The sequence below is a fragment of the Macaca mulatta genome, chromosome 13 (assembly GCF_049350105.2).
Source record: "Macaca mulatta isolate MMU2019108-1 chromosome 13, T2T-MMU8v2.0, whole genome shotgun sequence".
In the NCBI taxonomy this organism is placed as follows: domain Eukaryota; kingdom Metazoa; phylum Chordata; class Mammalia; order Primates; family Cercopithecidae; genus Macaca; species Macaca mulatta.
The window spans coordinates 53854447-54142804 of NC_133418.1; the positions used below are offsets into that span (position 1 = coordinate 53854447).

At 44.0% G+C, this 288358-nt stretch overlaps 4 protein-coding genes and 2 pseudogenes across 4 annotated transcripts; 5 read left to right on the forward strand and 1 right to left on the reverse strand.

Annotated features, from left to right (window-relative positions):
- Nucleotides 1-20554: 20554 nt before the first annotated feature.
- CD207 (CD207 molecule) lies at nt 20555-27009 on the forward strand. The gene is made up of 6 exons (XM_001100466.5): nt 20555-20680; nt 20778-20894; nt 22372-22746; nt 23340-23491; nt 24551-24669; nt 25177-27009. The coding sequence occupies exons 1-6, from the start codon at nt 20608-20610 to the stop codon at nt 25325-25327; spliced, it is 987 nt and encodes a 328-aa protein (XP_001100466.4). The 5' UTR covers nt 20555-20607; the 3' UTR covers nt 25328-27009.
- A 9445-nt stretch (nt 27010-36454) lies between these two features.
- CLEC4F (C-type lectin domain family 4 member F) lies at nt 36455-47120 on the forward strand. Its single transcript, XM_015112720.3, has 7 exons — nt 36455-36515; nt 37056-37172; nt 37491-37580; nt 39500-40618; nt 43808-43965; nt 46534-46652; nt 47009-47120. The coding sequence occupies exons 1-7, from the start codon at nt 36455-36457 to the stop codon at nt 47118-47120; spliced, it is 1776 nt and encodes a 591-aa protein (XP_014968206.3).
- Nucleotides 44899-45503, forward strand: LOC114671856 (MOB-like protein phocein pseudogene; annotated as a pseudogene).
- A 6008-nt stretch (nt 47121-53128) lies between the features above and the next one.
- LOC703181 (non-histone chromosomal protein HMG-17) lies at nt 53129-53518 on the reverse strand (annotated as a pseudogene).
- A 12518-nt stretch (nt 53519-66036) lies between these two features.
- On the forward strand, nt 66037-80179 carry FIGLA (folliculogenesis specific bHLH transcription factor). The gene is made up of 4 exons (XM_077958766.1): nt 66037-66267; nt 68908-69060; nt 70765-70989; nt 80129-80179. Exons 1-4 carry the CDS (start codon nt 66037-66039, stop codon nt 80177-80179), a joined length of 660 nt encoding a protein of 219 aa, XP_077814892.1.
- A 7460-nt stretch (nt 80180-87639) lies between these two features.
- Nucleotides 87640-194594, forward strand: ADD2 (adducin 2). The gene is given in 16 exon segments (NM_001266617.1): nt 87640-87977; nt 143201-143319; nt 149914-150130; nt 151915-152053; nt 159925-160076; nt 160520-160600; nt 163768-163917; nt 165389-165532; nt 168214-168312; nt 172886-173062; nt 177413-177670; nt 178804-178923; nt 179803-179892; nt 181863-182010; nt 183681-183809; nt 192934-194594. Coding segments are annotated over 14 exon segments (2181 nt in total). The 5' UTR covers nt 87640-87977; nt 143201-143319; nt 149914-149947; the 3' UTR covers nt 193245-194594.
- The last annotated feature ends 93764 nt before the right edge of the window (nt 194595-288358 follow it).

Here is a 288358-nt window from a genome sequence, read left to right on the forward strand (position 1 = left end):
ACTCTCAGGACTGAACCTGTCAGGGCTTGGCATATTTAATAGTCACCAGCTGGTGGGATGGAAGCCATGGCTACCCTGGCTACATCCGGAAGGCCAAGACTGATTACTCATGTGTGGTCACTGGGGACAGGGTAAGCAATGTTCTGCCTTCCATGAAGCCAGCACCTGGAGCTTGGTTCAAAGAATTCAGCAAATTTATACCTTTACTGAAATTTCAGGGGTCCTGGCCTAGGGAGTGAAACGTAGGAATGAGATGACTAACGTTACTACTACATTCATTGAGGGGGTCGGGGATTCCTGGAAGGCCAGGATTCCATTATAACTATCATTCAGTCCGACAAATAACTAAGGAGGACCAGATTCACACGCATAGTGAAAACAGAACTTCAAGCGGCAGGCGTCCTTCTGTGCCCAGGCGGAGGTAGTGGCGCCATCTACAGGTCACTGAGGGAGAGAGCGCCGGCGGAATCATTTATGTCAGGGAGCAGCTTTGGTAGGGATCTCAGGAATCCCGCACTCTTGTGGACTCTGGTGTTCTCGACATGAACTTTGCTTAATGATCGATGTTTAAAAGCAACATGAGGGAAGGACAGACCCACATCTGAGCCTGCGTGTGAATTAGTCAGGAAGAAAGATCAAGCTTGTGGTGTCCGTGTCCTATAAAAGCCGTGCTAAAGGGAACTTAATTTAAGGATTCTTTCCCAAAATATGACCAAAGGAGTGGTGGGGGAGGGGTGTATGCTCGTGAGGGAAGAGGCAGTGGATTGCAGCTTGCGGGTATGTTTAGGGCCGGAGGCAATCAAAATGCAGTGTGGGAAGTCAAGTCTGTGTGCCTCCGTTGTTTGAAACATTTTTTTATTTATTAAAAAAATATTTTTGAAGTAGGGTCTCACTGTGTTGCCCAGACTGGACTCGAACTCCTGGGTTCAAGTGATCCTCTCTCTTCAGCTTCCTGAGTAGCTGGGACTACAGGCATGCGCCACCATCCCCAGCTATGTTATTTGATAATACCCAACATTCGCTTATCCAGTGCCAGGCAGTCTCACAAGCATTCTAAAACAGGTATTAACTTGTTGACCCTCACAACAATCCCGTAAGTTAGATGATATCTCATCTCCTAGTATATATATAATGGAATGGAGGCAGAGGGTCCGGCCACTTGCCCAAGGCCATGCAGTGCTGGGAAACAAAGACTCCAACTCAGTCAGTCTGGTTTCAGAGCCCAGGTCTCCACCCTGCACTTTCCTGTTTCTCTAGCATCTGCCGTTAACATCTGCTCCACATCTTCTAAAATATATTCTATGTTATCTGCCTTTTAAAATGGAGCATGAGGAACATAAAATAAACATTTATAGGTGGGTTTGATTAACATGTTGATCACCTGTGACTGCACTAATACAGGACTGAGTTCAGGAGCCACTGAGAGGTGGCCTCAGCTACCAGGCTTTTTTGGGTTTCTTGGGTCTACTTTTCCCCATGGAGGAGGGAAAGCTATGGAAACCTCTTAAGCAGGGAAGAGATGTGGTTTGATTTCAGTCCTAGAAACTGATTCAGATTTTCTTCAAGGGTAATGGACATAAAGACCTGGCAATGACCATGAAGCCAGAACGCTTGTAAGTGTTATCTCCTGGCCTGGCCTCTGGGACTGGCTTGGGGGAGGATTTGCAAGGAAGGAGGAAAGGGGCATGGAGGATCAAGGTGAGCTGAGATCAGGTATCCTTTCTCCTGGTCTTGGTCCCAGTCTCCAGAGGTTACTGTGTCCTGCCATAGTGCTCCACAAAGCGGTGTCACCTGGACACTGAGCTTTGTCCCTGCTCCATGCTGCTCCACTGGAAGAAGCACTGGGCAAGAAGTTAGTGGGGTTGGAAGACCCCAATAACATCCCGCCCAATAGAGATGCCACATTCCCCCTGTGGCATCTGCCTGTTCTGCTCCCGGGAGGATGTGCTGTGCCTTGCTCATAGGCAGGGCTCGGCGAGATGAGCCATGAGTCCTTTCTGGAGTGGACATCTTCCTTCTTGTAGTGGTCCATTTTTCATTGCTATAAAGGAATACCTGAGCCTGGGTAATTTATAAAGAAAAGAGGTTTATTTGGCATATAGTTCTGCAGGTCATACGAGCATCTGCTCAGCTTCTGGTGAGGCCTCAGGAAGCTTTTACTCATGGCAGAAAGTGGAAGGGGAGCAGGCATGGCATGTGGCAAGAGAGGGAGCAGGAGAGATGCCAGTCTCTTTTCTTAGAAAAGTATTTTTAAATTTCAATGACTTTGGGAGTACAACTGGGTTTTGGTTACAAGGATGAATTGTATAGTAGTGAAGCCTGAGATTTTAGTGCACCCGTCACTCTTCACACTCTCTCTTTCCTGCCACCTTGTGAAGAAGGCACTTGCTTCTCCTTTGCCTTCCACCATGATTGTAAGTTTCCTGAGGCCTCCCCAGCCATGTAGAACTGTGAGTCAATTAAACTTCTTTCCTTTATAAATTACCCAGTAACCACAAAGCAAAAACCTGTAATAGATACACTAAAAATAAAAAGCAAGGAATTAAAAATTAAGAGATATCACTTAACCACAAAGGAAGAGAGTAAGAAAGGAAGAAAGGAAAAGAAGACTTACAAAACAACCAGAAAGCAAGTAACCAAAATGCCAATAGTAAGTCCTTACCTATCAAAATAACATTGAATATAAATGGACTAAATCCCCAATTAAAAGACATAAATGGCTGCATGAATTAAAAAAATAAGACCTGGCCGGGCATGATGGCTCACACCTGTAATCCCAGCACTTTGGAGGCTGACGGGGGCGGATCATGAGGTCAGGAGATCGAGACCATTCTGGCTAACATGGTGAAACCCTGTCTCTACTAAAAATACAAAAATACAAAAAATCAGCCAGGCGTGGTGGCAGGCGCCTGTAGTCCCAGCTACTCAGGAGGCTGAGGCAGGAGAATGGCGTGAACCTGGGAGGCGGAGCTTGCAGTGAGCCGAGATCGCGCCACTGTACTCCAGCCTGGGTGACAGAGCGAGACTCTGTCTCAAAAAATAAAAAAAGACTCAACTATATGTTGCCTATAAGAAACTCACTTCACCTATAAATGAATGTACAGACTGGAAATGGATAGAAAAAGATATTTCATACAAATGGAAACAAAAAAGGGGGCAAGAGTAACTATACTCGTATCAGATAAAATAGGCTTCAAGTCAAAAAGTGTAAAGAAAAACAAAGAAGGTCATTATATAATGATAAAGGAGTCAATTCAGCAAGAGGTTATAAATGAGTCAATTTAGCAAGAGGGTATAATTATAACTATTTATGCACCCAATATCAGAGCACCCAAATGTATACAGCAAATATTAATTGATTTAAAAGGAAAGATAGACTGCAATATAATATTAGGGAACTTCAACGCCCACTTTCAGTAATAGACAGATTATCCAGACAGAAAATAATAAACAAACATCAGAGTTAAACCGCACTCTATACCAAATGGACCTATCTGACTTAATCCATTTTGTGTTACTATAACAGAGTACCTGAGACTGAGTAATTTACACAGAAAAGAAGTTTAGTTAGCTCACAGTTGTGTAGGCTGGGAAGTATGAGGAGTATGGCATCAGCGTCTGCCTAGCTTCTGGTGAGGGCCACGTGCTAGGTCAAAAGATGGTGGAGAAGGTCAAAGGAGAAATGGGCATATGTGAAGAGACAAAGTCTGAGGGGCAGCCTGGTGTTATAATAGCCCACTCGCAGGGAAACTAATTCATTTCCCCAAGAACTAATCCAGTCTCACTAATCAAGACATTTATGGGAGATCCACCCCTATGACCCACTAAGCCCCACCTCCCAACATTGCCACGTTGGGGATCAAATTTCAACATGAGTTTTGGCGGTGACAAACCATATCCAAACATGGCACTGACCTTTATACAACAACCTACCTGCTGCAGAATACACATTCTTCTCCTCCGCACATGGAACATTCTTCAGGATAGGCCACATGTTATGCCACAAAATAAATCACAAGAAATTCAGAAAATTCAAAATCATATCAAATATATTTTCTGATCACAATGAATAAAACTAGAAATCAATAGCAAGAGGAATTTTGGAAACTGTGTTAATACATGGAAATTAAACAATATGCTCCCGAATGACCAGTGAGTCAATGAAGAAATCAAGAAGGAATTTTAAAAATTTCTTGAAACAGATTAAAATGGTAACACAACACACAGAAACCTATGAAATAAAAGCAGCACTAAGTGGGAAATTTATAGCAATAAATACCTACATCAAAAAAGTAGAAAGTGAGGCATCAATTGGAGCCATAAAAATAAACGTTAAAAAAGTAGAAAGACTGCAAAAAAACACCTTAACAGTGCATCTTAAAGAACTAGAAAAGCCAGAACAAACCAAACTCAAAATTCGTAGAAGAAAACAAATAATAAAGATCAGAGCAGAAATAAGTGAAATTAAGACTAAAAACACAATACCCAGTGTAATACATCAAGGAAACAATAAGTTGGTTTTTGGAAAATATGAACAAAATCAACAAAACTTTAGCTAGACTAACAAAGAGATAAACCCAAATAAATAAAATCAGAAATAAAAAAGGAGACATTACAACTAATACCTTTGATGTACAAAGGATCATTACAGGCTATTATAAATAATGATTCACCCACCAGTTGGAAAACCAAGAAGAAATGAATAAATTCCTGGACACATACAACCTACCAAAATTGAACTTGAAGAGACAGTAAATCTTAACAGACCAGTAACAAATAATGAGATCAAAGCACTAATTAAAAGTCTCCCATGAATAAAAATCCTAGGACCTGATGGCTTCATTGCTGAATTCTACCAAACATTTAAAGAAGAACCATATTAATTCTACTCAAACTATTCCAAAAGATTAAAGAGGGGAAACTTCCAAACTCATCCTGTGAGGCCAGCATTACTCAATATCAAAACCAGACACAATAAAAAAGAAAACCACCAGTCAATATCCTGATGAACATAGGATCACAAAATTCTCAACAAAATTCTAACAAACCCAACAACACATTAGAAAGCTCATCTACCATGATCAAGTGAAATTTATTTCAGGGATACAAGTCTGGTTTAACATAAGCAAATCAATAAACATGATACATCACATTAACAGAGATAAGGACAAACACCATATGATCATTTCAATGGACGCTGAATAAGCATTCTATAAAATTCCATACCCTTTCATGATTAAAAAATTCTCAACAAACTGGGTACAGAAGGAATAAACTTCAAAACAATAAAGGCCGTATATGACAAATGTACAGCTAATATCACACTGAATGGGGAAACACCGAAAGCTTTTTCTCTAACATCTGGAACAAGACGAAGATGCCCACTTTCACTACTTTTATTCAACATAGTACTGGAAGTCCTAGTCAGAGCAATTAGTCAAGAAGAAGGAATAAAGGGCATCCAAATTGGAAAGGAAAAAGTCAAATTATCCTTGTTTGTATACAACATGACCTTATATTTATTATTATTTTAAATACACAGTTTATTTATTTTATGAAGTTCCAGGATACATGTACAGGATGTGCAGGTTTGTTACATAGGTAAATTTGTGCTGTGGTGGTTTGCTGCACCCATCAATCCATCACCTATGCATTAAGCCCAGCATGCATTAGCTATTTTTCCTGATGCTCTTCCTGCCCAGAGTCCTGTGTACTCTACCCAATGCCCTGTGAATTATACATTTTCTAGGCTGGCTGATGGAAACAGGCACCATTCTAGGCTTTGCATGGGCAACAACATTTTTCCTTCTAATCCCTTTGAATGGTTCTTTCTCCAGCTTCAGGTGCTTTCCTCACACACATGTGCTGACTGTTGCTGAATGCTGCAGATCTCTGGAGTTCTGTATCTGAGCAGCTCTCTCCTGTCTGCTCAGATACAGAACTCCAGAGATCTGGACTACATGCTCTGTCCTATGTACTCTAGCTGCTGTGGTATCCCTGTACTCTCAGCTCTGCCTTCTCAACTCAGGGAGTCTGCCTGGCCCCTTCTGTTCTTCCTCTTTGTGCTGTGGCCTGGAAACTGCGGGTAGTAAGCTGGGGCAATCATAGAGCTTAGCTTGTTTGTTTCCTTTGTTTCAGGGATCACTATTTTTCATTTCCTGATGTCCAGTGTCCTAAAAACCATTGTTTTCTGTATATTGTCTGTTTTATCTTAGGTGTGAGAGTAAACATAATCTGTGTTATTCCATCTTGGCCAGAAACACAAATCTTCATTTGACCATGTTAGTTTTGAACTAGGCCAAGCCAAATTCCCAGATGATTTAGAAGATGCCACTAGAGGACTCCTAGGGCATCTCGGTAGATTTGCATCCAGCTCCTGTTTTCAGGATTCACTCAATAAATGCATTGCTCCTCTCCAGACCATCTGGGTGTGGTTGGTATTATAGATGAGGGTGACATGTCTGGTTCTGTGGTCCCACAATGGAATCTTAAAGGATATACACCCCTTGGGTGTAACACCATAAGTAGTCTCTCTGCCTAGTGGGGCATCTTCTTGGTCTTGATTAAGGTCTTTGGCGCAGAGGCTTCTGGATAGAGGTATGTCCGAGTTTCCATGTCCTTTGTCAAAACATGTTTGTTCCAGTGTTTCAGACATTGTTATCCGAAGGCAATAAACAGTTGGTCCTAGGAACTCTGGAGCACTTGCTCTGGAGCACAGAAAATTCTTCAGTATTTTTCTAGTGGGGAACGGTTCAAAACCTGAGCAGCATCAGGGCTGTGGAGCCCAGGGGACACCTGGAGGCCAGGCTGGGCAACAGTTGGAACACACTTGCTGGATTCTCAGCTAAGCCACTACTCAGCACCACCCTCACATGAGGGGTGTCAAGCTGCACTAACAGTTTATTTTAAAAGAAAACCACAACCTGAGTCTAATCATAAGGAAGCAATCAGACAAATCCAGGATCGGGCATCCTACAAGCAATGGACATGAGCTCTCTAATGTGTTAATATGACGAACGATAAAAAGAGGTGAGTGTGTGTGAGTCATGGTTGTGGTTATGGGACTGGCCTAGATTAGTGGAAACTAAAGAGCAACCAAATACCATGCGTGAACTTTAACTGGATCCTGGGATCAGGAAATAAACCTAGCTTATTTGGGGTAAATATTTTCATTTAAGGGTTTTTGTAAAAATTTTTTTTTTTTTTTTTTCTGATACAGGGCCTCTCTCTGTTGCCCAGGTTGAAGTGCAGTGGTGTGATCATGGCTCACTGCAACCCTGACCTCCTAAGCTCAAGTGATCCTCCCACCTCAGGCTCCACAGTAGCTGGGACTATAGGCATGCACCACTACATTTTTTTTTTAGTTTTTTGTAGAGTTGAGGTTGCACTGTGTTGCCCAGGCTGGTCTTAAACTCCTGGGCTCAGGTGATACTCCTGCCTTGGACTCCCAAAGTGCTGGGATTATAGGCGCGAGCCATTGTGCCTGGTCTGTAAATTTTTATAACAGCTTTGATATTTTATCCACATTAAATTCCTTGGGTGTGGTAATTATATAAGAATTATGGGGGGAGAACGTCCTTGTTTGTTTTTAGGAAATAACGGCTGAAGTACCAAATAATGCTGAAATGCTACAATTTACTTTCAAATGGTTCACCAAGAAAAGATATATGTACATGTATATAAATACATACATACCTACATATACACATTCACAAGTGCAAAGGGCCTGTGAAGAAGTGGGCTTGGCATATTTCCAAACATAAAGAAAGCCAGTGAGGAGAGTGGTGAGAGATGGAAATGTGAAGATAGGCTCCAGATCCCAAAGGGTTTTGTTAGATGATCAGGATATATTCTTTTCTTTTGAGGGTAATGAGACTCTTTTGAAGCAAGGGACTAGTGGGATCAGATTTATGTTTTACTCTCTCGTTATTCATCTCATTTCTCCCCACAAACCCAGGAAATGTCCTCGGGTCCCTGGAGTTGTTACACTCATGGAAAGGATTTTGGTTCCTTGTAGACAGGTAGCTGGTGGTCAAACACGAGGCCTTTGTGGTCCTGGTGGTTCTTGCTCCAGGGAAAGCACCAGAGCTTTCCCTATCAATCACCCACTCCTGAGACAGTGACCATAGGCCACAATCACGTAAAGGAGCCATGCCCACATCAGGGAGTTGTGGCGTGGGGGCAGCCAGGCCTCTTGTGGCCAGGGAAGAGGAACAGTTCATTTTGGAGACAGATAGACAGAACTTAAAAGCCACAGTAGGTTGTTGGCGGAAGTTGGTGGAAATCGACAGGGAAGTTCTCAGAACGGAGACTCCTCAAAGGGGCTGGGGCTCATTCCTTCCAGTTTATACTGGGGCCTTTGCATCTTTTCCCTACTCTGGGTCTCCTGGGTAGCATTTAACAGTGTCGTACTCCAAGTACCTCTGTCCTTCCATCCCAAACCTATAGGCAAACCCCTCTCTTCTCCTTTCTGGAGAGCAAGGCTGGGGAAAAACTACACAATTGGATAGATCATGGCCATGGGAGGAAAACAGTGGTACCCTGGCATTGTCCTTTACAGGCTTTCAGGAGCCTATTGTGGGCTTCTCTGCACAACCGTGTTTGGCGACATCATGTCAAGTTGAAATCAGCTATTGTGGGGATATTTACACAATGATAACTGGCAAAACTTCAAATCAGAGTTTTCTGTTTAAACCTAAGAGGCCAATTTTAAACACCGATGAACAATTGCATATTCCATTTGTTTAAAATTATCTGCTACTCTTTCACTTTTCATATTGAAGTTTCTCAGGACTTTTCTTCTGGACTAATGGTCTTAACCTTGAGAACAGGCTTAATGGTAAGAATGGTGCTCATAAAACAGATCTTAGAGACATGGGGAGAAATAGTGCCTCCCACAAAACTATAGGAAAGCAGATATACTTAAAGCTAGTTCTGATAAGGAGGTATATTGAGAATAATCACAAACAGCATCAGTTTTACTCTTTTGCCCAGTGGGGAGACTTGTTGAAAGTGTATAATCCTGTTCTGTTTTGTAACAAAGGAGTCTTCTTTTTTTTTTGAGACAGAGTCTAACTCTGTCTCCCAGGCTGGAGTACAGTGGCATGATCTCGGCTCACTGCAACCTCTGCCTCCCAGGTTCAAGTGATTCTTCCCCCTCAGCCTCCTGATTAGCTGAGATTACAGGTGCCCACCACCATGCCTGGCTAATTTTTGTATTTTTAGTAGAGATGGGGTTTCACCACGTTGGCCAGGTGGTCTTGAACTCCTGACCAGGTGATCTGCCGGCCTCGGCCTCCCAAAGGCTGGGATTATAGGTGAGAGCCACTGTACCTGGCCAGTTACAAAGGAGTCTTTTAAGATGTCTGGACTTCAGAGATTGTTTTTATGTACTGTAAAGGGTAACCTTTAATCCTAAAAGTCTATAATTCTGATTGGTATGTTTCTGAATAATTTGATTCCCTTATAGCAATATTTACATTGAATATATATATATATTCTTTTCTGAGGTTATAACTTGCAAGGTTTTAAGTGAGCCCAGAAAGGGAGCTCTGGCATTTCCCTTGCTTACCTCCATGTGTGTCTGAGAGCCTTTGACATTTACAGACCACCATGAATAAGCAGTCTCTGAGCTGCCCTTCCATTTCTTCGTCTTTGGCGAGTTTCCTCTTCTGTTATCCTTTACTATTGTTCTAAATCTTCACTCCTCTTTTCAGTTCCTCTTTGTAACTCCCACAGATGATCTTTCTTCCCACTTTATCAAAACACCAGAGAAGAGTGACTCAGAACAGCTGCAGGAAATCCTACAGGCAGATTTCTGGGAACAATGGTAGGGTAGGAGCTGACAAGCTTATCAAACCCGCTTCCATTCAACCAAAATGAAAAGAACAAAGTAGCTAAGACCATACCAGCAGTCCTGAAACCAGGAATGTCAAAAACCTTGAGAAGTGTCATCAAGAGGCAGAAATTTGGGTTTTGGAATGGAAAGGAGAATGTCTAATCCAACATAGTCTTGCCCCGCAGGGTGACGGTGGGGCAAAAGGAGGCCACACAAAATTCTGAAGCATTTCACTGACGCTTCCACCCCAACATCCTCTACACCAAGCCCATTACCAAGTCTTGTTAATTCTCTTCCTAAATATATATGAAGCCCCCCAATTGCTCTGCATATCCACTGTTTCTAATGAGCTGATTTTGGTATATAGGAAAGTTATTAATGTGGATTATTTTTGTCTATATGAAGATTAACCCTCATCAATTTAAGTAACTCTTCCAGGTGCTTCTTTTAGATTTCATAGGTAAAAAAATAATATCATCTACAAATGATAATGTTGTCTTCCTCCCTTCAAACAAAAGGTTGGTGCTCACAAGAAGAAAACCAAAACAATTTTGACTGACAGATATAAAGGAAATAGAGAAACGCCACATGCATGTGGATATAAAATCTATCCTAAAGTCATCAACTCTCCCTAAATTATTTTACAGCTTTGCCAAAATTCCACTTAAAATCTCAATAGGATTGCCAAAGGGTAATTTGAAAGAGCAAGTTAAAAATGGCAAAGAACATTTTAATTAAGAAAAGGTTAAAAAGGAGACCTGCCAGATTTTAAGATGTTTTATAAAGCAGCTATTAGTTTAGTGATATCAAGAGAATTTGAAGACCAGTGAAACAGAATAGAGAGGCCCTCAACAGACCCCAGAATAAAACACTTTATAAATGTCTGAGGAAGCATCTGAACTTAATGGGGAAGGTAGAGAGTATTCAATAGAAGGGTGATGATATTCTGTGGGGAGCATGGCTTCCTATGAAGGGGATGGTGATTCCTTGATTCATCTGGGGAAGTGGCAAGATCTCACAGAGCAAAACAACTAGAACTGGGAAATCAGAGAGAGCTTCAGTCTCCCTGAATTGTCCTTTCTTGAATTTAGGCCAGTGTTTCTCAGAGTGAGAAGTGTCATCTGTGAAGAGGGTATAAAAGCAAAATGATCCTGAAACCCCTGGTATAAAAATGTTAAACAGATTTAACACAAGACTTCCCAGGAACTTTAATATGATTCTCCAAAAAAAAAGTAGACAGCATGAAATATTTCCCCAACTTATTTAGTCTTGGACCATTTTCTGATGTTAGGTTGTCGATTTTAGATCTTTCCTGCTTTCTCTTGTGGGCATTTAGTGTTATAAATTTCCCTCTACACACTACTTTAAATGTGTCCCAGAGATTCTGGTATGTTGTGTCTTTGTTCTCATTTGTTTCAAAGAACATCTTTATTTCTGCCTTCATTTTGTTATTTATGTAGTCATTCAGGAGCAGGTTGTTCAGTTTCCATGTAGTCATGTGGTTTTGAGTGAGTTTCTGAATCCTGAATTCTAATTTGATTGCGTTGTGGTCTGAGAGACAATTTGTTGTGATTTCTGTTCTTTCACATTTGCTGAGGAGTGCTTTACTTCCAATTACGTAGTCAATTTTAGAATAAGTGTGATGTGGTGCTAAGAAGAATGTATATTCTGCTGATTTGGGGTGCAGAGTTCTGCTGATGTCTATTAGGTCTGCTTGGTGCAGAGCTGAGTTCAAATCCTGGATATCCTTATTAACGTTCTGTCTCATTCATCTGTCTAATATTGACAGTGGGGTGTTAAAATCTCCCATTATTGTTGTGTGGGAGTCTAAGTCTCTTTGTAGATCTCTAAGAACTTGCTTTATGAATCTGGGTGCTCCTGTATTGGCTGCATATATATTTAGGATAGTTAGCTCTTCTTGTTGAATTGATCCCTTTAGCATTATGTAATGGCCTTCTTTGTCTCTTTTGATCTTTGTTAGTTTAGAGTCTGTATTATCAGAGACTAGGATTGCAACCCCTGCTTTTTTTTTTTTTTTTTTTTTCATTTGCTTGGTAGATCTTCCTCCATCTCTTTACTTTGAGCCTATGTGTGTCTCTGCACATGAGGCGGGCCTCCTGAATACAGCACACTGATGGGTCTTGACTCTTTATCCAATTTGCTAGTCTGTGTCTTTTAAATGGGACATTTAGCCCGTTTACATTTAAGGTTAATAATTGTTATGTGTGAATTTGATCCTGTCATCATGATGTTAGCTGGTTATTTTGCCTGTTAATTGATGCCATTTCTTCATAGCATCGATGGTATTTACAATTTGGCATGTTTTTACAATGGCTGGTACTGGTTGTTCCTTTCCATGTTTAGTGCTTCCTTCAGGGGCTCTTGTAAGGCAGGCTTGGTGGTGACAAAATCTCTCAGCATTTGCTTGTCTGTAAATGATTTTATTTCTCCTTCACTTATAAAGCTTAGTTTGGCTGGATATGAAATTCTGGGTTAAAAATTCTTTTCTTTAAGAATGTTGAATGTTGGCCCCCACTCTCTTCTGACTTGTAGGGTTTCTGCTGAGAGATCCGCTGTTAGTCTGATGGGCTTCCCTTTGTGGGTAATCCGACCTTTCTTTCTGGCTGCGCTTAACATTTTTTCCTCATTTCAACCTTGGCAAATCTGACAATTATGTGTCTTGGGGCTGCTCTTCTCGAGGAGTATCTTTGTGGTGTTCTCTGTGTTTCCTGAGTTTGAATGTTGGCCTGCCTTTCTAGGTTGGGGAAGTTCTACTGGATAATCCCTGAAGAGTGTTTTCCAACTTGGTTCCATTCTCCCCATCACTTTCAGGTATGCCAATCAAATGTAGATTTGGTCTTTTCACATAGTCCCATATTTCTTGGAGGCTTTGTTCATTTCTTTTTACTCTTTTTTCTCTAATCTTGTCTTCTCACTTTATTTCATTAATTTGATCTTCAATCATTGATATCCTTTATTCCACTTGATCGAATCAGCTATTGAAGCTTGTGCATGCGTTATGAAGTTCTTGTGCCATGGTTTTCATCTCCATCGGGTCATTTAAGGTCTTCTATACACTGTTTATTCTAGTTAACCATTTGTCTAACCTTTTTTCAAGGGTTTTAGTTTCCTTGCAATGGGTTAGATCATGCTCCTTTAGCTTGGAGAAGTTTGTTATTACTGACCTTCTGAAGCCTACTTCTGTCAACTCATCAAAGTCATTCTCCACCCAGCTTTGTTCCATTGCTGATAAGGAGTAGCGATCCTTTGGAGGAGAAGAGGCACTCTGGTCTTTATAATTTTCAGCTTTTCTGCTCTGGTTTCTCCCCATCTTTGTGATTTTATCTACCTTTGGTCTTTGATGTTAGCGATCTATAGATAAGGTTTTGGTGTGGATGTCCTTTTTGTTGATGTTGATGCTATTCCTTTCTGTTTGTTAGTTTTCCTTCCAACAGTCAGCTGCAGGTCTGTTGGAGTTTGCTGGAGGTCCACTCCAGACCTGGTTTGTCTTGGTATCACCAGTGAGGCTGCAGAACAGCAAATATTGCAGAACAGCAAGTATTGCTGCCTGATCCTTTCTCTGGAAGCTTCATCCCAGAGGGTCACCCATCTGTATGAGGTGCCTGTCGGCCCCTACTGGGAGGTGTCTCCCAGTTAGGCTACATGGGGTCAGGGACACACTTGAGGAGGCAGTCTGTCTGCTCTCAGAGCTTAAGTGCTGTGCTGGGAGAACCACTGCTCTCTTCAGAGCTGTTAGACAGGGATGTTGAAGTCTGCAGAAGTTGTCTGCTGCCTTTTGTTTAGCTATGCCCAGCCCACAGAGGTGGAGTCTATAGAGGCAGTAGGTCTTGCTGAGCTGTGGTGGGCTCTGCCCAGTTTGAGCTTCCTGGCTGCTTTGTTTACCTACTCAAGCCTCAGCAATGGTGGATGCCCCTCCCCCAGCCAGGCTGCAGCCTTGCAGGTCAATCTCAGACTGCCGTGCTAGCAGTGAGCAAGGCTCCATGGGTGTGGGACCCACTGAGCCAGGCACAAGAGAGAATCACCTTGTCTGCTGGTTGCTAAGACCATGGGAAAAGCACAGTATTTGGGCGTGAGTGTACCAATTTTCCAGGTACAGTCTGTCACGGCTTTCCTTGGCTAGGAAAGGGAAATCCCCCGAACCCTTGCACTTCCTGGGTGAGGCGATGGCTCCGCCCTGCTTTGGCTTGCCCTTCACGGGCTGCACCCACTGTCCAATGAGTCCCAATGAGATGATCCAGGTACCTCAGCTGGAAATGCAGAAATCACCCATCTTCTGCATCAATCATGCTGGGAACTGCAGATTGGAGCTGTTCCTATTCGACCATCTTGGAGTGGACCCATCCATGTTATTAAGTAAATAAATAGCTTTTAAATTTGGAAACATTTTGACCATTATTTCTTTGAATAGATTTTCTGTCCCTCTTCACCCTCTTTGAGAACTTACAATTCCATGTATATTAATTGCATGAAGTTGTCTCAGACTTCACTGATGTTCTGCTCTTTTTTCTCTCTGTGCTTCATTTTGGATAGTTTCTATTGCTATATCTTCAAATTCATTGATCTTTTCTTCTACAATTTATAACCTGCCATTAATCCCTTTCAGTGTATTTTTCATACCAGGCATTGTAGTTTTTTTAATCATTAGAAGTTCAATTTGTATCTGTTAAATATTTCATGTCTCTATTTAACTGTTTGAACACAAGAAACACAGTTATAATGTCTATTGTAATGTCCTTGCCTAGTAATTCTAACATCTGTATCAGTTCTGGGTTAGTTTCAGTAGATTGGTTTTTATCCTTACTATGGGTTACATTTTTTTGCTAGTCTGTTCTATGAGCTGTGTTATGGATTGAACTGTGTTTTCTGTTCATTTATCAGTTGAATCCCTAATCCTCAACGTGACTGTGTCTGGAGATAGGGCCTTCATTATAAATCTATACTAATTCATACTGTAGAGTTTTGGTATATCAATAGAAAGACAAATGGAACACAATAGAAAATCCAGAAACAGACCTTTAAATATATGAAACAAACTCAAACATATTATGAAACACATGATGAAGATGGTACTTCATAGTCAGAAATAAAATTATGCATTGTTTTAAAAAATGGTATCAGCACAGCAGGCTACCCATTTAGAAATAAATAAGTTAGATTCCTTTCTAAAATCATGGAATACTCGAACAAGACAATAAGAGATAAGAAAAAAATGGGATATCATGAAATCCAAATGTATTAAATATAAAAAGTGAAAACAAAGTTACAGTAGAGCATGAACTAAAAATAAAAGTTATTATGAAGATGTAAGTTTGATTTTAAGGTTATCCATAATACATTACTAAGCAAAAAAAAAAAAAAACCCAAAAAAACAAAAACAAAACCTTACACACTATAGGGTAGAGTTCTAGTTTTGTAAAAAAAATTTATGTGCTTACCTAATGCATTGGACAGAACTCTTTGGTTGCAAGAAACAGAAACCCATCCAATTAAATTCAAATGAAAATAAGAGATTTTTGTTTTTGTTTATGTTCATATAACCAAACCAAGAAACAGAGTGTCTGTGGGGAATGGAACTCAGGTTCAACAGGATCCAGCACTCAAAAGCACCAGGACTCACTTTTTGTCTCTTCGTTTTTTTGTTACAGCTTCTGTCTCTGTGCTGGTCTTATTCTACTGAGGTCTTCCACATGACAGAGGAACTGGTTACTAGCTGCCCTATAGTCATATCTTTAGGGCCCTCAGTTTAGGGAGAGAGGAGAGCTACCTTCCTACCCAAACCTTGGGCAGCCATCATTGTGAGCTGTCACTTCTATGCCTGGAATCAGCAGCCCCATTTGAATCACAAACTGAAAAAAGTTTCCCAGTGGAGAGGGATTTTTGGTATCAGAAATTCAGGAGAGGCCAGGTGTAGTGGCTCACGCCTGTAATCCCAGCACTTTGGGAGGCCGAGGTGGGTGGATCATGAGGTCAGCAGATTGAGGCCATCCTGATTAACATGGTGAAACCCCATCTCTACTAAAAATACAAAAAATTAGCCAAATGTGGTGGCGGGCGCCTGTAGTCCCAGCTACATGGGAGGCTGAGGCAGGAGAATTGCTTGAACTCTGGAGGTGGAGGTTACAGTGAGCTGAGATCACACCACTGCACTCCAGCCTGGGCAACAGAGTGAGACTCTATCTCAAACAAAACAAAACAAAAAAGAAATGCAGGAGAGGTGGGGAAGGATGCTAGGGAAAATAAGCAGGAATTGTCTTGTTAAATATGTATATAATATATCCATAGTTACGATTAGACATAGCTATGGCTATAGATATAGATGTGTATATGTATATACATGGGTGGTAAGGAAAACTGAACTATGGGTATAACATTTGTTGTCTCTATGGTGGGTTTCTTTTTTTCTTTTCTTTCTTTTTTTCCTTTTTTGAGACAGAGTCTCACTCACCCAGGCTGGAGTTCAGTGGCATGAACTCAGCTCACTGCAATATCTGCCTTCTGGGTTCAAGTGATTCTCCTGCCTCAGCCTCCCGAGTAGCTGGGACTATAGGCACACACCACCATGCCTAGCTAATTTTTGTATTTTTAGTAGAGACGGGTTTATGTTGGCTAGGCTGGTCTCAAACTCCTGACCGCAGGTGATCTGCCCACCTTGGCCTCCCAAAGTGCTGGGATTACAGATGTGAGCCACTGCGCCCAGCCTATGGTGGGTTTTTTTTCCTACTTGGATTTTTTCTATAATTAATATCATTAGTTATATAATAAATAAAAGATTTTAAAAGAAACTGCACATTTTTTTTCCTAAAAGCCTTTCATTACTTTCCTAACATAGATTTGCCCCTCTCACTAAAGCTATAGGCATGAGTTCTTTGACCTACAATGTAATTTGGAGCAGCCTTCTCTGCCGGGTACACAGCAGCTCTTCCATGTGGCTAGGTTGCCAGCCCATTTACATATCACACTATTTATGATGGCACTGGGTGAAATACCCTGATCGGTAGGGTCTGGCTCATTGTCACTGTTCCAAAGAGACTTATCCTTATACAATGTCATAAAAAAGGAACCCATTATCAGGGTCCAGGGAGACATGGGGAGGTCCCTATAGTGTTGTCAGTCATTTTTAGTCTTGGGAGACTTCCCTTCTCCCCAGCATTAAGGATGTCATATTTTTTCAACAACAGGAAAACCATTCCTGAGGGCGGGGTCTGTAGTTGTCTTTTTCCTTGCTGTGTCTTGGTACCTAGGGCACAGCAGGACTCTAGAGGAGTAAGTGATGCCACCTATGCTCCTTGGTTTCTCTGCCCTATCCCCTGTGCCCAGGGCACATGTCCAGAGGGTGGCATGGAATCCCTTGATTTTTTGTGGGCCAAATCCCCCCATTGCATCACAGGAGTCCCTCTGAGGCCTGCAAGCCAGGTGTGACCAGCTGTAATCCCCTCTCATTTCAGAGTCATTCTCCCTCCTCCCTCGCTTCTCCTTCCCTGTCCCCACTCCGCAGTTCGGTGTTCACTCTAGTTTCCTCCATGACTTGACTGAGGGACTCGGGTGACTCCTCCCGGGAGATGACTCTCGGCACTGCTGGAGCATTTCAAACAACCCAGGTCTCTGTTCCAGTCTTGCTGATTAAGTCCATGGTCCTCCTCCAAGCATAAGGCTGGTCCCAACCATAGTCCCAACAAGAGAAAGGGAAAAAGTGGCCAAGCTGTTTTCTTCCTCTGTCCTTGTCCAGAGAAAGTATTAGAACCCCAGGAGCACAGGAAGAGGAGAAATGAAAGAAATGAGCACAGACTTCCCATTCTCACCACAGAAGTGATTTTTTTGGTCACTAGGTCTGATCAGAGCTCCTCTTCTGTTTGGAAGAGGAGGGTTCAGAAGCCTGAGTGCCCAGGAGAGCCGCCCGCCTTCCTGACTGGCAAGTGTGGCCAAGGCACCTGCCTGCTTCTCTGTCTTTTCTCCTGTCAGGCCAGGTGCCAGATAGAGCATCCAGAGATTTGCACAGGAGAGATACTCAGGAAATACCTGCAGATGAGCATGCTTATAGGAAGACGGCTCGTGACTCCCTCCCTCTCCACAAAGTGGGAAATGAAACTTCTTATGGTTTGGGACTTTTACATCCATGTCCTCTGAAACCCCAGAGGGCCCACAACCCAGGATTCCATGCCTTTGCTCAGCTTCCTCATGCTGGATCATCCTTTCGCCTCTCAGTATTCTACCTACCTGAGCCTCCATTTCCATCACTTGGACTAAATGCTCCCTGCCCCAGCCCCTTCCTATGCCATCGGCGCAGCCTCTTCCTATGCCATGGGCCCAGCCTGCTGAGGCTTCCTTATCCTTTCCTGGGACCACTGAGAGGGCGTCTGGGGGCTCTATAAAGAATAACTCATGCCACAAACCAGCAGAGAAAACCCAACTTTTTGACCTAGGGGAAAGGGACAAGACACTCCCAAGGCATGTTGTGTGGCAGCTTCTTTCCTTCAAATGCTGCAGGAGGAGACCAGGACCCCTGCAAGGCCTCTTCTACCAGGGTCTTAAGTAATTTGGATTCTTCTCTATCCCCAGGCCCAGAAATAGGACAGGCTGTGGATGAAGGGCCAGGAGTCAGGAGCAGAAGGGCAGAGATGGCTCTGGAGTTGGGCTGGGTCCTGAGCATGAGAGTCCAGAAGTGGAACATTCTAATCCTGTCTAAGCCCTGACAGAACCAACGCTCTGCAACCACACGAGCCACCTGAAGAGAGTGGGAATCTTCATGGGCGTTCAGAGGCAGGCAGTGAGGTGGAGCCAGACCCTGAGGTTTGGGACTATCGAACATCAAAATTTAGAGCAGACAGCAGGTAGGGAAGCAATGAGACAGAACAAATGAGACACCATCTTTGTTACCCGGCTTCCTTCCCAGAGCTTCCCAGTGTGGGGTCCCCTCTGGGTTCCCTCATCCAGTCTGAGAAGTGACTCCAGCCTGAGGCCTGGTTAACTGGAGAGAGAGAGCATCGAGGGCCTGTAACTACAATGAGCTGCACATGGGCACGGGCTGAGCGTGCAGCCACCATCCTCCCAAGTACCAAAGGCAGCAGGAGCCCCTGAAAGCATAGGTAGATATTTCCTTGGCCCTGCTAGCTTAACCTCTAACCCTGGTCCCTGATACAGCCTGTCATCCAGCTCTACTGGCTCAGCCTCAGCAGGCCCAGGACAGCTTTCTTGTCCTGCGGCCAGAGCTTTTGTTCATTCCTGAGTAAGGAATAAATCACACTTCCCCTTATGCTTTTGCTTTGAAGATGAATGAGAACTTCTGGAGATAGCGGAAAGAAGCAGTAGCTTCTAGAAGGCAGATCCCAGGCCACAGACTGTGTAAACATCAGAGTGGCATGATTAGCTATCAAGTCTCCCAGTCACTTACCATTCACCCATCCGTCCATGCATCCTCCATCCATTCATTCATCCATTCACCCATCCTCCAATTATCTGGACCAACCTCCTTCTTTTTTCTTTCCTTCCCTCCCTCTTTCCTCTCCTGTTTCCTACATTCCAAGAAATATTTTTATAGAGTCTGCCATGTGCCAAATTTCTCAGATTTGGCAGACTTCTTCAAAGCATGAGAAGTCACCCAGGAGAAAATGTAGTCCTTCACTGAGCTCCAAATAGGCTCCTCTGTGCCCTGAGCTTCTTGCACATATGGAACTCTCTATTCAGGGTTACAAGCAAGGAGAGAGGAAGTTGTGGACAGAGAGAGAGGAGAGAGAAACAGAAAGATTCCTAGTCTGACGTTGCTGAGCACCCCTACTTTGTTTGAAAAGCTCACATGCTACAGGAAGCAGGGAGGAGAACTCAAGTCTTAGGTTTACATTTTGAATCTCCAAGTTGCATATTATAAAGGAATATTGTATCAGCCAAGATGCGCTAATAACGGGAAGCAGAATATTCTATTGCAATGGTTGCTTCCTGGCTTCCCCCAACCAGTCTGTGCTCCTCACCACGATCAGAGTGATGTTTTTACAGTGTCCCTGTCCTTGTCTCTCTCCTGCCTGAAGTCCTTAATTGGCCTCATGTCACCCACGAGCTAGAGGTGAAGCTCCTTGACATGATCAGAAGGATCTTCATAATCAGACCCCAGGTGCCTCTTCCACCCTATGTGAGTCCCCTTCCTCACATTTTTGTGTATATTTTATGTTCCAGCAATATTGCCACTATTTTCAGTTTGCCAAGCACTCCATGCTATCTTAAGCTCCATCCTTTGGCATATGCTTATCTTTCTACTGCAGTTTTTTTCCCATTATTCCATTTCACACGCTTCTTTCAACTGGGCACATCTGTCTCTTGTGCAATTTATTTGCTCATGTCTGTCTTTCCCACCAGACTGTGAGCTGCTTGGTGCAAGGACTGTGAGTTATTCATCGCTGTGGCCCTATGCCTGGTACAGCATCAGTACCTAGAAGGCACTCAGTCCGTATTTGTGGGGTGAATGGATGGGTGGATGGGTGAAGAGAATCTTACAAGAGAAATGGGATAGCTTTGGGGCAAGATGGTTAATGTATCTATGTAACAGACTCCCAGAGAAGACAACAGATGGCCTCTTTCTGAAAGCTCAGACTTCTGAGGAGGGGAGTAAGCCAGACAAGGTATCTAGTCAGGAATAGGGAAGTTGGGATGATATGGTGACCTAGTGTGGGACTGACTTCCTGTTTCCTCTAGATAAGAGCCCTTGGAGAGACAGGCAGCCAGAAGCACTTGTGCTTCCAGGGTAAGGGTGAGCACTCAGGATGACGGCCGAGAGGGAGGTCCCTGATGCACACTTCACTGTGGACAAACAGAACATCTCCCTCTGGCCCCGAGGCAAGCCACAGTCACTGCTGAGAACCTGCTCCGTGTTCTGTGTGCAAACCTGCCCTTTGCTACTCCTTCAACACACATTTTCTTCTTTTTCCAACAGAGCCTCCTCCCAAGTCTGGTCCATCTCTGTTCCCGGGGAAAACACCCACAGTCCGTGCTGCATTAATCTGCCTGACGCTGGTCCTGGTCGCCTCCATCCTGCTGCAGGCTGTCCTTTGTAAGTCCTCATGTTTCATCGTCTGGGCTTAGCCCCTCTCTGTGGCCAGCTGGCTCCCTCCAGATCCAGACCACTTCCCTGCTCTCCAGGTTTCTCCTGCCTCTGACTTTCATTTGTCTCCTTTCTCCTCTTTCCATGTGCAGTAACAGGGTGTGCCGCCCCCAGTACGGTGAGCTGATGCTCTTTCCCTCCCAATTTCTGGGAGATTATTGGGATCAGCATTTGCACATTGGTGCTCAAGGATACATTCTTTTGTCCTCAGGAAACATTTATCTAGTTTTTCATGCTGTGCTATTTTCTCTCCCTCCATCCCCCACCAATCTGAGCTCTGCTCCTTGGATTTGGAGCCTTGTGGACAGTCCCTGACAGTGCAATGTCTCCTGACCCTGTGAAGGACTAAGCCTCATGTGTCATTGGCCCCAACTCACCAGATGGAGAGCCTGACCAACGAGCCAACAGATCTCCATGACTCAGTCCCCTCAACAGGACCCGTTCGTGCTCTCTTCATTCTCCTGTCCCTGCAAAAATCATGTCTAGGGAGCCTTCCTACTCATTTGGTGTTGCGGGGTTTATCTTTCTTCCTCTTCTGGCTCTGTCAGGCTTCATGCCCTTTGCTGCTGGCAGAGCCTTCTTCCTCCTGCCAGGGCTCCAGCAAGCGGAGCAAGGGGACCCGAGAAGCTGTTGGGTTTGGTTTTCTCCCTCTGTGGCCTCGGGACATACTTGGTCTTAGACTTGTAGGCTCTGAGCAGAGTCCCCCTTCCCCCATCCTAGACCCCTGGCCTCTAGCATGGCATTTTCCTCAGGGCTCACCTTTGAGCCTCTTGGTTTATCTTTGATCCTCTCTCTGGTACCCAGGCCTGGGACCTGAGCAGAATGTGAAAGTGGGTAGGGCAAGGGAAGGGGAGAAACAGTTTTGTAATCTCCTTTTCCATGTTCTCTGGAGAAGAAGCCACTTCCAGATTAGTGGCTGGCTCTTCCCATGGTCACAGAGGGGCCCATGGACAGATGTGAGGGAGTGGTGCTGTCCTAGCAGACAGCCACTGCAGGGGTTTCTGAAAGCAGAGGGATGGCAACCAAGGGGTGGGGTCCAGGGGGAATCAAGTTCTGGGGAGAGTGATGGGGCTCATGGAGGGCACCCCTTTATCAAATGTTCCATGAACACTCAGAGAAATTTCAGGACTGGTTTCTAACCCCTGCTTCTGCTTGCCTGTGAAATTTTCTCACAGAGAGCCTGTGTTTCATCCATCTCCCCATTGTCTGTATCCACCTGTGTTCCTAGCACATGGTAGGTGCCCATTGCACATTTGTTGTATCTTAATGAATGATTGGAGGGTTGGGGTGGCCCATTGGACTGTCCTGGTTCTTTGGGAAGCTTCAGCCTGTTCCTTCTCTTCCCTTCCTTTGATCGACCTGACAACAGCCCCACTCCTGTCCCTGGGGCTCCCCTCAGCTGACCTCCTGACTTTCTCAATCCCAGATCCCCGGTTTATGGGCAACATATCAGATGTAAAGACCAATGTCCAGTTGCTGAAAGGTCGTGTGGACAACATCAGCACCTTGGATTCTGAAATTAAAAAGAATAGCGATGGCATGGAGGCAGCTGGCGTTCAGATCCAGACGGTGAATGTGAGCCTGGGTTATGTGCGTTCTCAGTTCCTGAAGTTAAAAACCAGTGTGGAGAAGGCCAACGCACAGATCCAGATCTTAACAAGAAGTTGGGAAGAAGTCGGTACCTTAAATGCCCAAATCCCAGAGTTAAAAAGTGATTTGGAGAAAGCCAGTGCTTTGAATACAAAGATCCGGGCACTCCAGGGCAGCTTGGACAATATGAGCAAGTTGCTCAAACGACAAAGTAAGTGACTCAGAAAATTACATTGAAGCTGACCAGCGGCCCATGGGATCTTACCTGTCCCAGACCTGAGGTCACTGGGCTGGTGGGTTAGGGAGGAGGCCGGGGGGAAGAGAGGGGCAGCCATGGACTAGGAAGTTAAGGAGGGAGGGCTTGAGGTTGGGAAGGACTTAGGCGCAGTTAGGAGAAAAGAGACCACGGTCCAGCTAGAGTTCCCACACCAAAGTGCAGAATGTAAAAGCATTAGGGGCTGTCCACCCTGGCCCATACCTAGTCATTTCTCATCAAGTTCCTTTCTAGAGTCCAGGGGCTCAGCCACTTGTCATGGCCGATGGAGGGTTGCTTCCCCTCATGGGAAAGACACTCTTTGTCCATCCTCTTGCATTCTAACCTCTCCAGTCCCAGACACTCTATTAGTCTCTGTCTGACTTTCAGGATTTGAAAGAGTGTCCCAAATCCCCTACACAAGGAGCCAAGGACACCAGAGCACAGCTCCATTTGCTGCTGTCTCTGAGACCTCATTCAAGTGCCCCCACCAAGCCAGCACCCCAAGAAATCAAGAATACCAGTATTCACTTTTACCTCTTGTTCTCTAGATGACATTCTACAGGTGGTTTCTCAAGGCTGGAAGTACTTCAAGGGGAACTTCTATTACTTTTCTCTCGTCACAAAGACCTGGTATAGTGCCCAGCAGTTCTGTGTGTCCAGGAATTCACACCTGACCTCGGTGACCTCAGAGAGTGAGCAGGTGAGTGTTGTGCCTGTGGGCTCTGGGAAGGGGGCATATGAGCACTGGGCCCGGGAGGATGGGCAAGATTATACTGTGCGAACAAAAATCCCCAAATATTGATGACCTAATGAAGAAGGAGTTCTCAGTACTATGTCCAATAAGGGCCAGCAAGGGGGCTGTGCTCACTATGGCTACTCAAGGACCCAGGCCGAAGGAGTCTTTATCTGAACATGTTTCCACAATTGCTGGGGCAGGAAAAGGGAACTTGACATATTGTGCAAAGCTTCTGCCCAGATTTAACATACCTCATTTTTGCTTACATTTCACTGGCGTAAGTTACATTAAGTAAGTTAAGTAAGTGATGCAGTACTCCTGGACTGGGAGGATCCTGGATTCCAGTACTCCTGGAACAGGGCAGAGAGGAGCTACTTTCCATGTGCCCAGAAAAAAAGAAATATTTGTGAACAGCATTAATGATTCCACGTGACTCAAGAAGTCTCCTGCCTGGTGAGGCAGAAATTGGGCAGGCCCTTTTCATCTGGGCGGTGGGATAGCAGCTCAGGTCAGAGCCTGGGCTCTGGAGTAGTTCTAGAGCCCTAACCTTGCCAACTAACTAGTCCTAGCAGCTTGGGTGGAATACCCAACTTCACTGGGCAAACTTCACTGGCCCTCACGTGCTGAAACATGCATGGTGATGGCACCTGCCTCAGAGGAAAGGAGTGAATGCATATGGAGGACTCAGCACAGTGCCGCATGTGGATTCAGGTGTTGTCATATGAACCATTCTCTTGCGGTCCATGCTCTGGAGTTCAGCTGAGGCCTTCCTGTGCTTCAGCACCTGCTTCCTGAGTGGCAGAAATGCTTAAGTCCTGAGCCTGTTAGCTGCAGGGCAGGGACACATCATAATCTGGAAGATGAAATCTGGGCTCTGGGCAAGGGCAGGAAGAGGCTTGAGAGGCCAGTGTGCAGTGCATCTGTGGGTCAGGGCTGTCAGTGAGCACAGGTGAAGAACACCCAGAGACAGGTGATCAAGCTCGGAGTGTGACCGCACCTCTGCTTAACCTGTCTTTCCTATAGGAGTTTCTGTATAAAACAGCGGGGGGACTCACCTACTGGATTGGCCTGACTAAAGCAGGGATGCAAGGGGACTGGTTCTGGGTGGATGACACGCCATTCGACAAGGTCCAAAGTGCGAAGTAAGTCCCTGGAGCCCTCCCTGCCAGCCTGACTTTCCCCGGCCATGGCCAGGGCATGAAGGGAGTTGGGGCGATATTCCCCATGAGACAGGGTTTCTGATTCTTCCCTGTGCTAGGGTGACAGGAGCATTGCAACCAAGATCTAGCGCAATCCTGTCACTAACTGGCTGTGGGATCTGGGCCCTCCACGCCCTCTGGGGTGTGGCAGCAAGGCCTTCTACCTGGCCGGCTTCAGCAGGGATCCTGTCATGAGTCTAGGTCTTCACAGTGTGGGTTTGTGTAGGGACTTGAGAGTGGTGGGTTGGTTTTGCCTGGACTTGGGGCGTGAGTGAAAGCTTAGAGGTCTAAGTCCCGCTAGTCCCCTTCCTCTTAGGCTTGGGTGCAGACATTTACTATGCCATTCCCTAGGACTCAAGCTGGGGTTGAGTTAACTCATTTCTTCACTGGAAATAAGTTCTTCTTGGTTTTCCACTTTGTAAATCCATCCTTATTTCTCCCTCTTGGTAGGTTCTGGATCCCAGGTGAGCCCAACAATGCTGGGAACAATGAACACTGTGGCAATATAAGGGTTTCCTCGCTTCAGGCCTGGAATGATGCCCAATGTGACAAAACGTTTCTTTTCATCTGTAAGCGACCCTACATCCCGTCAGAACCGTGACAGAACAGGCTCCCAAGCTCACTCTTTGAACTCCAACGCTTGTCAAACATGAGGAAATGCCTCTTTCTCCCCCAGACTCCAGGAGGACTTTGCACGTTAATTTTTCTTGCTTCAAAATTGTCCCACAGTGGCATTCTGGAGTCCATCTGTCTTGGCTGGAAATTCTCTGACCCCATGGAGGCAGCTGGAATGGAAAGGAGAACTCAGGTTAAAGTGGGAGGGGTGGGTAGAGAGGATTTAGAAGTTCCAATTGCCCTGCTAAGGAGGATTAAGACCCGTAATCCGGGACAACACCTGGGGTTTTCCACTTCTTCAGAGAAGCCTCAGCTTCATCACATCAAAGTTATTTCAGAGCAACCAAGCAATTCTGCTGATATTGTCATTCAGGGCTTTTCTTGGCCAAACCCTCTAGAATTTCCACGTGTCTGCTTAGCTGTGCTGGCAGCTGGCAGCTGGCTGTGTTTGCAGTGGGAATAGCTCTGTTCTTGGAGATCCTGCTCATGGTATATCCTCAGTGGCTTCTTCATCCACATCATCTAAAGCCTGAACCTCTTCTCTGGTTCAAGTCAGCGGCTGACATGGACTTGTATCTCCTTCAGAACTCGGCCAGTACCCAGACTCCCTTCTCCTTCCACTCACTTAGTACACCCGGGTGCCCAGCCCTGCCTTCCGCCCCAGTGTCCATCCAGCCTCTGTCCTCACCTCCCCGGCACCTCCTCCTCCTTCTGCATTTCCTGTCTTCCCGTGTCTTGTGCGTGGGAAGCAGCCTTCAGTGCCTTCATGAATTCGCCTTCCAGCTTCCTCAGAATAAAATGCTGCCTGGGTCAAGGCCTCACTCCACGTGCACTTTTTCATTCCTGGTTGTCCAGGTGAATATGTGGGAAAGGCGGTCTCCTCTGCTGGACATGAAGTTCTAGAGTATCATCAGGAAACATCTGGGGAGTCAAAAATAACAAGGACTAGGGAAGTTCCAGCCCTGGAAATGCCATAAAATGTGACTAGTACTTATTTCTAGTTTTTATTAAAATAAAGTAGAGCAAGGTCTCCAAGGTCTCCAATGTCACGATCTTGGTGGTCTTTCTTCTTGGGTGTTTACTGGACAATCTTCTAGTCTCTAGCTCAATTCCCAAGAACGAGTTTCAACAGGTTTTCCGCTCTTCACAGAGACCCAGTTCCACAGGCATCAATTCCAAATCTCAAGTCCAGTGGCCAAAGCAGGAATCCAGGCAGCAGCCACCACAGAGAGGAGGGGAGAGTGGAGTGAGCACAGGTCCTCATTAGGGTCCACAGGAAAAGATGCTTCATTAAATGACTGTGACCAGCAGTGTGTTGTTCTGGGTGCAAATGGGTCAGAGCTGAGGGTACAGGCTTGTATTGTAAGACCTGAAATAGCATGTGCTGCTGTGACATTTTATGCCTCACAGGGCCCCAAAGACCTAACCCTAAGTTCCCTGCCTCTCACCAGATATGCCCTTGCCCTCGGTCCTCACCTGGCTAGTTTCCTATCGTCTGGGACCAGCTGCACTCCACCCAGCTTTCTACTTAATGGATTTCACTTATCTGCCAGCCTGATAAACTATTCAAAAAAGCCAATCACATCCTCCTAAGGAACCCAGGGCACCTCATCATTTTGTTACTACAAGGCCTGCCTCCCACAGCCCTGGCTGGTTCACTCTGCTCCTGAGGGTGACCCCGTGTGGCCCTGCATGGCTTGTGATATCTTTCCCCACTAGTAAACTGCTGTCAATCTCACCTGCCCAGTGTCAAATGTCGTGTTTTGGCCATCTTGTCGTATTTAGGGCAGGGGATCCCTCCCTCACCAATAGAGGAAATGGGAGGTGACAAAAACAAGGCCGGTTGGGGATCTCTGGTTGGTTTTGGCAAGGAGATGAGCTGGGAAAATCAGACCATTTCTCTGGGAAAGAATTTGAACCAGGAAGTAGCAAGGGGATGAGGCTGTTAACAGAAGGAAGTTGAGCTGGAAGGCCCTGAGTTAGAGAAAGACTGGAGGGGCCGTCACAGGGCACTGGAAGAAACTAGCAATGAGCAGAAGCTACAAGGCAGAGGAAAGACATGAATGCAGGCCGGGCTCGGTGGCTCACGCTTGTAATCCCAGCACTTTGGGAGGCTGAAGTGGGTGGGTCACTTGAGGTCAGGAGCTCAAGACAGCCTGGTCAACATGGTGAAACCCCATCTCTACCAAAAATACAAAAATTAGCCGGGCATGGTGGTGGGTGCCTGTAATTCCAGCTACTTGGGAGACCGAGTCAGGAGAATCACTTGAACCTGGGAGGCGGAGGTTGCAGTGAGCCGAGATCCCACCACTGCACTAGAGCCTGGGTGATAGGGCAAGACTGTTTCAAAAAAAAAAATTAGTGACTGCAGAGGATTATAGCTGTCAGAGAAAAGAGAATGGCTCGAGGAGTTGCGATGGAGGTCCTGGAGGGCAGGCTGAGGGGCTCCAGCTGCTCCTGTTCCCAGTGCTGCCTCAGATCCTCCCAGCCCTTCTGATCCTCCTGGGTTCTGTGCACGGGGACCTTACGAGGCTTGTGCTCCTGACCCTGCCAGTTGCTTTTTCTTGAAACTGAAAGAGCCTGAGTCAGTGAGGATGTGTTTTTATCTGGAGTCTGTGCCCCAGCCTGGACCCAACAAGTGCAGCATTGCCTTGGTTTCCTCCCTTGAGGAAGCTGGGACACCTGTCGCTTTGCTTTGTCATGTGATCTTGGCTGCCTCCCCCACTGTATGCACGTCTTACTTCTCCAGGGACGTCGCTACATGGGCACCTGCCCTTCTGCTGGCAGTGCGGCCTCGCCCAGGAAGTCCCACCATTGATAGTGCTGTAGTCCAGTCTCTAGTGGGTCTTGGGGCATTATCAATACCTGGGCAGCTCCTCGGGTCATGGACCCCACAGTATTTCTTGTGAAATTCTGGGGATTTTTCCATTGTCAGGTGAAAAGTTGGGAGCCAGGGACAGGTGAGAACTTTTTCTCAGTCAACTTGGGTATTTATTGTATTCCATAAGTTTTTTTTTGTTTGCTTATTTTCTTTCTTTTTTTTTTTTTCTGATTTGGCAGGTTAACAAGGCTTGACATGCCCTCTTTCAATGTTGCAATAAAATACTCTTGAAAAATTTATCCTTTTGTGCTTGAATATAAAAGAAAAAGAGAAAAAAATACTTGATTCACCCCTACTGACCAACTAGTCCTAATGCTTGTGAACGTGTACTATAATATTTTATTTTTCTGTTTTTATGCTTTATTGATCTATCTATAGTTACTTCATTTTCTCTTTCTTTGTCCTTCTCTCTCACTTTCTCTTTCTCTCTCTCCTCTTTTTCTCATATTGTATGAGCTATGCTTTCTTTGCTTTAATTTTCCTAGTGCTTTGGAAGATAAACCATTATTTAGGTGGGGCGCGTGTGTGTGTGTGCGCGTGTGTGTGTGCATGTGTGTGTGTGCACGCATATCTGTGTGTGTGCATGTGTGTAGTCTAGCACTTTCCCTTTTTCTTACAAAGCATCCTGGCTTCTGGGATTATTGGCATTATTCCTGGCATTGACACCCTGGTTGGGGCTGGGCCCTGGGCATGGGGGCTGCCATTGGCTCCCTTGGTGACCCCACCTGGCCAGGGCTCCGGGGCGCCCCCAGCAGGGGAATGCATTGCCTCCTTCAGAGATTTCAGGCCCTCCTTTCTCTCTACCTCTCTGTTCACACCCCAGACCTCCAAGAGCCTCCCCTCCTATCTGTCCCAAGGCAACTTCCTTCTTTTTTTTAGGTTTTAGAATGAATCTCTGTTTTTGGGGGAGAAAACACAGGTTACCCAATTTATGATAAACTCAGTGTGTTTTCAACAAGGAAATTTTTATTGTTCTATGGGAGCCTAAAGCGAAAGGATTTCCAAGGCTTCCTGAGGAAGAGGCACATAAGCTGGGCCTTGAGAGGTGAGCAGAATTTAGGCAGTGAGTGGGATTGGGGCACAGACGAGGAAAGAGAGAGGCAACAGAAAATGCAGAGGAGTGTGACAGGCCTGAGGCAGCAAGAGAAGTCCAGTCTAGCTGGAGTGTGGTGTGGGGTGAAGCAGGGGGCAGGCAGCTCTTCGGGGGCCTTCAAAGCCAAAGGAGGGGTTTTGGATTTTTATTTGAAGGACAACAAGGAACCACTGAAGTGTTTTAGGCAGATGAGTGACGTGATCCCAATTGTTCGGTTTTTTACTTAGTGTTGAAGAAGTGTGACAAATGATTTGTTACATTTGAAAGCTTAAATGCTTCCAGGAATAACAAGATCTACAGACATGCAATAGAACTATGTCACTGGAAAACATTTGTCACACTTTTGTGGTTCTTCTTTTATCCTGAGCAGCTTTTTGTTTTAGGTATCTTCCTGTATTTTGAATTGACCTTCTCAAGTTAGAAGCAGAACTAACACTTACAACCTTACTTGCAGATAAGTGCAGGCATGAGGTTAGATGCTTTGGGAGGCCCTTTGGGAGGCCAAGGCAGGAGGATCACTTGATGCCAGGAGTTGAAAACCAGCTTAGTCAACCCAGTGGGACCCCGTCTCCACAAAAAATACCAAAAAAATTAGCTGGGTATGGTAGCGTGGACTTGTAATCCTAGCTTTTGGGAGGCTGAGGTGGGAGAATTGCTTGGGCTCAAGAGGTTGAGGCTGCAATGAGCCATGATCACACCACTGCACTCTACCCTGGGCTACAGAGCAAGACCCTGTTTTAATTTTATTTAATATTTATTTATTTATGTATTTATTTATTTTTGAAGTGCAGTCATGTGACCCAGGGACCACCAGTCGGATTCAACCATGCGACACCTTTGATTTGTCCTGGTGGTTTTTCAGAGCTCAGACTAGATTTAGTGCTATCATTCCCAGAACCAGGTCAGTGTTCTTGGAGCATTCCTCCTGCCAGCATAGGCTCTAAAGCTTGACTCTGGTCTTCTGAGATTCCATAATTACTACCTTATGTCTCATTTTAATTTCGAATTTTTTATTTTATTTATTTATTTTTTTAAGAGGAAGTCTTGCTCTCTCTCCCAGTCTGGAGTGCAGTGGCACGATCTCGGCTCACTGCAAGTTCTGCTTCCCGGGTTCACACCGTTTTCCTACCTTGGCCTCCCAAGTAGCTGGGACTACAGGCGCCCACCACCACGCCTGGCTAATTTTTTGTATTTTTAGTAGAGACGGGGTTTCACCACGTTATCCAGGATGGTAATTTCGATTTTTTTTTGAGACAGGGCCTCCCTTTGCCACCCAGATTGGAGTACAGTGGCACCACCATAGCTCACTGCAGCCTTGAACTTCTGGGTTCAAGGGATCCTCCAGCCTCAGCTGGCTGAGTACCTGGAACCTCAGGTGAGCGCCACCATGCCCAGCTAATTTTTTTTTTTTTTTAGTAGAGATGAGGTCTTGCTATGCTGCCCAGGCTGGTTTCAAACTCCTGAGCTCAGGTGATCCTCCTGCCTCAGCTTCCCAAAGTGCTGGGATTACAGGTGTGAGTTGCCACACCCAGCCATCCCTAATATCTTTTAAAAAATACCTTTTTTAGGCTGGGCTCAGTGGCTCATGCCTGTGTTCACAGAACACAGAACTCAAGGAGAATCTCTTGATCCCAGGAGTTTGAGGTCAGCCTGGGCAACATAGGGAGACCCTGTCTCTACAAAACAAACAAACAAACAAAAACAGAAAAACAAAACAGAACTTAGCTGTGTGTGGTGGCATGTGCCTGTAGTCCTCTCAGGAACTCAAGAGGCTGAGGTGGGAGAATTTCTTGGACCTGGGAGGTCAAGGCTGCAGTGAGCTGCAATCACATCACTGTACTCCCAGCCTGGGCAGTAGAGTGAGACCCTGTCTCTAAAATTTTTTTTTAAACTTTGCATTATAGAATAGTTTTAGCTTTACAGAAAAATTGTGAAGGTAATACAGAGAGTTTCTATATACCCACCCTTTCCCATTTCCTCTATTGTTAACATCTTATATTAGTATGGTACATTTGTCACAATTAATGAACCAATGTTTAACTGAAGTCCATACTTTATTCAGATTTCCTTGCTTTTCCCCTAACAGCCTTTTTCTCTCCTAGGATCCCATCCAGAATACCACGTTATATTTAGTCATCATGTCTCCTTGAGATCCTTTTGGCTGTGACATTTTCTCAGACTTTCCTTGTTTTTGATGACCTTGAGGAGCCCACTGGTCAGGTACTTTGTAGATTGTCCCTTAAATGAAATTTGTCTGGTGTTTTTCTCATTATTAGACTGGGGTACCGAGTTTCAGGAGGAAGACCATGGAGATAAAGGGCAATTCTTATCACATCCTATCAAGGGTACATACCATCAATAGAATTCATTACTGTTGGTGTTGACCTTGATCTCCAGGCTCCGATAGTGTTTGCCAAGTTTATTGACTCCAGAGTTACTCTTTTCTCCCTTTTCCTATACTGAACTTTTTGGAAGGAAGTCACTATATGGAGCTCACATTGAAAGAGTAGGAAGTTACGCTCTACTTTTCTCAGACTAGAATATTTACATAAAACATTTGGACATTTTCTGCGCGAGATTTATCTATTTATTTACTTACTCAGACATTCATTTATGTCAGTATGGACTCACAGATATTTCTTTTACACTTTGGGTTATAATCCAGTGCTACTTTATTTGTTTTTGTTTTTGTTTTTCTCAAATTGTTCTGGCTTTGACCATTGGGAGCTCCTTCATTGGTTCCTGTGTCATTTGACATACTTCCATCACTTTTTTTTTTTTTTTTTTTTTGTAACAAAGCATCTCCTTACTTTCTGGTACTACAAGATGCTCCAGGCTTAGCTTGTGTATTTCCTGCCGCAGTTCTAGAGTCAGCCATTTCTCTAATGAGCCCTGGTTTCTTTTTTTTGGAGAATGGTGTTAGAAACCAAAACCTGGGTGCTGTGTGGCTGTTGCTATTAGAACGTCATTGCCTCTCCCAGCTGAGAGAGCTAAGTAATATTTGTGTGTACACTTAATTTTTTTTTGTAAAGATCATTATGCTTGCACCGTGGTGACAGGACTTGAGAGTGGGTAAGAGGAGAGGCAGGGACAACAGTTAGGAGATGGATGGAATAACAGCCAGGTGAGATGGTGGTTTGCATTCAGGCCTGTAAAAGTGATGAATTGTTGTTGCTATATTTTGTGGGGTGTACACTTTGTACTGATGAATACAAGTGCTCACATCATGTCAAGAAGCTGTCCCTACTATTAAATAAAATGGCCTGGATTAAAAAAAAAAAAAAAAAAAAAAAAGGAATCAGCCTCTCTCCCTCTCCTGGCTCTGGCCCTCTCTGGTTTGGCTTTAGAGCCAGGTAGACTCTTTCTCTCCCTTCCTTCCTTCCTTCCTTCCTTCCTTCCTTCCTTCCTTCCTTCCTTCCTTCCTTCCTTCCTTCCTTTCTTTCTGCCTCTTTCTTTCTCTCTCTCTCATTCTCTCTTTCCTTCCTTCCTTCCTTCCTTCCTTCCTTCCTTCCTTCCTTCCTTCCTTCCTTCCTTCTTTCTTTCTTTCTTTCTTTCTTTCTTTCTTTCTTTCTTTCTTTCTTTCTTTCTTTCTTTCTTTCTTTCTTTCTTTCTTTCTTTCTGAGACGGAGTCTTCCTCTGTCGTCCAGGCTGTAGTGCAGTGGCGTAATCTCGGCTCACTGCAACCTCCGCCTCCCGGGTTCAAACGATTCTCCTGCCTCAGCCTCCCACGTAGCTGGCATTACAGGCACCCTCCACCACGCCCTGCGAGTTTTTGTATTTTTAATAGAGACAGGGGTTTCATCATGTTGGCCAGGCTGGTCTCGAACTCCTGGCCTCAAGTGATCCACCTGCCTCGGCCTCATAAAGTGCTGGGATTACAGGCGTGAGCAACCACGCCTGGCCAGTTCTGGTATTAATGCCCATTCGTTTTTGTCTGGCCAGAGAACAGAGAGCCTCTCAGTGAAGACATAGCAACCTCCTGGTTTTTCTCACCTGCTGGTAGATGGAGTTCCTGTGGGAAATATAAGAGCTAGGGCCCAGAGGGTGGGTGGGGAGGCCAGGGAAGAACTATGCCCCTCTCCTGGCCCAGACTCTGACCTCCCAGCTGGGCAAGGGATCCGCAGAGTTCTGCCTTCGAGGTTCCCTCAGCTCTCAGGCCCCAGGAGGAAATAGGACCTGAGTAGGTCCAGCCTGGGCCTTTCCTGTGTATGGGGAAACATAAACCAAGACAAGCCATTTCTTTTCAGCCACGACCCCTGGCTGTCTGATGGGCCTCTGGGGAGGCACCTCCAGCAGCTCCCATCCCCTTTCCATGTGGTGGAGAAGGAGTTTGGCAGACACCACTGGTTTCAGGCAGAGCTGTTGATAGTCCAGAAATGGATGCCTTCACCCTTCATTCCTGCTGTGCCCTCCCCTCTAAGGTCAGTTTTCATCAAACAGGAGGTAAAAGGCAGCAGATGGTACCTCTGCACTCTACACATTGGGTCCCTATAGTGCGCAGTTCAAAATACACACACAGACACACACACACACACACACACACCCCATCATGAACTGGGTGTGGGCAACCGCTCCCTTCCTGCCTGCAGATCCCCTGCCCACGGGGCAACTTGCTTGCCGGGTTGACATCAGCCACACATGGCACAGGCTCCTCCTGGGCTGAAGCTGTTTTCCTGGCCCGGCCCCAGAGGAGGCACCTTCCATGTGGCTTCTCCGCCATTGTGGTTGGTCTGCAGTGTTGTTAGTGCAGCTGGGGACCTATGAGAGGCTGACCCCAGGATCTGTGCAGAAGACATGAGAATGGGACATGGGAACGGAGGGTGAAAGTAGCAAAGAAACAACACAACACGGATGGAACAAGTCATTTGCAAGGTTGTAAGTGAGTTTGTTTAAGAGTTGCTATAATGGTGTAATATGTAATTAGACTTCCCAAAGTGAAAGAAAATGTGATTTATTTCAAAACGATTGTGCCCGTTTGAAGTAATGGAGACAAGAGGCAACCAAAGAACAAGAATCTGCTGGTAACCCCAACACTGACTTTTAGAGGGGTTCCTTGACCAGCCATGGGAACATTGGTTCTGTTCAGCTGGTTACCCCTGTGGTGGGGACAGGGACATCAGGCTTGCACAGCTCCATGGCACTGTCCACTGGGTTGCCTCACGCCTTCTCTTCTAATGCTAGGCCCACCCGGTAGCAGGAACCCTCTGAAGCAGTATCTGTTCCTCCTGGAAGGGACAGGGCTCATTGAAAGCTGCACATTGGCCCCAGCCTGCTGCATCAGATTCTTTTCAGTTAGTCTTGAGAACCTGGTCACCTCAGGAGGCATGGATCCAATCAGCTAAAGTTGGGGCCTGCTTGGTATTTTCTGACACTACTTCTGACATGAAATGTGTGCTTTTTCCTGACACCAGCCAATTCTCTGACACCCGCTGGGCATCCAACAATTCAAACAGATTCTGCCACAAAATTCCAGAATTAGCACAGATCTCACAGGGAAAGGCCTCAGTCCCACAAGACTGCCCCCCTTCAGATGCCAGCTACAAGTGAGGTAGTGACCCCCACTTCTGCCTGGTCAACTACAAATTTGGGGGTTCTGGCTAGGCAAGGTGGCTCATGCCTGTAGTCCCAGCACTTTGGGAGGCTGAGGTGGGAGGATCACTTGAAGCCAGGAGTTCCAGACCGGCCTGGGGAATAAAGAGAGATCCCATCTCTACAAAAAAATAAAAATAAAAAAGTAGCCAGGCATGCTGGCACACACGTGTAGTCCCAGTTATGCTGGAGTTATGCTGGATGCGGCAGAGGCTGGGATGATGGGGCTGAGAACTGAGGATCACTTGTGTCCAGGAGTTCAAGGCTGCACTGACCTATGATTGCACCACTGCACTCCAGCCTGAGTGACACAGGGAGACCCTGTCTCAAACAGAAAATTGAGGAGTTTCTGCAACAACCTCTTGGTTTTCATAATTCACTAGAACAATTCACAGAACTCAGAAAAGTACTATACTTACTATTCATTTCTTGTAAAGGACAAAAACAACCTGATGAAGAGGTACACAGGGCAAGGCCCAGTGGGGTCCCAAGTGCAGGAGACTCTGTCTCTGTGGAGTCAGGGCACGACACCCTCCTGGCATGTGGACCACCAATCCCAAAGCTCCTTGAATCTCATTTTTCAAGAGTCTATATATAGCCCAGACCCCAAGCCGTCTCCTGCACCTGGAGGTCTGGGAGAGTAGAGAATGGGAGTGGGTGGCTGAAAGTCCCAGTCTTCTAAAGTCTAATCCCATGTTTGGTCTTTCTGGGACCAGCCTCCAGCCTGAAATTATCTAAGGGTCCACCCTGTGTCACCTCGTTAGCATAAATCCAAGGATAGTCCTAAGGGGCTTATTATGAATAACAAAAGACACTCCTGTCACCCAGAAAACTCTAAGGGTTTTAGGAGTTCTGTGTCAGGAACTGAGATGAAGACCAAACACATTTTTACAGAGTTGTACCTTGGTATTTGCGGGGGATTGGTTCCAGGACCCCCACGGGTACCAAAGTCCACAGATGTTCAAGTCCTTTGTACAAAATCGTGTGGTATTTTTATATAACCTCCACACATCCTCCTGTATACTATAATTCAGTTGTGAGGCCCCAAGTGGCTGGCCACCCCGCCTCCTCCTTTGACCTGCAAATATCGGCTGACCTGGCCCCTCCTTTACCTGACTCCTTTTACTTAAGAGGTTCTGGGGCTAGAATTAAAGGTCAGCCATAGTCATAAGGATGTTTTCTATGCAAAGCTGAGACCCGCTTCCTAGGTGGCCAGTCCCAGCCTCCAGAGAAGAAAAGGTGTGTTTGGGGTTATGCTGGATGCGGCAGAGGTTGGGATGATGGGGCTGAGAACTGATGGGAAAGTGCTAATGGGAAGAGGAAGAAAATAGAGCAGATGGGTGTCTGGGAGCCTCTAGGGGAGGGGCCCACTGGGGCGGGTTTCTGCAGTCAGGTGGGGAGGGAGGAAGAGCTGGGAGGGTGGTCAGGACCTCTGTCAAGAGCATAGAAGTGTGGGTGTCTTAGCTTTGCTTCCACTGCCATTGGTCTGCGGGACGGCCCTTCCAGGAGCCAGTGGCTGGGAGCAGTGCTGGAGGATCAAGGAAGCAGAGATGGATGGTGAGGCAGTCCGCTTCTGCACAGATAACCAGTGTGTCTCCTTGCACCCCCGAGGTGAGAAAACTGGGGCCCCAGCTCATGCCCAGTGAGGGATTAGCCTGCCTGTCCTTTGGCCCTCTGCCATAAGGCAGCTTATTGCTGTCTTATTGCTCTCCCCAGACCCTTGTCCTTGGGGATGCAGACCTGTCAAGAGAAAGGGGATGAACTTTGAATTCAGAATCCTGGCCCTGCACACTGAGCCGGTCCTGTGAGGCCTCCCTCCCTTCCTTTCTTGTTTCATTTAAACTACACTTTTGTTGCTCTGTGCCCTGTGCCAGGTTCTGTGCCTTGTGCACCACCAAAGCCTCCTTGAGATTTGGAGAGCAGTGGTCTCGGTCTCAGAGCCCCTTGCCTCTGTGTTGCTACCATGCCCACACCTCGTTCTGGTGAACAGTCCAGAGTGTTTCATCTTCCTTCTCCATAACCACTTGCATGATAAGCATGGCAGGGGTTCTCATCCCCATTAGACAACCCAGGAAATGGAACCAGATAGTCTGACTGTGTCTCAGCCTGCACAGCACCCTCTCACCTTGGACACTGGCTTCTCCCCTACAGGGGTGGACTCTGTGGCAACGGCTTCTGCAGCCCCCAAGATACCAAGGCTCATTCAGGCTACCCCGGCATTTATGGCTGTGACCTTAGTCTTCTCTCTTGTGACTCTCTTTGTAGTGGGTAAGCCCCCAGGTGACCCAAATCTCACTGACTCTCTCTCCTTTCAGCACAAAGTTCTAAGGGCCCCAGATGCACCTCTCTGGGCCTCTCTGCTCCCAGAAAGATCATTCTACCTCCAGCTCCAGGCCCAAGCCACAGCTTTTCTGGGACCAGATAGAGGCCACTGTCCAAGAGGGAGCATCCCAAGAACTGAGGTTCATGAGGGAGGGTCTTTGCTGCTATTTTCCCGGTTCTGGAACCCTACTTGTGTATGGGACAGTGTATCCTCCCAGTCTCAGGGCTGGGGATTTGCTGACCTGGGAAAATGGAATGTCTCAGTTCAACAGCACACAAGACCTGTGCCGAAGCCTGTGCAAGCCATGATTCTGGGAGACAACATTACTGGGCATTTACCTTTTGAACCCAACAGTGAGTAGCCACAGTGGGGGTGGGGTGCGGAGGGAGCCGGGACCTTCAGATGCTCAGACCCTAGGATGAACTTCTCCCCCAGTACCACCAGACCACTGAATGGGTTCCACCATCCTCATAGAAAGAGATAATTTTTTAAAAACACAGTTTTATTGCGGTCTAATGGTGTACATATTTAAAGCATACAATCTGATAAGTTTTGATATATGTATGTGCCCCCAAAACCATCACCACAATCATCATCACATAGTCATCCTCCTCACCCCACAGTTTCCTTGTGGCTCTCTGTAATTCCTTCCTCTCCGTTCCTCCCCTCATCCCTGGGCAGCCACAGATCTACATGCTGTAACTACAGATTAGTTTGCTTTTTCTAGTGTTTTATAGAAAAGGGATCATAGAGTATGTACTCTTTGTTCTTTACTAGTCATGTAATTTGCAAATATTTTCTCTCAGTCTGTGACTTGTCTTTTCATTCTCTTAAGATTTTAATTTTGATAAAGTCTAATTTATCATTTTATTTCTGTTATGGATTATTCTCATGGTCTCATATGTGAGAAATCTGCCTAATCCAAGGCCACAAAGATGTTCTCCTTTGTTTCTGGAAATTGTAAAGTTTTTAGTATTACATTTAGGTCTCTGCCTCATTTGAGTTAATTATTGTATAATGGTGTGAAATGGATTGTTCCAGCACCTTTTGTTGAAAAAGTTATCTTTCTCCATGAGTTGCCTTTGCACCTTGGTTGAAAATCAATTGTCCATATGTGTGGGGGTCTACTTCTGGATTCTCCATTCTGTTACATTGATTTATTTGTCTATCTTTACAAAGCAGAATCTTTGACTGAACTTCCAGTACCTTGAAAGGTCTCTTCTCTTACCTTAGCACAGTGACTGAGGTCTCACACATTTACATAGGCAGTGCATGAGAAATAGAGAATGGATGCTCCAGAAAGGGTCCCTGCCAACTTGAGTTTTTCTCCCTATTCCTGAGGGGAGATTGGAATCAGAAGGGGATCATGGATGTATGAGATTAGGTCCTAGTTCGTGAGGTCAATAAAGGATGCCAGCAGGACCAGAGGTAGATGCACATGAGGTTGGTGGGAAAGACCTTGCAGATTAAAGGAGGCTACAGAGTGTCCTTCAATGACCCCAGCACAAGGCTTTTTACTCAGGTTTCCTGTATCCTCAAACTGTTCTGTAGGGACCCTTGCCCTGTGTAACACTGGGGGTGCTGGCTCTTTAAAAGGCCATTTCAGCTGAGGTCCAGTGTTAGTTACCTGGAGGGCATGGCATGCCTCTATCATAACCCTGTGGGTTGAACAGGGTACTTCCTCCAAGTGCAACTATTTTGTTTTGTTTTTGTTTCTTTCCTTTGTGTTTTCTTCTCCATGGAATTCGCCGTCATAAAACTTATGTTTGTGGTGGTTTTTAGCATGTAACAATGGTGAATCAAGAGCCTCTATGCTTGGTGTACAAATATAATGTAGGACTAACCACAGGCTTTATTCATATCTATTTTCTTTCCCATAACAACCCATCTATGGTCAAATTTCAGTAAAATTAAACTTCAACAGCTCTAAATGATATAATCGGTTACTTTCAAGTTGAGCAATTATAATGACAAAATAATCCAAGCCTTACCAGCATGACTCCTGGTGGCAGCTGGCTTACAGCAGGCAAGCATTTCAATCCTTCTGACCCCATCATTTGTGTGTAACAGTTAATTAGATCTTTGTTTCTTGGCCCACATTCTCAGGTGGACCATCCCCAGGGTCTGGGTGGCTGTGTGACCAGCAGGGTGCTTGGCGGAGCTGTGCAGTACCCATTTCACTTGGAAATGTTAAGAACACTCTGGTTGGCCCATACAACGCTAACCTACATAATGGGCCTCTTTGGCTGCCTTCTTCACTTCCTCCCTCCAGATCATCACCACTTTGGCAGGGAGGCAGAAATGCAAGAGCTTATCCAGATATTGAAAGGCCACATGGAGAATTCCAGCGCCTGGGTAGCAGAGATCCAGATGTTGAGGTGCAGAGTGGACAATGTCAATTTGCAGCTCCAGCTGCTCGATGATCATCTGGGAAACACCAGTGCTGACATCCAGATGGTAAAAAGAGTTCTAAAGGATGCCACTACACTGAGTTTGCAGACCCAGATGTTAAGGAGTTCCTTGGAGGGAACCAATGCTGAGATCCAGAGGCTCAAGGGAGGCCTGGAAAAGGCAGATGCTTTAACTTTCCGGACCCAGAATTTCTTAAAAAGCAGTTTAGAAAACACCAGCATTGAGCTCCACATGCTAAGCAGAGGCTTAGGAAATGCAAACTCTGAAATTCAGATGTTGAATGCCAGTTTGGAAATGGCAAATGCCCAGGCTCGGTTAGCCAACAGCAGTTTAAAGAACGCTAATGCTGAGATCCATGTTTTGAGAGGCCATCTAGATAGGGTCAATGACTTGAGGACCCAGAGCCAGGTTTTAAGAAGTAGTTTGGAAGGAGCCAATGCTGAGATCCAGGGACTAAAGGAAAATCTGCAGAATACAAATGCTTTAAACTCCCAGACCCAGGCCTTTATAAAAGGCAGTTTCGACAACACCAGTGCTGAGATCCAGTTCCTAAGAGGTCATTTGGAAAGGGCTGGTGATGAAATTCACATGTTAAAAAGGGATTTGGAAACGGTCACAGCCCAGACCCAAAAAGCAAATGGCCGTCTGGACCAGACAGATGCTCAGATTCAGGTATTCAAGGCAGAGATGGAAAATGCCAATACCTTAAATGCCCAGATTAGGGTTTTAAATGGTCATAAGAAGAATGCCAGCAGAGAGATGCAGACCCTAAAACAAGAAATGAAGAATGCTTCGGCTTTAACTTCCCAGACCCAGATGTTAGACAGCAATCTGCAGAAGGCCAGTGCTGAGATCCTGAAGTTAAGAGGGGATCTAGAGAACACCAAAGCTCTAACCATTGAAATCCAGCAGGAGCAGAGTCGCCTGAAGACCCTCCACAAGGTTGTTGCTTCACTGGAACAGCTACAAAGAATCCAAAGTAAGTGGGAGTGGAGAGTCCCGCTGGGAAGGGCACAGTCTCTTGAGAGGGTAGAGTCTCCTGCCTCATCAGCCTCTTTTCTACCGCAACATGCATCTCCCGGACCAAATCCAAGGAAATGGGCCCGAAGAGCCTGGGCAGTGGTGGAGATGGTGTGCAGTGGGAAGTTCCTGCTCTCATGTTGCTTATAACCTGGTCACAGTGACCAAATGAACACGGGAAACCAACTGTAAATGGTGCACGTGTGTGATAAGGACAGCATGGGCTAGTGGGCCACGCAGCCTTATTTCCGACTTCCCGCTATCCCAAATGGTATGATCTTGAGCATGTTACTTACCTTCTCTGAGCTACACTTTTCTCATCTGCAAGGGGGAGACAATAATATTTGCATCACAGTGAGGATCCAATGAGGTCACACATGTAAGGCCTTTAACAAAGTACCCAGCATTCGTGCCCTCACCTGATTCTTTATTGAGGCCCTGTGATGTGCTGGGTAAAAAAGTGAATAAGGTGTAATAGGTACCCTTGAGAAGCTTACAGGCTAGTAGTACAGACATGCATGAAAGACACACAGACAGGTGTAAGACTGATAGGTTAAAAGCAGGTACTGAGAACTGGGGTTGGGGGCAGAACAAAAAGAAAGGAAAAGGAATCTTCTAGGGGGAGGGAAGAGATCTGTGGGGAAAGGATCAAAAGACGCTTTGTGAGAAGATGGCTCTTGAACTTCGTCCTGAAGGATGAATAGGTGTTTGCCAAGCAAATAGGGTAATAGAGCAGTAGGTTTACAGGCATGGAGACACAAAATCATGAGGTTCTGGAAACTTCAGCCAGTTCTGTTTGACTGGCCTATGGACAAGAGGGCAGCTGAGAGACAGAAGGGAGTGTTTGGGGCAGCCACTGAAGAAATGGGGGCTGACAAATGAGGGCTTGGTGGGCAGCAGTGACGTTCCACTTTCCTGCTTTGCCTGGTTCCTGGTCTGGGGTCAGAGGCCCCCTTCTTCACACCTCTGCTGGTGCCCCAATGTGCTTATTCCTCCCAGCTCTCACTGCTGCTTTAGGTGAGACCAGTGTTTCTCCAGTTTGGGGCCCCCTGGAATCGCCCAAGGAGCTTTGAAAATACTGATACCTGGGGACCCACCTCCAGAACTCTGATTTTTTTTTTGGTGAGGGTATCTGGCATCAGGATTTTTTTTTAACTCCCTAGTTCTCACATCTCGGCTGAGAACCATTAGCTTAATTTTTTTTCTTAAAGGGCAAAGAAATATATATCTTAGGCTTTGGGGCTGTACAGTCTCTGTTACAACTTTTCAACTCTGTTCAGAATTATAAAGCAAAAGAAAAAGACAGTAAACTAATGAGAATGGCTATGCTCCAATAAACTTTATTAAAAAGACACTGCTGACAGGTTGGAGTTTGCCAGTTGTTGGTTTAGACGACTAGTTCTGGGCATCAGAACCACCAGAGGGCTTGCTGAAGCAGATTATTAAAACATAATTTTGGATTCAGGAGGGCTTTGGTGGTCCTGAAAATTTGCATTTCTACCACGTTGTCAGGTGATGCTGATGGTCTGGGACCACACTTCTCCAGCCCCTGATTTACACCCATCTCTTACCGGGATTTTCGCCATTGTGTTATCATTGGTGTTTCTGGCCTGATCAAGAGTGCCTTCTTCTGGTTCAGCTTCCACCAGGTTGACATTTTTCCAGTGCAAATCTGGACGTATTACCATCCTTCTCAAAACCTTGCAGTGCTTCCCATTGCTCATAGGGGAAAAAAAATCCAAACTCTTTTACATGGGATGTACCATTTAGTGTTGGTGAACCTGTCCAAATTCATCGCTCACCCATCCTTTATGTCCCGAGAATACCAAGTAGCTTGAATAGATCAGGCCATGCCAGGCTGTTACAGACCTTTATGCCTTTGTGCTGATGCTTTTCCCAGCCTGGGGTGCTCTCCTTGACACTGAACACCTGGAAAACTCTTCCTCAGTCATTTAAGATTCAGCTCCAGGCTGGGCACAGTGGCTCACACCTGTAATCCCAGCACTTTGGGAGGCCAAGGCAGGGGGATCACCTGTGGCCAGGAGTTTGAGAGCAGCCTGGCCAACATGGCAAAATCCCATCTCTACTAAAAAACACAAACACAGAGCCAGGCACGGTGGTGGGCACCTGTAATCCCAGCCACTCAGGAGGCTGAGGCAGGAGAATCGCTTGAACCCGGGAGGCAGAAGTTGCAGTGAGCTGAGATCGTGCCATTGCACTCCAGCCGGGGCATCCATAGCAAAACTCTGTCTCAAAAAACAAAAAAATACTCAGCTCCAGTAACATCTCATCCAGGGTGTCCTTCATAAGCCCCACCTCCTGCTCAGATGAAACAGACCATACCTTCTTCCATGACTATTCTACTGTGCATGTGTTTTTTAATCAATGCATCTTCAACACCTTTTCTCCATCTGTCTCATTTACTAGACTCTAAGTTCCTTAAGGGCATCAATCATGTCTGATTGATCTTTGTACAGTGTGGCAGTGGCTAGCTCGAAGAAGTTAAGGAACGTTGCACAATGCACGTTGAACGAAAGAACAATTTGGTGATTAATTGAACTTGTGTGGTACCATTTCAAACAGCTGTGGCATAGATGATGTCAAAGAGCAGGCTGTTGTGGCAAGGAGGGATGAAAGAGCTGACAGAATCGGGGCTTGTGCTCACAGGATGAGCTGTAAGAGTTTGAAAAATGGAAGACCAGGCAGACCAGGTGATGACCAGGTCCCAGGATGGCCATGGGTGTGGCAGTGGAAGTGGATGGAGATGAAGACAAGGAAATGAGTAAGGCTATGGGATAGCTGTAAAATCCCCAGGGAATATGGCAGGAGTTGGGGTGGAGAGGACTGTCAGGTGGTAGCAATGAGTTGGGAGAGAGGGCAGTATAGCCAGGAAGTAGGTACCTGGAAAAGAGAGCTGCCTGAGCCTCCCAGGAGGGCCCAAGCCAGGTGTCTTGAGCACTGCTTCCTGGAGTGCTGGGTAGTGAGACGGCAGTGCAGCCCCCCAGGCCTTGTTCCTGGAGCACTGGGCATCAAGAATTGCATGAGCTTGTGAACCTCAGTGGGCAGGCCCCAGAGAGGTCAGAAAAGTTCCCTCTGAGACCCCCACCAGCAGCTCCTGGTTCTCTTTTCTCCCCAGTCTTTGCTCCAGGTCAACTTCTCCAGATGGTCCTGCAAGCCTGGAAGTTCAATGGTGGAAGCTTATATTATTTTTCTCATGTCAAGAAGTCTTGGCATGAGGCTGAGCAGTTCTGTGTGTCCCAGGGATCCCACCTGGCATCTGTGGCCTCCAAGGAGGAGCAGATCAGAGCTACGAGCATTATTGGTGGAATTGGTGTGGAATAAGGGACTGTGGTGTTTTGGCCTTCCTGCTCTCAGCGGGTATGACAGAGACCTCCATGTCTCCTCTGCCAGGCAGGGAGCAAATATTGATTGAGTTCTGATGAGCACATGCACTGGAGGTAGAACCACTGATGGCAAACCTCCATGTCTTCCATGCATGAGGGAGATACCAGAGGTCAAGAGACATCAGCAGGAAGGAAGGCCAAGGGCATCAGGTGATGCCCTTAAGTGCTAGGAGCACATTTCCCTTCTCATGCATTTAGTTTTCCCTCAGGCTTGCTTCCAGTCACCTTTTTTTTGGAGACAGTGTCTCTTTCTGTCATCCAGGGTGGAGTGCAGTAGCCTAATCATGGCTCACTGCAACCTTGACCTCCTTGCTCAAGCGATCCTCCCACCTCAGACCTCTGAGTAGCTCAGCTCCCCTGAGTAGCTGTGACTACAGGCGCACAACACCACATCCGGCTATTTTTTGGGAGTATTTTTTTGTAGAGATGGGGTATCGCCATGTTGCCCAGGCTGGTCTCAAACTCACGGGCTCAAGTTATTCACCCACGTGGGCCTCCCAAAGTGCTGGGAGTGAGCCACTGCATCTGGCCTGTCTTGATTTTAATGTCAGTTAATCCAGCTGCTTTAGAGGGCCCATGAACAGGAGACCCAGGCTTCTTGGGAAGACCAGGCACACAACTCTGAGTCTGAGGACCACCAAATGCAATACTGTCCCAGGTGACTCATCTGTCGTGGTCCTTATTAGAACTTGCCAGGATTACTAACAAAGAACCACAGTGTTTGTGGTCCAATTTGACTTGCAGAACTGCCCACCCCCTGTGGCTCTCCTGAGACCACTGTTACTGATCTGAAAAAGAACATGCAACTTTGTAAACCACATCTTCTTAACAAGCTATGGGAGGCGCTGGCCCTGTGGTCACGGCAGAGGGGATGGCAGCGCTGAGGCAGAACAGGCAGGGCACCAAGGCACAGGATATCTAGAATTGGCCTGATGAATCCTTTGATGAAGTGGACAATACACTAGCTGCTCAACAGTATATTTAACAGAACATAAGAGCAGATTACTCCAATATTGACAAAATTCTTGAAGCACCTAATGGCCAAGATGAATGTGTATGGAAGTATGAACATTTAAGGCAATTGTGCCTTGAGCTAATTTGACTTGCTGTCAAACTTCAGAGTGAATGCCATCCAGATACTTGTACTCAAATGACAGCAACTGAATAGTGGATTTTTCTTTGTGCAGCTCATAAAACTCCAAAAGAGTGTCCTGCTGTAGACTATACTAGACACACACTTAATGGTGCTGCATGTCTTCTGAAGAGCAATAAATATTTTTCCAGCAGGGTTAGCATAAAGAAATCATCTGTAGTGAAACCAAAATCAGTATGCCGTGAGATTTACAGAATATTTTCACATGTTTATTTCCCATCATCAGCAGATGTTTAATGAATATGAAAATTAAGCATTTTTGTGTCATCAGTTTATTAAATATGTGATGAAATATAATTTGATGTCCAAGGATAACCTGATTGTACCAATTTTAGAAGAGGAAGTACAGAATTCAAGTTCTGGGGAAAGTGAAGCATGAAGGAAATCATATGGAAAAATGTACTGATCACATAATTAACATTAGTTATGTACTGTATATATCATTTTAGACACATCAATCATGTATCCATATTATAGTTTCTTTGTTTAGTATAGGTTTTTGTATCCTGTGTTTGCCTTTTAAAATGGGAAATACTTTTTTTTTTTTTTTTGAGACAGAGTCTTGCTCTGTTGCCCAGGCTGGAGTGCAATGGTGCGATCTTGGCTCACTGCAACCTCCACCTCCCGGGTTCAAGTGATTATCCTGCCTCAGCTTCCCTGGTAGCTGGGGTTACAGGTAACTGCCATCATGCCCTGCTAATTTTTGTATTTTTAGTAGAGAAGGGGTTTCACCATGCTGGCCAAGCTGCTCTCGAACTCCTGACCTTGGGCGATCCACCCACCTCGGCCTCCCAAAGTGCTGGGACTACAGGAAGGAGACACTGCGCCCGGCCTAAAATGGGAAATACTTTTTAAGTTATTCATAAGCTGTATATTCACCAGTGTGGCACTCATGGTTTTTAAATAAGATTAGTATTATCTGTTTATAATGCCTGTTAATAAAAGAATTTACAGTTTGGTAACATTGCTGCTAAACAATCATTGGATCACAATCCTCATCAAACAAACCCATCTATACAAAAAAAAAAAAAAAATGAGTGAGAGCTTGATGTTTCACATAAGCCATTTCCTAAAGAAGTAGAAATGTTTTCCTTTGGTTTTACCCTGAATTTAGCTATCTTAAAAAATTCTATAGTACATAGTTTTATCTTACCTCTTAACTTTCTCCAAATGAGATAAAAGTGTTTTAAAATTCTGTTTACAGTTTTTGATATGCATATATAATTATGTGTACATCTATAAGCAGGTTCTCCAGGTGGCTTGGAGAACTGGCTCCACACACACAAGGCAAACAATGACACTGCCTTTTCTCTGCAGGCATTTCTGGTAGAGGTCACAGGTCAAGCGTACTACTGGATCGGTCTCACTGACAGGGGCACAGAGGGCTCCTGGTGCTGGACAGACGGGACACCATTCAACGTCGCCCAGAACAAAACGTGAGTCTAGCCACCATCTGGCACTGTCCTGGGCACTGTCTTTGGTGGACCTAGCTACACACTGTGTGTCCCTTCCCAGTAGGTGGTAGTGTTGTGTGTATATGTGTGTGTGATGTGTGTGATGTGTATGTGGTGTATGTGTGGTTTGTGTGCCATGTATGTGGCATGTGTAATGCATGTGGTATGTGAGGTATGTGTGTGTTATGTATGTGATGTGTGTGTGTTTGGACACACAGGCATGGTCATCGCTCTTACCTGGACTCCTACATAGAGGGTCATTAGGGAAAGACAGGTCCTGAGGCTGGCATGCAGCCAATGAGTGGGTCTTTCTGTTTTTTTCTCCCTACCCTACTCAGGCCTGGTTCCAAGGGATCCTGCCCCCTCAGAAGGCATATTAGTGTGAATTCTGGGGTGGGAGCTTGCAGCTTCATAGACACCCCTCCCTGTCCCTGGATCCTCAGTAACTAAGGGCAACCTGAGCACAGACACCCTCAGGGTACTCCTTCTCCCAGCCCTGTCCCCATCCTACGACCACTAGCGGATGAAGGACCCATCTCATGTCAGTTCCCTAGACCCATCACACGTCAGCTTCCTAAGCCACAGCATGGGGAAGGGACGTTTCCTTCATCCAACAGAATAAACCCCGTTGTCTCCAGGTTTTGGGAAAGGAATCGGCCTGACAACTGGCAGCACAAGAATGGGCAGACTGAAGACTGTGTCCACATTCAGCAGAAGTGGAATGACATGACCTGTGACACACCCTATCAGTGGGTGTGCAAGAAGCCCATGGGCCATGGTGTGGCCTGAGGGCAGGCCAGAGCTGAGGGGCTGCTCCTGCCTGCCAATACTGACCCTCCTCCTCCTGGATGCCTTCGGAGCCTCTGAGCTCTACTTGTTCTCTGGGGCCTTCCATTGGCCTTGCGGACTTCCTGCCTTGTTCTTTGATTTAGCCCTTTCGAACATGCTTACCTTGAGTGACTGGTGACATCAGTGGCTTCTCAAGAGAAGAGCCTTGCTGTGCCCCTGTAGCCCCTCAGCACCCAGCACAGGCCGGCCTGTCAGACAGCAGGTCCTCAATAAATACTTGCTGAATCAACAAAAGCTTCGTGCTTGCTTGTCCCTTGTGGCGGCCACTACACTCTCTCCTCCCTGGATTGGTTCTCCTTCCCTCAGTGTTCCTTCTGTCTCAAAACAAGCACACTTTTATTAAGGGCTTTATAGCTAGCAACTTTTTGCTAGTTTGTTGAAAACAGCAGAGGTTGAACACAAACTACAGGGACTTCATAGGAGTACAAAGTCCTAGCAGTCCTAGCTCTGTCGCCCAGGCTGGAGTGCAGTGGTGCCATCTCGGCACACTGCAACCTCTGCTTCCCAGGTTCAAACAATTTTCCTGCCTCAGCCTCCTGAGTAGCTGGGACTATAGGGACATGCCACTATGCCTGGCTAATTGTTTTATTTTTAGTAGAGATGGGGTTTCACCATGTTGGCCAGGCTGGTCTCAAACTCCTGACCTCAAGTGATCCACCTGCCTCGGCCTCCCAAAGTGATGAGATTACAGGCATGAGCCACCACACCCCGCCTATTTTTTTCTTTAAAAAAAAAGCGAAATACATATATATTTTAGAGACAGGGTCTTGCTCTGTCGTCCAGGCTGGAGTACAGTGGAAAGAAAGAGTGAGGGGCACATTTTGACTGAGTTTTCTTAGTCCCAGCACAGAAGTGTTGAATAAATCTTTTTTTAAAAAATGAAGGCAATATTAAAGTGCATGAGGTCAGATGTGCTCCTATTTTCTATTTAGGAGATGTGATAAGGTCGCTTATTCCCCAGTTAATAAGGTTGTCTTACACACATTGTAGAGCAGAAAATCATAAACAACTTTAAAAAAATATTTTTAAATTAATTACTTTTTAGAGGCAAGGTCTCACTCTGTTGCCCAGGCTGCAGTGCAGTGGCATGATTATAGCTCACTGCAGCCTTGAACTCCTGGGCTCAAGTGATCCTCCCACCTCAGCCTCCCAAATAACTGGGACTACAAGTTCATGCCACTGTACCCAGATAACTTTTAAATTTTGGTAGAGATGGGGCTTTCTCTCTTTGTTTCCCAGGATGGTCTCGAACCTCTGGCTTCAAGCCCTCTTCCTACTCAGCATCCCAAAGTGTGGGATGATAGGCAAGAGCCACCATGCCTGGCCTCAAAAGAACTTTAAAAGGCAGTCCTTATTAGCAAGGTACTTCCTGACTTTAGGGATAAAGCATCAATGGATGCTTTATCTTATTGTACAACCAAAAGACTGGCAGCTGGTGTTTACCTTTTCCCTTAAAGGATCAGGGGTTAGCAGCTTTATGGATAAGGGCAGTCCTTATCATATAAGCCCAACTATATTTGCACAAAACAGTAGAGTTAGTCTATCCCTTTCTGCTTTAAATTCTGGTGTTTGCTTTTCTTCTTTACTAACAAATGTCCTTTGTCGCATTTTCTCCCCCTCAGAGTAGAACACTTTCATTTACATTAAAAATCTGTTCAGCCTGGACACAGTGGCTGATGCCTGTAATCCCAGTACTTTGGGAGGCCAAGGCAGGTGGATTGCTTGAGCCCACGGGTTCGTGACCAGTCTGGGCAACATGGCGAAATCCTGTCTGAACAAAAAATACAAAAATTAGCAGGGTGTGGTGGCCGCACCTGTAATCCCAGCTACCTGGGAGGCTGAGACACAAGAATCACTTGAACCTGGGAGGGGGACACTGCAGTGAGCCGAGATTACGCCACTGCACTCCAGCCTGGGTGACAGAGTGGGACGCTGTCTCAAAAAAAAAAAAAAAAAAAAAAACCCAGAAAACAAAACAAAACAAAAACAACAACAAAAAAACCTGTTTAGGAAGATACCTTTTCTCTTGCATGATTTTCTGGAAACTTGTCTACTGCCTCTTGGTTGACAGAAGCTGCTTCTCCTGTCACATGCACATTTTAAAAGCCACACCTCTTTCTGAAACTATCAAACCATCCTTTCCTGGCAATACATTCTCCTGCTTTAGATTCTTTACCTTCCTTTTTCTTTGAGTTGTCATTAATGGATTTTGCTTTTTCTCAAATGATATTCAAGTCTGTAGGTATGCCTTTCTTATGGCAATCCTGAATCCACATAAAAACTGCATTTTTCAGTAAGAGATTAAAAAGATATTTTGCAAAAAGTGCAAGGTTTTTGTGCCTGCTGGTGTAGCTACAGTGATGGCTTCACAAATTTCCTTTTCTTTATTTTACAATTGTCCTTTGCAGGATTCAGTTGTCTTGAGGTGGCAGACAACCACAGCTGCAGATCTTTATAAATGGCACATATCAAGCAATTCAACTTTTTTGGATAATGAATGTCACGACTTTTCTCTGCTTTTTGGGAGTACTTTCAAACTTACTAGTGACATCGCATATGGATCCCATCATGTTATTCAAGGTTTATGATAGTGCACTGAAAATGAAAAATACATGAGAACTAAATCAGTTTTTACTGTCATATGCAATTTACTGGAGTGAGGAACTGCTCACGGGAGACGATTAGCATCACATAGTGTTTTAAGTGGATACTTAAACACTTGAGCTCACCGTGGTAGCAACAGGAGGTGACTACAAAATTACCACAATAGTACAGTATGTGCCACAGTTAATTTACGCAGTTTTCATTTAATATTGCATCTTGAAGTTTGTTTACATTTCTCTTAACTGCAAATGGCACCGTGTATGGGCTGTAAGTGTTGATGTGCATACATTTTGATAAATGTTAATTTCTTATAATAGATTTGTATATATTTTACGTTAGTGAATGATAAAATTGATTTAGCATCTACATATATTTTATGCATTCATGACAGACCTAACTTTTTCTTATTTTTAAAAAAATATTTCAGCCAGGTGTGGTGGCTCATGCCTGTAATCCCAGCACTTTGAGATGCCAAGGCAGGAGGGCCACCTGAGGTCAGGAGTTCGCGACCAGCCTGGTCAACACAGTGAAACCCCATCTCTACTAAAAATACAAAAATTAACCAGGGTTGGTGGCAGGCACCTGTAGTCCCAGCTACTTGGGAGTCTAAGGCAGGAAAATCACTTGAACTTGAGAGGCAGACATTGCAGTGAGCTGAGATCATGCCATTGTACTCCAGCCTGGGCGACAGAGTGAGACTTTGTCTCAAAAAATAAAATAAAAAATATTTCTAGGCGCCTGGGCATGGTGGCTCACTCCTGTAATCCCTGCACTTTGGGAGGCTGAAGCGGGCAGATCACTTGAGGTCAGGAGTTTGAAACCAGCCTGACCAACATGACAAAACTTCATCTCTACTAAAAATAAAAAATAAAAAATTAGCCAGGGGTGGTGGTGCATGCCCGTAATCCCAGTTACTTGGGAGGCTGAGGCATGAGAATTGCTTGACCCTGGGGTGGCAGAGGCTGCAGTGAGCCGAGATCATGCCACTGCACTCCAGCCTGGGCAATAGAGCAAGACTCCATCTCAAAAAAAATTTCTAGGCTGCATGGTTCATCTGCAAGTTTTTTTATATTGTGGCAAATCTCCAAAATTTTTTTCAAAATATTTATTGACAAAAATCCACGTACAAGTGGACCATGCTGTTCACACTTAGGTTGCTCATGGTTCAATTGCACGTACAAATGTTTGTATGTATATATATTTTTCTATGTATGTTTTCCTATTCTTTATTTTAGGGTTTTTCTAGCTTTGTGTCATCAGGAGGAAGTATTAAATAACGTGGCCTGCTTTCACTACTCACAATAGAAAAGACTTGGAACCAACTCAAATGTCCATCAAAGATAGACTGGATTAAGAAAATGTGGCACAGCCGGGCGCAGTGGCTCACGCCTGTAATCCCAGCACGTTGGGAGGCCAAGGCGGGCAGATCACGAGGTCAGGAGATCGAGACCATCCTGGCTAACACAGTGAAACTCCGTCTCTACAAAAAAAAATACAAAAAAGTTAGCCAGGTGTGGTGGTGGGTGCCTGTAGTCCCAGCTACTCAGGAGGCTGAGGCAGGAGAATGGCGTGCACTTGGGAGGCGGAGCTTGCAATGAGCCGAGATCGCGCCACTGCACTCCAACCTGGGCGACAGAACGAGAATGCGTTTAAAAAAAAAAGCACATATATGCCATGGAATACTATGCAGCCATAAAAAAGGATGAGTTCACGTCCTTTGCAGGGAAATGGATGAAGCTGGAAACCATAATTACAAGCAAACTAACACAAGGACAGAACACTAAACACCACATGTTCTCACTCATAAGTGTGAGTTGAACAAGGAGAACACATGGATAGAGGTCGGGGAACATCACACACCAGAGCCTGTCGTGGGGTGGGGGTTGGGGGAGGGATAGCATTAGGAGAAATACCTAATGTAAATGACGAGTTGATGGGTGCAGCAAACCAACATGGCACATATATACCCATGTAACAAACCTGAACGTTGTGCACATGTACCCTAGAACTTAAAGTATAATCATAATAACATGGCTTACTTTTCTGGAATTTCCTGAGATTTCTTTGTGTCCTAGTATATGCTCACTCTTTATAAATGTTCTAGAGGTATATTTGTTAGATTAAGCTTATAATTTTCATTATGCAAACATTTTACATTCTCATTTATGTTTTGTCTACTCAATCAATTTCTCTGAGAGGATTTTTTAAAACTGTCTCATTATGTTTATCATTTTGTCACATTTTCCTTTTATTTCTAAGAGCCATATATATATATATATTTCAGTTACTTTTTTTCCAATCCAAACTGTATCCAGCTTTATTAAAGATACTTTCCATAAACAATCATGGTATTTCAGGCAGGACATAGGCAGACAATTATTAACAGTATACAACTTTCAAACTCCCTTCTTCAATGGACTACCAAAACTCAGAAAGCCACCATAAAACACAATGAAGTTTTCATATGATGCTCTGAACAGGGGAAGTTTAGAGTGAGAGTTGACGTTTCACACGTAGCATGTTGTTTAATAACTTTTCACGAGCCGACCCTGACTTTCAGGAAGTGAAATGAAAATTGCAGAATGTATCTGAAGAGCCGCAATCTAACAACGGAACCACTGCTTTTTAGACAGGTGTCCTCTCAGTGGCATCCCTGGAAAGTCCAGATTGCCTGACACACTGGTAACAAATGACTGGGGATCAGGTCCCAACAGATGTCTAGGCTTAAGAGAGTTAAGTCTATGCTGAAAGATGGACAGGGAGAAGAGGACATAAAAATGAATTGGTTTTTCCATACCCTAAGGCTTTTGTGCCAAGGTGGTCATGTGTATGAAAGTCAGGGAATCCCTCCTCCTGGGAGCCAAGAGGAAGTCTCCCAAAACCAGAAGGGAAAGGTGTTTTCCCCACATCACTCCAGCTTTGGAGACATTCTATTAGTGACATATGCCCCTTCCCCAAAAAACAACAATGAAGTGTTCTGTGTGCTAACAACATAGCTGAAAAAAAAACAAACAAAAAAACAAACAAAAAAAAAATTCTGCATTTTTATAAAACTTGATAAAAAATAGTATTTCAAACTGTACAGTCACCAGAAGTACACAGTTATCAAAAATGCACACACTTCACTTGGCCTCTCCAGCACCTTCAGCTTTCCTGACCTGGTCTGTTTTGGCATCTCCGTTTTCTGCAGGGTTATTTCCCTCCTTGCCAGCATCAGCTTTTCCCTTTTTCCCTTTGGGTACCTTCCCTCCCTTCTTGGCAGGGGCCTTTTTAGGCTTGGGTTCTGGCTTTGGAGGAGCAGGTTTAGCAGACAACCTCGTGGATCTTCTCTGTGGTGTGTCCTTCACCTTGGCTTTATCTCCTTTAGCATCCCCTTCAGTCTTCCTTTTGGGCATGGTGGTGGCAGTGACAGCAGCGGGACTTAGACACTGGGCCCGGGATGCAGCCACAAGTGGGCTTTGATCAGTCGGGGGGTCATTCTCGCTTCTTCTTACGTTTCAGTTGCTTTGGTTAATGTCTAAAGATTCATAACTAACTACCCTCCATTGGCCCCCACTGTTTTTTGAGACTGGGTCTTGCTCTGTCAACCAGGCTGGAGTGCAGTGGTGAGATCTTGACTCACTGCAGCCTTGACCTCTCAGTATATGTGATCCTCCCACCTCAGCCTTCCAAGTTGCTAGGACCACAGGCACATGCCACCACACCTAGCTAATTTTATTTATTTTTTGTAGAGATGAGGTCTCACCATGTTGCCCAGGCTGGTCTCAAACTCCTGAGTTCAAGCAATCCTCTTGCCTTGGCCTCCCCAAATGCTGGGATTACAGGCATGAGTCACTGTGCCTGGCCCAAGATCCATTAACTATCGTTTGTTTGTTTGTTTGTTTTGTTTTTGTTTTGTTTTGTTTTTTGAGATGGAGTCTTTCTCTTTCACCCAGGCTGGAATGCAGTGGTATGATCTCTGCTCACTGTAACCTCTGCCTCCTGGGTTCAAGCAATTCTCCTGCCTCAGCCTCCCCAGTAGCTGGGATTACAGGCATGCACCACCATGCCTGGCTAATTTTTGTACTTTTAGTAGAGACAAGGTTTCACCATGTTGGCCAGGCTGGTCTCAAACTCCTGACCTCAACTGAACCGCCCGCCTCAGCCTCCCGAAGTGCTGGGATTACGGGCCCAGCCACTAGGATCCATTAACTCTGAAATCTACTTCAGGAATTTTACTTTATATCAATAATTATTCCTTCCAGGAACGTTCATTGCACGTCTACTATGTACCAAGCACTATTGTAGATTTTAGGGGTTCAACAGTGAACCAAACAGATAAAAATCCCAGCCCTCATGAGGCTAGCATTCTAGTAGGGAGCAGAGATAGTTAGCACATTCAGCCCCTTCTCACAACCCCAGGAAGGAGTCCTGTGGAGAGGTGATGGTGTGGAGTAGCAAGGAACTGTTCATAATCAATCCAGCCGATCTCGCAGAACAGCAATGGGGCCCCGCAGCCTAAAGGTAACAAAGAAGTGGCTGGACTAGGCAGGTAAACAGGAAGGACTCCCTCCTGCCAACTCCTCAGGGTCAATTCTCATGTCCCTGAAGTCCCCTTCTCTCCTTCAGGGGAGGTTCCGAAAATTGCAGTTTCCTCAAGAGAGAGGCAGAGGAATGAAGTTCTCCACAGACTGACTGGGACCATCTGGGGAGACAGAGTGCAGTCATCAGTTGCCCTCGGGGGAAGTGGCCAGCTTGTCTCGCTGGAGGGCCTGCCCGCCCTGCCTCCACTGCGGGAATTCTGTATACCTGCCACTCTCTGTGACCTTGGGTTGCTTTGGTGGCACTAGCAGGCTGTGACAGACAACTGCCACCACACGGGGTATGCTGTTGACACTCAGGTACCCACAGCCTTCTCTCCCAGAGATTTTTAGTCTTTGTGGGCATGTTGCTCACCGTGGAGGCTGGGGTCCCACTCACTATGATTTAGGGAACAACCTGACTCTAGCATAAGTAGGAGAAGCTATAGAAATTACAGTTGTTACGAAATGACTCTCAGACCTGGTTTTCCGGGGGCAGGGAGAAGTTTCTCACATTCTGGAGGAAGATGTAACAGCATTTTGAGGATGAGGGATGTCACTGGTTTAGAGGAAAATCTACACTTGCTTAGTCAGTAATTTTGAGTGTCTATCAACAAATGCCCAGCTCTTTTCATGCACTAGATACATACAGCATTCACTGCTCTGACACATGAATTTGGGCCTAGGCCCAACCCTTCCTGTGTGCCTCCACCATGCCTCTCAGAAGGACCCTCTCTTTTGTGTATTGCTCTCACTTATAAGAGCCAGTTATAAATTGTTACACCTTGCCAATCAGCAATTCCTGCTGCAGCTTAGGCAACCAACTCCAAGGACCCCCCACCCCCAGTGAGAGCCCCAGGCCCCAGTGAGAATCATGGAAGAGTAAGTATGCCTTGGCTCCTCTTGGGAGGCACGAGGGTCCATGTGCTTTAGGATAGCCAGAGGGTCCATGCCATCTGGCTTCTTCCTGCAGGACAGGGCCCCAAGCCGCAGACTGTCTATAGTGCAACCCTGCCTCACTCCCCAAAGCAGCTGCATCTCACTGCCTCTTGAATCTCCCCAAAGCCCTGCTTTTGTTGCAATCTTTGACTTCTTAGACCTGACAAGTATTTTCCACTCTCTGCCTTACAGGTCCCAGGACTGGGATCCCAGGCCCTCTTCAAGGTGACCCCAGTGAACCTTTCATCACATTTCTGCCATGGGGTCAATGGAATTGAGCCAAGTCCCTCAGTGTCTCCTCAACCAGCTCTGATTGTAGCTTCTGCACTGGTGCTCCAACCACCCCTTAGCCTGGGTCACTTAGGATTTGTCTGTATGATAACCACATTTCTGGACTTTCTGTGTGGTTCATAAATCATACTACCATTAACTAACAACATGATGGGGGTTAATGGAGGCAGGAGAGCTTGGTGGCTATAGATCCAGGCTGTGAGGTCAAACAGTCTGGGTCCAATCCCATTTTCATCCCTTTCTAGCTCGGAAAGCTGGTTCATTGACTTTCGTGTTTCAGTTTCCTTTTCTGTGAAATGGAAGTAACTGTAGTACCTCCTTCATGGGGGTGCTGTGAGAATTAGGAAAGTCAATGCATAGGATGAATTTAGGATAGTGCATGGGACATGGATCCCACCATGCAAGCATTAGTGGTGATTGTTTTGCTGATGGCCTACTTCACTCCTCACTTCACCTCTGAGGAAGGATCTATTAGAACCCTCACTTTACAAATGGGGAGATAAAGCCCAGAGAGTTTGGATGATTATGTGGTTTGGCTCTGTGTCTCCACCCAAATCTCATCTTGAATTGTATTCCCATAATTCCCACCTGTTGTGAGAGGGACCCGGTGAGAAATAATTTGAATCATACTGTTCTCTTGGTGGTGAATAAGTCTCATGAGATCTTATGGTTTTATCAGGGATTTCCACTTCTGCACCTCGACATTTTCTCTTGCCACTGCCATGTAAGAAGAATCTTTCATCTCCCGCCATGATTCTGAGATCTCTCCAGCCATATGGAACTGTAAGTTCAATTAAACCTCTTTTACTTCCCAGTCTTGGGTGCATCTTGAAATGCAGCATGAAAATGGACTAATATAGTAAATTGGTACCAGGAGTGGGGTGTTGCTGAAAAGATATCTGAAAATGTGGAAGTGACTTTGTAACTAGTTAACAGACAGAGATTGGAACAGCTTTGAGGGCTCAGAAGAAGATAGGAAAATGTGGGAAAGTTTCCAACTTCCTAGAGACTTGTTGAATGGCTTTGACAAAAATACTGATAATGATATGGACAATGAAATCCTGGCTGAGATGGTCTCAGATGGAGATGAGGAACTTCTTGGGAACTGGAGCAAAGGTGACTCTTGTTATGTTTTAGCAAAGAAACTAGTGGTATTTTGCCCCTGCCCCAGAAATTTATGGAACTTGGAACTTGAGAGAGATGATTTAGGGTATCTGGTGGAAGAAATTTCTAAGCAAAACATTCAAGAGGTGACTTGGATGCTGTTAAAGGCCTTCAGTTTTGAAAGGGAAGCAGAACATAAAAGTTCGGAAAATTTGCAGCCTGACAATGCAATAGAAAAGAAAATCCCATTTTCTAAGGAGAAATTCAAGCTGGCTGCAGATATTTTCATGAGTAATGAGGAGCCAAATGTTAATCCACAAGATAACGGGGAAAGTGTCACCAGGGCATGTCAGAGACCTTTGTGGCAGCCTCTCCCATTACAGACCCAGAGGTCTAGCAGGAAAAAATGGTTTTGTGGGCAAGGCCCAGAGTACCCATGCTGTGTGCAGCCTAGGGACGTGGTGCCCTGCTTCTCAGCTGCTCCAGCTATAGCTGAAAGGGGCCAACTTAGAGTTTGTGCAGTGGCTTCAGAGGGTGCAAGCCCCAAGCCTTGGCAGTTTCCATGTGGCATTGAGCCTGCAGGTGCACAGAAGTCAAGAACTGAGGTTTGGGAACCTCCGCCTAGATTTCAGAAGATGTATGGATGCCTGGATGTCCAGGCAGAAGTTTGCTGCAGAGGCGGGGACCTCATGGAGAACCACTGCTAGGGCAGTGTAGAAGGGAAATGTGGGGTTGGAGCTCCTACACAGTCCATACTGGGGTGCCACCTAGTGGAGCTGTAAGAAGAGGGCCACCGTCCTCCAGACCCCAGAATGGTAGATCCACCTACACCTTGCACTGTGTGCCTGGAAAAGTTGCAGACATTCAATGCCAGCCTGTGAAAGCAGCCAGGAGGGAGGCTGTACCCTGCAAAGCCACAGGGGTGGAGCTGCCCAAGATTATGGGAACCCACCTCTTGCATCAGCATGACCTAGATATGAGACCTGGAGTCAAAGGAGATAATTTTGGAGCTTTAAAATTTGACTGACCTGCTGAATTTTGGACTTGCATGGGCCCTGTAACCCCTTTGTTTTGGCCAATTTCTCCCATTTGGAATGGCTGTATTTACCCAATACCTGCACCCTCATTGTATCTAGGAAGTAACTAGCTTGCTTTTGATTTTACAGACTCATACGCAGAAGGAACTTGCCTTGTCTCAAATGAGACTTTGAACTGTGGAATTTTGGGTTAATCCTAAAATGAGTTAAAACTTTGGGGGACTGTTGGGAAGGCATGATTGGTTTTGAAATGTGAGGACACGAGATTTGGAGGGGGCAGGGATGGAATGATATGGTTTGGCTCTGTGTCCTCACTCAAATCTCATCTTGAATTGTACTCCCATAATTCCCACGTGTTGTGGGAGGGACTCAGTGGGAGATAATTTGAATTATGGGGGTGGTTTCCCCATACTGTTCTTGTGGTAATGAATAAGTGTCACAGGATCTGATGGTTTTATCAGGGGTTTCTGCTTTTGCATTTCCTCATTTCTCTTGCCACTGCCATGTAAGAAGTGCCTTTGGTCTCCCACCATGATTCTGAGGCCTCCCAACCATGTGGAACTGTAAATCCAATTAAACCTCTTTTTCTTCCCAGTCTTGGTTATGTCTTTATCAGCAGTGTGAAAATGAATGAATACAGATGACTTGCCTGAAGGTCATACAAATGCCCTGCTGCAGAAGGTCCCTCTTGACAGCCATGGCCCTCTGCCTGTAGCCCCCACTCTCTGCTTCATTTTCTCAGCTCTTCTGCAAAGCCACTGAAGCTCACATGGCTCGGCGCTTCCCAGGGCCCCTTCATGAGGCTGTAGGTCTCTCTCTATGTTTTGTCAGGGCTCCGAAGCACAGCAGCACCAATGAGAAGCTCCTGAGCTAAGGGGCTCTGGGAAGAGAAGGTCTTTGGCCAGTTTCCTGGGGACAAAGCCCAAGGGCAGAGTCTCTGTGTCTATTCCTTTTCTCTGTTCTCTGTCCTCTTTCTGAGACACACTTTTGACCCTCTTTTAACCCTGCTGGTGGTGTAGCCAATGCACTGACCCTAGCTCATGTTTGGTGGGGGTGGAGGAAGACAAGGCCCCCAAGGGAAGTGAACTATTCCACATAGCAAGCAGGCAGGACCTGTGTACCAGGACTCAAGCAGCTGGAAATGTGAGGCTGTGCTGAGTGATCTTGGGTTGGAGGCCACTCAGACTTGGAGGAAAGAGAGCTGCAGTGAATGTGAATGTGACAAATGTGCAGTGAATGTGACAAAGCTAAGTTCTGGACTTGGCTCTGCTACTGACCGGCAGCGTGACCTTGCCCAGTCATTAAACTTTATTGATTTTCTGTACAATGGGAGGAAAGTCTAATGCCCAGGATATGGTGGGATAAAATAATAATACCGTGCCAAAAATAATATAACATCATAATAATGTGAATTTATGTGAATATGAACAACATGAAATTGCCAAATCGATTTGGATGGGAATTCTGGGCAATATAGACTTGACTATAGTCTTTGGTCCCTGTTTAAAGTGCATTCTTGGTCTTCTTTACTAAAGCTGCTTTTTTAGCAGCTCTTTCATGTCTTGCCTGAGCTAATGGGAGAAAGGTGGCATGTGTGAGCCACAATCTGGGCACTGTGATGAGGGGTGCTGAGTGCCTAGGAGGGCAGACCCAGCAGGGGAGAGTTCTTCTCACCTAGGCCCAGGGTAACTAATGGGCAAAGACTGATGAGGTGGACTGGCTGGAGATGGAGTGAGGGCAATTTATCTGTGTCTCGTAGGAGAAGATAATGTGGATTGACTGCCTCCACCTCATGCCTTTTGGCACTGCAGAAGCTTCATTTTTTAGAATTTGGACTCAGTGTTCTGAATGCTAATTAAGATGATTTAATTAGAAACTGTTGTAGGACATTGAGAGGGTGGAAGTGAGGCAGAGCTCACCTTCCTGTCCTTTTGTCTGTTTTCTGTGGAGAGCAAGGAGATGGGGCCAGGTGTGTCTCCCCCACAGTGTCCCAGGCCCCTTTCCCACATTTGTGGAGTTGAATGGCAGTGGCAGTGGTGTGTTCTCAAACTCAGAGCTTCTCCTGCCTCTCCAGCCCTCTGATGGTTATGTAAGCACCAGGATCCTGAATGAAATCTCTTGGCATCTGCTTAGAATAGATAGAAGAGCTTCTGAGCCTATACTGAGCCTTGCTGGGGGGAATGGCATGAGGTCTTTGCTGCTGCAAGGCAGGCTCCCTGCAGAGGCCTCTAAGAAGACAGCTCAGGAATGACACCCCACCTACCTTATCTCTCTCAATCCCTTCTGGAACGGGTGGGGTCGGGTGATGAGGCACCTAGGGTGGGAGTTCCTGAAGGGAAGGGATGGCTTGTTAAAGAGGTACTGCAAAAAAAAAACCAAAACAACAACAACAACAAAAAAACCTGAAACTCTGATATTTTTTTGACTCTACTCAGCATGGTTACCTCTTCCTGGCTTTAGGAATATCATTCATAGGCCCCTTTGCACAAGTAAAACAGGCTAGAGTATTGAAAGCCGAAGGGAAAAACAAACAAAAATGTCCCCCGGCCCAAAGTCAGAAAAATTCATTCTCCAAATCCAGGGGTCCAAACCGAGATTCTGCTTCCCTGGCCTGCTTGAAGCCTCTGCCTGGAGTGTGAGTCCTGATTACTGCTAAGGTTCCCCTTCTTTCCTTCCTGTCCCTGCCTTCCCCTTCCAGGGCAGGATTCGGGAGGAGTGTTAGTTAATTGTCCCCAAGTAGACAGAGCAGTTTTGACCTTTTCTTAGCTGCCCACAAACATGGAGGGAAACAGCTTATCTAGCAAAAGAAGTGACAATAATGGTGACATTTGTTAGCACTCAACATGTGCCAGCCTTAAGTCATCATCTCACCCAGCCTTATGTTATCAGGCAAAGGTGAAGAGTTCCTTCTTACTGCATGCCTTCTAACTCTCCCTAAGTGAAAAAATAGCTTTCTTAATTTTAAATGAAAAAAAAAAAAGTGTTATTTAAAGCCAGTATTAGGGGAACTTTCTCTTTAAAATGGCATTTGACCAAGAGTTTTCTCATTTCACTCTAAAATACATAATAACACACAGAAAAAGGCAAAACCGACAGCAGCAGCAGAAACCAAGACAGGTAGTAGCTCAATTGCCAGAGAAACTTTACCAACTACCTGTAGTAGTCATGGAGCTGAAGTCAGAAACATGATTTGAAGCAAGCACATGTCTTGCTTTTTGAAACAGAGCAACAATAAGAAATTGGTAAAAGGTCCTTTAGCCTTACGCTGCTGTTTGCACCATTGACTCAGAGACCTACTGTCTGTATCAATCAACGAACTAGACAGGGATCCCCTTTCTTCAAGGCCATTGTGTTTTGAGATAGCTGTGTGTCCCCATCCTTACCCCAAGGGTGGACTCCATTCAGCTGGCATTGTACTGGGCTACAAGGTATTTAGGACTCAGGAAACAAAAAAGCAGTAAAGAGAGGATGTCATCAGTTGCATCCTGAGAGGTCTGGTTCCACAAAGGAAGGGCAATAAGCAGGAATAGCAAACACAAGGAAAGCAATGCATTATGGGACCTAAAGATGTTCACACACTTCAGGCAGCCTGGAAGGGGAAACTCCCTACTAGACCCATAGAGTAGTATAGGATGAATGCAACTGAGCCAGTACTGTGTACACCAACCATAGCATATCTCCAGCATCTAACAGGATACTTATCCTTCAGTTTTCCATGGCAGAGAGATCTTCCTACTTTCTATGTAATCTTAGGTAAACTTTTTCATTCATCTGTTTATTTATTCACAAATATATATTATAGGGTCAAGTAGTTGTGGCAAAACATGAAAGATTTTACCTGAATAAGCAGGTTCTTATTTTACCCATGTCAAAGTAGCTTTTTTACTTCATTGCAAGCATTATTCATTCATTTGCCTTCTCAGTTATTCAGCAAATGTTTATTGGATGTCTACTCTGTGCCAAGCCAGCACTCTGTAGGTGCTGGAGATGCTGTGGCCAGTGATCCTCCTTCCAGGAGCCAAAATAAGAGAAATAAATGATCTCGCAGAGGCTTTATGGGCGCTACTGGAACACAGAGGAGGGGCACTAGGACAGAGACTCCTGTTGTCAACCAAATGCGTTCTCCCCATTGAACAGAATTGTAGCCAGGAACATGGCTCCCCAGTCAGGCTACATTCCCCGCCGTTTCTTGCATCCGTGTGTAGCCATGTGTGAATTCCTGCCAATGGCATGTGAGTTGAATCCTATGTGCCGCCTCTGGTCAGGCCTTAAGATCTCTTCCATGCCCTTCTCCTGGAACCCAGATATGGTGGCGACCGAGCCTCAGCCATGCCAGCGATGACAATGCCCTAGGGGAGTTGGCCCTAAGGGATGGAAGAACAATAATTTGGAAGGAACATAAGTCCCCAAGTGACCATGAGGAGCAGAGCTGACCTATACCTTTCACGCTGTTAGAGGATAGTGAAACTTTTTGTTCATTAGGCCATTGTACTATTGGGTGTATGGCAAGGTTTCAGCACTAAGTCACTATCAGGTGTAACACTTTAGCTTAAATCAGTTCACGTGACTGCTTTTCCTGAGAACAATGACATAACGTATGAATCTAACAGAGAAAGTTAAGAGTTGGAGTTTATGGAAGAACACAGGTATGAAGGAATCAAATCTGGTGTGCTCACACTGGGTTCCTAATGTACACCACCTTGTTCACTGCAAGGTTTGGCAATAAAATAGAATAATATCAATGATGTCCTTTATGATGCTTTCAAGGAAAGTTAAGTAAATGGGTAAGCTATCTCCATTTTAAACTTTGTTCCCATACATTTGGCCCTTGTTGCCTTCTATCTGCCTGCCAGTAGACAACACCAAATGAACTTAGAGCAAACAAAATATTTTCATACTTAAAAATATATTTTAAATTACAGAATTGGCCCATGCTTATTGTGAAATAAGCCATATAGAGGATGTGATGTGCAGGTCACACTTCCCCATTCCCGGACCATGCTCAAGGAACCTCATTCAAACATTTGGTGTGTCCCATTCTTTCCTTTGACCTTTGCTAGGAGGCGTGTCAGAGTGGGAGCTGAAGAACGGTGGGGCCAAAGAGGTGGCTGATGTGGTTAGGAAATTGGTTATGTACAGGGATTGAGCAAATAAGTAATTACACTGAGGATAATGTGAGTCAAGTTTCTCATTGTTGGAGAAGGGAGTTATAAAAGCAGATATGGGGTGAGCAGTTAAAAAAAAGGAAATCAGGGAAACTAGAGGGAACCTGAGGTGTTTGGTTAGAGTTGGAGGTATTAGTGTGAACTCATGGTTTCAAATATATACGTACTTAGATACACAGATATAGCTATACGTATTATATGCATGTATACTTACCTACATATGTGTCATATCTGCAAAAAGGGCTTAGAAGCAATGACATCCAAAAAGGAATGAGCAACCAAGCATACAGATCTTGGTTTCTAAATCCTAACTTCCACTAAAAGAAGAATAGACTGATTCCTGGGCTGGAGCTGGGAAAATTCAAGAAGCACCTTCCTGGTACAAATAAGAAAGTGCACAAAGAATGAGGGGGTCATGAAAACGACAGAGGAGCCAGCTTAGAGGGCCTCCCATAGGCCAAATCTGGGACAAATTGAGCATTAAAATAATGATGTAAATAAATTACATCCTGTGAATAAAACAGAAATTTATGGGCCCATGCTGACATAAATACAAAATGAATAAATGAATGGGAAGAAGGGAAAGCTCTTCTTCACAGTAGAATGCTAATCATTTGACTCTAGTCATGGTGCTGGTTGATTCAGGCAGGAGTCAACAACAGATGAGGAGTATCTACACACACACACACACACACACACACACTATATATATATATATATATATATATATATATATAAATAGAGAGAGAGAGAGAGATGAAGTCTTGCTCTGTCGCCCAGGCTGGAGTGCAGTGGCGTGATCTAGTCTCACTGCAAGCTCTGCCACCCAGGTTCACACCATTTTCCTGCCTCAGTCTCCTGAGTAGCTGGGACTACAGGTGCCTGCCACCACACCCAGCTAATTTTTTTGTATTTTTTAGTAGAGATAGGGGTTTCACCATGTTAGCCAGGATGGTCTCGATCTCCTGACCTTGTGATCCACCTGCCTCGGCTTCCCAAAGTGCTAGGATTACAGGCGTGAGCCACCGCGCCTGGCCCACAAAATATTTATCAATTTATGGTGAAAAAACCTGACACCACCACCTTGACCAGGCAATTAAGGTTAACATCACCAGTGGTGGGGCAGATCAACCTCATGTACTTCCTGATATGATGCACTGAGAAGAGCCCAGCATCATTTATACGGAGTCCCTCCATGAAGGCATGGCTGGGGTCTGGACATAAGCAAATAGCAGACAGCCCCAGGTTGAGGGACATACTACAGAATGAAAGGCCCTTACTCTTTTAAACTGTCAAGGGCATGAAGACAGGACAAGATGGAGGAAATGGTCCAGAATGAAGGAGAGTAGAACGATGACAACAAAATGAAACTTGTACTCCTGGATTGGATTCCAACCAGAAGGGAAAAAGACATTGTTGAGACAGCTGGTGGTACTTGGATGGGGTCCATGGATTGTATGGTAGCATAGTACCGATGCTTACTTCCTAGTTTGAGTGGTTGTGTTGTGGTTGTGTGGAAGAGAGGCCTTGTTTAGGGGGAATACCCACTGGAGTATTTAGAGGTGATATGATAGCAGGTCTGCAACTTAAAAACTTTTAAAAAAGAATAGATCAATGGATGCAGCTAGACGCCATTATCGTCAGGGAACTAACATAGGAACAGAAAACCAAACATTGCACATTCTCACTTTATAAGTGAGAGCTAAACATTGAATACACAGGGACACAAAGATAGGAACAATAGACACTGGGGTCTGCTTGAGGGGAAGGTAAGAGGGGGGCGTGGGTTGGAAGGATACTCATTGGGTATTAGGCTCACTACTTAGGCCACAGGATCATTCGTACGCCAAACCTCAGCGACACACAATTTACCCACATAACAAACCTGCAATATACCCCTGAACCTAAAACAAAAGTGGAGAAAAAATATTTTCTCAGACTTAAAAAAAAAAAAGTATTTTTATACTTGGAAGGATTTTACAGAGGGCTTCCAGAAACATGTCTGATTTCCAGTTGCAAGATCAGAATGTTCCAGTTATATTGATAACCTCCAGAGAAACAAACTCTCATGAGTAATCTAGTCAAAACAGAAGATGTAGCTAATTATTTCTAAAATACTAAATTGTACTCTACTATTTAACAAGTTCGGGATCGCTATTTTCCAGCACATCTTCTGAAGTAACAACTGTGTTTGGCTGTGTTGACAATAAAGGTCTGTGTGGAAAAGGGAGAAAATGAGTAAAACGATGTATCCCCCCACTCGCGAAAAAAGAAAATAGTTCAAATAGAATGGAAAAAGAATAATGAAAATGAGAATATTCACAGAGAGAAAGAGGGCAATGGAGGAAACGTGAAAACTTAGTAAGTAGAGAGCGTGGCGAAGGGGATACAGGAGCTCTTAGAAACTCTTCTTGCCATTTTCTCTGCAACTTTTATTTCAAAACGAATTAAGCTTTGTGACTATCCATCCCATTTTTCCGTATACACATATCCAGAAGCTCAGGCCCCAACCCAGACTGATTAAACGGGAATTTGGGGGACTGGAACTGTGGCAAGTGGATTGAGAAAAACACCACCACCACGCTGCCGGCAGTTCCAGTGTGCAGCCGGTACTGCGCTCCAGCCCTGCCGATTCGCACCTGTGCGGCTGGTTCAACGCGATGCCTGGACGCAGCCTCCAGAGAGCAGGCCGGGATTGGAAAACGCTGGAGGAATGAGTGCAGGTGGTCCAGCCCCGCCCCCGCCCCGCCCCCGCCCGCGCCTCGTGCGGCCCCAGGTGCGCCGGTGAAAGCCCGGCCTCAGCGGCCTCCACCTCGCCATGGACCCAGCGCCCGGCGCTCTAGATCCCCGCGCCGCGCCACCCGCGCTCCTGTGCGCCCCGCAAGCCGAGGTGCTAGAAGACGTGTTGCGGGAGCAGTTCGGGCCGCTGCCCCAGCTGGCCGCTGTCTGCCGGCTCAAGCGGCTGCCCTCAGGCGGCTACTCGTCTACCGAAAACCTCCAGTTGGTGCTGGAGCGGCGGCGTGTGGCCAACGCCAAGGAGCGTGAGCGGGTGAGGGGTCCCCAGGGTCGACGCTCGCTCCCCCCTCCCACTCCCTGCTTCACCACCAAACACTTGGTCAACACCCGGGGGCCCACTCACCGCCCACCCCCGCTCGAGGCGACTTCGAGCTCCCGAGGCCTCCCGCGCCCCCAGCTTGTCGGGAGAACGGCAGTGGCCTCCTTCCTCTGCACCTCCGTGCAGCTGCTCGTTGGCGGCCGCTGCGTTGGTCGCCTCGCCCGCTAACCCTCCAGGATTTGTGCAGGACCCGGGTCCGGGAGGGGACAGAGGAGGGGCCCTGACAACTTCAAAAATGTCTCCCTGGGCAGGTGTTTTAAAAGCTTCGCGCTCAGGGGGTGAACTTTCATCTCACACCATAGGCTCTGGTGGGTGCTTGGGGCGCACAGGGATCCCCTTCGCTCCTTTTTCTTGCTTTCTGCATCTCGGCCTCGAAGCACACACGAGGGTGAGGAGAAAGGGGGGCCTGACGGAAGTGACTTTTCTTTTTTAAAGTAACGAAACACGACGACCCAGTGTGCACCCAAGACTCCCACTCAACTCTGTCAAGATAAAGTGACTTTCCCAGTCGAGCCGCAGCAATCTCGCAAACGGGAAGGGTCCTGGGGGCCGTGGTTGGAGCGGCACCTGCTGGTAGATTTTACTATCTCTAACGAAACTCAGCCCCAAACTTGGGAGACATGGTCTCCTTCCTAGCGTTTGCATTCTACGGGTTTGGCTGCAGCAGAGGCGAATCTGGGAGAGGGAAGGGTGAGGGGTGGAAGAGGGAGCAGAGCGCACGTTCAGGCCTGGAACTGCGGAGAGAAATTCCGCCGGGGGCTGTCCCTAAGCACCCCAGGCCTTTTAGAAATGTCCCAGAGAATCAAGTAGGAACTTTGCAGGGAGAGGGCAAGCGGAGAAAGGACGACAGGAGAGTAGGAGACTTCTCTAAGTCTCCTGCTTTTACCGGTACTAGACTCTTGATGGCCAGAACCCTGTGATCTGATTTGGTGGCCCTACAAAGAGATTATGACCTAATAGTTTAAGTGGTCCTTCCCACTAGGAAGGAATTGTCTTCTCCAGAGAATCAGTCCTGGTTTTATCCACTAAAACACTAACGAGCTGTATTATTCTTTATAATGGTAAGATTAACACACTTGGAAAAGACAGAAATGACTGAAGAGGTTAAGCGACACTCACAACACATATAACTACTGTGAACATTTTTGTGTATATCCACCCAGTCTTTTTCTAGTTTTGTGTATTCATATATATATATATATATATATATATATATATATATATATATATAATTTTACAGAATTGTCATTCGGTACATATTTGTGTAATTTTTTCACTTAACATTATCAAAAGCATTTTCTTATATTCTTAAGTATTCTTTCAAAGAATAGTTTTTGACTGCATAGTCTGTCCAAAAATGGACCATAATGTATTCATTCTCTTATTAGGCATGTTTGCTCTTTGTAGCTTTTTACTGATACCTATCGATGTAACTCTATGTGCGTGTCTGATAATTTCCTTAGAATAAAATGCTGCAAGTGAAATTACTGAGACTTAAGGCATATACAATCGAAGTTGCCCAATTGCTTTCTAGATAGGTTTACTAATTTCTATCCCTTCTTACAGGTCTAGGACTGTTCTCTTTTTCATGCTATCCCTGATCCAGGGTATGATAAAACAAAAATGTTACCACCTTGATACATGAAAAATGGCATCTAATTTCTGTTTTAGTTTGTAGTTCTTTGATTATTAAATTCTTTTTATACACTGACTGGTTGTTGTATTCTCCTGTGAATTGGCCAACTATGTCCCTTGCCTGGTTTGCTCCAGGTAGGATATACTCAAAATATATTGACTTTGTGGTATAGTGGGAGCCAGTTCTCCCAAGGCCTGTGTCTCCCAGGAGGGTGACCATCAGAATTATAGGCCTTCAGAGACAGGGATTAGACGCTGGAGAATAGAGAAAAATAAAATATGAGGAGCCTTTCAAGTCTCACCAACTCTCTGGATTCTCACCCTTGCCTCTATATCATTAACTCGGTGGGGAAAGAGGTTGAAGAGCTGATAGCTCAGTGCTTGATTTGACAAGTAGTTGTACATTTGATTCATCAGCAGCAATACCACTTCTTGAGGACTTCCTATGTGCCAGGTTTGGGTGAGGTATCTTATGTGTACATTATATCACTTAATCACACCCCACCCCAGAAAGCTTTAAGATATTTTCCATTTTGCAGATGAACAAACTGAGGCTTAGTGATGTGAAGTATTCCACGCACTCTTGTAAGTGATAGACCTGGATTTTAAACCTGGGTATAGTTGACTCAGATTTTGGCCACTCCTCTACTGCCTCTGCATTATGATACAGCGGGTACGCTCTCAAAGGAAAAGGAGTGAGGTCAGCATGAACATGAATACACCTTGCAGCCCTTCTGCCCACAGTACCAAGTTTATGCCATTCCCTCTTCTTTTACTATGAACTGCACTGCTGGTGTAACAGTGACTCTTTGGGGCATATGCCTGTTTAGATTTGCCCCTCAGACAAGGAGGCTGTGGAAAAAAACCCCTTCTGTAGCTTGGGGAGATGTCTGTACAAATTGGCTTCTCTGTGTGTCACTGTGCCTTTTTGTTTTCTAGATAAAAAATCTCAACCGTGGTTTTGCCAAATTGAAGGCACTTGTGCCGTTTCTTCCCCAAAGCAGGAAGCCCAGCAAAGTTGATATCCTCAAAGGTGCAACTGAATATATCCAGGTTCTCAGTGATCTTTTGGGAGGAGCCAAAGACTCAAAGGTAAAGGTGTAAGATTTTAGAATAATGATAGCCACCATTTATTAGGCCTTGTCTGTGTACGAGACTCTGTGCCAAGTGATATATGTATACTTTCCAGTTAATGTTTATAACAATCCTCTGAGCTATTTTTATGACCCTCATTTTACAGAGAAGGAAAACAAAATCTAGTTAAGGGCCACACAGCTATGAAAAGTCAGGACTGGGATTTGAACTCAGATCTACATGAGCTTTGGAGTTGAGTCTCTGACCATCTATACTTGCCTATGGTCACTGTCTGGGGCACCTAGTTCCTGACTGTTGAATCTTTGATAGGATTTCTACAGCTGGACATAGGAGGGGGCTTTCCTAAAAGCACTGTGGTGGTTTCCCTACAGTAGAATGCACATCAGACAGGACACAGGAAGGTAGAGGCATTTCTTTCCCCAAGGGACCTCTCTTAGAAGAGACCCTCCCTGAGGCCAGCTGAAGAGCTCAGCAATGGTCTGGTGATACCAGTCTCATGGGATCTTGCAACCATTCAGCAGGAATGACACAAATGGCCCTGTAAACTGAAGTATCATAGTGTCACCACCATTTTCAGAGTGGGATAGCTCAGAAGTGTCCATTAGGCAGAGTAAAGTGTGGGCTGGTTTTATGGACTTGTTCCAGGGAAAGGCAAACATTGATGGGCTGAAAATGAATCAGTCATCTGGGGAGACAAAATAGGAAGAGAGAAAAGACCTTAGAAATGAACCCTAAGCAACTCTGTTGGTAGGAGGAAGGAATCATCATTAGAATGTGGCAAGAAGGTAGAGGAACAAGATGGGGTCATAAAATTGAGGAGGAGAGAACCTTAGGAAACTAAAGGTGAGGAGTATGAGAGGTTACAGAGAGGCTGAAGAAGGCCAGGACTGGAGAAGGCACCATGTCTAGCACTTGAAAGGTGAAAGAGAATTGGGCTGGGCATCAACTTGGAGGAGACTGAGGGTGCATGATTGGTAAATATCTGGAATCCAAGAAGATTCAGAGGAAAGTGGCAAACTTCAAGTCCATTTAACCTAGCAGTTCCAAGTGGGAAGAAGAACCACCCCTGCCCCCCCACTCCCCTACCCCCGCCCCCCCCCCCCAAAAAAAAAACAACCGCAGAAAAGTTGTTAGATCAAGTGAAGGTCTTTCCTAAGTAGAAATTTGATCATGTTTAGGAACAGAAGGGAGACACTAGAGGGAAAAGAAACAATTATCCTAGAAATTTGGGGCAGAAATCTCCAGGTATATCATAGTACCTTTGAATATTTTTTTCTTCTCCATTAGTCCTAGCCAGGTGACTGCTAGGAAGCTACATTCTGCAATGGCAGGAGTGGATTGTCCTGCTGGCCAAACTGGTTGGATTGTGGTATGGTCACAGTGTTTGGGCATGTGCAGGTGGCTACCTTAGTTTTTTCTTGCGTGTTAATTGTGTAACAGAAGTGCTTTGTTCGTTGTAAAACATACAATCTGTTCCATGCCATAATATGTTTAATGCAGTTACCTATTGCATAACATTTTAAGATTATAGGAGAACAAAATACGGTCAATTGAACAATGCTTTTCTCTCCATGATAACTTAAGCATTGCCCTTATCACTTAAATGAAACCTCATCCATTAAAACTTTGAAATGTATTGGTTTAAGTCATCAGAATCTTTCTGTCATATTATACTGTTTGACAACTAAGTATGGTTTCCAGAAACAAGACCCAGATGAGCAGAGCTACAGTAACAACACTTCTGAACCACATATATCCTCGGCTAGAGAGCTATCAAGAAACGTCACCCAACGTATCAGCTGTGCTTTCGGCTTGAAGAATGAAGAGGAAGGGCCTTGGGCAGATGGTGGCAGTGGTGAGCCGGTGCATACTTGTCGCCAGGGTGTGATGTCTACGACTGAAGTTATCTCCCCAACCAGAAGTCTGGTAAAATATTCCTTCTTAAATAGCTGTACAGATATCAAAACCGTAACATGTATACTTTGAGATATGAGTAATTTTTCCATGCTAAAGTGTGATTAAAACAAGATAATTTTATGAAAGCCCTTGGGTGGGGCAGTGGGGTTTACTAGTTTGGGAGAATATTTTGTTTCTAAATTAACTGGTAAGCAGCTCCAGGGAAGGGGAAACTCCTCCAGAACCACCCAATACAGACCTAAGTTTATCTTTTAAATGATCCTATTTAATCCATCGAAAGGTTTTCTGGACTCCGTGGTCTCCAGAAAAAGAAGTAAGTAGCTTGCCATACATAAAGATGCATGCTTGGTGATACTTTTGTGTGTGTGTCTTGGTGGGGGTTGGAGCCGGGAGGGTGGTGCTGGTTGTAAGACAACATTTTAAATGAAATAAAGCAGTTCATTGTCTCTTACTACTTTGTCAACTAAAGAGACAGCTGGAAGTGGCAGCATGCTTCTCCAAGTCCAGAAGTGGACTTTTTGCCCTTGCCATGAACTGGTATACATAAATGAGGCCCCCTGCTCTATCCTACCCAGCAACACAATTACTATTGAAATAAGAAAGGTGTATAGGAATGTGCAGTAAGCATGCCGTAACAAACATGTTACATGGTATGATATAAGGGACAGCGAGGGCTGTGGAGTCACAAATGGTGGTTGGAGGGAGGCAGTTTAGGGGAGCAGTTGAGAGTATGCTCTGGGAACAGACTGCTGAGGTTTAAGCCCTGGTTTTACCACTTGCTAGCTGTGTAATCTTGCATGAGCTACTGAATGCCTCTAATCCTGTTTTCCCCATCTGAGCAATAGGTATAATAATTGTACCTACCTTGTATATAAGATAACTAACTTCAAATGATATCATGTCAGCAAAGTATCTGGCATAATACCTGTCATGTCACTTGGACAGATACCAAATTTTCTTGACTCACGAGCAATCAACATTGATTAGTGAGCAATAATGGGCCACAGGTATTCCAGCTTTGTAGCCAGTGTTTCGAGTTTTCTCACTTGGCTCTCACCAATGTTGTGCTCTGATTTGAGGTCCTACAGGCTTCTTGCTGGCTGGTGGGGGCGGGAGGGTGGGGAAAGCGGTGGTGGGCGGCCTTGGCTTCCATTTCTGATTTGATTAATGTGTTCTAAGGATTCATTTGTGCATATGCTCCGTCTAGATTTTCATATTCTGACCACTTGAGATATAAGATTTCCCAGGCCAGTCAACTCATAGGAGACAGAATTTCTGTTGCTGCTATGTAAGCTGACATGGAATGACTAAGACCAAGAACAACAAAAGAGTGGGGCCAGGTGCGGTGGCTCACAATTGTCATCCCAGCACTTTGGGAGGCCGAGGTGGGCAGATCACCTGAGGTCAGGAGTTCCAGACCAGCCTGGCCAACATGGTGAAACCCCACTGCTACTAAAAATCGGGCATGGTGGTGGGCACCTGTAGTCCCAGTGACTCAGGAGGCTGAGGCAGGAGAATCGCTTGAACCCGGGAGGGGAGGTTGCAGTGAGCTGAGATCATGCCACTGCATTCCAGCCTAGGTGACAGAGTGAGACACCATCTCAAAAAAAGAAAAAAAAAAAAAGTGAAGAAATGACCTGATCTAGACCTCGAACCTGACTATCTAAGAAGAGTAATGCTTCTGCAAATGCTAGTATCAAGGTGAAAATCTGACTTGCACTTAATCCTCGTGGATCCTCCTCAGGTAGGTATCATCATGTCACTCTCATGGTGAGCCACCTGGCTACACCTTCCTGCCAGTCCTGTTGGACCCGGGCTTGGGCAGGAGCCTCTGCGGTAGCAGAGCAGGCCTGTGCTTGGCAGTACTAGTAGCAAGTACGTATGATGGGAGGTCCTGGTTTTCCGAGGATAATTGATCCTGGGCATAGGCCGTGTACAGTACACTAATTTAGAGTGGGGACTAACGTTTCCTAGTAAAAGCCAGAAATGTTCTGACTGGAATTTTCTTCAAAAAAGGGAATAAAACACTTAATTTTTCGTCTTTTTAGCCAACCAAGTTTGTTGTTAATTGGAAGAGTGCTAATTTGTAGAATGAACCAAGGAAGACTCGACGTTTGAGATTTTTATAGACAGTGCATGTCACTACTGTCAAGTATGACTTCTGAGGCCTGATCGTAAAGAGTGCCTTTTTTTTTGCAGAAGCATTCCAGAATTTCATCAGTTTTGTCAAGAATTTTTCATCCTTTTACATTCAAATCATTCTTTTTTGTTTGTTTGGTTTTTTGTTTGTTTGTTTGTTTTTGTGAGACAGAGTCTCGCTCTGTTGCCAGGCTGGAGTGCAGTGGCACGATCTTGTCTTACTGCAACCTCTGCCTCCCGGGTTCAAGCAACTCTCCTGCCTCAGCCTCCTGAGTAGCTGGCTCACACCACCACGCCCCACTAATTTTTGTATTTTTAGTAGAGATGGGGTTTCACCATGTTGGCCAGGCTGGACTCGAACTTCTGACCTCATGATCTGCCCACCTCAGTCTCCCAACGTGCTGGGATTATAGGCGTGAGCCACCATGCCCGGCCATTCATTTTTAAAATTAAAAAAAATTAGTCTGAAACAATAGTCAACTTATAGAAAGTTTGCAGGTGCAGTACAAAGAACTTTTTTCCTGATATGTTTGAGGGTCAACCTGATGTCCCATCACCCCTAAGGCTTCAGTGTACATTTCTTACAAACAGGACATTCCCCTGCGTAGCCACAATGCAACCACTAAGTCTGGGGATTAATGTCGTGTTACTGCCATACAATCCTCAGGTCCTATTCAAGTTTCACCAGTAGTCTCAAAAACGTCTCTTCTAGCAAAAAGACCCAGCTGAGAATCATGAATTACATTTAGTTGCCATGGCTCCTTCAGTCTGGAAGGAGAGTTTCTTGGTGCTTCTGTGACTTATAACCATGTCACGTTTGGAGCTTACAGGCCAGTTGTTTATTATAGAGTGTGTCTTGATCAGCATTTGTCTGTTTCCTTTCGATTAGATTCAGATATGCATCGTCAGCAGGAATAACAAAAATGATGCTGTTTTCTACTCATTGCATCCTGTTACATGGGGCAGATTTTGATTTATTCTATTTCTAATGATATTCACTTTGATCACTTGCTTAAGGTGGTGACTGCCAAGCCTTTCACTTTAAAGTTAATCTTTTTCTTTTGTAATTAATGTGTATTTTGTGAGGAGGTGCTTTGAAACTACGTAAATATCTCATTACTCATCAAACATTCTACATTTATCAAATTTGTAATTTAGAAATAATTATAGATTCACAGGAAGTTGCAAAAATAGTACAGAGAAGTGCTGTGCATCCGTAGCCCAGTTTTCCCCAATGGTTGCATCTTCTGTAACTATAGTATAATAATATCAAAACCAGGAAATTGACATTGGTACCATGTATGCATAGTTGTATGTTGTTTTATCACATGTGTGGATTCATGGAATCACCATTGCAATCCAGATGCAGAACTGTTCCATCACCACAAAGATCTCCTTCATGCTGCCCCTTTATGGTCACACCCACACTCTGCTCCCAACCTTCTATTCTTCCAAACTCCTGGACATCACTAATCTGTTCTCCACTTCTATAATTAATCTTGAGAAGGCTATAAAAATGGGACCATACATTATGTGACTTTTAGAGATGGTCTTTTCCCACTCAGATGGGCTGCCTCTATATGTGGGTGCCATCTCACCCTGCTTGGGCTCTGATACCACCTCACTTTGGGTCACTGTAGCTTCTCACTACCTAACTGTGACCCAACTAATGACATTAGTACTGAATTGTTCAGGAGGGAGAAGAACTCGCATTTTCTTTGAAGTACCTATTGTGCAGCCGTCTTTCTGTCTAGTTTTCTCTTTGTTAACATTTATCTCTGAGATATTCTATGTGAGTTGAGCAATTATTTAATATCACCTTTATTAACTTTATAAAAAGCTTGCATTTTACAATCAGGAACCAGGATGGGCTGAAGATAAAAAGTGTCCAAGGAATTGATGCTCAGGCTGACCTTTATTTGACAAAAGGATCCTCATAAAGTTTAGCCCAGCTTTCCTGAAGGGGTGATTCCATAAGGTTTCAGGATCCTGACCAGACTAGAGAACTAGTGACAGTTAACGTGGCTCATTGGACAGAAATGCTCATATCCAGAGGAGCTTAAGATGTGGGAGGCAGGCCCTCTCCAGCTTCAGTTTGCAGGAGTGGTACTCTTTTCCCTGCCCTTGATGAGGACCCAGGGAGTGAAATCCTGGTGGTGGCAGGGACGGGCATTTTGGGGGATTTGGAGATGGGGTCAGAGCAGGCTGTACAAGATCAACAACATTCCTGGGAGGCAAACTCCTGAATGAAGTACATGAGAATCTGCTGATGACAGGGATGGAGATTAACTTCTGGGGCCAGAGCAGGTTCACTAGGGGAATGAATTGGCAAGTATTCATGCAGACAGAGAGGGCCATGAGCCATGTGAAGCCACAGCATATGGTGTTGGTAGGAAGAAAAATTAATTTCAAGGTCCAGGAGAGGCCTGTTGAAAATTAGAGCTTCGAAGTGTAGGTTTTTGCCGTATTGGGGTTGGCGTTGCTAGATGGCAGGGTGTTTGCTGTCTTGCCATTGTATATTGCTTCTATTTGCCACCTGTGGTTGTGCTCTGGCATTTCGGATTATGCATGGCTCTAAATTTCGTTCAGAGTTGCCAGTGACCCTGTAGAGACCATGTCTCTAGACAAAGACCACCCTCAATTTTGGAGTGAGATGCCAAGAGCGCTGGGGCTTGAGGGCCTTTGGAAAAGGACATATGGAGAGACATAGTGTCTGTTCCAGAGGCTTGGGTATGCTGCCAGTGTATACTTCCAAACTCTGGCATGTCATGGGAAAGCTCCTGGAGAGAGTTTCTGGGAGAAAGAAGCCTATGTGGATGGTAGACTCCTACCACCCCTATTCCAAGTTGTGGTAATCTGTGAAATTAGTCACTGGGGACATTTCTTCCTATAGCATTTTAAGCTCTGAAATGAGACGGTTTGGCTAGTTGGGATGAATTCATTAGCACCTTGGGAAAGCCCTGAGCCTCCTTCTTCTGTCGTCCATCTCACATCCCCCCAGGTAGTGGCTCTATGCGATGGTAAAAATTCTACCACAGTAAGTGATGGGTCTCCCTTTGCTTGAGAAGAACAGTCATCTGCCCCGGGGTTCACTGATAGCCTATGGGGCATATTCTGATGAGATTAGTCAGCCCAGTATTTTCCAAAGTTGTTTCCTTTTTAATGGGGTGGATGCTTTCTGGTTTGTCCTAGTCCTCCCCACTCCTTACTGCACCACAGTAGCATATTTCACCTGGTAAGGTGTTGGGTTTTGCTGCCCTGGTCTAAGGGCACAGTGGCTCAGGAAGGCTGCTCCAGTGACTGCATTTATAGCCCTGGGATTTTACTGTGCTCTCTGTACTTTGGGGATTTAGGTTCTGATGCTGTGATGGTGCCTATGCTTGTAGTTCTCTGGGACTTTGGAAAGGTGAGCCTTGCTTTTCAAATTATTATAGGAACAGGGACTGAGCTCTAAAGCTGAGTGAGCAAGGATTTCTATTTACCCCCATCTCCCTCACCAAGCCTGGCTCAGTGGGTGGAGGAATGTACGTTGGATAATATGTCAAATTCTGCAGCCACACCGCCAACAATTGGAGTGTGCCTGCCTTCATCAAGACATTAAGCTACAAACTGGGTTTCTGTTCTTCAGACTACCCTCTTCTTGGACCTTAAACTCTTTGGCTTAGATGAGACCAACAGCCAATTTTTAATGAGCTGTGACAATAAAGACAACATTTATAAACTTTGGCAAGTTTTCTATTCTCATACTTAAATATTACATTTCTGAAATTTTCCAGCTAACTCTCAAAAACAAACGAAAACAAATGTTCTAAAATGCACTAGACTATAGGCAGTATACAGTCATCCTTTAATCCTTCAGGTAAATATATATGAATTTGTCTCTTAAGTATAAAAAATTCTAAATATGTAAAAAATTAAAATTTATTTTAAAAATAAAGCTTCTAAAGCTAAGTCTGAACTATAAAACAAAAGAAAGGTTGATCACATGTATAGTGGAAAGACTCGATCAAGATTAGAAAAAAAAAGCTAGTCGTACATATTTTGTGTCAGAGACTGTTCCTGGCAGCATATACATATTAACTTATTTAATTTTCACAACCACCCTGTGCTATACAAACAATTATATCCATTTTACATGTGAGGAAACTAAGGAACAGAAGTAACTTGCCCAATATCGGCAAGTCAATGAAGTGTTGGAGTTGGGGGGATGTGGGTATAACAGTGTTAAGTCCTTTTTAATCACTTTTGTTCTAACAAAGCTGAACCTTGAAATATAAAGGAGGGTGGACTAGAAAATAGATAAATGTTTAAGGCTAAGTTAAAGCATTTGATTGCAGTGCTTTACCATCCACAGTGATATATACTTAATGGGTTTCAGTATCCAAACAGCCTGACCATGACTTGAGTGGCTTTATTTTTCAGTCATGGGTTTCTTTTTTCTTCAAGTTGAGTGTTTCAGAAAATTGAGCAGAGACAAAATGATCTTGCCACGCTAGTAAAACCACTGATGGAAATACACTAAAATCCTTCCAATTTCTTTTCCTTTGCAACTAAAATTAAAAAATTATCAGGTACGTAACATTGTGTGCCTGTTCTTGATTTTTCTATCACTGGCATGTTTATGTGACCCATTAGGTGGGACAATTGTCTTACTGTTGGCCACTATGGTCTCAGTTTTTTTGTTCTCATAAACGTGACAAATAACTGATGTGTTTAGCCCTTTCTGTATTTTGTATTGTTTTTGCAGGATAGATTCCCAGAAGTAGAACTGCTGAATCACAGGTAGGTCACTCTATAACTTGATGCATCGTGCCAGTTTATAACACCACTGGTATAATAAGAGTGCTAATTCCATCACATTCTTATCAGTGACCTCTATTAAAAGATGGACTCTTAATGGGTAAAAGAGTGGTATCTTTAGATTTAAACATCTTTGATTACTAATTAAATTTTTTTTTGCATATTTCATTATTGTATTTCTTTTGTAAACTGTTCTTATTTTTAACTATTTATAATGGAATTTTTTCTGTGTTTCAGACTTCCACAAGTATGAAAAATGAAAAGGCCCAGTGTTACCTTCTAGAGACAAATAAATGCAGTCTTGAAAGTTTTGGAGTCTTTTTTTTTTTTTTTTCCTCTCTTTAGCATTTCACTCTTATCACCCAGGCTAGAGTGGCACAGCACGATCTTGGCTCACTGCAACCTCCGCCTCCCAGGTTCAAGCAATTCTCCTGCCTCAGCCTCCTGAGTAGCTGGGACAGGCATGCACCACCACGTGCAGCTAATTTTTGTATTTTTAGTAGAGACAGGGTTTCTCCATGTTGGTCAGGCTGGTCTCGAACTCCCGACCTCAGGTGATTCACCCACCTCAGTCTCCCAAAGTGCTGGGATTACAGGCATGAGCCACTGTGCCTGGAAGGAGTCTCTTTTTTAAAAAAGAAATTTTGCAATAATGCAGAGTTTAACAATTACCGTTTTAAATAGCCTTGCCTGTCTCAAGTTTACTCCACTCTACTTTCTCCTTAACTTCATGCTTCGCAGAAATAGGCTTCAGGGGCTTCAGCCTTTGCTTCCAACTCATCATCATCCTCTGGGGACCTACATCTAATATCTTTCAGTCCATCTTTTTTTCATTGCTTTGAGAAATAAGTGACTGTTACCCTTCCAATAGAAATTAACTTTAATAGAAATGCAGACTTAAGCTAGAAGAGTTGTAAACATTGGCCAATGGGGGTGAGAGTTTTCAAGGGTTTTTAAATACCCAGCTAAGGCCAAATGACACCTTTTGTGCAAGGTAGACAACCAAGCACCTTGAGCACAAAGACTTCATCTTTATAACAGTTGCTCACAAAGACATAGTACTTATTATATGCTGGATTCTGTTCCCTATGCTTTCCATGTGTTAACTTGTTCTTACAATAAGCCTAAGATAAAGGCATAATTATCCCCGTTTCACAGATGGGAAAACCAAGGTACAGAAAGTATCATTAGCTCAGGTTGCCATAACAAATACCATAGACTGGGAGGCTTAACAACAGAAATTTATTTCTCATAGTTCTAGAGGCTGGAAAGTTCAAGATTATGGTATGGCATTGTTCGGTTTCTGATGAGGGCTCTCTTCTGGGCTTGCAGATGGCTGCCTTGCCACTGTGTCTTCGTATGACAGAAAGATAGCTAGCTTTGGTTTCCCTTCTTCTTATAAGTGCACGAATCCTATTGGATTAGGGCTCCATCCTAATGACTTCATGTAATCTTAATACCTCCTAGAGACTCTGTCTCCAAATACAGTCTTATTGGGGATTAGGCTCTCAATATATGAATTTTGGGTGAACATATGCTGTTCATAACATTCTGCCCCTAGCCCTTCCCCCAAATTCATTTTCTTATCACATGCAAAATATATGCATTCCACCCCAACAGCCCCCAGAATCTAAACTCATTCTCACATTAAAGTAGAAAGTCTCATCTAAATATCTTCTAAATCAGGTATGGGTGAGACTTGAGCTATGATTCCTATCTTTCTCTAGCTGTAAACCTCTGAAACCGGACAAGTTATATGTGTCCCAAACACAGTAGTGAGACAGGTGTAGGATTGACATTCCTATTCCAAAAAGGAAAAATAGGAAACAAAGGGTTGATGGGTCCCAAGCAAGTCCAAAACCTATTGAAGCAAATCCCATTATATCTTAAGCCTCAAGAATAAATCCTCTTTGCTTTGATGTAGTGTCATCCTTGTGGCTTGGCAGGGTGACCTGCCCTCAGAAACTGAGGAGGAGCTCAGCTCTTCTCCTCCCCGTGTCCCCACGCCCCGGCCTCACCAAAACACACACACACACACGCACTGAGTGGCAGCCCTGATCTCTGAATTGCCTTTGGGGTCATTTCTTTCTTTTGCTTAAATAGTGCATGTTTATAGCCAAAGAGTGATATGGTCTAGTCCTATAGAATCTGAGAAGGCTGACAGCTTACCTTTATTCTTTCCCACTTTCTCTGTCCTCTTTCTTTCCAGGTATCAGTGTCTTTCTGGTATAATCCCGTCGGTATTCCTGGCTTCAGCTGAGATGGCTAATTAAGTATACGAGTCACACTCATGATCTGTTTATCAAATGGTTGCTCAGCCACACCCTTAGTGATCTCTTAGAGTAAGCTTTCTCAATTTTTGCAATATGGATAGGTTAAGAAATTTTCCAAGTCCCCAAGTTCTGTTTATTTTATTTTATTTTATTTTTTATTTTTTATTTTTAAGACAGTCTCTATCACCCAGGCTGGAGTGCAGTGGCACAGTCCTGGCTCTCTGCAACCTCCACCTCCTGGGTTCAAGTGATTCTCATGCCTCAGCCTCCCAAGTAGCTGCGATTGCAGGCATGCATCACCACACCCAGCTAATTTTTGTATTTTTAGTACAGATAGGGTCTCAGCTGGTCTTGAACTTCTGGCCTCAAGTGATCCACCCACCTCAGCCTCTCAAAGTGCTGGGATTGCAGGCATGATCCACCACACTCAGCCTCTGATTCCTTTTTGCTTTTGATTTCTTCAGTTCATCTCATGTCTCCTGAATTTTACTATAAGCAGTAAGGAGGACCCAAATCTCACCTTTAATACTTTGTTTAGAAATCACTTCTGCTAAATATTTAATTTTATCACTTGCAAATTCTACCTTCCCAAAAGTGCTAGAATGCTATTCAGCCAGATTGTTTGCCACTTTATAGCAGGATCACTTTTTTTTTTTTTTTTTTTTTTGAGATGGAGCCTCAATCTGTCACCCAGGCTGGAGTGCAATGGCACAATCTTAGTGCACTATAACTTCTGCCTCCCAAGTTCAAGCAATTCTCATGCCTCAGCCTTATTTCTACCAACATTCTGTTCCTGATTATTCTCTGAGAAGATGAATGCTTCTCTCCAGCTCTCCTGTTTTCTTTCTGAATGCTTACCAGAAATATCTTTAACATCCATATTTCTACCAACAGTCCCTTTATGGCAATCTAGGCTTTTTCTAGCATAAATCTTAAAACTCTTCCATTTTCTATCAATTACCCAGTTCCAAAGCCACTTCTAGATCGTTAGGTATTTCTTACAGCAATATCCCACCCTTGGTACCAAAATCTGTATTGGTGGTCTCCAGAGAAAAAGAACCAACAGGAGATTATATATTTATTGTAAGAAATTGGCTAATGCCTTTATGGAAGCTGAGAAGTATCGAGATCTGCAGTGAGCAAGTTGGAGATTCAGGAGAGCCAATGGGATGGTTGCAGCTTGAGTCCAAAGGTCTGAAAACCAGGAGAGCCAATGGTTTAAGTTGGAGTCCAGAAGCTGCCCACATTAGGGAGGACAATCTGCCTTACTTGGTCTGCTCAGTCAAATGTTAATCTCATCCAGAAATAACCTCACAGATACACTGGGATGTTTGATCACAGCCTTTTCCTTTCCCCCACCTTAAAGAGTAGCTTTGTTGGCTTGTCTACTGGGCTTTGGGTCCCTTGTCTTCATCGGGGGAATGGTGTAAATGAAGAGAAGGAAGGAGAACAGAAGGCGAGACTAGCTGTATTAGTTTGTTCTCATGCTGCTAATAAAGACATACCCAAGACTGGGTAATTTATAAAGGAAAAGAGGTTTAATGGACTCACAGTCCTGGCCCAAAATGGAGGAAGAGCAAAGGGACGTTTTACGTGGTAGCAGGCAAGAAAAGAATGAGAACCAAGCAAAGGGGGAAACCCGTTATAAAACCATCAGATCTCATGGGACTTATTTACTACCACGAGAACAGTATTGGGGAAACCACTCTCATGATTCAATTATCTCCCATTGGGTCTCTCCCACAACACGTGGCAATTATGGGAGCTACAATTCAGGATGAGATTTGGGTGGGGACACAGCCAAACCATATCACCATCTTTATTAGAGAGGAAAGAGAGCTACCTACAGAAGAAAAGCTCTGGAAGGTAGGAGAAGGGTTAGGAATTCCTAGGATAACTTCCACTGGTGTAGGACTACATTGAACAAAGAGGATGAGAGAGAATTTCCCCTGCTCCCTCTCCTTTCCATCTATTCAATGACTTGCAGAACTTTTCAAGGCATTGGCAGTGGGATTATTTCTTTTGAATGTGGCATTGTATGGAACTGGGTCTTGGGGTAAGGATGAGGAAGCCCTTACTGATGTGAGTTGTACACGCCCTAAGCGGAATTCCTCAGAATCAGAATGAGAGCCATCTACTGGTCTAGTTGCCTGAGGGGCATTGGGTAGTAAGAGAGTCATGGTACCAGAAACAAATCCCTGGGTCTATCTGAGGTATCAGCTTCAAGTTTCAAGACAGACTCTGAAAGCTTTAGCACATTCTAGGAATAACAACTCCAGAATAATAAGTCCTGCTGGGCAAGTGGCGATCATAAAAAAAATTGTGGGCTGGTAGGAGGAACTAGTGCACTTAACATCTGGGTCCATGAAGTCCTGCCCCAGAGGGACTTACTTGTTATCAGGGCTCAGCATGGTTCTATCCACAGCTCTCCAGGTCTGGACTTAATGTGATGGTGGGAACTGGAGTCTGGGGCTCTCTGTCTCTGGAACTACTCTGGTTATTTCCTGGTGTGGCTGGGGTTACACTGTCTGGTTGTCTCAATAAGTAATAAGACCATAAGTGCTTTCACTTGACGTCCCATTTTGTCTACATGACAACCTTGGCCACGTGGAGGATGTATTAGTTTTCTGGGGCTCCCATAACAAAGCATCCCAGATGGTAATGGTAAACCAGAGAAATGTGTGGTCTTACCATTCTAGAGGCTCAAAGTCTGAGATTAAGGTGTAGGCAGATATGATTTCTTCTTGGAGTGTAGATGGCTGCCTTCTTGCTGTGTCCTCATATGGTCATCCCTTTATGCCAGTTTGTGTCCAAATTTCTTACAAGGACATCAATCATACTGGATTAGGGCCCACACATATGACATCATTTTACCTTAATTACTTTTTTAAAGGACTTAGCTCCAAATCCAGTCACATTGTGAAGCACTGGGGGTTAGGGCTTCAACACATAAATTTGAGGGGGATGCGATTCAGCCCATAACAGAGGGCAAGTGCTGTTACCCTCACTTTATAGCTGGGTAAGGGAGAATAAGGGGTCAGGGTCTTTCCTAAGTCCACATGCTCCCTGGGACTGAGATTGGAGCCCCAGGCCCTGGACTTCCAATTCAGTTCTCTTTCCAGAGCAGCATCAGCCATAGAGGTGAACTTTCATTTATTGGGTATCTTCAGAACATCTAGACTTACGATTTATCAGTGGTCTTCCTTTGAAAGCACTATCTTCCCTTCCCTGCCCCATCTTAAAGTGGGTTCCCCTAAAAGTAGATTACGATTTGAGTGTAAGTTGGGAAGCAAGCCCGGGAAGCACCTGAAAGGGAGTGGGAAAGTGATATAGGGAAGAAAAGTCCACAAAAGATGCATGAGTGAGCAGGTAAGTTGCTGTTGTGGGCAGCTGGGGCTCAATCCTGCTGAGGCTCTCTGGGAGACAATGGAGACCATTGAGGTATTCTCCCAACTCTCAGGGATGAGTGAGCCAGGCTGTTTATCCACAAACTCCTAATGGTCATTGGTTGAGGGCTGATCCCAGGGGTGTTAATTTCTCCAGTATTTCCAGCATGCCCTAGAAAAGGTCACTGATAAGCATGCCTGGGCCTATAGAGTGCTAAGCTCCCGTATTAGTTATCTATTGCTGTGTAACAAATTAATGCAAACCAAGCAACTTAAAACAACACATTTATTATCTCATGGTTTCTGTGGCCAGGAGTTGAGTCTGGTTTTACTTAACTGAGTCCTCTGCTTCAGTGTCTCTCACAAGGCAGAAATCAAGGTGTCAGCAGGGCTGGGTTCTCAGTGGAAGGCTTAACTGGGGAAGGATCTGCCTCTAAACTTATGTGATGGTTAGTGGAATTCATTTCCTCTAGGACTTTTTTGGACTGAGGGTCTCAGTTTCCAGCTGGCTATTGGCTGGATGTCACCCTCAGTTCCTTGCCATGTAGATCTTCCAAACATGGCTACTAATGAAAGCATGCAGGTCAAGAAGCCAACTGAGGCAGTCTGCTAGCAAGACAAAGAATCTTATGTGATATAATCACAGAAGTGAACATCCCATTACCTTTGGCTTATCCTGTTGGTAAGAAGTGAGCCACAGTCGTGCCAGCACCTAAGGAGAGGGTAATACACAGGGCATGGATACCAAGAGGTAGGGCTCACTGGGGCACTGCCAGTGTCTGTTGCACTGCCAGCTTCTCTGTCTACTAGTTATTCTTGGCCAGCTTCTCTCTCTACTAGTTATTCTACATTTTTGTCAGAAGACTTGAAGATGAGAAATTTTACTGCAAATCAGTCAGAAAGTCTAATTTTAAACTATCTGGCCATGGAAGGTTAGCCAGCTGTGATTTTCCTGGGTCTGACATGGGGGTCTCATGTTTTTCTGGCCCCAGTTAAGGGCCAGGCATCTTGGGCTTGTTGCAGTGGAAGCTCTGAAGTCTCGTGGTCTTCCAGTGAGAGTTGGAGCCAATTACAGTTGTGATTCCTTTTCTTGGATTTTGAAGTGAATTTGAAATTTAGAATTTCTGGAACTTCAATTAAAATTTCTTATAGGCTATGAATGTGGGAATTAATGAAGTCTTATTTCCTGTCTGACATTTGAACAATTCCGAAGTCCCAGGATGGCACCACTTTCTCAGTATGCAGTATCAGATGGACCCTGGGAGAGGCCAGACATATATATATAAATATATGTAATATATAATATATATTGTGTATATATAATATATAACATACATGTATAGTGTATATGTCATATATAATATACACATATATAGTGTATGTCATACATAATATATACCTATATAGTGTATATTTCATATATAATATATACCTATATAGTGTATATGTCATATAATACATACCTATATTGTGTATATGTCATATATAATATAGACCTATATTGTACACGTCATATATAATATATACATATATTGTACATGTCATATATAATATATACATATATTGTATATATTTCATATGTAATATATACATATATTGTGTATATGTCATATATAATATATACATATATTGTGTATATGTCATATATTATACATAATATATACATACATATATACACACATACATATATGTATGTCATATATACATACATATATGTATATATATGATATATATATATATAAATACAAGGCAGTTTATTTTCGGCCTGGCGTGGTGGCTCATGCCTGTAATCCCAGCACTTTGGGAGGCCGAGACGGGCAGATCACCTGAGGTCAGGAGTTCCAGACCAGCCTGGCCAACATGGTGAAAACCCATCTCTACTAAAAATACAGAAATCAGCTGGGTGTGGTGGTGCATGCCTATAATCCTGGCTACTCGGGAGGCTGAGGCAGGAGAATCGCTTGAACCTACGGAGAGGAGGTTGCAGTGAGCCGAGATTGTGCCACTGCACTCCAGCCTGGGTGACAGAATGAGACTCTGTTTCAAAAGAAAAAACAGTTTCTTTTCTTGTCCCCTCTGGGAGGCCATGCAGTGTAGTGTTTAGGGCCCACAAACTCTGGAGTCACAGCACTTGAGTTTGATTCCTTGCTCAGTCACCTATTAGCTGTGTGACCTAGGGCAAGCGACTTAACATCTCTGGGCCTCAGTCTCTTCATCTATAAAATGGGGATGATAATAGTACCGCCCTCACAGAGGTTTTGTAAGGATTATGTGAAAATGCATGTAAAGCCCTCAGAACAGTGCCAGGAACCAACAAGGGTTTGCTAGGATCCGTGTGAGAAAACAAAATAACACACTAGGAAGAGAAATTTGGAGGGATGGAAACGACTGGGATGACTTATGAAACCTGCTATTTCTAACAAAAATTCTCCATTCTCTTTGGGGGTTCTATTAAGATATGTATTATCTATTAAGATATAGAGCCCACCTTACCTGTGACTTCTGAGCTCTGGAGAAGGGGTTCCCTGTTTCTCAGATCTCATCACCCATTGGCACCAAAAGAGCTATGGCTGCCAGGAATGTCTCAATAAACATAACACTTCCTGGCTTCCTTGACCAGACAGACCTAGGACCTGGGGTGAGGAGGGGAAGGGGTTTCATCTTGTGTGGCTGAACTTGTTACAATTCTTCTAGCAGGTTTTGACAGGAGAATGGGGAGAAGGCTTGTGGCATCAGTGATTCTGAATGAGAATGAGTGAGAAGCTCTGAGTATGGAAGGAGGGTGCAGGGACCAGGTGTGCATGTGTGTTTCTTGTAAGGGAAGAGGGGCTGGAGCAGAAAGACAAGTTTATCCTGGCATCTGAAACAGAAGTTCTAGGGTTGTCATGGGCATTTTCTTTTCTAAATCAGTAGTATCTCTCAGAGTGGTGTTTCTGAAGTGTTAGTATGCAAAGGAATCACTAGGGTTGCTTGTTAAAATTACCAAATCCTGAGCCTACCTCCAGAGATTCTGGTTCCACAGCAGCACTGTGATGGGGGCCAGTGACTTTTGTGAGGGTGTCTGAGGGCTGTGGTGCCCCAGAACCTGGAAGGGCAGAGGGGCCATGGTTAGGTTTTGGATCAGTGGCCAGAGGCTTTTCTGGAAGCTGTACGTTTTCACAAGCACATTTTCAAAAGCCCTTGGAGAGGATGTTGATTGAGGGGAGTTTTGGGGACTGGTGGAGATTATGGGGATGAAAAGTCCAGAGCTACCTCTTAATACCCCTACTCTCTGAGGGCCAGGCCTTGAAAGTATTGGAAATGCGAGGTGCCTTAGGTACACTGTCATTTTACAGAGGAAGACGACGAGGCCCAGAGAGGTTAAGTGGGTTGATTAAGGTCACACAGCTGATTAAGAGCAGCTCTAAGACGGCAACCGAAGTATTCTGGTTCCCTATCAGTTCCCCACTCACTACACACCTGTTCCTTCTGGGGCCGGAGACCTGAGGAAGGAAAGGAGTGGGAGGAGAATGTAGTGAGAGTTGGAGAGAGTTGGGTCCACAGCCCCCAAGGGCAGGGCCACAACAAAAATTTTGTCCTAGTTGAAAAGGAAGTGAGAATCAGGACAGAGAGAATTTTGGTTTGGAATTCAGTCAAATAATTGCTATTAAAATCACTAACAGAATTATCTTCCGAAGGCTAGTTGTCCTTTCCAGACGAAAAGAAATATTCCAAGTGTAAGACTTTTGCTTTCTCCCTTCCAGGGAGGATACATTCCCCCAAGAGAGCTCTGTTTCAGATTTTCTCCCTAGTAACAGACTCCCCTGCTGAGCTCTGGCCATCCCGGGCAGTAAGTGGTGTGGGGCCAGGGTGGAAGGAGGCTGGAAGCCTGGCTAGGGGGGTCTGCGGCGGCGCTGCGGCGAGGGGGCGCTGCCGGGCGGAGGGGGGCGCTGCGGGGCGGGGCCGCTGCGGGACGGTGGGGGGCGCTGCGGGCGGGGGCACTGCAGCACCGCGGCCCTCGGGCGGCCGGCTCGGCCCGCTGGAGGGGGCGCTGTGGGCACCGCGCAGCGGCCTTTTGTCAGCGCGCAGGGCCGGGAGAGCTCTCATTTCCTCCCAGCCTCGTGCGGGAAATGGCTTTAATTCTGACGGCAGGGCTGTGAGGAACTAGCGGGAACCCGAGCCTTTTGTCAAGGAACTGCGGCGTCCGTGGCCAGTCATCCCCGCCGCCGCGGAGCCGCTGCACTGCTGGGTTATCTCCCAGCAGCTCTGACGAGCGCGGGCTGCAGCATGGGCAGAAAACGCTGCTCTGCAAATTAGCTGGGTGGATTTTTTAAGCGCAACCCCCCCGCCCCCAAACCCATAAAATAACAAAACCAACCCGCAGTGGCCGACTGGAGAGAGCTAAGATGCCACTCAGGAGGTAAGGGTCTGGGGAGTGGGCTTGGTGGGCTGCCTGGGGTCGCTGGTGTCCTGGCGCGGAGACCCTGGCATCCCTCGGCCGGGCGGGAGCCGCTCGGCCCAGGTGGGGCGCTCTGTTGCCGAGCGCGTCGGTGCTGCAGCCCTGGCCGGCGCCAGTGTGTTTTGCGCCTAAAGGTTTCTGGTGATGATGTAGCATCGGAGGCTCCTAGGAAATCGGGGCTGCAAGCACTGGCCCCTGCTTGGGGATGGTGGGACCCTCGCCTGGAGCGTAACGCCTGACAGGTGGGGCTTTCTTTTGGGTCCGAATGGAGCGGCGGCGAGCCTTGCCTCGCCTAGCCGGGCGGAGCCGCCCCTCCTCTCCCCTCTCTTTCCTTCCCGCTCGGCCGCCGCCCTCCGGGAGAGCCTTGCGGGGCGGGCTTGGCGGGGCTGGGCGCGTCCCCCGGGGCCTCGCGATCGCCGGCGGCGCGGCGCTCAGCCGCATTGGCGGGCCGAGCAGGTGCGGCGTCGGCAGCCGCCCACATTGAGATCGGGGCAACCGGCACGTGAGCGGGCCTCGTGGGTTTGGATTTTATGCGGCTCCACCACTTTGGAGGGAAAAAACCCCCACTGTCCCCGAGGGGATCTTGCCAGTCTGTTCCCCTCTTCCATCTTCCCTCTCCTCTCCCTGCCTTCCCTCCCTTTCTGTTGCCGGGGCGGAGGCCATCCCGGTCCTAGAGGCGGGAGTCGGCGTCTGCTTGTTTTGAAATCACACCACAGCCTACCTGGTGTTGGGGGGAAGGGAGGGAGGGGCAGACTGCTTTAGGATGCAGATCAGGCTCTCGGGTCTGGCCTATTGTCTTGCCTTTTCTCTTCCTTCCTTTTCTCACCCCTAATCTCCATCTCCTGCCCAAAAATAAAAATAGAGAATAGGAAACAGAAATAGAAAATAAAAAAGCAAGCTCCAGCCCACACCCTATAAAATTCTTTAAAAAACTGTCATTTATCTCTGACACACGGTTATTACCCATCTGTTTCCTTACACCCACTCTTCCCTCTTGCCGTTTGTCGTCCAAGATTCAACGGACTCATATGAGCTTTATCGATAATAGAAATCGAATCTCAGTTTCCTAAATGCACATTTCGTGCTTTCTGAGTAACCCAAAAGGAGTGGTTGGTCTGGCATCCTGGCGGAAGCAAAGGGATTGGATAGGGTGCAAGCAACTGCTTTCACTTCTAGTTTGTGGGTCTAGCTGGGATTCCTGAGATGTTTAACTTGTTCAGTGAGGGGTGTTCTCATTAATGGGATTAGAAAATTATGTTCTGTTTTTTTAAGAGAAAAATAGCAAGTCAGCATTTTAAGTGCTTTAAATGAATCTGACCAAAGACAAGAACTATGACGTTTCAGACTTGCAAATAATATCTCCATTAGCATATGAATAATATATGTTAGAGACTTAAAAGGGGGGTTTAGACCATTTAATATTTTTACTTTATAATGTTCTACTTTAATTGTGTAAGGTGATCAAACTTTTCTTTGTAGAGACTTTTCTCCTATAGATCAGGATCTTGCCCAGCCCTCCTCCCCCACTCCTCCGTGCATAGGGCACAAGTAAAAGCAAAGTTTTCATTATTAGTATGATGTCAACACATTTTGAAAAACCACTAAAGATGAATTATTCTTTGATCCAAAATCCATAAGAATTTTGTAGTAAGCCCTATGTTCTTTCTTGTCCACAAGAAAGTAGCCTTATTAGAAACATGCTTGTCACATACACAACGTACAACAATGCCTAACATGATATGCTGTGGTTTCCAGGCTTGGGTTGAATTTGTTTTAAATATTAGTATAGTGCTGGAATTAGCAGATCTCAGCTATTCTTAAGGTTAACAGATGAGCAAATGTGTTTGCTGGCAGCGGGTTTAGTGTTAAGATTTTAAATACATATAAAAAAGACTAGCAGATATATTTATTTATTACCACCTGTTCCACAAGGGATTTAAGATAGTTTACAGGGATTCGTAAATATGGCAAGGCAGCCTAACTTGGAAGTAGTTGGGAAAGAAAAAAGGACACTAAGGGTGGAGTCATAAAATGGTCTTAAGCATGAGGCTTATACAAAAACATGAGCATGATACCTTCTACAATGGCTACAGGCAGGAAACAAATCCAGCTCTAAACTTTCTTGCAGCATAAGGAAAAAAGAAATTGATGAGCCCATGGCTTATATGTTTTATTCATTTGTTAAACTCATTCACACACTTCACTCAACAAACATTCAGTGAGGACTTACTACGTGCCGGGTGCCGTGAGACGTACTGGGAACAAAGGGATAAAGCAGATAGACGTGGTCTCTGCCCTGATGGGCACTTAAAGACAAATGTAAGAGATGGACATTCGTCAAGAAATCTCTCAGATGAATATATAATTACAAATTGTGATAACAGCTGTGTGGGAAAAACACAAAACACAAAATAATATATGGCCAGAACATAAAAACACAACAATTATTTTTTTATTTTTTACGTTTTGTATTTTTTTGAGACACAATCTCACTCTGTCGCCCAGGCTGGAGTGCAGTGGCATGATCTCAGCTCACTGCAACATCCACCTCCTGGGTTCGAGTGATTCTCATGCCTCAGCCTCCCAAATAGCATGCCACCACACCCGGCTAATTTTTGTATTTTTAGTAGAGACAGGGTTTCACCATGTTGGCCAGGCTGGTCTCAAACTCTTGGCCTCAAGTGATCCACCTGCTTCTGCCTACCGGAGTGCTGGGATTACAGGTGTGAGCCACTTTGCCCAGCCGACAGTTCTTGATTCCCAGACCAGAAAGGAACTTTTTCCTAATATGACATAGTGTTTGAAATGATGCCTTCAATCACCTCCTCGTCAGACACAAGGACAAATTTCACAGGGTTGTTTTTTACAGGGGCCCTCAGCGTGAGCTAATGATACCAGGCCACAGGTCTCTCAGCCCCCTGGGGTTCTGAAGATATCTTGAAGGCTCTGTGTATTATCTGACATTAGTGGTTTTATTCCAGCGATAATCTTTGTTTTTGCAGAGTCTCGCTCTGTCACCCAGACTGTTTGAGTAGGGATCTTGCTCTGTTGCCCAGGCTGGAATGCAGTGGCATGATCATAGTTCACTGCAGCCTGGACCTCCTGGGCTCAAGTGGTTCTCCCACCTCTCCCTCCTGAGTAGCTGTGACTACAGGCAGGAGCCACCATGCCTGGCATATTCCAGTGCTAATCATAAATAATTAGCAATAAAAACGTGTTCTGGATCATCTTGATGGCAAGGCTGAAACCGATGCTGGAGTCTGTGTTTGCCTTTGTATCTTTCCATTGGAGCCATGGACAGGACGGATGGCTCCAGCCACAGCCCATGGGAAGGGAAGGGGAGTTTGAATAGTGGAGAGAGTGAGTCTACACAGGGCACACACAGCTTGCCAACTCCAAAAGAACAGCTCCTGGCGACCACTGCTCTATTGGCAGGGATTGAAGATCTCATGCCAGTTCTACCTGTGTGTGGATCAAGTGTGCAGCAATTTATTAGCAGCAGATGTAGTAAAAACACAACAGAAAAGTAGCTGTTGTGGATTTTAACAATATTTGAATTAGATCTTCATTTAATGCATATTTAGTAACTCTCCAATAGGTACCTTACATCTAAGAAAATGAGACGGGGCCGGGCACTGTGGCTCACGCCTGTAATTCCAGCACTTTGGGAGGCTGAGGCAGGTGGATCACCTGAGGTCAGGAGTTCGAGACCAGGCTGACCAACATAGTGAAACCCCGTCTCTACTAAAAATACAAAAATTAGCTGGGCATGGTGGTGGGCAACTGTAATCTCAGCTACTCAGGAGGCTGAGGCAGGAGAATCACTTGAACCCTGGAGGCAGAGGTTGCAGTGAGCCGAGATCACGCCACTGCACTCCAGCCTGGGCAACAGAGCGAGACTCCATCTCAAAAAAAAAAAAAAAAAAAAAAGGAAATGAGACGGGTAATTTGTTCTGATGGTTGAGTGATAGCAGACTGTCTGACTTCAAAAATTATTTTTCTACTTACTAGCTGTGAGACTTTAGGCAAGTTACTCAACCTCTCTGCTGCTCAGTTTCTTATGATAATATAGGAATAAATATATGGCATTGATTGCATGGCGATATTATAAGAATGAGTTGTTACATGTGAAAGACTTACCTATTGCAATAAATTAATTTTACTAATTTGATATTTTAAAGTTGATGGTTGTGTTTATATATTGTTTTGGCATTTTAATAATATAAAGCTGTAAAGCATAGGTGCTTAGAACTGGTATTTATGAGTATACATATTTAAGTTACATTTTAATAAAGGTGACTTAGGTCAACCACGAGGTCTATGAGAAATTTTTTCCTCCAAAAGAGATTTTTATATAGTTTAAGCATTTTGAACTATGTACAGGGACACACATAGATTCTTGGAATAGAATTTGAATCTTTAGAAGAGATTGCAGCCACAATATTTGACTCCATATACCTTGGCTGCTACAGTTTTAGCCTGAAAGAATTTTAAAGCAGTAATACAAAAAACTGCCTGTCTTCAATGACAACCACCACTAAATCTTCCAAACTCGAAGAGCACTCATGGAATGGCAAGCTTCTAGTAAAGATTCCATCCTGGTCTGTCTTCCAAGATAAACTACATAGGAAAGCTTTGCCAATGTTACTGAAAGAGATGAAGCGAAAGTATATCCTCTGTGGAGGCTAAACTTCAGTTGTATAGATTTAAACAAATTTATTGATTACATTATTCAAATTTATTTTACACTTTTCTTTGTACCTAAGTAATCTGTCAAAGAATACAAAAGATGTTAGTCTCAAATGATATTTTTGGCTGGGTGCGGTGGCTTACGCCTATAATCCCAGCACTTTGGGAGGCCGAGGCAGGGTGGATCACCTGAGGTCAGGAGTTCCAGACCAGCCTGGCCAACATTGTGAAACCCCGTTTCTACTAAAAATACAAAAATTAGCTGGGTGTGGTGGCGGGCGCCTGTAATCCCAGCTACTCTAGAGGCTGAGGCAGGAGAATTGCTTGAACCCAGGAGGTGGAGGTTGCAGTGAGCCGAGATCACGGCAACAAGAGTGAAACTCCATCTCCAAAAAAAGAAAATGATATTTTTGACTGCTTTCCTTTTGCTATGTCCTTTAGCATATCCCTACACCTTTAAATCCATATATATTATATACAGTTATATTTATATATTTATTTGATATATAATTATGTAATTATATGCTATAGATATGTATTCGTGTATATTTTATGTGTTTTTACATAGTTACATTTGATGCTGTATTACTTAGGGCCCTGACTGCCTAGGACTGATGGGTTTTCTGGGATGAGGGATTTTCAGTGCTGAAGCTAGGACAGTGCCAGGCAAATGGGGATGACTGGTTATCCTCTGTGACACAGATGTTGTGACTCTTGACTCTCCATTGTGGGGTGAATCTTCCGTATTTCCAGACCTTCTTTGTCTCGTTGTATTTTCATTTTTGTCTTAAATTTTACTGTGTGATAAGAAATCTGGTCCTGCCTTCTTTCTGTTTTCATTTCCCTGGTGTGATGCTCATTCTCTTTCTTCTTAAGCTTTCTTCTTTTATGTCATTTTGATTTTTGTCTATTTTAAGCATCATAATTGGATGTTTAATCCAATTGTGACTAAATTTACATTTATTGTATGTGATACAGTCACAGATCTTCTAAAATTTTATTTTACATTAAAAAAATTCCAAGCTATTTTCCCATCCCGTTTCTTAACTTAAATGTAGTGTAAGAGTCCCTTGTTCTTTAGATAAAAGGGAAATTTTCTGCCCATTTTTTCTACTTGTCTTCATTAACATTAAAAAATATAGTTGTGTCTATTTGTTCTTTCATAAATAATGAGAGATTTAGTATACTTTAATTCCTTCCTTCTTTTTTTCTGTCACCCAGGCTGGAGTTCAGTGGTACGATCTTATCTCACTGCAACCTCTGTCTCCTGGGTTCAAGTGATTCTCATGCCTCAGCCTCCCAAGTAGCTGGGATTACAGGCACCAGACCATGCCCGGCTAATTTTGTATTTTTAGTAGAGACTGGGTTTCACCACGTTGGCCAGGCTGGTCTCAAACTCCTGATCTCAGGTGATCCACCCGCCTAGGCCTCCCAGAGTACTGGGATTACAGGTGTAAGCCACCATGCCCAGCTTTAATTTCTTTTTTGTTGCCCATCTATTGCCACTAACTTTTTGCCTTAAAAACATTTTGGCTTGCCAGGTGTGGTGGCTTACGCCTGTAATCCCAGCACTTGGGGAGGCTGAGATGGGTGGATCACGAGGTCAGGAGATCGAGATAATCTTGGCTAACGCGGTGAAACCCCGTCTCTACTAAAAATACAAAACATTAGCCGGGCGTGGAGGCGGGTGCCTGTAGTCCCAGCTACTCGTCTGAGGCTGAGGCAGGTGTATGGCGAGAACCCAGGAGGCGGAGCTTGCAGTGAGCCGGAATCGCGCCACTGCACTCCATCCAGCCTGGGCGACAGAGCGAGAGACTTCGTTTCAAAAAAAAAAAAAAAAATTTGGCTTTTAGATCCAGATTATTTTCTTAAAAAAAAAAAAAGCAGTGCATGCTTTTGCTTTCCAGAATTATTTTTGACATTTATATTATGTTTCCTAACCATACTAACAGCTGCTATCTAGACTGAGAGTTATATAGGTTACAACACTCAGTCCATTTCCTATGCTCAATCTTCATTTTCACTTATTCCTTGATTAGCTGGAATCTTTTTCAGGAAAGGTAGTATGTTCCGGTAGTTCTTGCTTGCCCTCTAACTTCTTTATGTTGCCCTCTCACGGTAACATCATCCTTTTGGGGCATACACTTCTTCATCATAATCTTTTTACCTAAAAACTCCAAATATTCTTCTTTTGTCTTCTGGCATTTTGTATGATGGAAGATAAGTTTGTTGCCAACTTTATCAAAATAACTGTATGAAAGCCCACGGAAGTTTTGTTTCTTTCCCTTGTAGTGACTACTTTATTTTAAAAAACCTTAAAATATATAAAACATAACAGATATAAGAAACGACATGAAACAAATGTGCAGTTTAGCAAAATATAAAGTGAATGCCTGTGTGACCACCATGCAGATCGAGAAGCAGGACACAGCCAGCTCCCGGAGCCCAGTGTACCCTCGGACCACACCCTGCTTCCCCCTGGAGGTACACTCACCTTCCTTTTATGGTGACCATTTTCTTGCTTTCTTTTTATAATTTTATAATCTAAATTTGTATCCTCAAACAAAGTACATCAGACTTGTTTCTCAGAAACTTTAAAAAATTAGAATTGTACCATTTGTATCTTATTCACTGTTATAACATCTCCATGGTGACTACTTTGATGCTTCAAAAAATATAGATCAAATTTATTCCAAGAGTATTTGGAGCCCTGCTTTGCTTGGTGCTCTAAGACTCACTTTGTCTGATTATTGGGGAATCCAGCACAGCCAAGAAGGAAGTGGTTTGTGCAAGACAGTGGTCAGTTTTAGACAAGATGAGTTTGAGGTGGGGATGGCCAGTAGAGAGGCAGATGTATGCATGTGTCAGGGCTGGGACCCAAGGTCCGAGTTGCAGGTACAGGGTTATAAACACACATATGTAGGTTTCAAGATGGCACCATTGGCCTAAATATTTGCCTTCCTTTTCTTCAAAATGAACAAAGACAAATATAGTAAGGAAAACATCGATTTGAGTTTTAGAGAAGAGGACAAACACTGGGCCTAGATTCTTTAAGGACTCTGTAAAAGTTAGAGGACAGATGGTGCCAGCCAATATCAACCAGCCCATGAGCATCAAGGGGCTTTCGTGGGAAGAAGCAGTGATGTCCTCTCAGCTGAGTGCTAGTATCCCCAGGCTTAATGCAACAGGGCTAGGTGGGCTGTGGTATGGTTAGTGGGGTGGGGATGAGGGATATAAATCCAAGGGCCCTGGGAAATCTATCAGCACTGCCACCTTGAGTGGCAGACCCCCATCTTAGTCTGCCTGTGTTGCTATGAAGGCATATCCAAGGCTAGGTAATTTATAGAGAAAAGGTTTACTTGGCTCATGATTCTACTGGCTGGAAGACTGGGCAGCTTGTGGAAGCCTCAGGCTGCTTCCACTCCTGACAGAAAGCAAAGGGGAACTGGTGTGTGCAGAGATCACATGGCAAGAGAGGAAGCAAGAGAGAGGGGAGGGAGATGCCAGGCTCTTCTTAACAACCAGCTGTCATGGGAATGAAAAGAGTGAGATCTCACTCACTACTGCAAGAATGGCTCCAAGCCATTCATGAGGGATCCACCACCGTGACCCAAACACCTCCCAAGAGGCACCCCCTCCTTCAACATGAGCTTTGGAGGGATCAAATATCCAAATCATAGCACCCTCAGTTCCTCAGACATGTGCTGAGGGAGCTCCCAGTAAAGTGGGGATATAATATATCCAGCTTCAATCAAGGTTGATTCTGATCACTTCACCAGATGCAGCTAAAAATGAAGATACAAAATTACGTAAATAAATGCTACTCCACCCAGCAGTAAATACCCGTAATGTATAGGGCCTCATCCTGCAAGCTTCCAGGGCAGAATCTGGAGGCCAGAGAGCTTAGGATCTAGGTACCTGAAAACAAATTTCTCTGCTCCATTTAATATCAGGAATGTTTATCTGTGCCTTTTTTCCTGTCTTGAAGTGGCTTCAAAAACTTACTAGGCCAAGTAGTAAATCCCTGTGGCTTCTATCAGTAGCAGCTCTAAGGACCATTTGACATCCTTCACCCCATCCCCATGGCTCCCTGAATTGATTACAATTCTAGTAGTTTCCATGAGTCCAGGCTAGACTTTGGTTTCCATGTCGATGTTGCCTTCCATTCTGCCTGGGCTACTTTGCTTGGGTTTCTGTTTCATATGAACACACTGCTCCTGGCTGAAACCCTGGATTACTTTAGAGTCCCCCCACCTTCTTCCCTGCTTCCAGTCCAGTCTTCCTCCATCCATAGTTTATCTTTTTTTTTTTTTTTTTTGAGACAGGGTCTTGCTCTGTTGCTCAGGCTGGAGTGCAGCGGTGCAGTCACGGCTCACTGCAGCCTTGACCTCCTGGGCTCAAGCAATCCTCCCATCTCAACTTCCCAAGCAGCTGGGACTACAGTGTATGCCAACATGCCTGGCTAATTTTTTTTTATATCTAGTAGAGATGAGGTCTCACTGTGTTGCATAGATGATCTCTTTAAAACAAAAATCTAATCTCATTATTTCTCTACCTTCTGGATAAAGCCCAAACTCCTTACCTGCCTCAACTGCTTTTCTTCTTCTTCCTTTATGCTCTACCCCCTAGGTAGGCTGAACCATTCCATCTTTCTGAACATGCTTTCCCACCCTCCCAACACTTCCAAAAGCAACTCTTTCTACCTCCTTATATGCCCTCTCCCCACCTTTTATCTAGCCAGTTAGTTCTTTTAGAAAGCCAATAAAATAGACAAACTTCCAGAAAGCCTAATTAAGATGAAAAGGCAAAAAACATTCACAAAGCTAGAAATGACATATGGAAGAGCATGGAGAAAAGATGTGAAATCTCAAGAACACTGTGCATTATTGCATCCCAACATCTGTGAAAATCTTGATGAAATGGACTATTTCCACAGAAAATATGCATTACCAATATTTACTCAAGAAATAGAATGTCATGTTCCCGGATGGGAAGAACCAGTGTTATAAAGATGTTGATCCCTCACAGTTCCTGCCGCGTGGATGGCAGCCTCCCTGGTAACCAAAAGTGATGGAGATTTGTTCCTATTTTTACATTCCTTTGGTAATTTTCTGTGGAATTTTGAAAGGGTTGTTAAATGTTTGTGCTTGATTGTGAATCATTTTATTGAAGGCAAAATCAATACAAGGGCATTTGAATGTTATTTTTAAATTGTTTTTCTCAAAGAACAAATGAAGTTATTAAACTTTGAAATGCATGGAGGCTTTATGAAACACAATTTCATTTAACAATGGACGTGATTTTCTGCCTGTGTTATTTTATTGAGTATGAATTTTATCTTGTTTGCTTTCTTTACTCGGCATGGAGTCCCCATAAGAATATCTAGGGGTTTACTTTGAAAAATCTACTGTGAAAAGACAGGAAAAGTGAGGGCGGATTCGGTTCTTTCCTCCTTTCCTCATGTCAGATGGCATAGCATCCATACTGATTATCTCAGCATCCCTTTTTTTAGAATTTATTCTCCTTCCCTCTTAACACCATATTTCTCTTAGATCTTTCCAACACCCTCATTTGTGTCTTAAATTAGCTACATCTGTTACCATAGTTATGCAGTATCCAGCTTAACCGTTCCACACTCTTTCCTACCATACTGTGTGTGAGACTTCCTCTCTCTTATTTCATAAAATATACCACTATTTTTCTTTATTCTTCTCCTGTCCCCAAACTTTTAGTTTTTAAGGCAACACTTGTTCATACTTAATGAATCAAATAGGACTGAAGGCCTTCTAATAAAAGGCAACAATCCCTGCCCAAATCCCGCCCCAAATCCCTTATCCACAGGCAAACCAATTTTAGCTGTGCTTTTTTGTTCTGCTGTAGATATCTCTGTATCTCAAAATAATATGCATGTACTGCTGTTTCTGAATGTATCAACTGTGATCGTTGTCTAGTGACTTTCTGCCATAAATATTAAGGTTGAATCAGCCAGGCGCGGTGGCTTATGCTTGTAATCCCAGCACTTTGGGAGGCTGAGGCAGGTGGATCACTTGAGGTCAGGAATTCAAGATCAGCCTGACCAACACGGTGAAACCCTGTCTCTACTAAAAGTACAAAATTAGCCAGGTGTGGTGGGGCATGCCTGTAACCCCAGCTGCTTGGGAGGCTGAGGCAGGAGAATCACTTGAACCTGGGAAGTGGAGTTTGCAGTGAGCCAAGATCGCGCCGTTGCACTCCAGCCTGGGTAACAAGAGCTAAACTCTGTCACAGAAAAAAAAAAAAAAAACAACTCAAGGTTGAAGCTTACTTGCACCACACCTCCATTTCCTCACCTCTCTTCTAGACATCCGGCAACTCCAGACAATACATTCATTACAACCAGATTTCCCATTCCATTCACCGTTGATCGTGTCACCTGACTCTCTACACCATAAATAAGGCTATTACCACCACATCTGCTTGCCCGCTCCCTCCTTCTCTAGCTGTACACTTACTTTTGTACTATCAAAGTTGATAAAATATTCTGTTCCCTAGCCATGGTTGGTTTCTATGATTTGTCAATAAGGTAATTAAAACAGCTGAAAACTCTTAAAAGTGTTCAGTGTCTGACTGGGTTGATATTGTTTACTGCATAATAAGTAGCGTGCTAGGATTTCATCTTTCCTTTTTTTTTTTTTGTCTTTTTTTTTTTTTTTTTCCTTTTTGTGGAGAACGGGGTCTCGCTATATTACCCAGGCAGGTCTCGAACTCCTGGGCTCAAGCTATCCTCCCGCCTCTGCCTCCCTGAGAGCTGGGATTACAGGTGTGAGCCACCGCGCCTGGCCTAGGATTTCATCTTCTTAGGACTCCAGTGTCTCAATCCAGGGAGGAGTTCACATGAATTGTTATCTGGGGCCCCGTAAGTGACCCCCTGAGATGGGCTTTACTCTGGGGGCACCAATACCATCATAGTATGGCTCTAGCTCTCTCCTGCAGTGTGTGCAGTTTCTCTAAGAAGACCCATCTAGTGATTGAGGCTAATAAATCCAGCAAGAACAGTTTATGCATGCTATTTTGAGATAAAGAGATAACTGAGTGACTGGCTGGGGACCGCTGTATGTTGGGGGAGGAGAAGGGATGGGCAGGATCTGCTGCTCTTTATGGAGACCTGCAGTTTACCCCATGTTCAGCCTCTTTTCTTTTCTCTTTCTTTTTTTTTTTTTTTTTTTTTTTCTGAGACGGAGTTTCACTCTTGTTGCCCAGGCTGGAGTGCAACAGTGCAATCTCGGCTCACTGCAACCTCCACCTCCCAGGTTCAAGCAATTCTCCTACCTCAGTCTCCCAAGTAGCTGGGGTTATAGGCATGTGCCACCATGCCCAGCTAATTTTTGTATTTTTAGTAGAGACAGAGTTTCACCATGTTGGCCAGGCTGGTCTCGAACTCCTGACCTCAGGTGATCCACCCACCTTGGCCTCCCAAAGTGCTGGGATTACAGGCATGAGCCACCATGCCCAGCCCAGCCTCTTTTTCTCTTTTTTTTCCTGCCCTCCACAGTACTTGCCATCTCAGAGTCCAGGACGTCTTTGGGGCTCTGCTAGACAACTTGGCTGCCTCCCTGCCTTAGTTACCTCTGCCTGAAATCTAGGGTGTGGTTTCTTTCATCCTCAAACGTTAATCACCAGTCCCCCACTAGCTTTTTGTCTTCCAGAAATTTGTTGAAATCTGTCCTCTGGTTATGACCTGATTTACTTTGTCCTTGTGGGGTAATATATTTTTCTTTCCTTATTAGTATGGCCACAATTTATATTCAAAGTCTGGTGAACTTTGCTTTTCTTTGTTACAAAAATGCCTTCAAGTAGCTGCAGTCCTTATCCACTCAATTCCAGTATCTTCTCCCATCTAGAACGGTCCAGACAGATGAAAACATGCTTCCTCCCTACTAAAAGATGATTGACTTTTAGTTTACAAACCATTCTAACAAGTTCAGTTATTTCTCCTCAAGAGACTCAGAAAACTAGAAGTGGCATTAGAAAGAACAGTTTGGCTAATAGTTTGAAAGGGATTAGGATAAAAATGAGGACTAAGAAAAGATGTAAACTTTCCTTAGGAACCTGGGTGCCAGTTATTTTCCAAGTGCTGTGGAAGGTTACTGGTCAGGGTCGCCAGTATATACTTGACTTAGACCTGGAAAGTAAGGAAGTAACTAAGTGAACTAACAGAGTAGATCCTCACAGAGGAAGGTGCTGCTGGCTTTTTTTCACCTGGGTGAGAAGGAGGGATTTGTGGGTGCCAAGGCTCTTGTTCAGCAGTAAATATGGAGTTACAATGCATACAACATTTCAATTGCCATTATGTTTTCATCTCTTTGGAGAGTATTGCCTCATTTTTCAGTCTTAGTGATGATCATGAAGACAGTTTTTGGAATCCTGCTGTGTATCTTAACTGTTGAAGTTACAAGTTGTAAAGTTACAGTTGGAACCTGTAGTTGTGGGTTCAAGCGATTCTCCTGCCTCGGCCTCCTGAGTAGCTGAGATTACAGGCACGTGCCACCATGCCCAGCTAATTTTTTGTATCTTTGGTAGAGATGAGGCTGGCCAGGCTGGTCTCGAACTCCTGACCTTGTGATCCGCCCGCCTCGGCCTCCCAAGGCCGATTACAGGCATCAGCCACCGCGCCTGGCTGTAAACATTTTTTAAAATAGATAAATTTGACCTGGATAGCAGCCCCACTGTTCATTTTTATGAGGAGAGGGAGGGAGGGCTAAATAAAAAATGTTTAAGAAAATGTGCATTTACATTTGCTGGAGGTGTACTAGATGATGTGTAGTTGGTCACAGTGGTAGGTAAGTGTGTGGTTCAACCCAGTTCATCAGTCAGTCAACAGGTGTTTACTGAACACCTTCTATGTGTGGTTACTGTGCAGTGCTGGGGATGCCACGAGCCAGGAGTTTACACTGTAGTGAGTAGAGACAGACACTAAGCATAAAAACAAACAGTGTCAAGCATTGATACCTATTATGCAGAAGGTAAACTCATTTTAACATGAGGGAGGAGGCTGCTTTTGCCAGAGTGGTCAGAGAGGCTCTTTTGGGGAGGTAGCAGTGAGCTGTTTCAGGTGGGTTCGTGAGACTGGATCAGAGGATGAGCTAGTGCTGGCTGACTGCAGGTATTTTCATTATGCCATTTGAGGCCACATTCTTGGCTGAGAGTGGAGTGAAGAGGGAGTCAGGGAGATTTGAGATGAGAAGGTGGGAAATAATCCTGTTGAAGAGTCTGTACTTTGAGGGAAGGGCAGGTTGCTTGGCAATGTTAAGAAATTTGAAAGGTGTAGAGGGTAATTTGAAGTGAGTCCAGTCTGCAGAGTTTTGTGCAAGGGTCAATGGCTCAGATGCAGGCAGGGGCAAGGTCACATAGGGTTTAACTAAGGGTGGGGCTCTGTGAGGCAGAAACAGTGGTGGGTGAGAGGGCAGAGGAGTTAGAGGTGTTTTGCAGGGGAATGGTTACTTACACAGCTGGATGGTTTAATTTAAGCTACACTAGAAGATATGGGAAAAGTAGAGTTTGGAGGTAGATAATTAAAAAGTGATTAGCAGGTATCAGAGATGTTGGAGAATTTCTAGGAGGTGGGGTGCCAGAGTAGGTGAGCTGGAAGGGGATGGTCAAAGAGCAGGATGTTGACATCCACACATTGAAGGTTGTGATCTTGGTGGCGGCAAGATCTAGGGTATGACCATGGGAGAGGGTGACTGAGGCTGGGGTGGAAGGAGAGATAAGTGGCATTGGAGGCCATGAAGATGTGATGGTGGGTGTCAGGTAGATCACTGTGTAGATGTCAACATCAACAGGAATGAGTAAGGAGAGTGGTGGAGGGGAAGATGGTTAGCCAGGAGCTGGAGTCCTCGGAGAATGAGGGGAGTGGCTGGGAGAGCAGTAGAGGAGAGTCAGTCACAAGGAGGAGTGACAGGAAGTCAAGTTGGAAGACTGTGCTTCCAAGGTGATGGGGTTTTTGAAGGAGTGGAAATAGTTGGAGGTGACTATAGGGCTCGAGGAGATGTGCACCCAGGCCTTAAGTACCTGGGGTGTAGAAGAGAGGGCTGTGGGGCAACAGTGTGCTGGGGGAGAGCCACACTTTAGCTTCTTGGTTTGTGGATCACAGAAGTGGGCTTTATGTAGCTGAATTTGGAAGTGCTGCGAAGAATTATGTGATTGTTCAATTCGATTGGTTTCCAAGCAGGAAGGAAGGTAACCAAGGAGGGATTATTGACTTTGGGCTTGTTCAAAACTCAATTAAAGGCAATTAACAGTACTTGGTGTTGTTTACCAAAGCACTTGTCTCAGGAGGGATCTCCTAGCAGTTCTTGTGAATTGTAAGAACTCCCTCCCTTGAGGCATCTTGTGTTTTCATGTCATTAATTCCAGCCTCACCCTTCAGCCATAAATCTCATGGAGGGGACAGAAGGCTTCTGTCCTTTTGTGTCATCATCTTGCTGTGGCTCTATGATGACTCCCTTGTCTAGCCTTGTTCTGCTGACGGTGACCTTTAATGTAATAAAATGCTTACAGGAATAATGAGAATTGATGGGGAAGATGCACTTTCTTGTGATTTATGCCTCTATGCATTAGAATATGAGGACATGTTGGAAGAATGAAGCATTTTGTGGGAGAGCGTAGGGTTTTTCAAATGCATGGCCGAAAATCTCAAAAAAGCATCCTGTGCTACCTGGCAATTCTAAGGCATTTACTTTCCCACTTTCCAGAATGACGAATTCACTCTTCTTTTCTCTAAATTTCCTTTCCTCTCCACCCCACCCACCTTTCTAGGTGCCTCCAACTTCATTGAGAAACACAAACAGTGAGCCCGGAGCTCCGCCATCTTCTCACCCCCCAGCCCCCGACACACATCCCTGACATGCTGCTATGGGTTGAGTGGCCCCTGCTTCTATCAGAGGCCATCTTTCCTTCTGGGCTCTGGGACTTTTTCCCTCTCGCCATCTCAAAAACACCACCATAGCAATTGGCCTTTCTCTTTTCTGCATCATCAGGCTCTTTCTTCCCTCCTCCCTCCTCCCATTTCTCCCTTTATGTTCTCCTTGAAAAAGTTGCCTTTGCTCCATATCTCTTCCTGTTCCCCACTGTTTATACTTGTCCTCTTATGGCACTGAGGCTATTCTTGTCAAGGTCATTGAAGATGACCTCCATATTGCCAAATCTAATAGCCTCTTCTCTGTTCTTATCTTACTTGACATGTCAGCAGCATTCAACACAGTTGACCAGTTCTTGAAACATTTGGATTATCTGCCTGGAATACTACCCTTTCCTGGTTTTCCCTTGCCTTTCTTCTGTGCAGTTCCTTTTCCTCCACCGGACCTCTAAGTGTGAGAGAGCTTTGCCTTGCGCCACTTTGTCTTCCTTATACACTCTCTGGTGAGCTCTTTTGGGCCTTGGCTTTAGACTTCATTTATGTGCTGATGAATCCAAAGTCCCTATCTCCCCAGAACTCTAATTCATTGCTTCTGGAACTTTACTGTGCACACTGATCACCTGGGGATCCTGTTCAAATGTAGATTCCAGTCTTATTTGTCTGGAGTGGGGCCAGAGACTTTGCATTTCCAATAGGCTCCCAGCAATGCTAATGTTGCTGGTCTCCAGATCTTGCTTTGGGCAGTGAGGCTGAAAACCTGTATACCTAAGTGCTCCCCTGACATTTCTGCATGCATGTCTTACAGGCATCTCAGACCAAACCTAAATGACCCTGTTAGAGCTCTTTATTTCTTTACTCAAACCCATTTCTTTCTGCATTTTCCTTATGTCATCATCCCAGTTGCACAAGCCAAAGATTTTGGAGTTGTCTTTGGTTTCTCTTTCCTTCACTTTTTCATTCATTCTATCAGCAAATTCTGTTGGCTCAATCCTCCAAAACATATCCCAAATCTTTCTACTTGGCTCCATTATAATAGTAGTAGCTGATATTTATCCAGTACTTCCTACATACCAGGCTGTGTTAATGACATATATTTATATTTATAAATATTTAAAGTCTAATCATCACAATAACCCTATGAGGTAGATGGTATTATTATTCTCATTTCTTGGATAAGAAAAGTGGACACATAAAAGGCAATAAATAATTATTTGCGGATTGAATACATGAATATACTTTATAACTTATAACTAGGTAACCCTACGTAGACCTGCAGTTTATGACCTAAAAAACCCCAATTTATTCTCTTGGTTATTTTTCTCCCTTGTTGTAAATATAATACTCAATAATGCTATTGATATGCTTAGAGAATTAGGGTTTCTGTGTCCTTGGTAGGCACCAGTGACATTGCAAATGTCCATTGGCAAATGTCCAAAGGGTGTGTGTGTTACAGAATTTGTAGCGTCTTTGGCTTTAAACCATTTTTGACAAAGGCTATATGCATTTAAGGTACTAAAAATGTTTATGGCTAATAATTACAATGTCATGATGTGCCTTTCTAAGATATTTTGTCTTGTGTGTCCTTGTGAAAAGCGGGGACTCTTATATTTCCCATCATATCTTCGCATTTTCTGGAACTTCGCATCTTGAGAGAATGACTTCAAGCTCCAAGATGTGTTCCTTTTCATAAGTTTCCTTTGTCTTGATTGATTTTGAGAATATTGTGCTCTGTGCTGGTTATCACAGTTACAGTGTATGATGATAAATGATTGGTGCTCTGGATAAAACAACCAAAATAGTCAAGTAGATGGAAACAAGCTCGTATGACCAAAGCCTAAAAGAATCGAGTTGTTTAGATTAGAGAAGAGCAGTTAAGCAACTACTTTGTTATGACATTTATTGTAAAGGAAATCTTTAGTAAGCTTGTTCATAAAATAAAGACGTCTTTTGTAATGTGAATAATTAACCTAGTTTTAGGAGTGTAAGTTTCTTTTAAGAATCGGAAAGGGAGATAAATTCATTTTTGTCCTAGTAATTTCTATCACAGCCCTCTAAAAGAATCTTCTCTTTTAGGACTTTTAAGACGCTAAGGCAAACATAACACCAAACATAATACTGTATTCCTTTTTCTAGTTTAGTTCAAAGAGACATCCTAGGAAGTAAGATTTTTCTGTATAAGTGAACTCAGAAAAGCTAACAAGGTACCCTAAGTGTTAGTAAGGGCCTGCTGCTCCGACCTCATCTCATCCAGCCCTGCCTGTCTTTAGGTTTCTGAGTAACAAGCGTCAACTGTTATACATCTGAAACATTCCCACTGGAATTCCAGGGTGTCAAAGTGGAAGAGATCAAACAGATCTTCCAGTCTAAGCTCTTCATTATAGAAATCAGACACATGAAGCCGAGAAAAGATAAGGCACTGATCCAAAGTGAGGCAGATAATTAATGGCAAATTCAAGGTTCCTGAAAAGTTTTTCTTTAGGGCATTTCTATTCAAATGTCAGCGTCTCCTCCCATTTTTAATGTCAGAGTTTTCAAGATGCTATTTGATTTCAAGGAAAAGTGACAGGAAGAATATCAATTTTTTATAGGAATGTAAAATATGGTAGAGGAGCTGGGGGTGCAGGGAGGCAGTTTCTCTACATGGCCAGGTCTCAGTGTTGACCCTTAATTCTCATCCCTAGACACAGGAAAACCGTAATTTAGACATGGTTATAATGCTATAGAGTATATTAGTTTCCCAGGGCTGCCTTTACAAAGTACCACAAATGGAGATGGCTTGACATAACAGAAATGTATTCTCTCTCAATTCTGAAGGCTAGAGGTCTGAAATCAAACTGCTGACAAGGCCGTGCTCCCTCTGAAGGCTCTAGGGTACTCCTTCCCTGTTTCTTCCTACCTTTGGATGGTGGCAGTAATTCTTGGCATTCCTTGGCTTGCAGCTACATCAATCCAGTCTCTGCCTCTGCCATCACATGGTCTTTCCTCTCTGTGTGTGTCTTCTCTATGACTTTGATGACTAAATCTTCCCATTCCTTATAAGGATGCTGACTGTTGGATTTAGGACCTACCCTAATCCACTATGACTTCATCTTCACTTGATTGCATCTGCAAAGATCCTGTTTCTGAATAAAGACAAATTCACAGGTTTCAGGTGGATGTGAATTGTTGGGAGACACTTTGGGGACATGAATTTTGGGAGACTTTTCTGTTTCAACATTTACTAAGAATCTATGTTTGTACCTCTTGGAAAGGTATGATGTTTCCCTGGTTGAGAGAAAGAAAAAGAAAGAGCAAGCTTGAGCATGTGCACACCTGGAGCATTGTTTCCTAAGATATATTTGGTGGAACATTATTCCCAAGAGATGTAACATGAAATAAAAGTGTCCATGGCCAATAGAATTTGGGAGACACTGTACTCTGCCCCCCTCTCAAGAGCATCATCCGGCACCTACGATATAAAAGGCTCAGAAAGGTCCTGTAACAAGGATCTGTGTTTACCCTACTGATCCCCAAACTGATTGGACAGGAAAATCTTTTGTCTGTGTAACACTCTATTGGTTAAGAATTGCCTCCAGCTGCATGAAGCAGAAACCTAGCCATAGTGGCTTAGCCAAATAGGGACTTATTTCCATTCCCTAGAAAGTCCAGAGGTTGGCAAACCGGGGCTGGTGCAGCGACTCCTTATGACACCAACATGCCAGGCTCCTGTCAGTCTGCTCTGCCATGCTTAACAGGTGGTATTTTTTATCCTGAAAGTTTGCAGCTACTCCATTTCCAGCCTTTTAACTACCTTCTAGAAAGGGAGAAGGAGGAGGAAGAGGTGAGAGAAAAGGATAGTATTTCCATCAGGAAATTAGACTCTCTTAGAAATTCCCAGAAGATTTCTGCTAACACATTATTGACCCGGGCTGTATCAAATGGTGGTTTCTAGCTTCGGGGAAGACTGGGAAATGCGTTTTTGTTTTTTTTTGTTTGTTTGTTTTGTTTTTTTTTTTTAGCTGGCCATATTGTTTCCTGATAGGGAGGAAGAAGGGGAGGTAAATATTGCCTAACTAGCAGTGACTGCCACACATATAACTTCCCCTGGCATTAGTGACCAGGAAGTTGCCCTTGTTAAACATTTGTCCTAACTGTCCTTCACAAGAGAGTGCTTCCTATGCAATTCTAGGTTTTTAGCATTAGCCTCTGATGTGGTTTGGCTTTGTGTCCCCACCCAAATCTCATCTTGAATTATAATCCGCTGTTCCCCATGTGTCATGGGAGGGATCCCGTGGGAGGTAATTGAATCATGGAGGTGGTTTCCCCCACGCTATTCTCCTGACAGTGAGTGAATTCTCACGAGATCTAATGGTTTTATAAGCACCTGGCATTTCCCCTGCTGGCTCTCATTCTCTCTCCTGCTGCCTTGTGAAGAGGTGTCTTCTGCCATGATTGTAAGTTTCCTGAGGCCTCACCACCCATGCAGAACTGTGAGTTGGTTAAACCTCTTATCTCTATAAATTACCCAGTCTCAGGTATTCCTTCATAGCAACATGAGAATGGACTACTGCAGCCTCCAAGTTTGATCCTGCCAAACAGGATCTGTACTGAGTTAGTTCAGTACAGCTCAAGCAGTTTAAGTGTGCCCATACTCATATAGCTCAGTGCTGCACTAAGTGCCTTTTACATTATTTAATGGCTTGAACTGTGTTGCACTCCTAAGCTAATTTCATTTTCTTTAATGTGCTATAATGGCATTTGGGACTTACCTCTCTACAAACCTCCAAAATCCTTTGGACATATAGCTGCCACGTTTAAAGTAATATACTTGAAATGCATTGTAGAAGCAATGCTTTCTTCTGGCCAGCATTTTAAGTGGTGAAAAGACAGAAGCTTTCACCTTCTCAAAGACAATGGATGCTATAGAGTGGCTCAGAGGACCTTGTCAGTGGCAGCGGTTTTCAATGATCACTTCTGTGGTCACACATTCTAGTCACCAGGGGAGCCAGAGAAAGCCTCCATTCCCAGGTAGGAAGTGCTCTGCTTTGGATCCGGATAAAATGGACTTGCTTTGAGGAGCCTATTGTGGCAGGAGAAGCCATAAAGATCTTTGTCTTTTAGTTCTCCTTGTTTTATTTACCTTAAGTGGTCAGAGAGGCCACACAAGACCAGAGGGAAGGAGTCTAGTTACTTCAGCATAACTCAGCTTACTTTGATGAATAATAATGTCAATGATAGTTATACAGAGACACAGAATAGATTCCAAAAAAGGATTCCTTTTTTATCAGTGTTTGAATATGTGACATTCTAATTTTACCTCTAAATACTTGGAGTGAGGAGGAGGGCAGGACCCATATGATAAGGCAATCATGTCTTCAAACTTAAGAACAGAAATTTTCTTCACAAGTGAGGGCATGGTGTCCCAGGAGAAAAACTATATGGAGGTTGTGCCATCTCCATACCCTGCTGTGACCACAGACTCTTTTTTTGGTTCTGGGTGCAAAGATTTAAAAAAACATTTGTTTTTCCTATCAGCAATAATATGTAAAGATTAAAAAAAAAACATTAAAAATGTATGCCATTATACATTTTCAAGGAAGTACAGGTCACATAAAGCCTCATATCCAAAGGTGGCAGTTGAAAAGAGCAAATGCCTTTGTACCATTTCGATTGTTGACCTACTATACAAAAAACAATTGAATTTCAAATTATAATCCCATTGGGTGCAAAGGAAACAGTTTGTTTTCAAATTTCCACTGAGTAATGTTTCAGAAAGGTCAATCTGAGATTATAAGTGACTCCCAAGTCACTGGCCCATAAAAAGAAACTGTCCCTGGACACAAAATGTGTGCAGAAGATGTAAAGAAAAGGGTAATGTAGCAGAAGACAGGATGGGTTTCTCTTGCCTGAGTGACTATGCTGTGGCATGATGGGAAAGCATGATGCGTAATGGGTGAACACATAGCATGATAGGAAGGCACATAGCATGATGGGAGAGCATGTGGCATGATAGAGCATGTGGCATGATGGGAGAACACATGGCATGATGGGAGAGCATGCGGCATGATGGGAGAGCATATGAAATCATGGGAGAGCACATGCATGATGGGAAAGCATGTGGCATGATGGGAGAGCATGTGACATGATGGGAGAGCACATGGTCTGATGGGAGAGCATGTGGCATGATGGGAGAACACTTATCATACAACTCTGGATTGTAATCTTGAGGTTCAGCTTTCTTGTTTAAATCCATATTGGACTCTGAGGCTGGGCGCGGTGGCTCATGCCTGTAATCCCAGCACTTTGGGAGGCCAAGGCAGGCGGATCGCGAGGTCAGGAGATCAAGACCATCCTGGCTAACATGTTGAAACCCTGTCTCTACTAAAATATACAAAAAAATTAGCCAGGCGTGGTGGTGGGCGCCTGTAGTCCCAGCTACTCAGGAGGCTGAGGCAGGAGAATGGCATAGACTCGGGAAGCGGAGCTTATACAGTGAGTCAAGATCGGCGCCACTGCACTCCAGCCTGGGCAACAGAGCGAGACTCCATCTCAAAAAAAAAAAGAAAAAATCCATATTGGACTCAGCTCCTGGAGTGCAGGGACCATTTGCTAAATCTTTGCTGTCTCTCAGCACTTAGCCCAGTTTTCAAAAACTGTGAGAAGAGTAGACATTTGGAGAACAATGATGCTTAAGTAAATCTATCCAAAAATATTTGTCCCATCAAAAACATTTGGCTCAGATGCTAGCCTGGCAGGCCCAGGCTGTGGGTCAGTGGTGGGAAGGCCAGGCATGGGGGCTGTTGCTATCTTGCCAGAGTGTGGAGCAGACTTGAATTCTGAGGCGGCAGAGAAATCCCAGAGGCCAGTGGACTCAGTGAGTATCCTAGGGCTACACAGCTGACAAACTAATAAATACAAACTTGACTCCAAGTGTTTTCCCATCCTACCCTATTGGGGAAGTGGTAGAGTCAGACTCCGTGAGTTAGAATCCTAATTGCCCCCAATTACTAGCAATGGGAACTTGCGCATGTTTACTCACCTCTCCTACTGTTTCCTCATCTTGGTGGTACCTACTTCATTAAGGTTATTGTGGGGACTAAAGGGTTAATGCTTGGAGTTAGTGCCTGGTCCCATGAATGTTCCATAAGTATTAGCAGCTGCAAGCTGTACTACTGCTGATGCTTTTAATGTTTTCATTTTCTTTAAAGCTCCAAAAAGAAAAGGAAGCTGAGTAGTATGCTAGGTACTGTAATCAAAGAGAACTATTCGAGAGAGTTTTATCATGGTAAATAATTCCACCCCCCACTGATGAGCGCCCTCAGAGCTCGTAGGAGAGGCCTATTAATTCTGCTCCAGAGATCAGAGAAAAATCTCACAAAGGGGTTGACATTTGAGCTGGGCCTTACAAAGCAAGTTGGAATATTCTTGCTTGGTTCGATTCCTTCTTGGAAGAATCCCTTTAATCACAAAAGCTATTTTATTTATTGGGTGCTATTATACAAGTCATTATCACAACGACAGTCTCACTAGCTCATTATTGAGTTCTGAAAAAGGGATATCTATTATTTACAACTTTTCCCTATCATTTACATAACCTGTAGGTTTTAAAAATAGATTTGTTTCGCAGTGAATTTAGATAAAAACAGTCCTTATTTTAACAATAACTCACATTGAATGATATTTATGTAATATACACAGTTAATCTGTTTCTCTAACTATTGGCTACAGGGCTTGGACTCAATTTATCTCCTCTCTGCAGGGTCTTTTGTTGCCCTTGGATACCATTTCACATATGTCCCTGAGTATATAAACTGATTAATCATAAAGATGGTGACATTCCTTGGAGTAATTGGACATTATATAAAAAGCATCTGCTGCGCTTTCTTGAGAAAGAGCGGCAAGCAATCTACTGTTTCCAGCTGCTCTCCTGGGAGGGTTTTGGTAAGGCTGTGTAGTCTGGCTTTGGATGGAGATCTCCTGCCCCTCCCGCTCTCCCAGCACATGCCATTTTTCTGTTTTGTGTGGGGATGTTAGAAACACTGTGAACTTCAGAAAGGCGGCCTGCGTCTCAGGAGGAGACCAACCCTTTCACATCTGAGTACAACGTTCACACTCTGAGGGCCTCCTCTCACATCTTAACTTGTTCCATCTCCTCTGATTCTGTACTTTGTGGCACTGTCCAGAAAGGAGTGTGGGAATAAGAAACAAAACCGACAACAACCCTGCAGCAAGAATGGGGTTGGGGCACTTCAAAAATAGTTCACCTTGAAATCTTAAGTTTAGTTCCATTAACTGATCCAATGCTCGAAAGAAGACAACTAGAGGTATATTCAGGTCACCACCAAGTCCTGTGTTTTGTTTTGTTTTTGTCTCCTAAACATCCCAAGCCTATCCACTGTTCTCCAGCTCCCCCAGGCCCTGAGCTCAAGCCCCGTCTTCCCCACCTGAACATCTGCTGCTGCCTCTAACTGACCCCCACACTCCCACTAGTGACCCATCCCCTATTCTATTTTTCAGTGTGAGCATTCAATATGCAAATGGGTCCTTGCTATCCTCCAATTTAAAGCCCATTAATGCTTCCCATTATTCTTAGAAAAAAGGCAGAATTCCTCTGTGCTTGAATCTCATACCCTTTGCCACTCAGCTTCAGCCACAATGGACTTCTTTCTACTCCTTCAACTCATCAAGTGCTGTCTGGCCTTCAAGCCTTAGCATTAGCTGTTCCCTGCACTAGCACTGCCCTTTCATGTCATTTATATCTCAACCTTTGACCTCTTCAGAGGGCATTTTCCCTTTTTCTCCCTGTCCTAGTATGTCTATATGTATTGTACATACATACAGCTATACAAACACATACACACAATTTAGTTCAGAACCGTTTGAATAAAGTACAGATATAATGCTATAATAAATACTTCAATGTGTGTTTCCTGAAAACAAAGACATTCTGTTACATAATAACCCAATACAATTTTTGGTAATTGTAAACTATACAATTAACCTCGACAAACCCTTCATAAACCAGGCAATTAACATTGATACAATCCTATTATCTAATCTATAGGGTTTATTCAAATTTTGCCACTTCCAATTATTTCCATGGTGGTTACCAAATGGTGAATATGTTGCCCTATTTTAATTCTCTTCATAGTTCTTATTACTCTGAGTTTTAAGAGTGTGGGATGTATTATCCGTTTAGGATGTAAACACTAAAAATAAGCTCCTTACCTGGCCTGTTTACTACTGTATCTCCCCTGGCACCAGGAAGAGTGTCTGACACATAGAAGGTAAATATTTGATTGATGAACGAATGAGTAAATGGCTGACTGGATGGCTATGACCTAGCATGATTTGGCTGCCATGTGTCATCCCTGCTGCCCCCTCTAGGCTTTTCAGCTCTGCTCTAGCCACACTAGCCTTCCTTTAATTCCTCATGCTCGCTATGCTCTGATCTACCACAGGACCTTTGTATATGCTATAGTACTCTGGCCTGGAACACTTTTTTCTTCCTATTTCATTGTTGACTCTTATTTTTCCTTACAAGACTTGATGACTTTAAATATGGTATAGCCACAGCTTCCAGGAAGCCTCTACTCTGGGTTTTTCAAACCAAATTTATTTTAAAATAGACCTGGCAAGTATCTCAGAATTTTACAAACTTCTTTGAAATGTTACACACTTGTCGAGAAGAAAGAAGCATTTTCTTCTCTTCTTCTACCAGTGTTAAGTATTTTGAAGCAGATATTGTCCCTTATAAATTACCTAACTGATTGTAACATACAAAGCAGCCTGGAGAGAGGAGACAGCCATAAGATGCCACCTCTTCCTCTGTGAAATGCTGAACTTTTCCTTTAGACCAGAGGTGCCTTATGCTCACATTTCTTTCATGGTAATCCAGCTCCCAGAGAAGTGGAGTAAAAATACGACCAAATTATATTTTGCACATGTCCTTTTATGAGTCATATGCTACTGTATGTATTATCCAATTACACATGCATAGTACTGTGTGGGGTGATATATGGAGAACCACGCCCTATTCCTGACATCCGCTAAGGAGATGTTCGAGGATAATTTTGACTCCAGCCAATATTGAGCGTACTGACAGACTATGGACTCTGACCCATCTGTCATAAGATGTGACTTTGCTGTGATAATGTTGACCTCCTTAGCTAATTCATTAAATACAGTCTTGGATTCTTGAGTGCACTGTGCTATCCAACAGCAGTACTAATATTTTTGGAGCAAGATTCTTACTTAACACATCTATAACATAGGATCCAGAGGATAGGATTTAATAAGATTTTCAAAGAGAGTGTATGTTTTTCTCTCGTGGACAAAGTTAAACTTACTTTGACAAAATTAAATAATATCACATAACTTAAAAAAAATAACATTAAGATGTATGTAAGTATAGCCAGGGACCTCGTTTGTAGGCTCCCTAGGTGCTGTTCAAATGATGTTCTATGGCAGGGAACACAGAACTCTTTTGCCAGATTTATACATACAGAGCACATCAAGGACTTGAGTGGACTGTACTGCCCTAAAAGGTCAGCCCCAAAGATAGATAATGGCTACTGTACTTTGTTTTCTTTGCGGCATTCCTCTTATTTCATTCACTGTTGTTCTTTTTTTTTTTTTTTTGAGATGGAGTCTCGCTCGGTCGCCTAGGCTGGAGTGCAGTGGCACGATCTTGGCTCACTGCAAGCTCTGCCTCCCGGGTTCACGCCATTCTCCTGCCTCAGCCTCCCGAGTAGCTGGGACTGCAGGCGCCCGCCACCTCGTCCGGCTAATTTTTTTTTTTTTTTTTGTATTTTCGGTAGAAACAGGGTTTCACCGTGTTAGCCAGGATGGTCTCGATCTCCTGACCTCGTGATCCGCCCGTCTCAGCCTCCCAAAGTGCTAGGATTACAGGCGTGAGCCACCGCGCCTGGCCCATTCACTGTTGTTCTATAGGCAACAAGAGTTGAAGAATCAATAGGTACCAGTTGAGCCTGACTTGATGTTTCACCTTGAACTCTATCACTTTGATTGCAGACATCGTCATATTTTCTTTTAAAATTCCCTCTCTTCAACCAGCAGTCCATTTCTTTTTTTAAGGGAAATGATTTCACTTCATCTAAAATAAATATGTTTAAATATTAAAATTTAGCTAAGAACACCTACAACTTAGTTCTGCCTTGTCAAGAGCTGATTCTAAGCAGCTGTAGCTGAGCTGTTTCTGGTGTCACTGGGCCCAGTGAATATTTTCTCTGGTGATGTACTTGATTATACATTTTCATGTGAGCAGACATAAATGGGCTTTACTCTCTGAAAAATAACTAGCTCAGAAATAGCACTTTCTTAACTAAAAACATGTTTTGGGTAGTTCTTAAATCCGCACAGGCAGGGAAGCTTTATTCTGAAGTCAGGGAAAAGAAGAATTAGCACAAGGTATTGGTAGTCTCAGATGTATTTGAATTAGGAACATTAAAGGTGTAGTGTATAATGGTCTTTTAAATAGTTAAAACAGATTGGATCAAATGCTTGGAGAACCCCTGATGTACCTCTTGGAAACTTCCAGGTTCTTGGAACACAGTTTGAAAACTTCCAATCCAGTCCAACATCTTCATTTTATTGTTGATTAGATAAATGTCAAAATTGGTTAATGGATTTGCCTGGGAGCCCACAGCTGGGTGGGATGTGTAGCGGGGGGAGCTGGTATTATGACGAAAGCTGCGATCACAACAGGCCAAGCTACACCGCAGTACCAAGACACCATATGATTTCAGTGGCTGAACACAACAGAAATTTATCTCTTGCTCCTGTTGCATGTCCATTCAGTTTCAGTGGGTGTGTGGATCCTGTCCCATGTCTTCCTTACTCAGAGATTTAGCTGATGGAGTTGTCATCATCTGGAAATTGCTGGTGACTGCAGCAGGAGGAAGACTTTAACATGCTCTTCCCAAAAGAACGTGTGTTCATATTTTATTGACTAGAAAAAGACATATGGGAATGCTGACCTGGAATATGGTGGGGAAATGCCATCTTCTCCTGTACGCCAAAGCAGAGAGGAAACACTTACTGGTGAACAATAGCATCCATCACACTTAAAAGCTTGACTCCCAAAGGAGCTGCCCTCTTTGTTAATACATTTGCCCTCACTGTCCTTTCTCCTTTATTCTCCCAAAGCACCACTAACACAAAGCTCTTCTGCACGTCAGACTCTTAATCAAAGGATTGGGCATATCAGAAGGTAATTATAGTGTAAGACTATAAACAACTTTTAAATTCAGTGTCAGATGTCAGTGATTCTCAAAATTTATTGATCATTCACCGTTACAGGGAGTTTCTCACTGGCTGTTTCTTTCTATGAGCCACTGTTCTTTGCCGTGTTCTTGTCTTGATGCTCCTGACTCTCTTTCCGTCTCCCATTATTTTCCCACTGCTGATCTTTGGCAACTTTCTCTGCAGGGCAATTTCTCTTTTTTTTTTTTTTTTTTTGAGACGGAGTCTTGCTCTGTCGCCCAGGCTGGAGTGCAGTGGCCGGATCTCAGCTCACTGCAAGCTCCGCCTCCCGGGTTCACGCCATTCTCCGGCCTCAGCCTCCCGAGTAGCTGGGACTACAGGCGCCCGCCACCTCGCCCGGCTAGTTTTTTGTATTTCTTAATAGAGACGGGGTTTCACCGTGTTAGCCAGGATGGTTTCGATCTCCTGACCTCGTGATCCGCCCGTCTCGGCCTCCCAAAGTGCTGGGATTACAGGCTTGAGCCACCGCGCCCGGCCTTTTTTTTTTTTTTTTTTTTTTTTTTATCATCCTCTCCCACATCAAGATTTGTGAAATTTGACAAAGGAGGCAGGAACTCACTTTTCACATTTTAAAGGACCCTTCAAAAAATTTCTTAGAGCAAGGCCGGGTGCAGTGGCTCACACCTATAATCCCAGCACTCTGGGAGGCCAAGGAGGGTGGATCACTTGAGGCCAGGAGTTCGAGACCAGCCTGGCCAACATGGTGAAACCCCGTCTCTACTGAAAATACAAAGATTAGCCAGGCATAGTGGCCTGTACTCCCAGCTACTTAGGAGGTTGAGGTGGGAGAATCACTTGAACCCGGGAGGCAGAGGTTGCAGTGAGCTGTGATTGTGCCAGTGCACTCCAGCCTGGGCAACAGAGTGAGACCCTGTATCAATAAAATAAATAAATAAAAATAAAAATAAAAAATTTCTTAGACAAAAAAAAAAAAAAAAAGCAAGCAAACAAAAAAACCCCCACGAAAAACAAGACAACAAAAACTCTGCCATCTCCCTGAGGATAAATGATGCTTCTCCTAGAATGAAGAAATTGTTAGCTGAGGTGTTTTGTTTTTAACTAGCATTTTACTCTGTTCTGCATACTTGCAGTGAAATTGCTTACTGTAATGTAATTTTTGCCACCCAAATGTATTAGGTTTCTGAGTTTGTATTGTGAGATTGTGGATAGTGAGGAGGGATACCTTTAAGTCTAATTTAGTCAACTGATTCAGGTTTCTGGTATTTTCCTATCCTCTTTTTTAAGCATCTTTGTCAAGGACTGAAAAGCATATTAAGGTAATCCATTATTATTATGATCCTGTTATTTTCTTACTGATTCTTAACAGTTTTTGCTTTACATATATAGTCCAGCGCTATGTTATTTAGTGCATAATAGTTCAATATGATAGTTTCATTATGGGATTTACTTTTTTCAAATATAAAAATATTTTGAATCATTTAGCGCTTTTAACTTTGACTTTTATTGTCTCTGATATAAATATCATAAGCCATAATTTGTTTATTTTTTTCCTGGGGCATATTTATTGAGCTAATGATTTTATTATTTATTTATTTTAGTTTTTTTTTTTTTAACTTTTATTTTAGGTTCAAGGCTACATGTGCAGGTTTGTGACATAGGTAAAGTTGTCTCATGGGGATTTATTGTGCAGATTATTCCACCACCCAGGTACTAGACCTAGTATGCAATAGTTATTTTTTCTGATCTCTCCCTTCTCCCACTCTCCACCCTCAAGTAGGCCCCAGTGTTTGTTGTTCCTTTCTTTGTGTCTATGTGTTCTCATCATTTAGCTCCCACTTATAAGTGAGAACATGCAGTATTTGGTTTTCTGTTCCTGTGTTAGTTTGCTAAGGATAATGGCCTCCAGCTTCATCCATGTCCCTGTGAAGGACGTGAGCTTATTCTTTTTCATGGCCACATAGTATTCCATAGTGTATATATGCCACATTTTCTTTGTCCAATCTGCCATTGATGGGAATTTAGGTCTTTGCTATCGTGAAAAGTGCTGCAATGAACATATGTGTGCATGTGTCTTTATGGTAGAATGATTTATGTTCCTTTGGGTACATACCAGTAATAAGATTGCTGGGTCAAATGGTAGTTCTGCTTTTAGCTCTTTGAGGAATCACCACACTGCTTTCCACAATGGTTGGACAAATTTACACTTCCACCAACACTATATAAGTGTTTTCTTTTTTTCTGCAACCTTGCCAGTATCTGTAATTTTTTGACTTTTTAATAATAACCATTCTGACCTGGTGTGAGATGGTATCTCATTGTGGTTTTGATTTGCATCTCTCTAATGATCAGTAATATTGAGCTTTTTTTCATATGCTTGTTGGCCACATGTATGTTTTCTTTTTAAAAGTGTCTTCATGTTCTTTGCTCACTTTTTAATTTTTTTTTTTTCTTGTAAATTTGTTTAAGTTTCTTATAGATGCTGGATATTAGACCTTTGTCAGATACACTGTTTGCAAATATTTCTGCCCATTCTTTAGGTTGTCTGTTTACTCTCCTAATAGTTTCTTTGGTTGTGCAGAAGCTCTTAAGTTTAATTAGATCCCATTTGTCAATTTTTGCTTTTGTTGCAATTGCTCTTGGTGCCTTTGTCATGAAATCTTTGCCTATTCCTATGTCCAGCATGGTATTACCTAGGTCGTCTTCCAGGGTTTTTTTTAATAGTTTTGGGTTTTACATTTAAGTCTTTAATGTATCTTGAGTTGATTTTTGTATATGGCGTAAGGAAGGGGTCCAGTTTCAATCTTCTGCTTATGGCTTAGCTAATTATTTTAAGTAATATTTTATGACTTCATCATAGATATATCTCTTTACCAGTAGCCTAGAGGGGGATTTTGTCTGACTCCCACACCCATCCTGTCACAGGCACTTTTTATGTGTCTCTCCAAATCTCTGGCTGCAATACAGCATTGGAATCCACATCTGTCCCTGGCCATGTTGCATGACCAGCACTGCAGTCCTGGTACAGATTAAGCATGAGGCAATACGTGTGTGAAATGGCTCTGGCCTCTCAAGGAGTAGCTTCCATATCACAGTGGGAAGATTGCTCAGTTTTCTGGAGGGTACAGACCCTGAGCTAGCAGGCAGGCAATGAGGGTGGAATAAAGCTTTATTATCTTTCAGCTGATTAGCTTTCTGTCCTCCAAGTAGCAAAGACAAGTGCCTATATCAATCCCTCTTCATGCTTCTCTTTTCAGTCTCATTGGTCTCGATGAGTAAATGATCATCCATCATTCTGGTCCTAGGCTAATTGTCAGTTTTCATTTTTGTAGTTCTTATGGGTTATGATCTAATTTTGTGTGTGAACTGACACTAGTTTTTAGTGAAAAGTTAGGCGAGGTTGACTCACGGATCACTAACCAGACAGCATCTTAAACAGGAATTTCTTAGGATATTTGTAATCATTTGAACATTCTGTTCTTCCCTTATTGGATTTTTGTTTTGTTTATAGATATGTCTCCCAAGTAGTGTTTAATTTATTTTAAAAATTAAACAAGCTGCAGAAACAACAGGAGACCTCATAGTGTACTGGGCTTTGGAATCAGATGAACCCAGATCCAGTGTTCAGCTCTGCCACTTATTGGCTGTGTGCTCCTGAGCAAGTTGCTGAAACTCACTGGGTCTCAGTTTGCTTTTCTATAAAAGGGGGATAGTAATTTCCACTCTAAAGAGTGGTAGTGAAGATCAGAAGCAGGCTGTAGTGTTTTACACTGGATTCGCGCTCCTTTGGCCTCATGTGAATGTGAGAAGCTGAATCACAATCAGAAGAATTTTTCAGGAGATGGAATCAGGACAGGGGGACTTGGATGAATTGAATGTTTCAAAATGGTATCAAGCCTTTTTATAATAGATGCTCCCTCCTTCTCTCCTGGACTAATGATTCTGCTTACCTCCAAGCTCATATTATTTGAGCATTCATTCAACTTAAAAAACAACAACAACACAGCAACACAGTGGGGAGAAATAGATTCACATTATGTCCCATACAGTGTGAGGAAAAATAGATTTCTCTTCAGAAACTATTACTAAGATTTTCTGAACTAGGCAGCTTCTTGAAAAGTATATGAAAAGTTCTAGAAGTTATATAGTAAGCTAAATAACTTATCTCAGTACATAGCACTGTGTCCTGTGTCATGTCTTATTTGGTTTAGAAATTTCAACTGAATGTTGTTGCAGACTTCAGGGGACTTTCATGCTTATACCATGAAACCTGGAGGGTCATTTTGCAAAAATACTTAAAAATTCTAAGTCAGTACAGGTGAGGAGCTATTAAAAGTTTTCTGTCTATTCAATAGGAACAGAACCAGTTTAAATGTCACCACTATGTGAGGAGTCATATCCAGAAATTCAAGTTAACCGGTGCTGTGTTTCTCCTTTATGCTGATGACATTTTAACACTACTTGATGATTAGGATAGGACTCTAGGCATCTGCCCGGCTGGCTCAGCCCTTAATCTAGTGCCAATCCAACTAGTACCTCTTTGACTCTCTCCTTTATGCCATCATACCTGTCCAGTTCTCCTTCGTGACATAGTCTTTATGTGATGGGAGACAAATCATACCCTCTATCTGATTGTTCTCAGCCTTTCTGCCCCTCTGGCAGTTAGAGACTCTGGTTTTGAATATAGGGCTTCTTCCCTTGCCCTGTCATGCCCTCCTGATGGGGGAAAGGCACGACTGCCTGGTCAGGCTTGTGCGATGGAAAGTGGGGGAATATGGGCTGGCCGTGGCGGCTCATGCCTGTAATCCCAGCACTTTGGGAGGCCAGGGTGGGCAGATTATGTGAGGTCAGGAGTTCAAAACCAGCCTGGCCAACGTGGTAAAACCCCATCTCTACTAAAAAAAAATATATATATATATATTATATATATATATATATATATAAAATATATATATATATAAAAGCTGGGCGTGGCTGCGGGTACCTGAGGCAGAATTGTTTGACCCAGGAGGCGGGGTTGCAGTGAGCCCAGATCACACCACTGCACTCCAGCCTGGGTGACAGAGTGAGATTCCATCTCAAAAAAAAAAAAAAAAAAAAAGAAAGAAAGAAAGCGGGGTAATAGAGACTGGACTTGGAAGGAGAGGTGAGCAGGGGCGTGGGGATCAAGGAAGGATATGTGGAATGAGGTTTTACATTTGCACAATGACACTGAGTTTGTTGGGAAAGAGGGAGGAGGGAAAGAAGGCAGAGCAAGTGGGCTGGGGCAGAGGAAATTTTAGGGGTGGGGAGGTCGATGTTTGAGGAAAAAGGCACGGAGGTAGCTGTGTATGTGGGTGCAGCAAATCAGAGAGGAAAAGGGAAAATTTTAAAAGCTCCTTTGGGGACTCTATTCTTCACAGTGTTTGAAAAATTCTAGCAAAACATTTGAGATATTTTAAATTTGGGTTGTGTGGACTGTGCCCCCCATGCCTGTGATATCCCTCCAGGGCCGATCCAGGTGTGTGATGGAATTTTGATACACTAATACACTGTCAGGTTAACATCTAGTCCGAGTGGCTGAGGAGTCATTTTCTTTTCAGTTAATCATTATGCAAATCTCTGCCCCCAAACATCCTGTGTGTTCTCAGGGTTTCATTCAGAGGGCACTCTTTTGTTTTCCCTTCTTTTCTCTGTTTGGGTGTCTCACTGTACCTTTCCTGTGCTGACAAGAAATGATCACCATCATCGTTAATAATAATAAGGCAATCATAATAACTGCGACAGTTGGAAAAAACACTAGGAGAAGTAAAAATCGAACTAATATTGTTTGAAATTTTAGAGATAACAGTTTAACATTTTTTCTCATAATTATTTCAAAATTCTGAACCCTTTCTGTAGGTGATTTCACAGTGTCTAAAATAAGGATTCACTCATGAAGACAAATCCTCACTAGCCCCTAGTACACGCAGGTTCTTCCAGGGCTATGGGAAATAGAAAAATGGGTCAGAACTTGATCTTTCAGGGCTCTTGGTTTAAACAGACAGATAACACAGTTACTCAAATGGGTGCAATGCAAGCTAGATGCTGCTAAATTCAGAAAGGGTACAGACATGGTTGGCTTGGGGAATTCAGAGAATTAAGCACATGGTTGCTTCCTGGGTAAGACTGTCCTGAATGGGTATCATGTCCGAGCTTTCTTTAATTTTGTACCCACCCTTTTCCACAGAGCATATATCCAAAGATACTGGTCATCCTTTCTCCTCTCCTGCCAGTGGCTGGTTCACTCCTCTGTCTTTCTGTTTCCTTTCCATTTCAGTTTTCCCTTCCTCGGTAGTAGTGACATTGGGGTCCTGTCTTCCCTCCTTCCAGACCAGTGTGCTACCCCTGACTCTCTAAGTGCCCTGACCTGGGAGCATTTTACCAACACCTTTTACCCCAAAAGGCTTCCCTGGGGCAGTCCAGAGTGCCAGGTCTGGTCCACTGGTGATGCCAGTGGGCTACCTGTGTCATCTAGAGCAACATGTGTGTGTGAGGGGGTGAGGGGTGGGGGTAGATGCTTTAGAGGGAGAAAGTGCTGGGCCAGCACTGAGTGGCCACTCCTGCTTCCCTAAGCCATTCCATATAACATGGCTCAATCACTTGGCGGTTGTCCTAGATCCTTGCCAATTGTCCTTTCCTTTTCTATGTAGATAAACTCATTTTACCCCCATGTGTCTGTTCATCTGGCCTGTGCACCCACCCGATGGTTGATTTGAGCTGCTAATAGAGCCCCCAACTCCAGTGATGTGCTAGAGATTTTGCTAGAGAAAGGGTCTTCAGTGTCCCCGGGGAGAGGGGGGTAGAGATAGCAGGTCCCGGCAGGAGAAGTGGGTGGAAGGCACTGCTGAGGCCAGACCCAGGCTTTCTAATTCTAGAGCTAAGAACAGACTGGTTTCCTTGACAACAGAGATGAAGTCTGCTCATCTGCTGCCGGGGGTGGGCTTTTGTGTGTCTGTGGAAAGCACTGGGACTTGGGGACAAGAAAGGCAATCCTTTCTTTATCAATACAGCAAGCCATTTCTGAAAACTCGCCAGCTCTTACTGTATTATTAACAATATTAAAACCCTCCCAGGTGGCACAGTGACATCAGTTATGTAATCTGCAAATTGGGAATCCAGATATAGAATCTTCCGTTCCCTTCTACCACATTGATATATTTTACCAGACCCAGAACACCTTTTTGATAACATGTTTTGTTAGCCAACATGTTTTGTTAGCCAACATGTTCAGCCAAATCTGCATTCACCCTTACCACTTTCAATGGCTACATCAAAAGCATTCCTTCCTTCCTTCCTTCCTTCCTCAACAGGCAATGATTTGTGTGGCCTGGCTGCTGCGAGGAAATTAAACTCAGCACTTGATAAGCTGATGTTGGCTCAAACCTGCACTTGTCAGATGGCATCTTCAGGAAAGGCTCTGCAATTCAAACCCTTATGCTTGGTGCAAACCAGAAAACTTCCTCTAAAAACTGGCCCATTTTCTTTAACCACCAGGCCTGATTTCAAGGCAGCACGTCCTGATAGTGGCATGGCGTTTTATGCATGCACCGCCTTTCCTTCCTATGCATTATTAAAGCCTCCTTAAAAAGCAGCCGAGGGATCACTGGGGAGAAGACGAGCCAGCAGTGATTTCGCATCTCTCTGCAAGAGGCAACATCTGCCACCAGAAAAACTCAGGGAAAACATTCTGCAAAATTGTAGCCTATGCCAAATCTAATAGAGATGGCCCTTGGACGCCGGGCTTATAAAAGTAGCTAATTTACTCAAACGTGGCTAATTTTTGTAGCATGTAATCCTTGAATGCTAAATAACCTAGATGGGAAACTGTGAGAGAGACTTATGAGCCAAGAGTGGCTGTGATGAGATGGGAATTAATTAGCAGGGTAAGGCGGATCAAACAGATGTGTGAACAGACAGATGGAGGCCAGAACCCTACACTGTTTCCCCCAGGCGTTTCCGCAACTCTTTCCCCTTGTGAAGTTCACAGCACTGGGGCTCAAATTTAGCTCCTGCACATCCCCCTTCCCCAATAACCTGCGGTGAGCTGTGGCATTCTAAAACCCTCTGAAAAGTTCCTTTGTCTCCCTCATCTCCGCAAAGGAAAGACACTGACTTCCCCAGGCAAGCAGTGGGTTTGGTTCAGAGGAAACATTAGCTGGCCGAGTTCTTTGTGTAGAGGCAAAAACCTCCCAGCCCCCGGGGACCTTACTGCTTTGGCTCTAGACAGACAGGATCCTCGTCTCCATGCCCACTTCTGACATCCCTGAAGGCCATCTGAGGATGGCTCAGGGAGATCTGGGACCAGACCCTGGTCTCGTAGTCTGTCCAGTGCTTTTCCCTCATGATGCAGTGCCCAGGATGCCAGCTTAGTGCCTTGCCTTCTCTGTATAGTGCAGGGGTCAAGTCCATACCCAGGAATTGGGAGAAGCTTTCTATTTCACATATATGTGATCTCAGTTGGTCCAGATATCATTGCATTCAAATGTTTCTCAGTTGGACAGGAATTAGTTGATGACTTACTGTAAGCTCAGCATTCAGCAAGGGGCGTACATCTGGATCTGTGTAGATGAACTTTAGGAAGGAGTGTCGCTGGCTACATCCAGAGCTGTTTTTGGTTGATTGACAAAATGGTTTTGCAAACTGTGAAGACCCAAATGCTTCGTACTATATATTTTCATACAACTTCATGCCGTGGTTCCAGCCCATTCACTTTGTCCTGCCTTCCTTCAGAATCATGGCTGGGTTCTCCCCTGCTGCCTGTGCCACTTCATCCTCTCAACTCAATGAGAAGGGAGGGGAAAATTGAAAATATGACCATAAACATTACCTTGGGGCATCAGGTCCCACAGAATATCAGCGGTTTCATTTTTCTTGTGGTGCCTCAAAAATGAAAGGTGGGAGGTACCCCAAAGAATTTCCGTTTGTTGTCTTCTGGTGCAGACACTGTCACTCATTGGAAGATTTGGTTAAGGGAAACTTAAGTCTGGTTGGTGCAGTGTCTACCTCCTCTTGTGGGACTGCCTGACATGATACATATGGGCTGGCCATATAGCAGGTGCTGCCTAATGAAGGCTGTGTCCCTGGGGAACAGCAGAACTCAGCAGTGCATCTCTGTGGGGTCTGTAGAGGGATTTGTCTTTTCTCAAGCAGCCCATTTATAACTCCAGCAAGAGACCGTGCAGCCACACATGGTCACTGGGCCTTGAGAAATGAGGGGATTAGAAGGGTCTTGAGGTGTCCTCTGCTTGCACTTTGGTGTGTACCATCTCATGCGCTGAACCAATTCCCGCTGAGCGCACCTTTTAATGAACGCTATTCTGGGTGCTGGGGATATGGTGGTGTGCAAAGTCAGACAAGGCTCTGTCTGCTTAAAACTTCCAGTCTAGTGACAGGTGAAAGCACAGTCTAGTTCTTTGCTATTTTTAGGATTTCAATAAAGAAGTTTCCGCAGTGAACTTTCTCCTAATTGCACATAGTCTTTGCCATTACCTTTGTCCTCTGCTTTAGTGTCAGCTTTCTGCTCATGTCTCCTTTACCCTAAAGAGGAAGCAATCCTGAGACAGTAGTAGGTGTGGACAGTGGCGTCCTGTCCAGGCAAGGTAGTCCTGGGCAGAGCCTGGGTAAGCAGACATTTCTTCCTCCTTCTCTCTTTGGTGCCCCATCAATTTCTAAATACCCCTTTTCCCCACTTGCCCAGGTGTCCAGGACCCCCCATTACAATAAAGCAAGGCAGCCTGCATCCTCCTAGTATATTCCCCTAAGCACTCCATATTTTCTTTGGGTTCTCCAACCTGTCAGCCCCTGATGTCTGCAAAGCACCAGGAAGAAAGCTGTCTCATTCGGCCACATTGATGTATGAAGGATTAAAAATTTAATCACATGTTGCTTAATGACAGGACTGTGTTCTGAGAAATGCATTATGAGGTGATTTCATCATTGTGGGAAAATCAGAGAGTGTATTATACAAACCTAGCCTGCTACACACCTAGGCAATATGGTCTAGCCTATTGCTCCTAGGCTACAAACCTTGCAGTGTGTGACCGTACTGAATACTGTAGGCAATTACAACACAATGGTAAGTATTTGTGTATCTAGACATAGAAAAAGTACAGTAAAAATATAGTGTTATAATCTTATGGGACCACCATCATATATGTGGTCTGTCATTGACCAAATCATGCAGCATGTGACTGTATCTGATCAACTCTTCCAGGAGCACTGACTTTTAAAAAGAGGAGACATATTAGTCAAATCAATCTTTAAATGATTGAACTTCAGGCAAAGAGGAGTAGGGGAGGATATGTAAGTGGCCTGGTGAGATTTGGGGCAGAGGCCAGCCTCACTTCATGCCCGTACATTAGCTTGCCTTGCCTCTCAGGCTCACGTAGACTGTGGCTATTTTGTCCTCCAAACACAGGACACAACAGGTGTGTGTAAATGTGTGCATGTGTATCCATGTCTTCTTGTTAGGTCGCTGTTTAACTTGCATGCGTCTGTGTAACTAATTTTGGCCCATAAGCCCATGACGGGCGGAGGGGATCTGCCTTTTGAAGAACCTCTGTGTGCAGAGGCCCGATGTGGTATCACGTTCACATGTTCCCAGCATCCAACTCCAGAGCAGTCACTTTCATCTTCTCACCCCTCCATTAACACAGTGGGGAAGGGCTGAGACATCTCACGTAAACCCTCCCAGGGCTGCAATTTGGGAGCAAAATAGGATTCATTTTCTTGACACTATATTTCACCATTTACAAATGGTAACTATTGCCTGTGGGACTCTTGAGAAATCATGAAGTGTTAATTAGCAGAAGCACTGTGTATTTAAAATATATGGCACGCTTAAATAACTATTACTTTAAACCTACTTTGCAGAGTTGAGAAACCATCTGGTCCAAAAATGTGTGGATTTGAATTTTGCTGCACATATTAAAAGAAAGTTTTAAATACTTTTAGAAATGGTCATTTTGTATTACGTTAGTTTCCTTAAGTATGAAAATAGAGGCTGGAAACGGAAGCGTGGAAGCGGGCAGTGACCTGGCTGTGGTCACAGTCTGGGCTACTCTAGTTGACGTCTCCATCTCTCAGAAACAAGGTTTAAATAGCTCCTGATAGTCCAAGGGGGTATTTAGAAAGTGAAAGGACTGGAACTGCAACTGTGGTTGTTCCTTAGAAGCCACACATTTCAAAACTGTTGACCCCAATAACTCTGGATTCTTTTGGATTAAAACTAAAAAGGAAGCATGTCCTGCCATATTTTGCAGAGGTATGGAGTACAGAAACTGAGAAACCCAGGCCAGTCACTGACAACTAAGTGTCCATGAGTCTTTTTTGGACAAAGCACACCGCTCTTGGCCTTGGTTTCTTCATAAGTTCCATGAAGGGGTGGGGAGAGGTTGGGCCATGTTTCAGTCAGGGCCTAACAAGGTAAATAGAAATTTCTTCAAGTGTTTCAACAGAGGAAATTTAATGCAGAAAATTTACACAGGTAATGAAGGAGCTGAAAACCAACCAACCAACAAACAAGGCTTGGGGAGGTGGCCCAGAGACCTACCCTGAGGCAGAGGGAGGAAGGAGATAGTGTTATTCCAGCCCAGGGGCCAGGGTCACCCTGCAGAAACTAGAAGAAACATGGTGGGCCTCTGGCAGAAGCTGGGGCCATGGAGGAGATATTTCTTGAGACAGTGCGTGAGGGGAGGAATGCCCTGGCATCTTCTCTTATCTTCAGGCAGTGGCTCTAATCACCCCCAACCCAGCATGGAGCCAGCTGCCATGGGAGCCTGCAGGGGTCAGCAGGAAAGGCTGAGGAATGGGTAGGCCAGTGAAGGCCCAGCCCAGGCTGCCTTCAAAGTCTCTGTAACTCTGACATTCAATGAGAGCTGGAAGCTCAGCGTATCTTTGAGAGTATGCCAGTGGAAAACCATGCCGACAGGCCCGAGTGATCTTCATGAGGCTTCCCTACTTCCCCACCATCAAAAATAAACATTGCCAAGGTGACTTTTCTGCACTGGACTTGCCTGTGTGGGAGTAAAACAAGGCAAGTCCTCAAGGAACGTGTCTGTGTGTGGGTAGGAGGAGGATGAGAAGGAGGAGTTAGAAGAGGGTTTATGCCTGTGGGTGGAAAGGGACACACGAAGCCAGACCCAAAGGCACAGACATCAAAGGGCTTCTCCCATGAGCGGGGATGGTTACTGTCTGTGCAAAAAGTATATATCCCATCATAAACTAACTCACAAAAGGGCAATATCCATAGCATGTTTTTCTAGAACGTTTAATGTATTTTCACACACAATACCTTTTCAGAGAGTGTCTTCAATCAATACCTGTCAAACTGGATTGATTTGGTATCCACTCACCTAATGCACCTCTTCTCAAAGGAGGACAAGTGGTATTGGCAGGCACACTCTGACATCAGCCCAGGACTGACTCCTCACACATGTGTCTCAGCCGTGGTGAAATGTGAGGTGCAGACTGACCCCCACTGTGGGCTTCAGGCTCTTTATCTGTAAAGCGAGGGAGTCGGGTATATGCTAAGGGCCATCTCGACTCTGTCACACTAGAGCCCAGCCCAGAAACCCTGGCAGACAGATACTGGAAATGGCCCTTTAAGGCACTGGGAAAGAGAGCACATACAGGCCATGCCCTATGAGGTCCAGACAGAGGGCACTGCAGTGGCCTCAGGGACAGACAAGAGTGACCAGCAGAAGCTCCAGGCATTTACTTGCCTTTCTTGAATATGACATGGGAAGAATGCAGAGCACAGCAGTGTTTCTTCTGAATTCGCTTTTCTCTGCTATGCCCTTGCCCTTGAACCTCACAAAGCTTCTCCTCTCTCAGCAAAAGGCCCCTACAAATCCACGGACGTCCTCGAAGGTCCCATCCTCCTGTTCTTATCCTGTCTCCCTTGCCTGGCAATTCTGCATTCTATAGAGACAGAGTCTCCCTCTGTCGCCCAGGCTGGAGTACAGTGGCACGATCTCGGCTTGCTGCAACCTCCACCTCCTGGGTTCAAGCAATTCTCCTGCTTCAGCCTCCCGAGTAGCTGGGATTACAGGCGTGCATCACCACGCCCAGCTAACTTTTGTATATTTTAGTAGACAGGGTTTCACCATGTTGGCCAGGCTGGTCTCGAACTCCTGACTGCAAGTGATCTGCCCGCCTCAGCGTCCCAAAGTGCGGGGATTATAGGCATGAGCCACCACACCTGGCCAATTCTGCATTCTAAAGATCCAAGGAGCCAGTGAGTCAAGGCAGGCTTTTCTGGGAGTTCAGGGAAGAAAAGGGTCTGAGGGAGTGGAAAATCTGGGAATACTCATACAGGAGTCATTTTTGTCCTGACTCATCTACAGAGATGAGTAATAGCAGGAAAAGAAGGCAGTTTAGTGATAAATGGGAGGCACTAGAGCCCAGGAGAGGGAGAGAGAATTAGGCGTTGGGGATTGGAGGGATGGATGAGGAAGGGGAAAGTTCTGCTGGACCCCAGCCACAAAGGGGAGTGTTATCACATATTGGGGAGTGTTGGGCTGGTGTGGGCTTTGTCTGGAGTGAGCATTTCATGTAAAAGAGTGGGAGATGATTTAATGGTAGCCCAAGGAGCTTGAAAGCCATGATATAACTTTATCCTATTGTCCTGAAAGAAACGGCAGGGTCCCAGTCTTCCTGCTCTGAGTCTATGGCAGACACTGGAAATCAATCCTAGCATTCTTCCCACGGAGTGAAGAAGGACTGAAGCCCTTCAAAGGTAGCCACTACCGGTTGATCAGAGCCTGTACGTGGTATAAAGCTTTGTGACCATTTGGCTGTGGACCACAAGAAGTCACAGATGGTTTTTCTGGAGCATTTTGAAATATAACCCTGTGTGTGGGATGCATTGTGGGGTGGGGGCTGGAGAGAGAGCAGTGGGAGAATCCAGTGAGAATGTAGGCTAAGGGCTGTCTGTATCTCCTACCGATTCCTGTGTTGGGTTTGGTAGACCAGCTTTTTTAAAATGTTGTTGACGTAGGCTTTTTTAGTGGGTAAAGCTACCTCCCCCATCCTGGGGCATGCATGCCAGGGGCCTCTCCTCTCTTGTCTACCAAAATGAGCGTCTCAGTACCCAGTCACAGAAGAGCACAAGCTACATTAGAGGTGAGCTCTTGTCTTCTTTTTGGATCAAGTGTTTTTTGCCCATAAAAGCATTAACACAAAAGTCTTGATTTATACATTTCCATCAAGTTCATTGAAATTAGGAAACTGGAATTCTGTCACCAACATTTCCATTCTCCCAGGAATTATTCTGGGTCCTCCATAAGGCAGGGATCATAAAACCTTTTTCCCCCGCCCTAGCAAAAAGGATGCGACTACTTCTTGGTTGACCCTGTTAGGGAGTGATGAACTAGAGCAGTCAAAACCCATTAGCATTGCCCGGGTGAGCTGCTATTCAATTCAGAAGCATTGATTGAGCCCAGGGACAAATGCCACTAAAGGTCAATGGCTTGCTTCTACTCTTTATCCCGCAGCTGAAAGCTGGGCTCTCATATGATGTCACAGGGGCCCAGCATTGTTGTGGCTCACTGGATCTGCAACCTCTGCCCCTTTGTTTCCAGTGGTTTCGTTTGTCATCATGGTACTGCTGATGACAATACATTCTTAAACCTTGCTACTCAAAGTGTGGTTTGTGGACCAGCAACATGGGCATCACTGGGGGCCTTTGAGACATGCAAACTCTCAGCCCTCATCCCAGACCTGCTGAATCCGAATCTGCAGGTTAGCAAAATCCTCAGGTGGTTTGCATGTACATCGTGGTTGGAGAAGCGCCATGACAGTTTTGGAGGCCAGAAGTCCAAAATTATGGTGTCAGCAGGGCTGTGCTCCATCCAGAAGTTCTGGGGGAGAATCTTTCCATGCCTCTCCCAGCTTCTGATGGCTCCTGGTGTTCCTTGGCTTGTGGCTGCCTCACTCCATTCTCTACCTCCATCTTCACATGGCCATCTCCTCTGTGTCTGTGTCTTATAAGGATACTTGTGAAGGGATTTAGGGCTTACCTGGATGATCCAGGATGATTTCATCTTCAGATGCTTAACTTTATTATGTCTGTGAAGATCCATTTTCTAAATAAGATCACATTCACAGGGTCTGGGAGTTAGAACACACACACACATATATATTTTTGGCAGGGAGTTGGGGAGGAATATTCAACCCAATACAGATTCCCTTGGAACATTCCCAGGCAACATTCTTCCCAGGTCCTCACTTGTACTCACCTTCTTCAGCTAGTGCAGCCGAGTTTTCTGATTTACCCACACTGACTGTAAACTGTCAGATAAGACCAGCATTATTGAATGCTTCTTCTGTGACAGGCATTATCCTAAGTGTTTTACATGGATGAACCCATTTAATTGCAACAGCCCCTTGGGGTGGCTACCATAATTACCACTCTACTTTACAGATGAGGAAACTGAGGTACAGGGTGGTTCAGTAACGCTTGCAGCTTGTGAAAGTACACCCAAGATATAAACTAGGCAGACTGCACCGTCTTTGTTCTTCACCCTTATGGGATAATGCTTCTGAGATTACAAAGGGTTTAAAAGGTTATCTTCCCAACAGAAAGAAGAGGCAATAGAGGAGAGAGATGACATCAGAGGACTTTGTTCCACTTTCTGGAGAGACTTGGGCACAAAGAAAGCCAAGATACAGTGTGGACGTCTGTCCTGTCCACACCCAACACTGCATAAAGTTTGGGGCCCCCCAGCTGTTGGCACGTGGAGGATGTAGAGCACATCTCCCTCACCACTGAGTGGCTGGCACCTAGTACAGTGCCTCGCTTCTGTCAGAGGAGCACAAGCACGGCTGTGGCCGGCAGCAACCCTGAGTCCTGCAGCCTTGAGGGGGGCCCAAGTCAAGGAGACCCCAAAGCAAAAGCAGAGAACCTGGCAGGGGGGCCAAGAGCCACAAGAGAGATGACAGCAGGCCTCCTTGTGGGGAGCTTGGGGGAGCAGCCCAGGGAGCCATGCAACCTGGCCTGAGCTCCGGAAAACCCACATGCATGGTGTGTGTGGGGGAGCAGTGTGGGGCTAGGTGAGGGTAGAGAAATACCTGCCCTGGGCAGGTGCACTGCTTCATTAGGAAGCTGGCAGCTGAGCCAAGTTCTGAAGCCCTCATGAAGAGGCTACCCAGAAATGCAGGGGGAACATTTTTATGGCAGAGGTACTGCAATGGCCGCCATTTAGAAATGAGCACACAGTGGTGGAGGGGCTCACCCAAGGCAGCACAGCTGCTGAGGCCCTCATTCCACAGCACGGGGTGGGCCCTGGAATGACAGGCGCATGGCAGAACAGTGCCTGGCACAGTGCTTGGACAGAGAAGGCACTTGAAAGTATGTATATTGAGTCCACCCCAACACCTTTTTCATTTAATACCACGAAGGTACATGTTTCCACAAGACAGCTTTTAAGGCCTATGCCATGTGTACATCATGCAAGGAGGTCTTTAGGTGGATATTCACTGTGGCCTCATCACTGGGCACTTTTGGTCCATACGCTGCCTTGGGCTAATATATTCCATTTGTTTGCTAACCAGTATATGAATCCTCATTGAATGTGCTTGAAATGCCTTAAGTGGTGAGAGGTGGGGTCTCCCCTTGCATTTACCCTCCTTATACCATTCATGATTTTTGGCCTTTGTTTGTAGCCCTTTGCCATTTTTTTCCCTCCAGGCCAAAAATCTGACCCCATTCTTCGAGTTCCAAGCTCAAAGAAGATCCTCCTGAGGTGCAAGTGTGTCAGGAGACGGCTGGGCACAGCATTTTGTGCTTGTAATTAATGGCTGTGTCAAGGGGGTCAGGGAATTAGCTGAAAAAACCTGTAACCCAGTCCAGACATTCTCACCAGGCATGCAAGCAGTGTTGTCACCAACACCGTGGGCTGCAGATTACCTGCTCAGATGGAAAAGCAGAGCCCACCATTTAGAGTGCGTATCAGCTAAAAATCTACCTATGTCTTGTAGTGCAGAAATTCAGCAGCAGACATAACCTGCCTGATTTTATTCAGCTCGTTTCAGATTCGTTGATGTTCCCTTGAGAACATTTGATGGAGCAGTCAGCCCAGATGTGTGCTTGCTGACTAGATAAAATCCAGACTGTGATAAAGAAAAAAAAAATTCAGTTGTTGCAGTGTTAAGAACCCATATGAGGAATGATTTAATAGTAGCACCTAACATTTATGGAGTCCTTAGTATTTGTCAGACCCTGTGCAAAGCCTGTGCTTTCATATATTATCTTATATAATCCTCTGAGGAGGGACTGTTCTTCTCCACATTGGACAAAGAACCTGGGGTTTAGAAAAATTAAGCAACTTGTTCAAGGTCACAGAACTAGAAACAGGCAGAGCTGGGATTCATTCCTAGGCCCTTCGTGCCATTCAGAGCCTGGATTTGTAGCCATGGTGCTATATGGTGGAACCAATTCCCTGGGTCCTTCATGTAGAGAAATAGTTTGGGGCCTCTATGGAGTTATTTACCCCCTCCCCACCATAGTTCTTAATTTTCTCTCTACTCCCAACTTTGGGAAAACACAGGGCAGAATCAAATGGCAGATTTGGGAATGTTCTTGTAGAGAGAATATAGGGGATGGGAACTAGCATTGATCGAGCACCTACTATGTGCTATGTCCCTCTGGAGAACAAAAGCCCTTGTGGTTTTCATGGACTGAGCCTAATCAGAAATATAGGTGGTGGGTCAATTGCCATTTTTATCTCATCTTGTTGCCTCTCATCTTAGTCTGGTCTTGCCTTATGACATTAAGCTCTTATTTCACAGTAGAAGAAGATGCTTCCTCAGCAGATGTACTGAGATATACACTGAGTGAAAACCTGTTTGGGGGCCATGCACATCAGTGCCTTGTCGTAGCTCTCAGGACACTGTACTGGGCAGAAGCATGGATTGACAGCCAACAAATCTGGTCTACTTATAAGCCCTGAATCCACGTGTCAAGGGGCTCTCCCAAGGCCCTCATGGCCTGTTTCTCTTGTCTCATCCTTCAGCTCCCTGACCCAGTAGATGATATGCCATCCACCATGTAAAAGGCAGTCCCAAAGTAGTGACACCAGTTTCTAAGTTGAGTTCCTTACTTCATTGATTCTAAGACACACATTTTCCCCCGCATTTCAACATCTTTGAAGTTGGGATGTGTCCCCCAGTCAATGATGACTTATAATTATAGTTAGCAATGTTTTTTTTTCTTTCTCAGTAATATTTAAAATAATTGGTGTGCCAATCAATCAAGGATGTCTTATAATTGAAGAATACAGTCATGCCAATGCTCATTTTATTTTTACCCCTCTATCAAATCAACACCTGGGCTTCGATCTCTCAGCCTTCACTTCTGAGACCTACATCAAAGAAAGGTGTTCTTTATGCTCATCTGTGTGACTCACCTCCCATGCCATTCCTTTAAGCAGGAGATGTCCTAGAAGTGAGGCTGGCCTGGGTCTCCAGGATCTGATAGTCCTGTTATCAAATTGCTATCATGATGTTTATTTTTCATTCCCTCCTTCCTCTATCTTATTAATAGTTTTATGGCATGACAGGAAATTGCAAAGCAGGGGGTCATATTTTAAGATTTGTGGGCTCACCTAAGTATTTATTTCCTTGAGTCTGATGTTAGTCACCAATCACTCCACCATCCAGAAATGAGTTTGATTGAATTTTAAGTTTTCTCTAAATGGACTACCCATTTAAAAAATCTGCATGTGGGAATGGGCTGGTTTCCTTGATAATTGTCCTTTTGTATCTCTAATTTTAATTGGACTAATCATTAAGGTAATTTCTTTGTTCATGTTAGTACAGAAATTGCCTGGATGTATTAAAAGTCACTATTAATTATGTGTGCATCACACTTGATTTCCAGAAAACATGTGGCTTTCTCATCACATTTTGCCAGAAGCTATTTTCCCTGAAGGTTGTATCTTAGGGGACTTGATTTCACCTTATTTGAGAATAAAGGAAAACAATTAGAAATATCTTGAGAAAATACATTTCAGGGGAAGATAAATTATCTGGAGGACTCAAAAGGAGCATTTACCTCTTATAATAACCTGCTATAGGAACCAGAAGAATGTTAGAAAGCTGGTATCCTTAGTATATATGGCTCAAAAAGACATGGTTTCTAAGAAATAGAGTCATGGGGGAAGAATAGACTAAGATGAAAGATTTGAGGTGAAAATGGAGATAAAGTAAGGATAGTATGCAAAATGATAAAATGTTTAATATCAGCATTAAAATCCACATGAATTTTGCTGAATTAAAATCAGTGAAGTGGGAAATACCGACAGACCGTCAGAATGTAAGGAAAATTTCAACAACAGAATCAGTGAGACGATAACAATAGATTTAGAGAGCAGAGATCCAACATATGGATAACTGGTGATCCTGCAGGAGACACTAGAATAAGACTATTCTGACCTAAAGGCAGGTGGGAATGTGTTTTTCAGGGTAGGTGACCTGCCATAACAACAGCCTCAGAAACTCCAATCAAATAGATGCTCAGTGGGCTGCTTGCAGTGACTTCCCGTTTTCTTCCATTTGGTGGCTGCGTCATTTCCTAGAGCCTGGAAGTTTCCACTGCATCCTCTGCCTCCAGCAGGGAGGCAAGGGAGGAGTAAGGGAGTGGAGAAGGCACCTCTGCTCTTAATTGCCTTGGCTTGGCTGCTGGGGATGACATTATTTCTGCTTACTTTCCACTGGCTTACATTCCCTAGGGTCCTGTCCAGACAGAAGCGGGGCTGGGAAACATGGGCTCCCAGGAAGAAGAGGAAATGGGTTTGGGGAGCACATAGCATTGTCTCTGACACATGGATACGCAAACATACACACAGAAATATACAGAAGGTGAAATAGCTCTTTCCTTAATATCCCCATAATAAAATCCAATAAGTGAAGTGGAAAATACTGACAAACTGTCAGAATGTAAGGAAAATGTCAACAACAGAATCAGTGAGACGATAACAATAGATTTAGAGAACAGAGATCCAACATATGGATAACTGGTGATCCTGCAGGAGACACTTAGAATACAGAATCATCAGAGAGAGGAGTGAACAGTCAAACAACATCTCTCCTATTTTCGCTATCCTAGGAATGGACAGTCAACATCTCTCCTATTTTTGCCATCCTATTCTTAACACTCTGTCATGGCCTGAGCCTCACTGCTCAGGCTTTTGAGATGTCTCCACATGGATGTTCCAGAGGCCAGCAGTTCCCCATGTGAGCCTTTTGACCTCCTACCCTTAACATACTCCCTCTGCTTCCCACCATCTCCTCTCTCTGGGCCTACTAACTTTCCTCCTTCCCCTCCTCCACACCAGCACTCCCAAGTCTCATTTCAGTTTTGAATGTTCACAGCTTCCCCAGTCTGGAGAGGGGAGAGATAGTGCAGGATTACCCTCCAGTTTAGATGCAAAATGTTCCTATTTTCTCTTATGCCCAAACAGTGGGGGGAAATGCCCAATAAAAAGAACCCACAAAACAACTTCAACCTTAATGTGCCAAATGAGCATTTATTCCCACCTCTTATGGCTTAGGATATGGCTTATTCTATTAGACAAAAAAGGATACATACCCGATAGCTGTTTCCTGGATTTCTTGACGGGGGGTGGTTGGGGATGGGGACAAGACAATCCTGTCACATGATCCAGTGAGTTACACTTTACCTTCCTATTGAAGGACAGATGCTCTCAGATTGGGCCAAGGAGCAGAATCAACTGTTTCATGTTTGAATTTGATTGAGGTGAAACTTTTCAAAATATAGCACCATTGAGTTGCCTGAAGGCAAAAGGCAGGCAAGGTGACTGCTTAAAAGTATCTGTGACTGGATTCCAGGACAGCCTGAGGTGCAACAGTAAATCAGGACAGTCAGCTCAATTAGACAGCCTTTTTGATGGGCTTTTATCTGCATAGTCTCCCAGTTCGACCTTTTTACTGAAGGCACTGAGTATGGGAAGACTGAGCCTAGCCATCCTGCTAGCTCAGCACTGTCTCTGCATCACCAGGGCTTCCCCAACAACCCTTTCTTTCCTTTCATGAAGGCATGAGGTCCACATGGTTTTGTGATCAGTGGCAGAGGCTGCTGATGAGTGAGTTAAAGCCCAGTGCTGGAGCCTCGAGGTTAGGACCCCCTGGTCACTTTCATGAACCTCCACCAGATCACTGTGCCCCAGTCTTGTAATCATCTCTCTGTGAGCCGCCCCCCACGCCCCTGTCCTGGGCCTTTTGAGAAATGGGATTGCAGTTGCATCCCTTTGTGTCCCCAGTGGCGAGCCAGGTCCTGACCCATGGCAGATCTTTTAGTGGAAGGATTGTATTGAGTCCATATGAAGCAAGTCTCATAGGTGGCTGTACCCACACTGCAGTGACTGGCAGCCCTGGAAGTGCAGGTGGGTGACCCACCACCAGCTGTCACCACTGCAGCCCATCTGTCCTCTTGAGGGGCCAGTGGATCTTCTATACCTAAAAGCTCAGCTCACTTTGTCAGAGTGAGTCCCAGAGGTGCCTACTCTCTCCCTTGCCTCCTAATCCCCATTGCTGTGCTGGGAAAGAGCTTGGTTCTGAGCCCTGCATGCCAGAAATAGGAAGTAGAATCATCTTTTCTGGTGCTGGCCAAGTCCTCAGGGCTTCCACCAGGAATATAGAACTTGGGCTCTGGCCATTTGCTGATGTCCATTCCCCTCCCCGCCCCACTTCCTACCAGGCCCCTGGCATCTGCTCACCTTTGTTTGAATGAGGGGCAGAAAGTGTGGTGAAGTAAAAGGAGAACAGGCTCTGGAACTAGAGGGGTTCAAACCCAAGCTCTGTCGTTCACCAACTCTGCAGCCTGAATCAAGTCACCCAGGTTCCTGCAGTCTCAATTTCCTCTCCCGAAAAACCGGGATGCTGGGTCCTTCACTGCAGGGCTGGGCATAGCACTGGGCACTTATTGGAGTTTCACAGCTTTTGTGGATGGAATAATGTCTTTCTTCAGGATCTAACTCAGGACCTTGGTCCTCATAATGTGCACCCAAGGTTTCCAGTCTCCCTTCCCAAAAAGCGTTGAACCCATTCATTTCTGATCACCTCGGCGTTCATTGTCAGGGCCCTGTAGTGTGTTGGCCTTAATAGTGAATTACATATCTGCGTATATGTGCATGTATCTGTGCATGTTTCATTTACGTGCATGTTTTTCATGAATACAAACATGACTGTGGGCCTCTAGCAGGCAGGGCCATGTCTCGTTTCTCCCAGCCATCTTCCCTCTCACATCAATTCCAGTTCTTGCTCATTCCTGGGCAACAACAGATACTTGACAAATTAACTGTTGATTTAGTTAGCGGGTATGGGAATGATTCCAAGTCTGTAAGAAAGAATACTCAGTCCATTCATTCCCCAACAGTCTAATTCCTGGATAGAAGAACAGAAAAACATTGCCTACCGACTATTAGGTTTGAGGCTGTTTGCTGGAGGGCTTTTAAAATTCACTGGACTTCACTAGGAATGTTTGCACCAGGGATGCCCAGAAATAAGTAACTTACGGGGCCTGCAGCAGTGAAGGGGTTAAAGGATTCTTCCAACTAAGATGGACATAGACTTTACCCTCGCTGTCCTGCCTCTTTCTTTCTTCTTTACAACTATTTTTGGCTTAAATGATCACAGCAGTTAATACATAATCTAGAACTTTGTAAAACTCAGAAGTATTTGAAGAAATGATGATAAGCTTTCCCTATAATCCCACTGGCCAGAGGCATGAGCTTTCTCTCTATCTGAACACATCAGGCAGGGTGTGGTCCAGTCCCTTATTCAACCGTCTTCATTTATTCTGCAAAAGTAGCAGCAGCTCAGCCCTGAGCGTCTCCTGTCTCACTTGTGGGAGTCTCATTCAGGGATCGGTGAGTCTGGCTTCTGACTTCAAGCCTAAGTCCTGGAACAAATGCTACACTGTCCTTGTTGGGAGCTGACCCGTAGGACCAGGGCCTGGGGCTTTCAGAGGCCAGGACAGCTGACAGACCCATAGCCATGGCTGTTGGGGAGCACCTGGGAAGTGGCAGCTTGCGTCTTTCCACTTTGAGCTCTGGGTGCTGAGCCACACAGACTGTCTCTTCCTGTCTGGAGACTCCCCCACTGAAGTGGCAGGAGACAGCGCCTGCCTCTGCTCAGGGCACATGAAGCTTAAGTTGATTTTAACAAAAAGTCAGACAACTCGGGCATCTGTTACTCCCCTTATAGACCTTTGTTTCTCTTATAGCCACAAGGAACGATCCATAGAAATGCGATTTCATACTCCAGTGGTTACATGTACTTGGTCTTCAGTGGGACGGGGAAGAAGATGCTTGGTGACAGGAAGCGCGTCTCATGATGTGTAGTCTCCAGCTGCCATCCTACCAGGGCGAATCCCAAGCAGGGACCCTGCTGAGAGGCTGCAGAGGTGTGAGGAAGTGAGCTGTCCAGGCTGAGAGGGAGCTCCTGGGCTCCTCTGTGCACAGAGGAGGGTCCCAGGCAAGAGAGGTGAGGGGGTGCTCAAGGGAGGAGGTGAGAGAGAGAGAGAGAGGGCAGGGCTGAACATGGGAGAGCCAAAGGGGTTGCTGTGTGTGTTGTATGGTATGTAATATTACCTTCTTCTCTTCTCCCCATAATTAATGTCGGATTTGTTAATGTAAGAGTTGCAATCTGTTGCTGGGTTCTGCCTCAAGTTAGGCAAGAAGGGTGGCTGAGGGGCCAGCCACTGGGTTATATACCAAGACAAGAGGTGATCTGGGCACTGAGGCACCTGCCATGCACTCCTCCATGAACACTCAGCACCTTAGCCTTCAGGGTCTGTCTCCTCACACTGTATCATGAGCTCCCCTCAGGCCTCACTTGCTGCTGGGACCTCAGGGCTGGACAGGGCTGCTTTGTTAAGCGGGCCCAGCTCTTCCCAATTTACCTTCAACTAACATTTGTTCAGCACCTAACTGGCACCAGGCTTTATTGCAACAGGGAGGATAGAGAAATGCAGAGACACAGGCCGCCTACCAGGAGCTCACGGTAATAGATTGTTGCTGCTGGGCTGCAAGTGGAATGGAAGAGGCAAGTAAAAGTGATGTGAGAGCCCAGGGCGGGGGTGTAGGGGACAGGCTTCCAGAGGAGAGGACACCTGAGCTGCAGGGAGGAGGTGAAGAGAGGAGGGTGTTCCTGGCAGACTCCAGCCCCAACCAAGAATCTGCTTTGTGCCTCTTGGGTCCTGGGAATAGCCCCTGGAGAGCGAGGCAAATGCAGAGAGGTCAGGGGGCTGGGAGTAGAGGTGTCATCTGAGTCTCAGCCTCATCCTACAGGGTAGCTGTCCTCAAGGAGAAGGGGCTGGGCAGAGGGAAAAATGCACAGCTCCCAGCTGGGCATCAATGGGCTTGGATTGTTAACATGGGGTGTGCATTTGGTTTGACAAAGCCCGTTCAGATTTAACATTTTATATTTGGAAAATGTGAAAAGTATACCTGCCATTTTGGTAATAAAGGCTAAATTTGATTAGGTTTTGGTTGGAAAAGCAGGGCTTTAAAGAACAACAACAAAAAAAAGTTCAAGAACACTGCCCCTGGCGACAGAGATGGATTTTTAGCAGGGCAGTGTCAGGCATGGGCCAGGAAAGACTGTGGGCCAGAGATCATTAAAGGATGGAGAGATGGAGGCATGATTCAGGGCCTGGCACTGCGGGTGGAGAGATATTTAGGACATAAAACCAGAGACCTTAGTGACCAATTAAATGTGCAGGGCAAATTGAGGGAGTCAAGGTGGGATCCCATGGTGGGATGCCTGGTTGGTAGGGGGCAGAGAGGAGGGGGTGGGGGAGGCTGTGGTGTGGGGTGGGCAGGAGTGATGGTCCGTTTGCAGGTTGACTTTTAAAGAGGCTGCAGGACACAGGAGTAGGCAAAGTTCCCTGAGTGTTTTATGTCCGGGCTTACAATCCAGAGCAGCCAACAAGGACTAGAATGCACTGCCCTAACTCCTGCTGCCTCACAGCCCAGCGTGATTGCACACCAAGAGCAGGGGGCCGGTGGCTCTGAGGGGGCTGTGCCTCTGGTGCTCTCTGAACCACCCAGGGGATGTCAGGCATCTGTTTTCACTACATGGGGCACCGTGGCTCACACTGTCCCTTGCATCTCCGCTCTGCCTGAGGGATGTGGGGGCTGGAAGCTGGAGAGAGCTAGGTTCTCAAAGCATGTGCTGGGAAGCTGAAGGCTGCACAAGGGGTGATGCTGTGCTTGGTACAGCAGCTTCAGCAGGCTCAGAGGGTTCTGTCTGGCCAGGATTATCTAAATTCCCCCAGGACAGCAGCTGGGGCCTCACTAGAGCAGCCCTGGCATTAGGCCTCTTTCTCTTCCTTCTCTCATTAAAGCTTGCTGATCTGGTGCCTGTCTTGCCTGCTCAGCCCAACTCCACGATCAGAGATTTGACAGTTTCATTGCCACAGGACAATGGTTTCTAGATAATACACTTGCCTCAAATACCTCTCAGGACTATTTTCATTTTAATCAGGGGCATAACACCATAACCCAAGGAATGTGCTCTGATGGGGAATTTCAGCAGCAGTGGGGGTTGGGGTGGGAATTATTTTGTTCACTGGGTATTTACGTTGGGGATAAATGTTTGCTTTCTTACAGGAATGGTGCAGGCTACTTCTGGGGGCAAAGGATTAATTCTATTAGTAAACACAAAAAATAGCTGAGATTCTGAAAATTCAAATCTTAGCAGGTTATGGCCACAGGGCAGCCTCAGACCTTCTGGGGAAGGGGAGGAAGCTGGTGCTTGAGGCTGCAAGATTGGTCCTTAAGGAGGGCAGTGGAGATACATCAGCAAACCCCACCATTGGAGAGAGGCAGCATCAAGTGGTGGCTGGGACCCTGTTCTAGTTAAAAATAGAACCTTTGGGAGAAAGACCTTAGTCGGCACTGGATGTGCAGCGCGCAGAGTCTCGCTCTTAGAAGCAACTTACAAGTTCCTAAGTAGAATCATGAGCATCAGGACTGGGCTCAGGGACCATCCAGGCACTGAAACACTGAGCCCCAGGCCCCCTGGCTGGATTGAGGAGGAGGCTGAGCCTTAGTGGGTGTGCAGGTGTCCTGGATTCCCACAGGCACATTGTACCTACCAAGATGAGTTTTCCTTGTCCCTCATTGGTGGGACGAGTCTCTCCAAATGGCTCCACTCTGGACAGCACTGGGTCAGGGATGGACCTGAGCTGCCAGTGAGCCAGAGCCATGGGCAGGCAGCAGTAGGGTGGGGGTGGTCAGGGATGCTGCCAGCCCTGGATGAGACAGCCCCCAGCAGCTCTGGGTCAGAACAACAGGATGTCCAAGTGAAAATGGAAAATGATCACTTGTCATCACTTGTCTTTATTTTTAAACATTTTGACAATTAATGCTTTGAAGACCTTGATTCCTAGGAGTTTTAGACTAGTAACTCACCCTAGTTTGTAAGGTATTAACAACTTTATATTCCTCCTTAGTAGTACTTTAGGATCTATTATGCAGGTATTCGCTGGGGCCTTTCTTCCCCTCGAACTCTAGGTGAAATGGCCTTGAATTCACCCACGGACAGCCTGTGCAAATCTAAAACTCTCCCATTTTCCTGGGATGCAGTATTCTTCAGGCTGCTTCTGCGTCTTGGGCTGCATCCAAACATCACTCACATTAGCATCTGTGAGTTTAGCAGCTGTTAGTGAAGTGTTTTGGGGGTCTTAAGAATGGAGATCCTCCCAGCTCAGCAACTAGCAACCCCGTCTGGGCTCGTGCAGGAGTTCCACATTCTGCACCCTCCACTAGGCCAGCGCAACTACTGTCCCTGGAGGCCTTGCCAGCCAGGACTCAGCAAAGAGATTATCCAATTCTTTTCTTTAAAAGGAATTTTTATCCCAATTGTAAAGATAATGTAGCTTTCTTTACCTTTTTTTTTGAGACAGAGTCTCTTTCTGTCCCCCAGGCTGGAGTGTAGTGGCGTGATCTCAGCTCACTGCAACCTCCACCTCCCGGGTTCAAGCAATTCTCCTGCCTCAGCCTCCTGAGTAGCTGGGAGTATAGGCACCCACCACGATGCCCGACTAATTTTTGTACTTTTGGTAGAATGGGGTTTCACCATGTTGGCCAGGATGGTCCCGATCTCTTGACCTCGTGATCCCCCCACCTTGGCCTCCCAAAGTGCTGGGATTACAGACATGAGCTACTGCACCCGGCCTCTTTACCTTTTTAAAGGCATAATTTGCTTTTAAAATAAAAATTCGTTTCAAGTTCATTTTAAGGAATTTCCCAGAAGCTCTTATAAATCAGGTAAAGAGTCATGGTGGTGCAGGCAAGGCCCTGACACTTGTCGTGTTTGTGTGTTGCAGTTTCCACCTGGATGTTTGAGGTTGTGTAGATGTGGCCGGCACCCTTGAGAGTGGAACTGGGGGGTGCAGACTGAACACTGAACGGAAGGAGCCTTGGACAGGGCTGGGCCAGTCTCCCGGTAAGTAAGCAGCAGTTTCTGGCGGTGATGGGGGTGACGCACACTTTTTGGTTGGGCCCATCACATGAGGTGCAGACAAGGCCCTTTGCATGAGGATGAGCTTCCAGACACTCAGGTCATTGCCATGAACTCCCCTTATCCTGCTGACTCAAGACCTACCACAGAACCTGAAGGACCTTAGAAGTCACTAGTCCTCCCCCTGCCTGTGACTCAGCAAAGACAGAAGCCCCTTTACAGCATCCTGTGCTCACTCTGACTCCCAGCAGAGACAACTCCCCACCTGACAAGACAGCCTGTTCCACCTTCCCATTACTGAGCAGCTCCTGCCCTTAGGAAGTTCTCCCCTGTGCCCTCAGCTGCAATCTGCCTGTCTGTAAAAACCACCTGGTTTCCTAGTTCTGGCCTCTGAGGTTCTAGAGAACCAGCCTAATCCTTCTTCCACATGGCAGCCCAGCAGATGTTCTGGGGCAGAATGATGGAGTGGAGAAGTACAGGATGTGGGGCTAGAGACAAACCTGGTTGAAATCCTGACTCCACTGTTATCTGTGTGACCTTGAGCAAGTTTGTTCATCACTTTGTGATTCAGTTTCTTTATCTTTATCTTTTTTTTTTTTTTTGAGACAGGGTCTCCCTCTTTCACCTAGGTTGGAGTGCAGTGGTGTGATCTCAGCTCATTGCAACCTCTGCCTCCCAGGTTCTCCTGCCTCAGCCTCCCGAGTAGCTGGGACTACAGATGCACATGACCACACCCAGTTAATTTTTGTATTTTTAATAGAGATGGGGTTTCACCATGTTGGCCAGGCTGGTCTCACACTCCTGACCTCAGATGATCCACCTGCCTCGGCCTCCCAAAATGCTGGGATTACAGACATGAGCCACTGCGCCCGGCCTATCTTTATTTTGTTTAAGTAAAACTGGAACAATAATATCGACCTCATAGATTGGTCCTGGGGGCGAAAATACATCATGAATAAAAAGTTGCTTGGTAATATTATGTCACCAATTCCCTGTCATCAGCTGGCTGTCCTACAATTCAATTCAATTCTGACATGCACTACCCCAAGTTGAAGGGCACACAAGCTAACTACTACAAGGTAAAGGACAAGGTCACGAATATGACCATCCCCACCTCAGGCACCAGCCACAAGTGGGGTCCCCAGGTCACCCACACTTCCAACTGACTTGGCTGTAAATTTAGGAGTTCCCGTGACCCCTCTTCAGGTTCAATAATTCATTAGAATGAGTCACAGAACTCACCGAAAGCATGGTACTTGCAATCATATTTCAAAGGGTCCAACTCTGGAACACCCACATGGAAGAGATGCATCCATAGGTCAGGGTGTAAGGTGAGGCGCACAGAGCTTCTGTGCTCTCTCCTGTGGAATCCAGGCACACCACTTGCCCAGCACATCAATGTGTTCACCAACCAGGAAGTTCCCCAACACCTTGGAGTCCAGAGATTTTTTTTAAAAATCAAGGGGCGTTTGTTACAGAGGCATGAGTGGTTAAATCATTTGCCACTTGTCTGGACTCAATCTCTAGCCCCTCTCCCTGCTTTGGAAGTGGTGGGGTGGGGGGGCAGTGGGGGTGGAGCTGATGCTACAGGCTTCTAATCATGTGCTTGGATTTTCTGAGGTGGCTAGACACTTCCTTGAAACTAAGGGCCTATTATACGTCACCTTATTAGTATAAACTCAGGTTCAGTTGAAAGGCGCTCGTGATGAATAACAAAAGACATTCCTACTGTCTTTTGGGCATTTTAGGAATTCCAAAGGTTTTTGAATCTCTGTGCCAGGAACCAGGGACAAAGACCAGATATAGTCTTTCTTATATCACACCTGGCTTATCACACGCTGGTCTCTGATCTCCAGCATCCTGCTTAGCTTCTTTTTTGTGATACCGAGGTTGACCTGTTCCCACTATCTGGTTGGGAAACTGGACATTCTCAGTCTTTTTCTGAATGTTCTTCTTTTTGTCAATATAGCTCAAGATTGAATTAGTTTTTTAGACTAAAACACATAATTACAGTTATTTAGTGTGCACCTGTTTATAATTGAATCACAAGCCTCTCATTACTTGAATTCCTAATGCTAAGATGACTTAAGCCCTGAAATCACACATAATAAGAGTAAATAGTTAATAGCACTTGCTATATGTATCAAGCCCTGTTTTAAATACTCTACATACCTTAAGTTCACTAATCCTCACAAGTACCTTTCAAGGTAGTTAATTTACTACAGTCCCCATTTTATATGTGGGGAAACAGAGGCACAGAGCAGTTAAGTAACTAGCTCAAGATTACACAGATAATAAGTGGCACAGCTGAGATTTGAACCCAGATGGTCTTGTTCCAGAGTCTCTGCTTTTAATTGCTAAGCCATTCTGCACATAACTTTGTGGAGACAGAAGGAAGGAGCACAAGAGGATGCCTCTGATTCACAAAGCCAAAGGCTTGACCCAGGCCCCTGTTGTGATGGTGATGGAGTCAGGGCTTCCATGTCCTACACCACCCCCATCGGAGTACCTCTGGAGCAACCCTCTGGGGCTGGGCTCTAAGAAGGGAAGGCAGGCCCTGGGGCATAGTGGTGTGAGCTCCTGTCCATCAGGCCCGGAGCTTCTTGGTTGTTTGCACTTCAGAGAGGGCAGAGCTACTTCACAGCCTTCACAGACCAGTTGCTGGGAAATGGAACCGCTCCATGGGGAAGGGGAGATGGTCAACCTCTTCCTGCCTGGATGAAAAAGGGTTTATGCCAGGAAGGCTCAGTACAAGGCTGTGCTGGCTAAAATGATCCCAGTCCCAGAGAAGCTGAGAGTTCAGTTGGCTTGGAGCCTGGAGTCCTAGGGAGCTCAGGGGGCTCACATGCCTATGCTCACATCCAGTGTACTCGCTGGGGAAGGGGAGTTGCTTGTTGCTGTTTTAAAAATAACATCAAAGGTTCAGGGCTTTGAAAGCGCCAGAGAGAATTAATTTACTATGATGAGTCACTAAACAGAGAAGGAATGGGGTTCGATGAGGTGATGTCTCTGGAAGAGTTTTGTTCTGCAGTGCTGCCTGCCCAGAAGAATCTGGGTGGGGGCCACATGTCTGTGTGGCTCCGATGCAGTCCCATTATGTTTGACTTTGTCATCCCTTCTTATCTTCAAGGTCCAGGGATGAGGTTGGGTGTGAGCATGAGAGAGGTGAAATATTCTTAACTAACCCCATGCACATGGGATTGACTGGAATCCACAAAGCCAATGTGTGTTCTTTTCTGATGTTTCTCTATTGGCATCTGACTTGTGGGAGAGGCTCTGGGGGAAAGCAGGAAGGTCTCTTGCTCCAGGAAACCCAGATCCTCCATCCTTCTGCCTTTATTACATGAATGTATCTGTCTCCAACTCAGATAAATCATAGTGTCAGAGCTGGAAGGGACCCCAGAGGTTATTCGGTTCATTTTCTCATTTAGAGCTGGGCAAAGTGAGACCCAGAGAGAGGCAATGACTTGCCCAAGCCCATGCAGCTACTGAGTGACACATAGGGGCAAGACTGTGGGTCCCTGGACTTCTAGTCTAGAGCTCAGTCCACCAGCAACATCCCTGACTCAATCACTCTTTTTCCATTCAGATGAAAGGAAAGGGTCTGGATTTAAATGTTGCTAAGTATAACAACTATTCTAGCAGCCTGCCAAATCTGTTCCAAAATCTTTCTTTACAGAATCTTTTTTTTTTTGGCTGCCACTCCCAGCAGACCCCTTCCCCTACCTCCAACCCTTCATCTCCATCTCCTATTACCAAATATTTTGTCAACACTGCTGGTAAGTGTGGTGCTGGTTGGGGGAAATCAGGTAAGGGCTTTCATAAGAAGATGACTAACTAGTGGAATGATTAAGATCATAGGTCCTGGTTTGCAGCTTTGCAGAAGCGGGCCATGGTGGCATTTGGAGCACTCCCACTGCCTGTTAAGAGAAAAATTTTAGGCAAATTAAACTTAACAGAGTTTGAGCAAAGCATGATTCAGGAACTGGGGAGCCCTCAGAACCAGAATGGTTTCTGAGTGCCTCTGAGACTGCCACATGATTGGATACATTTATGGACAGAAAAAGGAAAGTGACCTACAGAAAATGGAAGTGAGATACAGACATGGCTGGATTGGTTCAGACATGGCTGGATTGGTTACGGCTCTGTGTTTGCTTTATTGGAACAGTGTTTGAATAGTTGGCTACCTGTGATTGGTGGAAACTCAGTTGCTGTGGTTGGCTGAGACTCAGCTACTTGTCACAAGAGTAGGTTACAGTCTATTACACATCAGTTTATTATACGTGGAAAAGCCCTTAGGCTACACTTAAAATATGTAAGGAGGCAGCTTTAGGCCAAACTTAATGTAACATGTTCCAGGCCAAGTGTATCATGGGAGGTGGTGGTTTGAATGAGAGGAGGGGCCAAGACAGCTATGGGAAGTGGCCTGTGGTGTGGCAGTCAGACATGTGAGGTTTTGTGCCATCTTATGTCCAACTGGCTAGAAATGGCCAACACCTGGAATGGACACCTTCCATTACATGTTGCAACCAGTAACATCTAAACTATAGCTATTTCAGCCCTGGCTGCTCATTAGGGATTAGGGAGCTTCTGAAAATCCTGATGTCCAGGTCATACCTCAGACTAATTATATTAGAATATCTGGTATCAATAGTTTTTAAAGTTCCCAAGGTGATGCTATTGTGCACTCTAGGTTGAGAACCACTGCTCTAGGCTGAGGGCTCAGGCCATCAGCTGATCCTTGAGGAACTCTGTCCATGTGCCTTCCCTTGAATGAACTTTTTGCCTTTTCCCTAAAGGAAGAATGCAAACAAGAACAACAAGAAACCATCTGTGTATTCTGGGCTGATGGAATGGCCTCCCACTGTCCTCCAAGCTTATTTATGGCATCATTCTCCCCTCACCCCACCCAGAGAGATTGCAAGGGTAGAGGGTGGAGTTCTGATAGAATGTGGAAGAAGAGGTTACAGGCAGCTCAGGGACAACAAGAATATGCTTTACTGGACATCAGCAAAGTCTCCTTTGTAATGAGTTTCTGACCAGAATCAAGGGTAGGCTGGGGCCAATAGGACTGCTGGAGCAAGGCTGGAGGGAGTCAGGACCGGCCAGCCACAGGCAAAGGGCAGATCAGGACCCGGGAGGCCAGGAGCCTTCTCCCAAAGAACAAGAGAGCACGCCATCTCCTCATGGAATGGGAGCCCATGGAGGTAAAGCAAGGGAGTGGCAGGTTATGGATGAGAACCCAGGTGTCCTGGTCCCTTGTAATGCTCTTTTATTTGTATCTCCACATGTATGTTAAAAAGCTAATTATTGTTCAGCCAAAGTACATGCTGCCTTCTGCTGAGAAGAGAATCGGCCAGTAGGGAGAAGGCCAACGCTCTATAAGGCCACCCTGTGTGTTGAAGGGGCAGAGCACTGACTTAAAGGCCTTGCAGTGCTGACACAGGAAGGGAGATGGGCTTGACCAAACTCCCACAGCCGGGAAGTGAAGCCCGGAACTGCAGGCTTACTCTTCAGAAGGGCTCCAAGATAGCAACAGAAAACATTTCTTCATTCATCATTCACACATTTTAAAAAGCATGCTTGATTAGAAAAAATCCACAGCTTTCCCGCAGCTTGACTTTCCAGAGGCTGTCATCGTCCGTGCTCCGGGGAGTAGGTTTACACACAGCATGTGGGGATCTGGCAGCCGGGCAGCACGGCACCCTGCAAACCTTAGTTGTTGTTTCTCAACATGAGTTGAGTGGGATTGAAGAGAAAATAATTTTCCATTAATAAAGTTGCATACCTCTTTTTAAACTTGAAATGAGAATCTGATTCTGCATTAAGACAAGTTTCACAGAAACAGATTCACCGATAAATTCCTTTCCAGGGGCCAGAGCGAAGTTTAAGTTGTAAAGAAAAGCACTGGGCGAAGTGCTTCCCACATGTTAGTAGTTCCCATGCTCTTGTAGTAGTAGTCTCAGTAGGCCCTGTTTAATACTAATGTTCTTTTGTGAATTTCCCACCATAACTTTTTTTTCTTTTTAGTTCTGGGGTACGTGTGCAGGATGTGCAGGTTTGATACATAGGTAAATGTGTGCCACGGTGGTTTGCTGCGCCTGTCAACCCATCACCTAGGTATTAAGCCCAGCATGCAGTAGCTATTTCCACCATAATTTTTGAGGGGCCTTCTTAGAGGGTTTCCATTTTAGATGAAGTACTAATTTCCAGTAAGTAGCTTACCACTACATAGGTGTGCATCACAGAAATGCTCAACAAGGTCTGCAGGTCATGTTTGCATTCGGGGAACTCTCTACTCCAAGCCAAGTGGAACCATTTAAGCGCTGGCTAGTTGGGGAAGGGAGTGGATACCTGAACCCATGTTTTTACTTAGTCTCATGGCACAGCAGCGCTCCTATAGATGGATATATGGGGCCGCTGCCGGCGTCCTGCCCTCCTCCCCAGGCTCTGCCTCTACTATCCTGGGAATAGCCGCACCCCACTGAGAATCCAACCGAACCCAGTCCTGTTCTCTGGGAAGCGGGTACCCCGATGGGGAGCACCAACCAACTGCATACCCTCTCCGCTTCTCTGTAGGGTTCCAGGAGCGGATTGCAAACCCACCGGGAAAATGAGCGAAGAGACGGTCCCTGAGGCTGCCTCGCCGCCGCCCCCGCAGGGGCAGCCTTACTTTGACCGCTTCTCAGAGGATGACCCCGAGTACATGCGTCTTCGCAACCAGGCAGCAGACCTGCGGCAGGACTTCAACCTAATGGAGCAGAAGAAGCGCGTCACCATGATCCTGCAGAGTCCCGTGAGTGGGGCTGACCCGGACGGGAGAGGGCGCAGGGGGCGCTGGCTCTTCAGGGCATATACCCACACGAAAGATGAGTAACTCCTCTTCCCCTTGCTCAGGGTCGGTAGAAATGTAAGCCCACTGAGCAAGACGGATCTGGTCACCAGGGGCCTTGAATTTCCCTTGTGGATGACAGAAACTGGCTTGTATGCGGCAGTTTGGCTGTGTGCGGGGCGGGGGGTGGGGTGGGGGGGCCGGGGGGCAGGGGGAGGTGGGACGGAGACAGAAGTCCCCCTCAGTTTCCTGTGCCCCTTCGGAGCCTCAGTTCCCAGTCTTCCCTCCTCACTGAAAGCTATGACAGTGAACGGAAAAATCCATGTAAATTGGAGACCAGCAGGGTACCAGAAGGAGGGGTTGGGGCTCCCTTTACTGAACACCACAAAGTAAGAACTTTCTGTCGGGACAAATGAAGCTTTGACATGAATGGGATGGGGCTGAGGAGGGCCTGGAAGCCCCAGGAGGTGGGGAGAGTGGAGGACTCAGCAGGGCTATGGGATGCGGTGTGGGAAGGGAAGGCAAGTTGAGATCACTCACCTCCCTCCTTACTTGGGGCCGGTTGATTCCTGCCTGGCGTGGACACAGAGCTCCTCCTTGAGACAGGTAGTGCCTTTTGAGAAGGCAGAAGCATGGGCCCTGTGGACCACTGAAGACAGAGGGAGATCAGTGTGGAGGAGGCAAGAGGGATCTGACTGTGTAGAGTTTGGGGGTCCTCAGGAATCAGCCCATGATCCTAAGGATCGGGAAGCCCAGGGACAGAGTTGGCGTCTCCAGTTGCTTGCCAGGATGGGCTCAGGAGGTGGGAGCCGCTCTGCCTTGGCCTTCTGGGCTCCAGAGAGCCAGGGCCTGTGCAGGGGCTGTGTGAGGCCCTGGCTGGGAGCCATGGTGCCTACTCAGGCTTCACAGAGCAGCTCCAGGGAATGGACCCAGGTCTGGGTGATATTGTGTTGGGGAGCCTGGAGAAATATGGCAGATGCTGAAAGCACTGGGGTGAGGAGCCCCTGGGAAAACCCCAGAGTGTGGCTAGGAGGGGTGACAAGGGGGTTAGGAGAGGTGGCAGAGTTAGCACCAGTCCAGATTTCAGGGCTCAGGCAGGAAATAGGGATTGGAGGAGGGTCTGCTTCCTTCTGTCCTTTTATAGGTTGGCCAACACACCTAAGTGGCCCCCCATTTCCTCTTGAGTGTTTTCTCCTGCCACCTGGTGGGCGGGATTCCTTGCTTATGGCCCCATGGTCTGAAAAGCCAGGCTTGGAGTTGAACATCAGGAGTGGAAGCGACCTCAGAGGCCATCAAATCCTCCTGTTCTGGCTCCTACCCTTTCATTAAGCACATGAGGAAACTGAGGCTGGAAAGAATCACAGGCATCGCTAATGGAGAGGGATGGTGGCTCTCTCCATTCAGTTCTGCCTAAAAAAATGTCCTTCATTACTAAAGTGAAGTCCTACCATGTCTGATGGTGGGGAGGGGTCTTGGCCCTCATTTAGACACAGAAAGGATCTGGAATCTGGATTACTGCCCAGAGGGCAAGGGAACACAAGATCCATTCCCAGCATTTCTTTGTTGCTTCCCATACAGCAATTCCTGAGGTCCTAGTGGAACTGCTCCGTGTCCCTTGTGGCCAGGGATCCTGAGCATGGCCCTGACCTAGCTGACCCAGGGGCAAGGGGTGGGCACTTGGAAGAGCTCATTGTTCGGCAGCTGTGTGAGAGGCTATGGGGAGACCAGCACCTCGGGGCCTACTTTAGTCTTTCAGGGAGGAGCTGGAAGGCCTCATCCAGGAGCAGATGAAGAAGGGGAACAACTCCTCCAACATCTGGGCCCTGCGGCAGATCGCGGACTTCATGGCCAGCACCTCCCACGCAGTCTTCCCAACATCTTCCATGAGTATGTGGTGTCTGGGGAGCTGCCAGGAGCAGAGGTGGAGGGGAGGGTGGGGTGGGGAAGAGAGGGAGGAGCAGCAAGAAGCATCTGGTTGCCAGGCAATGGAGCAAGCAGCCTATTGTGTTATCAGGCCTTGGGGAGCTCAGCAGCAGCCAGAGAGGTACCTGGCTCTGCTTCTGATGTTGATACAAATTAAACATCCACAGAAGAATTACCCCTGATGCCAGGAATGAGAAGGCGGAGGTGACTTCAGCGGATGGGAGGAGACCACTGAAGCGTGTGTTTCCATGCCCCACTAGACAGGCCCACCTGACTCCACAGATGAGGGCTGAGAGGAGCCAGCCAGGGCTATGCAGGAAGCCACCCTCCTGGGCTGTTATGGTCTGCCCATAACGTTTAAAAAACAAGCATAAAAAAATACTCCCCCTCAATAAGATTATTGCAGGATTATGGCTGAAAACTGTGAAAATAACCAAGAAAGGGAAACAGAAATCATTCTACTGTGTTCTTAAAGCCCTCAAATTACTATTCTTAATATTTTGGTAAACATATATCCTTCCAGTCCTTTTTTTCTTAACATATGTAGATTATGCAAACACAAATGTAATTACATAAAATATGGTTCTATAATATAATTTTTGGTGGATACATGCTATTTAATCAATTTCCCATTGTTGGACTTTTAGGTTATTTCCAACTTTTTCTATTAGGAACAACAATGCAATAAACATCCTTGTAAATAAACCTGAGATTATATCCATGATTATTTTCTTAAGATAAATTACTAGTAGAATTGCTGAATTGAAGTACATGCATGCATGTTTTAAAGATTTTAATGCATAATGGCAGATTACATCCTTTCTCCAAATGGATCCAATTTACGTTCCCAACAGCAATTCGGTAGAGTGCCCATTTCCTCTACCCTGGTCCATAGTGTATATTACCATTTGTTTCATCCTTCCAATTCAGTAGGTGACAAATAATACCTTATTTGTGTTTTAATGTGCATTTATTTGACTACTGATGAGGTTGGATATATTATGTATTTTCACATACATATTGGACATGATTTTCTTTCCTTCCTTCCTTCCTTCCTTCCTTCCTTCCTTCCTTCCTTTCCTCCCGCCCTCCCTCCCGCCCTCCCTCCCTTCCTTCCTTCCTTCCTTCCTTCCTTCCTTCCTTCCTTTCTCTTTCTCTCTTTCCTTTTCTTCTTCCTTTCCTTTCCTTCTTCTTTTCTTCTTCCTTTCCTTTTCCTTTTCTTTCCTTTTCTTTTTTTCCCTCTCTTTCTCACAGAATCTCACTCTGTTGCCCAGGCTAGAGTGCAATGGTGCAATCTCAGCCCACTGCAACCTTCCAGGCTCAAGTGATCCTCCCACTTCAGCCTGCCAAGTAGCTGGGACCACAGGCATGCACCACACGCCCAGCTAATTTTTGTGTTTTTTGTGGAGACAGGGTTTCACCATGTTGCCCAGGCTGGTTTGGAACTTCTGGGTTCAAGTGATCCGCCCACCTTGGCCTCCCAAAGTGTTAGCATTACAGACGTGAGCCACTGTGCCCGGCCCTGACTTTCTTTTTATAGTAAATTGCCTTTTTAAATCCTTTGCCTGTTTTCCTGTTAGTGTGTTATTTTCTTATAGATTTTTACATTTTTATAAAGTAAAGCTATTTCTCTATTATAGTCAAATATATTGCATTTTTTTTTCCAGTTTCTCCTTTGTCTTTTAGTTTTGTTCATGGCATTTTTTTTTTTTTTTGTCTTATAGAATTCTTTAGTTTCTGTGTAGTGGAAACCATTGTAATTTTCCTTTGTGTGTTCTGCATTTGATTGCATGCTTAGAAATATCTTTCCCATGTTTTATCATCCAATGGAACAAATACACTTAATTATGCATTTGTCAATTTTTCTCAACTGTTTGTACAAGTTTATTCTTTACAATAACTTTAGGCCAGGTACAATGGTTCATGCCTATAATTCCAACATTTTGGGAGGCCAAACCAGGTGGATCACCTGAGGTCAGGAGTTTGAGACCAGCCCGGCCAACATGGTGAAACCCTGGCTTTACTAAAAATACAAAAATTAGCCAGGCATGGTGGTACAAGCCTGTAATCCCAACTGCTTGGGAGACTGAGGCGGGAGAATTGTTTGAACCCCAGAGGTGGAGGGTGCAGTGAGCCGAGATCGCACCACTGCACTCCAGCCTGAGTGACAGAGCAAGATTCCATCTCAAATAAGCAAAAACAAAAATCAAACAAACTTTAGAATTATTTTGTCAAGTCCCCCCATTGACCTTAAAAATTCCTTTTGGGATTTGATTGGGATTACATTAAATGAATAAGTTGATTTGGTGAAGAATTTATAAATTTATAATTTTATATTAGAATGTAAGCTCTGTAGGGGAAATTTGTATGTTTGGTTCACCGCTATATCCTTTGATTTAGAATGTATCTGGCACATAGCAGGTACTTAAAAATATTTACATGAGTGAATTGTAAATCTTTTCAGAAATGAGATATGTCTTTTATTTATTTAAGTCTTCTTTCATATTCATCAGAAAAGTTTAGTAATTAGTTTCATGTAGTTCTTACTAATTTCTTATGAAGTTTATTCTGGAATTTTTAAATAACTTTGTTATTTTAAATGAATCTTTATCCATTCTATTTTCTTTCTGGTTATAGTTCTCATTTAAGATAAATTGTTAGATATATATATATACATAAAAGTGTGTGTATGCGTGTGTGTGTATACATTAGCCCCTTATTGAACTCTTATTTAAATTTTAATATCATCTCAGTTAATTCTTTTGGGTGTTGTATATACAAAAATCACATAATCTGCAAATCATAATCATTTTGTTTCCTTCATTTTAACATTTACCCATTGGTTTATTTTTCCAGTTTTCTCTTTGAATCTGTTAGAACTTTCAGAACAATGTTTAATAATAGATTATAGTTATCCTTGTCTTATTTCTGACTTTAATGAAAGTTGTTTCACCACAAGAGTTTGAGATAATTATTTTTTGTCATGTTGAGGAAGTATTTTTTTATTCTAGTTCACTACGAGTTTTTCTCAGGAATGGATGCTGAATGTCATACATTTTGGCCATTTATTGATTTTTTTTTTCCTTGAACTATTGAGGTGATGAGTTATAGTAACAGATTTCTGAATATTGAACTCCTTTTTCATTACTGAAATAAATCATTCCTGGTCTTGATGCATTCTTTTAAAAATACCCTTCTGGATTTGATTTTCCAGAATTTTATTAAAGATTTTTGCATTCATATTCACATATGAGATTGGTTAGCATTTCACTTTTTGGGCAGTCTTTACCTAGTATTGACATTACGGCTGTAATTTCATAACATGAATCAAGGTGATTTCACTCTCTTTTTTACCCTGATATAGTTTAAATAAGATAGGAAACTCTGTTCCTTGAGATTTATTATTCACTTAGAAAGTCATCTAGATCTGGAGTATTTTTAGGGATTTTTGATGTTTTTGTCTTCAGTTTCATCTGGAGTTTTAAAATTTATTTTGCTGCTTCTTGGTTAAATTTTGGTCATATATTTTGTGTAAAATAATACATTTCATGGAGCTTTTCAAAATTATTAGAGTCATTTACAATATTATTTTTATCATTTAAATTTCCTGCTAAAGTAGATGAGATAACATCCCATTCTCATTCCTGGTGCTATGTAAATTTTTACTTTCTCTTTATTGACCAATCTAGGTATTTGTTTATTCATCGATCTTCTCATATAAGCCAATTCTTGGATTTACTTATTGGTCCTGTTATTCTTTCTGCTTCTTGATTCATTACTTTTGTTTCTATATTCATTAATTCTTTTCCATAATTCTGTTTATTTTGTTGTTTATGTATTTTCTAGAGTAGCATAAAATTGATTTTTTAAAAAATTAATTCAATAATAAAGATATTTAAGGCTATACATTTTTTTCTATGAGTATGTGTTTGGCCTTATCTCAGGAATGTGACACATAGTGTTTCTTTTATTGTTAATTTCTAAATAGCTTGCAGTTGCTGTTTGGACTTTATTTTTCTTCTAAGAGCTATCTGGGAGTGTTTTCTCATTTCCAAGTGGTCGAATGCTTAGTCTTTTACAGGTTTGCTAATAGCATTGGATTTTATTGCATTATGTTTAGAAAATGTAGCCTATTTAATTTCTGTGTTGGAGATTTATTGAGATATTCTTTGTGGCCTAATATCATTTTAGAATGATAATGGGTATACACCATCTCTATAGCATGGTATTTAATCTATATTTTTGTTTTAATTTGATTTTGTCAAAAATTTTCTCCCATTATATTTGATTTCTCTTCATTTCTCTTGGTATTTATGATAGTTTTTGCTTTCTCTATCTTGAAATATTCACGGCATAAGCATGACTGATAGTTACAGCTTCACTATTGATTGTACGTTTAATTCATATAAAATGACCTACAAAAATAGCTTCTTTGTATAAGAGAATATTGTTTTGCCCAACTTCTATTTTGATAATAATGTGATGACCTCTGCTTAGTTTTTGTTTATATTTGCCTGGTGTACTTTTGAACTTCCTTTTATTTTTACCTCTTTTGGGCCACTTTATTTTAGTGGGGTTTTTTTTGTTTTGTTTTGTTTTTGAGACAGGGTCTTGCTCTGTCTCCTAGGCTGGACAGCAATGGTGCAAACACAGCTCACTGCAGCCTCAACCTCCTGGGCTCAATGATCTTCCTAACTTAGCCTCCCAAGTAGCTGGGACTACAGGCATGTGCCACCATGCCTGGGCAATTTTTAAATTTTTTATAGAGACGAGGTCTCACTATGTTGCCCAGGCTGGTCTCAAACTCCTAGGCTCAGGCAATTTTTCTGCATTAGCTTCCCAGAGTGCTGGGATTACAATTGTGAGCCACTGTGCCTGGCCTGTATTTATTTTTTGTAAACTTCCTATAGCATTGCCATCTGACATTCTGTGGCTATAACAGAGAAATCAGCCAATTTTTTTTGTTTCCTTTTTAGGTAGCCAAATATTTTTTTTTTCTAGATGCTTATGGATATTTTCCCCTTATCCCTATATTTCAGAAATGTTACCAGGAAGCATATAATTGTAGGTTTTTTTCTTTATATGAACTTTTCCCATAATCAATGAGTACTCGCATATCTATAGCCTTGCTCTTTGGTTTTTGTCTCCCAAATCTGTCATATTCTCTACCATCCTTTCCATGTCTGTCCTTATACTCTTCCTCCTGAGAAAGGAATAGGGCTGACCAGCATTCCCATTGCCTCACCAATCAGCATCTGTCAGGAAGACAGATGGATGCCTGGAAATCTGCTTAGTACACATCCGGGATATCTGAGTCCGGGATGTGGAGAGGGGAAGTTTCAAGTATCAGAAGTTCAAGCCCAGATAGGTTGTTATCTGTCTAGCTCCATTTGCCTTAGAAATTGGAGTTTTGCACATCAGTGTGCCCTTAAGTCTTAGCTTTCAGGGACCGTGGTGAGTTTTCATCTTTTTCTGTGTTTTCTTAGTTACTTTGACTTAATGGCTCAATTAGATCTGATTTATAAACGTGACATTTAGCCATCCTAACCTTTGTGAGGCCATTTAGAATAAGCTTTTAAAAACTTGTTGTAATATTATTTTATTTTAAAAATGGATACATAATAGTTGTACATATTTATGGGGTACATGTGACTTTTTATATATAAATATAATGTAATGATCAAATCAGGGTGATTGGAATAACCATCACCTCAAACACTTATTTCTTTATTGGGAACATTCCACATCTTTTCTTCTAGCTGTTTTGAAATGCACTATGAATTCTTGTTAACTGTAGTTGCCCTATTGTATTTTCAAATTCCAGAATTTCTTCAGTCTGTCTGTGTTTTTGTACTCATTAATCAACCTCTCTTCATCCCCCTTCTCTTGAGACTCAGAGCAGGGGATCGGGAGCTCCTTTTGAGCCCTCCTGTTCTCTTCTTCTTCTGCCCCTTGTACCTGTGGGTGAGGTAATCCTCTTAGTTGAACCTCCAAGGGGTTGGGGAGGGAGACTCTCTTTGATACAGACACAGAGGATGTGATGGGGTGAGTGTTTTCAGACCTATTCTGGCCCCCTGGCCATCACTGGGGCCCCATGGTTATTTGTGGGAGAAGTATTCAAAGAACTGTGGTATAGACTGTATAGACCTCCCAACATCAGCCCCACCTGCCCGCCTTTGCCTGGAGCCCTGTGCTTTTGACATGCCCTCCTTACTGCTAGACATGAAGCAGAGAGGTAATTTCTTGTCTGGGGAACCCACAGAGGGAGGAGGCAATCCCAGACGGGTCAATTTGAATTAGAAATCCTTAACTTTGGAAGTTTGTTGTTGTCCTTGGCAGTTAACTAGGCTTTTGGACCACTGCTGTCCCCGCTATCTGTGTTTGCAGGGCACCTGCCCTGGAGGTGTATCACCTCTGGTTGGCACAGGCCCTTGTGTGCGTTTCCTGACATGGATGATTCAAGGCCTGCTCTGCTCGCTGGATGTTGGCCCAGCACCCAGTCCGCCCTCACTTTTGTAGACCACGTCATCACTTCCACTAATAGCACACTCGATGCAGGACATACATTGTACCGCAGCAAGGTTCACAGAGGTGGTAAAAGCTTCCAAAGAGCATCCTGATCCATTAAAATCTTTGGTGGGAGCTGGGAGAGGCAGCATCAGGAGGCTCCCAGCCAGAAACCATTTTAAGCCAGAACCTTTCCTATTGATTCTCTTATTGGTTCCTAGATGCTGATTCAGGCGCTGGAGTTCAGATGCCCTCTGCTCCCTTCCTGAGGCATGTAGGCAGTGGTCATCATAGTTAACGGGATAGACTGGATGTCATCTCCTAGACCCTTGCATGCCCTGAGGACAAGACTATCAAACCCTCTAGGCCCATTTCCAAATCCCTTCCACATCCCCCCAGATTCCCAGAAAGAACCACCATATAGCTAGGGACTGCATGCCCAGAGAGGAGCCTAGGTATCCTGCCTGAGCCAGCCTTTCAGCCAGCCACAGCTGCACCCACTTCCAGAAGTTTATGACTTTTTAGAAAAACTTGAAGAAGTTACTTCCAGGCTGATCTGGCTTTCTTTTTTTTTTTTTTTTTTTTTTTTTTGAGATGGAGTCTTACTCTGTCCCCAGGCTGGTATGCAGTGGTGCACTGCAACCTCCACCTCCCAGGTTCAAGCGATTCTCCTGCCTCAGCCTCCTGAGTAGCTGGGATTACAGGCATGTGCCACCACGCCTAGCTAATTTTTGTATTTTTAGTAGAGACGGGGTTCGACTGTGTTGGCCAGGATGGTCTCGATCTCTTGACCTTGTGATCCGCCGGCCTTGACCTCCCAAAATGCTGGGAGCCACCGCACCCATCCCTGATCTGGCTTTCTATTTTCCCTGTTTCTAAATCACAGAAAATGTTATTACATGGTGTCGTTAAAAACAATGTAATAGCTGGTTTAATGACTAGTAACTTCTTCATTAATAATAACTGATGAAATATACCCCTGTTTCCACTCAGATTTACTCTTGCTTTGATTCAGTGCCCATCTTCAGAGTTTATGGTAAGCTTGGCATTCCCAGAACCTGTGCGGCATTTCCAGAACCCTTCATTCTGTGGCCTTGAGACTTGCCATGATTTTTGAGCAAAAGCTTATCTGAATGAGCAGACTTTATTGGGCACAAATGTCAATTTTGTGGACTCCTTCCCCAGGTAAGGGTCAAAGAATGTTTAATTCCCTGCCTGGGGAAGTCTCCTGTGCAGTTTTAGTGCCAGTGAGAATTTGGAGAACACTGGAGCAAGGAAGGGGAGGGCAGATGGGCCCTGGCCCTGAGAGAACTGCACTGTTCCTGCAGATGTCTCCATGATGACACCCATTAATGACCTCCACACCGCTGACTCCCTGAACCTGGCCAAAGGGGAGCGGCTCATGCGGTGCAAGATCAGCAGTGTCTACCGACTCCTGGACCTCTATGGCTGGGCCCAGCTGAGCGACACCTATGTCACGGTGAGCAGAACACCCTGGAGTTGGGTGGGGCACCGCGTGTGGTCCCACAAAACTCAAAGGGAGAACTCCTGACCCTTGGCATGGCCATGGCACTGCTGGTGACCTTTGGCCAAAATGCACTGAGCCCTGCCGAGGTTTTTAGCCACTGTGGTCATTGATAAGGCAGCCTGCCCAGCGGGCACTTCTTTGGATGGGAAGGAACTCCTGGATCGTATACTAGAGTTACCCTTGATCATAGTAAGTTTCCTTTTGTAGCTCCCTTTCCCCTGCTCCAAATAAAGGCTGAGTCCTTTTTATCTCTCATGGCTAGGGGGAGAGATAAGAGTTCATTAGAGGAAGACTTGGGTGCAGTGGATTCAGGGGAAGAGGGGATTCAAGCACAGTGTCCTTGGAAATGTCCCCTCTCCCTCCTTGCCTCCTGAGAACGTGTGTCTTTCCTCCAGTTGAGAGTCAGCAAGGAGCAGGACCACTTCCTGATCAGCCCTAAGGGAGTTTCTTGCAGTGAAGTCACAGCGTCCAGCCTGGTGAGTACAGTCCAGCATCACTGCCCACTCCTTATTGAAATGACAGCACTCTGTCTGTTCCCACAGTGCTAGGTCATCTCCAAATTGGTCACTATTGCGCTGTGGAGCTCACAATCTGGTAGGGCAGAGAAGACACATGGAACAAACTAAGTGCCAGAGCATGATGCGACCAAGAGACCAATTGCCAGGAGGAGGCGGCAAGTGCAGTGAGAGGGAGGAGGGAGCAGAGATGGGCCTGGCATCCTCTCAGCAGACTCATGGGATGGCTACGCCTGGGATTAGACCGCAATAGTTGGGAGTGGGGGGCCTTTCTGGATAGGGGGTACATTAGAGTAAGAACCAAAGCAGCACGAGATTTGTCCAGCACTGGCACCATTAGAGATGCTTCTGGGTCCCCTTTCAGTGTTGCTCCTTTTAGATGAGGTAGAGGCTTTCAAAAGTTACTTTAGTTCAGGAAATATTTCTGGATGGGAGGAGGAAAGTGTAGAAAGGACTGTCTTAGAAGCAGAAAAGGCCCAATCCTTCTCAGATACATGGGCTGCGGCTGCTGTGCCATGTACCTCGGAGAGGAGGATACCACCTTGGGGGCCTCTGCCAGGCTTGAGACATGCTTAGGTGTAGAGCCCAGCTACTCAGTCAAAAGTCCAGGCTCAGCAAGTCATAGAATATCTAGGTAGGGTAGGACTTCTACCATGGCCAAGGCCACTTGAGAGGCAGGAACGGAAACTGGTGCCCAGGGAGGGTAAGCAACGTGCACAAGGCTACCCAAGGAGGTGATGGCCAAGTCAGAGCTGGAACCACAGAGACAAGGATGACACAGGCTCTGTCTGTAACGTGTTCATGGTCTGGTTGGAGGAGAGAGGCGAGGTAATCAGCTATTTAAGCTCAGGGTAGAGAGTGTTCCAGTAGAGGTGAAGGAAGCTTGGGGAGCCTGGAAAGGGGCACCCTACCCCACCAGGAGCTGTAGGAGGAGGAGGGAATGAGGGAGGAGGCTTCTAGCTGAAACCATGGTACAGGAGTGGAGTCAGTGGGATGTGAACCAGTGGGGTAAGCAGACTTAGACCATGGTGGTAAGGAGAGGTTTGGCGGAGGTGACTCTGTCCTCAGCAGGAGTGCAGCATGCATCAAGCCCAGGTGCATATAAGAGCCCTGTGCATGCATTTGGGAGGACAGGTGAGTGGCCGAGTCTGACTCAAGTGTTCAGTATCTGGAGGTGATCTTGGAAGGGGATAGGGTCCAGGTGATAAATGGCATGGAAGATCTTGTTATGGTGTTTTGGCTTTATTCTGCTGGACACGCAGAGCCACTGAAGTGCAAGCAGGGGAGTAATGCAAGCAGGTTTCTATTGTAGAAAGATCACTCTGAAAGCTGTGTGGAGGCCAACTGACACCTAGGTGGGGTTATTACAGCAAGCTGGGAAGGAAATTCCAGGCTTCTGTGCTTAGTAGGCCTGGTGATCAGTTGGGTTGGGAGTATGGAATTGAATTTGAGGAGCTGGTGGGACATTCAAGAGATGTCAGTTGGCATTTGGTTATTCTAGGTTCAGAAGAGATGCAGGCTAGAGATACAGGTTTGAGGCATGGGCAAGAGATGTTTATGGAGCGTGTGTAGACGTAGGGCTGCTGTGTGTGGTTGTACAGTTTGTGCACTGCACAAGGGAGCCTGGCTAATAAGAGAAGAGAGAGTGAAATCCAACCTGTACTCCACTCACTAAGTGTGTCCTAGCATTGGGCTTCTGTTTTGAATTTGCACAAAGGCAATACCCACACATCAAGCCCTATGTCCCTGGGCTGTCCTCAAGAAGGAGTACCTGCTTTCCTATTTGTACAAAGGCACTATATGGGAGGGTGGCTGTTGTATTAGGCTGTGGAGATTCTTGAGTGACAACAGATCACACATCCAATGATGAGATATAAAATATGTAAGATCAGAGAGAGATCATCTGAGAGAGGGAATTCTAAACAGGCCACATGTCCGAGGAAGTAGGGGAGCTGGGCTAAAGGAAACTGGAGGCCAGCACTCCATACTCGGGTTTAAATACCTGAGGTGGGAGAGTTGCTGCAGCTTTTAGGGGTCATGCTGCCTTGACGTCTGTGAGATTCACTTAAAATAGGATATTGTAAGTGAAGATTTGTTGAACATCTTCCTGATGCTTCTGTATAAGCAAACGCCAGCAGCACATCCCTCCGCCCACATTAGTGTCGGTCTCCCTGCTTTGATGCCCATCTTGTCTGCCTGGGCTTTCTGGAGTGGGAGTGATGGGCAATTTGAGGAACTGCTCTGTGTGCCACATTCAGAATGTCATGGCTGCCTCAGTTTTAAGGGCTAAATTTGTGGTGAGTTTTAGAGACTATCATCTGACTTGTTAACAGGTCCAGGGAACAACTGCAGTCAGTGAAGTTAGGTTAACTCCTAGCTGCCGGGAGATTGCACTCTGGGAAGCTGGGGAGGTGTTCAGTGAGAGTGCACTGGGAGGGGCTGGCTTCAGGATTTGGATTTGTGCTGGGTGATTTGAGAGAGAGTTCTGTTTACCTTGGATTGTGGGCTTTCAGGACATGGGAAATTCTGTGATTAAATATTTTACTGCTTTTTATCCAGGAGGCAGGGGAGTGAGGGCGCAGAGTGAGGCTAGAGCTGTCATTGGTAAAGCAGCCGCAGCCTCTTTGCGCCTTATTGAGAAAGGGCTCAATGTAGACATTACTCCCCCTGGAAGGCCTCTCAGATGCTCTGCTGGGATGAAAGACTCCCCCTGTCTCTGTCTAGAGAATTCTGTGCATGACTCTTTTCTAGCACTTTGCTACCACATGTGTGGTCTGTGGATCACTTGAGAACTTGTTAGAAATGCAGGCTCTCAGGCCCCTCTCAGCCTCTGAATCAGAACCTGCATTTGACTGGGCTTTGGGTGATTCTCATGCACAGTCAAACCTGAGAAACTCTGCTCTCGCATTTCTTCTGCTGAATTACAATCGTCTGTGTTCCTGTTAGACTATGCGCTCACTGAGGGCAGGAACTGGTTTGTTTTCTTCCAACACCAAGTCCATCATTGCTCATGGTGTTTGGAATGTGTGAAGATAGGTGGGTGGCACATGCTGGGCCCACCAGCTGGGAGAGGAGTGAGGGGCCTCCGCCACCCTGTTGCCATAAGTCTCTCTTCTTCCCTGGCGCAGATTAAGGTGAACATTCTGGGAGAGGTGGTGGAGAAGGGCAGCAGCTGCTTCCCAGTGGACACCACGGGCTTCTGTCTGCACTCGGCCATCTATGCAGCCAGGCCCGACGTGCGCTGCATCATCCACCTGCACACACCGGCCACAGCAGCGGTGAGTGGGCTCCTTCTCAGCCACCCAGGGAAAGACATAAGGCAGCCGAGGTTGTAGCAATCTCGTCACTTTAAACAGTCTGGAAAGATCTAGAACTCAGGCCAAGGTGAAGCGAGAGACCTCCCAACGTGGAAACGCCCAGCCTCTCCCCCTTTCTGACTACTAAAGTCATAGCATAACGTGAAGACGTGGAATGTCTGTTCCATTGTGTCCCCACCCTGCTGCATACACAAGCTGGGACCCCTTGCCCAGGGGACAGTGCCTTCTAAGTTTCTACTCAGGTCAGTCCTGTTGGACCAAGGGGTGGGGCCTGCCCCCACGAAGCCAGGCTCTGGTGAGGAGATATATTGACAGAGGACAACCAGTTGGTGGGAACCTGGACTGTGTCCACTTTCCCATAGCTCAGCGTAGGCTGAGAGTAGGGGACATTGCAAACAAAACTGAGAGGGAATAGAAAGAAGAGCCTCAAGGAGCAGGTTGTCCCCCCCGGTCATTTCTCCATGTGTGCCTAAGGCACTGCGATGTCACTTAGAAAGACGGCAGACAACCAGTTCTGGGCACTCCCCCCGAACCCCACCCTACCCTGCTGACCCTTAGGCCACACACCTACAGGGACAGAGTAGGCTGACTTGTTATCAGCCCGTTTTCTCAGCAAAGTACACTGGTTATGAGCACTCAGACCTTCCAGAATTTGGACTAAGATGTGAAGATGTATTTGTGCCAAGTATGCATCTTTGCAGAGCTCAGGGCTGAGTCAGGGCAGAATGAGTGAAGGAGGGCAAGGGTTCTTCTAAACCCCTCCATGCTCCTTGCTTAAAAAAAAAAATATTGCACACTCTATCCACCATGAGCAGCTCACATTTAATAAGTGGTGGGGCAATGGGTTACAACCTGTGTTTCAACCCTGGTCCCCAGCACTTGTATTATCCCAGTCCCAGGAACAAGAGATTGCTTTTGAGGTGGGACCTTTGTATTGGGTAGCTAATAATTTCATTCCTTTTAACATGGGACTTTTCAGTGGGCCTCTCTCTTTGTCAAAAGTCATGATCTTGTCTGCACTGAAACCAAAGCTGAGGGTCTCCAGCCTACCCCAAGAGATCTGGGCTCTGCTTACCCTAGCCTGGTGCAAACTCCACCACAGCCTACCCCTTCCCAGAGTTATATGACAAAAGCAAAGCTGTGTGAGGCAGGGGAAGTGGGAGGGGCAGCAATAGGTCTCTGGAGTGCATTCTTTCTAGCAGTTCTAAAAGGTGATATGTTGACGTGGCTGCTGTGAAAGCAGTGATGGAAAGATGCTAGAGCAAGCCACGTGACAGCACACCCAAGCCAGGTGGTGGAGGAGCCCAGGCCTTTCTTGTGCCTCCTCCCCACCCTCACCCTTCACCAGCCCCCAGAGTGGAGCTGGACCGTGCTGCTCTGAGGAAAGGGCTGGGAGGGCTGCAGGTGCTAACCACGCCATTGTCTCTCTAAGGTGTCGGCCATGAAGTGGGGCCTCCTGCCTGTCTCCCACAACGCCCTGCTGGTGGGGGACATGGCCTATTATGACTTCAATGGGGAAATGGAGCAGGAAGCCGATCGGATCAACCTGCAGAAGTGCCTTGGACCCACCTGCAAGGTTAGCTTAGCTCTTCTGGGACAATAATCTGGAGTGGCATTATCAAAAGCCATCATCACAAAAGTGACGTGTTCATTGGACAATAAGGGAGGAAGAGAGGGGGGAAAAAAAGAAAGATCTCCCTATCCCACTACCCTGAGATTTTGCTGTGCACCCCAAATATATTCAAATTTATATTTGCAAAACTAGGATCATAAAATAAGTTGTTTTTCCCTCAGCAATATATAGTAATTACCTGGGTATGTTATTAAATATTTTCTCTAACACCATTTTAAATTATTAAATTTAATTAAATTATAGTACAACTACTCACAGACTTCATTATGTGAATAGTTGTGCTATACTTTACCTGAATACTCTTCTGTGGTTGAAGATGAGAAGGTATTTTCCAGCTAGGTTCAGGGCTCACACCTGTAATCCCAACACTTTGGGAGGCCAAGGCGGGTGGATCACCTGAGCCTAGGAGTTCAAGACAAGCCTGTGCAACATGGCCAAACCCTGTCTCAACAAAAAATACAAAAATGAGTGAGGCTTTGTGGTATGCACCTGTGGTCCCAGCTACTTAGGAGGCTGAGGTGGGAGGATTGATTGACCCCAGAAGGTGAAGGCTGCAGTGAGCTGTGATCACACTGCTATATTCCAGCCTTGGCAACAGAGTTAGACCCCGTCTAAAAAAAAAAAAAAAAAGATTTTTTTCTTTCTGAGTTTTTTCTTTATAAAAACAACACATTGATGAAAATCCTCTCAGCTAAATCTTTGTGTGAGCTTGGGATGAGTTTCTTAGGACAAGTTCCTAGGGCTGCACGGGCTAGAACTCTTACTTCATGTCGCCAAATTGCCTCACATGGTTTGTTCACTGTCCCACCCCATGTCTAGGATATGAGAGTGCCACTTCCCTGCAGTCTCCCCAAACTTGAGTGTTGTTGCCTTTATTTTTCCACCAACTTGCAAGAGAAAAATGGAATCTTATTGTTGCTTGACTGAACTCTTGAGCCCAGTTTTATAACAGCACATAATTGGGGGTGGTTAGCTCAGTATGGCACAGCCATGGAGCTAGTCTGGGTTGATGGGTGCTTTGCCACTGTCCTGGCAAGGAATGCACTGCCCGAGTCATTTCCCACGAGTCCCTGTCTTCTCTAACACAGTGAGGCATCCCGCCTCTGTCTTCTGACGTCCTCCAGAGCGTTATTTAGAGTGTGGGGAGAGGGATGAAATGTTCACATCTACGAAGTGCTACAAGAATTTGAGAGATGGGGTATTCATTGTTTGTAGTACTTTTTGTGGGCCACAGTCATCGTCTCTTTCTGTTTCTCTGGCACTTCAGAGGAAAAAATACCAGCTGTTTTCAACAAGAGAGGATGTGATGTTGAGAGCCACGAGGCTTCAGCCCAGGCTCTGCCTGGAGACAGATCTGACACATGGATCTGTGTCCCAGCTCCCAGGCTGGTGTCATCTCATTCCAGAGAGTTCTTGAGAGTAAAACCAACGAAGAAAAGTTTCTGGCAGGGAAGACGCAGTTGGACTTTAGGGAGTTGTGCTCTTGGTACAAATTCATTTTGGGTTCCCCGACTTTTACCTACCTTTCCCTGACTGAGTCTAAAACATTGCACTAATAGTGAGAACCCCTGGCTTCTAGTTCAGATGCTTCCCCTAATTAGCTAAGAGACTTTCAGTTTTTTTTTTTTTTTTTTTTCTTGAGATGGAGTTTTGCTGTCACTGACTAGGGTGCAAATGATGCGATCTTGGCTCACTGCAGCCTCCACCTCCCAGGTTCAAGTGATCCTCCCACCTCACCTTCCCGAGTAGCTGGGACTACAGGCAGGCATCATCACACCCAGCTAATTTTTAGGTTTTTGTATTTTTAGTAGAGATGGGGTTTCACCATGTTGGCCAGGCTGGTCTCGAACTCCTGACCTCAAGTGATCCGCCCACCTTAGCCTCCCAAAGTGCTAGGATTACAGGTGTGACCCACCACACCCGCCTGAGACTTTTAGTCTTTTCAGGCTTTTATTTTCTTCTCTGTAAAACCCATGAGTTAGATTAGAAGGTCACTGTGGCCTCTTTCTAGAGCTGTGAGATCTCAGAGCTGACAGGGCCTCATTGAGTTTATGGTGCAGAAACCTAAGGCCCAGAGCGGTGATGTGGCTCACCTGTTTCTGCAGGGCCACCGCTCAGAGAACTGCCCCCTGGGGCTTTGACTCCCACATCGACTAAGTCACAGGAGCAAGAGATGGCTTTTGAGGTGGGAACTTTGTATTGGACAACAAATAATTTTGTTCACTTTAATACGCACACCAGTTTTTCAAACTTCTAAGCTTTCTAAGGCCTAAAAACCCAAGCATTGCCTAAAGAAATGACCAAGCTATTTAGTCTGTTTTAAAATGCCTTTTCAATTTCAATTTTTAAAATGCCTAAAAACCCAGGCTTTGCCTAAAGAAATTGATCAAGCTATTTAGTCCCAGTTTTAAAATGCCTTTTCAGTTTCTCAGGGTAGATGCTTTGAGTTAAAATCCCATATCGGGTAGCTTTCGGGTATTTGATTAGAGAACATAAACAAGGAGTTGGGAGAAGGGGCCCTGGGATTGGTTGTGGAAGTTGATCTAAATAAAATGAAAAACCTCTCCCTCTTAACTAAAGTTTAGAAGACTTAAGGTTTTAATTGACTGTTTATTCCTCTACAGATCCTGGTGCTAAGAAACCATGGAGTGGTTGCTCTGGGTGACACCGTAGAGGAAGCATTTTACAAGATCTTTCACCTGCAGGCTGCATGTGAGATACAGGTGAGCACATTCTCCTGGGAAGTGGGCCCAGGAGTGAGCTCTGACAGGGGCCTGTGGGCATATGTGGTGACCCTGTTGGCTGTGATTCAGGGAGTCTTTTGATGCCAGCCTTCTAAAGGCCTTGCCCTATTTCTCTGCCTTGGCACCACCTTATCCTGAAGTTTCACACTTAGGATTAGTTCTGTGGCTTTGAAAAATGTATCAGCATTGTCCAACAACCAATAAATACCCACTTCTTGGGAGTCAGTGCCCAGTCTGGGGAGCTGCCTGGGCTCATCAACTGGACAGTGGGAGAAACTGTAATAAGGCATAGAAATTTTTTACCATGCTCATATGTTACATGGGGTATAGCCTGTTTGCACCTATGCCCAACGGACACACAGATAGGTTTTTTTTTTTTTTTTTTTTGAGGGGAGGGGGTTGGTTCGCAAAGGCCAGGAACATGGTCAAGTCCAGAAAGAGAAGCGGAAAGCAGGCCAATCGGAGTGTTGATGTGGCAGCCTTAATAGCCAGGGCAACCCCAAATGATGTCCAGGAAGCTGTCATGGAATCCCTAACTGGGAAGGAATGGAGATGACAGGCGTGTCAGTGATCAGGGAACCCCTTAGAGGAGTTGGTGGAGAAGCAGTAGGAAAACAGACAAACCTGTAGTTGTTTTTTGTTTTGGTTTTTTTTGTTTTTGTTTTTGTTTTTGAGACGTAGTTTCGCTCTGTCACTCAGGCTGGAGTGCAGTAGCACGATCTTGGCTCACTACAAGCTCCACCTCCCGGGTTCACCCCGTTCTCCTGCCTCAGCCTCCCTAGTAGCTGGGACTACAGGCATCTGCCACCAGGCCCGGCTAATTTTTTGTATTTTTAGTAGAGACGGGGTTTCACCGTGTTGACCAGGATGGTCTTGATCTCCTGACCTCGTGATCCACCTGCCTCGGCCTCCCAAAGTGCTGGGATTACAGGCGTGAGCCACCACGCCCGGCCACAAACCTGTAGTTGTATAGACAACAAGGTGGTGTTGGATAAGCCAACCACACACTTTTCAATGTGGCAAGTTGGTCAGGAGCAGGTAGGGGGCCTTGCACAACCCTGAAAAGACCTTATTAACCAGACCAGGCTGACTGGGCTCCATTCTCCCCACTCTGGGCTGTGTGCCCTTGGATAGAGGACTTGCCTTGCTTGAGCCTCTGTCTCCTCAACTGTAGACGTGGGGCCCAGCGAGTTGCTGTGAGGACGCAAAGAGGGGTGTTGCTGATGATATTTTTAGGACTCAACTGACATATAGAGGCCCGTTGCTCCTGGATGAGTCAGCTCTTCGCCCAACCCCTTGGTGTCCTGTCCGCCCTCTCCTGGCCGGCCTAGGCAGAGCACCACCCAGAGGAAGAGGTCTTTCTCTTGGAGGTACTCTGGGGAGATTGAGATCTGCCTGGAAACGTCACTGGTGGAGGCTCTGCAGTGGGACCTTTTCAGTCATTTTTAGAGGATATGTGGTGAGGACAGCTGTGAAGATAATGATGAGGAAGTGTTAGAGGCAGTGGTCAGAACAGGAGCAGGTGGACACAGACCCAGCTGGTGCCTTTCTGATGTGATGTGGTGCCCCCGCCTGCTGCCCAACCAAAGATTCTGGCCCTGAGCTCTGACCACTGACTGGTGGAAGAATCTGGTGGAGCCTCTGGGATACAGGGAAGCTACTCTCCCTTTCCCACATCTGAACTCTTAAGAGCTCCCTATCTTCCTTCGGGAGAAGAGTCTTCAATAAGAAAATATCTCCTGTAAAAACATCATCTCTGCAAAGATAGCTCAGCCCTAAAAATGAATGGAGAGGGATGCCCACGTGTCGCACCACCCCACATGGTAAAGTACGCCTCTCCCAGGGTGCAGGCCCCCAGAAACAGTTTCTGGACAGTGTAAAGGGCAGAACTGCGGGCTTCTGTACCTCACAGCCCCACTCCCCCAGTTGCTGTCACTTTCTTTTCAGGACTGGTTTGCTGAGACCTTGTTACAGGACCTCAGGCAATGCAGACGGATAGCCCCGGGAAAGCTCCAGTGACCTTTTTTTTCCTCCCTGCTGGTAGAGCAGAGAGGCTTCTAGAGGCGGGAATAGAGCTGGAAGATGTGGAAGAAAAAAGCAGGAAAACCTAGAGGAGGCGTGGGCGGATCAGGGCATGAAGAGCCTAGGTAACAGTGACTGCAGGTGCCGCTGGGAGCACAGCCCTGGCCAGGTCATTTTTGGGTGAAGCGGCCAGCACTGAAGCTCTGTTTCCATTGTGGGCCAAGTTTTCTCCCTTGGTGACCTTGGCAAACAAGCGAACGTGGCTATGGTCATGTTAGCAGTTCAAGGCTGAGAGCCTATTTATTTCTCCTGGGGATGGTGTTCTCTCTGCTCCCCATCAATTTGGGGTTCCGGGAAACTGGGTCATCCCCCACTGAGAATGGCAGCTCCCTGCTCTGCCGACAGGCAGATGGGAAGAAGCTCAGGCAGTTCTTTTCCATCTGCTACCCATCACCATGGAAACCGGGGGAGGAAGAGGGAGGTGGGAGGAGGCAGCTCTTACAAGGTTGTGGGCAGTCTCTCCCTCTCTTCTTCTCCGTTAAGTATGGGTCCCCAGGGAATAGCGCTTCTCAAAATTCATTCATCAGAACATTTATATGGCACCCCATATGTACCAGGTGCTACACTAAGTGCTTTAGATGTATTACCTTAAAGACTTCTCATAAGGTAGGTACTGCTATTTTCATTTTAGAGGAAACTGAGGCACACAGATGGTAAATAGCTGCTAAAAGTCACATAGTTGGTAAGTGGCAGAGCCAGGATTCAAACCCAGGCAGCCTGGTGCCTAGGTCCGTGCCCTTAAACATTACCTGGAGAAGTGCTGCCTCACCAGGCTGTGAGGGGCAGTGGGAGAGGTCTGTCTGTCCTCCGCTAGACGCATGGCTTGGATGAGAAGGGCGTAGATAATATTCTTGCTTCCTTCTCTTCACAGGGTGACAGGGGTCACCTGGGAAGGCTGTCTGGCTGACCTCAGAGAAGTAGCACAGGGGCATTTGTTAAATGATGAATTTAACACACTCTAAGGTCTGTCCCTGATCCTCTTGGGTTCATAGACCTGTATTTGTCAGCAGGTTAAACTGGATTTTTTCATTTCCAGTAAAAAGTAACTGTCATAAAAGTACTGAAAGTTTGTGTAATTAAAGCAGTTTCCCATAACAAGCAGGCTAACATGGGATATCATATCTTATTCGGAATGCTAACATAATAATGTGCAGTGCAAAACACCTGTCTCACCACCTGGAATATTCACAAGCCACTGTCCCTTTATGTAGCTGGATTTATCATCCAGGAAGCCAGACCCTAACCAATTATATCTGAGTAGTAGATACATGAGGGTAAATAGAATGTACCATTAGATGAGCATGGAATTAAAAAAATAAGAGGATTTGTTAGATTAATGAGTGTTTTTTAGGATCATTCTAAAATTGCCTACTGTATACACACACCTCTTATCCTAATACTCAGAGTCCATTGCCTACAACCACTTGCATTGCCCTCCCCATGTAGCCTTGACAATGGGACAGACAATCTAAGTCCATGAGTGAGAACTCTCACCCCTGCACAGCGCTTGGCTGTAGGCATTTTATCTGTCTCCTTTTTCTGGGCTTCCTTGACTGACTAACCCCATTGTGGAGAATGTATTCTTCCTTTGGACCTGTGAATTCATCCCATGAGGTTACAAATAAATTTCATTGGCTTGGGAGCCAGCCTATTTCTTTCAGGTGACTTTTAAAAAATATAGGAGAGGTCAGCCATGGTGGTTCATGCCTGTAATCTCAGCACATTGGGAGGCCAAGGCAGGTAGATTGCTTGAGCCCAGGGGTTCGAGACCAGCCTGGGCAACAGGGCAAGACCCCATCTCTACTAAAAATACAAAAATTAGCTGGGTGTGGTGGTGTACATCTGTAGTCCCAGCTACTCAGGAGGCTGAGGTGAGAGGATAACTTAAGCCTGGAAGGTTAAGGCTGCAGTGAGCTGAGATTGTGACACTGCCCTCCAGCCTGGGCAACAGAGACCCTGTCTCAAAATAAAAATAAAAAACATCGGAGATATTTCAAACATACAGAAAAATGCAGAGACTAACATAATAGACACCCATACTTACCACTCAGATCAAACATATTCATAACCTCTGGCTTCAAATCTTGAAGAAACAAAATACTACAAACAAGAACTGAAGTCCCCTTTGAAGTCCTTTCCAGTCTCATCTTCCCTCCCTCCCTAGATATAATCACAATTCTAGGTTAATCTGTATCCCAGGTAACTTTAAGTCCTCTGTTTTGTTTGAGTCTTAAGGTTTAACGCTTGCTATTTCATTCTTTATAATCTCTAAGAACTGGCATCAGGAAATAAACTAATAGCTCTTTTCTTGGAAATGGGTGCATGCCTATCAAATGTGGGTGGCTCTTTCTCAGTTTGGCCTCTAAGTTCTCCTCTGTGACTCCCCACTCTCTCATCACATATAGGAGCATACGTAAGTGCAAGGTACTCGTGTGCACATGGGCTGAGGGCTCTCTGCTCTTTGCTACAGGTGTCGGCTCTGTCCAGTGCCGGGGGAGTGGAGAACCTCATCCTCCTGGAGCAGGAGAAGCACCGGCCCCACGAGGTGGGCTCTGTGCAGTGGGCCGGGAGCACCTTTGGGCCTATGCAGAAGAGCCGACTGGGGGAGCACGAGTTTGAGGCCCTCATGAGGATGCTGGACAACCTGGTGAGTCTGCTGACATTGCCCTTCCAGACCAGTCCATTGAGGCTTAGCCCCCTGGAACTAGGAATTACAAGGCATCGGGTGGGCACAAGAACGGCCAGCATCACAGTTAGGTTGTTGAAGCCTCGTTGATGGGAAATTTGATTTAGAATGTGTGGTTATTCTAATAGTAGTTGAATTTTTGTAAACTGTGGACTTTGCCACCACCAACTAAGTGCTGTGGATGTTGTCATATCTGCAGAGTCCTCTATGAAAAGTTGTAGTCTAGGCCGGGCGCAGTGGCTCACACCTGTAATCCCAGCACTTTGGGAGGCCGAGGCAGGCAGATCATGAGGTCAGGAGATTGAGACCAGCCTGACTAATGCAGTGAAACCCCGGCCCTACTAAAGAAAAAAAAAAAAAACAAAAAAACAAAAAATTAGCTGGGCTTGGTGGCACACACCTGTAGTCCCAGCTGCTCGGGAGGCTGAGGCAGGAGAATTGCTTGAACCCGGGAGGTGAAGGTTGCAGTGAGCTGAGATTGTGCCACTGCACTCTAGTCCGGGTGACAGAGTGAGACTCCATCTCAAAAAACAAAAAAGCATAAGAGGTATAAATATTTTCTTTTTTTTTTTTTTTTTTTTTTTTTTTTTTTTTGAGACGGAGTCTGGCTCTGTGGCCCAGGCTGGAGTGCAGTGGCCGGATCTCAGCTCACTGCAAGCTCCGCCTCCTGGGTTCACGCCATTCTCCTGCCTCAGCCCCCCAAGTAGCTGGGACTACAGGCGCCCGCCATCTCGCCCGGCTAGTTTTTTGTATTTTTTTAGTAGAGACGGGGTTTCACCGAGTTAGCCAGGATGGTCTCGATCTCCTGACCTCGTGATCCGCCCGTCTCGGCCTCCCAAAGTGCTGGGATTACAGGCTTGAGCCACCGCGCCCGGCCAAGAGGTATAAATATTTTCACGCCTGTAATCCCAGCACTTTGGGAGGCTGAGGCGGGTGGATCACGAGGTCAGGAGATCAAGACTATCCTGGCTAACATGGTGAAACCCTGTCTCTACTAAAAATACAAAAAATTAGCCGGGCGTGGTGGTGGGCACCTGTAGTCCCAGCTACTAGGGAGGCTGAGGCAGGATAATGGCGTGAACCCGGGAGGCGGAGCTTGCAGTGAGCTGAAATCGCACCACTGCACTCCAGCCTGGGCAGCAGAGCGAGACTCCGTCTCAAGAAAAAAAAAAAAAAGAGGTATAAATCTTTTAAAGGAAAGGAAATTATTATTTACAGATAATGTGGTTACATGCTTATAAAGTCCAAAAAAAAATCAACTGAAAAAAATATTAGAAATAATGAGAATACTTTTATAACCACCTGATGGGTTCTTCCTGCCCATTACACAAGCAAAATCATTTCACAGAGACCATGGCATTACAGTAAAGAAAGAGTTTAACTGATGCGAGCCTGGCCACACCATGCAGGAGATAGACTCAAATCAATCTCACTGAAGCCTCAGAGGTTAGGGATTTTTCAAAGGGGGTTTTTCAAAGATTCCTGGTCTTAAACTCTTGGGGTCAAGTGATCCACCTGTCTCAGCCTCCCAAGGTGCTGAAATTACAGGTGTGAGCCACTGTGCCAGGAAGATTCAAAGATAGTTTAGTGGGTAGAGGGCTAAGGTATGGGTACTGCTGATTGGTTGGGGATACAGTTATAGGAGTGTGGAATATGGTGCTTGTGCACTGAGTCTGCCTATGGGTGGGGCCACAGGACTGACCGAGTCCCAGTTGTCAGAAATGCAAAAGCCTGAAAAGATATCTCCAAAGGCCAATCTTAGGTTCTACAATAGTGATATTATTTACAGGAGTAACTGGGGAAGTTGTAAATCGTGTGACCTCTGGAATAATGGCTGGTAATTATTTAACTATGCCTACATCTTAGAAAATTCAGGCCCCTTTCCTCTTCCTAACTTGGTGGTCTTTCATTAGTTTTACAAGGGCAATTTAGTTTTTGGGAAGGGCTGTCATCGTTTACACTATAAACTAAATTTCTCCTGAAGTTGGCTTGGCTCACATCCAGGAATGGGCAAAGCCAGCCAGCTTGTGAGGCTAGAAGCAAGACAGAGTCAGCCGTGTCATATCTTACTTATCTTACTGTCATAATTTTGCAAAGGTGATTTCAGTTTAAGGTGGTCAATTATGCAAATATGTACAAAAATCAGAAGTTTTTGTGTCTTAACATTAACTACTTTGAAAATATAATAATGGGAGAAAATAATCCTATTTGCAAATGGAGTACAATCATAAAATATTAAAAAGCAGAATCCATTTTTTAAAACCATAAAACTTTATTAATAGACATCAGAGAAAACCCGAAGTCAGTGAAGAGCTATAATTTATTCTTGGTTAGAAAGCTTCAATAGGGTAAAGACGTTACTTCCCCAAAATTAATCAGTAAACTCAATGGATTTCTTTCAAAAATGAGGGAAGATACAAGGACTTGACAAAATGCCCTTCCATGTGAAATTCAGGATGGCTAGGACAATGTTACAAAAATAAAAGTAATTAGGAATACTAATTCCACCATGACAAAGTGTGATAAAACTTTAGCAACTAAATGGCATGGCACTAGCAGAATGGATGTGCAAAACAACGCAACAGCTTAGAGAATCCAGAAATAGATCCAAAATATATGAGAATTTAACACAGGAAAAACAGGCACTTTATAAATCAGTGGGGGAAAGATAGACTACTTGCCATCTGGGAAAGAAAACTGAGGCAGATTGCTACTTCATTTATTTCAACAAGATAAATTCCTGGTTTATCAAAATGGTAAACATAAAAAGTGAACTCATAGGGATATTAAAAAACATAGATTTATGTTTTTGATACCCTTGTGTTAAGGAAGACCTATCAAGCACGGCAGAAAAGTCTGCAATCATGACAAATATTGATAGATACGATATTAAACAATTCAAAATGTGCATTTCTATAAACCACTCCCCCGCCATAAACAAGGTAAAAGACAAAGTATGGAGGCAAATATTTTCACCATCTATGATAGTGAAAAAATTAATATTCTTAATTTACAGAGCTTACAAATCAATGTGAAAAAGAGAAACATCAATAGAAAAATGGGCTGAGGCCGGGCACAGTGGCTCAAGCCTGTCATCCCAGCACTTTGGGAGGCCAAGACGGGCGTATCACGAGGTCAGGAGATGGAGACCATCCTGACTAACACGGTGAAACCCCGTCTCCACTGAAAAAAATACAAAAAAACTAGCCGGGCGAGGTGGCGGGCACCTGTAGTCCCAGCTACTCGGGAGGCTGAGGCAGGAGAATGGCATAAACCCAGGAGGCAGAGCTTGCAGTGAGCCAAGATCCGGCCACTGCACTCCAGTCTGGGCGACAGAGCGAGACTCCATCTCAACCAAAAAAAAAAAAAAAGAAAAATGGGCTGAGAACATAAACAAATTTACAAAGGAAAATAGTTAAGTAGCCATTATATGTAATTGGAAATATCATTTTACTAGTATCAAACGTACATGGACACACATGCGTATGCATAGAGATAAGACTGGAAAGGTTTTTAGTGGTTGTCTCTGGAGTGGGAGTTTGCATAAAATTCAGTTTTTTCCTTATTTCTTTATTTCCCTTAATTTTTCTACATGGATCTGTGTTTCCTTTATAATCAGAAAGATACCTTAATGCCATTTTAATTTAAAAATAAAAGAAGACAAGGAGAGTTGAATATTGCTCCAACAGCTGCCAGGATTCCAGAATGTTTGTTCTCTCCAAGAAGCAGTCAGCTCCAGCTTTGAGGGACGTGGCCTTGCTTAGGAGACAGGAATGTTCTTGAGTCTGCTTTCAGGGTTCTTAGAAGGAAATTGTTAAGAAGCTTCAGAGTCAAGGAAAGGAGGGGTGACTGGTAAATCATCTGGGAAGTTTTTAAAGATCCTGTAGCCCAGGCCACGCTGTGATCTGATTAAATGGGCAACTCTGCATCAGGGCCCAGACGTCAGTGTTTGTGTGAAGCTCCCCCAGTGATTCCAGTGTGCGGCCAGGGCTGGGAGCCACTGGACCAGAGGAAATCTATGGCTCTATTTGGATGAGGAGCTCTGTCTGTCTGGTCCACAAAGGTCTAGGGATTTTCTCAGCCCAGATCAGAGGACTTGTTGGGGCAGAGAAAGAGAGGGGTTAGGGGACCAGGAAGAGGGAACAGTTCTGAAATATACCAGAAGAGTGGAAAGCCTAGATTGTTTAATGGAGATTTGGGTTTACATGAAGAGTCCTTTAAGCAGATGGAAGGAAAGGTGTGTGTGCGTGTATGTGCATGTACAGGCCTTTTTTCTCACCCCATAAGTGGTTCTGTTTTTGTCCTTTTTAGGGCTACAGAACGGGCTACACGTACCGCCACCCCTTTGTTCAAGAGAAAACCAAACACAAAAGTGAGGTGGAGATTCCAGCCACGGTCACAGCCTTCGTGTTTGAGGAGGATGGTGCCCCAGTGCCCGCCCTGCGACAGCATGCCCAGAAGCAGCAGAAGGAGAAGACCCGCTGGCTCAACACGCCCAACACCTACCTGCGGGTCAATGTGGCTGATGAGGTCCAGAGGAGCATGGGCAGCCCCCGACCCAAGACCACGGTAAGGGGGAGCCCAGGACACACCCGGGCAGAGAGGGGCAGGCTGCATTTGCAGGATGAAGCAGCTTTAAAACAGGAACAGAACAAACCTCTCCTGCCCCAGGTTAGTAGCATCCTCTTTGGGCTTCCTATTTGGCCTCTGGGAGCAGCTGCTCAGGCCCACTGAGCCCCTGACCGCTTCCTCCTTGACCTCTGCCTGAGTTTTTGGATCTAAGGAGCAGATTTCTCCAGAAGGCAGTTGGGCCAGGCACATGACGCAGAACCAGTTGGTTTGTGTTTCTTTCTCCCACATCCACAGGGGGCTTCTGGGAAATTCAAGGGAGGAGCATTTAACATTGGGACTTCAGATCTGATGCAAGTCCAGGAGGCGGGCTGCACAGCCACTTCTATGAAGTTACCTTTTCTCTCCCTCTCCCCACCCACAGGCTGTCAATTTCTCTTTAACATAAAAGTAGCCAATAGCCAAACAGAATAGCTCTTCATAAAACAATATGAAGCTCTCCACGGTGGCTCATGCCTGTAATCCCAGCACTTTGGGAGGCTGAGGCAGGCAGATCACGAGGTCAGGAGATCGAGACCATCCTGGCTAACACGGTGAAACCCCATCTCTACTAAAAATACAAAAAAATTAGCCGGGCGTGGCGGTGGGCACCTGTAGTCCTAGCTATTCAGGAGGCTGAGGCAGGAGAATGACATGAACCCGGGAGGCGGAGCTTGCAGTGAGCCAAGATCGCGCCACTGCACTCCAGCCTGGGCAACAGAGGGAGACTCCGTCTCAAAAAACAAACAAACAAACAATATGAAGCTCTCCAAACTCAAATCAAGTTACCTAATACTGAAGCCCAAATGTTTGCCTGTGTGTCAAAGCTGTTTCCCAAGGTTCTGACCCCGACTCTTGGACGTTCTTTATAGCCGACCTTTGGCCTGAGGGCCTTCATTGGTAACTGGGTCATCTGTTGCCCTTCTCTGCTCCTGGAGACAGACATCAAAGATGCCGAAGAAGAGAGAGTGTCTATGAGTAGGCTTGCTGACCTTCCACGCAGGCCGTTGGGCCCAGATCTCATGGGTGGACCACCAGGGAGGATGCATGGGCCTGTTCCCTCACCTCAGCCCCATGGCCTTGTGTTTGTACAGTGGATGAAGGCTGACGAGGTGGAGAAATCCAGCAGTGGCATGCCGATTCGCATCGAAAACCCAAACCAATTTGTGCCTCTCTATACCGACCCCCAGGAAGTGCTGGAGATGAGGAACAAGGTAAGTGGAGGCCGTTTATCCCACTCTTTCTTCTCCCACATTGGGGGTCTCAAGTCCCGCAAACGGGAGCTGAGTTCCCAGGATGTGCCTGACTTGCTGACATCTCACAATCTCACATGCCTCACAGGAGAGGGAAACTACCATTGACTGACCATGGCCCAGGTGTCGTGCTAAGCGCCGTACTCATGTGGTCCCGTAACCCTTTACCTAGAGCGGGGCTTGGTTTACACATCTGCTGTGTCTGAAAGGCCTGCCCACAAACTGAGTTTTAATGAATTTTATACCATTTTCCTTTTGGTTTATTTGCAATATTTCAAGATCACTGTGTTTGTTTCCGGACCTTTGCCTGACAGTTCACTTGAGTATATTTTTAATGTTACTTTAAAACTGCAGTTGTAGCAGGCACCTCTAACAGGTCAGATCACTCACAGGATAGTGTTGCAGTGTGTGGGCCTGGATACCCTACAGCACTTGTTGAAAATTTAGATTCCTGGGTCACCCTCCTCTACCACCCTCCTTCCCTCTCCCCTCTCCCCAGACATTCAGATTCAATGGTGGGAGGGGGTGGGTGCCTAGAATCTGTATTTAAAACAAATTCCTCATGGGCTTCTTAGGATCAACTATGCCTCATTTTACTTTTCATAGTTTACAGGTCCTTCTGGTTTCATGAAAATCTGGTGCTTTACATAAATTGCTAATTCACCCTAGAACAGACTTGGAGGCCCCCCCTTAGACTGCAAGGATTGCATTATGATAGAAGACAGGCTCCCACACCGCTGGAGGACCTTTCCAGAACCCAGGCACACCAGTATGCCCCCTCCCAAACTCCACGCTGATCCCGAACAGCCAGCTCACTCTCCCTCTCCCCTTTCCACACAGATTCGAGAACAAAACCGACAAGATGTGAAGTCTGCGGGACCTCAGTCCCAGCTCCTGGCGAGTGTCATTGCCGAGAAGAGCCGAAGCCCGGTACAGCAGAGGCTGCCCCTGACTGGCGGGGAAACATGTTTGCCTTCGGGGTCTTCTGTGCCTGGGGCTGGGCTGCAGGACCCTTGAGTCCTCATACCCACCTTCCCCTGTGATCTTGGGTGCTGGTGCTCTTGCTGCAGAATGGAGGCCCACCTCACAGGGGTGCTGTGAGGACCAGGGAGGACAATGTCTGATGGCCCTGGTGGGCACTGGGCAGGGGAACAGCAGCCCAGCCTGCCCACAGGAGTGATGCGGCCAGCTTCCGTACCTCCTGCCATGGAACTCCACTCTGTCCTCCCTTACTACCCCATGAAGTGGGGACTCACAGGCTTGGGGCTGGAGACTCCCAGGTGTGCCCAGCCCTGAGTGTCTCTGACCTCTGTGCCTGGTATGATGTCATCCAGCCAGAGCTCTGGGAAAATGATCATGTACCCATAGAGAGGGGGCATGAAGACAAGACCTATGCTCCTATAGGATGGGAAGGGACAAGATTGCCCACACAAACCCACATTGAGTTAGAAAGTATTGTCATTGTTTTTGTGCTTGAGATAGAACAGTGTTTTGTCTAGTGCTTAGCAAAATGGGTGAAGTTCAGAATTCTGGCATGTGTTTGAAATCACCGCTGCTCCTTGCAAGGTAGCAATGGACATGACATTTTCCTTAGCAGTAAAACTCGGGGAAATACAGGAAATGTTCCTCTCTACAGGGCAAATTGTGGTGATGCAGTGATTTCAGATCAAGACTGCAGCCCACAGGGTGGGTGCCCGTTGGCAGGAGAAGTGCGAAAGTTGCATCATCACACCTTCCTCCCCTCAACCCCAACTCAGCCAAGATGGGGAACACTGAACATCCCGTAGGGTCAAGGATAGAAATAGCCATGTTCTGGGGGGAGGTGAGAGTTTAGTACAATAAGCAAAACTTAAAAAACAAACAAAAATCTCCCCTGCCATGTATACCAAGTGCTCTTCTCAGAGTCCCTCTTCTTGGGTTTTTGGTCTTGGATTCTCGGTTGACTCCGTGATTCCCTACATTAGGCCTGCTGTGGCCTCCCTTTTGGAAGGGGCCCAGGGGCCAGAAGACCTGGCGGGCCAGGGCAGGGAGGACTGGCAGGCTCTAGGCTCACCTCCCTTTGGCTTCACTCTCTTTGCTCCTCAGCTTCAGAGTGCTGCGTCCTCAAAGGCCAAGATGAGGATGCCAAATTAGGAGAAAGGGCTGTGGAGTCTGAATTTTAGTCCCTATCTTGGGCTGGAGGGGTCAAATAATTCCTGAAGCTTATGCAAGGGCCGGCTGGTCAGCTCCTTGGAGCCAGGGGCCCCACAGAGGTGGCAAAACCCAGTGATTTTGCCACTATCCCTGCAGGGACCTGCGGTACAGGCAGGTTGAAGATCTGAGACTCAGGAACCTTGGCCCTTTTGTCACTTACGACTGTGTGCGAAACAGGACTAACAGTTTGGACTAAGAGCACTGAAGCTGCTGTGTGTTGTGCATATAACTTAATGCTGTGTGTTGTGGCTTGCACTGCTGTGGGGGCGGGCGGGGAGGGCAGTGATGGGGAATGGCTGGCATGAAGCTTGCTTGAGCCAATGCTATGCTTGCTGGGCTTTGGCTGACTGCCTTTGGGCCACCAACTGTATTTGCATAGTGATGGCTTGGAAGTGTCCATAGAAGGGATTGCAATAAAGGTGTGTCTTCCTTCTGCTTGGGAGCATCCTTTGATTTTATTTCAGGGGCAGACTGTGGACCCCCTATATTCATCCAGCCAGTTGCAAAAATCTGGGTCTAGGGGTGAGGTAGCAATGGGGAGGAATGAACAACCCCTACCCCGAGGCCCTGAGCTGTTTCCAAGGAGCTGCATGCCATGCTGTCCCTAGCAAGACCGCTTGCAGCCACATGAATCTAAAAGGAAGCTGGGGCCTGTGCCCCAACTGCGGCGTTCAGAGAGCGACACACCCTCTGTGGTTAACTTTCAGTCTACAGAGAGCCAGCTGATGTCCAAGGGCGACGAGGATACCAAAGATGATTCAGAGGAGACGGTGCCCAACCCCTTCAGCCAACTCACTGACCAGGAGTTGGAGGAGTACAAGAAAGAGGTGGAGAGGAAGAAACTAGAACTTGATGGTAAATGACCCTGAGGCACCCTTGCTTCTAAGTCCCCAGGGTGGAGGGGAGAGCTCAGGACCACCATGAGAGGACCTTCCTGCTTATCATCAAAGAATATATCTACCGTAGTTCCATTAATTGCAAAAATGCTCTTCATTGCTCTGTTCCTGACAGTCACTCGGTTCCTTCATGACGTCACTTGACCCTCTCATAAAGGAGTTAATACTTGTAATGTGCTTAGAGAAGTGCCTAGAAATATGGCTTAGGCCAGTAAACACCAGATCAGTTTTAGCTATAATAATGATCATAGTCATCATTATTATTTCCCACCAGGTCTAGTATAAGCCTTTTAGCCTGGCAATCAAAACCCTCCACCAGCTGACACCTTTATGTCTTTTTCTCACTCCTTTATTTCAGAATCTTGAGTGAAGCCCATCTCTCCGTGTTGACTCCCAAATATTCACTCACAGTAGCTCATGTGCCCTTGTTCCTACCTTTGTCTCTTCCTGGCATGGTTCCCCTTCCTGGCTAGCCTGGTCAGTCATCCACACTTCTGGCTTCCTCTCAAACCCCTCTCCAGCTAGGAAGGCCACCCTGTCACCCTCTCTATTCCACCCAAATTGAGCTGCCCCTTCTCTTTGCTTCCTGACCACTTGGGGTCTGAGACACATAATTCAGCTTTTGGTTGTGTCCACCGGGCTAGACTGTCACGCCCTCAGGGCAGGGTCTTCCACCATCTCCCCTCCTCATCCCAAGTCAGCCACCTTCCTGGACACAAAGCAGGCACTTAAAAAAACCCTTGCTGGCCAGGCATGGCCTGTAGTCCCAGCACTTTGGGAGGCTGAGGCGGGTGGATCACTTGAGGTCAGGAGTTCGAGACCAGTCTGGCCAACATGGTGAAACCCCGTCGCTACTAAAAATACAAAAATTAGCCAGGCATGGTGGTGCGCGCCTGTAATCTCAGCCACTCAGGAGGCTGTGGCAGGAGAATTGCTTGAACCCAGATGGCAGAGGTTACAGTGAGCTGAGATCATACCACTGCACTCCAGCCTGGGTGACAGAGGGAGTCTCCGTCTCAAACAACAACAACAAAAACAAAAAATCCCTTGCTGGCTCGCTTGGAGCTCTAATGTGCCTACTGAAAAGCAAATAGAAGAACATGGCACTTTATATCCCTAGGGATTGCTTGGACAGAAAATATAAATTTGATGAATTAAACAATAGTTACATGCAAAGAAATCATGGGTGTTTTTAAGGGGAGTCGGCAAAAAATAAATAAAGGGAGTTGGTGGTTGTGGGTCCACCTCTTACCTGTTGATGTGCTCTGTGCTCACAACATAAAGCTCCTGGCTGGTTCTCTTCAGAGACAGGACAGGAATGAGAGCCAGGCTCTGGTCCGGCCGTGTGCAAGTTCTCCTGCAGTGTTGTCCTCCACATCTGGAGTAACATATTGGTAGGTGTGTTTCGATGAAGGAAACATGACTCCACCCTCTCCCATTGGCCTTCCCAGGGAAGTAGCAGAAATCTAAAAAGGTTAGGGGGAGCAGCTAACTTCAGCCAGAAGGTTCATTATCAGCCAGAAGGATTGATGACCACATAGAAAACAGTAATTTTTAGAAGGCTTTATTTCCTTGATTATCTCTTCTCTATTTGACCTCTATCCTGAGGTGGTTTTCTGTTTTTTTCAGGAGAGAAAGAAACTGCCCCAGAAGAGCCTGGCTCACCTGCAAAGTCTGCACCTGCTTCTCCGGTGCAGAGCCCAGCGAAGGAGGCAGAGACGAAAAGCCCTTTAGTCTCTCCTTCCAAGTCTTTAGAGGGTGAGTCCAGCTGAGCAGGCTGGGAGGGAGGGAGAGGGGTGCATCTGCAGGCTGGGAAGGTGCCCTGCCTTCCACCCGTGTTGCTCCTAATCTGAAAATCTTTCCTCTCTGCTATTTCTAGGGAATCAGAAATAGGGGTTATCGAGTTTCACGTTGTTTCACTCACAAGCTGTAACACTGCACCTTGCAGCTTAAACCCAGTGTAAGCAATGAAGAATAAGTGGCCCCTGGCTCCTTGCCTCAACTCAGACCTGGCTGGGGCTGTTAGGCCTTTCCAGATGCACTAGCCCCTTTCTCAGACTTTAACGTGTATGGGGACCGTGTGGGGATCTTGTGAAACTGAAGATTCCGCTCATTAAGTCTGGGAGGTGGCCTGAGAGGCTGAATTTCCCAGGTGAGGGTAATGATGTCATACTCAACCTTAGCGGTACATTGGAATCACCTGGGGAGCTTTAACAGGCTTGATCCCACTCCCAGCTTTTCTGAGTTAAGGAAAACTCAGAATAAGTCTTCAGTCAGGTGGATTGAGGAGTACAGCCTGGAGTTTTCACATCTCTAAAGTGTGGTCCAGGTTGAAAACAGCTTCAGTAGAGAGATACTAGCTTAAAGAACTGAGTTCTAGGCCCAACTGAACTGCTAACTAGTAATAACTGCTAATTTTAGCAAATCAGATAGCATCTCTGTGCCTCAGTTTCGTTGACTGTCAGATGGGGCTCCTAATATATTCCCTTTTCATACATGTATAAGGGAAATGTAGGTGAAAACATACTTTGAAAGAGTAAAAGCAGGACTTAAATAATTTAAGATGCTATTATGGTTATGGTTAATAATATACATAAAGTGGATAAGAATTATAGTTCCTGGCCACCTAAATCGTAAAAGTATCTTTACTGAGCTCCTGGAATCACTCCAGGGCATGAACACTCCATCCCAGGTCCCCTGGACACCCCCACCAGACAGAGCCGTCCTACTCTCCAGAGAGCAGCAATATGGTGGCCTATTGGAATCTTCTCCCTCTGGGGTAGAACGGCCACACATGTGGATTCCAGTAGAATCCCCAACCCTGAGCTCCCTCCACAAGCAAACTACTGCCTCATGTGCAGCGTTGCCAGAGGAAACCCATCTGCTTGAGGCCAGAGCCCAAGCGGATGTCCCCCAACTGTTGTGTTCATTGTGTCTCACCGTGGTGTTGTCAACCTGTCTCCACAATGTCTTCCTTTCTCTTCCCATTTGTGCCTTCATCAAAGGAGTTTCCTCCGATTCTGAATACTTGTCTCTGTAGTAAGTATAGACAGGCTGTTTACTAACTCACCGCAACCCTTGCAATGGGGGAGGGAGGATTTTTTTTTTTTTTTTTCCAAAAGAAATAGATTTCTCCCCATGTTTTTCTTTTGCGACTCACAACTCTGCCTTTGGGAAGTTTCCTGGCTGTAAAATTCATGGCCAATTCCACATGCACTATGCATGGATTAGGCTTCTCTATGGGAGATGTGGATATACACACATAGGCCACACACATACACAAACACACAGGCACACACGCCCAGAAGCAATAAGCTCCCAAGAGTTTGCAGGCAGTAGGGCCAGCTCGCAGGCACTCCCGGCGGTAGAGTGCTTATGGCTGTCAGGCGCCCACTCTTCCTAATGCACGGGCACCTTGAAGGAGCCTGTTGCCTCATCTAGGTTTTGGGCTAGAGCCTGAACTGCGTTATAAGGATGCATAGAGGGCCTGGTCTGCTAGGGTCTTTAGGACATGTGTTCCAGCCGCAGGAAGGAAATCCAGGGCTGGAGAGGAGGCTCATGGAGGAGTGGGACAAGGGCCAGGAGGGGCGTGCAGTGGGTGGGATAGCTGTTTACCCACTGCCTGACATTTTACACCCTATAGCAGGATTTTTCATTCTTCCCCTGGAGGGGCCCACTGTTGAGTAGTTAGAAGAGTTGTCTTGAAGACACTTCCCATAACCCACTTCCTGTAACAGACAGAGCTAGGGAGCATGGCACCTTGGAGCAGACCCTGCATGACGAGGACACAAGCTGTAGTTGGGTGGGGAGCCTGGTGCGAAGCCTTGGCCGGGCTGCTCACAGGCTTGCCCAGCTCCTAGGCAGACAGAGCTGACCTGCCATGCAAGTCTCTGCTGTTTCACATCTAGCCCACCCATCAGATCGGGGATGGCTTTTTCCAACCATTTGCTACCATGACCTCAAATCCTCTTATGCTGAGTCACTTCAGTGTCACTCCTCATCTGTCTACCTGATTCCTACCCCATCAGCCTCTTTGAAGGCTCGCCATCAAAGAGAGCCTTTGCATCTGGCCATCTGTGCTATAACCTTCTCTTTAGCTCCTGTCGGACCTTGTCCCAGCTCACCTTATCCTCTGCTGAACCCTCAGGGCAACTGGCTATGCCTGCAAAGAAATAGCCCTGTATTTGATATCACATGATCAGTTCTGCCACTAACTAATGTAGCCATCTCAAAGAAGTCATTTAAAAACACTGCTGGATGGGAATAACATGAATCTTTGCCTTTCCTAACCCACAGCATGTTGTCAGGATAAAATGAGCTACTGAATATAAAAGTACTTTGTAACATGCTTTACGTAAGTTAGTCCTTTTTATCTACCATGTTCTCCAAATTGTAAGAGCTAATACAGCACTTGATGTTTTAAGCCACTAAGTTTTAGGGTGGTTTGTGATGCAGCAATAATATTTGGTTAAGTCATGGTGAAGAATAAGAACTAGTATTACGGAAACTGGTTCTTTTGTGGGTTGACTGGGGTTGATGGGGCTTAGCTGGATGATTTCTGATTGATGTGATATCCGCGGAGGGCTACAGTCAGTAGGGAGCTTGACTAAGCTGGAACTTCCAAGATGGTGCACTTACATGCCTGGTACCTCAGCAGCGGCAGCTAGAAGGCTGGGCTCAGCTGGGACACTGAGATGACTGGGTGTCTGTCTGTCTGTCTGTCTCTGTCTGTCTCTCTCTCTCTCCCTCTCTCTCTCCCTCTGTGTGGTCTCAGGGCCCACCCATGCGGCCTCTCTACATGTTTTCCATCAGGGTAGTTGGACTTTATACATGTTTGGTATAAGGCTCCCAAAACTGTGAAAATAGAAGTTGCTAGGCCTTCTTAAGTCTTTGGCCTGAGGCCTGCTCTGTGGCACTTCTACTGCATTCTATTGGTTTTGCCAGCCACAGGGCCAGCCCAGATTCAGTGTGGATACCCGGAGGGATAGTTCATTAGGGTCATATGTGCACACAAGCTGTACCAGATACTGAAAGTATATTTGAGTACTTAGAGGAACATTTATATCCCAGCTGTGGTGAGTGGATGGGAGGCACAGAGTCCACTGCATCCATTTATGAGAAGCTCTACTTTCTTTTTTATCAGCAGTACTCTAGGTTTGGGGGTAAGTAAAAGTCGCAGAAAACATAACATTCTAAACTTACGTTTCTCAATGTGTGGCCAATGGGCCTTTTGTATCAGAATTACCTGGGGACTTGTTAAAAATATCTATTTCTTGGCCCACCTTCTGTTTCAGTTTATTGTGAGGACAACACTAGGAAGCTGCATTTTTACAAGCTCTCTGGGTGATTCTTTCAGACACTGATGTTTGAGAATTTAAACCCAGACAGAAACTCTGTTGCAAACCTCTCTGCATGGCCAGCATCCAGCTCAATGGTCAGCCATGGGCAGCTCAGCTTGTTGCTCTTCTTCCTTTGTGCTCTGTTCTTTGAGCACCTTTGGGCCTTTTTGACTGTTGCTGCATGAGTGCTCAGCCTTTGTGTCAACATAGAACATGTTTTTTTTTTTCAAGGTCTTTAATGAATCTCTCTATGACCTCTCTATGCAATGGTATGGCACTACCGTTTCAACAGGGAAATAAAAGCAGTACATGGCAGCGACCAATTCTCCATGCATTTGGAATATAGGTCAGGATCTGTCAGATTGACCTTGTGTTCAGAAGTGCATCAGCAAATCCTGTTTCTAGGCCCTCCACTGGTGTCTTCTCTGCTGCAAAGAGAAGACTTCTCAAAGCTGGGGGGCTTGAGGCAAGAGGTCATGTGTTTGAGCCTGAGATGTCAGCAGGCCAGGGAGGAAAGGCAGCCTTGCTCCTTCAGTTACGCAAGGTCCATATTCCTTCTCCATGTCTTTATCGCAGTGCACGGCCACAGAAGAGCCCAGCTGCTGAGCTGATGCAAGGCACCCTCTGTTGAGCCTTCAATCTGGCCTCACTTGACAAACGTCAGCAGCAGTAAACATGGCTTGAACATGTTGTCACTGAGCTGCATGATGATTGTCAGAGAAGTAAAAGACAGAGTTTCTGTCATGAACAGTGTACTTGGGTGATGAATAGACTCTCAAAAGAAAAAAAGATAAATGACACATGCAAGTGTAAAATGAATATATGAGCAGTGGGTTTAGAGGAAGGCGAGCTCATTGTCCAATGTCAGGGGAGGCTGTCCAGATACAGTGTGGCTTGAGCCAGACCTTGGGTAGGGACATGCTTGGAGCGGCAGAGAGGAGTGGAATGGGTTGTGCAGGGGTGGTGCCTAGGAAGCTGGGGGAGCTGGCATTCCTGGAAGGGGACTGTATTAGGCTTCTCCAGAGAAACAGAACCAACAGGATATGTAGAGGGATAAGAAGAGACTCCCTAGGGGAATTGCCTCATGTGATGGTGGAGGCTGAAGAGTATTTTGTCTCTAAGCTGGAGAACAGGACAGCCAGTGGTGTAACTCAGTCTGAGCCTGAGGCCTGAGAACCAGGAGCTCTAAGCCTGAGGGCAGGAGAAGATGGGTGTCCCGGCTCAAGAACAGAGAGAATTTGCCCTTCTTCCACCTTTTTGTTCTATGTGAGAGGGCCCTAAACAGATTGGATGGTGTCCAAACATGTTGGTGAGGGCAGATCTTCTATATTCAGACTTCTGATTCAAATGCTAATCCTGGACAGGCGCGGTGGCTCATGTCTATAATCCCAGCACTTTGGGAGGCTGAGGCTTATGGATCGCCTGAGGTCAGGAGTTTGAGATAAGCCTGGCCAACATGGTGAAACTCTGTCTGTACTAAAAATACAAAAATTTGCTGAGCATGGTGGCATGCGCCTGTAATCCCAGCTACTCGGGAGGCTAAGGCAGGAGAATCGCTTGAACCTAGGAGGCAGAGGTTGAGCGAAATTCCATCCGCCCCCCCAAAACATGCTAATCTCTTCTAGAAGCACCCTCACAGACACACCCAGAAATATTATTTTACCAACTATGTGGGCATCCCTTAGCCAGTCAAGTTGACGCATTAAAATTAACCACCACATGTTCGTTGGTGGCCAAGAGACAGCCAGTGGTTGGAGGCTGTGGGCTAGTGAGAAATCAAGTTGGAGAGGCAGAGTGTCCAAACCAGCTCTGCACCTCCCACAGAAGCCCCCTTCCTCTTCCAGCCTCTAGAAGCCTTTTAGTCCTTTGTCTCCCAACCCACAGGGTCTGGGTGTGGGCCCTGACTTCTGAGTCTAGTCTTGCTCCTGCCACCTGTTCTCCCAATGCCTCCTGTCTCTCCCCCAGCTTTCCAATCACCATCGTTGGACACAGCCCCCATTTTCCAACTTCTGCCCCACTCTACTCACTCCCAGAATATCCCCTATTCCCAGAGCTCCAAGTTCCCCCCATTCAGGAGACAAAGTCAGAGGTTCTTCTTAGAAGAGGCTAGAAGGTGAGTTCCCATCTGACCCTAGTTCCTGGGGCCTCTCCCAGCCTGGTCTTCAACCTGTTGACAGAGGAGGGGTCTAGGCTATCAGAGCCTGTCCTCAGTACTTTCCAGGGGCCTAACACATGTTGATTTCTGGAGCCCTGTCCCTTCTCTTGGCCAGTGGAACCCTCCAGTGGTCTCTGACTCTGTAGTTGAGGGAGTAATGACCTTAGTTAGGAACCTGGCTCCTCTAATCCCCATTTTCCATGTGTCATGACTCCTCAAACAATTCATGATGTGGAACCTCTCTGAATCATGGCAGATGCACTATCTGTCGCCCCCACTTTCTACATGGTGAGAAGAACCTTGAGTGTTGCTCTCCTAAACTAGACACACACCAGGGACTGAGGCTGTTGCTTAGGTTGACAGCAGAGCAGGTATGGGCAAAGGGACACGGATGAGGGGCATGGTTGAAGGATGCCATTGGAGCGAGGATACTTGTTGCTACCAGGCAGGAAATGACACTTGGACAGAAAGTGGGAGCCCCTCTTATCCATAGTTGTCTTCATGGAGCTAGAAGGCAAGTGCCCAAACCATCTCAGAGGACAGCGCCAAGGGTCAAGCTTGAGAAATGCATCCTAATGTGTCATTCAAGTGAAGGCCCTGCAGTGAGGGTCTAGGTTGAAGTTGCAGAGCCATGGAGAGCCAAGGAAGATGAGAGGGAAGACCAGAGCAGTAGGTACAGGAGACAAAGGCTAGCACTCAAGGCTGGTGCTCATTTACATGAATGGATCCAGTTCAGCTTAGAAGGCTCAGGCTGGGATAGACAAGAAAAGATTAGGTGATGTTATTAGCTTGGTTAAAATAAATCCATCCACATATTCATTTATTTGCTCATGCCTTCAACCATTCATGGATTCCACAGACCTTTTCTAGTGCCTTCTGTGAGCTAGTAACATAGGTCATTAGACACAGTTTTGCCCTAATTTATTTCAGTTTAGAAGGGGGAGGAGATAGGCATAAAAAACAAGTGTGGGCTGGACGCAGTGACTCACGCGTGTAATCCTAGCACTTTGGGAGGCTGAGGTGGGCGGATCAAGAGGTCAGGAGCTCGAGACCATCCTGGCCAACATGACAAAACCCCATCTGTACTAAAAATACAAAAATTAGCTGGGCGTGGTGGTGGGCGCCTGTAATCCCAGCTACTTGGGAGGCTGAGGCAGGAGAATTGCTTGAACCTGGGAGGCAGAGATTGCAGTGATCTGAGATCCCGCCATTGCACTCCAGCTCTGGGTGACAGAGCAAGACTCCGTCTCAGGGGAAAAAAAAAAAAATGCGTGATCATTTTGAAGTTGCTAGGATGGAAGTTTAGAAAGCAGAGGCAGAAAGAAAGGAGTGATAAACTACCTGGAAGTGGGAATGAGGATCAGGACAGACTTGAAGGAAGAAGTAACACTCAAGCTGATTCATTATATGGAGTGAAGGCTGGGGACACAGAGGAGAGTGAAGGGCCTTCCAGAGGGGAACGGGCTGGGATGACAGTGAGAGGTCCAGGGACCGGCAGCTTGATATGGCAAAAAGCAGGCGAAGTGGGAATAGGAGAGTGGACAGAGAGACGGTTGTGTCCAGCCTGGTTTATGGCACTCAAGAGTACTGCCAGGTGATGGCCACAGGATTACGTGGCAGAACGGGAGAAGAGGCTGGATGAGGATGACAGGACATGGGCTGGGCAGTGGGAAGACTGGGAGCAATGGCCAAAGTCTTTGGTACCAATAGGGAGCTGGTGCTCCACAGTGGTCTGGAGGGGCACTTTGACTTGCCTAGCAGCGTCAGGAGTTACGAAGGCTTTGTTACAGGGAGATCTGGCCCAGGTAGTTCACTAGTCCACTCTAACTGTCCTCAAGTTACCCCACTCTGTCCCATCCTCCATATAACCATGCACTTCCCCAGACTTCACCCCTGTTAGGATCCCAGGCTTTTCCTAATACCGAGTCCTTCACTCACTCTCTCTGTAACACTGACTATACCTTCCGCATCACCCACGATCTCATACACCCCAGCATGCCGGGTTCCTTCTTGTGATGTGGCAACACACACACACTGCATTCATATGTGCCCATCACACACGCACCACACAGGTGTGTCACATGCTTACTCACATTCACACCCTTGCATATGCTCATGTGTACTCACACACACTTGCACACACAAGGACATTTGTAGACGCTCACTCCCACACTCATATACCACTCACTGTCAGACACACTGGTTTGCACATGCTCACACCACACACATCACACACTCATGCTCAGTCACACACACTCATGGCAAACAAACTCACTTGCATACTCAAACTTACACACACACACCACACACAACCTGCCCACTCACACACACACACAAACACACTTGCACACCCTCACACACGCTCACTCACACATATACTTGCACACCCTCACACACACACTTGCACACCCTCACACATGCTCACTCACACACACTCCTTTCAGTTCCCATGGTGAGAAGAAACTGAACCGGAAGTTGGTAAGCCGAGGTATACCCACCATGGTACTGTGTTCTTCAGCCTTCTTAGCTGTACAGCGGGGAGGAGGGGCATCAGATGATATTTACCTTGCTTTCTACTTTTCAGTCTGTGGTTTTACAATCTCCCTGACTCTCACCCCATCCAGGCATCTGAAAGGTTGCGTGGAAGCAAGGTTGAGTGAGAGTGGGGAGGGGGAGAAAGGGTGGAAGGAGGGTTTGGTTTCTGGGGCCTGAGCAACTCTGGCCTTGAATATGCCAGCGATCCCAACAGATTCCCAGGTGGAATAAAGACCTGGGGGCCCCAGTGGCTGCTGGAATGGGCTGACCAGGGGTCTTCCCGTTTTGACTAACATGTCTGGGAAATACGGGGTCCATGTTATGTAAGGAATTCCACTCTCCCTCTGCCTACTGGGAAGATATTCTCCTTATTTCTTGGAGTTCCTCACTGGTGTAGAAAATGAAATGGGTTTGAGAACATGTAATTTCCATATTTTTATTGGTGAATCTGAACTGGTTACAACAAGTCGTAGATGTCTCCACCAAGCTGTACACCTTACCGCCTTCTCCTTCCTCTGTGTCTGTTTCTTCTTTCTTGCCTACAAAAACTGAACTGGACCCCAGCTGGGCCCCCTGCCACATTCAGACATTAATATCCATCTAAATTTATAGACAAGAGCCCAGAGCTGCCGGCCTGCAAGGGGGTGTTCCCAGGACAGGCCACATGGAAGAGGGTGCAGATCAGAACCCAGTCCTTCCATCTGTCTCTGGAAGCCATCCCTCAACATCAGGCTGGCCCTCCCCTCGCTCTGGATTGACTTTATAGAATTCCCTAGAAATGGTTCTGTTAGCCCCAGGTGGAAGCTGTCACCTGAATGAAGTCTTACGGTCATATCTTCTGATCTTTTTCTAGAAGGTACTAAGAAGACAGAAACAAGCAAAGCCACCACCACAGAGCCCGAAACAACCCAGCCGGAAGGGGTGGTGGTCAACGGGAGGGAGGAGGAGCAGACGGCAGAGGAAATCCTCAGCAAAGGCCTGAGCCAGATGACCACCAGTGCTGACACGGATGTTGATACCTCTAAGGACAAAACCGAGTCGGTCACCAGCGGCCCCATGTCCCCAGAAGGCTCACCTTCCAAGTCTCCCTCAAAGAAGAAAAAGAAATTCCGAACCCCCTCCTTCCTGAAAAAGAGCAAAAAGAAGGAGAAAGTGGAGTCCTGATTCACGACACTTGTGGGCTCCCTCCTGCCTCCTCTCTCTCCTCCCCTTCCCTTCTCCCATCTCTGTCCCTGCAAGCACAGGGCCAAGGAGGGATAGAGTAGGACCCTGGACCACACTCGGAAGGGGAACTTAGAGATCGCCCGACCAACCCTTCGTTTTACCGTTGCCCCAGAGAAATCAGGTGACTTGCCAAAGGTCACACAGCTAGTTAGCGGCAGAGCCTGCACTCGAATTCAGGTCTCCTGACTTCCAGTCCAGTGCTCCTTCTGCTACACAACACTGCCTAGTTGTGGGCCGCCTTTGTTTGGATGCTGCCCACTAATCTGAGCCTAGGGCAAGAAGGCCAGAAATGGGCCATGATCTCTTACAGGCTCAGACTAAATCAGACAGGTTGAGGCTTCCCCTGAGTAAGGTCCATTTCTTCGCAGGAATACAATCTCCTGCAGATGGAGCTATCTCTACATTTAAAAATCTCTTCTCTTTTCCACTTTGGGTCCCTGCCCTGCTGCTCAAAGCAACCAGCCAAACTGACCCCTCCAACAGAAAGTAATCTTTGTTCCCAAGGGCTGATGGCTTAGCTTGTACTTCCCCACACATTAACCCTGAGCTTTCTTCATGGAACCTCTTGAATGATGGATGGAAGAGCTGTAAGAGGTGGCAGGCATAAGGGCAAGCCGTGTAAGCTGAGGACTGGGGATGGTTTCATCCACATAAGAGGCCAGGAACCTGACCCCTTTGTATTGTGCGTCTCAGGCACTTCAAAACTAAAACCAAATTTAGCATAGGAAAAAGTTGTTTAATGCTCAGGGTAGAAATTTGGGGAAGTTGAAATCCTCTGTTGGCTTTGGGTTGTATAAGGAGGATCAAAACAACAGAGGGAATGCTATGACTTTCTAGCTTTGCATGACACCTGGAGCAATGCACTGTACCTGCCTCACTCCTGTCCAGCAGTAAGGTGTCCCCTGACCTTCCCTCACCCCCAGAAACACTTGCTTACAGACCGAAACTGGCATCTTACTCTTGGCACCTTGATTTGCACCCTCTGAGGTTCCAACTCTGAGTCACTCTAGGTCCAGCAGAGGAGAATCAGAAATGAGCCCTTCAGGATTAATCCTCTTACACCAGCTCTCAGAGAAATGCTGGGTGTCCCTGTCCCTGTCCCTTTCTGTCCATCCTGGGGCCTGGTAATGGCCACAGTTATCGTTTTAAATGCCACCACTGTCTTCTCATGTTCTTCTGTGGGGCATTGATTAATGAGCATTGTTGGCTCCTAAAAATTAGACAATCCATTCTCTTAAAAGCACAGTGTCTTGAAAGAATATTTTTCCTTTTCATCTGACTATTGTGAAAATATTTTTGAAAGTTCTTAATCATAGTTTCCCACTTTTGAGCACTTACTATCTATAGACACTGTGCAGGCTTCACATACATTACATCCTTTAACCCTCACAGTAATCCTTTGAGGTGGGTAAGATCATTCCCATTTTGTGGGTGAGGAAATTGACCCCCTAAAAAGATCATTGACTTGTCCCAGCTGACTTGGCTAGAAAGATCTGGATTCTGGATTTGAATCCAGGTCAATCTGAGTCCAGAGCCTTTGCTCTTAACAGCTATGGTGACCAGACAACTTTCATCCTCGGGGGAGGTGGTTTTCATCCAGGACTTGTCTCTATGACTGGTCTCCATTGCATAATGTTAGTACTTGAAGCAAAGGTAGGGAACTCCCTCTGCTCATCGTCATCAGTGCACTTGAAGTTCCTGGTCAATGTGGACTGTGGTGATGCTACTGTGTGCCTCTGACAAAGGATAGGCAAGAGTCTTTTGGTTGGGGCAGGAAATACCATCCATAGTTGGCTATTTCTTGAGAAGGAAGGAAACTGACCTAGTACCAAGGTAAACCCGACACTGTGTCTCTCTAGTGCAGATTCCTAACTGCTACCCCAGGCTCCATCTGTGTTCTACTTCCTGATTGGGTCAGATTTTAGGAGGGACAACCCACTGATGCCTCAGAAAAATCTGTCATATGGGCAATGCCTTTAAAAGCCAATCCCTTGATGCCTTCTTTTAAAAAGTATATTTCACATTCATTTATCCTCTCGTGGCATTTGTTAAGGATCCACCGAGCACCAGGCATTATGCTGACATTGAAAGAGAGCCATCATTATGACTAGAATAATAAGTGGCAAACAATGTTGTGAGAATGGTGAACACGACCTCTGATGCAGCAGTTCGTGTGCGAGTTGTACTTCAGGAGTGATGTTGATTGCTTCTGCATTCAACACACTCTCTTTATTCCCTTGACAATGAGGCCTCACTTAGTGAAAATGTTGGATGGAGTCTTGCTGCAGCATTATTTTTGGAATTTATGCCATGGCCCACTTTCTGTTGATAGATGAAACCTATCAGTTGGTTCATTCCTCATGCATTCCAAAAACATGCATTGAGCTTGGGTCAAGCCAAGGGCCAGGCATGAGGATAGGCATAGTTCCTGCCCTCAAGAAGTTCATGAGCATAGGAGATGTATAGACAAATTGCAAAACAGGCAAGGGTACCAAGGTGGCATAAGGAAGCAACAATTAACTATCTTGGGGACCAGATAAACCCTGAGAGAAGCAATGGCTGTTAGGGTTTTAAAACAAAGAGAAATTTTCCAGTAGAATGAAAGGGTTGGCAGGGCATGCCACGATGAGGGAAGAATGTGTGCAAAGGTGTGGATGCATGAAATGCCATGATGGGTTCCACTGAGCAATGTGGCATTGCCAGAGCATGACGTGGAAGCTCGGGGGTTGAGGGGTCCCTTCACAGGTAGGCAGGGCTGAATCCTAAGGAAACTGGTAGGAAGTGTGGAGGAGTTAGACTTGTCATGTAAGGGGTTTGGAGCCCCTGAAGCCTTTAAATCAGGATAGAGTCAGCATCAGAATTGCATTTTAGGAAAATCCCTTTGGTGGCTGAATGGAGACTGTGGACTGGATGGGCATGGGATGGTGGCATGGGAGCTATGAGACCTTTTTGAAATGTCAATAGTAAAACATAGTTGATGGCCTGCTTTACACAATGTTTCCTCTACAGCAAATAGTAAGTTTCCAACACAAAATTTATTTCCATAAAAATCTTTGGATAAAACACCTTAAGAGAGATTTTCAACAAGGAGAGGGGAGCATTCAAAGAGCTTATGTTTCCAGTTTTATTTTGTCTTAGTGCAGAATTGCTGGGAGAAGTGTCCAGCCATCCTGCCGTTTCTTCCCTTGCGTAGAATGTGGCACACTTAGCTCCAGGCTTGAGGACATGCACCAAATGCTACAGAAACAGACATGTGGTCCAAACAAATCTACAGGCTATTAGAAAGGAAAGGCCATTTTCTTCAGCTCTGGATAAGAGTTGGCTGAAAACTTTGACCAATATCTGACTGGAGAAAATGTGTATTCAAGAACTCAGATTTGGCGGGCAGTAGGTTCATGTCTGGTTGAGCCACTGTGCCTGGATATGCCAGAGGGAAGGGTAACATTTGAACCAGTGTGCTGCTCTGTGGCTGGCTGAGCTGGGAAGTGGAGAAGTTTCTGAGCTTATTTCCATCGGAAGGCAGGCAGGAGGAGAGAGGACAAGAAGGATTAGTGGTTTCACAGAGACAGGCTTGCCTCCAATGACTCCCTGCACAGTGTTGGCTGCACCCAACAGTGGCATGGGAGAGCCATCCATACCATGTGACCTTCCCCCCCAAATGGCAGAAAGAGACACCTTCTAGCCCAGATCTGAACTCCCTAAGAGCCTCCTGGCCTGCATGCGATCCAAGTAACTGTCCTACTTTGGCCAGTTGACCCCCCTCAACTCTCCTATAACTAAAACAGGGTTCTTCCTCTGTGAACAGATAAGTTCTTTTTAAAGGACTTGGGGGAAATTGGATGAAGAGCAGTAAGTTCTTATAGTAAGAACCCCACTGTAAAGCACTGTGCTCTGCCACTGGTGCATGTAGACTGAACTTGAATCCCATTCCCTGTGGATGACACTGTCACTTGCTTATGGTGACATGGCAAGACAGTCATTCAGATGTTTGGCATTGTTGTAGCAGGGCTACTGCCAGTGTGGGGGAAAATGCTATAAATCCACTTCTTTGATTGCCATGGATTTGAAAGAACCATTTCCCCAACAGCATGATTAGCCTCTGAAAGTCTAAAAATAATTTTCAATTTTTCCGTGAAGGTATGTGTAGGATAGACACACAGCCTTACCCATAGGTCTGAATGACATGTTTTTTCTTGGTTTTTTTGTTTGTTTGTTTGTTTTGTTGTTTTTTTTTTTTTTTTTTTTGAGACGGAGCTTTGCTGTTTGTTGCCCAGGCTGGAGTGCAATAGTGCAGTCTCAGCTCACTGCAACCTCTGCCTCCCAGTTTTTCAAGCAATTCTCCTGTCTCAGCCTCCCGAGTAGCTGGGATTACAGGCGCCTGCCACCACACCCAGCTGATTTTTGTGTTTTTGGTAGAGACGGGGTTTCACCATGTTGGCCAGGCTGGTCTTGAACTCCTGACCTCAGGTGATCTACCTGCCTCGGCCTCCCAAAGTGCTGGGATTACAGGTGTGAGCCACCATGCTGGCTAACATGTTTTTTCTTATGTATGAATTTTATGTTCTAGTTTTGGAACAAGGGTAATCAGTTCTTGACTGCTGAACAAATGAGAGAACATTTGCCCCTTACTCATTTTACACATGCGGGTCAGCAGAAACTCTAGAGTTGGTTGGCACAGTTGCAGTTGACTCTGAGTGTAGAGGAAACAGGTCTTTTTACATTCTCTCTCATCACTTGAGCTCAGTTGAACTCTCTAAGATCTTAGCACTCAAAAAGTCTGAGAAGAAATGAGGGAGAGGCTCAATTTAAGTTCTCCACTCCCACAGAAAGGACAGGGCACCCTACAATTTGAAAGCCAATGGGGCAGCCTATCATCTGTTTCACATCTGTTCTGAAAGGGATAGTTTAATGCAAGAAGTAAGAGGCCTGTAAGTGACTCTAAACTCATGAAATGTGCACATTAGTTATCTGTGCACATTTCCACTTGCAGCATAATATAAGAAAGCATACACAGAGTGTAATTACTTCCGGAAGCCGTGTCTCACTAACCTATTCAGATGTGGCACACTTTCTGTCATAAATGAGAGGCCACACACAGCTCGGTTACCAAGGCATGCCCAACATCCCTTTACCTCTCACAATGAGCAGCCACACTCACCGGGAAGAAGTGTGGGGACTTCAGTGGGGTGTCCTTTAGTGGAGAACACCTTTCATCATTTTTATAGAGACAGTTCCCTTGAGAATGTAGGCGTTTCGTCTTAGGAACAATCAGGAAGAATCTCCAGTTGGAAGTGTTCTTATATACACAGAAACAATGGGCCGCACTGGTTCATTCTTAGGTGATAATTAGGTTTGGCTATATTGATATTTGGTGCCGCTTACCTTCTAGATTTTTCAAAAGCTGCATCATTGCTACGGGAAATTGTGGCCTGAAGATGGGGGAGAAATGATCACTACTGATGCAGGGGAGGGGTTCATGCAGAGCTGGAGTCCGAGGCTCAGTGTGAGAAAGCACTGGCGGTTTTCTAATAGAGTCAGGTCCTGGGCTCCTCTCCTCACCCACTGTGTCCCGAACTGAGGCCAGCTGTGATTGGCAAATTACTTATCTCTAGGTAGTTTAAAGAAAATGTAAGAGTTTGGGGAGTGGTGGGAGAATAACTGTAGAAAGATCCTAAACTCTTCTCTCCCCCAGCAAATTATCCTATATAATGTTTAAAAACCCAAAGGCCAGATCTCCCCTTTTAAAGTGAATCAGAAGGAGGATGGCAATTGGACCAAGGGCAGAGGGGCCACACTTAAAACACATTATAAAATGGGAATATATTTCAGGGAACCCCACCCCCACACTTCCACTCCACCTCACACCTGTTGGTCCTGCTTTGTGGGTGATTGATTGATACCCGAGGACTGCTCCACCTTTAAATTCCTGCAATTTATGCTGCAACCCAGAGTGTTTGCCCTCTCTGGGAAGAGGCCAAGTGGGGGAGAATATACGTTCCAGAGCCTGAGATTGCCTGGCTGGGGTCTAGGCTAGCAGGAACCCAGTCTAGATAGAGTGCAGTGTTCTCTAAAGCTATGGATGGTTTCAGTGAAATGTCTGTGTCTGACAATCGTCACGCAAGAGTACTACTTACTGTCTTCCCTTGTACATACATTGTCTGTGTTTAGCTTTTCCTAGTATTGTGAGGTTTCAAATAGGGGTTCCATGTAAATACTCTTTCTGCTACTGAAATGCCGTCCCCCTGGAGTATGCATCACCCCCACAAATGGTTTTGCCTTTCTCTATGCTAACACTTTTTGAGCCACTGACGTGCAGATTGATGGTTAGTTTCTTGGGCTTTTATTTTGCAATTTTATATATATACACATATAATATATATATATTTAAGGGTTGGTTTTGTATAGTTTTCTGTTTGAATCTCTGAGCACCAAAGCTGCCCTTTGATTTTTCACGAGAACTTTCCAAAGCCACTTCCTGAGCCCTCCTGCTGCTTTGGTGTCTGACGGTGATGCTGGGGTGGCATCTCTGCCCGTGAATTTCTGTATGTGTGTGCTGTTACCTCACCTGCAGATATGACCCGAGTAAATCTAATGTGCTTGGCTTCCCAGTGTGTGTGCCCCATCTCTGTCGGCTCCTCAGCTCTCCTGGCTTCCAGGGGAGAAGTCAGAAAGGGGGCCCTGTGGAAACATGGACCGTGCAAGAAAATTGTACCCTTGAGGCCATTTCTCACACGTGGAAAGCTGAACATGTGTCTACTTGTATTCTGATTTGGGAAGGGTGGTTATAAAATACTAGACTCCCCTGAAAAGGAAAAGGCCATGTGAATTTGAAACAGGTCTGTGGAGGAAGTTAAGTTTAGGTGGGTTAGGATAGGGGAGGAGCATTGCACAAACATACATGTGGATGGCCCTGCAGGGCAGCAGCAGTGGCAGATCTATAGGCTGGAATGGAAAAGGGTGTTGAACCAGAGTGAGAGTCTTGGAGAGGGCTAAGAAGTCACCCCAAGGGGTGAAAGGGGAATACAGAGACTAGGTGGGGAGAAAGGAAGAGAGAAAAGAGGAAAGAGAGCATTTGGCTCCTCTTTATTCAAAAACTACTTCAGGAGCTCAGTATTCCTTGAGCATCCACACATACGTGGCAGGTGCTGTTTAAGTATCTCATGCATCGCACCCCACTGAACCCCCATAAAACCCAGAGGGTGATTCTGTTATTACTACTTACTTTACAGATGAATTAAGGAGACTTTTCTTGGCCACAGGTTAATATGTGGTGAAGCTCAAGTTCAGCTAAAGTCTTCTAGGTAACCAGGCCCTGGCTGTTTCCACCGCTGCTCACTGCCGGGTGCCCTGAGCCCAAGAGCAGTCCCCGCCAGCACTCTGAGGCCCACTGTTCTGGGCAGGTCTGCTTTCCAGACTGCCTGTATCCAAGGGTAGAGCTCCTCTTCCTCCTCTTGCATCCAGGTATCCTGAAGTTTCCAAGGCTCCTGTAAACTTGGAAACAAGGAACCCAGCCCCTCGGGTGCCCCCAAGCCATCAGTTTCTCCCTTGCTGCAGTCACCCAGGAATCCACCTGTAAGAAACAAGACTTCTCTGTGCTGTCACAGCTGTGTGCATTGATCAGGTCAAGGACAATAGTCAATCTGCTGACACCACTTTATAAAGCTTGCTACAGGTTAAGATTGTCACGCCAAGACCAGCGTGACCAACATGGAGAAACCTCGTCTCTATTTAAAATACAAAATTAGCCGGGTGTGGTGATGGGTGCCTGTAATCCCAGCTACTTGGGAGGCTGAGGCAGGAGAATTGCTTGAACCCAGGAGGCGGAGGTTGCGGTGAGCTGAGATCGCGCCGTTCACGCAAACCCACAAGCTGAACTCTAAGTTTGCACTATGACTAAAGGGAAACAAACATAGGAGCAGAGTGCCCTCTATCTGCCAGAAACATTAAGAAATTTCTCCAGCTCATATACAGCAGTCCCCCCATATCTGCTTGGGATACTTTCCAAGACCCCCCCCCGTGGGTGCCTGAAACCTTAAATAGCACTGACCCCTATACACACTATGATTTTTCCTATACATATATACCTCTGAGAAAATTTATGAATTAGGAACAGTAAGAGAGTCACAATAATAATAAATTAGAACAATTATAACAATGTTCTGTAATAAAAGTACAATAAGCATTACTTGAACACAAGCATGGTGATACTGTTACAGCCAATCTGATAACCAAGACGGCTACTGAGTGACTAATGGGCAGGTAGTGTAGACAGCGTGAATACACTGACAAAGGGTTATTCATGCCCCAGGTGGATAACACTGAACAAAGTGGGATGATGAGAGATTGCAACACACTACTCAGAACAAACACGCAATTTAAGGCGTGGTGGCTCACGCCTGTAATCCCAGCACTTTGGGAGGCCGAGGCGAGTGGATCACCTGAGGTCAGGAGTTCAAAACCAGCCTGACCAATATGGTGAAACCCCATCTCTACTAAAAATACAAAAATTAACCAGGTGTGGTGGTGGGTGCCTGTAGTCTTGGGAGGTTACTCAGGAGGCTGAGGCAGGAGAATTGCTTGAACCTGGAAGGCAGAGGTTGTCGTGAACTAAGATTGTGCCACTGCACTCCAGCCTGCGTGACAGAGTAAGACTCCATCTCAAAAACAACAACAACAACAAAAGCTTATGAATTGTTTATTTCTGGAATTTTCCATTTAATTTTCTTGGACCCCGGTTGGCCACAGGTAACGGAAACTGCAGGAAGTGAAACCCACAAGTCACTACATGTGAAAGGAAAGTCGGGCTGGAGAAGAAGTGGGAAGGACCCATAGCTGAGGCAGCTCCTACTTGGAGGGAGCAGTGAGACTGGCAGAGAGACCATGAGGAAAGTGTGGTGGAGGCCCCTTCTGGTTTCAAGAACAGTGAGCAGAGTGCTGGGGTTCACACTGCCAGACCCTGTTTGCAAGATCTAAGTAATGAGGAAGTGAGGAAGAGTCAGCGATGTGAAGCACCAGAATCCACATAGGATCAAGGAAGGGCGCTGTGGCCCCCCTAATCCCGGCTACCTGGATAAACATGAAAAAAGAAACTTTCAGCCAAGTTATTGTGGTTTCCACCACTGCCACCCAGATAGCTAGATCTCAAATCTGGCAAAATGTAACCGTAAGAAATAGAAAATGTTCCTTTTCTCTTCATTTGTGCCTTTGCACAGGGGGATGCACATCTCTGACAGGAGCCAACTCTAATCTGGATAGGGATCTCATTGTGTTAAGAGTAAGCATGGAGAAAAATCACATCACAATTTAGTAGCTTAAAAGAAGACCAAGCTGAGAAAGTAGAACACATTGTCCTCAATGCCACTGAGTTACTGCAAGAAGCAGGAGAAGGGTTAAGGAAATCTCTATTAATATACCATTTATCAAAAAGATCAGTCAGTTATGAAAAGGGAGCACTTTAAGTCAAGAAACCTCTTTTGTTAGTGATGAAAAACACTGCCATATGTAAACACGAGGCATAAACCATCAATAGCAGGTTGAATGTTATTTATCATAGATGAGAACATAAAGACATGTCTAAACATGGAAGGATCCCAAGCCCACCCCTTGAAAAAAATTAGACAATCATGTGTCCAGTGGATTGGAAAATGTATATAAGTGAATCACTCAAGAAGGAGAAAGACATGTGACTAGAATAAGGTAGCAAGCAATGAAACCAAATAAATGTATTGCTAAGTCTAATTTTTCATTAATTTAACCAACTCAATGCAAATGTTTAAAAAGTAGTTATTAGAATATATGTATATTATAAACAATAATTTGGAGCAGCAGTGAGTTAAACATGCTAAGTTTCTTGTTATTGACAAAAGAGATTTAATGGATTATTTATTTATTTATTTATTTATTTATTTATTTATTTATTTTTGGAGACAGAGTCTTGCTCTGTTGCCCAGGCTGGAGTGCAGTGGCCGGATCTCAGCTCACTGCAAGCTCCGCCTCCCGGGTTTACGCCATTCTCCTGCCTCAGCCTCCCGAGTAACTGGGACTACAGGCGCCCGCCACCTCGCCCGGCTAGTTTTTTGTATTTTTTAGTAGAGACAGGGTTTCACCGTGTTAGCCAGGATGGTCTCGATCTCCTGACCTCGTGATCCGCCCGTCTCGGCCTCCCAAAGTGCTGGGATTACAGGCTTGAGCCACCGCACCCGGCCGATTATTTTTTAAATTGTTGGAAGAATATTGGCTCAATTACATATAAAACTGTTGTATTAGTTCAGGCTGCTGTAACAAATGGCCAGGGATGGGGTTGGTCAGACACCAAACATTTATTTTTCATAATTCTGGAGACTCAAAGTCCAAGATCAGGACGTCAGCGTGGTTGAGTTCTGGTGAGGGTCATTTTCCAGGCTGTAGATTACCGGTTTCTCCTTGTATCTCCACATAGTGGAATGATAGTGAGAGAGTTCTCACCATGTTTTGTAAGGCACAAATCCCATTCATGAGGGCTCCATGCTCATAATTTAACTTCCTCCCAAATTAGGAGGTCCCACCTCCTAATTCAATCACATTGGGGATTAGGATTTCAACATAGGAATTTGAGGAGGCATAAACATTAGAGATGGTTTATAAGAATTTAAAAGATAATCTTTATTAAAAGGTTCTATATCTTCCAAATCACTAAAGAGAAAAATAACAATAGGAATTCAGCTAAGATAGAGTAATGGACTAAATTTACCATCCTGCCTACAATAACCAAAAAATGAATAAAATATATGAAACAATGGTCTTCAAACCACTTCACATCTAGTAGTAAAGAACAATGATGCTGGAGAGTTGAAAAATCCATGAAGTGACCCCTATCTATGATTGTCCCAGCTTACTGCCTTAACAGAATTTCTAGGCCATGGCACAGGAAAGGTGAATCCAGGCAGAGCCTGGCAAACTCAGTTAAGGAGATGGAGCTGAGGGTCCTGGGAGAACAAGCTAGCTAGAGTTTGCGGGATAGGGTAGCAGAAAGGAGAGACTGTACATAGATGCAGATGTGCCCCTCTGAGGGTTCAGATGAATACCAATCAGTATATGTATGTGAGGAAACTACCCAAGACTGAAAACCAAAACAAAACAAAACAGCCTACCCAAAGGATTAGAAGTAACAGTGCCCAGTACCAACGTGGGGGTCAGGAATAGTGTCTGTCCCTTCCAGGCTGACTGAAAAACTTCATGATTCATGGGTCATTGGATGGAGTACACTTGAGAGAATCAGTCTTGCCTCAGTAGTGGGAAATAATTAGCACTAGAATAAAGACTGCTCTGGTCCTGTCTAGCAAATCTTAAACACAAGACCTGACAGGATCAAACTGTTTCTAAATAATTGCATGCCAGAACTAAGGTCAAGATTATTGACAAGAGTACAGAAATATGTAGCACCCAACAAGAAGAATGTACATTTGGTATCTAATAAGAAATTACCAGACTTGCAAAGAGACAGGAAAACGTGACTAATAATGAAGACAAAATATGTATTAATCAAAGCTGACCTAAAACTAATTCAGATGTTGGATTTGGCAGATGTATTATTATAGCTACGTTCCATATGTTCAAAAAGTTAAGTAGAGACATGGAAGATATTCAAAAAACACAAACTTCTGGAGATGAAAACTACAATATGTGAGATGAAAAATACACTCAATGGGATTAACAGCAGATTAGACATTGCAGAAGAAAAGGTTAGTGAACTTGAAGACATAGCCATACAAACTATCCAAAATGAAACACAGAGAAAGAGAATTTTTAAAAATTAACAGAGCATCAGTGAGTTCTTGGACAATTTCAAGCCACATAATATATGTGTGTTTTCAGTTTCTGAAAGAGAGAAGAAGGCAGAGAAACAAATTGAAGAAACAATGGCCAACATTTCCCCAAATTTCATTAAAACTATAAACCTACAGATCCAGGAAGCTCAATGAACCCAAGCACAAGAAACATGAAGATAATCACACCAAGGCACGTCATTAACAAATTGCTCAAAACGGGTGATAATGAGAAAATGTTAAGAGCAATCAAAAGAAAAAAACTATGCGCAGAGGAACAAATACGAAGATAAAAGCAGATTTCTTCTCAGAAACACTGCAAGTGAGAAGACAATAGAATGACACCTTTAAAGTACTGAACAAAGAAACTGTCAATGTAGAATTCCATGTCCAGTACAAATCTCTTTCAAAAGTGAAGACGATTACACGGCTGGGCTTTTAACAACAAAAAAGTGAAGATGAAATACTTTTTAAGATTTATAAAAGCTGAAAAAAAAATCCATCATCAGAAGAAGCACCTTCAAGAAATCTTAATGTTCTTCATGTAGAAGGAAAATATTCAATGGAAATGTGAATCCGCACCAAGGAGGAAGAACATCAGAAATGGTAACTACAGGAGGAAAGATGTAAGATTTGGGAGGCTATTTACATTTCTCTCTCTCTCCTTTTTTTCTTTTCTTTTCTTTTCTTTTCTTTCTTTCTTCTTTCTTTTTTCTTTTTTTTTTTGACAGAGTCTTACTCTGTTGCCCAGGCTGGAATGCAGTGGCACCATCATGGCTTACCGCAGCCTCAACCTCCTGGGCTCAAGCGATTCTTCCACCTCAGCCTCCTAAGTAGATGGGACTACAGGTGCACACCACTGTACCTGGCTAAGTTTTGTATTTTTTTTTTTGTAAAGACAGCATCCCATATGTTGCCCAAGATGGTTTTGAACTCCTGGGCTCAAGTGATCCTCCCATCTTGGCCTCCCAAAGTGTGGGGGTTACAGGTGTGAGCCACCATGCCCACTCTAAATTTATTTAAAGAACAACTGACTGTATAAACAAAAATTACACTGTGGCATGCATGGGGTTTATAACTTGTAAAAACAAAATGTCTGACAACAATAGTATAAATATTGGGAGAGGGAAATTGAAGTGTATTACTGCAATGTTCTGCTATATATGAAGTAATGTCAGTTGAAGGTGAAGGTATGTTGTGATAAGTTAAAGATATAAATCTTATAAACCCTAAAATTGTCAGTAAAATTATAAAACAGTTACAGCGAAGTTTTTCATACTCAGCACTATTAATATTTTGGGCTGAATATTTCATACTGGGAGAAAATATTTGCAAAGCATATATCTGAGAAATAACTTGTATCCAGAATGTATAATAAACTCTGAACAGGGGATACTCAATTATATCACAATAAAAACCCAATTAAAATGGCAAAAGATTTTAATATACACTTTACTAAAAAAGACAGATGAATAGCAAATAAGAACATGAAAGGATTATCAAATGAAAATGAAAGCCACATGGGATACCACTACCCACCCATTAAAATGGCTAAACTTAAGAGCAAAGACTATACTAAGTGTTGGCAAGGATGTGGGGAAACTGGAAGTCTCATACACTGCTGTTGGTAACGTAGGCAGTACAACTTTGAAAAACAGTTTACTAGTTTCTTAAAAAAAATTAAGCCTATATCTACTAAATGATCTAGCCATTCCACTTGTAGGTGTTTACCCAAGGGAAATAAAAGCATATGTTCATACAAAGACTTGTGCACAAATGTTCATAGCAGTTTCATTTGTAATAACTAAAAACTTGAAGCGACTCAAATTCCCATCAACTGGTGAATCAACTGTGATATACCTGTATATTGGAATAACACTCCATAATAGAAGGAATACATTCTTGATGCATGCTACAATATAGGTGAATCTCAAAATAATAATGCTCAGAGAAAGAAGCCAAAGAAAATGTATACTGTATGGTTCCATTTACATAAAATCCTAGAAAATGTAGACTAATCTAGAGTGACAGAAAATAGATCAGTGATGACAGGGGTGGGTGTCATGTGGGGCAGAAGGATTACTAAGGGACACACAAAAGCCTTTGGAGGTGATGGAGATGTGCGTTACCTGTGGTGATAGTTTCATGGATGTATACGTATACCAGAGATTGTTATATACATTGATATACATAAACATGTGCTATTTATTGCATGTCAACTGTACCTCCATAAAGCTCTTAAAAATTAATTTATACACCAAAAGTTCGAAAAAAGGGGGGAAAAGCAAGGGAACATTTTAAAAATGAAAAGCAGAACACCAAATAGAAGCATGACTAGGCCGAGCGTGGTGGCTCACGCCTGTAATCCCAGCACTTTGGGAGGCCAAGGCAGGAGGATCACTTGAGGTCAGGAGTTAGAGGCCAGCCTCACCAACATGATGAAATCCCATCTGTACTAAAAATACAAAATTAGCCGAGTGTGGTGGCATGCTTCTGTAATCCAAGCTACTCCGGAGGCTGAGGCAGGAAAATCACTTGAACCCAGGAGGCGGAGGTTGCAGTGAGCCAAGGTGGTGCCATTGCACAACAGTGAAACTCCGTCTTGAAAAAAAAAAAAAAAAGAAATATGACTAAATATATGTTTTCAGCATAAATATGAATGGACTAAACTATTATAATTTTTAAGGGAGGGTTTCAGATTGGGTCAAAAAATGAAATCCATTGTCTGCTGTACAAAAGATACATATCAAATAGCAGAAATGTAAATGATAAAGGAACGAATGTGCAAAGAAACAATTAAGCAAATGTAACGGAAGGAAGAACAGGAGATGTTATATGATATATCAGATAGCAGGGTCAAAGGTTTAGGGGCCTGGTTTACACAAAAGCCCAATCCACAGTGAAGACATCACAGTAGAAAATTTTTTTGTGTGTTGAGTAACATACTGTACACTGCAAACAGTAACACCGTATTTGGGAATGTATTTAAATGTCTAAAGCAAAAACAGCTGGGGGACTCTTAGTCTGTTTTTTCTGCTAAACAGATTACATGAGACTGGGTCATTTATAATGAACACAGATTTATTTCTCTCACGTCTGGAAGCTGGGAAGTCCAAGATCAAGGCACCAGCATTTGGTGAAGTCTTCTTTCTGCATCATCCCATGGCAGAAGACAGAAGGGCAAGAGAGGGTGAGAAAGAAAAGGAGGTCTTTCTTCACCCTTTTATAGCGAAACTATTCCCATGATAGCAGCACTAATCCATTCGAGACAATGGAGTCCTCATGGCCTAATTATCTCTTAAAGATTCCACCTCTCAGTACTGTTACAATGGCAATTAAATTTCAACATGGGTTTTGGAGGGGATATTCAAACCGTAGCAGTGTATGAAGGAAAATAGACAAATAACAATTATAGCCAGGAGATTTTAACATGTCTCTCTGCCTGTTCATAATTGACACAAGAAATATATACATACATGAATATAGACTGTGTATGTGAATTTAGACTATATATTCGTATATTTTAATATGCCTGAATTTATATATGAATATAGAGGATTTGAAGAATGTAACAATAAAAACATCTTGATTTAATAGACACATATATATCCTTTAGGCAGAATGCACATTCCTTTTAAATGGCCATGGGATAGTTACAACATGATCATTCACCAGGACGTGAGAAACCTCCTTGCCATCGTCCTCATACCTAACGCTGGTCAACTTCCTACTGCCGCTACCAACGATGCCCACCAGGGGACGACGTTTCCTTTCTCGCCTTCCTCTGCAGAAACCAGGCCAAGCGGGATGCCTTCCTTTTTCTGGCAGGCAGTCCCCAGCAGTACCATCACAAACCTTGGTCTCTTCTTGTCACCAGCAAAGGGATGAAGGATAAGTGGTGAGTCTCGTTACATTCAAGACCTTAGAACTCATTTGATTACTATGTCTGAGCAGCTATTGACATCTATTAATAATATCTAGGGCTCGCTGCCCAACTTCCTAAGTCCTTATCTTCTGGGCATCCAGAGTGATGGCCCCAGTCCACCTGGGTCTGTTCTCCAGGCCAAGAGATCATACAGAACAGTGTACAGGAGCCAGGGGCCCGAGAGCCACACTGTTTGGTGTGAACCCTGATTCCGGTTCATGAGCTCTGTGCCCTTGGGTCTCCAAGCCACTGTTTTCTCATCTGCAAAACAGGGAAATAATCAATATGGAAAAAAATCAGAATCTAGGGGATTAATTTTTGATGATTTAAGATTATTGTAATTTTGAATTTTTCAGTGGGGACATCATAAAAGTTTGCACTGATTCAGACCTCTAGACATTGGTTTCTACTGTTCTTAAAACTAATGCATGCACATACACACAAACACATGTGCACACACATACACACATAGGCACACAACCACACACATCCAAATATGCATGCACACACACACAGCCACACTCACATCATTGGCATCATTCTAAAATAAAATTGATTATCTCCGTTTACATTGTTTTACCTGTTCAAAATATCCTGACTTCAGAGCTAGGAACAGGAGTGCTTCTCTAGAGGTGGGTCTTTGCTTTGTACAATCTCAGCATACAACAAAGATCAGTTCTGACCAACACAACTGCTCTGAACCTTTGGTGGTGCAGGGTTTGCATATCATTGGAGGCTTAATACTCTAGACATCGAAGAGTTTTACGTCAAGCTAAACATTTTAATTTAAGTATATTCTATCCTCCTACTTTTACAAATTCATCATGAGCTAGAAAGCTAGGTTCAAATGTAGAGTTCAGACTTGCTGGAGCTCCCCAGAGGAAAATAGCAGTGTGGGGAGAGGACCATTATCCTTCTGTTCCCAATGCTATGTCCACCCCATGCCACAGGTGGCCTTGTGTGCACCCATGTGGACACCCAGAGCTTCATCCATACCCCCAGGGCAAATGGCTGCTTTCTGGACACCCTGTGAGTCCCTAGGAAAATGAACTCTGGGAAGAACCTGTGTAGACCCTAGAAGTAGGCTGCAGCTGTTTGGGCAGGGAATTTGGGGTCCTAGATCACCAGGGCACAGTGTAGCACCAGGTGAGTGTGTCTCCTTGGCCCTGCTCACTCTACCCTCATGAAAGACATGACCAAAGAAAGGGTCAGGCAGGGCCCTCTGAGGCACGGGATCCAAGCCCCTTTTATTGGGGTCTAAGGTCAGTATTGCTGCCTGAAGTCCCAAGGAGAGGTCAGGAAACAGTGGTGACTCTCTGTGACGTTCATGAGAAGGCAGTGTAATATCCTCGTTCCCATTCGTTAAAAAACAAAACCTGACCACAGGCTTGGGTGGGAAATGTTTTGTTATAAACAAGGCAAGACAAACACTTGCCAAGATTTGTCGGAGACAGCTGGTTGATTTGTCAGGTTAATGAGGGCTGGAAAAAGCAAAGCCTCCTTTTGCCTTCCCTGGGGTCTAAAGGCTGCAAGAATTTCCTCACGGTGATACTGATATGCAGTGACACCAGGAACCCTCTCGTGGTGTTAAAATCTTAATGATGAGCCATAGCAAACCTCTCCCACCCATTCTTGGGCACTGGAGCATGATACACACAGGCAGGAAGTGCGCTGGCCTATTGTTAGGTCACTGTCATTCTGGCTTTCCCCCTTGTAGGGCTAGAAAACTGACTTTATCAGATCACCCAGAGGTGATCTGGCTCAGGATGACAACTTATTTTCCACAGATTGCACTTTTGGGTGGCTACTTCCTCAATGCATTTAGGGAGGTACCTTCATCGTATCTATTAGCCATCTCCCAAACACTGCCACTCCTGGGAGAAAACCATAGGTCTTGAATCCCAGCCTCTGTGTGACACTTCTTGTCACTGTCACTAGAGGTAGCAGCATTTGCTGACCTGGCCTTTTGCTCTGGGCTTTATCCTAGCTGTATTTTCTATAAATATCACCCATAACCCATGAACCAGCTTGGGAGGCAGATGGGACCATGTCTCTTACTTTCTTTCCACTCACTGTTCCGGCTCCATACAGCCATAGTGACAGAACAGCAAGCACTTCCCTCTTGAGGCCTCCCCTAGATGCATCTAGAGTTCTGCTAATACCCAAGGGGTGACTGGGTCCAAAACCCAGCTCACAGCAACCTGAGGCCAAGGTCTCTGCCACTCGCAGGCTTTGTGGCTCCCATTGTCCCAAGGGGGTGCTACCTCCATCGTTACCCCAGGGTGCTATCCCAACATCATGGTGCTGTTTCCTCCCTCAGCCCCCAGCTGTCCCTGAAGGAGACAAGACCTAGTGGCTGTTTTCCTGGACGAGAAGGCAAGCTCCTCTGAGGGGCAGGGTGCTCTTCTTCCTCCTTGTCACTCCAGGACCTAGCAAAGTGCCTTGGCTTATGCAGGGTAGAGGCTCAGACATTTATAGAACTAATTCAGAGCTATAGAACGTTAGAGCTGGAAGAAGTTGTTGAGATCACGCAATTTGCTGCTCCTCCTCCATTCTACAGATGAGGAGACTGAAGCACAGAGGTGAAGCAGCTTGCCCAAGGTCACACTGCTGCTTAGTGATACAGCCAGGGCTAGACCGACCCCAGGGCTCCCAACTGTTACTGTTGGAGGCTCTTAACCCACTGGGATCAAGAAGGTGCCAAGAGCTAGACTCTCTCTCCAGGAAAATGAACACAGACATAAAACCTTGCATATATGCTTCCGGGTAAAGAACCAGCCTGCATTTTGGTACCACTACCTGCTGGCCTGTCCTGGGCATGTTATACTATGAGAGGGCAGTTAAGTGGGGCTCTGGAGCCGGGCTGCTTGTGTTCAAGTCCCAGCTCTGCCACTGCTAGCTGTGCGGTTATTTAATGCCCTCACCGGTGGGATGCTCACGCCTGTAATCCCAGTACTTTGAGAGACCAAGGTGGGCGGATCACCTGAGGTCAGGAGTTCGAGACCAGCCTGGCCAACATGGCAAAACCCCGTCTCTACTAAAAATACAAAAATTAGCTGGGCATGGTGGCAGGCACCTGTAGTCCCAGTTGCTTGGGAGGCTGAGGCAGGACAATCACTTGAACCTGGGAGGCGGAGGCTGCAGTGAGCCAAAATCGCACCACTACACTCCAGCCTGGGTGACACGGCAAGACTCTGCCTCATAAAACAAAACAAAACAAAACAAACAAACAAAAAACCACTCGTGATGCCCAGCTCTTTGGGTTGTGGTAAACATGAAACAATTTGATCTGTTTAAAGCTCCTAGACTGGGCGTGGTGACCTGTAATCTCAGAATTTTGGGAGGCCAAAGGGGGAGGATTGCTGGAGCCCAGGAATCTGAGAACAGCCTGGGCAACATAGTGAAACCCCATCTCTACAAAAAAATAAAAATAAAAATTAGTTGGGCATGATGGTGTGCACCTGTGGTTCCAACTACTCGGGAGGCTGATGTGGGAAGATGACCTGAGCCCAGAAGGTCAAGGCTGCAGTGAGCCAAGATCGCACTACTGCACTCCAGCCTGGGGGACAGAGTAAGATCCTGTCTAAAATAAATAAATAAAGCCCCTAGAACCCAGCAGGACATGGAAGAAGTGCTCTGTGTCAGCTGTCATTATTATTATTATAACCACCAAGTGAGTCCCTAAATGAAGAACAAAAAGCAGCCACAATTTGAAATAAGAAAAGGATTTTGAAATCCTGTGATGAATGTTTGATTTCATCTCCTCAAGTTCATACTCCAGCCCTGGACGGCAATCACAAAACAATGCCTATCTTTTGAGGAAATCTTGCTTTATGTTTTAAATTCTCACTAGCTACATAGAATATTCAATAGACAGTGGTTTCTTTTGCCGAAAGTTGAACAAAAAGCTTAAATATAACACGTGTCTATGTCTTCAGCCTCCTGGGGGTGCTCCTCTCGTACAGGAATCAACCAGGTTTTCTACATTCTTCTACATTCTTGCCTCAAATCCTTCTAGATTTAGCCTGGACCACATAGCGAAACCCTGTCTTAGCCAGGTGTGGTGGCCTGTACCTGTGGCTACTCAGAGGCTGAGGCAGGAAGATCACTTGAACCCAGAAGGTCAAGACCAGCCTGGCCAACATGGCAAAATCCCATCTCTACAAAAAGTACAAAAATTAGCTGTGCTTGGTGGTGCACGCCTGTAGTCCCAGCTACTTGGAAGGCTGAGGTGGTGGGAGGACTGCTTGAGCCAGGAAGGTCAAGGTTGCAGTGAGCCAAGATTGTGCCACTGCACTCCAGCCTGGGGAACAGAATGAGACCTTATCTCAAAAAAAAAAAAAAAAAAAAAAAAAAACCTTCAAGATTGCCCATTCCTCACTGGGCACGCCACTCATTCAACACGACTTGCAAGGATACCTTTTGGATCTGGCCTTAACTATGCCTCCAGGCTCACCTCCTGGACTTGAGGACACCATCCCGTGTCCTGACCATCCTGCGTTCCTGTGCCCACCTCACCTACTCCTCACCTGGCCCTTCAGTGCAAGTGTGGTCCCCCATGGCTCACTGCCAGAAAGGGTGGTCTCACCATCCTCCACCCAGTGTAACCGTGGTGCTCAGCCCAGTGCCCAGCGAACCTGCGTAGAGGGAGAAAGCTCTGAAGCCACAGGCGCTCTGAGGGGCTGCCTTTCCTGGTGCAGAGGGCACAAGGCCCTGGAGGGCTTTCTCTCCTGGCTGGTCATTCACAGGTACTAGAGCAAGGATCAGGCCATGGTGCTGTGGAATCTTGATGGCATTAATTTAAAGTGCATCATTGTTCATTACAAAATCAATCTCCTTTTCAATAGCAAAAGGAGAAAAGACACTTCCCCTCCCCACCCCCAATTTTTTTCCCACCATCAAATAATGTTCCTCAAGCCCCGGGGAGGGGTAGAAAGCAACACCAGAGAAGAATGTTGTTAAAGTTTTCTTCCCCCTCTGGTGATTGCGTTCCCAGAACTGATTAAGGCTAGAACGGTTTGGCTTTCCTAGGCTGAAGGTTTAAGAAGCCATGTGAGGGGTTTGAAAGGAACAAGACAACATTTTAGTCTAGGACATGCTATGCTGCTCCTTCCACATCATCAAGTCCCTAGAAATCTGACTAAATCTTGTACAAGCACCAGCAGCAGGGAAGTTGGCCCTGAGATGCCACAGCCTGACCTGGTGTGGAAGGCAGGATGGGCCCAGACTCTGGTCCCTCGCCTGCCTCTGATTTCTGTGTAAGGCAGAACTTTCTGAAGAACCTCCACTTACTAGACTTTCTTTTCAGCCTATCAGCCCTGCCTTTGCAGCCAGCAGACTTGCATTCATACACCAGCATCTCTACTTACTGGCAAGGTCAATCACTCTCTCAAGGACTTGGCTTTTTGATCTGCAGAATGGGCTCCATGGCCACCCCGGTCTCCTGAGGTACTGTGTGGGCCTCCCGGATAAGGTAGGTGCCACCCTCATACAATACCTGGAGCCAACTGCTTCCCAAAGGTTCCTGTTTGTTATTATTATTTCTTTTTTTTTTTTTTTTTTTTTTGAGACAAAGTCTCGCACTGTCACCCAGGCTGGAGTGCAGTGGCTGGATCTCAGCTCACTGCAAGCTCCGCCTCCCGGGTTTAGCCATTCTCCTGCCTCAGCCTCCCGAGTAGCTGGGACTACAGGCGCCCGCCACTTCGCCTGGCTATATTTCCATTTTTTAATACAACAAAACCAAAACTTAGGTTAAGGAATTTGCCTAAGAACCACTGCACTGACAGGGCTGAGGCTGGAAGCCCATGGAACTCCTGGCTCCAGCCCAGGGCTCTTTCCCAGGGACCTGAGATGTCCTGCCCCAGTGATAGCTGCACAATTCCTCCTCCCTTCGAAGGGAGGAAGGTGGAATGAATGTTTTCAGGACTCCAGATGCTGAGATGAAAGGAAGCTCCAGGATGTCATTACCCAGCGTGTCTGTCTTATCATTGCCTTTGAAGTTTATTTTGGTGGCAGCACATGATGGTTTCCCTGCATCTGGTCCCTGTGGCCACTTCACTGGGCCCTCGACCTGCCTTCGCCCTTGCCAGCCCCTAAGCCTCGCCCTTCAGGCCCTCCTCCGGCTGGCAGATGGGGCTCCTGGCAGGAAAGCCCACCACCCACATCAGTTCCGAACAGAGATAGTGGAAGGCAGACTGGAAGCCATCCAACCTCAACCCCATCCTCAAATGGCCCTCTTCATACAAAAGGCACTGTCCTTCAGTGTCCCCTCACTGCTTTACTCTTTAACAGTGTGAAGACTCCTGGGAGGGGTGACACATTACCACAAAGGTGTGGGCCATTGCCTTTAGGATTGGTGCAACTTATGGCAATGGAGGGGAGAAGGGTAGGTAACCAGGAGGGAGACGTGGAGGCCACAAGACAAACCCTTCCTCCCTCACAATTATGGGGAAGGCTGAATCATTAAAGATATGAATCAGATTGATTCTCGTGGCTTTAAAAATAAACACCACAGAACCAGCGTGACCCGACAGCCTGTTCTTATCCACAGAGGCTTGTGGTCTCTGTTGAAAAAAAGCAAAGACAGCGTGTCCCAACTCAAAAGATTGTGTCATCCTAAAGGGTGAGACCATCATCCTTGTTCTTCCATATGAGAAAGAGACCCATGATCCTGGGCTCCTGTTTCCCTGTCACTGTGGGCTTGGTTGGGTCACTGTGGCACCTGGAGGGGAGCAGGCCATTGAACATGGCAGGAGAGGCACAGACTCAAAGTGACAGGGGCAAGGTGTTACGGGAGCATTCTGTTCCACCTCCTTTTTCCAACCTTCCAGCCATCGCTGGGAGCCCTAGGGTAAGGAGGATGCTTAGGTATGGGAAGCAGAAGAGGACAGTGGTCCTGACATTGCATCCTCTCAGAGGCAGGGTGAGCCTTTCTCTGCCAGAATGCCCTCTGTCATGTCTGGGCTCATGAGAAGAGGGCGAAACTCAGGAAGTGGGCTGGAGGGATGCCAGGAAGGACACGTTTTCAAATATCTCCCTCACTGCCTTTCACCAAGTTTGAAATTATGTCTCTCACTTATCATGTATTTCACTTATTTAGTTCTCCATGGAACCTCTGATTTTTTTTTTTTTTTTTTTTTTGAGATAGAGTCTCGCTCTGTCACGCAGGCTGGAGTGCAATGGCACGATCTCGGCTCACTGCAACCTCTGCCTCCCAGGTTCAAGCGATTCTCCTGCCTCAGTCTCCCAAGTAGCTGGGACTACAGCTGTGTGCCACCATGCTCTGCTAATTTTTTTATATTTTTACTAGATACAGGATTTCACCGTATTAGTCAGGTTGGTTTCAATCTCCTGACCTGGAACCTCTGATTTTTAAGAGCTCCTTTTAAAGTGCAAACTCACCTTTAAGCGGTAACATTAAAGTATTCCTATCAGCAAGCTGGAAGAACCATCTTTACAGGGAGGGATAGAGATAGGCCACTTAACTCAGAAAGAAGGGCAGCCAGGTGACCTAGTGGTAAACCTACCAAGCCAGGAACAGAAAATCTATTTTCCATACTATTATAGGTTGAATTAGTATTTGCAAATAGGGTCATTGCAGACATAGTTAAGATGAAGTCATACTGTAGTAGCATGAACCTTTAATCCAGCATGACTGGTGTCCTTATAGAAAGATGATGTGAAGATACAAAAGGAGGATGCCATGGGAAGTCACACAGACACCCAGACAAAGAGGGAAGACAGCCACATGAAAGTAGAGGCAGAAATTGGAGTCAGGCTGCCATGATCCAAGTAACTCCTGAAGCTACTAGAAGCTGGAAGAGGCAAAGCAGGATCCCCCTCTAAAGCTTTTGGAGGGAGCCTGGCCATGCCCACACCTTGATTTTGGATTTCTGATGTTGTAAAGGCACCCAGTTTGTGGTGCTCTGTTACAGCAGCCACAGGAAAAGAATATCTCTAGCTCAGCATCTAACTCACAATGTGGCCTGAACCAGTGCTGGCTCCTATCTGAGCTTCTGCAAAATAAGGTGATTGGACTAGGTACACTAGGATCCCTTCAGCTCTAACAGCCACTTCAGGGTTGTTCTGAGGTTAGGAAAGCAGTTCTTTCTTTCAACTAATAATTTTTGGGCATTTTCTGTACCAGCTTCAGAGTGGTGAGCAGGTCTCTGTCCCCAGGGAAGGTATGTTCTTGCCTGTCAAGTGGAAGATGAGCCAGTTAAGAAAGAACTGGACACAGGAGCCATGCACTGTGGTGTGTGCCTGATACCCCTGCTATTCGGGAGGCTGAGGCAGGAGGATCCCTGGAGGCCAGGAGTTCAAGGCGACAGTAGTTATGATGATCATGCCTGTGAATAGCCACTACACTCTAGCCTGGGCAACATAGCAGGACCCTGTCTCTTAACATTTTTTTAAAAAACAAAATAAAAATCTTCTTAAAACTCACTATTATAAGAAAAAAAAGAAAAAGAACTGCACACAGGCTGAAGCCAGGAGGAGCCTGAGTCCCTGGAGCTCCCCCAGAGTAGGTCCCAAGGAGCTAAAAGGCCATCAACAGGCCAAGAGCTGAACCGGAAAAACACAGGAATGGGGGTAAACCTAAAGATTTCCCAACAAGTCAAAAAGAAAATTAGCTACATGATAAATTACAATAGTTGAAGTTTAGGAAGGTGTTTAACTTGCATTTAAGCATTTCCTGTTTTGTTATAATTTTCTTCCCAGTGAATAACTTTTTTCATCTCCAAGATATTTGATGTGGGTATAATTCTTTGAAATAATAATATACTTTAAGAAATACACAGTTACAGAAAAATAAGAGGCTGGGTTTTTGGGGGAGGGGCAGGATTGTCATTATTTTCTAAGCCTTACCTTTGAGCCAGGGCAGCCATGAGACACCTCTTGCTAAGAGAAATTAATTGATTTTTTAAATTAGTTTTTTTTTAGTGCACACAGTTCCGAACATCAAATTGAGTGAATATACTTATAACAAAATATGATTCCCTGTCCCATCCTTCCCCACCCCACCTGTTCCCCTCCCTCAATGCTATTGAGAAGCCCAAAGCCATTCAGATTCAACTGTTTTTTTCCTGGGTTTACGTATCTTCATATTTCTAAACAACATGTATATTCTGTTATCTTTAACTTTATCAATTTGAGATATTATCTACTGACTTCCTATTATGCTAGATGAGGATCTAGTTCTCTTACAGCATCATTTCCATCCATCTGCTTCCTGTCCCCCTCCTCCCCATGCAATTAGATTATAGTTTTTGGTCAGATTAATATTATCTGTTTATATAACTATGCCTGGACAAATATTATTCACAGCTGAGCACCGCAGTGCACTATGATTATGTTTCCTTTCTTACCTTTTGTTTTATCTGTAGTTAACAATTGCCTTCTTTTTATTTACTTAATTTTCTGTACTTCCTGCTAACTTATCTTGCAACTTCTGAAAGTCTCTCAGACACTTTTCTATAAAGCCAACAACATCAAGCAATCTAACTGTTCTTTTTTTGTTTTTATTTTCTGTTAGAAACATCTCTCATGAAGATTTGCCTTCTCCTATCTAGGCTGGTTTTTCTCTAGGCTTGCAAGGCTGCTGTATACTTGTCTTTCTGGGACTGATTTCTTTTAGCTGCCATCCTTGGTTTTTTTTTTTTTTTTTTTTCCTTTCTCTTTGAGTTGGATTCTCTGTTTGTTTGATGTCTTCCTCTTTTTAGTTTAATACCTTGTTTTAATGGAATACATGCTCCAATAGTCTGATCAGGTTAAAATGATGGTTCAACAGTGATGGGCACAGTGATGATTTTCCTCATTGTGGCTGTCCCTTGAGGACACTGCTTCAGTCTGAACCAGGTGCCCTGTACATCATCAGATGTCACTCTGGGATCTTTGTTCACTGTATTCTTGGTGATTTCCTTCACTTCTCTCCTGGGTTGAAATTCATTTTCTTTTTTAAATTTTATTTTATTATTATTATTATTATTTTGAGATGGAGTCTCACTCTGTCACCCAGGCTGGAGTGCAGTGGTGCAATCTCAGCTCACTGCAAGCTCCGCCTCCTGGATTCATGCCATTCTCCTGCCTCAGCCTCCCGAGTAGTTGGGACTACAGGCCCCCACCACCACGACCAGCTAAATTTTTGTGTTTTTAGTAGAGATGGGGTTTCACTGTGTTAGCCAGGATGGTCTTGGTCTCCTGACCTCGCCCGCCTCGGCTTCCCAAAGTGCTGGGATTACAGGCGTGAGCCACTGCACCCGGCTGAAATTCATTTTCTTTATCCTATGTCCCATGTCCTTCTCTCTCTTGCTTTACTTCCAACAATTTCTAATAGTTTCCTGAGAAAGCAGACATGGGAGGCAGATCTTTCGAGACTTTGCGTGTCCAAAGATGTCTTTATTATGCCCATATACTTCCTTGATTATTGACTAACTATAGAACTATAGCTTGAAAAAAATTACATTTCCTAGGTTGGAAAATTTTTAAGTAACTTTTTGTAATTTGGGGGGCATTGGTCTTCTTGCTTTTAGTGTTGCTATTGAGAAGCCCAAATCCATTCAGATTCCTTTTCCTTTTTATATGGTATAGTTTTTCTCTCTGGAAGCTTTAAAATCTTCTCTTTGTCCTCAGGTTTCCTAAATATCACGATGATATGCCTTCACATAGGCTTAGTTTTAATCAATTTGCAGGATTCTCACTGAGCCCTTTAAATCTAGAAAGTCGTATAAGAATATGAAATTTTCTTCAGCTGTTGTTGATTATTTATTCCCTACAGCCTTCTCTGTTCTCCTTTGCAATTCCAATTGGTTGGATTTTGGATCTGTTGTACTCACCCTCTAATGTTCTTATATTGTCTCTCCTACTTCCCATTTCTTTGTCTTTCTGCTCCATTCTTCGGGAAATTTCTTCCAGTTTCGTTTCCAGTTCTACTGAGTTTCTTTCTATCATCACATTTTAATTTTAAAGAGTTTTTGTTGTTGTTATTGTTTATCAAATGTTTTATTTCTTTTTAAGATAACATCCTGTTCTTCCTTCATTGATGCAATCTCTCCTGTTCTCCAGGAATATTAACGACTTTTTAAAAAAGTTTTCTTCTTTCTGCATTGACTGTTTTTTTTTTTTTTTTTTTTTTTTTTTTTTTTTTTTTTTTGAGGCGGAGTCTCGCTCTGTCGCCCAGGCTGGAGTGCAGTGGCGCGATCTCGGCTCACTGCAAGCTCCGCCTCCCGGGTTCCCGCCATTCTCCTGCCTCAGCCTCCCGAGTGGCTGGGACTACAGGCGCCGCCACCACGCCCGGCTAATTTTTTTGTATTTTTAGTGGAGACGGGGTTTCATTGTGTTAGCCAGGATGGTCTCGATCTCCTGACCTCGTGATCCGCCCGTCTTGGCCTCCCAAAGTGCTGGGATTACAGGCTTGAGCCACCGCGCCCGGCCTGCATTGACTGTTTTCTCTGGGTTACTTTCCACTTTTATTTGTTTGGGTCTCTTTATTTCACATTAGAGAACTTTGTCAGTGTTTGGCCGTCTATTCTTGACTAAGATTGGGGTATACAAAGCTGTTCTGAGAAGTTCTGAGTGTATGAAGGCCTTGACAGATTAGAGCTTCGTGGTGGAGTGGTCTCAGGGTTGTGTGCTGGGAACTTCCAATTCAGGATCTTTCTTCTTAGGCTGTTTAGATTCTTCAAGAAAGACTCTTCTCTTCTCCAGCTTCTGGATCCTGACATTTTGGGAGACGAATGTGGAAAGTAGACTGGGGGTCTTGGAATTCAGTTGTATGTGCTGACTAACTATCCTTGTTTTCTGTACAGTGCTCAAGCCTTTGTTTCCCCTCTTTACAGAGAAACTCCCAGTCTTCTGAGAGGGTGGGAGAAGGGCAGTCACCAGGAGTATGGAGTAAAGAAGGGAACTTGGGAATCTAATCACTTCTCAACGGATTTCACTTCCTGTTCTTACTTGAGTCCCCCTTCACCCACAGTTCTGGAAGTGCCCAATGCTGCCCATTTCTGAGCACTTTGAGGACTCTGTGAAATAAATCAAGTTGGTTCTTCACTTTCTCTATAGGTGACTTAAGATTCGGCTTTATCAGATCTGCTAATTCAGTTACCACTCACGCTTCTGCTTTCTAGCTTCAAATATTTTGTAGATGTTCTCTCCTCTTGCCCATGTGAGTTTACGTTTTCAATTTGTTTTAAAATTTCTTCATTGGTGAGAGACATCAGATATATATTCACATAGGAATCTTTTTAAAATTGATTTTTATTTGTATTTTTAAGTTTTGTTTTATTTTAATTGACATATAATAATTACACATATTTATGGTGTAAAATGTGTTGTTTCAATACATGTATGCACTGTAGAATGATCACATCAGGTGAATTAGCATATTCATCACCTCAAATATTTATCATTCCTTGTTGGCAAGAACATTTAAAATCCTCTTTTAGCTATTTTGAAATATATATTATTATTAATTATAGTCACCGTGCTGTGCAGTAGAACACCAGAGCTTTTTCCTCTTATCTAACTGAAACTTCAAACCCATTGACCAGTGTCTCCTATTTCCCTTTCAGACCCTCCCACCTGCTACCCAGCCTCTGGTAACCATCATTCTACTCTCTTCTTCTATGAGACTGACTTTTGAGATTCCTCATATAAATGAAATCACACAGTATTTGTCTCTCTGTGCCTGGCTTATTTCACTGAACTGTCCTTTAGGTTTATCCTTGTTGTCACAAGTGACAGAATTTCCAGGGTTATTTTAAGGCTGAAGAGTATTCCATTTACATATACACTGCATTAAAAAATCCATTCATCCATTAATGAGCACTTAGGTTGTTTCCATATCTTGGCTATTGTGAATAGTGCTGTGATGAACATGGAAGTACAGACATGTCTTCAATATACTGATTTCAATTCCTTTGGGTATATACCCAGGAGTGGGATTGCTGGATCATATGGTAATTCTATTTTTAGTTTTTAGTTTTTTTTTTTTTAGGAACCTCTGCAATTTTCCAAAATGGTTGTACTGATTTACATTCCTACCAATAGTGCATAAAGGTTCTCTTTTCTCCACATCCTCACCAACACTTGTTATCTTTCCTCTTTTTGATAACAACAAATCTAACAAGTGTAAGGTGATATCGCATGGTGGTTTAATTTGCATTACTCTTATGACTAGAGATGTTGAACATTTTTTGATATATCTGTTGTCCACTTATATGTCTTCTTTTGAGAAATGTCTATTCAAGTCATTCGCCCATTTTTTTAATAGGTTATTTGTTTTCTTGTTATTGAGTAGCTTGAGTTCCTTGTTTATTTTGTATATGAGCCTCTGATTTGATGTATGATTTGAAAATATTTTCTCCCAATCTGTGGGTTGCCTTTTCTTTCTATTAATTGATTCCTTTGTCATGTAGAAGCTTTTTAGTTTGATGCAATTCCATTTGTCTCTTTTTGCTTTTGTTGCCTCAACTGGACATCTTAACCTGGAGGCCCTCAAGGCTAATTTTCCAAACCCAATGACAGCCAACATTTATTCACTTGTCACTTAATGCTGAGGATACTTTCTGAGAAATGCAGTGTTAGCTGATTTCATTATTGTGTGAAGATAATAGAGTGTACATACACAAACCTGTATGGTATAACCTACTACACAGCTATGTTGTATGGCTTCAAATCAGTACAGCATGTTACTGTACTGAATGCTGCAGGCAATTGTAACACAGTGGTATTTGTGTATTTAAATATATCTAAATGTGGAAAAGTTTATAACCTGTTGGTTGATAGAAAGGCTGCTATGTGACACATGCCTGTGTTTATTACCATCCAAGAGGTCATCTGACTACTTTATATATATTGACTCATTGAATTCTCATACTGGTCCTAGTAGATGAGCACTATTGTTATCAGATGAAGAAACTGAGGCACAGAGAGGTTATGTAACTTGTCTAAGATCTCCCAACTAGTAAATGGTGGAGCTGGGATTCAAGCCCAGGAATTTGGCACCACATCTGTACGCTGTCTAGCCTAAGGAATGTTACTATTCTCTCTTATCTTCTAAGACTTAGTTACCAAAAGACAAAAAGGGATCTGGTTAGGATTCCTTTCAATGGCTCTCTTCTAGTTAAATGATCTTTGTTTACCCTGCCGGCTATGTTTCAGGCACTGTGCATAATTCTCATTTAATTCTCACAGCACCTTACGTAGTAGGTATTAATGGGTGCATTATACAGATGAGAATACTGGGGCCCAGAGCTGTTAAATAACTTGCTGGAGCCTCTTGTAGCAACTTGAAGAGCCAAGATTCAAATCCAAGTCCATGTAGCTTCAAAGCCAAGGAAGACTCTGAGGCATGCTGAGAATTTTGAAAGGCCTCTGTCCAAAAGGGGAGACCAGAGCATATACTTTCACTCCCTTTCACCATGTCCAAATATTTAGCAAAGTAAATATTTGTGGTTCATTATTTTGATTTTCTTTGTCAGGGGTTCCAATTACGTGTATGTTGGATCTCTTTTGTCTGTATCTACCTCTAATTTTCCACTGAATCCTTTTTAACATTTTGATTATTTTATTTAATATTGCTTGATTTTCTAATTTCAACATTTTATGTCTCTCTTATTTGTTTTTCACAATGTTTCTTTTCCTTCATTTCAATCATGGCTTCATTTATTTCTTTTACTGCTTTTTTGAGTTCTGCCAGTTTATTTTTCGTCTTCTCCTACTGTTTTATTGTCTCTTCCACAGTTCTTGCATCTCTTCTTTGTCCTCTTACTTTAGAAAGATAATTGCTTATTGCATATATTTTTAATTCATAGTGAAATATTTGTGGTCAAAATTTCATCTGCTCCATGACAACATTTTCAGGCTCTCTGTCTTTTGTTTTCCCTGTTTGCTTCTTTTCCTTTTCTTTGATCATTTTTGTAAAAATTATATGCTGCTTTGTTTTACATTACTCAACATTGCAGAAAATGAGTTATTTCTGGAGCACCTCTTCGAATGAGATTCATGTGTTAGTGGGGCCAGGGCCATGTTCCAGACTAACTGGAATTTGTGTGTGTGCTGGTTTCACTTTATTGTTCCCCAGTTAATGAGGAAAGGCCAGAGTGCCATTTGTTTGTTTGTTTTAATGCAAGAGCTCTTTTTCCCCTCACTGCCAAAGAGATAGACCACTTTCCATTATTATGGCTTAACAGTATGATTTCTTGTTCTATTTCATTTGTATTTTGGAACCAAACTAGATTCAGGATCACTTTTCCTGATAGAGTGCTCCTCAACACAATTAGAAAAACAAGGTTTTGATTTTGCCGCCAAGAATGCCCTTCATCTTTAAGATCAGTAATTTTGCTGGCTTTTTCTGAGATCTGTGGCCACGGCACCTTCTCTCTGCAGCATTCTTTCTGTACACAAACACCCCTGTCAAGCTCCCTATTTATGGCAATTCTTCCACTTATCATATAGACTGGTGTTTTAGTCATCTCTAAGCTTCTTTTAAAGTGAAGTTTACAGTTCTGTGTCTCATTTTCCTTGTTACTTTTGGATAAATTCCAGGAAGAGAGAGGGAGAGAGGTAACTTTGAATGGCTGTATTCAAACCAGACATCCACTCTAATTTCTTTTTCAGACCTGTTGCACAACTTCCTATTTACTGAACTCTGGTTAGGTTTGCCATTTATATCTCATGTCTTGCTCATTCTGTTTGTTTTTTTCCCCCTTTTCACCCTTGTTTTTGCAGGTTTTTTCCTCAAGAAGTTCCATAAGAGATAAACTTTCTATTAGTCTGGGTCCCCTGAAAAGTAAGTTTCAAGTCATGAGTAAAAATAGAGAAAGATCTGGGTAAGGCTTGGAGAGATAACACAGCATGATGCAGGTTTGACCCTGAGTGATGGAGAGAGGGAGAGAAGGTTGGGTAGAAGTGTTCTGGATTCCATTCAGTCAAAGGAAGGGTTTGACAGAGATGTTGGAGAGTCCCCTGTCTCCCAGGAATGGGTCTGGGTTAGTATCTCTGCTACATTCAGTCATTGGCTGGGAGCAGCCATGACACAAATGTGTCAATAGATTTCAGGCACAAAAGTGGGGCCCATGGTCAGTCACACTCCTGTAATCAGAGATCTGCAGGGCACATTCTGATGGCAGCCACACTTCCTTTGCTTTGCATTTCTGAAAATATTTTATTTCAGCCTGACATTTGATTAATAATTTAGCAAGATATAGAATTCTATATTCAAAATAATTTTCCCTGAGAACCTGGAAGGAATTGGATCCATTATCTTCTAGAATCTAGTTGCTGATGAGAAGTTTGATGTCAATCTGACTTCTGATTTTTAAGGCATTTCTGTTTCTCTCCCCCACTAGCCACTTTCTCTCCCTCTCTCTCTCCCCGAGTCTCTCTCTGCTTTTAGATGTACCCCATCTTCGGTGTGCAGAAAGGTGCTAAAGAGTGCGTGATTGTCAGCACTATATGAACTTTTTAAGGCTAAAAATTGCTTCTTTTCAGCCCTGGGAAAATTTCTTATATTATTTGTTTGATCCACTTTCTCTGTTTTCTCGCTCTGGAACTTCTAACAGTCTGATAATTGACTTTCTAAATAGATCCTTTCTCTCTGGTTCCATCTCTTTGCCTTATGTTCTGGGAAATTTCTTTGACTTTATCCTTCAATTGTTCTATTAATTTTTCCTAATTAATTTTCTTATTGTTCTTTTTAAATAGCATTCTGCTTGTGTTTTTGTCCATATTCATACAACAACTCAAAAATTCTGAGGCTATTTGTTAGAGGGTTTTTTTTTTTTTTTTTTTTTTTAATGTTTTCCTTTCTTCACTGAGTTACCTATTTCTTTGGAGGGATTTGTTCTGTTTGCATTAGCCTTGTCATTTTATGCTTAGGTGTTTGTCTTCTCTCTGATGATTGGTTCTTCTTAATAATGGGGAATGGTGTTGATTTTTCTCCAGAACTGCCATGGGTTTGCTTGCTTATACAAGGTGTGTCTATTTTTCTTCCTAGCTGTCTCCTAGAAATGCGTATGCTGACTGGAAGCTCTGCAGTGTGGGCAGGGATCAGCTGTAGGCCCAATGCTCTTTTAGATGAACTGTAGAAAGTCAGCCTCCAAACTGGGACTTCCCAATTACATAAAGGGAGGGCTTTACTCTCAAGGATTTTACTGACTCCAGGAGTCCTATTTGGCCCTTGGAAGTAAGTTAAGTATCTTTAGAGAAGCGTCCTGTAATTTTTGGCCTGAAGGAAATGCTGGGCTTCCTACAATGTATTTCTTGGCAATAGGCCTAAAAAGAAGTAAGAGGGATACACTTTGGGTTAACTCCTTTCTTTTAGGACCCTCCTTCTCACCCCTGCCCTCCTTTATAACTGCCAGCTGGGGCCTGGTCCTGAAGCCTTCTGGAGTTTCCTGGGGCCATTAGCTTTCTCCTTTGCTGCAGTTTCCTCCTGCATATTCTGAGATGCTTTGTTTCACCCTGTTTATTCATGAAATGTCTTACATTCTCTTTTCATCTGTAAGAAATTCACTGAAATCCCTTACCTGCCAATGATCTCTTTCTCACTTCATTTAGAATATGAGTTTATTCCTTCACCATCATTTTACTGGAGTTTCAGGTGGAAAGGAAAAAAAAAATTGTGTGCTTAGCCTTCCAATTTAAACTTTAAAATCCTCATGGTACTTTACCTGTTTAACAGTAAGGAAAGAGTTAGAATGCTGCCTGATTCTCTTTGAAAAGCTCACATTCTTTTAAGGACATTGCTTCTTCGGTAGTCTTCCTCTGGGAAGGTGTTTTTCTCTTGCTTCCTAGCACCATTGAGCCTGGCAGGGCATTAGGTGCCTCCTTGATGTTCATTGCTGGTATTAGATGGGTCTTCTCTTCCTACTAATAACATCTCATGTCATCAGACTACATACTACCCACTGCCCATCTTGTGGCAGACATCTACCACTGCCCAGTCATTTCCCTTTATTCTTCAAAGATTTTAGCTCTTATTTCACAATCACAATCTTCAAAGCTGCTCCTTTCACAATTGATGATGTTTCATTAGCCACACGGATGACATTTCCAGTACCCAGCATCTCAGTTCCTCAACTCTGTCTCTTTCAGTGAGCATGTTCTCCATTGTACCTCAGTTACTCATTCCTGTGGTTATACCTCTGAACTTGGCTTTACCAGTAATATCTACTTCAAGCATCCACTCTTTGACCATCATCATGTAAACAGCCAGCTTGCTTTTTCTGATACTCAAACATCAATAATTATAATCAGATCTTCCAGCCTTTTGATCCTAGTATACTTTTTCAATGCTCCTCATATTCTTATTTTGTGTCTTACCTAACTTAAATTCCATTGTCCAATCCTATAATCACTTTCTTAAAACTCCTTTACCCACTCCCTCTTTACACCAGCTCACATGGAAAAATCCCAAACCTAGTTAAATCCGACTCTTGCCTACGTTGTACCTAAACCCACACAAATGATTCAGGGTGGATATAAGTGTAAAAACATTCTGACCATTTGTACCTTGTACTTTTAATTCTCTTACATTTGTTGCAGTTTTTTCTGTGGTTCAAACTATGATGGATCTATTTTGATGAACATTCCCTGCACTCAGAGTGAATGTGTATTCTGCTGTTACCAGGTGAAGTGTTCTAGCATTGTCAATTAGGTCAAGTTGGTTGTTCATGTTCTTCAGGTCTTCTATATCGCCACTGATATTCTATTTACTTTTTCTGTCAATTAATGAAAGCAGAGTTTTGAAGTCTTCAACTATAATTATGGATTTGTCTTTCTCCTTTCAGTACTTCAGTTTTAATTTAATTAAATTAATTATTTATTTATTTTTGAGATGGAGTCTCACTCTATTGCCCAGGCTGGAGTGTAGTGGTATAATCTGGGCACACTGCAACCTCCATTTCCCAGGTTCAAGCGATTCTGCTGCCTCAGCCTCCCAAGTAGCTGGCATTACAGGCGTGTGTCACCATGCCAGCTAATTTTTGTATCTTTAGTAGAGATGGGGTTTCACCATGTTGGCCAGGCTGTTCTCCAACTCCTGGCCTCAAGTGACCCACCCGCCTCCACCTCCTAAAGTGCTGGGATTACAGGCATGAGCCACCATGCCCGGCCTTCATTTACTTTAAAATTCTGTTCTTAGACACATACACATTTAGGATTGTTAAGACTTTGTTATGAAATGATCATTATGTAATGTTGCTTTTTATTATCCCTAGTAATATTCTTTCCTTTGAAGTCTTTCATATGAATATAGCCACTTCAGCTTTCTTTTGATTAATATTTGCATCGTATATCTTCTTCTATCTTTTACCTTTTATCCCATCTGTGTGTTCATATTAAAGCATATTTAGGGTTTCTCGCTTACACACTGTTGGTAGGAGTATAAATTAATTCAAGCATTGTGGAAAGCTGTGTGGTGATTCCTCAATGGGCTAAAAGCAGAACTACCATTTGACCCAGCAATCCTATTACTGGGCATATACCCAAAGGAATGTAAATCGTGCTACCATAAAGATGTACACACAAATGTTCACTGCAGCACTATTCACAGTAGCAAAGACATAGAATCAACCTAAATGTTCATCAGTGACAGACCGTATAAAGAAAATGTGGTACATACATATATACCATGGAATACTATGTAGCCATAAAATGAAACTAGATCATGTCCTTTGCAGGGACTTGGATGGAGCTGGAGGCCATTATCCTTAGCAAACTAACGCAGCAACAGAAAACCAAATACCACATGTCCTCACTTGTAAGTGGGAGCTAAATAATGAGAACACATGGACACAAAGAAGGGAACAACAGACACTGGGGCTTTCTTGAGGGTGGAAGGTAGGAGGAGGGACAGGATCAGAGAAAATAAGTATTGGGTACCAGGCTTAGTGCCTGAGTGATGAACTATTATCTGTACAACAAACCCCCATGACACAGTGTATCTATCTAACAAACCTGCATATGTGCCCCTGAACCTAAAATAAGTTTTAAAAAAGCGAGTTTCTTCTAGACAGCATATGGTTGAGCCTTTTAAAATACAATTTTGACAATTTCTGTCTTTTAATAGGAGTATTTAGACTATTTACATCTAATTAGTGGCATAGTTGGGTTTAACTCTACCATCTTGCTAGTTGTTTTCAATTTGTCCCATCTGTTCTTCATTCCTTCTTTTCCCTCTTTTTCTGTCTGCTTTGGGATTGAGTACTTTTTATGATATAATTGTATCTCCACTACTGGCTTATTCTTACGCCTCTTTTAAAAAAATATTTAATGGCTGCCCTAGAGTTTACAAGGTGTATTTTTAACTTATTACAGTATACCTCTAAATAATATTGTAACACTCACAATGGTGTAGGAACCTTACAACAGTATACTTCCAATTTGTTTCTCTGATCCTTGGTGTTATTTTTGTCTTACATTTTACTTTAAAATTTTTTTAAATCCCACAATGCATTCGTATAATTTTTGCTTTAGGCCAGAGGCCAGTAAACCATGACCATCAGGTCAGCCAAACATTTTTATAAAGTTTGCTGGCACATAGCCACGCCCATTTGTTTACACACGTCCTGGCTGCTTTCCCACTACAGTAGCAGATCTGAGTAGCTGCAACTGAGACTGTATGTCCTGCAAGCCTAAAATATTTATTACTAATATCTGGCCCTTTCACAAAATGATGACTTCACTTTAGAAAATTATCTTTTAGTGCAATTAAAAAGAATTAATTTACCTTCGTTTTTAGCATTTCTAGCACTCTTGATTTCTTTTTACAGATCCAAGTTTCTGTCTGGTGCCATATTCCCCCTGCCTGGAGAATTTCCTCTAACATTTCTTGTGGCATAAGTCTATTGGCAACGAATTCTCTTGGTTGTTTTTCTGAAAAAGTTGTTATTTTGCCTTCACTTTTGAAAGCTCTTCTCACTGGAAGGAGAATTCTGGATGGAGAACTTTTTTGCTCTTAGTATTTGAATGGTGTTGCCCCACTATCTTCTGCTTGTGTCGTTTCTGAGGAGCTTCTACTGCGATTCTTTTTTCCTTTGTATGTCATGTGCCTTTTCCTCCCTTCCTCCCCACTGGCCACCCTCAGGATTCTCTCTTTAACACTGGTTTTCCAGGAGACTGTGCTGTGTCCAGGTGTTTTTGTTTGGTTTATCTGTATCTTTTGGTGTTTATCTTTCTTGGTTCTCCGAGTTTTTTGGATCTGTCATTGGATGTATTTCATTATCTTTATAAAATTACTGAGTACTATCTCTTAAAATATGTTTTTGCCCTGTCCTCTCACTCTTCTTCTTCTCTTGTCCAAGAGCAGGGCCTGGGGAACTGTTTGGCCTGCTTGTGCCTCAGAGGCAAGGGCCCTCTGATCTCCCGCCCTGCCCATGGAAGCCGGTGGGAAGGAGCTTGTACGGGAGCCCGAACGCCCCTGGGTCACAAGTCTGGGGGACTCTGGACGGACACACTGGCTCACACTTGGCCTTTGGTGGCTGGCCAGTGCTTTAGCTTATTTCTTCTTACCCACTTGTCCGTCCTGGAGCTCCTTCCTCCCCTGCTTTGCCACAAGTGATACAGTTAGTGAGTCCCATCTCTCCTCAGGAAACCTTACCTCTCTCTGAAATTCAAGTAGTTTGTTGCTTTGTAACCTCAGCTCTCTGATGGTTTCCAGAGAAATTGTGATTGTGTAGCAGCTTAGGATGGGGTAGCCTATGTTCGGTTGCAGCTTTCTACATCTTAAGCAGAAACGGAGTCTCCTCCGTGGATCGCACTTTCAATTTCCGACTGCATGCCCTTTACTGCTGGTGGGCAATCTTACTGTGTCTCCCTGGTGTAATCAGCCTCCCAGGTCCTAGGTAGTGATGAAGTGGCATTATTTGTCTGGGGTAATACCAGAGGTTTGTGGCCTCACACCAAGGAAATCAAGGACGTGGACCACAAGGAGTGAGGTTAAGAATGAAGGTTTAATAGGCAAAAGAAGGAGAGAAGCTCTCTCTTCAGCAAAGAGAGTGGGGCTCTGGAGTGCGTCTTCAGGTTCCGAGGTGAAATGCACGGCTATCAAAGATTAGCCTGAGGAGGCAGAGTCTGATTTACATAGGGCCCAAAAGATTGGTCGGACCAGGTGTGCCATTTACATAGCTTGGGAAGAAGCTGGCCACCCCACCCTAATCTTTTATTATGCAGATGAATCCTCTGCCTGGCCGGCCCCTGGTTGTCTGCTTCTTTACTGCACACATGTCGACAAAGAAAAGGGAAGAAGGAGCCTCCATGTTGAACTTGCCTGGCTTCCAGGTATCGCTTTTCTATTGGCGCAGCGGCTGGCATTTGCCGTGCAAGCTTCTAGCTTGCTTTTCTATGTCTGCAGCTTGATTTTTCAGGCTGCTCTTTGTTAAAAAAGAAATGATCTTGGGGCTGCTTTTTATTAAAAGGGAAACCTTACTGAGGACTCTCTTACCCTCACTGACTGCCTAAATAATTTATTTTGGGCTTCTGTATCAGTGATTTCAAACTTTTCCCACTCTCCTCCTGCAAGCTGTCCTGTCAGTTGATGAATTTTCTTTCAGTTTCACTGATTAAATTAAAGAAACATTCCATCATCTCTCACTCTGTGTCTACTCTTTGCCTTCCATCTTATTCCTTGGATGAGTGGATCCTGATCCTAGCAGAGGACAACACCCTCATTTGTCCATCAGATCCCAGCCTCTCTCCTATACTCAAGGGTCTCACTTAGCATTTCTCCCTCTCCCTGTTATCACAAACTTTCTCCTGTGAGCTGCATCATTCCCATCAGCAAATAAACATTGATGTCTTTCTTCCATTACAAAAGGCCAGATACTGTTTTCACATCTCCCCTTTGGCTATTGCCCCCTTCACTTTTCTCATTTACAGCAACATTTCTCAGAAAAGTTGCCTATGCTCACACTCTTACCACCTTTTCTTGAACTCAATCCAACTGGACTAAACTCAACCCTCTAGGTCACCAAAACTGCTCTTGGGGAGATTATCAGAGACTTCTTAGTTGCGCAATCTGGGTTCAAACCTCAAATCTTACTTTACTTGACCGTACATCTCAGTTCGCCCAGAACATCCCTAGCTTATTGTTGTCCTGCCAAAGTTGAGTGCCCTTTTTTTGACTTTAAAAGTGCCATACTTTGTACAGTAAAGTATATGGTCACTCTCTTATCTGTAGCATTTGATACATGACGTCCTGCTGTCTTCTTTAACATTCTTTCTTCATTTGACCTCTGGACACCACTCTCCTGGTTTTCTTCCTCCATTACTGGCTACAAGACCTTATAAATCTGCCCTTCACCCCATTACCTGTATGATCTCATCTGCTACTACAATAGGGTGATTATTAGATTAATGTGTTTGTCAGCTATTGCTATAATAATGCTGCATAACAAGTGGTCTTACAATTTCAGTGACGTACAACCCCGATAATTTATTTCCATGCTCCTAGGTCTATAGATAGGCTGTGATTTGGATGGGGTAGGCTAGGCCAGACTGGACTCCCAGCTTCTGGTTCCCAGACTGGACTCAAGACTGCTCCACGTGTCCAGGTTGAAAGGTCCCCACTCACTCCACTGTAGGCAGACTGGCTCCCTGCTCCTCCTTAGGATGCCAGGAACACTCCCTCCTTAGCAGCTTTCCATTTCTATGCTCTCTGACTTGTGCACCTTCCCCTCTGATATGTGCACGGCTCACTTCCTCCCCTTTTGAATGAATTGGTTCAGAGATTAATTTATTTGTGTACAGGTTGGCTACTCTTGATGTTTGGCTATTCATCTATTGTCTAGCAATTGTTAGCTACTTACATAGTGGATTATGCCTGTATTGACAGTTCTGTCAACTTCATAACCTCTTTAGGGCTGGTAGCACACCAAAAAATGTTTTGAAGCCACTAAATTCGACACTGATGAAAATTAATGCAAGCATAATTTATTGCTCTGCCAAATCCAGTGTAGACATTTTCAACTGGTCAACACACCTTAATTAAGAGACATCTATCTGTTAAATAGAAATAGATAAAACGTAGGTCCCGACTGAGCTACAATTTATAAATCTGCCATTGTTACTGCAAGATGACTAGCTGCAAAAAACAACCTCTGCTCCTTTCTAAAGTTTCCAGGTATACTACATCACACAGGCCTATATTTGTGTATTTTACTTTCCCATAATGGTTATGTTGGACTTTATTGCCATTTATAGAAATGTCGGTAGGTCTAATAATTTTTTTGAGGCGGAGTCTTGCTCTGTCTCCCGGGCTGGAGTGCAGTGGCACAATCTCGGCTCACCGCAACCTCTGCCTCCCAGGTTCAAGTGATTCTCCTGCCTCAGCCTCCCAAGTAGCTGGGATTACCCAAGTAGCTGGGATTACAGGTATGCGCCACCAGGCCCAACTAATTAGTAGAGACAGGGTTTCACCATGCTGGCCAGGCTGGTCTCGAACTCCTGACCTCAGGTGATCCACCCACCTTGGCCTCCTAGAGTGCTGGGGTTACAGATGCGAAGCCCAGCCAATTCTCTCAAATTCTGTTCCTGCAGACACTTGCACGTAGGCTTGCAAATCACAGAAAATACACCTTGGTGCCAGCAGGTGGCACCCTCCTCATGCCCAGGCTCCTCCCAGGAACTGCATTCTGGAGTCCAGGGAGCTTTGGTTTGGGAAACATTTGCCAGGGTTTCTGGTTATGGTCTTTCCCCAACAGGCACCTGTTTGACTGGCATTTCCTGGCATGCACCCATCTTAGCATATTTCTTTGTCAGTAGAGTTTGGCTTGAAGGGAGGTTTCAGTAATTGATTACTTCACACCACCAGGTAAGTTCAGACTTCCTTAGCTTAGAAACCAAACTACACAGAGTGGTGAAAATAAACACGGTCTTGAGTAACTCAACATGGATATTGCTGTTATACTAATAGGGTGTTAATTAGTAAAGAGCGCTTAACTTTTTTACTGCCAACCTAAACAAGCTGGCTATGTTTTTGGCTGTGGGCCCTACAACTGCATCTCAAAGTGCTTTGCAAACATTAATTAAATACTTCAGTGCACATCCAAGTAGTAGGTATCATCAAACGCTTTTTGAAGACATGGAAAACAGATTTCCTAAGCCAGTCCTTGCTTAAGGTTAGGCGCAAACTGGGACTGGGTTTAGATGCTGTGAACACTTCTGACACTCTCCGCGCCCAGTTCCCTGGAATGTTCCAGCAAGTCAGCCTTTCAGCCAGACCATGGATGCCTTTTTCTTTGCCAACAACTACAGGGTCTGAATTTTTCCAGGCTGAGGTTGATTCCTCCTACCCTGTCTGTCTGTCCTTATAGGTACATTACAACCTGTCACCTCCCTGTCACTTAATTTTTGTTTCAGCAACTGTGATCTTCAAGAGGGTGGCTCACAACCTTTGATGCACAGACTTAGGCTGGCTGGATGCAACATTTCTCCGGAACTACCAAGCACCATGCTACAGTCATCTGAGGTCCTCTCTGAAAAGATGAGCTTTATCTTTCTATCGTGGTAGGACCCAGGTTCTGGGCCACAGGGCTTGGTGGGCTTGAAACACTCAGGCCCTATGAGGAGTAAAGGGTTTCTTCCCTGAGTCTTCTGTTCCCAGAGTGTTCTTCTTTTCCTTGAAGATGCAGGAGAACAAAACGCACAGGGCACCCAGAAGCATTCCATGCTGGTGTGTCCAAGGTGCACTGTTTATGCTCTGCCCTGCCTGGGGAGCAGTGGCTCTCAGGCAGGCTAGGCTGGTATGACAGCGAAGGGGGTGAAACCCCCTGTCATGCCCGGAGGCTGGCCTGGCTCTCAGGAGTGAGCCCCGTGGAGTATCAGGCTCAGCGCTTCCGTTCTGTCTACCTTGGACACGTGCTGTGGTTATAAACCAAGGTTGCAACACGCCCTGGGCTTTACTACCTGCCTTCTAGATGTGATGTCAGGCTGACCTGTCAAGCTGTGACAGGCACCTGGGAGCAGGTTACTCACTCCACTCTGCTGAGTTAGGAGAATATTCCCAGAAGAGGTTTCACACCAGATGAATTGTCTGAACTCAGGATGTGGCTAGCCATAAGTGGCTCACACCTGGCGGCTCCTCCAGAAAAGCTCTCCAGGAGGAACCCTGCTGCCTTTAGTGAGCTGAGCAAGGGGGTATTCCAAGGGAATCCTCATCTCCAGCCAGATACCCTGCAAGGGCTACCTAACTGCAATAGGAGATTCTCCTGCAAAGACAGCTGGAGGGGCTGCTGTTAGCTTCCTGTCACCTGCTTTCCTTGCTTTCTTTACTTTCCAAGGCAGAGCAGAACTCCACAAGTAATTAACCCTTTACAAGCTGAGTTACCGGTCTTGGGCTATACAGGACTAGAGGGTTTAGCTGAAGCAGTTCATGTTGTAAAAATGTGCTTCACGGATCTCTGGAACCTTTGGCAGTACTGTATATGGATTTCCTGAACCATCAGCAGAACACACAGTTAGGCAAGAGGGTCTTGGGTAGTTTCCAACCTCTGGATCTCCTAGCCTTGCTGGAGATGTGAGGTCATTGGCACACACTGTGTCTGTCTAAGCAGAGGCTGGACTGGAGTTTACAGTATGAATTATTGAGTGGGACTCATTTGTGGATGCAATAAACTGGATGTTTGTGTTCCCCTAAATTCATATATTGACACCCTAACCCCCAATGTAATGATATTAGGAGGTGGGGTCTTTGGGAGGTGATTCAGTCCTGAGGATGGAGCCTTCATAGGGTATTAGTGCCCTTATCAGAGACTCCAGAGAGCTCTCTCCCTCCCCCTGCCATGTGAGGACACAGCTAGAAGACATCTGTCTTTGGGCCAGGAAGCAGATCCTCACCAGACACCAAATCTGCCAGCATCTTGATCTGGGACTTCCAGCTTCCAGGAGTCTGAGAACCAATTTCTGTCGCTGATAGGCCATCCAGACTGTGGCAGTCTGTTACAGCAGCCCCTGCAGACCAAGACAGTGGAGGTCTTTGGCCACCAGCTTAATGACCAGACACCTTCCTCCTGCACAAAGGAAGAGCAAGTTTTGGTAACATTGTGCTGTTACATGGTGGTCCCCTAACTGCTCCTGGAGTGGGGAGTTCTATGAGTGCTATACAGAGGGATGGAATATTCGACTCTGCTAATGTGTGTTCAGCCAAAAGGAAGAAGGAAGGAGGGGAAAGAGAAGTAGGAAAGGAAAAGAAAAGATGACTCATAATTGTGAACCCTTCCATAAAAATAATTTATTACCTGTGCAAATAGATGGGTTTCAGTTGTTATTCCTTTTATACACACATGTTTATAAATAATAAACAGGCTTTGGTAAGACTATGTGTTCTGACTTTTGGATCCCAAAAAACCAACACCTCAACTCCCCGTTGCAGAAATGATGAAGCAACTGAAGTCTGGTCTCCCAGGATGTACCTGCATCAGGATATAAACAAGTATAAAATGAGTGCTCTAGGTGGGGAGAAACATCAAATTCAAAGACATTGAGTTGTGCCTTTTCCAAAATCCATAAAAGTGAAAAATTACCCTCCAACCCTCTAGGCCACTGGGCAAATGCCCACTTGCCCTCTGAGGTCATTCAGTCTTGAGCTACAAATTCTTAGGATGCCTAAATAGGCACCTTGAACAGAAAGAAACACAGAGATTACTTTACTGGTTTCTTTGGATACAAGGGGAAGAGTATTTGTAACCTTCTATGTCACAAAACCTGGGTCCTAATCCCAGCCCCACCATTTATATTTATTTGTCAGTAGGTAAGTTCCTTAACCCCCTTCCACTCCTCACTCTCCACTACTGTAAAAGGTAAGTGCTTATCTTTGCTTTACAGGTTGTTGTGAAGATTAAGGAAGGCCTATTCAGGAAGGTGAACCACAAAAGGTATTCAATAAATGCCCATTTTTGTTCTTTCTTTAGTGAAAGGAAGAGATGATCCAAGCCAATTTAGGACCAATAGCAGACTCTTCACACTGCCTGAGGATAGAGGGACCATCCTGGACTCCTCTTACTTCTGAATTTACTTGGATGACCAGGCTCAGGACTTCATTTAAATATAATTTGGTTTCATAATGAAACCTTCAGCTTGAAATATAAACTTGTTTGTCTCCCGCTGCCATCTCAGCCTTTCTTGGTCACCTCCTGAATAATGTATGAACTGAACTCCTTAGAGGGCTCAGCTTCACTGCCCCTCCAGCTTTAGCCAGGCTCTAGCAGAGAGAAGGACATATATCTTCTCTCCACAGAAACTGTCATGTCCTGGAACACAGCCTGCCTTCTCTGGGTCCAGGCCTCTCACCTCCCAGGCTGACGTCAGCCCTGTTCTCCCTGGGGCTCTGCATGGACTGAATAGAGGTTCTGCAGTGAGTCTCCACCTTGGGGTTTTCAATGGCTATCGTGTGGCAACAAGACAACGGATGTGTCCGTGGCACCGGCTGTCTCTGAGGATGTGGCCTGAGAACTCTCGGGTCACCAAGCCAAGTGCTGAGTTGGCAGGAGTTCCTACAATCACAGAGGCTAGGCCTCCATGTGGCATAAAGAGGAGCATTGTCTTGGCAGCATAAGAGATGATTCAATGAATAAGGCTGGTAGCAAGACTGCTTATTATTACCTGACCTCAGTTGATTCAGTGCCCAAGCAGTGAAATATAGGCAATTCATGGAATTCCTTTCTTTCTTTCACGTTAATTACACAACACAAATCATACAAATCTGTTACCAGTGGTATTTACAAATGAATGTCTTGTAGACCAAATTTCACATTAACATTTTTTTTCTGCATTGAAAAACCATCAGTAAGATGTCTTATTCATTTTTTTCTGTTGCCAAGAACGTATCCATTCTGGCCCACATTACACAGATTAAAATATGGTTACAGCCGACTTGTGTACTCGATTGGAAAACCATCTTAGTCCTTAACAGTGGGGCTGACACTGCAGGGTCCATGTGTCCAACCTGAGCTGAGTCCTTAGACCCAACTGACAAGCCTTTCCTTGTCCTTAGGCAGCACCTTCTCTCTTTTCAAGTCCTTAGCATCATGTCCAAGCTCCCCGTCTCTATTATCCCAGGAGAGGACCTACCACCCACTTCATTAAGATAATTGGAGTGGACATCTATAAACGACTTCCCTTTCCTGCTCCCCATCTGAAGATTTATCTATATCCACCGCATCTTCACCTCCATTTCTCCAGGATCAAAGGATCTAGTAACTGGGCTTGGGCTTAAAGCCAGTCCTTCCCCTACATCCCCAATTGGTTGCTTGCCCCTTGGTCCACCAGTCAGCCCCTCTCTCCTATATCTTCAACTTCCTCCCTACCACATGTTTTTCTTCTTCCTATAAGCATAGTAGAAAATTAATACTAATCCTCACTATGTAGCTGCTTTCCTGCCATTATCCTTCCCTGTGAACCAAACCATGAGAAGCAGGTCTACGCTTGCTCTCTCCACTCTCTCCCCTCCCTCTTATTCCTCCACATTCAAGCTCCCGCTCCTTGGCACACTGCTATTCCTTCTCTATTCTTACCCAAGTCATCTCTCTCTCATGGTTTTACTACCATGTTGTGCTGAGGACATTTAAACAAGTAGAACCAGCTCTGGCCTCTCCCCTATACTTCTTTACATTGGTATACATAACTGCTTGATAGGCAACTCCACTTGGATGATCTGTGAGCCTCTCAAACTCGACGTATCTAAAACCAAACATATCTTTCTTCTTTCTCCTCTTTATGAGACCTACTCCTCCTCCTGCATTCCCAGTCTTATAATGAACTCACCATATTGGATCCCAAGACATAAACCCAACAGTTTAGCCTCTTTCCTTTCATGCATTCCCTATATTCAAAAAATCACTTGGTCCTATCTGTTTTGTCTCCTAAATACAGCCATACATTGATTAACACTGGGGATATGCCTGATAAATGTGTCAGGTGATTTTGTTGTTGTGCAAACATCATAGAGCATACTTGCACAAGCCTAGATGGCATAGCCTACTACACCTCTTGGCTATATGGTATAGCCTATTGCTCCTAGGCTGCAAACCTGTACAGCATGTTACTGTACTAAATACTGGAGACAACTGTAACACAACAGTAAGTATTTGTGTATGTAAACAGAGAAAAGGTACAGTAAAAATATGATATTGTAATCTTACGGGACCACTGTCCCATATGTGGCCCCTAATTGACTGAAACATCATTATGCAGCACATTATGGTATTCCTAGAATTCTCCCTTTCTCTCCATCCACCCCACCACTATCTCTTTCCATTTCTGTCAGTAACTTCAAAATTTTTCAGATTCCATTTGGGTTATCCTCAAATCCACCCGCTATATAGCCCCTAGAACAGTTTGTATAAAACAAAAATATTATTTTGATTCGATGTGTGACAAAGACAATAACTTACACGTAATAGTTTTAAATTATTGCCTGACTTCTACTTCTGGCCAGCATGATGGCTCACACCTGTAATCCTAGCACTTTGGGAGGCTGGGGTGGGCAGATCCCTTGAGCCCAGGAGTTCAAGACCAACTTGGGCAACATGGCAAAACCCCATCTCTACCAAAAAAAATACAAAAAATAGTTGGGTTTGGTGACACTCACCTGTAGCCTCAGTTAATAGAGAGGCTGAGGTGGGAGGATCACTTGAGCCTGGGAAGTGGAGGTTGCACTGAGCCAAGATAGTGCCACTGCACTCCAGCCTGAGTGACCGAGCTATACCCTGTCTCAAACAAACAAACAAACACTTCTGGGAAGATGGAATAAATGTATTTTTTCTTATTCCTCCTGCAAATCACAGCTAAAAGTCCTGGACATTACATGTAAAATAAGCATAAGAAGTTTCTAAAAGTGGGGAGAGAAGAAGGCAGACTAGCCAGGGACCTGGGACCTAAGGAACCTGCCATAGCAGTGTCAGAGAAAGCCAGCTAAAAGAGAATATCCAGAGTTATAGAATGCAAAACAAAAATGTCCAGATTTTAACTGAAAATCATTCCCCTGATTTGCAAGAACCAAGAAGATCTCAAATTGAATTATAAAAAAGCCAATACACACCACCATCAAGAGGTCAGAGATGTTAGAAGTATTTGACAAAGATTTAAAAGCATCTATGATAAAAATATTTCAATACAAAATTACAAATATACTTCAAACATGAAAAAGCAGAACACCTCAGCAAAGAAACAGAAAATCTCAGGAAGAAAAGAGAAGATAGGCCTGGGCAGTGGCTCACACCTATAATCCCAGCACTTTGGGAGGCCAAGGGGGGCGGATCACGAGGTCAGGAGATGGAGACCATCTTGGCCAACATGGTGAAACCCCATCTCTACTAAAAAGACAAAAATTAGCTGGGTGTGGTGGCACATGCCTGTAATCTCAGCTACTCAGGAGGCTGAGGCAGGAGAATCACTTGAACCCGGGAGGCAGAGATTGCGATGAGCCAAGATATAGCCACTGCACTCTAGCCTGGTGACAGAGTGAAACTCCATCTAAAAAGAAAAAAAAAAGAATATAAAAGCAACCAAATATAAACTTTGGAAATGAAAAATATAATAACTGAAATAAAAAACTCAGTAGATGGGCTCAGCAGCAGAAAGGAGGGATGTAGGAAAGAATTCATGATCTGGACGATAGAACAATGAAACTGGCCAATATGAATAAAAGAGAGAAAATTACTTTAAAAATATACAGAGCTTTAAGGATCTATGGAACTGTAACAAAAGATCTAACATTCATGTTACTGGAGTCCTGGAAGGAGAGAAGAAAAAGGATAGGACTGAAAAAGTAGTTAAAGACATAAAGGCAAAAATTCCTTCAATTTGCCAAGTAACATAAACCTACAGATTTAGAAAGCTGAATAAACCCCCAAACAGGACAAAACCAAAGAAATCTATACCAAGACACATTATAATTAAACGTTTGAAAACTAAAGACAAAAAAATCTTAAAGACAACCAGATGAAAACTTGCCAATAAAGGAAAAACTACTCTAATGAGAGAGGATTTCTTATCAGAAACCACAGAGGCCTGAAGGAAGTGGCACAGTATTTTTCAAGTGCTGAAAGAGAAAAAAACTGCCAACCCAGAAAGGAAGACATTCTTAGATAAAGGAAAACTAAGACAATTTGACACCAACAAACCTACCCTAAAAGAATGGCTAAAGGAGATTCTATAAATAGAAATGAAGCAATAAAAGAAGAAATACTGGGACATCAAAAAGAGAGAGAAAGAAAGATTACTATAAGCAAAAATATGGGTAAATATATATTAGGCTTTCCTTTTCCTCTTGAGTTTACTAAATTATGTTTGATGATTGAAGCAAAAATTGTAAAACTGTCCGATGTGGGAGATGATAAATATATGCAAAGGTAGATAAAGCTTCTATACTTCACTCAAACTGGTAAAATGAAAATACCAGCACACTGTGCTAAGTTATGTATATATAATGTACTACCTAAAACAACCACTAAAAAAAAAAGCTATACAAAAAGAGATGTTCAAAAACAGCATAGATAAATCAAAATGGAATTCTAAAAAATTGCTTAAGTAACACACAAGAAGGCAAGAAAAAACTCAAAATATCAAAGAAGAGAATAAACTTAAAACAAAAAATAAAATGGGAAACTTAAGCCTTATCATATCAACAATAATATTAAAAGGTTTAAATACATTTAATAAAAGAAAGATTAGCAAAGTAAACTTTAAAACACGCTATAACTGCTGTCAAGAAATAAACTCATTTCAAATATAATGACATAGGCAGATTAAAAGTTAAAGGATGGGGAAAGATATATCATGTAAATTGCAAAATAAAAATAAGCAAAATTGTCTATATTAATATCAGATAAAGTGGACATCAAAACAAACAAATCTGTCAGAGAAAAGTGGGACATTTTATAGTAATAAAAGGGTAAATCCATCAAGAAGACCTAACAATCCTAAATATGTATGTACCAAAAAACAGAGCTACAAAACATTTGAAGCAAAAACTGATAAAACTGAAATGAGAAATAGGCAAATTCATAATTATAGTTGGAGACTTCAACACTATCACCCCTCAAAATTGTATAAAACTAGGCAGAAAATCAGCAAAGATATAAAAGAACTTAACGGAACCATCTACCAAAAGTATCAAATTGGCATTTATAGAATACGCCACCCTAGAACAGCAGAATATACACTCTTTTCAAGGGCTCACAGAGAACATACACCAAGATAGAGCACATCCTGGACCATAAAACAAATCTCAATAGATATAAAAAGTAAAACCATACAGAGCATGTTCTCTGACCACAATGAAATCAAACCAGAAATCAACAACAAGAAGATAACAGGAAAATCTTCAAACACTTGGAAACAAAATAACATACTTCTAAATAATACATGGGTCAAAGATGCAGTCTCAAGAGAAATTTTAAAAATACCTTGAACCGAATGAAAATGAAAATATAACATATTAAATTTGTGGCACATAGCTAAAGCTGCTGAGAGGGAAATTTGTAGCACTAAATATATATAATTGGGAAAAAAGGAAAGACTTGAATAAAAACACAAGCTCCAATTTTAAGAACTTAGCATAAAAAAAGAACAAAATAAACCTGTAGCAGACAGAAGAAAAAAATAACAAAGAACACAAATCAATAAACTTGAAAACAGGAAAACAATAGATAAAATCAATGGAAGGAAGAGCTGGTTCTTTGAAAAATATCAATAAAATGGACAAATTTCTAACAAGACTGACAAATAAAAAGAAGACACAATTACCAATACTAGGAATAAACAGAGGATATCACTGCAGACTCTACAGACATAAAAATGAGAGAATACTGGCTGGATGCAGTGGCTCATGCCTGTAGACCCAGCACTTTGGGAGGACGAAGCTGGTGGATCACTTGAGTCTAGGAGTTTGAGACCAGCCTGGGCAACATGGCAAAACCCTGTCTCTACAAAAAATGCTTGAACCTAGGAGGTCATGGCTATCATGAGTCGTGATTGTGCCGCCACATTCTAGCCTACGTGACAGAGTAAGACCCTGTCTCAAAACAAAAAAAAAAAAAGAAGAATTTCAGTCTCAGAAATTCTAAGAAAAACCATTCCTTACAGAAACCAAACTATCACAGTTCACCCAATACAAAACATATTTGAATAGCCTTTTACCCATCAAGAACATTTAATGCGTAATTATAAAACTCCTACGAAAGAAATTCCTGGCCGGGTGCAGTGGCTCAAGCCTGTAATCCCAGCACTTTGGGAGGCCGAGGCAGGCGGATCATGAGGTCAGGAGATCGAGACCATCCTGGCTAACACAGTAAAACCCTGTCTCTACTAAAAATACCAAAAAATAGCCGTGCGTGGTGGCAGGTGCCTGTAATCCCAGTTACTCAGGAGGCTGAGGCAGGAGAACGGCGTGAACCCGGGAGGTGGAGGTTGCAGTGAGCCGAGATTGTGCCACTGCACTCCAGCCTGGGCAACAGAGCAAGACTCGGTCTCAAAAAAAAAAAAGAAAAAAAAAAAAAGAAATTCCTAAGCCTTGATTATTTTAGTACCAAACATTGAATAAGAATTAAAACCAATTCTACACAGTATCTTCCAGAAAGCAGAAGAGGAAAAAACATTTCCCAACTCATTTTATGAAGTTAATATTACCCTGTTACCAAAACCAGAAAAAGACAGTATAAATTTTAAAAACTGAAGACCAATAGTCCTCATGAATACAGATGCAAAAATTCTAAACAAAATATTAGCAAGTAGAATTCACCAATCCATGAAAAGATTTATGTAACATGACCAAGTGAGGAAGTTTATTCCAGGGATGCAGGCAAGGCTGGCTCACTATTTGAAGTCAACCAATGTAATCTATCATATTAACAGGCTAAAGAAGAAAAATCACACGATTAGTCGTTGCAGAAAACACATTTGACAATATTTGACAGTGATTCATGATAAAAGCGCTCAGAAAAAACAAACAAAAAACAAACAAACAAAAAAGCAGGAATAGACAGGAATTCCCTCAACTTGATGAAGAACATCTACAAAAAATCCCTACAGCTAACAGTATACATAGTTGAGAAAGACTGAATGCTTTCCTCCTAAGATTGGGAACAAGGCAAGGATGTCTGCTCTACTCTTACTTAGCAAGTGCTGAAAGTTCTAGCCAGTATAATGTGGAGCTGGGAGGAATGAAGAGCATACAGATTAGAAAGGAGAAAATAGAACTGTCCCAATTTGCACATAGACAATCCTAAGGAATATTTTTTTAAAAACCTTCATATAACTAATAAGTGACTTCAGCAAGGCCACAGAATACAAGATAAACATACAAAACAGTGTATTTCTATATTCTAGCAATGAACACACAGCCACTGAAATGAAAAATGTAATATCATTTATAATCACTAAAAAAGAAATAGATGTATATCTAACAAAACATATAGGACTTCTATGCTGAATACTATATAATACTGATGAAAGAAACCAAAGATATAAATAATAGGAGAGATATAATGTTGAAGAAATATAATATTGAAATATGAATGGAAGACTTCCAATATGAATTGGAAGACTCAACATAGTAACAAATTCAATTCTCCCCAAATTAATATACACTTTTAACACAATTCCTATCAAAATCTCAGCAAGATTTTTAAAGACAGACAAGATTATTATAAAATTTATATGGGCAGTCAAAATAACTAGAATAGCTCAAACAACTGTGAAAAAGAAGAATAAAGTAAAAGCCGTCTACCCAATTCCTAGATTTCTTATATAGCTACAGTAATCAAAACAGTGTGATATTAGCAAATATCACAAAGGCCACACAATCAATGAAACAGAACACAGAACCCAGAAATAGACCCACATGAATATGCCCATTTCATTTTTGACAAAGATGCAAAACAATTTAATACAGGAAAGACAGCTTTTCAACATTTTCAAATGGTGCTGGGACACTGGACATGATGAACCTCTGAGTCTCACATCTTTACACAAAAACTAACTCAACAGTGGATCATGGATTTAAATGTATAATGTAAAACTATAAAACTTTTACAGAAAAAAACACACAAAAAATGTTTGATATCTAGGGTTAGGCAAATAATTCTTAGATGTGATCCCAAAAGCATGGCCCATAAAAGGAAAAATTGATAAATTAGACTTCATCAAACTTAAAAATGTTTGTTTGGTGAAAGTCCCTCTTAAGTGGGTGAAAAGATAAGAAAGGGTGTTGGAGAAAATATTTTCAAACCATGCATCTATCAAAGAACTGGTATTGAGAATATATAAAGAACTCTCAAAATTCAACAGTCAAAAAGCAAATAATCCACTTAGAAAACGGGCAAAAGATATGGAAAGTCACATACAGATAGCAAAAAGGCACATGAAAAGATACTTCATATCATTAGCTATCAAGACAATGCAAATTAAAACCACAATGAAATACACTACACTACACTCTTACCAGAATGGCTAAAATTGAAAAATAGTGACACTAACCAAATGTGGGCAAGGAAGGAAAGGTCATTCTGGAAAAATGTTTGGCAGTTTCTTTAAAAAAAATTAAACATATAGCTACCAAATGATCCAGGAATTGCACTCCTGGGTGTGTATCTAGATCTAGATCTAGATATATATCCCAGAGAAATGACAACCTAGGTTTACACAAAACTTGTGCATGAATAGCAGCTTAATTCCAATAGCCAAAAACTGGAAACAAACCAGATGTCTTCCAAGGAGTAAATGGTTAAATAAACTGTGGTATATGCTTACTGTAGAATACTGCTCAGCAATGAAAAGGAATTATTAATATGATACAGGCACCAACCTGGATGAATCCAGAGAATTGCACTCAGTGAAAAAGCCACTCTCAAAAGGTTATCTACTGTATTATTCCATTTATATAACAGTCTTGAAATGACACAATTACCAAAATGGAGAACAGATTAGTGATTGCCAGGGGCTAAGGAGGGTGACAGAGAGAGAAGTAAATGTGCCCATAAAATGGCAACATGAGGGATCTTTATGGTGATAGAAATGGTCTGTGCTTGACTATATTGATGACAATATCAAATTGTGCTATAGTTTGGCAACATGTTACCATTGGGGAAACACACAGGGGACTATTCTGTATTATTTCTTACAACTGCATGTGAGCCTACATTTATCTCAAAAGAAAAAGTTTAATTAAAAAATAGCTGCAGAAAAAAAAATTATCCCTCTGGTACTTTTAAGAAGGGTGGGCCTCAAAGGAGATGGTTTTGTTTTGCTGACCAGAGAAGTAGATGCAATGAAATACTAAGGAAATGTAATAACAGGACAGAAGGAGAGAGGGAAAAAGAGAGAAAGAAAGAAAGGAACAGAGAGGCAAAGAAATGGAGGAAATACTGAAGGGATTTAGGTATAGGGCACTCACCGTCAGACATTGATGAGAAATCAAAGTTCAGGCATAACAAGAATTGCTTAGAAAGGGTTTTAAGAGATAGTTTTGTCTGACATGCTATCTAATCCTCTCTCCTGGGTTTAAAAGAAGTAAAGACCTGCATTACTTATCAATCTTTCTTTTTTTCTTTTGAGATGGGATTGTGTTTATTGGGATGTGATACCATAGTAAAGGTCTACAAGGCAGCCTGGAACATTCAGGTCATATTTGGTAAGGTTTGTCTGGGGTCTCAACCCGAGTATCCTTCAGGTAACTGATCTCCCCAGAACTGTGACAAGAATGAGCTTTCGGGATGACCACCTGTTTGTTATGTTCATGGTACAAGGGAAAGGAAGTTGGCCCAACAGGAGTTATGTGATCCTTGCAAAGTCACCTTCAAAAAGAGGGAAATGGTGGGGTCTGTTTCGAAATCAGAATTAGAACCATGAGGGCATGGAGTGTTAGGGGCCCTGATGTGTGAATGGAGAATCACACTTATGGTGCTTTACGTAAGCCAGACTGAGAAGCTGAGGAAGCTTTTCTGCAGTACAAGCTGGGAATCAGTATTTATTATAGAATCAACATGTACAAATACACAATTTCTGCAGATATTGGGAATTTCATGGATGAGGATGTCAGTAGCAGACATGCTTGGGCATGTTCCGAATCCCTGTCTGGCCGCTGGAGAGCAGAGGGGTCACTGAAGGACCAGCAATCAAGCAGACCACCTGCTACCACGCACATCCGGTCTGTGGTTAGACACCCTCCAAACGCCGCAGGGGTGGCAGATCCTGGAGGCTGTAAATTGAAGAGGTTAGAGGGTTGCATGGCCCAGCCCTAGTAATTACTGTGGGCATAAAGCCACAAAGACCAGCTCTGTGGCAGAATGTCTGCCAGCCCTAGAAAGGCTCTACAGCAGAGTGGAGACGTGCTGGAATTCAGAGTTCACCACAGCATGGCAAGGGGAAGGGAAGTTGGGAACAGCATGTGTGATCAGGACTTAAGGACTTCTGCCCCAGTTCATTCAAGGGCACAGCTGAGTGCAGTTTGAAAAGGCAGAAAGTGCTGGGCTCAGGTAACTGAGCAACAATGAATGTCAAGTTCATGAGCAAAATTAGACTTGTCCAGGAAGCCTGATGTCTTGCTTCTGGGGATCTAATTCAGAAAAAGGGAGAGAAAACGGCCTCCTTGGTGTGCCCCAGAGAACCTGATGGAGCTAACAGTGGGGCTGGGGCCGGAAGTGCAATGCAGACCTGGGCCCCAACAAGGATGATGCAGGTGTGACTCAGTCTGCTGAGGTCAGGTCCTGGCAAGACAGGTTCTGGTGAGTGAATGAACCGATGGCAGTAGTAGATTGCTCTACGTAAGAAAATGCAGTCAGGAAAAAGATTTAAGAGGTGGTGGAATTGGGTAGGATTTGAGCAGTGACTGGGAGGAGAAAGAGATTCTAAGGAGAATTTTAAGGAAGTACTGCTGTGTTCCAAGCCCTGTAGTGAACTCCCTCCTTGGCGTCCTCAATTAGCCACCAACAAATGCCAAGGCTCAGAAGGCTCAGCCCATTGGAGGCATAGACATGAAGGGTTTTCTTTCTTTTCTTTTTTTTTTTTCACGTATTTAAAGTATATATTTAAAGTGTACAACATGAAGAGTTGATATAGATGTGTATTGTAAAATAATTACCACAATCAAGTTAATTAACTTGTCCATCCCTCAAGTCACATAGTTTCCCTTTTTAATTTTTGTTGTTTTGGTGAGAACTCTTAAGATAAACTCTCTCTTAGCTAATTCCAAGTATATAATACAACATTATTAACTGTTGTCACCATGCTGCACATTAGATCCCTAGATCTTCTTTTTAAATTTTACTTTAAGTTCAGGATACATGTACAGATCGTGCAGGTTTGTTACAAAGATATACATGTGCCATGGTGGTTTGCTGCACCTATTAACCTATCTTCTAAGTTTTAAGCCCTGCATGCATTAGGCATTTGTCCTAATGCTCTCCCCTTGCCCCCCACCCCTCAACAGGCCCCGGTATGTGATGCTCCCCTCACTGTATCCATGAGTTCTCATTGTTCAACTCTCACTTATGAGTGAGACCATGCAGTGTTTGGTTTTCTATTCCTGTGTTAGTTTGTGAAGGATGATGGTTTCCAGCTTCATCCATGTCCCTGCAAAGGACATGAACTCATTCTTTTTTATGGTTGCATAGTATTCCATGGTGTATATGTGCCACATTTTCTTTTTCCAGTGTCATTGATGGGCATTCAGGTTGGTTCCAAGTCTTTGCTATTGTGAATAGTGCTGCAATAAGCATACGTGTGCAGGTGTCTGTATAGTAGAATGATTTATAATCCTTTGGGTATATACCCAGTAATGGGATTGTGGAGTCAAATGGTATTTCTGGTTCTAGATCCTTGAGGAATCACCACACTCTTCCAAAATGGTTGAACTAATTTACACTCCCACCCACAGTGTAAAAGCGTACGTGTTTCTCCACATCCTCTCTAGCACCTGTTGTTTCCTTCTTTCTTTTCAAAGGGTCCCTCTTGTGGTCACTCTGTTTGGCATTGATACTTCTCTGACTAATACCAGTGGGTCCTCAGCCATCCAAATGCTGTCCTCTCTTGGCCCAGCAAGGCCTCCCCCTATGCAAGTTTCCTGACACAGGTGGTCCTCCCTTCAGAAAATGCCTCAGGCGCCCCTTAACCTAAAGGCCACTCAAGCCTTGCCACCTTCTCTGGTGCCTACTGAACTGTGGGGAAGGTCATGTCTTCACTGAGCCAGAAGCAGGGTGCATCTTTGAGCACCCTTCTCTCAGCTCCACTATCTCTCTGTTCCCCCTCTCCCACCTCTTCTCCAGGCTCCAGCAGTGTTAGAAGCTCTGTGGGTCCAAAGACTCAGTAAATTTCAGAGAGAGAGAGAATCAGCAGGCTCCAATGTGGCTGGGGTAGGGATGGCCATGTTCTGCTGGGTCCGCTTCCACTGGTCATCTAACGTGAAGTGGCCCCATCTACCTCTCCAGCCCCAGCTCCTCTGGTTCTGCCTATGTGGGTGACACTTGTCCTGGTGACAACAAAGTGCATATATTTTCTGTGCACCATGTGGTTCCACGTATCCGAGTGCTTGTGTCTTTCTCCCCTACCCTGAACACCTGAAAAATGATCCTCTTTTGAGATCAGATCAGACTCATCCTCTCCCACTCAGACAGAGCTAAGCATCTTTCCTCTGCTCCAATCCGACCCTGTGAACATACATGCTTCTAGTATGTATCCTATCACAGTAAAACAGCATCTTTAAGTATCTAGCTCTCTCCCGTACCAAGCTATACATGCCTTGCAGACAGGAACTGGCCTTTTGATTTACATAATTTGTGCCTATGACAATTTCTGATTCATACAAAGCAGTCAATAAATGCTTGTTGATCAGACCGAAAAGAAGAAGGGAAAACAAACTAAATTTCTCGTCTCTTACAATGAGGGGATATGTACCGTGGACACTTCAATTTTGGGGGTACAGCACCTGACACCTTCCTAGGTTCAAGGAATCAGTCACTGTGTGAGTCTTGGTGGAATGTGGGGCCAGCCTTTTAATCCCAGCACTTTGGGAGGCTGAGGCAGGCAGGTCACGAGGTCAAGAGTTCAAGACCAGCCTGACCAACATGGAGAAACCCCGTCTGTACTAATAATACAAAATTAGCTGGGCATGGTGGCACATGCCTGTAATCCCAGCTACTCAGGAGGCTGAGGCAGGAGAATCGCTTGAACCTGGGAGGCGGAGGTTGCAGTGAGCCGAGATCGTGCCATTGCACTCCAACCTGGGTGACAGAGTGAGACTCCGTCTCAAAAAAAAAAAAATAAATAAAGCCAAATACTTTTTCCTCTCACACCCCTAACAACTAGAGCCCAGGTGGATGGCCTAAATTCAGCTAATTGGAAGCCCTGTCCAGGGTCTGAACCTAGAGGAAGGGAGGTAAGGAGTGGGAGTGGCAGCAGCAGGACTCTAAACAACCTGCTCCTGGGTGGGGCTTGGTCTAGCTTCCTGCCACCTGCCCGCTCCCTCAGCCTGGCTCTCCAGGCCTCCCACCGACTCTATGATCCACCAAGTATCCTTTCACTGAAATCATCTTCTATTCAGATTCGCAGAAGTCTTCTCTTTTTTGCCAGCAAGAGCCCCCTGACTAGGATATCCGGTAGACGGGTTGACAGATACTAATTCATGCTTGACCTTGAAAAAGGTATGGAAGTATATACTTAACCTAAAGATATACATAATCTAAATATATATTTATTTATGTATACTTCAACTAAAGATAATCAATAGTAGAATAAATGGAATACAAAACTTACAAATTACTTTAAAAAATCACTTAGTTAATATGCCAAAAGATTAAAAAGAAAAGCAGAAATGTACATAAGCATAAGAATAAAGAAGTTAGATCAATATTATCTATAATAAATGTGACTGGGCTACACTCTCCATTTGAAACAGAAGGGTTCTCAGAATTCAGAAGGCTAACTTCAACACCATATGGTAGATTCTTGGATTGGCTTTCCTAACTTCCATTCCATTCGCCTACTTGGAGGGGTCATAAAACTAAAAATTACCTTTTTCAAAGGGCTTCCAAATGAGGGTGCTAGGTGCAAATTGAGTTGGGCCAATAAGATGCGTTCAAAGGAGCTTTAGCAGGTGGAAGTGAAGTGGAGGCCACCTTGCTGCTGCTGGTTGACAGGAAACAGGTTTGGACAGACAGGACTACTGGTAGCAGCCGGACCTGCATTCCGGTGCCTGGTAACCAGCTTCATGGGCTGAAAGGCAGTTGTGCTGGCAGCAGCAGCAATAACTTCTCGACCCACGGGCAGCAGATGTGGTGCTGTGAACTTGAAATCAGTAGTCCACTGGGGGCCGCCAACCTCTTCCTTCAGCCTAGCCTCATGCTTCTGTAGACACCTAATTCCTTATATTAAATCCCTTTCCACTTAAAACACATAAGGGGTTTTCTATTTCTTCCACAGAAATCTGAGTCATATATAGTGTTTACAAATGTCAGGCCTAAAATAAAGTGACCCATAAAGATCTTCTTTAAAAGGATGTACAAAAATATAGGACATAAATGAAAATAAGACAAAGCAACAACTAAAGCAGGAATGATAATGTTAATATCGAACAAAGAATTCAAGAAAAAAACATATGGAATAGTATACCAATACAAGATGCAAATCACAAAGAAGATAAGCTCATGAATGTTTATGTCCTGCATAAAATAGCCGCTAAATATTAAAAATTAGATCTTAAAACTCAAGTAGAAATTGATAAGACTATAATCTTATCAATAACATGTATCATTTCTTATCATCATGGACAATGATGTATTACATTGATACATAAAGGAATTAAATAATCAATAAGTTTTTCAACATTTATAGTTCACAAGTACCTAATTAATATTCCTTTTAAAAGGCCAGTTTATAAACTCAAGTAATATATTAGGCCATGAAAAAATGTCAATAAATTCTTAAAAATGTAAATGCTCTTTGACCGTAATCACAACACAAGTAATTAGTGAGAAAAATATTAAATAGTAAAATCAAAACACCAAGAAATTAAGCAATATTATTCTAAATAACTCTTGAGTAAGAAAGGAAATAAAACATATAATTAAATACTGTTCTGAAAATAGCAATAATGAAACACCAGATTTCGAAACTTTTAGCAAATGACAAAGCTATAGTCAGAAAAAAAACATATTCTAAAATGCTATTATTTTTAAAAAGAAATAATGAAAATAAATGAACTGTTTATCTCAAAAGGAAAGTTTTTTAATGTAAAATAAAGCTGTTAAAAAGTATTCATATAATGAAAGCAGAAATTGATTAGTCAAAAAACAGAAAAGTGCCGTTAATAATTCAATCCAGTCTGGTTTTTATGAAAAGAAAAAAAAAACCTTCAAAACAAAAACAGCTAGGCACGGGGGTAATCCCAGCACTTTGGGAGGCCAAGGCGGATCACTTGAGGCCAGGAGTTCAAGACCAGCCTGGCCAACATGGCAAAACCCCGTCTCTACTAAAAATAAAAAAAATTAGCCAAGCATAGTGGGACATGCCTGCAATCCCAGCTACTAGGGAGGCTGAGGTAGGAGAATTGCTTCAACCCGGCAAGCAGAGGTTGCAGTGAGCCAAGATTACGTGCCACTGCACTTCAGCCTAGGAGATAGAGTGAGACTCTTTCTAAAAAAAAAAAAGAACCAAATAACATTAATTTAGGCAACCCCTTAAAAGTGTAGTGAAAGAGAGGGAGAGAGAGAGAAAATCATGCTAGCATATTTGAAGATCATAATGAAATGAAATGATTTTCAAAGGAAGATGTAAGTTACCAAAATGAACTCAACAGGAGACAGAAAGCCTCATTACTTTACTAATTCTGGTTTTGATTTTTTTGTTTGTTTGTTTGTTTGAGATGGAGTCTCACTCCGTTGCCCAGACTGGAGTGCAGTGGTGAGATCTCGGCTCACTGCAACCTCTGCCTCCCGGGTTCAAGCGATTCTCCTGCCTCAGCCTCCTGAGTATCTGGGACTACAGGTGCGCACCACCACTCCTGGCTAATTTTTGTACTTTTAGTAGAAACAGGGTTTCACCATGTTGGCCAGGCTGGTCTCGAACTCCTGACCTCAAGTGATCTGCAGACCTCAGACATTTTAAAAGTTGTAACAGAAAACTCCTAATCACAGTGTTTAGTTCCAGAGGACTAAAGGTAGTGCCCAAAGTGTGGGTACCCAAACTGTGGGTACTATAATTAGTCCTCTGGGCCTCAGTTCTTATTTCACCTACAACTATGGCTACCAGCTCTGCTCTGGCTTTGAACAGCTTCCAGCAGGTGCAATCCAACAGCACTTTGTTTCACCCTGTGTCAGGCCTTCTCTGACACTCCTCAGTGCAGGATGTTAGTGGTTCCCTGCCCACTCAACCAAGATGAAAAGTAGTTAATGTCCTTTGGAGCAACCTTCAACCAGGAATTGGGAGAAAAGGGGAGCCAGTGGATAAATGCTTTCCCCTGTCTTTTCCCAGGAGCAAGACCTTGAGCCACATGTCATAACTGTCTCAGATTGTCCATTGGAATTGAGCACCCTGTAGCAGTTGTTCAACTTGATAACACATCCTTGTTGTGATTTTCCCTCTTTCCCTGTTTATTTCTTTTATTCTTCCCTTGCTCCTGTCCTAATCCCTAGATCCACACTCCCAAATGAGCAATCATACCTAAGCTTTGGTCTCAGACTCTGCTTTAAGGGGAACTCAGGCTATAACCGTTGGTAGTAAGAGCAGTCCTAGAAAGTGGACCTTCAGGGTAGGACTTCAGATGGGTCACTCTTGGGTCAGATGGCCATCAGTCTCCATAACTGGTGGTAAGTAGGGTGACAAGAACTCCTAACATGCATTGACATCAAAATTACTAGAGGTCTTACCTGGGGTTACCTGGGATGAGACACAGCCAGAAGGGAATGTGTTGGGTTAAGTGGTAGGGGTAGTGTTTGGACAGTTGGATGGCAATGGCAGTTACAAGGATTATGGAGTTGTCCAGCTTTTGTTAACTGCATTGAAAGTCTTGAAAAAAAGAAAATGGTGGAATCAGGACAGCCAACTCTGAACACACAAAGCATGCTATGTAAGTCACATTGCTTCTATAGAAGCGTTTAATGAGATCCCTCATTTCTAGCAGCTATAAGGCTGACCACGTCAAAAGTCAGGCCCCGTATCCAATTGTAAAGGTAGCAAAATAGAAAAAGAGACTACCTGTATTCACCGTAAGTCTCACATGTTCAAGTGATACCCAAAGAGTGAATCTGTGAGAATGAAGATGCGGAAATTTGGATATATGAACCTAATAATCTTGAACTCCCAGATTCCCCTGAATTGTCTGCACCAGCAGGAGTGGCCATCTCCCCGTTATCAGAGAGAGCATCTCCTCTTGCCTGGAGGCACTTCAGAGACTTCACCTGAAGCAGGTACCTTGTGATATCCGTCCTCGTCACTCATGGACGAGGGCTGGCAACAATGTCACTCATGTCTGCGGGCTGGCAACAACGATCATGTGCCAACCCAGCCTGAGGACAGAAATACGGATTTTGCTCCAGGAAGAGTTATAGGACCTCACCCATGGATACTGGAGCCAGGGAGCACGTCTGAGAATGGACCTTGAAGATGTCAGACCAGGGAATGTGGAATATAAGGAGAGAGAGAGAAAAAACACATTGATGATGGGCACTCGCCAATGACTTGGGAGGCAACGTTCTGAAAGGGCAGATTCAAACACTTTACGAGAGAGTTATTTCAAGCCTTTAAGAAAAAAATAATTAAAGGAGAGGCTTTTAAAAATTGCTCTAGAGAATACAAAAATATATAAGGCTTTCTGATTTATCAAGTAAAATTCAATTTGTAAAATAAGCTAACATAGCCCTGATGCAAAAATGACTACAAAAGTTACAGACCATTTTATTTTATCAACACAGAGGGAAAATTTCTAAATACAATATTAGAGAATCTTTTTGAGTAGTATAGTTTAAATAATATACCACACAGTGTATATTGTCAACGTTTATTCCAGATAGAGTAGTTTATTCCAGAACAAAATTCTGGCTCAACAATGGAAAATCTATTATTATAATTTACCATATAAATAGTTTATAAAAATAACAAAGAGACATTCATCAATTCTTTCTTTCTTTTTTTTTTTGAGACAGAGTTTTGCTCTTGTTGCCCAGGCTGGGGGTGCAATGGCGAAATCTCGGCTCACCGCAACCTCCACCTCCCAGGTTCAAGTGATTCTCCTGCCTCATCCTCCCGAGTAGCTAGATTACAGACATGCGCTACCATGCCCAGCTAATTTTGTATTTTTATTAGAGACAGGGTTTCACCATGTTGGTCAGGCTGGTCTCAAACTCCTGACCAGGTCTTGGCGTCCCAAAGTGCTGGGATTACAGGCCTGAGCCACCACACCTGGCTAATTCTTTTTTTAAGAAGAGAATTCTTCGTGAATAAGGACAAGAAAGAAATGTCTTAGTATAATTAATACATTATTTCAGGAACAAACTGCCAACAATATACTTAGCAGTAAAATATTAGAAGCATTCCAGTGGTTTATAATAGGGTAAAGATAAGTCTGTCTTGTGTGCTTGTTGTTTATTCATTGGTCTAAAACGGCTAGTCAATTTCATATACCCCATAAATATACACAGCTACTATGTACCCATAAAAATTAAAAATTAAAAAAAAATTTAAATGGCTAGTCAATGCAGTAAAACCCACAAAAAAGATAAAGAAGAGAAAGACATATATGGGAAACAGATGAAATCTTCATCAATTGCAGATATTATTATCTAGCAGGAAATATGAGGGAACCAATTTTTTAAATATCAGAACTGCAAGAGGAGTAAAGTGCATCAGCAGGTTCGGAGGTGGCAGCTATGGTGGTAGCCCTGGTGTACAAAAGCCTCACAGCGCTTTCACTGGGTAAATGTGTTCTTGGGCCTTGGTCCCCTGTTTGATCCCCGGGGTACTCACTGGGAAGCTCTCGTCACCATTCTGACAACCTGGTTAGTTTGCTACCATCTCCTTTGACTAATTGCAATTCCAGCCCACTTCAACCCTCTCCTTGGACCACAACTAAAATATGAAATGGAAGCATCCTTGGCCTCGAGGAAGAGGACACACTGCTCAGTACTTTGTTATCTTGGTGACAGAAGGCATTCATTTATCTGCAAGGGCACCTCCTACTCCTGACTGCCTTCCTCAACACATCTGCTTGGCTCTTAGATGTCTTGAAAATTTGAATAGCTTATTCTGAAGTTCAGTATTGTGTTCCTTTCTGACATATGAGAGAAATACGTTAAATCTCTTTTAGTGAATCTGTGCATCTGAAGATGGCTCCTGTCCATTCGCAACATGACAGCAAGCCATGTGTTTGAGACGTGTGCAGAGGCTGCTGCGGTGCCGAAGCCCCCAGTGGGACAATCAGAAAGAGAAAGTGTGCAGAAGAAACATCTGCTCCCATGTGATGGAATTACACCAAAGTCTGTTTTCAGGATTGCTCTGTCATTTTTTAGAATAAGTTATTTTTCTGCTTTCTATGGAACAATACTCAAACTAATAAAAACACTTTGGTTAGTTGTGGCATGCTAAAGCATATAGTTAAAAAGCAGTAACTAGTTACAAATATCTAATGGAAAAACAGTTTCCAATAACCATAGCTACAGAAATTGTCAAATATTTAGAATAAACTTCTATGAAATCAGCAGCCATTCGTCCTACCACATATTACAACATATAACAAAATGGATAACAAGTAACATTAGTTGAGATAGTCTGGGAGCAACATAGGCTAAGGCTGGCGAATTGATGAAAATGAATTACAAGTCCAAAAACAGATAAAAATATACATGAAATTGTAATGCATGATAAAGGTGGCCCTTCAAACTAGATAAATGACAGTAAATTTTTCAATAATTGGTCAAATGCCTAACCATTTGGAAAAAAAAGAAATTTCTACTTCACACAATAAATCCACATCAATACCAGGTAATGTAAAGATATGAATGTAAACAGTGAAATTATAAAAACTCCAAAGAAAAATAGTTATATACATTTTGGGTAGGGAAGTACTTTCTGAGAATTGTACCAAAGAGAAATTGTAAATGAATAAAATCATTAGATTTTGACAATGTGAAGAAATGTGTATATCAAAAAAATCTTAAATAAAAATAACAGGCCAGTCTGGAAGGGTAAGGGGGAGGGAAGGATAAAGGGAAAAAATATATAAATGTGTTTATTACTGTGACCTGTACACCTAAAAAGGGTAAAGATGGTAAATTATATATGTATATTTTACTGCAATAAAAAAATTTTAAAAAGAATAAACATATCTTTCCCTCCAAAAAATATTAATAGGCAAACAACAACTTGGGAGGAAATATTTGCAACTTATAGAGGAAGCAATGATTTGCTATCCATAAAATATATAAATCAACAAAAAAAAGATGAATTGTCCAACAAAAAATGAACAAAAGACATGAGCATGCAATTCACAAAAGGAAAAATATAAACAAATGTTGATGTTGAATAGTCAAGCTCAATAATGACCAGAAAAATGCAAATTTAAAAAAATGAGATACCGTTGAATACATACCTACAAAACTGGCATATTTAATCATGACAATAACTAGAATTAAAGAAGATATAGAGAAATGCCCTGATGGCTTGTGTATAATAGACACAAACTCTTTGAAGGACCTTTTAGAAATAAATAACAAAAATCTGAATAATGTTTATGTTTTGAACCAGAAATTACACATCTGGGGTCCATGTCCAGAGCATATATAAAAATATGCGTATTTTTAGTCGGGCGCAGTGGCTCACGCCTGTAATCCCAGCACTTTGGGAGGCCAAGGTGGGCAGATCACCTGAGGTCACGAGTTCGAGACCAGCCTGACCAACATGGTGAAACCCCATCTCTACTAAAAATACAAAATTTGCTGGGCATAGTGGTGCATGCCTGTAATCCCAGCTACTGGGGAGGCTGAGGCATAAGAATTTCTTGAACCTGGGAGGCAAAGGTTGCAGTGAGTCAAGATCATGCCATTGCACTCCAGTCTGGGCAACAAGAATGAAACTCTGTCTCAAAAAGAAAAAATGCCTATTTTTATATGGACAAAATCTTGATCTAAAAAATGTTATTGCCAATATCAGAAACAGTTGGAAGTAACCTAAAGCTACAATAATAGGAAATAGATTAAATATATTAATATATCCTTATATATTAACATATATCAATTTCACATTTTAATATATAGTAATATATAAAATATGTTAAATAATATAAAATTTTATACTTAACATAAACTATATATTAATTTTATAATAATTTATTGATGTAATTATTAATACATGTAATATATTAATTTTCTATTAATAGATAAACCTATCTATTCTATTAATAGAGTGTAATACAAAACTGTGCAACCATTAAAGATAATTTTAGAAGCATATTTAATGACTTGGAAAAAGACTGCAATATGTTGTTAAATTAAAATTAGCTTACAAACATTATACTTTTTGTAAAACAATATATTTCTATATGATTGGAAAGATACATACCAAAATACAACAAATATATACGTTAATAGTGGTTATCACTGGGTTATGGGATTCTGATTTAATTTATATTACCTTTTATTGCTTTCTGCCTTTTCTAAATTTCTTACAGGCAACATAGCACTTTTATAATTTTTTTAAACAATTAGTACTAAAACAAACACTAAAATACTACTGTAAGACCACACCCCAGAAGTGGCCAAATTTTTTTTCTATTGGGCTTGTGGGCTGCCCAGAATAAAAGTGGGAATAGGAAATAGAAAATGAAGTTATTATTCTTGCACTAATTACTATTATTATGCACGCACAATTGTAGTCTGTCAGTTGCCAAGTTCCTGTCATTACCTAAGTCTAAGTCTTCAGGGAATCTGTGTTCCTCTGGCCTCTTTGATCAACATCTCAGAGCATCACATAAACATCCCATCCAGATGAATTAGAAACGTAGCAGAAACCATCCCCAGCTTCTGGATGGACAAACTGAATCTCAGAGGGAAAAGGGGATTTGCCACATCCCAACACTAGGATCCCTGACCTCAGAGCTTGGAATCATCCCAGGAGGCATCACAACACCTGTTTCAATGCAGAGTCCTTGGTCTTCCATCCCTGGTAGACTGCTGAGTATGAATCTAGGGTTAGGGAGGGCACTACCTCACCGAAAGTCTTCCATTCGCTAATTGGGTCTTAGTAATCATCAGAAGGCCCATTCCTAAGGCAGAATCTGCATTGTTGGAATTTCTGCTCACTGACTTTGTTCAGGGAAAGCAGAATTTTTAGGGTTTTCTAATGCAGCTTTGGGTTATGCTAGAGTCACCAGGTGTTGTCCATCCACCAGAAGTAGGTGTCTGCGATCCACATTTTCTTTTTTATTTAACAGCTTTACTGTGCTATGATTCACATGCTGTAATGATTTTCAATACTTTTTAGTATATTTCCAAAATTGTGCAGCTATTACCATAATCTGATTTTAGAAGCCCATAGTGAAGGTGAATCTCTTGATCATCTCCGTGGCTAGCACTGTCTCTGTACCCTTTTTCTTTTTCTTTCTTTCTTTCTTTTTTTTTTTTTTTTTGAGACAGGGTCTTGCACTGTCACCCAGGCTGGAGTGCAATGATGCAATCATGGCTCACTGCAGCCTTGACCTCCCAGGCTTAAGTGATCCTCCCACCTCAGTCGCTTGAGTAGCTGGGACTACTCAATTAGCCCAGCTAATTTTCGTATTTTTTTGTAGAGACGAGGTTTCACTATGCTGGCTGGGCTGGTCTCCAGTTCCTGGGCTCAAGCAACCCCTCCGCCTCAGCCTCCCAAAGTGCTGGGATTACAGGCACGAGCCACCGCATCTGCCCACACCCCCACCGCCAGCTTTTGTTTTAACTGTTTACAATATTGTTCCCTGTTCCATCAGGCCCAATTCTGAAGAATTCAGGCTAACCCAGTGCTATGGTGTGAATGTATGTTTCCCCTCAAAATCCATATGTTAAAACCTAATCTTCAATGCAATAGTATTAAGACGTGGGCCTTTGGGAAGTAATTAGGTCTTCATGAATGAGATTAGTGCCCTTATAAAAGAGGCAGTGAGAAGGTGCCATCTTTGAAGCAGAAAGCAAGCCCTTTCCAGACACCAAATCTGTTGATGACTTGATCTTGGACTTCCCAGGCTCCATAACTGTAAGTAATAAATTTCTACTGCTTATAAATTACCCAGTCTAAGGTATATTGTTATAGCAGCCAAAACAGACTCAGAGTCTGAGGTTTAAAGACTGCAGGAGGCTGGAGGTCACAATGATGCCACATCCTCACTGTGCCTGGATGCTACTAAACTAGGCCAATCTCCTACACCCTTTGCAAGTGTCTTTGGATAAAGTGGCCAATGTGCTCCTAAATGAGCATTTGATGTGCTTTAATTCAGTTTACCAGAGATCACTAAAGCCTAGGGGAGGACAAGACCTGAGATTCAACTTTGAAAGCTGCTGATAGACTGTTTTAAAAAAATGAAGCCCTTGATTCTTGCTCACCTCACTGTCATCAGTGATGAGGCTTTGAGAATAACGTCAGCCCCACACTGAACTGCGAGGGGCGCTGGGTGTCTTAGGCAGAAACCCTGCGTGCAGCAATTGGAGGCCAATGAAAGCCCTCCCAAGTCCATGTCCAAGCTGTTTGGGGATGCAGTGGAGGCAGGGAGAATTCCGTAAGGATGTGACGATTTGGATGGGTCCCGAACCTGAGATGTGTGCTGTGGCCAGTACTTGCTTTCCCCCACAGACCCTCAGGGTAGGAGGCTTGTATCCTGTTTGCTAAATACATCAACTAAAGCAAAGGGCCACAGAAGGAATGACTATATCCTAAAGGGTTATATTCACATTAAATCTCTTACCAGGAACAGAAGCCTTAAACTGTGAAAACGCATCTGTAGTCTATACACTGGCCATATGTTTTTAATTAATCCAGTCATCTCCCCCACCCCTTCACTTTCATCTTAATGTCATCAAGCTAACCTCTTAATCAGCAGCCCACTTCAGCCCACCCCCACGAACATTTTTTGGTTATGTCTTTTAATCTTCATTCCATAAATAAGATTGCAGCCATTATGTCTAAACTAAACCAAGATGTTTAAGATCTCTTATAGCCCTATCTTGCTAAAAGATTGTACCAGAAACTACCAGTACCCAACCTGGTTCTCAGAAAATGCTTCCACCCCCGTAGGTCTGAAATGACTATTTCTGTGGGTGGGGTAGGGTGAGTGGTGAGGAAACCCTCTGAAAAGTAGAAATAAAGCTCAGATAAGGGTTTGAGATCCCTGAATTGAAACCCCTCTGGGGTTTACATCAGAATCTGGGGCTTCAGCAGCCTCAAACCCCTTTCCCTGCCCTCATCTCCCTCTTAGTCTTGGCTGTTTGATAATATTTTACAAAAGACTCAAAAATTAAGAAACACTAGCTCTAAAACTCTCAGAAAAATGTGCAACACCAAACCTGAAGCTGATTTCCAAATACAACGTAAGCCTTCACACCCAGCACCCTCACCACTCCCTGCGCCCATCTCTCCTCACGCACATCCCTCAGACGTAGAAGCTTTTCCAAAAAGATGAGAAAACCATGTCACACTCCTAAGCGTGTGTAAACCAAATTGGTTTATACCATCAGAATCTTACTCAAAGGCCTTATCCAGTTGGACCTCCCTGGTAGGTGTCCCTAGCATGTATACACACACAGGCATGTACTCAACAGCACTTACTCACAAGTTCCCTTCATGTCCACACATTTTTCCTGTTGTAGCTTCTTCATCATGCAGGTTTATAAGAAAGAAGCACAAAAAAGGGTTTGAGGAAGACGAGTAGGTCAGTTGGCAACTATGATCCGCAGAAGACACATTTGAGCATGGTTCTGTATGCTGCAAGGGTCACCTGATGGGAAACGAATCACCTGCAGAGCAAAAATGTTTGGAAAAATGTGACTGATGAGCAGGAAGGGTGGGCAAAGAAGACAGGAAGAGAGAGAGGAAAAGGGGGCCTGTGCTAGATGAAAGCAGGTGGAGAAGCCCCTTCGGCGCCCATGCAACACCTTATTACAATGCGTGGACTCGCTGCATTTCTACCACCTCTGCATGAAATCCACAGCCCACGTGAAAAAATCAAACTACTATGACACTCCAGGGTTTCCAAGGCGTGTCTAAAGGTACACATAAAGTCAGGAAGTTTTTCAGAAGCTGCAGCTCTGTCTTCTGATTCAGAGTTTTTAGATTCTCATCTTCACTCTACATCCTACAGTGCTGAATCAGCTGTGATCACCGGAAGAGAAAATTATCAGCTTTATGCTTCCTGGTGGACTACTGTGCTTGGGTGATGTTTGGAGCTAGAATTATCTTCAGACTTTAAACATTTGCTTGAAGTTTGACAGAAAAATAATTTTATTATCTTACAAGTTGGTGTGTGGGGGGCATGTACACACATATACATACATACGTATAAATACATATACGCTTACAAGTATATATATATTTCCTTTTGTTGGCACAGATGCAGAGATGGATGGGGGAGAATAGTTTTCAAGCTGCATTTGAGGATAAAGATAAACTTCATGCAGTTAAGTGAAGTCGCTTTATTTGAGAAGCCACAGACTGGGAGATATTAGAGATTTCTTCCTGAGACTCACTGGGCTGGGGAGGCTCCCTAGATCCTTCTGAAGTCCTATTAGGGTATCTGTAAGTATCAGCTCCCAAACGGAAACCTAGTTTCATGAATTTAAAGTTCCATCCGCTTTTCTTCTCTCTCCGTCTTAGCACCAGGTAGACAACTTGTCGATTTAATGCAGAACTATTCTTAGAGATTCAAATACTCCATGCTTTCTGCTGTGATGATGAAAGGTGAATTTTTGTTGTTGTTATTCAGTTGTCCTCTTTCATGCTATCAGCAAGCTTTCAACAACATCATAGAGAGCTTATAAAAATGCTACATTATCTATTAACGAATTTATGAGGTTACGTGAATTGTGGCGTCAGGGTGCCCTCGGTTGGAATGGTTTTATTTTGACCATTGCAAGGGCAACAGTTTCTATAACCCCAGCAGAACCCTAGAGCTGATGTGAAAGAATACAAGACTATGTGTGCTCTGTGTGATGGGCCCTATTATTTTTACAGCTATCCCAACTGAACAAAGACAGCTGCAACTCCAGAGAAGCTTGTAGGGTTTAACCTAAACTAGAGTGACAGCAATTTGTCTGCTTAAAATAGCTTTTTACTTCCCCCAGAAATCCTGACTTTGGTAGCATTTACCACCTCAGGGCCCCTAGCAGTCACTTCCTCATTCCCCACCCCCACATCCCTCCACCATGTCCAAATGCACAGAAGATGTAAGAAAGTATGTGGAGAGTGAGTTGGGTGTTTGGTTTCAGGCATTCACTTTTGAAGACTGTGCAGAATCCAAAATGCCTAAGTAGATATGGTTAAACAGCATTGTGCAGATATATCTTATTAGGAAGCCACACAGAAAAGGCTTGGCTTGATCATGGATATTTCAGTTGTGTTATACGAATCCCTCAAATGCAGCAATATTGGAGGAGATTTGAATGAAGTCTTCTTCATTGACTCCAGTTGGCCACTCACGGGGCGGGGGCAGATTAACAAGTTAGCTGGTTTTAAACATCAGGACACCCCTAAAGTGCTACCACCAGAAATGAAATAAAATGTTCAAAGATGATATTCAGGATATATTCAGAGACCGTTTAGAACAGAACAGAAAAAAATGGAAATTCTTATGGAGTAAACAATTTCAATTCATGCGCTACTAAAAATAAAACCAATAGACTACACATAACAAGAATTTTGGTTAAAAATGACAGGATTTAAAGAAGAAAAAAGAACAGCTGATGAATATACTGAGAAAATGATCAATTTCACTAGTACACAAAGAAATGCAAATTAAAGTTGGCCACACAGAATGCTGGTAGGAGTGTAAAAAGTACTTACATTCCTAAGTAAGGAGGTGGTAGCATGACCTCCACAGCTGCCAAATTTTACTTTGGGTTGCTCTTAATTGCAAGTTACAGTTGTATTCAGAAAACCCTAGTATCACCCTTGGTACCCAAACCAGGCTTTACAAGCCAGAGATAGCAAGGCTGAGACTGGGGACCGCAGCAGGCATGCCCATTATCACCACCATAGACTGCTGGAAGGCCTCCAACCCTGACCTTGCCCCCATGGCTTTTTCTTGAAAGGGAAAAAGTTTCAGAAAGGCATAGAAACAATTTTAGAATAGGTGAGCAATATTAAAAACTTTGTTTCTTGATGAGCCAAAGTCCTATAACAAAGGCCTATGGCCTCTATGGGGGATCTCCCTGAATCCATTGACATGGAGGAGATTTTCCAGCTTCAGCTGTGTCACAAACTCACTGACATCACATTAGTTAAAAACCGGTTACTGATGCATTCCTGGATCACATGTAAATGTGCTACAGAGCAATTCCTGAGGATGTAGAGGTTAACACAATTGAAGTCCAAAGCATGGGTGGGGATCCCAATAGATGCAATCTGGTCTTTACAGTTGTGTGATCCAAGCTAAATCATCTAATCCTAAAGATTTTAATTATGAAGTTGGTTATTTGTCCTTTCCTATTTGTTTTCAGCATTGGTAGGACAAAATCCCAACTCATGAAACAGACCCTCTTGTTTCATGAGGGTTCAAAATCCATACCTCCAGCCCAGACTGGTATATTCAGCTGCCTACTTGGCAAGTTTGCTTAGATATCTACTTTTAAATTTAGCATGTCCAAAAGTAACCTCTGCACCCCCTAAAAAGATTGTACCTTTCATTTTCTTCCCCATGGCAGTAAGTGGCATTTCCAACTGCCCGGGTGCTCAGGCTGGAAATCTCTTCCTCTCACACCACCATCAGTCAATCCTGCCATTCCTATCATTGCTATGCACCCCAAATTCTCACCAACTCCACCAATATCACCCTGGTCCAAGTAACCATCTCCTTCCACCTGGATTATCGCTAGGGGATCCTCCCTGGCTTCCTTGCATCTATTGTTACAACAGTGCTGTCACTAAAATATCTCCACCAAGAAATTCATCATAAATTTCTATTACATTTTATACAAACTTACAAAGTTTTTCTTTTTATGCCAAAATCATAGAAAATGGGTGGATGATAGCAAACGTTGCTGTGATTTGATCCATTGCTTTAGAACGAGTTTCCATTCTTGGTGAAAATGATCAAGACATTCAAACCTTGCACTTTTGAATTCTTCTGGCAATGGTCACATGACTGAATTGAATTAACTCCAGTTCTATAGGAGCCCATTTCCAGCCTCTGTCTTCCTTTCCTTGCCCTAGAGGCTATAAGGCAAATTCCAGATTTAACAACAACTCCTGCAGCCAGCAGGGGATCGGGGACACAGTGGGGCCCGTGAGACAAAGTCAGAAGCCTGCTGGTGTCATTCATCTCCCTCTCGTCCCATATTTTCCAGCCTTGGGACTAAGATGATGCCTGGAGGATAGCAAACATTCTAGCAATCACAAAATCAAAAGAACCAGAAATGTGAAAGGGACCTGGAACAAGAATGGCATTGTATGTGGCACACGCAGCCTGATCTCCCAACCTCCAGTCACTTGTGATATAAGAAAATGAATACCCACAATGATCATACAACTATCAAGAGGGTTTTACATTGCTAGCCACCAAAAGCATTCCCAAATTTTACAAATATATATACAGAGCGGATGAACTAATCTTACATTTAGGATGACTGAGTCATCTTGGTTTGCCTGGACTTCCTTGGTGTTAGCACTGAAAGTCCTGCCTTCCCGGAAAACCCTCAACTGGATACAAACTGGGACGGTTGGTCACCCTGTATCTGTGCAGTGCATACATTCAAGGACAAACATCAGGAAGCTTTGAGGATGTAGGCTGTCTTTAACATTTATTTGTTCATTCGGAAATTTACCTGTGCTATCTTGAAAATTTGCCTTTATTGTTTGTAAGTCCAAGTATTATGGTAGAGGCTGTACTGTGAGACAACTCGCTTCAGAAAATGAGCTGGACACTATGTCACTGTGCAGGGGACTGATGCACATAAAGAACTGAGCCTTAAACATCTGCTGTATTTGACCCTTTAAAGTTGCTCCCAATAAAGTTACTAATGGAGTTTCCTGGAAGCAAGAGCCATTTTCTACATTTGGAAAGAACAGCCAAGGACCTGGATTATGTGAAACCCATACTAACTTTAAAGTATTATAGCTCTGTGCAGGTAATGAAGACCATGAGACAAAGAATCAACGCAATGGGCTTGATCCTCAGAGAAAGCTGTGTTAGCAATTTAATATCCTCAAAATATTGGCATTGGTGTACCTAGCGTATTTGATACCTGGAGCGGGCTGGGTTTTTAAAAATCCCCCTCTCCTATATACAATGAAATTATTTTTAATAGTAATAATGAAACAGATAAAAACAGCAGAAACAGTGGATTTTTTTATTGAACCTTTTATATATTATCACACCAGTAAAAAACCAATTATTATAAAATACTACAACAAAGAAAAACAATAAATTAATGCATTTTAATGACAACAATGTATTTTTTGAAAAAGAGAGAAACGCATACCTACATAGTGGTCTGGCACAGAAATGAGTTATAAAATAATAACAATAGTTTCTGGTTTTGAGACGCAACCTCTACAAATTTGTCACTGCCCTCATCAAAAATGATATTTGTGCGTCTTCATATTCATTAGATGAAACAGCCAGATTTATCAATCTTTGTTCATAGTTGAAAAAACCCACTTTTAATTCATTTTAATTTCAAAAGTTTTTATCACACGAAGCACCAGATATACAAACAATTTGGAAAAGTCTAAAAGACAAGGATGAATTTGGTAGAAATTATACTTTCAGAAACAATGATGGTTTCATTAAATATCTTCACCAAGAAATTCATCATTTATTTCTATTACATTTTATAAAAACCTATGCAGTTTTTCTTCTTATGCAAAAATCATAGAAAATAGGTGGATGATAGCAAACATTGCCATTACTTGATCCATTGCTTTAGAATGAGTTTTCATTCTTGGCCGAGCCACGGTGGCTCACGCCTGTTATCCCAGCACTTTGGGAGGCCAAGGTGGGCAGATAACTTGAGGTCAGGAGTTCAAGACCAGCCTGCCCAACATGGCAAAACCCCATCTCTACTAAAAATACAAAAAATTAGCTGGGCATGGTGGTGCACACTTGTAATCCCAGCTACTCAGGTGGCTGAGGCAGGAGAATTGCTCAAATTTGGGAGGCAGAGGTTGCTGTAAGCCAAGATTATGTCACTGTACTCCAGCCTGAGTGACAGACCGAGACTCTGTCTCAAAAATAAATAAATAAAATGTTTAAGGCTACTGTCAGCGCACTGCCCATGGGGTAGTTCTAATCTACAAGGAGCAGTTAAGGAAAATAAAAAAAGAATGAGTTTCTATTCTTAGTGAAAATGATCAAGACATTGAAACTCTGCCCTTTTGAATTCTTCTGGCAATGGTCACACAACTAAATTGAAGTAACTCCAGTTCTACCTCTTTATCCTTACAGTCACTGTGCCATTGTTGTTTATTGCAAGTCTCTTTCGGTGTAGGACTATGTAATGCCACAGAATTGGAGACACAAAGTGCCTCTGAAATGGGATTAAATGACTCTAAATTGTTATAAACTTACTTTCCAAACCTGTGTAACTGAATCCATATGTATCAGGGGCTGACTGTTTACCTGAGAGGTCTCAATTAGTTCCATGTAGGACACAATGTTTATTAATAGATAAGTAATGAAAATCAACTAAGTGGAAACATGCATTATTTAAACTCAACAACAACTGCAACAATTGTTTAGAGTATTTTTTAGGAGGAGGAATATTTTATTACTGGTATTGTTTAGAACTGTCCCTCTAAAGTGATTATAAAAGCAGGCAGACTTTTAGTCAATTTATCAGTTTTTAAAATTCTCCACAGCAAATACACGCTCTTACTGCCTACACTGAGGGAGGACTGCCTCTTCCATTCCATCCATCTAACAGTCTTCCAGGTAGAAAATTTGATAATATGTTTAAAATGATCATTTCTCTCTGCTTTTCCAACCTGCACTACTTAATTTCTTTAAAGATCTAATTGCATTTATTAGCACTTCCAGAAAACTGATAAGAATAGGCGATAGAATGTTCCTTGTCTTTTTCCTGGTTTGAATGGAATACCTCTAGTGTTTATCATTAAAAATAATATTGGCAGTCAGTTTTATTTAAATATATATTAAGAAAAAAAAACCCTTGTTCCCAATTTACTAGATGATTAATCAAAAGTAAATATTGACTTTTATCAAATTACTTTTGACAGCTATTAATTCCCTGTTTTTCTCTTTGACCTACAATGTGATAAATTAAGCATTTATGTCCATAATTATACCATTCTTACATTATTTCAACAAGGTCTACTTGGTCATGGAGTATTTCTTCCAAATTTCTGATGATTTCAATTTGCTAGTATTTTATGATTTTCTAAAAATTTATATTCCTAGGTCAGATCAATAATTTAAAGTCATCTCTCTCTTTTTGTCATAGTCATTGTCCAGTTTGGTATCAGGGTTACACCAGCTTTGAGAAGTGCATTGAGAAATGTTCTGTCCTTTCTTGTTCTAAGACCATTTAAATAACATGAATATTTTCTGAGTAGACTTCTCTACAATCTCTGTGAATGCAATAAATGTCAACACATACATTTAAGATAGTTTTTGTTTCCTTTCAAGCTGGTGTTTATTACTTTTAGAGCTTTTATTTTTCATTGCCTGATCAACATATTTTTATCTATACAATTTGTTTAGGTATCTTGGGTTTCAATGGAGTATATCATAATTTTCCCAGAGAAAGTTAATGAATGAAAAAGTACTTTTATTTTATGGCTTTTTATCTAGCAGCAGGGTTTCCAAGAGTGGGTTAAAGTCCTTAAGCAAGATATAGGTGTATATTGCTTAGTTTTGCCTGATCTTTGTATTTTATGTAAATGGAATCATATTATATATATTCTTATGGAACATGCTTCTTCGGCTAAATATTATGTTTTTATATTTATCCATGTTACTGTATAATCTGTAATTTGTTTTGCTTATTTTCCTATGGTTTATTATTGCTATGAATATGTCACAATTCATGTGACCTACTTTTTATTTTATTTTTTGTAGAGACAGAGTCTTGCTATGTTGCCTAGGTGGGTCTTGAATTCCTGGCCTCAAGCCATCCCTCCGCCTTGGACTCCCAAAGTGCTGAGATTACAGGCATGAGCCACTGAGCTCAACCCTCATCTGACATACTTTTGATGAAAATTTGGGTGGTTTCCTATTGTTCACTACTGTAAACCATGCTGCTATAAACATCCATTGCATATAGGATATATAACTAGAAGTTGAATTGCTGGGTCAAAGAGTATCTACATGTTCAACTTTATTGGGTAATCTAAACAGTTTTCCAATGTAGTTGTACCTCTCCAATCAGCCAACTCTGAGAGTTCCCATTGCTTTATATTTACTGAAGCAAATAAATCCAAAAATGTCAGTAGCTTAACACAATAGAAGTGTCTAATGTGTAGTTTCTGGTTTGTGGTGGGGCTTAAGGAGAAGGCTGTGCTCCACACAGTCATTCAGGGACCTCGGCTGATGGAACACATGCCATCTTCAACTAATGGCTTCTAAGGTCACCAGCATCAATAGCTAGCTGGCAGAAAAGGGAGAAGAAGGCATAATGACTTTTTTTTCTTTTTTTGAGGTTGTTTTCTTTCTTTTTTTTTAATTAATTAATTTATTATTATTATTATACTTTAAGTTCTAGGGTACATGTGCATAACGTCCAGGTTTGTTACATATGTATACTTGTGCCATGTTGGTGTGCTGCACCCATCAACTCGTCAGCACCCATCAACTCGTCATTTACATCAGGTATAACTCCCAATTCAATCCCTCCCCCCTCCCCCCTCCCCATGATAGGCCCCGGTGTGTGATGTTCCCCTTCCCCAGTCCAAGTGATCTCATTGTTCAGTTCCCACCTATGAATGCGAACATGCGGTGTTTGGTTTTCTGTTCTTGTGATAGTTTGCTAAGAATGATGGTTTCCAGCTGCATCCATGTCCCTACAAAGGACACAAACTCATCCTTTTTTATGGCTGCATAGTATTCCATGGTGTATATGTGCCACATTTTCTTAATCCAGTCTGTCACTGACTTTTTAACTACAATGGTGTGGAAATAACATGTGTAACATTCATTAATGAGAACTAGTGCATGGCCTGTCCTAGATACAGGAAAAGCTGGGAAATGTATTTCCTGTCTGGGAAACTGCCTGCTGACAATTCTGTGCCATGGAAAGGGGAGCATAAGCTATGGTGGTCAGTTAGGCAGTTCTGCCATGGATGGGCTCCTGTTCACAAATTCTGAGTGAGACACAAAGAATTCTTCTGCTAGTACCTAGAGTTCAAATACTTTTCTTCTGCCATATCTTTGATTATTTCTGGTCTGCTTTGTTCTGGTTCTTCTTCAGTGGTGTCAGTTAGCTGAATGTTGGTCACCAATCTATCCTATTATCTTCTCTCTTGTTTTCACGACTTGCCCCTTTCATCTTAATTATGAGGTGTTTTTTCCTGTTTTTTTTTTTTCATTCTTATAACTAATTCAGTTTTCTTCAGCACTAATTCTGATTTTTACTGAACTCAAAGTGGATTTTAATTTATTATATTTTAGTTTCCATTAAAAACTTCCTTATGTCATTCTTGTCCCTTTCCCCAAAAAATAGGGTGGTGGTGTATGCCAGTTTTCTCACGACAGTCTGGTTATACACTTAATACTCTGGCACTTTTTTCTGTTTTTTCTTTCTACTTTTTAGTAGTGGTATAATATATATTCAGTAAAATATGTGGAATCACTAATCTTAAATGTATAGCTCAATGAATTTTTTCACATGCATTTTCTAGTGTAACTACCATCCAGATAAAGATACAGAATGCTTCTAACATCCCAGAAAGCTCCCTTGTTCCTCTTACCCCTACAAAGTAACCACTATTCTGACTTCTATCATGTTAATTTTGTCTGCTCTTGAACTTTATATGAGGTAGTCCCTGTATTATCCACGTGGTATATGTTACAAGACCCCTAGTAGATGCCTTTTCGAAACTGTAGATAGTACCAAACTTCATCTATACTATGTTTTTTTCCTTTACTTACATACCTATGATAAAGTGTAATTTATAAATTAGGCATAGCAAGAGATTAACAATAATAGTAAAATAGAACAATACACTGCAATAAAAATTATGTAAATATGGTCTCCCTCTTCCTCCTTCCTTCCCCCCATCTCTCTCAAAATATGTTACTGTACTCTACTCACCTATTTTTGGACCGAGGTTGACCACTGGCTCCTAAACCTCAGAAAGCAAAACCACAGATAAGGGGGGACTACTATGAATGGAAACATACAGTATATATTCTTTAATGCCCATTTATTTTGCTCAACATACTGTCTGGGATCTTCATCCATGCTTTTGTGGTATCAGTAGCTTGTTCTTTTTATTGTTGAGTATTCTTTTGTGTAAATATACCATAATTTATTGCCCATTTTCTGTTTATGAACATTTTCATTGTTTCCAGTTTGGGGATGTTATTAATTAAAGCTCTGTGAACACTGTTGTATATACCTTGCGGTGAACATATGAACTCTTTTCTAGTGGGTGTATACCTAGCAGTGAAATTTCTGGGTCATAACTATATTTAGCTTCAATGGCTATTGCCAAACAATTTTCCAAATTGGTCGCACTGTTTTATACTACCATTTGCAGTATATAAAGGTTCCAATTTTTCCACATCACTGCCAATGCTTACTTTTGTTAGTTTTGATTTTAGCCATTCTGGTGAGTGTGTGGTGGTATCTCATTGTGGTTTCAATTCCTATTTCCTGATGAATAATAATATTGAAAACTTGATATATACTTATTAGCTATTCTCTTTTACAAAGTGACTCTTTAAGGGTTTTGTGAACATTTTTATTGGGTTGTTTGTTGTCTTTTTCTTTTTACTTTTTGGCATTCTTTTACATTCTGTATACAAGTCTTTTTGTCAGATATGTTTTGTGAAAACTTCTCCCATTTTGCCAGTCATCATCTCACTCTCTTCTAAGTAGTATCTTCTGATAAACTGACATTCTTAATTTTAACAAAATCCAATATATCACTTTTTAAAGCTTGTGGTTAGCTCTTTTTGTATGCTGATTAAGAAACTTCTGTGTACTCCAAGGTCCCTGTTCTGGCTTCTCTTGCTACCTAACGACCAATTTCAAAACAGTGATTGAAAACAACAACAGTCATTTATTATCTCTCAGGGTTTCCATGGGAAGGAATTTGGGAAGGGCTTAGCTCTATGCTTCTGGGTTCTCTCATGCAATTGCAGTTGGATGATGGCTGGAGCTGGAACAGCAAGAAGCTAGAGCAGCAGGGGGCTGGCCAGGCGTTCATATCATCTTCTTTTCGTGTAGTCTTGGGACCTCTCCATGCGATCCCTCCAGATAGGCTGACTTTGGGCTTCCTCATGTCATGGTGCCTCAGTTCAGCTGCGCTGCTTACATGACAGTTGTAGTCTAAAACAATGGCTATTCCTGTAATCCAGGTTGAAGCTGAATTGCCATTTATCACCTGCTGAGGAAGCCATGCAGCATACAAGCCTATCTAGATTCAAAGAGAGAAAAAGTAAACTTCTATTAATGGGGCAGTGGCAAAGCCATATTGTAGAAGAACATTTGGGATTTGGATTGGGATTACAATAGAATTTAGTGAGGATTGACATCTTAACAATATTGTATGCTTTGATCCACGAACATGGTATATTTCTCCATTTATTTTGGTCTTTTAAACATTTTCCCTTCAGTGTTTTGTAGTTTTCAATGTAGAGATCTTAAACATATTCTGTTGTATTTATTCCTTATATTTGATGATTTTATGTTGTTGTATATGGCATTTTTACTTCATTTAAAATTATTTACTGCTAGTACATAGAAATTAATTGACCTTGTATTCTGCATCCTTGATCAGGTCACTTATTTTTTTTATTTTTTATTTTTTTTTTTGAGACTGAGTCTGGCTCTGTCACCCAGGCTGGAGTGCAGTGGCCGGATCTCAGCTCACTGCAAGCTCCGCCTCCCGGGTTTACGCCATTCTCCTGCCTCAGCCTCCCGAGTAGCTGGGACCACAGGCGCCCGCCACTTCGCCCGGCTAGTTTTTTTTTGTATTTTTTAGTAGAGATGGGGTTTCACCGTGTTAGCCAGGATGGTCTCGATCTCCTGACCTAGGTCACTTATTAATCCTAATTATTTGTACATTCTATTGAATTTCATACATATGCACCCCCTTTTCAGACCTGGAGTACAAGTTGACATGCATGAGTCCAGACCAATTTTCAGTTTCTAGCAGGCATGCGCCAAATAACAGTTTCATTCTACTGAGGTAGCACATTCCCCCATCTAGTTCTCTATTCTTGTGACCCATAGAGTCACCTGCAAAACTGCAATTGATAGAGTGTCCTGCTATTAGGACTCTTCCTGTCTCCACCCTTGTCTGTAGTGTTTAGCTTGTAAAGTTAAAGTTACACCTCCCAAGATACAGTACAAATTGCTGGTTTTCCTTCTTCCTACCCCTCCCGCACATATATACACACTTCCTGGCCAGTTATTTCCTGGGAGGTGCTATCTCCAAATAGATGTAGTACTAGCATCCTCAAAAAGCAGCACTTCCATCGCACATGAGTGCCTGCTTAGTGTTCTGGTTGGTACAGACTGTGAATCTCTGTGTCTCTAAGAAAATAGGGGCAGCTGGCTTCCCATTGCCTTCTATTACATGAGGCATAATTTGGATGGGTTTGTATCAATCCTATGTTTCTTGCCTTATGATTAAGAACAATGCTTCCAAGAATCTGGATAAGTCTTTGATTGGGTCAAAGTTTCTGGTGCTTGTTTTGAGTTCTTGTCTTTTTCTTTGTTTTCAAAGATATCGTAGGAAAGTTAGGAGAGACTGCCTGAGACATTTCTAGCCAAATGACATTTAAAGCTAGAAGTTATTTCTTTGTGGCCACGTATTTTTATATATGTGTTTAGATCTGTCATTAGGAGAAGAGGCAAAGTGCCAGAAATCTGCCAAATAGGATTGTTTTTGGTTGAGCAGAATGACGTAAGGAAATAGAATCCATACACTAGAGAACGCTATTATCTTGTCACTTGTAATGACATATTTATACAGGACTTGTTTTTCTCTATATATCAGACATCATTGCATTGATTTCAGCATGAAGGGATCCCCTTTCCTGCCTCTCCTCCAGTCCGCATCTTGCCAGGTCATCTTTTCTGACCATAGGACACTGTGCTAGCATCTTCCCCATCAGCTGAGACCTCCTAGAGTGCAGATCTTCTCGTAGTATGTGCTTTACAAAGTGAACACTCCAGTCTCAGCTGCTCATTTCTCAACCTGCTTCCTGAGTTTATTCTCGTAAAACTATTTGATCAGGCAGTTAAATCTGGAAAAACACAAGAGAAAAGGGTGATCTGGTACGACCACGAGAGGTGGAAGGTGAGCACTTAAGAAATCTAATCCTGGCCGGTCGCGGTGGCTCAAGCCTGTAATCCCAGCACTTTGGGAGGCCGAGACGGGCGGATCACGAGGTCAGGAGATCGAGATCATCCTGGCTAACACGGTGAAACCCCGTCTCTACTAAAAAATACAAAAAACTAGCCGGGCGAGGTGGCTGGCGCCTGTAGTCCCAGCTACTCGGGAGGCTGAGGCAGGAGAATGGCGTGAACCCGGGAGGCGGAGCTTGCATTGAGCTGAGATCCGGCCACTGCACTCCAGCCTGGGCGACAGAGCGAGACTCCGTCTCGGAAAAAAAAAAAAAAAAAAAAAAAAAAAAAGAAATCTAATCCACATGGTGTGAGGCCGACTCTGTGTTGTCTTCTTACCTTTTTTAAAAAAAACAACAACCTGTTTTTCAAAAGCGGTGCTGTCATATCCTGAGAGTGACACTGTATGAAAAAAAAATTAAAAATAAAAACAAAACAAAAAAACCTATGCTTTCAGACTTGCAAGGCTAACATAGACTAGCTCCCAAAGACATGTGGGGTAGTGGTGGTTTTATGATTTTGTTTTGGTCAAAGGTTCCAACAAAGGGTTTGGGATTATTGGAAGATTTAAGGATGTTTCAAGGATTAGTTCACTCATTGATTGAACGAATACTGATTGAGAATCAGGCACCTTCTAGACTTTGTGCTAGGTATATACACTTCTAACAGGGAAGGTAGACACGAAAACTAACAATTTTGGAAGTCCTTATGTAATTGTAATTGTTCTATGGGCATAATAGTTATAAATTTAGATGAAAGAAAAGACCCTTTAAATCTGGCTTGAGAAATTAAATCTGGCTTGAGAAGCCCAGGCTGTTGGTGTTCATCCGTTGATCCCTGCTATCCCTGGGTGATGTCATCCAGGAAAATGAGGTAGAGCCCTATTCCTCAGACTGGGTGGCTCCCACAGGGGCTGGCCTCTGTGGAGGAGCCCCTCCTTCTATGCTTGACTATGGCAAGCCCCCACTGAGGGACCCAAGTTCACAGGCTTAGTGCCTGGAATTCACAGCACCTTAGCAGCTCTCCATCAGAGGTCTTACCACTGCAAGGAAGATGGTGCCATGCGGTTGAGCTCACAGAATCAGCTACTTTCTTCTCTAAGCCCAATCCCCATGGTTCCAATGTCCAGCTTGGTTCCCACTTCCACCCAGGAGGCACACAGCCTCCACATCCTTCTGGGGATCCTTCCACTGAACACCCCAGGATGCTTGCAATGTCAAAAGAATCTAGTGAGAGGTATATTGGGGTAGAAGGGCATCCATACCTGCCTTGTGGGATCAGACAAAACACCCCGAGATGGGGACAAAGGAAGTGCTATGAATGCCACGGGGAGGTCTATAGGGCAGTATGAGTTCATGGGTGGCCCTGACCATGTTTGAAGAATCAAGGGGGACCTTGAAAAGGTGAGGTTTTGGCTGAGCCCTTAAGGACGACTAGGAGTTAACAGGAGCCATTTAAACTTGGCAGTATGGAATATTCTTTGTGTGTGTGTGTGTGTGTGTGTGTGTGTGTGTGTGTGTGTGTGCTTCTGAGAATATGAGAATGCAGTAAGTGTGGGAATAATTCTAATAGAATTAGAAGGATGGCATTTTGATTGGGAGCATAGCTGGTGAGTAGGGTTGGCTCAACCAAGTCTCATGTCTAGACATCTCTTATCTTCCTGGGACTTCCAGCGACACTCCCAAGGGCACAATACTGGCTCTGACTGCCCAGCTGAATTCTGCAAGAGCCAGGGAATTCAGAGATGTCTCCCAAATTTTACATTATTTATTACAATCTCCAGGGGTAAATCATTAAGCATGTTCCAGGTTCTTCCTTGTACTAACTATGAATTCCTCCAAATCATTCACACCACCATGCATGTAAGAACATGTTTGGTGTCAAGATTCCCGTATGTGAAAGCGGCGAGGGTAGACCCCGCCCACAGGACGCATACTCGGCATTCCTCATTCTCTTAGTCACTAGGTTCTCTACCCAGCTCCTAGGTAGCTTCTTTCAGCTGTAATGTTTCCAGACAGTTTTTTTAAAATTGTCCCTTTCTTCTCCTTTCCCCCAAGTTTTTAAAATAATAAATGGGCAAAGCTAGCTTTATTTTCAGGATCAAAATACAGAGCAAATGAAAAAACTTATGGTATTTAACCTTCCCAAGTTTGAGCCTTCACAAAGAACGCAGCCAAGTTTTATATTTGCAACAGCCCTTCTACGTACACTTTACCTTCTCTAACTTGGTTCCAAGCTTTATCTTCATTCCCAATTATGCCGATTCCATTTTTATTTAAAAAGAAAAAACCTTCCCAGTTGTTACTAGAAACTACTATTTAGCTTCCCCTCTCTGCTACCTAGCAAACCACAGAGAGGAGTGTCCTAGGAGTAGCCAGTCTTACGTGATTCATGGGGCCGCTTAGTCCTTACATGAACCTGGCCGCCAACATGTCTATTTTATTGTGGTAATGATGCTCAACTGTTATCCTGTGTGAGAAATAGGAGATTCCCTTCTTTTTCATGCAGTGGTACATAAAGTAATAGTCTCATCAGTTGAGCTAGCAGGGGACATCCAAGAGATCCGTGAGAGTTCTGAGATCTGAATAATGAATATCACAACAGAACTGGGTCTTTAATTCCTCTCTGCCAGAGGTCCTGGTGGTGGGGATGTCCTTCCATGGAGAGCTGGTCCTACAAGACAGAAGTGATGACTTTTCTTTAGCTCATGACAGGTGCGATGGGAAGAAGAAATGTCTGCTGGGCCCATTCTGTGCCAGGCCCTGGATCTGAAGTTCAGAAGCCCAGGGTTCAAATTCTCGCCCTGATGTTTCCTGGCTGTGTGACCCTAGACAAGTCACCTAGTTTCTGTGAGTCTCAGTTTTCACATCTTTAAATTGGGGATAACATTAGTAGCTTCACCTCCCAGGGTTGGTGTAAGGATCAAACAGATAATTATTCAGAAGCTCTTTGTAAGTGGCATCATGAGAAGGAAAATTTGGTTATCTCATTCAGTGTGATCCAACAGTAATATCAGGGGACCTATCCCACCCCCACCCAGGACTCTCATCCAGGGGAATCCCAAGGTCCTGCCCAACTGGAGAAGCAAGTTACTCGCCTGACTTGTGTCTGGCATCAGGAAGAGGCCTGCTGGCCAGATATTTAGTGATACGTAAGTCAAGGACCGGGCGGGCACATTTTTCTCAGATCTGAGGTGCAGTTTCAGAGCATAGGTGAAGGCTGTGTCATGAGCAAGAACTGGATTATGCTGAGTTACTTTCTACTATATTTGCAAACATACATTGTCAAGTTTATAAAAATGCAAGAAAACACACACACACACACACACACTAGAGGTCAGTTGTCTAACAGTAAGAAATAAAATGGCAGGATAAAACACCTTTTGGATCAGCACAGAAGTCAAAGGATTGTTATTAATTTAAAATACATGCACACACAGTGGGAAAAAAGTTAAGTGAATTATATCTGAATAAAGGTCAACTAAATTTAGATTTTTAATTAAAACAAGAAAAAATGACAACATAAAGATCTCTTAAAATCAATGACGTTAACATTAAATAAAATATCGTATAGGCGCTTACTTTCTCTTATTGCTGGTAAACAGAGAGAGAAAGTGAGAAATAGGAAGAGAGAGAGGACAAGAGGGAAAGGAAAAGGTGGTAGGAGAGCAAGCGCAAGTGGGGCGGCAAGGAGAGAGACAACACAGCCCAGGGAAAGGAAGCAACAAAAGGTTCTTTTTTCTTTCTTTTTTTTTTTTGAGATGGAGTCTCACTCTGTCGCCAGGCTGGAGTGCAGTGGCGTGATCTCAGCTCACTGCAACCTCCACCTCCTGGATTCAAGGGATTCTCCTGCCTCAACCTCCCAAGTAGCTTGGGAGCTTGAGCTACTTGGGAAGAGATCTGAGATCTCTCTACAGGGGTGCGCCACCACATCCAGCTAATTTTTGTATTTTTAGTAGAGGCGGGGTTTCACCATGTTGGCCAGGATGTTCTCGATCTCTTGAGCTCGTGATCCACCTGCCTCGGCCTCCTAAAGTGCTGGGATTACAGGTGTGAGTCACCACAACCGGCCAACAAAAGGTTCTAAAGTAAGCGTGGAGCCCAACAAATGGCTCCTGTCCCCTGAAGCATGAATCGCCAAATAAATTACTGACTTTACTGACTCTTGGTTTTCCGACAGTTTCTTAGAGCAATCACTTCTGCTCTCAACATCACTTACCTACCTGTGGGGGAATAAATGCTTGTTCTCATTGGAATTTGGAAAACGTGATGTGTAAAGAAATGACTTATGTTTAGGGAATTTTCTTTGTGTGAGCTTGGCTATATCTTAAAATCTGTTGGCTCACAGTGGGTCCTCAAATAATGTTTTGTTCACTGTCGTTTTGTTATAACGTTGATGAGAAAAAAAATCAATACCTGGCTGGGGCCACTGTCTGAATGGAGTCTGCACATTCTCCCTGTGTCAGTGTGGGCTTTCTCCAGGCTCTCCAGTTCCTTCCCACATCCCAGAGATGTGCACGTCAGGTTCCTTGTTGTGTCCACAGGGCCCTATTGAGTGAGTGTGGGTGTGTGTGTGAGCGCCCTACGGTGGCCCGGTGCCCTGTCCAGGGCTGGTTCCTGCCTGGTGCTCTGAGCTGCCAGGATATGTTCCAGCCACCCCTTCCCCTGAACTGGAATAAGTGGGTAAATAATAATCTTACTTGTTTTTATTCATCTTTCTTAAATGTAAGTATAGCTCACATTTATTTCAGTGTTCAATACTAGAAGTGTTTTGGTCATTATTCAGAAGTTTGGTGATGTTTTTGTAACCAGAAATATGCTGTATGAACTTAACTCTTGTTTATATCAATTAGCCTATGGTAAAACTGGTTTTGTTATACATCATTTCTCTTAAAGTTGCGGTTTCCAAGAACCCATCAATGATGTTAAATGAGGATTTACTACACTTTACCTTTCTGCATTCGTGCTGGTGGCCAATAGAAACTCGAGATAAAAAGAAGTGGGATTTAAAGACTTCTATCTCTGATAAAAACTCTATGTCTTAGCAGGTCTAATTGAGGGGGGTTTTGAATGAGCATCTGAAAGGAAAGGAGTATTTCGAAGTGTGGGAGGTTGGACAAAAGGAAGGAGTGTTTCCATAATTATGTCAGTACTTCCAGCCTAGAATGAGCTTATTGCCAAAGGTCAAAGGTCACTTGGCCCAACTGACCAAGGAATTGGGAATGCCCCATTTCTTGGGAAATGAATGGACAATTCAGAGGCCTAGTCAGTCACTGCTACTTCTTAAGCTTTAAGCCATAAATCTAAAAAACATAGTAAACAAGGAAAGCTCTTTAAGACTCCTTCAGCAATCTAGTCTGATTGATTTTATTCACAGAAGATGCCAAAAAAATCTCCAACTTACTACAATTTTTTTTTGTAAGAAACTGAAAAGAGGAAAAACTCAAATGTTGTTGCTGTCCTTCATTTGAACATTTCTAATCCAAAGTAAACAGGGGACCTCTGTCCTTTGTGTTGGACAGTGGAAGACACAGGGCCCTTGTTCCAGGAACCAGCAGTATCGGCCCATCACAGGCCCCGGTTCACACTGAGGCGCCTGTGTCCAGGCAGTGAGATTGGCCCAGACAGCCTCTGATTCCTGCCTGCCCTGGTGCACCAGTGCAAACAGTTGATGTTCAAACTTCACTCTCCACGACCCCCTAATCATCTCTACCCACAAAGGAAGAGAAACTCTCCCACCTCTCATTCCCTGTAGCTCTGTAACCAACCAAGCCATTCTCACTGCTTTTCCTTCTGAAAGAAATTAATCTGTTTCTTATTACAAAAGCAAAATATATTCATTGTGGAAAATTTAAATAAAGAAAAGCAGAGAATAGACAAAGAATCACTCAATTTTACCACCCATAGTATTGAAACATTTTGCTGTATCTGTAGCTTTCTGTTTCTCTGTGCATGTATATAACATATTTATGGGGAGGGACAAAAATTGGATCATACTGTACATTTTTAGGAATATATTGTAAATAATCATCAAAATACATTTCCATTGAGTTAAAGAGCAAAAAATGTAAAATGTAAATGTGCTAGAATAAGTATAGATGAATATTTACTGCAGATGTTGTTAACCTGGGATCCATCATAAATTTCGGAGAGTCTATAAATACCTATAATAATATGTGCAATTTGGTATATAGAGACATGGATACAAACATAAATATATATGGGAGTAGCAGGCAAAACAGCTCATAGTTTTCACCAGACTCTCCAAGGTGTAGGTGACCCGAAAAATCAATAATTTATATTATGAAGTTAAACTAATGCAAAACAGTGTGAAGTTGTGGAAGGGGACAGAGACAGACAAATAATTAATACAGAATATAAATCCTGAGGGGGGGAGCATGGAACCAAGAATATTAAATAATTTGCCATATGATAAAAGTATTATTTCAAACAATACCTTGTTTGAAGTGGGGAAAAGAATGGATAAATGTACTCAGTATCAACAAACCTTAAGATTCTTCACCACAAATCAAACTGTATGGAAAATGTTACATAATTGTGGTTAAATTGTCATCCGTGTTTGGTCCCATTAATAAGAATACTCCAAATGTCTTAATACGAAGGATTTTATCAACGCTGATTTGACAGAGGTATTCTTTACATAAATGAAATATCCTATTTCCAGTTAACAAAGAAATTTTCCAGCCACTGTAGATAATTATCAGTTCTATCTTTCATTTTAAGATGTAATTATTTATATTAATGAAACATTACCTGAATTACTAGAACAAACTCTACTTTGTCACAGTGTATGATTTTTCATGCCATTTGAACTTTGATTTGGTAGCATTTTACTTACCTTTTTCACCCATACTCTTAGGTCAGATCGGTCTTTTGTTTTCTTTTTTGCTTTTTGTTTTTGCTAATTTAGTTAGTTTGGGGTATCAGGATTCCTTTAGTTTCAGAAGCTGAATGGGGACCTTTTTCATTCTTTTTTAATGTTCTGGAATATTTTAAACAGCAAGAACATGAAATTTCTTGAGTGAAAAGAAATCCATGGTATAACTCTGGAACAGGCCTTTTTTATAGAGTAATTATTTAACAATATATCCCTTTCTTCTTTGATTATTAGTCTTTTCAAGTTTTCTAGCTCTTGAGTCGATTTAGCAATTACATTTTCCTGGAAAATTTATTAATTTAAATAAAATTTTAAAATTCATTAACATTCAATTACACATTTTCTTATAATTAAAATACCTTTTCTATGCCACTTCTCATTCCCAACATTGTGCATTTTTAATTTTCTCACTACTGTTCATGATTAGTCTTGTCATGGTTTCATTATTTTCAAAATGCTCTTGCATTGCTTTCCAATCTTTAAATTCATTAAGGTATGCTTTAATTGTAAACCCATATTTTTGCCTTCCTTAGTTTTACTTTATTGCTTTTTCCTTCTCATTTCAGTTACTTTTTGTTACTTTAGTGAGTTTTGTTTCTTGATAATAAAAGAAAATTTGTGTCTACAAATTTTTCTTTGCATATAACTTTAGCTGAATCCCAAATGTTTTGATTTTGCTCTCATAATCATTTTGTAGCATTCACTTTCTCTTTGATCTGAGAGTAGTATGGATAAAAAAAATTTATTTCCAAGTGATTAGATGTTTAAGTTGTCCTTTTGTTATTAAGTTCTAGTTTAATTGTCTTATAGTCAATGGCTATAACCTAAAAAGTGTTTTCTTAGAATTACTTAAGATCCTGAGGGTTGGCATATGATCATTTCTTAAAAATCTTCTAAAGATACTTGAAAGGAATATATATTTACAGAGTAGAAAATTTTGATTTGTATTTATTAATTATATTGGACAAATTATTCAAATTAATCATAATTTTACTTAATTTCTTTCCTTTTGAGAAGCCATAGACAGAAAGAGATGCTCGGGTTTGACAAAGTGTGGTCATTCCTTACTCCTGCATAACAAGCCCCACTAAAATTTAGTGACTTAAAACAATGGCATTTTATTATTTCTCACAATTCTGTGGGTTGACTGGGTTCACTCTTACAGCCAGATTCAACTGGTAGGTGGGGTGAGGGGCTGGGTTCAGTAATGGGGGCAGTGCCCCATGCGGCCCCTCGTCAGCCTCTAGTAGACTAGATTGGCAGCTGTTCATGATGCAGAAACATTCCAAGAGCACAAGCCCTAATGCACAGGAGTTTATGAAGTCTCTGCATGCATCATTCTCTTTACTCACGTCCCATCAACCAAAGTAAGTCTCATGGCCAAACCCACAGTCCATGTGGGAGGGGACTACACAAGGACAGGGTAATGGGAATTTTGCTTCACTGGGGGCCATTAATGTTACAGTCTACCAATACAAAGGAATTATAAATTTGTCCTTGTAGTTTTTCTTATATTTCTAATAGTTTTGACTAAAATGATCCTGTGTATATATTAATTTCTTTTCTGTAGTGAATTTTTGTTTTCTCCTCATTGTATCACCTCCCCAGGTTTTGTTTGGTTTGCATTTACTGAGCAATGGTTTTTGCTTAATAGTGATATAAATCACTATTGGGTGTGTTTCTTACAAGCCTTTAGTCAGATTTTGTGTTTTAAAGGAGCAGTTAAGCCTATTCATGATTAACAAGAACACAGATATATTTGTGCCTACTTCTACCGATCTGATCATATTATATATGCTTCCTAGCTTTTCTATCTTGGGATTTTCTTTGTTCTTTCTTCTTGCTACGTTAATATTACACACAACATCTCTTGCTCACTCTCTTTGTTCTTTTAGAAATTTGGATAAATTCTATTTTTATCCTATTACTAGTTACCTTTAACTTTTTAAATAAATTTTAAATTTCTCTATCAGAGGAAAGATTTCACAGTAGCTATTAATTCTCTTCCACAAAAGATGAGCCTGGTATGGTGTCTCAAACCTGTAATCCCAGCACTTTGGGAGGCTGAGGCAGGCAGGAGTGGTCACCTGTGGTCAGGAGTTTGAGACTACCCTGGCCAACACAGTGAAACCCCATCTCTACTAAAAATACAAAAATTAGCCAGGTGTGGTGGCACATGCCTGTAATCCCAGCTATTTGGGAGGCTGAGGTGGGAGAATCACTTGAACCCAGGAAGTGGAGGTGAACCGAGATCGCACCGTTGCACTCCAGCCCGGGTGAGAGGGCGAGATTTCAAAAAAAAAAAAAAAAAGAAGAAAGAGAGAAAGAGAGAAAGAGAGAAAGAGAGAAAGGAAGGAAGGAAGGAAGGAAGGAAGGAAGGAAGGAAGGAAGGAAGGAAGGAAGGAAGGAAGAAAAAGAAGCACATTTTTACTTTCCCTTCTCCTATGCCACCCCATCCTCCCAGTTTCTAAGACAATAATATGGGCCTTTAGATTTATTTTATTATTATTTAGTCCCAACTCCTAATTCATGTATATTGTTTTAGAACTTTCTTCCTTATCTCAGGCATTACGGAGATTGTAATCACCCCACACAGAAACATGGGAGAAAGAAACAGGTCCAGGGCTGGCTCAGCAGCTAGCTCTTCAGTGTCAAGGTGGGCATGTCTCAGACTCTGTTGGCCTCCTCAGAGTCACAAGATGGATGCCACAACTCCAGATATTTCATCTTTTGACAACCAACTTCGAGGCAGAAAGTCAAGCTACCTTGCTGCCTGTCTTTATCAAGAAGCAAATTCCTCCCCAAAAAGCCTAACAGGAGACTCCCCCTGACATTTCACTGGCCAGATTTAGTCATGTGCCTGCCCCCAGGTTAATCATCAGCAAAGGCCAAGGCATTGTCTTGCCTCTCCTATGGGCAGAGGCATGCTGTCCACCAAACATAATTGGGATTCTGTTAGCAGGAAGGAAAGTAAAATTTCCATCCTATTGACAACCAACAGTGAGCAGTACAACATATTAAAAATCAGGAGTTGGGTTCAACATTAAATTTTATTGCTGTCATTCACTGACATTTCTTTTACTTTATTGAGCTTATTTGCTTGGCTGGAATATTCTCTGTGGATTCTTTTGTTTTCATTTGGAGTGGTACATAAATGGTTTATTTTTTAATAGGTTATCTGAAATATGTTGGTAAGAAACGGAATTTTGTGTCACAATCATTTCCCTTCAAAATTCCATGAGTATTGCTTTGTTTACTTTGGCAATTATGTCAAATGTCAATGTCAATTCTGATTGTTTTTAACTTTGGAGGTAACCTGATTCTTTTGCCTGAGTAGCTCCGCAAAGCAGAAAACACTTTACTTGTCCCTTGTTGAATACCTAGTGTCTAATCCAGTGCCTGGAACACAACAGGCTTGCAATGAACAAATGTGGAATGAAGAGATGAAAGAAAACTATTAAGAGCCAGTGGTGCTCTGTGGGGGCCCCCAAGAGAGCGGAGTTTTGCCTTCATATTGAAGAGCTTCTTTTCCCTGCATGTTGTAAACACATAAAGCCAGCAGGGAGCTTGTGTGGCTGCCTTCGCCACTGCTCCCCAGCAATGTTTTCTCTGTACCAGGCACCGAATTAGGATCCCGTCAGTGGGATCCCTGCTCTGTATGCACCCCAGTACCTGGGCACTTCCTAAATGTTTCAAGAGGATGGAGACTTGCCCCACATGTTTATTTATTTATTTATTCAAGACAGAGTCACGCTCTGCCGCGCAGGCTGGAGTGCAGTGGCTCGAGCTCGGCCTACTGCAACCTCTGCCTCCTGGGTTAAAGAGATTCTCCTGTCTCAGCCTCCCAAGTGGCTGGAATTACAGGTGCCCACCACCACACCCAGCTAATTTTTTTTTTTTTTTTTTTTTTTTTGTATTTTTAGCAGAGACAGGGTTTCGCTGTGTTCATCAGGCTGGTCTCAAACTCTGACCTCAGGTGATCCACCCGCCTCGGCCTCCCAAAGTGCTGGGATTACAGGCATGAGTCACCGTGCCCAGCCTCTGTGGTTTATTTTTGCCTGCAGCTCTTGTCATCACCAGTTTGGGAGCATTACTGAGTCTGGGGTTGGGGGTGGGGGTCCTTCCCTGGAGAGGCTTTTCTCTAAGGTGAATTGAAGGTTGTCAAATCCTTCTGTCAAACTAGTCTCATCTGCATTAAGTCTTACAGAAATTCCTTACAACGTCTGGCATGTGGGTGGAATCCTTCTTTCAGTTTTGAACAATGACATAGATTTTCCCCTAACATTATTTTCCTTTGGTTCTTCAATGGGAGTTTGGAAGCCGGGGGTGGGGATGGGATGAGACGTTCAATGTGACGGTTTGGACGTCTGTCACAGAATGCAAGTTTATCCGTGCACCTTTCATAGTCTCTTTAAACAAGATCCTCTCCACCTTATAGACCTATGGGATTCTTAACACCTTCTTGCCATCACTAGTCCCTCCTTCTGGGGGATGTAAGAAGTTTCTCCTCTATCAGCTCTCTTTGTTTCTGAGCACTCCATTACTGTTTTGGATATTCTGGCTTTGGCTTTGTCTCATACCTTAGCTCTCCCAATTTATTTTCCCTTTTCCTCTGAGCTTGGGGAGAATCTCTTGAGTTTATCAGGCACACTGACCCATCACTGAAAAATAAATTATCAAGCCATCTTTTCAGCTCTCTGTAGTTCTTTGATTTCTCCTTCCTTGATTCTTCATATTTTCTTTCTCCTATCTCTCTGTTGCTTCTGTTAATCATCACTACCCTATTTCCATCAACATCATTAAGTGTACTTGCCTGAGGATTTCTGGGTGCTTGATTTAGGACTTTCCCAGGGGCACTCCTGCTAGGGCAATCTTTCCAGTCTCCAGAAGGGTATGGCTTGTGGTTGAGACTGCTGAGGACAGTAGCAAAGATAGGAGGACAGAATTGAATGCAGAGTTATCCTGCCTCCAAGCACGCTTAATGGAACGGCTTCACAGCTGTTGTGCTCAGTCCTGTGGGTACCGCTACTGCATCCTGTTGTCTAGGAAGTTCACAAACTATACAATGTCTTTCATGTGGTAGCCACCTGGTGACCCTGAATCCTAGAGACTCTGACCTAGCACCTTGACTAGGACGTGGAGCTGCTTGGACCACTAGTGGAACACCAACCTCCACACTTCAGTACTGGGCTTTAGCACCATTCTGTGAAATCTCTGGAAAGGAAAGATTCGAGCTTCATTTTCAACTTCAATGTGCATTCCAAAGGTAGGCCTGAGAGCTGGGGGATGGAAGATGTTAAGCAGAAGGTCAGACCAGTCTTCGGACAACACTGGCAACAAAAATCACCAAGGTAGCTGAGAACAAAGCAAATGCCTCTTATCTCTTCTTGCCTTGCCCATTATGCTGGTGATGAAAACTGTACAAATGAGCCCAGCATAAGGTTTCCTACTTTTTCCTTTGGCAAGAGATAAGGAACACACTAATAGCTAAGGCCCCAGAGGGAACTGATATTTAGACAATAGATTTCTTTTTCTAAATCCCCTTAACACATTAAAATCTCCTCACTCTCCCTAAACACAGTTCTCCAGAGTCCTGAATAAAACTTCCCTCTCTTCCTTTCGTATACACAGATGACATCTCTCCTTTGCCCTCCCACTACACCAGGTGCCCCATCCTGTTTTCCCTCTGAGCCCGGCTGTCTGCTGCTGTCACCCAGGAAGGTCCTGCAGCCACCTGAAGCCAGCCCAGTCACTGCTTCCTGGGGCTTGACTGTGGGAATTGTAATTCCTTCAATGCTGGGCCCATGGCTGTGCGTCCTCCCAAAGAATGTCTGGGCTGTTCACTCCCCAGTATCTTGGGTAACTGCTGATCTAAAACGGTAAGCTCAGCTGGCCTGAATTATTCAAGGAAGGCTCTGGTGCTCACAACTCCACAATCACTTCCACAGATGAATCAGGAAGGAAGGGGAGGCTGATCACAGTGAAGAAGGGGGCTCTTTAAACATACCCTCTATAATAAGCATGTAGGAGAAAGGAAAGGGAAAACTGACAGGGGGTTTTACTGGCTCTCAGTAGAGCATAACGTAGTTCTCTTGTTTGCACAGGGAGGAGAGGCTGTGATTGGCTTCTCGCAGAAGAGATTATACTGAGCTCAAGACCAGCTGCAGCAAGTGTGTGCAAAGGCAGTCCAGACAGATTCTTAATGGGAAGGCCACATAATTATCAGGCTCCACATGCAGAGAAACAGGAGCTGCAGTGGCCAAGCCAGGCAGATGCAGTGTCTGTAGGTGAAGGCGCATACCTGAGTCTCCACACAGCTTCAAGGGGCTACAGTTGGAATTTCACTTGGCTCAGAGAGTGAGGTGTTCCAATACAAAATGTCACACCACCCTTTAGGAAAAATGATTGCTTTGCTCTAAATTGCATTCTGTCATTTTTTTTCTAATTTCTTTCACACCACAGGCTGAGAAACAACTTCATACCTCCTGATTCATCTGTGAAGATATTTCCCATAGGAAGAGGTGTACACGTGCATGTACATGCATATGCTCAAGCAAGGAGCTGATACGAAAATGATAACATAAAGATAGTGGAAAGGAACTAAGAGAAGGGAAAGGTGTGTCCACCGAGGGAGTTTTCTTTTAAATAAGAGGTAGCTTTGTTGATGTCAAATATTGTGCTAACTATGCAAATACATTCTTGTATTTAGTACTCATATCAACCCAATGAGTTAAGCATTAT

Coding starts and splice junctions, on each gene's coding strand:
- FIGLA (XM_077958766.1), top strand. CDS start 66,037: ATGGACCCAGCGCCCGGCGCTCTAGATCCCCGCGCCGCGCCACCCGCG. Junction 69,061..70,764: donor GAGGAGCCAAAGACTCAAAG/GTAAAGGTGTAA, acceptor TATGGTTTCCAG/AAACAAGACCCAGATGAGCA. Junction 70,990..80,128: donor TCTCCCCAACCAGAAGTCTG/GTAAAATATTCC, acceptor CTTTCTTTCCAG/GTATCAGTGTCTTTCTGGTA.
- CLEC4F (XM_015112720.3), top strand. CDS start 36,455: ATGGATGGTGAGGCAGTCCGCTTCTGCACAGATAACCAGTGTGTCTCC. Junction 40,619..43,807: donor ACAGCTACAAAGAATCCAAA/GTAAGTGGGAGT, acceptor TCTTTGCTCCAG/GTCAACTTCTCCAGATGGTC. Junction 46,653..47,008: donor AACGTCGCCCAGAACAAAAC/GTGAGTCTAGCC, acceptor TACCCTACTCAG/GCCTGGTTCCAAGGGATCCT.
- CD207 (XM_001100466.5), top strand. CDS start 20,608: ATGACGGCCGAGAGGGAGGTCCCTGATGCACACTTCACTGTGGACAAA. Junction 20,681..20,777: donor CATCTCCCTCTGGCCCCGAG/GCAAGCCACAGT, acceptor TTTTTCCAACAG/AGCCTCCTCCCAAGTCTGGT. Junction 20,895..22,371: donor CCTGCTGCAGGCTGTCCTTT/GTAAGTCCTCAT, acceptor TCTCAATCCCAG/ATCCCCGGTTTATGGGCAAC.